The sequence below is a fragment of the Dermacentor variabilis genome, chromosome 4, assembly GCF_050947875.1.
Source record: "Dermacentor variabilis isolate Ectoservices chromosome 4, ASM5094787v1, whole genome shotgun sequence".
Classification (NCBI taxonomy): Eukaryota; Metazoa; Arthropoda; class Arachnida; order Ixodida; family Ixodidae; genus Dermacentor; species Dermacentor variabilis.
In genome coordinates this window covers 199,340,151-199,628,508 of record NC_134571.1, presented here as the reverse complement: position 1 = coordinate 199,628,508, position 288,358 = coordinate 199,340,151, and the positions used below count along the sequence as shown (strand labels likewise).

Below are 288,358 nucleotides of genomic sequence, written 5' to 3'. Positions count from 1 at the left end.
TTAAGGAAGTACTCAAAAGCGTTATATGACACTTATAACCTGTGTTTCCTAGTGTACATCAGAGGATTCTACATCACAGTTTACTTTTGGTAAAAACGGAGGGAAATTTCAAGTGTAATGTGTGGCGGAACTGCAGCGTTTCTGGCTTGATTATGGGTTTTCGAATTAATTACATAAGGTATATTTTTTCTTTATTCTGATGCGTTATGCGATGTTCGTAGTCAGTTTCCCCCATTTGTTCAGTGTGCTAAATAAGCTATTTTGCTTATATTCTGCCGAAACAACGGGAATTTTATGGTAATGTGTAGGGGGAGCACAAAGTTGAGAATATATGCCAAGCGAATCTGCACGATCCTGCACGGCGAGTTCTGGCGTGAAGATTGCCTTTACCACGACTTGTTAACTGTTATTTGCTTTACCTGTGACCCTTTCTGGAATGCAGCATAAACGTTGATGCACATCAGATCTCTGGCTGCTAGGATGACAGAAATATTAAAATAAGCAATGGTTCACAACTTAATCTAGTCGTCAGAAATGATAACTAACATGTAAACTGGCAGCGTTAATAGCTGGGTATTGCTTGGTGGAGTAATTAAACCAGAAGATGTCACTGAACTACTGAATAAATTTATTAAAATTTGGCGCTGCCTCTGATGTTCAAGCAAACGAGCTCCTCGCAATGAACAAAAGAACAGCAAGAGAGGTCGGCCCAGTAAACACCGAAAGTTGAATTCCGCAAGGTGTTGATGGCCTTGTGAAGTCAGGGTACCACGCCGGTCCCGAGGAGAAAATGTGGCGATGGGGAAAGTTGTTTCCCACTTCCGTGAAAATGGTTTGTCTGCTTCAGGCTGCCGCATGGTGGAACTTTTGCCCTTGGCAAGTCTCAGTTCAAAGAGAAGGGGCAACAAACAATTATCAAGTACTTTAGAGAAGTCAAGTGTATATGAACGCCGGTTAAGAACGGCTTATAACGCTTGTGTAAGGCCTTTAACTTTATTCAATTGGCAAATAGTATAAAGAAATGTTCTATAAACACGTTACAAGTGCTTTTTTTCAACAAGAAACTCACATGAAGAACGTTCTCTATAGTTTTATTGTGAGCGAGAAAGCCTTGCAACGTCTCAGCATGACCAAGGGCCTTAATTAAATGATTACCACGAAGCAACCTCACCCATTCATAAGCGCCTTTCCCGAAGTCAGCGCAGCGTAGACACCGACGGCTGACGGGTCCAGAAAAAGAGAACACGCAAACAGCACGGGTGGTAACCATGATAACCGGGCGGTAACCGGCGGTCAGTATGATATGCAGTAAACACCAACTAGGCTAAAGTGAAGTTCTTCTGCGGTCCAGAAAAGGCCCCTCTACTAGCACATGAGTACCTGAACTAATGATGAAAATTGCCAACGCCGAATCCTACCGTGGAAAGGCTTCAATCTTGGATTCGCAGACTACTACGTGCTTGCGAAATATACGGCGGCACACTTAGTGACATCCGTGCGACAACGGTGCGATATCATGGGCGGGATATTGCCACCGATTCAACGATTGCCACTGGCCGCAATACAGTCATCACATTCCCTAGTGTGGTCGCCTAGGCAACACGACGGTATTAAAAGCGGATACCTTTCGTGCAATGAGGTGCTGATGTGTCTTGATGTCATCGCAGACGTTTAATATGCTCCTCTATGGAGGGGGCTTCCGTATCTGGAGCTACTGTAACTAATGTAAAATGAATCATTTTTCCTTTATTCCCACTGCCGGACGTACTCGTCGACGGGCTTGGTGGATTCCTGGGACAAACACGACCTCGAGCCGCAACAACTTAGTTGCAGCACTGCGCGGGTCCGTTTGGGTTGCAGCAATTTTTTATTATAAGGATGTTGCATAAATTAGTTTAGCTTAAAAAACTCAGTGCCTTTCCACTCTGTCAAGAAGAATGACCAGCGAAGCTCTGTGTGTGGGCCCCTTAAAGGGCCCATTCCCGGCATTCCCGGCAGACCCGGCATTCCAATATCTTCGGGATTTTTTCCCTACATGCGGACACGATAGTGGGGAAAGTATCCCTAAGTGGCTTCGCTGTAAAAAAGGCTATTTTGAGATATTTCGACGCGCAATCGGGGCCTTATCGAAGAGGGTCACGTCCCGTTAAGAAGTACGTGAAGAAGTTTGAATCCCGACACGGCCAATCCTGATACGGCATAGAGCCGCAAATGCTTGCCAGGCAAAACGTACCGTATCAGTACCTGCTGGTACTAGCCGACACGTTTCATTGCAAACTTTGTCCCGCTTTTCGTCACAGCGCGCTTCCGTCCGATATGATAGCGCGGCGCTCTTCGGGAGGGCCGGCTTTACTGCGTCCCGATACTGCCTATATTTACCATTGAAATTTCATGATGAATATCTAGAATTAGGTGCAACTTTGAAGGAGAAAATACTTATATTGCATTAAAATGTGGGCCTCAGAATTTGCCATTTAAACAATTGATCCCAAGGCACTAATAAAAATCTAATAATTCAATTTTGATAATTAGTGCTTATGTAGGTCACGTTATTTACGGCGTCGTACATACGTGTGCCTCGTCTAGAACTCCTCTACAAAAACGCCACATCCGCTGCGTTTATAGCTTATTTATTTAAAAAATCTTTATAGGGTCTAAACAAAACACACTGTACATGCATATGGGGTGTCTGTCTTAAATGTAACGGCCGTGATATCACCAACAATTCATTTCTGTCGAAAAGTGTAAACTAAGTGGTGTCATCTTCGAAGTAGTCCCCCTTCTTTTTAACACGCTTTCCCATCCTTCTCTGCCTCACCTCTATGCACTGCTGGAAGGATTTGTCTGGAATGTTCCGCATTTCCGTCGTTCCTGCCCTATTGATGACCTCCACGCCTTCAAAATGCGTTCCTCTGATAATTCCCCTGAGCTTGGAAGAAAAAAAGTGACAGAGACCAAGAACAGGCGTATAGAGAGGCCTTTCTATGATGGCGATGTTTATCTTGACCAGCAACTGCCGGATGCTGAGGGTGTTGTCTCTCTATGCGTAGTCTTGATGCCGCAGGCACAATTTTTCCCGCTACAACTCCAGTCTGTTATCGCGTACTGAATGAAGCAAACGTCGTAAAATGTCCTTAAACCTTGCTAATTTGTCGTCTGGCCTTGGGGCAAAAACTCATTTTGGACGATGTCTTTATCATCGGAAAACGTGCACAGCATGACTTAATTTTGAATTGGACTGCCGCGCTTTCTTCAATCTCGACGATGATTGGAACTTTGAGTAAGAGCTCCGACGCTTGGATTCTTGACCGTGCTCCAAAATTTACTTTTTATAAGCGGTAATCACTCGACAAAGCGAATTTGGCTCAATTTGAAGACGTGCGATGATATCCAGACACTTGTGCATACGGAATCCCTTCAAATCACTATTCAGCAACCACGGCACCATCATTGCGCATGTTTTTTCGCATGACCAAATCCTCAGTGATTATGCTACAAACACGGTCCTTTCACATGGCCAGTTGATTGGCGATCATTCGAACAGTGAACCGCGGATCAACATACAACACCTGCTCTACACGGTTGAATTTTTGGTCGTTTGTTTATTTGTTTATTGACAAAACAATGCTCAAGAGCAGTTTGTCTTGGTGCCAAGGCAAAAGGCGGCACTAAAAGCCATCTAACTAGGCCTTTGACACCAGCCAGCACGCGCAGCACACAACATGAGCGCAACATGCTTTAAAACACACTACAAAATATCAAACGCATACAAATAAAAATGCACGTACAGAGTATCAAACACGATAAAGCAAGATAAGGAATAATGACAGAATTAGTCGTCAGCACATTCATCATCAACAAGACACACAACTATTAAGGCCAATGGACTACAATTGGATTGAAGAGAACAAAACAAATGTACAACAAAATTACAACTGTTGGAGGAAATACATTTTAGATAGTTTTCTGAAGGCAAGCAAAGAGGGAGAACTCTCCATTGTATCTAAAAACGATGGATAACAATTCAGAAGGTTCGGAATTTGCCATTTTAATATTTGCATACCGTATGTAGTTCTCGTTTTAATCTCTACAAAACTTTTATTTTTGAAATATTATGGTGTCTCCGTATTTGTATATGTATAAAAAAACAGCTCACGATTTGCTTTTAATTCGAGAAATATCAATTCCAACAAACGCTGTTGATAAACATTTCTATGTGACGTATCCGGTTCTCGGCAATGTATGGGGATGTATGATCCCGACTAGATAGGTTTTGAATGAATCGTATACTTTTCTTCTGCATTATGTATTGTCGTTCCAAATTATAGTTTGATCTAACCCCCCAAACACAATATTGTATACGGGAATGTACAGTACTAAAATAAAGTTGCCGTTTTAATCTTATTGGCAACAACGTCCGAAATCTAATTAGCATTCCATTTGATTTAGCAATGATACATTTTATAAAATTCACGTGACATGTCCATCGAAGATTTTCATGAAATAGTACCCCTAAAAACTTAGGGTACTTAAAAATGTATGCGAGCTCTCCGATGGTTATAAGTGTTTTACAAACGGCGTATAATTTAGGTCGCCGTCCTTGTAAAACCATTACTGCAACGATACCAAATTAGTAGTAAAGGAGGAAGTGGCCTAGAACGCGTTTAATTCTGGTGAAAATGTGGGGCAAGTTATTGCAATGTGTGGAGAAACGTTAATGTTTCTAAATAAATAGGGAGCTTTACAAATAATTACTAAAACATCGTTTTCTCCCTATCTTGTGGACAAGGTCTACGGTGTCGCTGACGAATGAACGATTCACCACTTTTACATTCCTAGGGTATATGGGGAATGTTAAGGGCGATGTGTAGCCAAAGTCCAAAGCGTGTAGTTCAATTGCAGCGTAGATTTTAGTCCGTCGTCCGGGGAGAACGATAGGCCGCCGAGATCAAATTTGGTGGATTGGCGAACATTATGGCCAATATGCATGCGGAATTAAAAGCGCGTGGGTAAAGTACAGCTTCCGCTGAAAATCTCTTGAATAAAACTGAGAACATCCGAGCAAGTTGGTGCAACAGCAGAAGATGAAACAGCTCTAAAGAGGAAAGCAGAAAGAAGAAACAAATAGAAATGGAGTGCTCGCAAACGTTATAGTCAGCGGGGAACAGTGCCAACGCCTGAGTCATATGCCGGCAAAGTTTTAAAATGTGCAATTTAGTCACAAGCAACGGTCGTCTTGTGATTGTTTAGGCATGCATAATTCTATGTTAGAAGATTCTCCAAGTGCGCAGTCTTGGCGCAATGTGCATACAAATAGGAATGGAGCGCAGCGACTGTCGGTATGTGGCATTGTTGGGAGCTAGATTTAGCGGACACAAGACACGTTCTGACAAGTTTAAAACGGAGAGTAGACTGGCTTTATTCTAAAGGTAAGCAGGTGTTCCGAGTGGCTGTGGTAGCGCCCCCGTTGGGCGAGCAAGGGGTCATGGCCCCCACGTCAAGGCATGGTGAGGGGAGCAAAGAGCAATTCAAATTCACACTTATTGTTCCCCTCAAGGATAAGGGTAGGCTCGGGAGATAAGTGACGTTTGTCACTAGCGGAGAACCGGAACCTCCCTGATACATAAAAAACAACGAGGACATAAAGGCATCCGCTGCGGTTGCTTAGTGGCTATAAGGTCGTACTGCTAAGCACGAGGTCGCGGGATCGAAATCCGGCCACGGCGGCCGCCGTTCGATGGGGGCAAAATGCGAAAGCACCCGTGTTTTAGATTTAGGTACGCGCTAAAGGTCACCAGGTGGTCCAGATTTCTGGAGTCACCACTACGGCGTGCATCATAATGAGAAAGTGGTTATGGCACGTAGAACCCCATATTTCATTTCTTTGGCATAAGGGCGACTTCATTGAACCTAATCAAGCATGTAAAATGCTTTATGCAATAAAAGTCATAATTTACATGGAGACCAATATACAATACTGCAATAGACACAAACAACAATATACATAGACAGTTCTCTCAACGGTTAATTAACATTGCATTTCTTTTCACAATAAAAGAGCTTCCTTAATATCACGCGGATGAATTGTTAAGTTGTTATATATTGTAATTTGTTTAATATCACTGTAACAGTGAATCGTAGCATTTGTCGCCCAAAGTGACATTGTCAGTTTGGGCGACACTGTCATTTATACACAAGCTGGAAAGCAACTGCCCTAAAATGCCCTAAATGCCCTATAGAATGGAATGATCCAATGTTGTTGGTGAAGGGTAGGGTATAGAATAACATATGTTTCCAGACCAAAGATATGCAAGAAGGCGCGATTGTTATTGAACAGTTATTGCTTGTACCTAATTGCTATATAATACTCGTAAAGCTTATGAACTGGAACAATGTTAAACCCTTTAAACAATTCACCGGTGTGTGCATAATTGTCGACATTAGCTATATACCTAATCGCTTTCATTTGAAGTTTGTATGTATTATTAATATTGGTTGTCGTTGTGCTTCCCCATACCAAGAAGCAATAATTGACACGCCACAAGAACAAGCTGTTAAAACGTTTTATCTTAACGGAAACTGAAAGAAAGGAACGCATTCCTGCAACTAGACCTACATTTTGAAAGATTAGTAATTAAATTATTAACTTGATGTTCCTATGACATACTACAATTAAAATAAACTCCTATAGTTTTAACGGTCTCTACAACTTCAAGTGAGGCGCTACCTATACGTAATCTGTTCTTATAGAAGCAATCTGTTTCCACGAGTGAAAAATTAGACGTTTTGTTTTTGTTGCATTACCGACCAATAATTTTCGTTCACTCCATGCATTCAGATTCTCTAACCTGCTATTTATAAGTGTAGTTGAGGCATCCATTTCGTTACCGGTAAAGAAAATGCTAGTGTCCTCTGCGTACATTACATATTTAAGTTTATCATTCATTTTGACAATGTCATTTATACACAAGCTGGAAAGCAACTGCCCTAAAATGCTCCCTTGTGTAACCCCGGTTGTTGTTGCCTGGTTAGAAGAAAGGGAATCGTTAATATTTAAGCATTGAAAGCGACACCTAAGGTGCGGTTTTAAGAGTCAAGGTGGGGTGCCATGAATGCAGTACATTTCTAGTGTTTCAATTAGTCTGTAATGAGAGAGACAAACAAACACCTTCAAAAAATCTATTAAGACTGCAACGCACAATCCTTTGTTTTGAAAAGATTTTAGGATAATTTATTTCTGAGCTAGTAAAGCAGTCGCAGTCGCCCTGCCCTTCATAAAGGCATATATTGGTCTAGATAATACGCCAGATTTAATACAGAGCTTCATAACTCTCATAAAGAGAAATATTATGAAGCCCTTTGAAAACATGGTTTGCAAGTTCATTTTGTCTTTCTTCTTATACGGCACTGTGACAATAGGCGTTTGCATTTGTTTCAGGAAACAGCTTTTCGATAAGGACAGGTTATAAGTGTGAGAGCATAGACTCTAAAAACCAAGAGTTCCGGGAACTTTATTCGAGGGAATATCTGTCTGTTCCATATTTCACTTCCTTTTCGAGAGTATATCAACCTCCTTTGACAGGGAATAGAATAACTCCCCCTGACAGTTTTATTATTCCAGAGCAATGGAGTGATGGTATTCCTATACAGAGTCCTAGTACTCCCCCATAAGGGTAATAATACCGCCCCTGACTGAGTACTTCTACTCCTCCAAGTCGAGTGTTTCTACTCCCCCAAACAGAGTGCTTGTACTCTTCCCAATACTGTGAAAACGCTCACGATATAGAGCCATGTTCATGTTAGTAGGAATTCGCAGTACTTACATGTTGGGAATATTCGATTCTTTCATAAGCAGCTCCTGCAGTTATGCTTGGTGAATTCGATGTAATCTCTAGTCACCGTGTTACTCAAATCAAACATTTTTTCTCTTAAAAGGTCGAAATCTTTATCAGTCACAAGACAAACTCAATAATCTGAGAAGCATACTGACACACATATAATCAGATTACAATGATGCCATGAACTTTACAACACACCTTGTAGTAAAACATAAGTATATTCTCTAAACTTTCATCAGTATTAAAGTGTAGAGATATTCTTTATTTTCAGCTGGCTACATCTGTCCAAATATACAGTGGAAGGTTAAACATAGAAGAAACGCACGCAAGCTCACAAAGTATCGGCACCACGATCGAAGAGAAATATGGGCCACATTACTGGCCAGCAAACGCATTGCTAGCAGAAAATGCCTGCACCTATATAGCAGAGGTTACCAGATGACCTGCTAAGCGTGGGGCTGGTAACGTGGATAAATTGTGCAAGATACTTCTTGTGCCATATTCTAAGAGAGCAGCTCATTTGATAACGTCCTGTACAACGTATGGATGTTCCTGACCGATAGTACAGTGCATTTAGAAATGTATCGTATATTCACATGTAAGGCCGCAGGTACGGCTTCGGTTATAAAAGCTTCACAAAAACTAATTCATGTATGGGCTGCACCCCATTGTTTCTACGCGTGTCTTGTCGTGGTTCTGCAGCAATATCCTGCCCGGTCTCAAAGCGGTACAGAAGTGTATCATATGTTCTATTCGGTTTGCGTCTTCACGAAAGTAGTTTCCTGGTACTGTTGCGATTGATCCGTTACACTTTCTCAGAAATAAGTAAAATTGAATTCCCAATATTTTCTAGTCTGTAGCAAATGAGTATAAATCTACAAGGAGCATTAGCATTAGAATCTTACGCATCAAATTTCTTGTCATATATGGAAGATTTTCATTCCGCATTACGGTATGAACGCTATACTTCTGAGGAGCAGCTTGCATAATTACACAATCAATTATTGCGACTAATTGAAGATGCAATCTAACTAAAGTATAGCATGGCCTCAGATGTGCACCAAAAATCAGATGTGATGAATATGATGCAGCAAAGGTGACATTCGACACCATAGGTGACACACGAAAAAGACAAAGAGGCATATCATAAATTGGGAAAGGCACTATCCTGTTTTAAATATTCTTTTCATGCACGTCGATTTAGTATGAGGGTATGCATATACTTGCACAATGAATCGACTACCTGAAACCAAAGCTTTTTTGCTACTGAAGTGATTAAGGTACGCTAATGTAAGAAAACCTATCCCGCTTCACAGAATCTTGACTTCGCTTCAAAACAAGCATATATGTGTCTGGGAAGAGTAATACAGTGCCTCACTGTGCACTCTCTCTTAATTCCAGCAATTAAACTCTCTGCAAAAATGCTTTAATTCTAGTTTTGTCTTAAAATAATTATGCCTGCAGAAGACATTAAACACAAGGGCTTTTGCTTGATCCACACTATAAGTTCACATCCGCCAATTGATGAACAAGTTTGCCACGCAGATGCTTTCAGTTCATTGCATTGAACACATCCTTGCCTGCGCTAGCATACTTGGTTGGCAAGTAGATCGAGTCACCGTAATCAAAATCTGAAATACCTGCCAGAAACAGTAATATGGCAATTTCACAGAAGGAGAAACCAAAATTTTACATGTGTCAAATTAATTCTTTAATTGCAAGTTATTCTATGGCTTTTAATTAATACGTAAGGTGCACACCATGGTCGAGCAGAAGGCCTTTCTCCTTCTCCCGCTTCTGGAGCCGCGAGCATGCACGTAAACGATAATGACTTCTGAAACATGGAGTACTATGCTCCCAATGCTTCCCCTTACTAGAACCTAAGAGGAATTCATATTTTAAGATTAGGTGTAAAAATAGATAAAAGGAATGACATGAAAATCTGTCTGCTTCAAGTCGGCGTTTCAAATTCAGAATGACATTGGTTTGTATTTGCAACCTTGCATTTACGTGTTGGTAAATTATGTTAGCAGCTAACCAACCATGGGCTATTGTATCTTATAGTGAACACAGGCACCGTGCTCATTGCAAGTATTTGTTATATCACTAAGCAAATCTGCAATGTTATTCTACCACTATGTTTGTCACATTGATATATCTGTTGCGAGGAAATACAAATACACCAACTTCTCACAAAAGTAATCAGCTTTTCTTTAAAACATAATTCTAATATTTCAATGACACTTGCTCTCATGTGGTTGTCTCGAGAGAGCATACTTAATCCTTACTTTCCCATCGGAGAAATTACAAAAAGATATTATGTTAAGAAGACTCCCTAGAGCACGTGAGAATTTTCATCTTCATATGACATATTGTATTTTGAAAGTTTTGGTGACATTTATTCAAATCATACAGCCAATATACGCACATTCTAGTTTTATCGTCCAAATAGCACGGTAATGTATTTTGATTCTTTGGAGCGTGCTCTTCTGCACCCCGCGCATTCGTGCTGGGCTGGCTCTTTGACATACTTGTGTCCTTGTAGCTGTGTTCCTGCGTTTTACAAAGCGGATGCCTGAAGAATATCGTTTGCAGAAGTCAACAAGAGGAAATAGTGTAAAAACAACTTGAAGACAGTCAAGAAATGGGGTCACTGCACTAAAAGAAAGTCTTAGCTTTTAACATGCGAAACACATAAATGACTGCAGCAGTTAACTTCTAAACTTACTTTAATGTGTATGTTAAAAAAAAGAAATAACCGACAGTTCACCCTCGTTGAGCATTCACGTGGTAATACTTCTACTAATAATTAGAATATTGGTCATTGTGAGATGTCATAAGTCTGTCATTAGTCTGGTGTCTCACAAACACCACTTGTGACACATCCTAAGCAAGTGTCCAGTGTGCCCCCTGCCCTATCTCTGGTTGTGCCACTTCTCAAGCCATAATTTGAGTATAATATCTGCAAACATGATGCTCAGTAGGGATAAAAATACGGTCCTCCATTTCAATCGATATTACTGGGTGTACTCATAGAGAAGGCAATGAGACTTCTTATGACGTGCTTAGGCACATTTCAAGACTAACAAGAAACAGTTCACTGCGGCCTGCATCTAAGCTCACTAAAAGGCATGAGCTTATTTTCATTTATGAGCTACGCAAAGTAGTCCATTTTTGAGACTCTACAACTGCTGCACTTTGAAATCTAGCATTCTGAATTCTTGAAGGCATCTAAAGGTTGCAGTTAGACCGCAGTTTATAGTTTATTGGACCAACTCTTTCTTTTGTGTATGACAGACGACTGGTAACACAGAATTAAAACAACGTTTTATTTGGATACTTTATTTCTCCACTAAAAATAGTAAAGCGATAAACACATTTTGATCTGTCATGCAGTAGCGAAAAGGACAGATTATGCTTGTAACTCCCAGAGGAAGGGTGATGTATGTGTTCATAATATATAACTCTTAAGTACCAAATCAAATTAGCAAATGTGCAGGCATGTCCAAAACAGTAAGCACATGCAAAACGCCCCTGCTACTGTAATTCCACACAGCAGCCGTTATATGCCATTTCGATGCATAACTCACCGCATGAGAATTCACCGAGTTCGTACATTTAAGCACTCTTTCAAATGCGCACCGTGCACGAAACATAAAATCAGACATATAATCACACCATTTCAATACATGAGCAAAGCCAGTTCAGTGTTATTCAGCCCAAAATATGAATTCCTTATACGTTTTTAGTCAGTTCATAATAACACTGCCAACAGACCTCCTACAGTATACAGTTGAATGCCTGCGGCAAAGTTTCTAGCTAGCACTGGCGCAGTACGTAGCTTCAGTGATCGCAGATTACCCATGTATGAAAGGTACAGTCAAGAGCGCGGCTTATTATAACCAAAGCATGCCGCCAGCAAAATGACGCCTTCTGTTATTTGAATCCTTATTTCAACAGCTTTCCAAACACACTACACTGCCAAACTGAATACATTCATACACACAAAACGCACGCTAAGCACGCTCCGCATAGGCGCGGAATTATGGGCTGGCAAACAAACTTTTTTATGCGCCCCCTCGCCTCAGGTCTTATTGAACACACCATAGTTCTGGCAGCGTTTGTGATGAGGTGCGGGCCGGTGATTCGGTGAACTACGAAGGTGGCTCACGTGACGGCCGGTGTCGCATGCCGACGTTAGCGACTGCCTGGTGTCTTTCCCGCCCAAAAATAAGGCTGGTTGCAGCGACTTGCTTGTTCACGAAAGCGATGGCGAGCTTCTAGGTGTGCTACGAGACTGTGAAGGCGAGTGGTTGCGCTGAAGTTGGCCGCCCATGTTGCCACCAGTCGTCAGCTTCTCCTGTGCACTGGTAAGGTGGTCGAATGTTTCCTACAGGCGCGAGAGTCGGTCTCCTGGCTCTCAGACTCTTGCAGCGGCGATATGTAGCTGTGCCGCAGACGAGCAGTCGCATATGTGGTCAGCGAGTGCAGCTAGCTGATCTAGACTCGTCTCTTCAGAAGCTGCCAGCCCCATACGGGCCGACTGTAGGAGGAGCCGCATGTACAGCTTGCACAAAATGCTTGTAGAGTGCTCACCCTGCAACTGACGCAACCAGTGCAAGAGTTGTGACGGTCGTTGGTCGCCTCGTTCGCAGACGAGCTGTTGGAGCCAACGCTGTTGCGATGGCTCAGGGCGCTGCAGAACAGTTCGTTCCAGGTCGTCGTATGCTGTGGCCGAAGGCGTATACCCTCTAGCATATCGTCTGTGGCATCGGCGATATCGGTGGGCAGCGCGGCGACGACGTGCACGTACCTAGCTGTCTGTGAGTGATGCGCCGGACTTCAAGACGGGCCTTACTTGCATAAACCGAACTCGAGGATTCTTGGGCCAAAAGCTGGAAAGCTGAAGCTCTGCGACGATGACAGAAGACGTAATTGTAACGTCGTTTCCGTATGCAGGAGTATGACCAGCGTTCTTTATGGGTAGTGCTCGAAAAAACCTAAATGTCCTAGGTCACCACTTGTTGGGAGCTAGGTTTAGCATAGGCAAGTAAGACACGTTTTGAGAGCTTGGGAACGGAGAGTCGACTGGCTTTATTCAAAAGAGAAAACAGGTTTTCCCAGTGGCTGTGGTGGTTCCCCTGTCTGTCGACCACGGCCAAGTCAAGGTGCGGTGAGGGAGCAAAGGGCAATGGCCGCCACGGTACGGCAAACTGCTTTACCAAGGAGCGGTGACATCGAAGAGCCTGGTGGTCGCTACAGCATCTTCTGAGCTTTCTTTCTGTTGCTGCTCAACGAGCTCAGAAATTGTGTTAAACTGTACGCGCTTTTGTAGCATTGGCATAGACAAAGTTCCGCCGGCGGGTTTAACCGATTGCAACTGAAACGACCGCAACTTCGAGAGGCTGTGTGATTTGCGAACGTGGCAGTTGACTCAAAAGGAGGACAAATAGCCTTCCGAAATCCGATGCATCCGAGATCCAACACACTCACGGTTATGCAACGGAATTTTCGGACCCCTTATTATTTGAGCTGCAGGTTATACACGGCGCAATAGAAACCCTTGTCAACTTGCCTGATATCAACGGGAACAGAAAGCATTGCGAATTTGTGAGCCGATACACAAAATCCACTTTTCGACACTTGTGAACGTTACTGTCCATAGTGGCGTACCCAGTATATCTCGAGGGGGCGGGGGGCAGAAGGCACACGATCGGATCTCCCTCCCTCTCTCTCTCTTTCTCTCTCTCTCTCTCTCTCTCTCTCTCTCTCTCGCGCTCTCTCTCTCTCTCTCTCTCTCTCTCTCTCTATATATATATATATATATATATATATATATATATATATGTATATATATATATTGCGAATTACAGTTACCGTAAGTGAAAGGGAACGACTTCTCTCAGTTATATTTCCCCTATTTTTCAACCGCACATGGTGAACCATAAGGGCCCGAAAATTAATTTCAATTTGCATTTCTGTCTCGTAACTATAGGAATTCTCACGATCATGGAGGGACAAAAGGTAGTGAGTGCCTCACAGAGGTCCCAAATCCTGCCGACTAGAAGCAGTACAGTGCAGATAAAAAGTGCACATTTGCTACAAACATTTTTAATTACAAAACAAAAGATGTCCACAGCACAAATGTCTCGCTAGCTTACATAACAGTGCTGTCGAGGTTATACGCAACGAAGTACAATAATAAATTCATTTCAATATACAAAAGAAAAAAAAGAGATCAGACGTGTACGACCTTCGAGAATTAAAACTCGATTTTCGGTGAAGCTCTGTCTTTCGAACAGTTGCAATAAAAGGTCCAGCTTTTTTTTATTATATCGCATACCTTAAAATGTTGCTCCTATATATATGACAGTTCCGTTTGAAGATTTGCCCGCTTTGGAGTACTTGCTAGAATTTTTAAAAAGCCAGTATTTCATGAACACGCAGGTTGTTCTGCCATAACGTTTACGATGATGTCCTCCCTCCTTCCCGTGCCCCCGTCAATTTCCGGTAGATTTGCTCCCCCGGGGCAACGGGGTCAATTATATTGTTCGGTAAACGCATTGATAAAGCTGAGGATCGCTTGCGTGCACAATTTACTGCAAATGTCTTAGTTATTCCCCCGTCTTTGAGGTTTTCCTACAAGTTGCCCATAATGCGCCTTGTTTTTTTTTTTGCCAAATATAAGGAAAACATATTTAGTTCACCGAGGACAACGGTAAAATCAAGTAGGATTATGTTATGACAATTGAAAATAAGGAAAGGAAAACGACGGCTAAGTAATTATTTGCAGCGCTTCTAACTGGACAAGGAACGGAAAATTTTTGTCGCACATTGCAATTTACCATGTCCCCCTCCCCTTTCAACAAAATATAGAACTGTTGTAACCTACAGCTATATCGGGACATTGGGAAGCATAGCTGAAAGCGGTCATATCACATGCTCTAACACTTGAATAGGAAATTTCTTACCAAGGTTGTTTTGATCCAACCGCGTTTAACTTCGCACGTGAAGTTTCCATGACATACTTTGCCCCCCCCCCCACACACACACACAAACACTTACACTTTTGACAGTAAGGGGGCACGTCCAACCGGATCCACCGCTGCCCCGCGGTAGATGCGCCTATGATTGTCTGCTGGTAAAGGCACAGGGTCATGACCACAACAACAGTGACCTGGTGTTTTAATTCCACTTCGTTTCTTTCCCCTGGACCCCGCTTTGTTTTATTCAACCGAAAAACAATCATCCGGCATGACATGCTTGCCCTCCCTCTCTCCCCCCCCCTCCCGCGGGAGCGCTCCCTTCCCCACACTCTTTCTCAGGTGAAAGAAATCTCTCTCCGGAGACTTCGCGTGGCGGCGGCCCTTACACTGGCCATATATTGTGCGTGGGGTCAACCATACGAACGGCACTGTCGAGTCTCCGAAGTGCTCCACTCCTGCGTCTGCAGCGCATTCCCGCCATCCACTTTGGATGTTCCGCGGGAGAAAGAAAATTTTCGAAAGGGTTCGTAAATTTGTGACTTTGAACAGGGATCATGTCGAAGACTATGAAACATGCATTATGGAGAACACATTTTATAAGTCACCGTTGCAGTACCTCTAAGAAATGCGCCTGCATTCTTATATTTAATTCCATTATGACATTATGCCGCGTGGCAACACAAGCGAAAGAAACAAACTACAAGCAACTTATATTTGTAATGCAACTGCTCGAAAGAAACATCTTGGGTGGCAATTGGGTCGTGATTGCACAAGGTCGCAACTATTTTACTTGTGAAAAAATTAATCTGCAGACTTCATTGATTCTTACGGTGTAATCCACAGCGACGTGTAAAATACACGCCATATAGAACGTCTGATTTTTTTTTTTTAGAAGGCGTTCTTTTAATAAAGAAGCTATTACCGCGAGCACCTGTCGTATTCGCATACGAGATCTACGGTGAAGCGGAATTACTTTTTCTCTGCTGAACTTAATTGAAAGGAAATGATTAACATAAGTTGCTAATTAACCTGTCTGTTATTAACTTGAGGGCTGTTGCCTTTATGGAAACATTGTAGGGCGTCACAATTCATGGCGTACCCGTTTTTTAGAAATCCATCAAATCGCACTTACTTTGAGAGATTGATTATTGAAATTGAAGTCCAAATCCAGGCAATACCGAGACTGAGCGCGTCCCGCAGCGCGTCAGTCCACACTGCCCCATAAAGAAGCGTGGGGCGAAGTTTGAATGCCGCGGCAAATCCTGACCCGACACACAGCAGCATATGCTTGCCAGGCAAGGCGTGCTGCATCAGTAGGTTCCGTGACTGGCCGAGACATTCAGTTTCAAACTACATCGCGCTGGGCAATAAGCGATCGGTCTCATATAGCGTGACCGCCTTTTCTGAGATTTCGCGGCGCTCGGTTTCGATATTGCCTGCATTCACTGTTGAAATTCGATAATAAGTATCTCAAATTAGGTGCGACTTCAAAGATAGTAAAAAACGAGGGCGTATTAAAATGTGAATGACTTTAATTTCCCCATTTAAACAACTGCCTCAAAGGCATTAATGAAATAGTAATTAATCATTTTTATTCAATAATATCTTCAGTGTAACTTAAGCAGCGGCAAAACATTTCCGCCTCGCCGTAAAGCTCGAATGCGAAGATGAAAGGTGTCTCACGGTCATAACTTCTTTTATAAAAAAATCTGCGCTGTGTAAAAAAAAACACACACCTTGCAAGCATGTCTCAGCATTCTTGCTTCTCTTCCAAGTAAGCAGCGCTCATGAATCACGAAGTAAGTGTGCAGTTATTTACGTTTATCTGTAATGAAATCATCGCCACTTACGTACGGATGTCTGTGCGAATTCAAGGCTTGCTTTATGCTCCCCGTGGTGGACATTACGGGCGCTAACAATTGTTCTAATGAAACGCGTTAGTAAATGAAATTACTACTTAATCTCGTAACAACAATTTTGAAACGTGTTCTAAGACAAAATCGAAACTGGCTAATCACGCCGCCGGCGGCTATTCGCCAACAATCTTGTGACTCGACTCCTGTCGAGAAATGCGTCTTGAAGATGTGCGGCATATTGGATTGGTGCTATATTGAATACTTATCATGAGTGCATCTTTCGGCAGCCTCGATAAACGTGAACTATTAATACCACTTCAACGCATCTGTAGAGTTGTGGCAGCGCCAACAAATATGCTAGTTCCTTTGTTAACGCCACGTGTCCCGGATTGTGCATATAACATAACAGCCTATTTCAAACAGTAATGTAGTGCAAGATGTAGATGTTTTTCTACAAGTTTGTGACAAGTTGCCGACACAGCGGAGGCCGAAGAAATTGCCGTGGCGCTGGCGGCAGTAGAAGGATATAGGACAGGCAGGCCTCTAAACATTTTAACAGACTCGAAGGAAGCGTGCACAAATTACACGAGGGGCAGGATTAGCAAAGCCGCCCTCAGAATTCTTGGCGGAGCCAACTTCGCCGAGAGGAACGTTACACACAAGTTAATTTGGATTCCGGCCCACGCAGGCATAGAGGGTAACGAAAGGGCAGACAGCCTAGCTCGAGAGACCACGTTCCGAGCAGAGCAGTCGCGCGCCCCGGAGCATCACCCACACGCTTGTGAGGGAGGATACACAGAAATCTTAAACTTATACAGAGGGACGAGAGCCAAATATCCCCCACCGCACAAAGCTCTAACGCAGGAGGAAGCAACGAGTTGGCGCAGATTGCAGACAAACTCCTTCCCAAATTTATACATCCTAAACAAAATGTACCCAACACAATACAGAGACACCTGCCCATGGTGTGGGGCCACACCCACACTATATCATGTCACATGGGAATGTAAACACAATAAATCATTCCACCAACACAATAACCCGAGTGCGGAGCAATGGGAGAGTCGGCTTACCAGCTGCGAGCTCACGGCCCAAAGGGCCTTAGTGCAGCACGCTAGTGAGGTAGCTAGGCTCAGTGGAGCCCTGGAATAGGGGCCCACCCTTGCCGGAAGAGGCTCCAAGTCGCCGGCGCCCAAGACGACCGAGACCTCGAGACGCTAAGTCCTTGAAGGAACCAAATAAAGTTTATCTCTCTCTCTCTCTCTCTCTCAAGTTTGTGTGTAAAGCGTAGAAATCCACACAACTGATTACTATTGTTGGCAATGAAATGATAACTGAAAAGGTAACTACAAAAACAGAAGCACACACACACACACACAAACACACACAAACACACACACATATATATATATATACGACGGCGCCGTCCAGCACGATTGACCTGTACCGGACATAGTGCAGGCGGCACCCGATATAGAGCAAACCGAACTGTCCCGGGAAGGCACGAAACAGCACATCGTCTAGGCCATGAGTCCTACGCAAACATGCCGTCCTCGTTATTTAATCCCCTTCGTTTCATTCTTATCATTGTTTCATCGTTGTCATGTTATTTTAGGGACATCGCCGCAATGCCGTGCTTACTAGCTAACTCGCTTTAGGAAAACTGCCGACAATTGCTTGAAGTTGAAATTTACAAAATATAAAAAAGAAACAGTTGCGTCCATAAAACAATTGGTTGATGGGATAGCTGGCAAAATGTAATGCGTGTTTAGCTTTTTGTTTCATGCGGTGTTGTTGGGGTGAACATTCGCAGGGGGGCGGGCAAGCAATAGATAGTGTTGACTTTTCTTCCTCCTCTTATCTATCAGTACTTGGCATGTGATCTCTACTAAAGCAGCCCTTTAGGCTTTTACTGTTGGATTCGTTCCGCCTTTCTCAAATTTTTGGCCTACCCCATTAACACCGCCTCGCGCTATTCTTGAAAAAAAAACAAGAACAACGTCAACGCTATTCTCTAAACACGAAAGAAACCGATTGCTAGAAAATTAAGGCTAATAAAGAACCAGACGCGCTCAATCTTGGCCAGTCCCTCGCAGTTGTGTGTGAGCAACTCTTGGAGACAAAGAAAGAAAGAAAGAAGAAAGAAAGAAAGGAAGAAAGAAAGAAAGAAAGAAAGAAAAAAGAAAGAAAGAAAGGGATAAACAAACAATCGTTAACTGAACTTATAGAATTTTCGCAACTGGAAAAGCGACGTGCTAGAACTCGAAGAATACGCGGAAATTGCCAGGCCAATGGCCATCGAATATAGCGCAGGGGAAGACATTGAACGCGCTGGAACATTTTTACGAAGACGTAGGTATGTGAATAGGGAGCGTAAACCGCAGAAGTCAGTGATATTAAGCAAAGTTTCGCTGCGCTGGCAGATGGCATCAGACAGGTCACAGCTAGCGTCATCTTCCTCATTGATAGCGTTCGCCAAATGCAGGTTGCACTAGGGGATACCATCAGGGACCTAGGAGCTCTCGCAGGTCGCATCGATGCCATTGAGGCGCCAACTGCTCCTCCCGCCACTGTCGTAAAACTGCTAACCGTCCTCGCCATACTGAAGGAAGCTAGACTTCACTATCCCACCAGTGCGGCGACAGGAGGTCCCAGTCTTTGCGGAGCCCTAGCTACCACGTTAGCTGGTAGTCCGTCCGGGCAGCCCAATAATGGATAGATCCAAAGAAAGTTTTCACATTTAGCAACGGAACTGCACGGGGTATTTTAACAAGAAAGCCCCTCAGCAGCAGTTTTTCAGCTCTATCGATGTCAAACCGGAGGCCATTGCTCTCCAGGAAACATTAGTCCGCGCTGCTTCGCTCCAGCGCTAAAGGCCGTGCCTTCGTACCTTCATCGAATTCGTACCTTCATCGATAAAAGGCTTATTCATCTCACCCACGACCTCAAGCTAGCGAGCGGTAGAATCGAGTATGTCAGGGTCCTGTCAGTATGTCAGATCCTGCTCGACGCGCCGCAGCGGAATCCGCGCAGAAACAGCGTGTTCGTCCTCAATATCTACAGCAATCTCAGGGACTCATGCCATCAGTTCAAGACCATCCTCAAGAAAGCGACAGACATGGCCAGTCTCCACCCTTTGTCGTCGTCGGCGACTTCAACGCACCGTACGGCATGTGGCGTTACGTCTACGACACTACGAAGGCGCGTGACCTGTGGCGTGAGGCCAACGAGATGGACTTCACTTTGTCACTGACAAGGCTTTGCGCACGCGCATCGGCAACTCCGTAATCTGAGACTTGACACCCGACCTCGGCTTCATCTGGAACGACGAGGTCGATGGCTAGGAAAACACCGCCGTGGAGTTCGGCTGCGACCACTACATTCTCGAGACGAACATCAAGGTGTCTCTGAGTAGGGTCAGGGCACTCACGTTGTTTGATTGGGACCATTTTCGCAAGATTCGGGAAGAACCCGGAAGAGCCAGGGCATCCGCTAGCCTCGAGGAATGGTGCGAAGGCATCCGCAACGACGCTTCTGCGGCCACCAAGAAAGTGGAAACCGATCTCGACGTCGAGCGAATGGGCAGCAGACTCGCCCAACTGATAGAGGCCAAAAACGGCCTGCTCCACCGATGGAAGGGTCAAAGACTCAGTTACAGACTCCGAAAGAAGATCTCGGAGCTCAACAAGGTCATCGATGATCACTGCAAAGCACTATGACAGCAGCAGTGGGAGGAGCTCTGCGAATCCATCGACGGACAGATGCGGAAAGGCGCAAAGTCGAAGGGTATGCTGAAGCTATGCTGAAGGTATGCTGAAGTCGAGTAGCCGTAAAGGCTACTCAACAATAGACCATATTCACAGTATCAATCAGGTTATAGAGAAATGTGCGGAATATAACCAACCCTTATATATAGCTTTCGTTGATTACGAGAAAGCGTTTGATTCTGTCGAAACCTCAACAGTCATGGAGACATTACGGAACCAGGGTGTAGACGAGCCGTATGTAAAAATGCTGAAAGATATCTATAGCGGCTTCACAGCCACCGTAGTCCTCCATAAAGAAAGCAATAAAATACCAATAAAGAAAGGTGTCAGGCAGAGAGATACGATCTCTACAATGCCATTCACAGCGTGTTTACAGGAGGTATTCAGAGACCTGGATTGGGAAGAATCGGGGATAAGAGTTAATGGAGAATACATTAGTAACTTGCGATTCGCTGATGATATTGCCTTGCTTAGTAACTCAGGGGACCAATTTCAATGCATGCTCACTGACCTGGAGAGTCAAAGCAGAAGGGTGGGTCTAAATGTTGTTCTGCAGAACACGAAAGTAATGTTTAACATTCTCGGAAGAGAACAGCAGTTTACGATAGGTAGCGAGGCACTGGAAGTAGCAAGGGAATACATCTACTTATGACAGGTAGTGACCGTGGATCCGGATCATGAGACTGAAATAATCAGAAGAATAACAATGCGCTGGATCGCGTTTGGCAGGCATTCTCAGGTCATGAACAGCCGGTCGCCATTATCCCTCAAGAGAAAAGTGTATAACAGCTGTGTCTTACCAGTACTCACGCACGGGGCAGTAACCTGGAGACTTACGAAAACGGTTCTACTTAAACTGAGGACGACGCAACGAGCTATGGAAAGAAGAATGATGGGTGTTACGTTAAGGTATATGAAAAGAACGGATTGGGTGAGGGAACAAACGCGAGTTAATGACGTCTTAGTTGAAATCAAGAAAACGAAATGGGGGGAGGGCATGGGCAGGACATGTAGTGAGGAGGGAAGATAACCGATGGTCATTAAGGGTTACGGACTGGATTCCAAGGGAAGGGAAGCATAGCAGGGGGCGCCAGAAAGTTAGGTGGGCGGATGAGATGAAAAAGTTTGCAGGGTCGACATCGCCACAATTAGTACATGACCGAGGCAGTTGGAGAAATATGGGAGAGGCCTTTGCGCTGCAGTGGGCGTAACCAGGGTGATAATGATGATGATGCTGAAGCGCCTTCTTGACGAACGCCGCTCCACGTCAAATCAGAAGCATACGTTTGCCCTGTTACTTCACGAAGCGACCAAGTTTTACACGGTCGATGAACTCGCCTCAAAACTTACACTGAAGTAGCTGCCCGTCTGGCGTGACTGGGATCCAGCCACCTAACTCTCGGACTACCGAAGCCATCCTCACCCCGAGCTGGACAAAGACTTCTCCGTTACCGAGGTGCGACACGTCATCTTGCTTTGCGCTCAACCGCAAGTCTGCGCCTGGTCCGGATGGAGTCACCAACAGAATGTTGAGGAACCTCGATAACCGACAAGATCAACGAGTTCTGGAAGAGCGGCGCTGTTCGTGCAGAATTAAAGACGACCTGCACGGTGCTTATTCCCAAGCCCGGCAAGACCCCGAACATCGAGAACCCGAGGCCGATTTCTTTAACGTCCAGCGTCTGCAAGGTGATGGAGCACGTCGTCCTCAACAGGCTCAACAGGTACCTACAAGACTACAGGGTTTACACGTACAACATGACCAGCTTCCGTGCCGGACTCTCGACGCAGGATGACATCAAACTAATCAAGCATCTATTCGAGGTCGGCTATTCCAGAAACGCCAAGGTTCTGCTCTGTCTGGGCCTCGAGAAGGTTTTCGACAACGTGCTGCACACCATCATTGTCAATATCATTTCAGACCTGCCTCTCGGTTCCAGATTACAGAGCTACGTTAGCTCTTTTCTAACAGCCAGGAAGGCCAAGCTTCGCACTGCAGACTTCCACTACGAAAATGTGCCCCTCGGAGGATGGGGCACTCCTCAGGGGCCTTCATCTACCCCACACTGTTCAATATGTGTGTGATTCGTCTTCCTGAGAGGTTGTCACACGTCGAGGATGTCAAGCCCACCATCTACGCCGAGACGACATCACCATCTGGTGCTCCTACGGCTGGGAGGGCAAAGTCGAAGGAGCCATGCAGGAGGCGATCGACGTGATCGAAGAGTAACTCCGCTTCACCGTACCTCGATGCTCCCCCGCCAAGTCGGAGCTGCTGCTTTACAGAAAAGAGAAAGGAGGCAGACCCAAAGAACGGAAGTCAGTCTCCGAAAGCAGCATCAGCCTTCGCACTTATGACGGGTGGAGGGTGGGGCTGATACCCAGGGTCGAGGTCATTCGGGTCCTGGGCTTGTTTGTCGAATTTAACGGATTGAACGGAATGGCTATCCGCAAGATCATTGCAAAGGCGCAGAACGCATTCCGCCTCGTTCACAGAATCGCAAACCGACACCGAGGCATGAAGGAAAACAACCTCATCAGGCTGATCAGCGCCTTCGTACTATGCTACTTCACGTACACGATGTCTATACACAACTGGCTCAGAGCCGAGTGAGGCAAGTTCAACGCTGTCATCTTCAACGTAGTCAAAGGGGCTCTCAGGCTACCCATCAGGACCCATACCGAGGATCTCCTCAGGCTGGGGGTACATAACGCCATCTAGAAGATTGCCGAAGCCCAAGAACGCGCGCAACTCACTCGCCTGACCCCCATTCGGAAGATAAACGCATCTTCAAAGAGCTAGGTTACCACCCTGCGGGATTCCCGATGGTCAGTACTCCAATCCCTAGGTGCATTTGAGACACGTTCGAATTGTCCCCTGCCCCCAAATGTCCATCCCGTCCACAACGAGACAGAGGTAAGACCAGAGTAGCAGCGACCATCAAACAGATCTAGCAACAAGACATCAGAGGGAGCTTCGCAGACGCCGCGGGGTACAGTGATGGGAAGACCTTTGCCGTCGTCGACTCCAGCGGCAAGATTTCCAATAGCGCCTCGATTTGCACTTCCGACCCTGAAGTCGCCGAGCAAACCGCCATCCGTCTTGCCCTACTAGGCGGCCGTGAGTCCGAGATCTATAGCCATTACAAAACGGCAGTTAGGGCTTTTCAGAAGGGTTTCATTGCCGAGCAAGCTGCTCGCCTTCTTAGCGTCTCGGATACGTATGCTCCCACGCATCATTGGTTTCACTGGTTTCCCGCTTACATAGGGTCGGTCGAGGGTGCTTCCCCGAACATCAGTGAGTCGGCTCACGAGGCTGCGCGCGACCTCACCGACTGCGCTTCCTCTGTAAGGAGCGCCAACTCTCCTCTTCCGTGCGGCCACAGGGACGCTCCCGCTACTCACAACGAGTTTATGAAATTATACTACATGTCTAGAAGGATCCTTCCAGCCCTCACCCCAAGTTCAATGGTACGCAAGCCCTTTCTCATAGACTGTTACAGACCGGCACATAACCGTGCCTGGCCGTTCCACACAAAGTTTACCCCGACGTCTATCGGGACGACGCCGGCCCGGCCTCTGGGCAGACATCCATTCTAGCACACATACTGTGGGAGGGCGGGTCGAGATGCCGCAAGTTCAGCAAGCAGGAGTGGGAATCGCTTCTGCGTAGCCCCGCTCTAGAGAAGCAAATTTTTGCTTTCCAGTGTGCCCGCGACAAGGCCAGTGGGCTAGACCTGCCGGTCCTGACGTGGGACTTGCCGGGTGGGCGCCGAGTTCGTGTCTTCGCCGTACCTCCAATGAAGTTTCGTCACTCACTCACTCACTCACTCACTCACTAAATAGTCACACGATGTAACTATAACATGCTTCTATTATTTGTAATTATTAGTGCTTGTATATTACGTGTTATACTCTCGTATTTTGTGTGTTCTCTTCTGTTTATATTGTCACGAAGCAGTGAAGGTGAATAATACAGCAGGAAATCTGTAAATACGAAACTATCGTTTATTGGGCGAAGTGGTGGCCACAAAAGCAAGTTACGCTCAAAACACAGCGATAGCGGCCGATCGTCGAAATCTGATCTGCCGGTCAAGTACGTCGGCTTCTATACACGAGCCATCGAAACTTCCAGAGTAAGCGCTGGTGCCTCCGTCCCCCGTCCCCCCCGTGTCTGCCAGAAAGTTCTACACGATTAGCGTCGCGCACACATGTATTCAGATTACACAAGGTTTGGTGACAACTGACAGCGGATGGCGCCATCGATAACATTTCAGAAACTTACGATGCATGCATGCGCGTCCCCCGCTGAGCGCTGAGATTTGTTAGACGGTGAACAGCGCTCATCCGAAAAAGATAAAGATGTCCACGTGTCAATACCCCCTATGAAAAAGCCCTGTCCCGATGTTACAAGCATAATAGGAAAGCAAAAGAGAAAAGCACACTTATCACAGAAACAAAGTCCAACGTAACACACTTCAAAAAACGAAAGTCCGAAGGGGAGCTATGCAAAGTCCTGAAGGTAATTAGCGCTGGCAGAGAGGCTAAAGCCGCCCAACGTGGACTATTTCAGGTCGTGAGCGGCGCCGCTGTGATAGCGAATGCCGTCTGGTACGACCTCGTAGTCGAGTGCTCCAATGCGTCTGCTTATCTTGTAGGGTCCGAAATAGGGGCGCAAAAGCTTCCCTCTAAGTCCTCGTCGGCGTGTTGGGGTTCAAACGCAAACACAGTCGCCAGGCTGGTACTCGACGTAGCATCGTCAAAGGTAGTAGAGTCGGCTGTCCATCTTCTGCTTCTTCATGATCCGCAGGCGGGCGAGCTGTCGGGCTTCTTCGGCGTTTGGGAGATAGGTGGCCACGTAAAGATTCTCTTCGTTGGGGACGTGCGGCAGCATGGCGTCGAAAGTCGTCGACGTGTTCCTTAAGTAAACCAGCGTGAACGGTGTCATTTGAGTTGTTCTTGCACTTCTGTGCTATAAGGGAATATAACGTACGGCGAGACCGCATCCCAAGTCTTGTGCTCGACGTCGAATTACATTACCAGCATGTCATTGAGGACCTTGTTCAGGCGCTCTGTCAGACCCTCCTCTGTGGGCGGGGAGGCAATTGTCCTGTGGCTTGTAGGGTTGTATTGCAGAATGGCTTGGTTGAGCTCCGCTGTAAAGGCCGTCCCTCCGTCGATGATAAGGACTTCTAAGGGGCCATGTCGCAGCAGGCTGTTCTCGACAAAGAATTTCGCCACTTCGGCTGTGCTGCCTTTCGATAGAACATTCGTTTCAGCATAGCAAGTGAGGTAGTCCGTCGCCACGACGATCCACTTGTTTCCGGATGTTGACGAAGAAAAGGGTCTCAGCAAGTCCATCCCGACCTGCTGAAATGGTCAGCAAAGAGGCTTGATCAGCTGTACTGATCCTGCTTGCCTTGTCGGTGGTGTCTTGCGCCGCTGACAGCCTCGGCACTTCTTGACGTAATGGGCGACGTCGCCGGTCAGACCCGGCCCGTAATACCTTTCCTGTATCCTCGACAACGTCCACGAGAATCCGAGGCGACCAGCGGTTGGATCGTCATGTACGGCGTGCAGTAATTCTGGACGCAGCGCTGACGGAACAACAAGAAAGTAGTTGGCGCGGACTGCTCAGAAGTTCTTCACAAGCAGGTTGTTTTGTAGCGTAAACGAAGACGATCCGCGCCTAAATGCCCTAGGGACAACGTCGTTGTTCCCTTCTAAATACTCGAAGAGGAATTTTAGCTCCGGTTCTGCTCGTTGCTGTTTAGTGAAGTCTTCCGCGCTTATTATTCCAAGGAAAGCGTCGTCGTCCTCGTGGTCTTGCGGCGGGGGATCGATGAGGGCTCGTAATAGACAATAGGCGTCAAAGTGTTTTCGTCCGGACTTATAGATTGCCATGACGTCATATTCTTGCAGTCTGAGGCTACACCGCGCCAGCCGTCCTGTAGGGTCTTTTAAGTAAGCTAGCCAACACAACGCGTGACGGTCGCTGACGACTTTGAATGTCCCGCCCTATAAGTAAGGGCGGAATTTTGCTGTAGCGCAAATGACGGCGAGGCATTCCTTTTCAGCCGTAGAATAATTGCCTTCCGCTTTTGACAGAGACCGACCAGCGTCAGCTTTCACCCGTTCAAGTCCGCCTTTCTCAGGAATAGGACGGCACCGAGGCCTAGTATACTGGCGTCAATGTGGATGTCGGTCTCGGCGTCCTCGTCGAAGTGCGCAATTACCGGAGGCGACTGCATGCATGGTGTCGAACTCTGGCGTTTCCCACTTAAACTCGACATCACATTTGGTTAGATTTGTCAGCGGCTCAGCGATGCGTGAAAAGTCATTGACAAAGCGCGTGTAGTAGGCACACATGCCAAGCAATCTACGCACGGCCTTCTTGCCGATGGGCTGCAGGGACTTTGCGATGGCAGCTGTCTTCTGCGGGTCGGGGGAGAGTTTAGATGGGCTCATGACGTCTCCTAGTAACAGAAGCTCATCGTAAGGGAAGCGACACTTTTCCAGCTTCAGAGTGAGCCCTGATGATTTGAAGGCATCTAGTACTTTCGCAAGCCGCCTAAGGTGTTCGTCTGAATTTCCGGCGAAGTCGACGATGTCATCCAAGTAAACAAGAGAGGTCGGCCACTTCAATCCTCCTAACACCGTGTCCATCAAGCGCTGGAACGTTGCAGCTGCCGAGCACAGTCCAAATGGCATAACCTTGAACTCATAGAGGCCGTCTGGCGTGATGAAGGTGACCTTTTCGTGATCTCTTTCGTCGACTTCTATTTGCCAGTAGCCAGGCTAAAGGTCCATCGAAGGGACGTATTTATCGTTGCAGAGCCGATCCAATGCGTCGTCTATCTGTGGGAGGGGCTATACGTCCTTCTTCATGATCTTGTTCAGTCGACGATAATGGACGCAGAAACGTAGGCAAAGTTCCGTCTTCTTTCTTGACCTAGACTGCAGGAGATGCCCACGAGCTTTTCGACGGCTGGATGATACCGTCGCGCAGCAATTCGTCGACTTGTGGCCTAATAGCTTCACCTTCTCGAGTCTAAACTCGATAAGGGCTCTGGCAGAGTGGTCGAGCGCACTCTTCCGTTATTATGTGACGCTTTGCAACTGGTGTTTGTCGAATCCTCGATGACGTCGAAAAGCAAGCTTTGTATTGTCGCACAAGACTTCTTAGCTCTCTGTTTGCTCAGGAGGAGACTTGGATTTACGTGGAAGTCTTCTTCGAGAACTATGGTCGTCGAGGTAGATGCGGCAGAATTAGGGAGGACAAACGCATTGCTGGTTTCTACAATTTCCTCGATGTATGCCATCGTCGTGCCCGTGTTGATGTACTTAAACTCCTGGCCGAAGTTTGTTAGCATCGATTTCGCTTTCGCTCCATGCAGTCGAGCGATCCCTCTTGCGACGCTAATTTCACGGCCGAGCAGTAGCCCTTGGTCACCCTCGATGACGCCTTCTACTTGTGCGGGAGTTTCTCTGCCGACGAAAATTACAATGCTGGAGCAAGGCGGAATGCTGACTTGGTCCTCAAGTTCACTCAACGCACGCTGACTGCAAGGCCTCTCCGTCGGTATCGCTTGGTCTGATGACAGCGTTATCGACTTTAACCTCAGGTTGATGATGTCGCCATGTTAGTTCTGGAAGCCCATGCCGAGAATTACGTTTCGCGAGCGCCGTTGGATGACAACGAGCGGGGCAGGGTAGGTCCAGTCATGAGTTGTAATTCTTGTCGTGCAGATTTGCGTCGGCATTTGGAGGTGTCCTCCAGCTGTACGAATTTGAGGGCCTTCACATGCAGTCTTAACTTTCTTCACTTGGGCGGCGATGCGTCCACTCATGACGGAGTAATCGGCTCTTGTGTCCACTAAGGCGGTGACCGCATGGCTGTCGAGAAGCACGTCAAGGTCGGTGGTTCTTTGTCTGGCGTTACAGTTAGGTCTTGGGGTATCACGGCTGCGTCGCGTTGACTTATGGCTGGTACGTGGCGTCGTCTGGTGGTCTTTCGTCGGCACATTATTTGCTTACAGATTTGGTGGTGACGGCAGCTTGACGCTGTTATGTCGTCGACATAGCCTCTTCAGCGTCTTCGTCAGCGGTGGAGGATCTTCCTCAGTCAGACGAACAGCAACCGCACCTCTATCGGTTGCTGTTTTTAGTTTTCCAGATACGGGGTGACAGACTGTCCGCGGGCTGGGCCAGTGTATGGACGGGGCTGCGGGGGCAGGTAGCGGCCTGGTGACGGCGAAGGGCACGGTTGTCGAGTGAGTAGCGGTGAGGTAGTCAGTGATATCATGAGGGCCTTCACCTTGCTGCGGGTGTGGTGCGCTCATGGCCAACCATCGTTGTCTGATTTCACAATATGGGCATCGGCGGTACATATGTCCTGCTTCCCCGCAGTGATAGCAGAGCGGGCGGTGGTCGGGGGTGCGCCAAATGTCCGTCTTCCTCGGGTGGCTGCGCTGGGCGACGGCGGACGAGCTGGTGGCGGTGGCGAACAGCGAAACTGCGTCGTTACGGTGCCCTGGCGCAGGCGCGGAGGGGGAACGTCATGGCGTACGTTACCGCTTCCGGCTGAGGTTGCGTTAATTGAAGTACTCTGAGTGGTTGTTGGAGCTCCTCGTGTACGACGTCGGCAATCGAAGCCACTTGAGGCTGTGATGTAAGGAATAGATTCTGAATCTGCTCCCGCATGACCGATCCGATAGAGACGCGCACATCATCGGTGGCAAGTGATTGAACTCCGGCGTAGTTTGTTGAGTTCGTGGGGCGGTGAAATTGCCGGTTCCGCATTTCCAGTGCCTCCTCGATGCTGGTGGCCTGGCGAAGAAACTCGTCGACGGTATTAGGAGGCCTTTGCATCATTACGGCGAAAAGTTCCTACTTCACACCACGCATAAGTAGGCGGACTTTCTTCTCCTCAAACATTTCCGTGTTGGCGTGGCGGAATAGATGGCACATCTCCTCCGAGAATATCGCGATTGTCTCATTAGGCAGCTGCGCTCGGGTTTCTCGTAGCGCTTGCTCTCGCTCTTTGCGTATGACGCTTGGGAATGTCTGCAGGAAGCCGCTTTGGAACAGTTCCCAGGTCGTTAAGGTGGCTTCTCGGTTCTCGAACCATGACCTGGCGGCGTCTTCCAATGCGAAAAAGACATGTCGCAGCTTCTCGTCGCTGTTCCAGCTGTTAATTGTAGCGACCCCGCACCTCCACCAGATGTCACGTAGTAGTGACGGCGAACAATGCAGCTGTAAAAGTGAATGACAAAACTAACTTATATTTTGCGAACTTCTGCCCACAAAAGGAACTTACACTTAAAGCACAGCGATAGCAGCGAACACATTCGGCGATCGTCGAAACCTGATCTGCCGCTAAAGTGCGTTGGCTTTTATACGCGAGCAATCCAACGTTTCAGGCTAATGGCTAGTGCTGGCGTGTTTTCCAGAAAGTTCTACACCATTCGTGTTACGCATACATACAATCATATTACACACGGTTCGGTGACAACAGACAGCGGATACAACCATCCATAACATTCCAGAAACATCCGATACATCCAGGTGCGTCCTGCGCTGAGCAATAACATTTGTTAAACGGGGAAAAGCGCTCACCCGAAAAAGATAAACAAGTCCACGTGTCAATATGCTCCTCACAGTCTACATGCCGGTTTGAGCGTGTGTGACTTTGTTTGCGCACTTATTAAAAACAAACTTATGGTGGTGCAACTTGGATTTGAGATATATATATATATATATATATATATATATATATATATATATATATATATATATATATACTTGTGACGTGGTTTCTTTTTATTTTCCTACCACACATATTTCGTTATATTGTTGTTTCCGCTAAGGAAAAAGGCGTAGCTGTCACTATTACAGGGTGACCAGATCTATTTCCTTTATTTTTATTTCAATAAGATATAGTTGGGCAGCATGTCGTACTCCTGTAACACGTGAAGGAGAAAGCCTTCTGCCCACGTGGTACCACAATAAGTTATACGGGCAGAGGCTTCAGTCTTCTTGTAAGACATAACCAGCCGCAGTGTCAAGTAGGCGTATGGTGTTGTAGGTCGACTTCCTCAACGATACATGCGAGAACCTAATGCACTATTTACGGTTCTTTTGTTTTCGATAGTTTTATCTTTGTTTGCAGCTTTCTTTCCTTCATCATTTCTTTCTTTCGTGTCTTCATCCATATTTATTCATGGCATCTTTGCTTGGCAACGCGGGTATGAGGCATTCCTGATGAGGATATTTTTTGCATTACTGAACTAGACGTCGCTTTTTACAACGAAGCTGTTTACCTCGACCGACCGGTGATTCTTTCGTGGCAGTCCACGGAAAACTCGGCTTTCTGTATATCGACGATGTAGTAAAAAAAAAGAAAACACATGTGCACGCAAAACAATGTGCACACTCTGCACGTTAACAATTGTAGTCATCGCTCTCAGTTCCCTCTGGTGCAGGCGATTGCGCTCACCGTGCACAAGTCGCATGGAGCGACTTACCCGGAAGCCGTATACGATTACGACAAGAACCACCCCCAAAGTTGGTATACGTTGTCTTGAGTATGTGCACTGATATCAACCGACTTTACATTACAAACGCTCGAGGTGTCTTTGCGTTCTACCATATAGAACCGAAAACGTGGACAGGGGGTTGCAGGACGAGTTCAGGCGCCTGGAAAACCATCACCTGGCCACCGTCACGGACGCGTGCCTTGTCATGTTGCGGGAACCGCAGTCGATCTCGCTTGCCTTTCTGAACGTGAGATCGCTTGGTCTTCCTTCCAAGGATATAACGCATGACTTCGTAATCAAGGAGGTTCAGGTGCTGTGTCTCTTGGAAACGTTGACGGACATGGTGGCCGAAATCACTGGCTACGTTGGAATAACACCCGCGTAACGAAGCGGCCACCGCTCTGCCAGAGTTGCCGCCTACGGAAGGAAAGACGTGTGCGTGACCGCGCACACGCTGAAGTCTGACCCGGTCGACTGCGGCGTTGTGTGTGCCGTAAAAACCCGCGATGTAATTGTCATCTTCACTGTCTACATTTCGCCAGGCACTTCCAAGGCCGACGTAGAGCGATTCATGCGAGCGAACTTCGCGATGTTGGTGAGAGATAATACTACGCCTTTCGTCATCGTTGGCTACTTTAACGCTGACATTTCGAAATAGGAAAACAAGTGATTCGTAGACTTTGTCTTCGAAGAGTTTGTACTAAAGTGTTACACAGAAAAAAAAAACTACCAAGCACCATCCGTGACTCATGTGTCAGCCTAACGTTGGCGATGAACGTGGCAACTGTCAAAACCGAAAAACTCACTTTATACCACAGCGTTAAGAAAGCCATCGTGAATGTCATTCTGCAATAAATGGATATACACTGCATTTTATGGCGTACTCATTTCATTCCTTAGACTAGAATAGGTTAGGTGGATAGTAACCGCTTCGTTGGCGATTCACCTTCACAGAGCGGATTGGGCCTTCAAATTTTTTTCGGTTATACAAGCCATTGCAGCAAGCCACTTAAGGATTTCGCCTTAAGAAAAGCGTGGATGTCACCTCTATCGAATACAACAATGTTGAGCGGGCATTCATCAATCATTGTAGCTGCTGTAGCTTCTGCTAGTTATACAAATCATACTTTTTGGGTCTCTCAAGATCGTTGAAATATTGCCTTTTTCCTGTGTTGTGCTCACATGCCATATTACTTTTGCTGCTATAAATAACACGTATAAAGAAAAAGTGTCTGAGCGGCAGAACTAAGGAGCATTTCCAATTTATCAGATGCAAAATCTAATCATATAACAATTACAATTTTTTTCTTAACACTTTTGGGATTCAGATACAAGGAATTTTTGGATTCCGGATACGAGACAGGCTGACATCAGACGTACTCAAGAAATTAGCTCATAACAACTATTGATGCAAAATTTGGCAAGACCGCGCTGTTATCAATTGCTACTTTTTGAAGTTGCTACTGCTCATGAAAGCCATGATGTCATCTGATTCACGCATACATTTTTTTATTTGCTACAGCTGCATAAGGATTAATTATGCGATCCAGGGGATTACCACTTTCGACTGGTTGCCTCGGACAATGAAAAGAATTGCCGTATTAATAAACGTTTCTGTTTCCCAAATGCTCATTGTCGTTCACTGAACTCCTGTATTATATTTCATTGTGATGAAAGGCTACGCTATAACGATCGAAGTGCTCTGATGGATTGTCAAGTGTTGGAAAAACGCAATGAATATGCAAACCTCTACACAATTGATACGACAGAGCCACTTGAATATTTTGCACATTCAACGCGCATGTCCCAGAGTAAGCTAAGTGAAGCTACTGTTAAGCGAATAAATTCATTATATACAAACTAAATAGAACAAGTACAATTGTATTTATATTTGTTCTATGCAACATATCATCTCACGCAATCCAACATGCATCGCGAAGTCACAACTGGCACTTGCGCACTTGTTTAGAGTTCTGCCATCGATGTCAGTCTTAATGCGAGGTTCTATTAACAGTGATTTTGCTAGTAGATTTCGTAATGCCTTTAGCATTATTCGCCCACTCTAGGTGTTTTGAGCCTGCCTGCCTTCCTATCTATCTATCTATCTATCTATCTATCTATCTATCTATCTATCTATCTATCTATCTATCTATCTATCTATCTATCTATCTATCTATCTATCTGTCTATCTATCTATCTATCTATCTATCTATCTATCTATCTACTTACGCCGACCAAGTGGCCCAAGTTGTCTACCTGCTCGGGTCACTAGGTATGTGCTGCAGGTCGTGATGCATCGTAGTCATTCTATTGTCGTCATTGCAGTTTTGGGATATCTTACTCTCCTCACGCCTTCGTCATCGCGACTTCTCCCCGACCTAGTGACATAAGTTGTCGAATAGCTTTGACCTCTAGGCATGGGCTCGTGGTCGTGATGCTTTCGTCATCGTTGCATAGCAATCATTCCAGCTTTGTGATCCGACACTCGTCATGCCGTCGTCTTCACCTGACTGTCACCATACAGTCGACATTCATTCTTTGTCATCCCGCCGTAGTAACATCTTCGTGGTCGTTCAATCGTAGTCATTCGAGTTTCGTGATTGCTATGCTGTCGGGACTGTTGCGTTATCTTTCAAGCTTTGCCATCCAACTTTCGTCATGGCGTAGTCATCAAGCCATCGCCGTCACACAGTTGGCGTCTTGCCGTCATCGTCACGCTGTCGTTTTGTTATTGTTATCACTTCCGTAGCGTCATCCCATTGTCGCCACGCAGTCATCGTCATACCACCTCCTTCGTTTCATTGACATCAGTCTTTCTTCTTCATTGTATTGTAATCATGGTACCGTCATTCAATCATGATTATGTCCCCCCTATCATGCCGCCAACGTCAGACAGCCGCTATCAAGCCTTCATTGTCAGACCGTCGTCCTAATGGCACCGTGAAAGTGCCACAATCGCCATTCCAGCTTGTCGTCCGACTCTCGTCACGCCGTCGTCTTCACACCACCGCCGTCATACATGTTCTGTGAAATAATGATTGTCTGTGCGTTGTCATCATACACTCGTCGTCATTCGAATGTCCTCATACCGCTGTCATGCCATCGTCGTCTGTACTTCCTCGACGTACAGCCGTCGTCGTGCGTTCGTTGGCACGCCGTCATCGGGATGCCATCATATTCGTTTCATAGTCGTTACTGCAACTTCTACATGCGACTTTCGCAATGCCGTCGTCGTCATGCAATTGTCGTCATGCCATCGTCGTCACCTTGTGGTTTCACCATTGTCATAACTTCAGTATCGCCATCCCATTGTTCTCACACTGTTACATCAGCTCCGGGGACCCAACGACGTCATGTCTTGTTCTTCATTATGCCGTTATCGGGCTTTGGTCATTCATGCGTGATTATGCCGCCGCTGTAATGAATGGCCATCGCGTCATTGTCACACCGACACTTTCATGCATTGGTTGTTGTACCATCGCCTTCATGCCGTCTTCGTCGTGCCATCGTCGTCCTTCACTCTTCTTCGTCCGACGGTCGCCATACCATCGTTATAACACTCGTCGTGAAATAGTTGTCATTTCATTGTTCTCATTTAATTGTCCCATTATCATCGTTATACCATCTTAATAATTTAAACAATGACATATCATTGTCGCCATGCGTTCGACCTTATTCGCCTATGTGCTTTGTCGTTCAATCGATATCATTCCTCCTCCGTCACTCCATCGATTCTGGGTAGGCGTCACACAGCCGTCGTCATGCTTCCATGTTCATAGCCACCTTGGCAAGCGAATGCCATAGCAAAGTGAGACGATGTTGGAGTGTGTCATATAACCGAAGCAACGAAAGTCTCGTAGTTACAGCTACCCGTGTTAAATAAATATGACTTTAACAATATGCATACATGTAGATTGCGTGTTTCTTGAACCCGATGCATGCGGGAGCCCCGACGAAGACGACGAACGCTCTCTCGCTCTCCACCAGTCGGTTGAACTGGCCAGCGCTGCAGTTACTGTTTGTAAGTATTCTTTGTAAATAGTCTCCAGCCTTAATCCTTGTTGGCGTAACATTTTGGTGGAAGGTGTCGTTCGCCGTCCTGGCCACGGAGCTCCGCAGCGGCCGCACCGTCCTGCTTCCCGCCATGGCTCCAGGTGACGACACCTCGTCTCCTTCTGCTCCTGAGACCTGCACAACAGCGTACATTACGGTTACCATTCCCCACGATCCTCGCATATTATCTGGCCAAGATAATGTCTACGTTGAGGACTGACTCAGCCTGTATTGGCGTGTTAGCCGAAACACCGCCTGGGACCCCACCAGTATGCTAGCGAGTGTCTTAATCTACTTGGGTGGAAGTCCTCGTGTCTGGTTCCGGACCCACGAGGACGAAATCTCTAGCTGGGATGCTTTCAAGGGGAAGCTCAGCGACCTCTTTGGAAATCCCTGTGGTTGGCAGCTCGCTGCTAGAAAAGAGCTTGCTACCCGAGTTCAGTGTTCTACTGAATTGTATGTCTCGCAGATACAAGATGTACTCGCTCATTGCCGGAAAGTCGACAAGAAAATGGCCGAGGTTGACAAAGTCGGCCACGCATTCAAAGAGGTCGCGGACGATGCGTTCAACTTGTTGGTCTTCAACAATGTCTCCACCATCGACTTCATTGTCAAGGAATGCAGCCACTTTGAGCCAACCAAAAGCCGCCGCGTCATTCCACAGTTCTCGCGGCTTCCTAACACGGCTGTGCCGTCGTCTTGCGTCGACCTTACCGCTTCACAGCCCTTAAATGAGCACTGCACACGTATTGTTCGCCGTGAGCTCGAGGCCACAAGTTCTGCGCCATTCCATCCACGCCCACTTGACCCCGCCATTGACCAACTAGCCCCAGCAATCTCTCTCATTGAGGTGGTTGTGTAGCAAGAATTTGCAAACTTAGTTTTTCTTGCTGCCTGCTCCATCTCCCAAGCTGACGCTCGACCGGTGCCGACTGCTACGCCACACGGCGGTCTGTATTCCCCTCCTGGACCGGAGTGGAGAACCCTATCGAGTGGAGAACTCCGGACAACAAGCCCATTTTGCTCCATTGTCTTCGCATTGGCCACGTCACTCGCCACTGCCGCACTTCCTGGACGTCACCGTATTCGAACTCATTTTCCCCGTCTCCTCGCTCATATGCCCACCTGCGCCGTTACTCGCCTCGCCGTATGCCTCCTGCTTCTGACGTATCCGGCGATGTCAGTCATCCTGCTCGTTCACCGTCACCTCAGCGCCGTCGATCCCCGTCGCCCCAGCCACGCTGCTATTCATCGCCGCAGCAATGCAGCGACGAATGCAACGACTATAATGAAGCAATATAGTATGTCACTACGCTGCTCGATTGATATTCGGGTTACCATCAACGATCATTACGATAAGAGTTCTGTCGTAGTTTCTTATCTATATATCTATCTATCTATCTATCTATCTATCTATCTATCTATCTATCTATCTATCTATCTATCTATCTATCTATCTATGTACCTATCTATCTATCTATCTATCTATCTATCTATCTATCTATCTATCTATCTATCTATCTATGGCAGAGAGTACAGCTGGACAGATTGCAGTCCTACAATTTTCCGGGATATATAATGACGTGTATTTTTAAATATCTAAGAAACAAAAAATTTCATTGGTTTCAAAACGGCTTTTCTTGAAGAAAGTTCGATCAGACAAGAGTGGTGCCCCAGGGGCCTGTTCTGTCTCCTGTACTATTTATCCTATTGATGAGTTCAGTACCACTGCACCAAGTTGTGAATCTGTCTGTCTATGTAGATGAGATTAAAATTTTCGCGCCAGCTAGAGACATCAATTCCCTTCACCTGTCTTTGCGAACGTACCTCTGGACTCTAGAGGCGTGGTTTCTCAATCTGCATCTGTCACTAAACCTAAACGAAAGTGCAGTCCTTGTTTTTCCGCTTTCCAGGCACTTACAGTTGTCATTAGTGTATGAACAGAGAGCCATTCCTCCACGTAGGCCACTATTTCCCGGCCGCCGCTGCGGCGGGGCGTGCCAAGCCTACCGTGCAAAGTGCCAGGCGTTTCCTGACGTTAAATGGAAGTTGTCCAGGTAGAAGGAACAGATATTTGGCCGGAAGATTTCGGCGAGGGAGCGGGGTGGTGCGATGTCAAGAGGAAGAAACAGGCCGACGGTGCGACCGAGTCGGCGCATAATCAGCATGTGCACATGCAGCGACGGACGGTAGCCACATCGACTACGGGAGTCACCACAGCGCAGTACAAAAGGAAGTACGCCCGTCAAGTGCAGCAGGTTGCCATGGCAAGCCGAATGCCTGACTTACCGCCGGATGATTACAAAATCGTCGTACGCCCCCGAGGCGGCTTCAACGTGCGCGATTACGGGACGGATCGCATTTACTGCTGCCTACGTAACGCGGCGGGTGTAGGCAGAGAAGCGGCCGGGGAAGATAGCATCTGCCTCAACGTTAAACAGAACGTGGTGGTGCTCAGCACGCCGTCTGAAGACAGAGCAAAACGCTACGGAGCCATTAGCAAGCTTTGTATCGGAGACCGCGAGTTCGAGGCGAATACCTATCAAGCCGCCCCGGAGAACACTTCCAAGGGCCTGATTAGGAGCATTTCCAAGAGCGAGAGCCCGGCAGACATCATCGCTAATCTAGTGACGCAGCGCAATCCCGGAGTGCTGCACGCGAAACGCATGAGCAAAACGGACAACATAATCGTTTTGTTCGACGGATTCCACGTACCGAGATACGTATATTACGGACCTATGCTCGTCAGATGCTCCCTCTACAGGAAGCAGATTGACGTGTGCTACGAGTGCGGAAGGCTGGGACACCGCGCCGACGTGTGCCCCAATCCCAACGACAAGATTTGCCGTGGATGCGGACGAAACAATCCGTCGCCTGACCATCGATGCGAGCCGCAGTGTCGACTGTGCGGCAAGGGACACTTCACGGAGACCGCAGGTGCAAGGCGAGATACAAGACCCCATACATAGTCAAGCGTCGCCAACTAGAGCGAAAAAGACAAGAAGAGGAAGAAGCAGCCACAGCGTACGGCAGCGGTTCCAACAGCAGCAGCGACTGTAATGGCAACGCCGGCTACTACCTCAATTTTCCAAAGATAGACCGTCATTCAGTCACCGACAACCGAAGAGGACGCTCGACTAGCCGCGGCAGGAAGGGCGGTGCGGGAAAATCCCGATCTCGATCCCGCTCTCGCAACCGAGCACAGAGGGCGAGAAGCACGTCGATGACGCGCGGTGGCGGCGGTCCGGGCACCGCAGCTGTGGGCCACATCAACCAACAAAGTCAGCAGCAGCAGCCGTGGCAGCAGCAAGGTCACAGAAGCACTGGGCAACAGGTGAGCTGGGCGGCTGTCGCCGCTTCTCCCGGCGGCGGAGGCGCTTCGGCGGGCCGCTCTGGCGGGCCCGCCGTCGGCGGCGGCGGTGGGAACGAGCTCGAGCGAGCGATAGAGCGAGTCCTAAAACAACGTTTAGAGCCGTTAGAATCAATAATTGCCGAGCTTAAACGCGAAAATGCGCTCCTTAGAGAGGAGAATATCAAATTGAAAGGCGAGGCTCCAAAACCGCAGCAACCATCGAAACGTCAAACGACGATGCCGCCGTCCTCGGCGCCGCGATCACCGACTCCATCACGGCCTGAGCCGGCCGAGATGGGCACGGACAACGAGGGCAGCTCGAGGGGGACGGCGGATGAACGCGATGATCGTCCAGTTACCGCGAAAAGGATCGCACTAGATCCCGCAAGACCCGACAGCAAACAGGGATGCGGCCGTTATGAGAAACTACAGAAACGTCTAGACAACATCGAGAAGAGCCTCGAGGAACGCTTTACAAGACAGACGGCTCATATGAATGAAATGTTCAATAACGCGCTAGCTAAGCTCTCTGAACAAATAACACAAATGTTCGCCGCGCACTTGCCGCGCATAGAGGACATAGAAGCGAGGCTGTCGCCAGCTGCAGGTAGACCAATCAGAACAATGAGCAAGCCGTACACTAGACAGCAACAACACAATCAGCAGCAGCAAAACACGCTCACAGACGTAGAGACGCAACCGCAGCAGCAACCAAGTCGCCTCGATGGTGACGGATTAAATTAAACACAGGCATCACCATGGCTACACACGCAAAGAAGCACACTAACACTGGGAAACAACAATACACAATCTGGCAGTGGAACTGCCGGGGCTACAGGAGGAAGCGGGGTAATCTCCAGCAATTCATACGTAGCCGCAAGACGAAACCGGACGTGATCCTTTTACAGGAGACAAACCATCCGGTTAAACTAGCTGGCTACAAAGCCATAGACGCGACCGCGACGGAGAACAGGCAAAGAAGGAAACGGGCTACACCCCGAGTGACGGGTGGCGCTGGACCGGGGGCGATGGTGCCGCGCAGGCCGTCTCCCCCGCCACGCCCGTTGCCGGTCGCCGCCGTGCTCGTTCGACGTAATGTCACTGCGGCGCAGCGAGAACTTGCCTGCGTAAATATACCTCACGTGTTCGTAGAATTAATTCCTAAGAGCGGCCGAGGACTCTTCGTCTTTAACGTGTATAGTAAACCCACGCTGCAGCACAGATTCGGGGACCTATTGCGGGGCGCGCGCGCGGCCTCCGGCGGCGAGCCTCTACTTGTTGCGGGCGACTTTAACGCGCCCCACGGAGCCTGGGGCTACACCCGAGAAACACCCAAGGGCAAACACCTTTGGGAAGACTCGCAAGACCAAAGGCTTGCACTGATCGCGAATCCCGCCGATCCTACATGCAGAGGGAACAGCGTGAGTGCCGATACGTTACCAGACCTTGCGTTTGTTTCAAATGTAACAACAGCGCACTGGCAAAATACCCAGGAAGATTTGGGGAGCGACCATGCGCTGATCGAGATCACGATAGGCACGGGCCCGAGCGGTCGTGGTACTAACCCTAAGGGCAAAGGTCGTCAGTTCAAACTCGTGAAGTGGGACACGTTCCGCAAGAGGCGAAAAGAAGCGGGGCGAGGCGACGAGCCGATTACGGACATAGACGAGTGGAGTGAGACGCTCAGAAGGGACGTAGGCGCAGCAACGAGCGACGTTCCGCCCGAGGCGAACCTCGAAATAATTGACAGCAGGCTCCTACACATGTGGGAAGCAAAGCGAGCCCTCCTAAAGAGATGGAAATGCCAAAGACACAATAAGGCGTTGCGCAAACGCATAGCACAGTTAGACAGAGGCATTGAAGAACACGCGCTTCAGGTATGCAGGGCACAATGGGAAGACACGTGCAACGGCCTCGAGAGGCAGATGACCGGGGCGAGCGCTTGGCGCCTTTTTAGACACCTATTAGATCCGGAGGAGACTCGGGCCGCTCAAGGCCACAAGACTCGTAGACTCGTAAGAGATTATAAAGGCGATAACTTCCTCGACGCAATACGTGACCGTTACTTTAAGAGTGCAGCGGTGGCGTAGAGGTAGAACACCCGCCTCGCGTGCAAGAGGTCCGTGGTTCGAATCCCGGTGCCAGCAATTTTCCACCGGATTAAAAAAAAAAAAATCCGCGTGGTGATAAAATTGCACAAACAGGCCTGGAGTGTGGCCTGATCCCGGTGACCAGAACCGGTAACGCACTCCCTCACCAGAGCAGGATTGGCCACCCTGGTGCAGTACTTGGCCACAACCTCCTATGAACACAACAATCAAACCCCGGCCCTCAGTCCCCAGCAGCTGCGAAGCAACTGACCACGGCGGCGGTCAGACCTGCGACGCAGCAGAGGGTGCTAAGAATCACTGGCTCCGGACAGGCCGCCATTGGAATATGAACCTGGCAACGTTTAACGCTAGAACGTTATCTAGTGAGGCGAGTCTAGCAGTGCTATTGGAGGAATTAGAGGGAAGTAAATGGGATATAATAGGGCTCAGTGAAGTTAGGAGGCCGAAAGAAGCATATACAGTGCTAAATAGCGGGCACGTCCTGTGCTACCGGGGCTTAGCGGATAGAAGAGAACTAGGAGTCGGATTCCTGATTAATAAGAATATAGCTGGTAACATACAGGAATTCTATAGCATTAACGAGAGGGTGGCAGGTCTTGTTGTGACACTTAATAAGAGGTACAAAATGAAGATTGTACAGGTCTACGCCCCTACATCCAGTCATGATGACCAGGAAGTCGAAAGCTTCTATGAAGACGTGGAATCGGCGGTGGGGAGAGTGAAAACTAAATACACTATACTAATGGGCGACTTTAATGCCAAGGTAGGCAAGAAGCAGGCTGGAGACAAGGCAGTGGGGGAATATGGCATAGGCACTAGGAATAGCATGGGAGAGTTATTAGTAGAGTTTGCGGAAAAGAATAATATGAGGATAATGAATACCTTCTTCCGCAAGCGGGATAGCCGAAAGTGGACATGGAGGAGCCCGAACGGCGAGACTAGAAATGAAATAGACTTCATACTCTGCGCTAACCCTGGCATCATACAAGATGTGGACGTGCTCGGCAAGGTGCGCTGCAGTGACCACAGGATGGTAAGAACTCGAATTAGCCTAGACCTGAGGAGGGAACGGAAGAAACTGGTACATAAGAAGCCGATCAATGAGTTCGGGGTAAGAGGGAAAATAGAGGAATTCCAGATCAAGCTACAGAACAGGTATTCAGCTTTAACTCAGGAAGAGGACCTTAGTGTTGAAGCAATGAACGACAATCTTGTGGGCATCATTAAGGAGTGTGCAATGGAAGTCGGTGGTAACTCCGTTAGGCAGGATACCAGCAAACTATCGCAGGAGACGAAAGATCTGATCAAGAAACGCCAATGTATGAAAGCATCTAACCCTACAGCTAGAATAGAACTGGCTGAACTTTCGAAGTTAATCAACAAGCGTAAGACAGCTGACATAAGGAAGTATAATATGGATAGAATTGAACATGCTCTCAGGAGCGGAGGAAGCCTAAAAACAGTGAAGAATAAACTAGGTATTGGCAAGAATCAGATGTATGCGTTAAGAGACAAAGCCGGCCATATCATTACTAATATGGATGAGATAGTTCAAGTGGCTGAGGAGTTCTATAGAGATTTATACAGTACCAGTGGCGCCCACGACGATAATGGAAGAGAAAATAGTCTAGAGGAATTCGAAATCCCGAAGGTAACGCCGGAAGAAGTAAAGAAAGCCTTAGGAGATATGCAAAGGGGGAAGGCAGCTGGGGAGGATCAGGTAACAGCAGATTTGTTGAAGGATGCTGGACAGATTGTGCTAGAGAAACTGGCCACCCTGTATACGCAATGCCTCATGACCTCGAGCGTACCGGAATCTTGGAAGAACGCTAACATAATCCTAATCCATAAGAAAGGGGACGCCAAAGACTTGAAAAATTATAGACCAATCAGCTTACTGTCCGTTGCCTACAAACTATTTACTAAGGTAATTGCAAATAGAATCAGGAACACCTTAGACTTCTGTCAACCAAAGGACCAGGCAGGATTCCGTAAAGGCTACTCAACAATAGACCATATTCACACTATCAATCAAGTGATAGAGAAATGTGCAGAATATAACCAACCCTTATATATAGCTTTCATTGATTACGAGAAAGCGTTTGATTCAGTCGAAACCTCAGCAGTCATGGAGGCATTGCGGAATCAGGGTGTAGATGAGCCATATGTGAAAATACTGGAAGATATCTATAGCGGCTCGACAGCCACCGTAGTCCTCCATAAAGCAAGCAACAAAATCCCAATAAAGAAAGGCGTCAGGCAGGGAGATACGATATCTCCAATGCTATTCACAGCGTGTTTACAGGAGGTATTCAGAGACCTAGATTGGGAAAAATTGGGGATAAAAGTTAATGGAGAATACCTTAGTAACTTGCGATTCGCTGATGATATTGCCTTGCTTAGTAACTCAGGGGATCAATTGCAATGCATGCTCACTGACCTGGAGAGGCAAAGCAGAAGAGTGGGTCTAAAAATTAATATGCAGAAAACTAAAGTAATGCTTAACAGTCTCGGGAGAGAACAGCAATTTACAATAGGCAGCGAGGCACTGGAAGTCGTAAGGGAATACATCTACTTAGGGCAGGTAGTGACGGCGGATCCGGATCATGAGACGGAAATAATCAGAAGAATAAGAATGGGCTGGGGTGCGTTTGGCAGGCATTCCCAAATCATGAACAGCAGGTTGCCATTATCCCTCAAGAGAAAAGTATATAATAGCTGTGTCTTACCAGTACTCACCTACGGGGCAGAAACCTGGAGGCTTACGAAAAGGGTTCTACTCAAATTGAGGACGACACAACGAGCTATGGAAAGAAGAATGATAGGTGTAACGTTAAGGGATAAGAAAAGAGCAGATTGGGTGAGGGAACAAACGCGAGTTAATGACATCTTAGTTGAAATCAAGAAAAAGAAATGGGCATGGGCAGGACATGTAATGAGGAGGGAAGATAACCGATGGTCATTAAGGGTTACGGACTGGATCCCAAGGGAAGGGAAGCGTAGCAGGGGGCGGCAGAAAGTTAGGTGGGCGGATGAGATTAAGAAGTTTGCAGGGACGGCATGGCCACAATTAGTACATGACCGGGGTTGTTGGAGAAATATGGGAGAGGCCTTTGCCCTGCAGTGGGCGTAACTAGGCTGATGATGATGATGATGACTTTAAGAAGGCCGAAAGCATCCAGCACGCCGAGTACGAGGGCGTCACAAACGAGAAACTGGACGCGGAATTTAGCGATTCGGAATTTCGGTTAGCCTTGTTCGAACTCAACACTCGATCGGCGCCCGGCCCACACCGGGTTACCAACAAGACTCTCCGAAACCTAGACGACGAGTCAATCTCCCGACTCGCGGCCTATGTCAATGAGTGCTGGCGAGAGGGTTCCCTTCCCGAAGCGTGGAAACGGGCCCGCGTTATCATGATTCCTAAACCTGGCAAGCAAGTTACGCTCGATAATCTAAGACCGATTTCGCTTACGTCTTGCGTCGGCAAAGTCATGGAACACGCAGTTCTCACCCGCGTGACCGACTTTCTCGAAGATCATGACGCGTTCCCGCACACCATGCTAGGATTCCGCCGCAACCTCTCAGCACAGGACGTATTGCTTCAGCTTAAACACCAGATCATTGACGACACTACCAGCTCCACTAAGGCAATTAGGCTTAGATATTAAAAAGGCGTTTGACAATGTTAAGCACGAAGCGATCTTAAAAACAATTAGAACATTAGGACTAGGCCAAAGAATGTATAATTACGTTAGAGATTTCCTCACAGGTAGGCGCGCATGCGTCGTCGTCGGCGACGAGGAATCACCGGAATTTGAGACGGGTCCGTGCGGCACGCCGCAAGGATCCGTCATATCACCATTACTATTTAATTTAGTTCTAGTCGGTCTACCCGAGAAATTAACAGAAGTAGAAGGATTACATCACAGTCTCTACGCGGATGACATCACCATCTGGGTTCCCGGGGGAGGATGTGACGGTCACGTCAAGCGAACGCTGCAGGCAGGAGTAGATGCGGTTCAGAATTACTTGCGTGGAACGGGCCTCGAGTGCTCGGCAACCAAGTCCGAGCTCTTACTCTACAAACCCACAAGGAGAGGTCGTAAAACCCTGCGCGAAGAGGAACGGGAATATTCTAAAATACGCATTACATTGGCAGATGGTACTCCCGTACCGCACGTGGAGAAAATTAGAATCCTAGGGTTACACCTGCAGGCAAACGGCCATAACGGAGAGACGGTGCGAATACTTCGTCGTTCGGTAGATGACACGATCCGACTCTTGCGTCGCATCACGAATAGACGCAATGGTATGCGTGAAGAGTGCGCGATCCGTCTCGTGCAGGCGTACGCGATAAGCCGCATAACGTATGTTGCCCCCTACCTGAGGTGGATCGGGTCCGAAAAAAACAACGTCGAATGCATGATCCGAAAGGCTTTCAAGAGGGCGGTCGGCGTTCCACTCAACGCGAGCACCGACAAGTTTCTAGAGCTCGGAGTTCACAACTCCCTCAACGAGTTAATCGAGGCGCACGACATTGCGCAATACGAACGATTATCAAGGACAAAGGCAGGTCGATGCATCCTCGAGTCGCTTAGCATCGCGTACCACACTCAGCATGGAGAAAAGACGGCGGTTCCCGCCTCTGTTCGCGACCGCCTGATCATCCCGCCGCTTCCCAAAAACATGCACCCGACGCACCACGCCGGGAGGCGCAACAAACGAGCAAGCGACCTTCAGAAGAAGTTTGGCAACAGCAATGAGGCGGTGTACGTAGACGCGGCGCGATACGGAGGAGGGAGAAGCGCGCACGCGATAGCGGTTGTAGACCGCTCGGGTAGGTGCCTCGCGAGCGCCACGGTGACCACGGGACACACGGAGGCGGCCGAAGAAGCCGCGATAGCCCTAGCACTCGTCGCGGTGCCGAACGCTGCGATCGTGATCAGCGACTCGCAGGCGGCAATCCGCGGCTTCGCGCGTGGTCGTGTCTCCCGGGAAGCGGCCCGCATACTCCAAATTTCTGACGACGGCGACTCGCCCTCGCAACCCCAAAATTCTACGGTCTTCCTCCTCTGGACCCCGGCACACACCGATGTTCCGCTCGCGGGAAACGAGGCGGCCCACGCCACGGCTCGAGGTCTCACACGCCGAGCCGCCGCTGATTATGAGGCCGCCTCCGCCCCCGAGAGCGGGGCATCGGATCTGCCGGATCGGGACACTACAACAGAAACACAGCAACAAGAAACACACTGGGCGTGGGGCGATCACCGAACCACGTTCAGAGACCTCACCCAACACTACAGACTCGAAAGACGCACATTCCCGCCACCGCACGATAAATTGAACAGGAACGAGGCCGTAACATTACGCTTGCTCCAGACACACACCTACCCTAGCCCCGCTATCTTACACCACTGCTATCCGAGTTTGTATCCAACAGACGCGTGTAAAACATGTGGACACAGAGCAACGCTGCGACACATGCTCTGGGAGTGTGCCGGCAACAACGGTAATCAAAGCAGCTCAGTTGGCGACGCGTCCAGAATCGCGGCTGTTGCCAGAGTAGGAGAAGGCTCGAGCTCCGTTCTTCCCGACGCCGCCCCGGATGCGGGAGCCGCCGGGGACCTTCTCCGTAGGCGTCGCCGCCGCTGGGAGGCGGCTATCAGAAGTTCAGAGCTGGCAGACCAGCTCTGGGCTGTCCGGCAAGCCAAAGATGCCGCTCGAGTCCAAGAACTTCGAGCCGTCACCTGAGGCCACCACATCAAGAACTGCCGGACTATTCTTTACTAAAGTTTCTTCTTCTTCTTCCTCTGGTAGAGTCGCTTAAGTACTTTGGTATCATATATGGTGGAAAACTTAACTGGCTTCCTCACATAGAAAATATTGGAACGAACGGGACACGAGCCGTAGGTTTACTACGTAGAATGAGTAATCGGCCGTCTGCTATGCGAAGTGACAGATTAATTATGATTCATCTTATGTATGTACGACCGATTATAGAATTTGGCTGCGTTTCCTTCTCCGGAAGTGCAAAATATCAATTAGGACTACTTGTTCTTTTAGGAAGAGAAGCTCTTCGACTATGTTTAGGTCATCCTAAATTGGTTGCTAATAATGTGTTATACCAGGAAGCGCGCCTACCTACTCTTCACACGCGATTCCGCATGCTTAAGGTTTAAACCTAATTAGGAGCTTATGAATCTTCTCTACAACGTGGACAATATGCATTTATTAGCCAACTAAATTCATTGTTTGAGAACATGTGGTCATGGCTGCATACTCCACAGGTTGTATTTGTGCAAGCACAATTAGCACCTTTAAATGTTCGCCTTAGCGAAATGACTCCGCTTGAGAGGTCTCCAGGGTCGCTCAAAATTGAATTTGCAGACATTTTTCCAAACAATGCGAAATTTATGCCGACAAAATATTTGAATGGCCGTTTACGATAATATCTGACCCGTTTCAAAATAAATGTAATCGTGACTTTTGCTTCTTCGTGTGAAGAGAAGTCAGGCCTGGGTTTCTACTCACCATCCCTCGATTGGTCTTTTTCACCTCCCCTACTAGATTACACATCCATTGTTCAGGCTGAACTTCTGGCAATAGCTCTTGCCTTGCGGAAAACCCCTTCATACTACAAAAGTTATTGTCGTCACAGATTCTCTATCTGCATGTAGCGCACTTACTGGGTCTACAAAGTCGACAGCAATGAACACGTTTTATACATTAGCTCCGCCTCAAGTTTAGTTCATATGCTAAAGTTTAGTCCTCAGGTAAATTTAGTACTTAGGCTACCGAGACATTCATAGTAATGAAATGGCCGATTCCTTAGTACGAGCTTCTTTAACAGGTCCTGTGATACCAGTGTTGCCGGGTCAACTGCGGACATCACTGCAGCCAGATATAGGCAATTTGAGCGAATACAAAAAAGCCCTGTCATTAGCAAAATCTACAGATTTCTTGCAGATAAATTATTCTTGGAACCGGCAATGGTGACCTAACCGGAAATTCGAAGTTTCAATCACTAGGCTGCGTTGACGTATATTCCAACAGGCAATTTTTACTTTCACAGATGGGTTCTAGTGGTGTCCGCTCTATGCTAGCTCTGCAATGAGCCGGAATCCAGATCATTCTTTTTATTATCGTGTCGGCGGTTTTCTACTAATCGAAGACGAAGTCTAGCAATTCCGCTTCAAAATCTAGGATTCCTTTAAGCAGTACTGTTATACTCTCCCTTGGAGCGCCAGTATTGGGATACAGCCACAGGAACGTTTGCCTAGCCATTTATAATTTTCTATGTGGCGCAAATAGAAAGCCTTGTTAACATTTCGCAGATACCACAATTAATTTACTTCTGCATAAATTTAGAAAATTCAGGAAATAAAAGCACAAATTCCAAGTTTAAATCTTACTGATATTATTATTCAAAATTTAACTCGCTCATGATTAAATATATCTTTCATATTATGTATTTCAGTAACATATTTTTAGTAGTGTCCCTATCAACGCAAGGCTGATCATAGTATTGATCACTACTTTGTCTCATGTATTCAGAGTTTATTTTTCATCTAGGGTTATTCATTTATTTTCCTTTTTTCTGTTATTTATTTATTAACTAATTGATTTTGTTTTTTCAATCATACTACCACCACCCGATTTGTGGCCTATCCCCCATAGTGGGTTTGTGCCATTAATTGAGGCTTCATCAACATTATTATTATTATTATTATTATTATTATTATTATTATTATTATTATTATTATTTTCGCAAGTGCAAACGCGACGTGCTAGAACATGAAGACGCGGACGCTCTGTCCAGTACAAAAATGATCAGTGGGCGTTTGTCAATGATTGTTACTTCTGTAGCAACTGCTAGTTGTACAAATCGTGATTTTTGGGTCTCTCAAATTCGTGCAGTTATTGCATTTCTCCTATGTAGTGCTCACATAGGGTATCTAGCTGCTATAGATAACACGTATAATGAAAAAAGTGCCTGAGAGCAGGAGTGTTGCCCATCTGTCAGACGCAAGTTCTATTCATCGTGGCACAATGAGAATATTCTTATTTGTAATTTCTCTCAAGGTATTTTAGATTCCAGAGACGAGAATAATTGACCCCAAACGTCTTCCAGAAGCGAGTCCACAACCACAATTGCTGTAAAAATTAGCAAGAGCGCGTAGTGATCGCTTGCTACTCTTATTGCGATAGGAATTACATGTACACTCCAGGCGCATTTTTGTCGTCGCAGTGACGTTCCGTATATAGTACAAGGACGACAACACCATAGCCGCGCCCCGCATACTATATGGGCTCAATGTCGCGTGCGCAAGGGGTCAAAGTGGAGAGCAAGCGCGCCGTCTTTCGTCGAGCGCAAGAAACCGGGAGGAGAGGAGGTAGGGGGCGTTCTACTTCGGCAGCAACCACGTCTGGCAAGGCGTCGCGCGGTCGCGAGGGCTTTATCTTGAAAGCGATTTTCTTTGGGGCAGAGTCTATGTGGGCCGACGGCTTGTAGCTGTGCGTGCTCTGTGTTCTCGCCGGTCAGTATGCGTTTTATTTATTTTATTTTGTTTGTAAATACTGCGATCTTAAACAAGATCTTAGCAGCGTGGTACATAAGTGAGTTCACAAAACAAAATAAATACAAAAATTGGGAATTGCACTGAAAAAATTCTTCACACAAGCGCAAAAACAAGGGCTTCAACGTTACTTCAGCGATCTTTCCCAATCATACAGTCAAACAGTGCTATCACTAACAATCGAAGCAAGTGAAAAAAAAGTTAGATATGTTTCGAAAAGGGATAATGAGTCCTGTGTTAAAGTTTTATCGGCCAGCTTATTCCAGTCTACTATAGTTCTCGGAAAAAAAGGAATACTTCAAGCAGTTGGCACGTGTTGTAAATGGAGTTACAGCTAGTGAGTGTCGCTGTCTGGTAGCGTAACCTGTTGCATAGGTGATAATGTGAGACGTGTCGATGTTGCAGTGACCATTTATTAGTTGGAAAAAGATTTTATACGACATGCACGATTTCTGTCACTTATAGAAGGCAAGCCGCTCCGAGATAAAAGGTTAGTAATAGAACTACGCCCATATGTATTGTAGATGAATTTGAAGCGATAGACCGCACAAAGGTGACTTCGCTGGTTGCTGCTGCCGCGTTTCTACACGCCAGCGTTTTGACAGAGAGTGTTCGTGGTCATCGAGTGTGATGCGTTCATGTCTGCCTATGCGCGCGGACACCATGATTGTTAATTTAGTTAGTAAAGCGGGTGTTTACAAGTTTGCACAGCCGATCAAACTACTATGCTTACCTAATATGGCTGTCTACTAATTTGCTATCGCAATCAATGCTTCATTTTTAGGACGAGACGGCGACTTCTTTTAAAGATTGTTTCAACTCATGAAAGCCATAATCTCATCATATTTAAACGTGCGTTTTTCCTTTTGTTGCTGAAGCCACATAAGGATTCATTGAGCGATCCAAGTGATTATCGCTTTCTGCTGGAGCACTCGAGCAGTGAAATAAGGCTTGCTCTACTTATTTTTTTTTTTTTTTACATTTAGGGCCCGGGGACACTACAGAAAGGAGTGGGGTAAACATAAACAATTTATGCAAAGAACATTAGATTTAAGCAAGGGCATGTTGAATGGCGTTCTTGAAGTTAGTAGTGTCTGTGATGGCGGCGATCGCAGTGGGAAGATGGTTCCATTCCGTGCTTGTTCGAGGAATGAAAGAATCACTGTAAAGATTAGTCTTACATGACGGCACACCTACTTTAGCAATGGGCTGATCGAGATGAAACATAAAACGGCTGTGTGAGAAGCTGCCATTTTAATACAGGGTTAAAGTTGAAAATTTTATGAATTAGCGAAAGGCGACTAGTTCTTGCAGGCACTGCAATGACATCGCTAGCCTAGACCATATGCTCTGGCGTTGCCCCTCGTTTAGAATTTTCGACGTGATTTCATCGGGTCCTGCAGATAAAGATATTTTTAAGCCGTTAATTAGATTGGTTACACCGTCCCAATCTATTACAATGGAATCCATAGGTGCGAAATTCCGAACCGCCAGCAAAGAGTTACAAACAGGCGACACTATGAAAAACTGATGTGAAAGCATTATTCAGCACAATGCAGCATTCATCGACAGGAACAGCGATGTGGAAATGCTCTAAATGTATTTGCCTGTTAGTTCTTCCGCCTACTATGCTCCAAAATTTACGAGAATTACTGTGCAAGTAGGAAGGACGTGTAACAGTAAAGAAAACGTCTTTTGCTTCAGCAACCGCCCGAACATAAGCAGCGTTAGCAGCTTGATGATCTCACCAACGCATAACGTGGTTCGAACGTTTCGCGCATCGAAACAAGCGCTTCTTTTTGTTGCGCAGGCGGCGTAATGTTGTATTGAGCCACGGGGAATGTTGGTGAGATTTACCAATTATTTTGGGTACATAACAATCAATAAGGTAGAATAATTTGTTTTTATACATCAACCAGTTTTCATTGACCGAGCGCTGATCAAACTCAGCAATAAATTCATCAACAAAGTGTTCAATTTCTACCGTCACAGCCTGAACATCGGCTCTAGAAAAATCACGGATATGCTTTACACTTTTTTTATACAAACACGAGCTTGCACATCAAAATGTAGCACTAAGTGATCACTTATTACTGGCTGATAACTTATTGAGGAAACAAGGTCAGGTGAGCTGGTGAGAATCAAATCTAGGGTGTTAGAGCAATTAGGAGTAATGCGTGTTGGTTGGTGGACGAGCTGAGTGAGGTTGAAATCAGAACATAGGTTTATGAATTGAGTACACTCAGACGAATTGTGCTCTAAAGAAACGAGTTGGGATTGCCATTTTAGGTTCGGGAAGTTAAAATCGCCCAGAAGGAAGAAAGGTGAATTTGGATATCTTACAATTAATGCGTTAAGGATGTCGTGAAGATCAGAACAAAAAGAGGGTGAAGCAGTAGGCGACTTATAGCATGCGTAAAAAATGAAGTCACGAGCGGAAAAATGTACGCGTACACAAATCAGTCCCGAAGACGAGGCAACACTAATAACTGAAGAGTTCAACGCATCGGAGATGCCAATTAAAACGCCTCCGCCCGAGCGAACGTCGCGATCATACCGATAAATGTTGTAGGCTTTTTCACAATCGAATATTTCATTGTTATTTATTTTCACTGACAACCACGTTTCAGTAAGAATGATAATATTTTCCCCGCAAGAATCAACGATAGAAGAAAGCTGAGCACGCTTGTTGAAGATACTACGTGTGTTTGTAAAAAGTACTGATAGATTGCTGCAAGGGGTCGAGTCGAAGATAGAGAGGCGGTGTTGTTGGGGTTGGGGCTACAGTTCCTTGGGGCACACGCGGCTCTCGAACTGTCTCAAGTTCGCACACCGTATCAGTAGCAGCACAATAGATAGACGCCTCTTTATTCATTACAAGCTTATTCGAGCGTAAAGAAAAGGATTGGTCTGCAGCTTTGCCAAACTCAATTAACTTTTTCCGCGATCGCCGTGTTTCTCGGCAGAAGTCTTCACATGTGGAAACACCTTCGTTTTTTAGTTTTTTCTCTGTGTTAAAATGCTTTCCCATGTTTTATATGAAGCGAATTTGACAATTACAGGACGAGGTTTAGAAGCCATAAACTGTCCCAGTCGGTGTGCTCTAGAAATGTTATGGCCAGAAATGTTTAAATGAAGGTGGCGTGAAATAAGTTCACAAATGTGAGCTTCTGACTCCTCCCAAGTCTCGAACGGCTTGTCGGGGATTCCATAAAAGATCACGTTGTCCCTCCGTGAGTGATCTTCAAGATTATCTAACCTTGATTTGAGCACGGCGTTCACACATTTAATGGCCGCAGAAACCATGCTACTAATATCTCCCGAAGGTTGTGCAGCCTCAAAAGATTCAACAATTGCCTCAAGAGTCTGTAGTCTGGTTGATAGATCTGAAACCTTTTGAGCAAGTGTCTCTTAACTTTGTTTAAGGTCGCCGAATGCCTGCATTACCTCAGCATGACGGGATTCAACTTTTGATGAAAGCGCGGTTATAGCAGCAAGCACTTTTTCATCAGGCGCAGGGTTTAACTCAACGTCACTACACATCAGTAACTGTTTAAACACAAAAACGCATTGTTTTAACGCGGCGTTAGGAACACTTGGGCATGGGAGGAGCAGCAAGCATACATTACTAGAACGCTTAGCATAAAGGGATGGTACTTCACCAACCTGCACAAGGAAATCAAACGGAGGGATTAGCGGCCAGCGCATGTCTACCGCTCTCCCGTGCCCACTGAAGGCAGCGTGGCGATGCCAGTCGCTTAAGTAGGCCGATAATGGCACTGTCGTTGTCGATGTCGTTGGTTCGTCCGGAGAAAAACTGTAGATGGTGCCGGGGTTCCGTCGATAACGAAGACACCACTCATCCACCATCGGCACCGAGAGCTTAAGGTCCAGTGGCGACTGCGCCGTCGTCAAAGCGCCAGGTGTCGAAGGAAGCCTTGTGCCAAGCAGGAGAAACTGCACAAGGAAATCGTTAAACGTTTCTGTTCTTGAAATGCCCGTTTCCCGTTCACTGAATTCTGCATTCGATTTCATTATATTAAAAGGCTACACTAACTATCCAACCTCTCTGATAGATGGTACCAGGGCTGGAAAAAGTAAAGTTTCTTCCACACAGTGAAAGCTGTCAAAGCAGCGAAGCTCTTTGTCATTTTCTCAAGTTTGAACTCGTCTTTAGCGCGATTTTCATGAGTCTTTTGTCTCGTTGTCGTCGTTTTGCTAGATTCGAGCTTCGGTTCCGCATTGCGCACACTCTTCAGTTGCGTGAGGTTGCGATCAAACCCCAGTGGTCACACACCTTGCAGCTGTGGCCGCACTCACGGTCGATGAATCCCCTGTGAACCGTCCATCGGCACTCTCTGTGGGAGGAATCTCCTTGCGTCGGCGTCTCTTCTCCGCCTCCTTCTGTCGAAGTAGGGGGTTAGCTTGCCTCTGCTGACGCTTGGCTTCGCGTCCCCTTGTCGATTCTCAGCGGTAGCGGCTTGCCAGCTGACGCTCTGCTTGCGCTTCTTCCTCTCGAAGCTCAGGATTTGCGCGATGTTGACGCTGCCGTGCTCGTGCGAGCTCCCGTTCTTGTGCGAGCTCCCGCTGCCGCTCGCACCGAACGGAATCCATGTGGCGAAAGGGCACGCGCTGGCGAATCCCCTATTATGGCCTATCTCTCATTATGGGTTTGTGCCATTAACTTGCCCCCCTCCCTCCCCCTGCGTGACACCGAATGCTGGACGGCGAAGGTTCGAGTTAGAACTGCTCCACTGGTAAAAATGGAACAAAAAGGCCAACCTGTACACAATGTGTTACGATAGAGTCCATTAAAAGTTTTGCGCATTCAATGCGCACGTTGAAACGTATGTGAAGTGAAGCTATCGTTAAGCGGTTCAATTCAGGAGATATAAGTAAAACTACATGCAAAATGTAGTTATATTTGTTCTATGCAACCTGTCATCGCACGCACTGCATACGCATCGCTAAGGCACAGCTGGCGCCTGTAAACTCGTTTGAAGTTCCCGCATCTCTGTCAGTCTTAAAGCAAGTTTCTAATAACATTGATTTCGCAAGTAATTTGTGCAATCCCTTTAGCATTATTTGAAGACTCCGGACGAGTTGAGCATCTATCTATCTATCTATCTATCTATCTATCTATCTATCTATCTATCTATCTATCTATCTATCTATCTATCTATCTATCTATCTATCTATCTATCTATCTATCTATCTATCTATCTATCTATCTATCTATCTATCTATCTATCTATCTATGCAACGAAGTAACCAGCTCAAATACCTGTGAGTAGTTGCGCGGCATTGGCGTAACTTGTAAAACAATGAGCGGGATCGAGGGAGATTAAGAAGTTTACAATACCGTATTCAAGGCGGTGAAAATGCACGTAGTTCTAGATGATGCCTTCACGAGGCCCGACGTTATCCTGAGAACGGACGTCACTGGCTCAGCAACTGTGCTGCTAGAGAAAGAAGGCCCCACCATGCTGCTTGATGAGCTAGACGTCCCGTTACTCAGCGTGATTGAAATGAACAGCGACCAAGAGGGCCAACTTTGAACACATGAACACTTGAAGCTGCTTGCATTGAATACACAAAATACATCTGAATATGTTACATTAAAATGTTTCGTACACTAACACATCACAGGAAGAGCTACAGCTGACTGTGAAAAGGAAAAATAACAGACCTGAAACAAATGACTTCCTGTAAACATATACAAGCTTTATCACACGTCTTTCACCGCGATTAAAACAACAGAGATGAGAGCTTGCTAGTGAATCAGCCACATATCAACGTTTGTCTCTTGCACGACGCCAAGTTGCTTTTGGCATAGCACACTTTAGCACCTGGGAATTCGCTGCATGCGTGACCTGTGAGAAGGGAATGTGGACAGAAAATGAGATTACGCGGATTAAGAATCTGCCACACAATGCACATAACTACGCACGAAATAGAAGTACACACTATACTGGCAAGTAAAAATTTCCGACTCTGTACGAGTGCCGTCGAGAAAAGGAATAAATGGGTTGCTACGGTAAATGTTAGCGAAAACACGCAGAGCGATGTTTCACAGCGGGGAAAAATATTCCCGGCTCTCTCGCAGAATCAAAAACCACGCGACAGTGCATAGACGATACCAGGCACATATCGAATCTTTGGGTAGAAGTCCAGCAGAAGGAATGACCTAAAGATACTCCGAGAGCGATGCGAGCGTGAGCGTGCCTGTACGAGTGAGAACATGTACCGCTTCTTTAAAGCTAGCCGCTCCAGCGTGGCTCCGATCATCCCGCGCGATTTGTGTGCACAACGTCGCGTACACCCCCTTGCGCGTTTCCCGCGGTAGCGTCCGCGCAGTGAGCTAGCTTCATTCACGCGTCATTCTTCACCGCGCAAACGGTACTCGAGTGCGACGCTTAGCTCGAAGCGACAACGCGCCGATTTGCGCTCCTTTCGCTTCTGGAAGCAATGCACATTCGGATCGGTCCAACTCAAAGAGGCAGCAGAGAACGGCGGCATGTTTCGGTTATCGCCTATTAAAATTGTACAGTACGCCTTCAACGGTAACCCGCCGCGCTAGATAAAGATGCTTACTGCAGTAGTTTTGGCGGTGATAGGCGATAAGGTGAGCCCGTCGGCGGCTGTGTTTTTTGCCGACGTCGTCGCTACAACTCTGTTCATTTGCGCTGTGTATCCGTGTACAGTCACCACGCGGAAGCTGTGTCCAATCGGTTGGCCGTTCTCCGCAAATCCCAAAGAGGCGAAATACATTTCGCAGTGCACCTCATCATTAGGCGCAACGTAAATCGAGGCGCGCTTAACCGCTACGGCACAAAAGGTGATCACACTAACCGTATGGTATACGATGAGCCTCTACGAAAAGAAAAATAATTCTAATGTTCCACGTGCCAAATCAACGATCTGATTATGATGCACGTCGTAGTTGGGGACTCCGTATTATTTTGACTTCCTGGAAGATTTTACGTGCATACAATGCACAATGCACGAGCGTTTTTGCATTGCGCTCCTTTGGAATGTGGCCGCTGCAGGGATCGTATCCACGACCTCGAGCCCCAAATTGCCACGGCGGCCGCCATAGTTACGAAGTGTGTAAGCGTGAAGTGCAACACTGCCTTCCGGTACGACTGTGGTACAAGCGCAGCACAGCTGCACACCTGCTGCACAATTATGTGTCGCGGTTCTCCTAGGCTCGTAGTGCCTGCCTAAATACCCTGAAAGGCAGCGCGCCTCTCACGTATCGGAACGCGATAACAAGCGCTTAGACGGCCCACGTGAGCTCCCATGAAAGATGACGTGGCCACTGTACAAAATTATCATTGCGCAGAGAAGCCGATCCTTATGTTCCAATTGTGTTCTCTCATACAAATGAAGGAAACGTTATTAGACCGGAACAAATGAAGCAATGCAATGTTACGTACATGGGGCGCCGCTGCCTCTTCTCCTACCATTGTATCAAACGAAGTGACGGCGGCATCGAGAGTTAATATCGCGCGCATTTGCTCCGGGGCATGCGGTTTGCTAGAAGAAAGTGAACGGTGTACTTAACATCTCACGCCCGTCAATGTAAAAATAGAAAAAGAGGCTACGTGCCCAAGAAAACGAGAATACTTACCTATCTTCAGAAGTGCGGCTGCGACTGTTTCGGGTGCCTTCTCTCCAACAGGCATCATGACCTCTGCCGCGCAACTGATCAAAACAACCAGGCTCGCACATCAGTAGAAGACTAGTAGCTGGGTGAGCCAACCACTTCAACGGATAAACGTCGCACTTATCGTCGTTAAAGCATTTCACTAAAATGTGCGTCATGATGTCCGAAAAGAAAAAAATACTTTCTTCAAGAAGCACGAGGCGTGAACTGCCGCACCGCTGCAACCGAATAACTGAGTCTGAAAGCCGTTCACAGGTTCACTCTCGTATTCAGTTATAAAAACCTTTCAAACACAACATAACGGCACTTAAAAACCGCTAATTAATTAGCAGTAATTTTTTATCAACTAATCTTTATAAATTTTTATGAACAACCTAATTTGTAGCGTAAACAATACATACTACGACCGAAAATGCGATTACGAAACTAACGGTAACCGTGTGTACTGTTGCAAAAGTGTGCGCAAAACGAAGCTCGGTAGCACCCGCTTGCGCGCGCACATACACACCCGAACACTACCTTGACGTTTGTCGCGTCACCTAGAAATAAAGATTACTACTAGTTTTGCTATTTCTACAAAAGTAAAACTTCTAAAATAGTTTGTAATGCCTTTGCAGATGACGAGATGGCAAGTAAGGTATGATAAGAGTCCATTACCTTTATTTCTTTCATTTCCCTTGGTGTTCTTAACTGAACATGAAGACCTGCAGGCTTGGGGAGATGAGACGACGACAGTTCGGCGAGGCTCAAATATATCGCGTGCTTCTTGCAAGGCGAGAGACGGGAGCAGCCGCAGATACAGCGATTAGCTGTGATACTGTGGCGGCCGCTGCTGAATCTGAAGCTCTTTGAAGTCAATGGTTATAGCGGCTGCGCGCTGCGATCTCAAAGCGCGTTCGTTCTTTGATCTCTAGTACCACGCACATAGGATAAAAAAACTATATTTGCTTTGCGGACAGAGGGTACGTCGTATGAAATTCGATGACCTCACCCGTGTATGTTCGTAGCGTGTGCGCGCTTGCATCATACGGTTCCCACAGCGCGTCCGATGCTCGAAGGTAGCGTCGTCGCCTGTTGGCACCTGTCTTATCGCCGGCCGCGCTGCCGCCGTGTCTACTTGTGGGGAACTCCACATGCGCGTAGTCACCGTGTTTGCAAGTGAATTTCGCATTCTTCTGCTCCCCGAAACGTGCTCATTTCGGATCATACCAATGGTTATGTCATCTAGTGTATGTTAAAACGACGATGGCATTTGTACAGCGGCGAAGAAATAAATCGTTATGAACTTGGGCGGTCATGAATCCAGTCTAACGTTACAGTTTTTACGTAGCGAAAACGGCTACGAAAGTGGGGCAGTCCCAGAGATAGGCGCTTTAAAGCGCCAGCTGTAGCGACAGCACGAGGAAGTGCCACGCGGCGCACGCGCCAAGCATTCCAGAGCTTCTGGCTTTCGAATGAGAGGAGTATGCGCGCGCTCGTGGCCTATTGGTTAGAGTACCGGGCTCGACGGCCGACCTTCGATTCCACCCCATCGGTCACACATTATTTTCTTTTAATGAAAGCGAGGCGAAAGAAGAACTTACCTGCCGCAAAGTGACAGGAATGAGGTTGGAACGCATCGCAATAAATGTTTGGAATGTCTTCATATGCGAGTCCTAATTATTGTATACTGGACTCAACTGCTACACAAAAAAAAACTAGAAAAATCAACACAAATTGCCCAATAAATTGTTTATTGAGAACACTCAAGAGTAATATTGTTGTGCAAGGGTTGAGTGAACTCAATTGCTCTTGAAAATTTGTTGAAGTCCGTTGTTTCAACAATTCCCCAACAATATATCAATGGTTAATCAACAGACATTTTTTTACGGGTGGGTAGCACTGCCGAACCTGTCATCATGAACACTTAGTGTGGAACGCTGAGTTGTGCTTATGTGTGCGGGCGCTCCGACTGTTCTCGCAATCTCTTTTCGTTTTCATCATCATCATCATCATCATCATATATTATGTCGGCTGAAGGACGAAGGCCTCCCCCTGCATTCTCCAATTACCGCTGTCCAACTTGCGCCTGCGAATTTCCTAATTTAATCACCCCACCTAGTTTTCTGCCGTCCTCGACTGCGCTTCCTTTCTCATGGCACCCATTCTCTAACTCTAATGGTCCACCGGTTATCTATACTACGCATTACATGGCCTGCCCAGCTCCATTTTTTTAATGTCAACTATAATATCGGCTATTCTCCTTTTTCTCTGATCCACAACGCTCTCTTCCTGTCTCTTAACGTTATGTCTAACATTCTTCGCTCCATCACCCTTTGCGCGGTCCTTAAAGGGCCCCTGAAACGGTTCGGACAAATTTTGTAGACTCGTGGGGTACAGCTTAAGTAGAACATTCGCACCACAATTTGAGTGAAGCGTTACGTATTAATGGAGCTACAAGCGATTAGAAGTTACCCTCCTCCCCATCCACGCTTTTCCTCCTCAACTCGTTCGCCGAGCGAGCGGGGCTACGCTCCGCCTTCACTGGTCCTGCGTCACGATGCAACGTCACATCGTCCACTTCCGTTTGTTTTGGAGCCCGCCCCCGCCCGCGCGAGACCTCTCCGCTAGCCGCTTGGCTGTCGACCCCAAGCGAGAGCTATCGAAGCAGCGTGCGTTGCGAGCATTCTGTCGTAGCGCCGAACGTGTCTGGTATTCCGTTAACCACAGGCAAGCTGGTCATTTCGGCAAATCATTTGAGGCATAAACTCAAGCTGATGAAGGAACTTTGGCGTAGACGTACGTGAGTGGCCTGATCGGTCTACACGGTCCAGACACTTGTTGGCGCAGCGCTTAACCAGCCAAACAAAGCGCTAATATTGCTCTAACCAAGTGTAAAACATTTTAAACATTTATAAAAACAACGTGTCGATGATTACACTCCTGCGAAAAATACGCACCAGCAGCAAAGAATACGCTTCGTTGCTGCTACTGTGTATGGTTGCGCTCTATGCCACCAGGTGGCTGCACCGTGCAGACCATTCACATTTGCCCTTCTGCTCATCTCGGCTCATCCCGTTACGGCACAGTCAAGCGGCCAGACCCTGTCCCCTTGCGCTTACGTTTGCCCTAATACGGGACTCGCGAAACGCTGTTGCGTTAGTAATCTTCCGGTGTAAAGTGACGGCCACAAACGCGCAAATCCTGGCGCCGATCGGATAGCGGTAGTCCGATGCGCAGCAGCCAGTTCGCTCGTACGCTGCCTTGCAGAGGGACACGATGTCGCAGCTTAACATATTGCCAGTCGCTACGTTTGCAGTCCACAAGGCAACAAAGTCGAATCATAGTGCTCGCGAAAAGACTGAGACCAACTGTGACCGCGGAGCTCTCGTCAAAATGGAGTACGTTGTAACACAAGCAGACGACACTTGCTGTGTGCCGGAAGTGCTTAATGTACTGAAAAATTGTTCTTGTGCATTCTCTTTATGTTACTTGCTTTTCATAAAAACAAATTAACTAACATTCCAACTATTACAAAGATTATTTGTTTACCATAAAGTTGGAAAAATTATCGATCACGCGCCCTTGTCAGCCAATCGGATAGCTCGCCCCACTGACGTCGTGTGGGTGATTTCGGTCATATGGGTAGGGGCGGCTTAAAATTCCGCCGAGCAGTGCGCTGCGATCGGCAGCGATGTGCATTTTTAAAACCTTATAATAAATTACACGCTTTACGCAGAGCACTTAGATGTGTCAATTAATGATCAGAAGGACCTACTCTAACGACTCAGTACGTTTGTAGAAAATCGTCAAAAGCGTTTCAGGGTCCCTTTAACTTCTTCCAGAGCTTTTTTCTCAAACTCCAAGTTTTCGCCCCCTATGTTAGCACCAGTAGAATGCATTGATTGTGCACCTTTATTTTCAATGATAGTGGTAAGCTGCCAGCCAGTATCTGGCAGTGCTTGCCCTATGCACTCCAACCAATTTTTATTCTGTTAATTTCGTTCTCACGATCAGGGTCCCCTGTGAGTAAGTGGCCTAGATAAACGTACTTTTCCGGACTCTATAGGCGGACTGGCGATCTTGAACTCTTGTTCCATTGCTAGGCTAGTGGACATTATCTTTGTCTACTGCATAATAATCTTCAAACCCACTCTTACACTTTCTCTGCTAAGGTCCTCAATCATTCGTCGCCAGTGTTGGTGAACAGGACAATGTCATCCGTAAGCTCTTCCTTTATTAAGACTTTGTTCCAACATCCTTTACACTAGGTAAGCGAAAGCCAGAGCAATGTCGTCCGATGGCGCAGATAGCGTAATGTAGCCGTAGCAATGGAAATCCCAGAATGACCATCTACAGATTTTAAATAAGAAATCACTTTAGCAATAAGGCTTGTCCCTACAAAACTTCATAGCTGATCGCATTACCGGTGGCAGTCATTGTGTGACGAGTTCTGCCGTAATTTTATCCATTAGAAGAAGTTAACTTAAGTCACGACTTCATCCTCATGCGTGTTATTTGTTTTAATCCTTGTTGACGTTGACTATTGACTCTTTTCGCGGAGCAGCGTGTTCTAGAGAAACGCGATGGCGCTTTTGGCGGTGCGCCGCACTTCGCCTCAGCGATAGAGCACGAATGCGAAACCACTACCGCTTCCACCTTGCTTCTGTGCGATCAGCTGCAGGAAATGAAACTCAGTATTCGCTAACGCACTGCGCTCCCGTCATGCCATATTCAATCATGTGGATTCATGACGTGTGCAGTAGTTGGCTGCAAAAAAGTGGTGGCCATATTAAGACATGGAATGAATCAGCGAAGCCAAGTGCCCCTGCCGTTGCTGCAACTGTCCGTACGCGTTACCGACACTTTGAGGTGTACGGCTTTCTTCCAGGATATAGGAATTTGCTCATCCACCAGCATTGAATCGTAAACCATCAAAGAGAGTACTTCAGAACCGTAACATCGGCAAGAGTGAGTACCGCTCCTAAACCATGACAGAGGGAGTAGCGCCGCTTCCTGTCATAGCACGTTTCGCGCACAATGTCTACACACATGCACCACAACTAGCAAGGAATCTTACGTCAACTCTTTAGCCAACGTGTCAATAAGTGAATGGACGCACACTTGAATATATGGGGACCATATACGTACAGTAAATGAGGGACTACACCGGTAGTGCAATAATGGTTGAAGCTGAATGTTGCGTGACGGTCTAGAAGAGTAAGTCAGTTACTAGCGATAATACATCTTTGCTACAAGGTTTTGAAATGTAGAAAACGCCTCCGCTTCCAGCCTTGCGCTCAGCAAGAACAAATCTATCGCAACTGAGCACACCCGCGAGCGATTAGGCCGAAATATTCAGATAGCGACCGCACCAAGGAAATTTACTCAGTCAGAAATGTGACAAGCCGCTGCTTCAGAATATTCGCCAAATAAAGAACGAAGACCAATACACACTAATCCAGATTGAATTCATGAGCCGAAAGTTTGGATAGGTTGGAAGAGATATTTATCCTCGCTTTTGAAACAAACAGCATAAACGCTGCTTACGCCGTTAGGACATATCTTAATCAGCTTCCAAGGCGCTTTTTCATGTTCTCTGAAGCTGTGGCCAAAGCTTCGTGTCGTCCATCGAGTCGCCGTCTACGATATCAGCCGAAACATATGTTTTCTAAGATGCACCGGCGTCATACGCGCTCATTATAAACGCGGAGGCAACGAAGGTAGTTGAGGCAAACAATAGGCGCGTGATCACGTGATCAAACATGGCAGTACTTACGGGATCGCCACGAAAAGGTTCAAAGTATAGGCCCTTCAATATCGGAGCGCAGAAAGCCGGCCTGCATACTTGAACTTTAAAATCTTTTTTCCTTTTATGTCTAGCCAAAACTGATCTAGACCTTAATTATTGCTGTCTTGCACGCCTGAGAAGGTATTCAGAGACGTGGATTCGGATGAATTGGGGATAACAGTTAATGGAGAACACCTTAGTAACTTGCGATTCGCTGATGATATTGCCTTGCTTAGTAATTCAGGGGACCTATTGCAAAGCATGCTCAATGACCTGGAAAGGCAAAGCAGAAAGGTGAGTGTAAAAATTAATATGCAGAAAACTAAAGTAATGTTTAACAGTCTCGGGAGAGAACAGCAGTTTACGATAAGTAGGGAGGCACTGGAAGTGGTAAGGGAATACATCTACTTAGGGCAGATAGTGACGGCGGATCCGGATCATGAGAGGGAAATAATCGGAAGAATAAGTATGGGCTGGGGTGCGTTTGGCAGGCATTCTCAGATCATGAACAGCAGGTTGCCATTATCCCTCGAGAGAAAAGTGTATAATAGCTGTGTCTTACCAGTACTCACCTATGGGGCAGAAACCTGGAGGCTTACGAAAAGCGTTCTACTTAAATTGAGGACGACGCAACGAGCTATGGAAAAAAGAATGATCGGTGTAACGTTAAGGGATAAGAAAAGAGCAGATTGGGTGATGGAACAAACGCGAGTTAATGACATCGTAGTTGAAATCAAGAAAAAGAAATGGGGGGGGGGGCATGGGCAGGACATGTAATGAGGAGAGAAGATAACGGCCATTAAGGGTTACGGACTGGATTCCAAGAGGAGGGAAGCGTAGCAGGGGCGGCAGAAAGTTAGGTGGGCGGATGAGATCAAGAAGTTTGCAAGGACAGCATGGCAACAATCAGCACATGGCTGGGGTAGTCGGAGAAGGATGGGAAAGGCCCTTGCCCTGCAGTGGGCGCAGCCAGGATGGGGATGATGATGATGATGCCTCAGGAAACCAGTTGTGTCGGGGCGAGCGCAGAAGCGGCATGCTTGAGTTCCAATGCTTCTCATAAATGTATAGTTAGTTAGAATGTTCACTGAGGCGCAAATAGGTTTACGAATATTGTTGCTGCTATTTTATTGCTGTAACAACATATGGACGATCCAGGTGAATTTCCGTCGTCGTCATCGGCGTGATGTTCCGTATAGCGCCCAAGTGCGATAACATCGTGCCCACATGCCGTGTGCTGTAGGTGCGAGTAAAAGCTTGCGAAGGCGAGCCGAGGATGGTAGCTTGATCTAGCGCGAGCAAAGGAGGAAGGCGTCAAAGAAGCACGCCGTCTTCCACCACGCGCAAAGCAAGAGGGGGGGAGGGGTCTTGTACTCTCGCGGCTGCATTTATGGCGCCACTGAGAGCGGCCGCAGGGCCCTTATCTTGAAAGTGATCTGCGATGAGTGCAGAGTCTAGGTGCATCGATGACTCAAAGCTTCGTATGCTCTGTATTCTCGCCGGTTAGTTCGCGTTGAAACAACAGGAAGAACGAAGGTAAATTTGCTCACTGCTGCTGCCTCTCTTCTTCACGCCAGCGCTTTGACAGCGAGTGTCCGTGCTCATCAAGTGAGATGTGTTTCGGTTTGCCTCCGCATGCTTGGCGCCATGCTTTTTAATTTAGTTAGTGAGCGAGTATTTACTAGTGCATACAGCAGATAAACCTACTAACCCTACTTTGTATAACTGTCTACTAATTTGCTATCGTAGTCAGTAGTTCGCCTCTTGGGCGAAACTGCGACTGCAGTAAATACATGCTAGTGCTGCAGTAAATACATAACAATGTGCTATAAATACACGAAAACATTAACGAAGTTCCTTACTAATGCAATTTGCATTCTTAGGGTGCTTTGCTGAAAAGTCTATTCAAGAAGAAGACGCTTGCGTCCTCCGGACCAGCATTCAGCATGGTGAAAAGGTAGACAAAACCAGAGGACTACGCCAACCAAAGTAAAATTTGAAAGAACAGAAGATGTTTCGGCACCCACACGGGAGCCTTGTTCACAGGTAAAATTCACATGTGCTCATCATGATTAGTGCGTTCCATAAACGTGTAATCAAACGGGTCCACAGTTATCAGCTGTCTTGGCTCCTATTTTTCCTATCCTTCCGAAACCTAGGAAACTGCACCTGGAGGTGAGAGGACTAAACGGACTCAACTTCTGCGTCGACAGCGTTAGACCGCTTCTGTCGACAGGGAGCACCGCAGATCACCAAGAAGACGCTTCCGCGACGAGAAGCATTGGACTGACAGGAAAGCTGTTGACTTTTTTACAAACTGTGTAGACTTTGATGGATATAAGACAACTCGAAATGGAAGACAGACTATATTTTGGAATTCGTGAACGATTCGGACATTTTTAAGGCATTGGTTGAGTCAGGATTGAGTCATAAATACCCTCGTGGAAAGACCGAGCCTAGCTCGGTGCGAAGCGACAAAGCTCATATCGAGCATCGACGAACACGTTTGAAAAGAGCGTGTACTTCTTGGCAAGCTACTTCATTTGCAGAAAAGATTGCAAAATAATCCACAGTTTAAGAGAAGTAGACAGGGGAATAGAAAATGCTGTCAAGTTTGAGCAGTTACACAAGAAATGGGCAGTATATTTAATTACTACGAAATCATCATAAATGACAAAGACGGCCTGTGCATTGAAAGAATGGGAGGAGTTCTGCAATCAAAAAAGAGGAATAACCTTGGAACAATGAATTTATTGAACGTGCAACTTCGAACAACGAAAGCACCAAACCGTCTGAGACCTTCCTTGCAAATAAGAAAACGGAAAGTCCACCTTCAGGAGTTATCCACCAGTCTCAGGCCCTTGAAAGGCCGCTAATGCCCTCGAAAGTTTAAAGGCTGATTATAGTAAAAGCCGAGTCAACCTACAGTAATTGCAGCAAAATGAAGCCACCTTTAGTACGACATTCGATCAGATATCGACACCTGCGAAATGCAATACGGAATGGTTCAGCTGTCATCAGCAAGAATTATCTGCACATCTAATAATATTTAGCGAGTCCATAGGAGAGTAACTAATTGTTCGCGATTGCCGCAACAAAGGACAGCCCAGGACGAGTGACACTTTTCCTAGGAAGAAGAGGCGTTCCTCATAATAATAGAGGAAAAAAATGGAGGTTGAAGACAGGACCGAAAACATTACAGCAGAAACTCCACTGGTATACGTAGGCATTCAGCCACTTTTTCATCTTCACGCAGCACGGTGTCATCCGTCATATGAATCTTGATCCGACAAGTATAAAACCTTATCAACCCTTGTCGAACTAAATCCGGCCCTTATGAACCCTTAATGGTTGTTATCAACATTATTGGACTCGATCCGACCCTTATCAGCCCTTATCGGTTGTTATCAACCTTATCACAATCAATAAAATCCTTATGAACCCTTATCTTTTTTATCAACCTTATCAGACATCTGAAGTTTATCGATTACTATCGGTCCTTATCAACCTTATCCGAATTCCTCCAACCATCACAAGCCCTTTACTCTAGCCAATTATCCATCCCCGTCGAATCATTATCAATTGTGATGAGACCTATATAACCCCTCGTACTCCCTATCAACTCGTTGACTGCTTATCTGCGTGTGTTTCATGACGTGAGTGCAAGATCCCTCGGAGATCGGCGGCATATCGTTCGGTGATGGAATGCCCCAACGGAAGGCGCACTGCGTGCTCAATGAAACAAACCGGTAATGTGGCGTGTTTAGTACTAAATTTTCGCAAAATCTGAATTTTTCTAATTTCTAGAAGCTTCCAAGCCGGCTCCACATACGATCCCAGAGATCACTTTTTTCCACCGTCACTAAATCTTTTATGAAAGCCTTCAAAGAAGCTGTTCTCCTTTTACATTTCTTTTGTGCTGCCGGTAAAACACATTCATATGGTACGGATTTATGCGCCTTCTGCAAGAGTGCGTGTTTAGTTAGCCCAATGGGTAAGACACTCTACTCCTGAGCGTGGGGTTGTAAGTTCGAAACTCGCCTGAGCCAACCTTCTACATATCGAATTTATTCTGTTCTTTTAAACGTTAATTTCTTTATGGGGATTCATTTTTATGTGAAAGACGGACGACGCACGGAATGGCTTCTTCGGTGCGTGGGCAGAGAAATGCTTATGCATTTAAAAACATCACTTGACACTGAACATTTGTCAACGCTGCAAGAAAAAAACACTAGTAGAGAGTTTTTCTGTCGCCATGTTTGTGGCAAAGGAAGACAGAAGCTGGTCGTGAGGAAAGGCCACGCTCGCACTTACCATGGACCTTACAGAGGAACAGAGAACAATATACGTGGGAAAGACTCCGGAAACGAGTCATCCTGTTGCTTCTAGGGCAAAGACAAATGTGAAACTGTAGAAGACCGACACAAATAAGCACATTACTACGCTAGGCTCGACTGCAAGCGCACGCTGATCTTATGGCACCGGCGGTAGAAAAACAGCTCCAGATTCAAGTAACTTCCACCGCCAGCCACCGGCAATGACTCTGGATTTTAAACTACGGACTGTCATACGGCTAACCTTCCTCAGTTATACTAGTAAGAGTTGAGCCCTCATTGTCGTGGCTGGTAGGAATGAAAAACAAGAGCCAAGACACCTGCCAGCCGGTACACCTGTTTCGTCACTTCTATTGGAACGAACTAATGACGGGGACGAATGCCAGTGGCAAGGATGCGTGCATGTTCTTTCATACGATTTGCCACAACCTTCAAGCACCTCTAGTTGACTATATGGTTGGGTCTCTAACAGTTATAGTCCGTGGTCAAATGGGTAGACCATTGGGCTGCTGTTTTGAGAGAAGCTTGTACGAAACTTGCCGCCGGATCAACTTAATTGGATCACTATGTGTGCTGTGAAAATGAAGTCGCCCTAATCTAGTTGGTGGCACGGCGTCATTTCGCTCGGGACATCAGTTGTAGCAGAAGTTTTCGCCTCAGAGTTATTAATCCCCAGGCAGGAACTCTAAAATGCGCCATGGAGATTAAAGAACATGCAGCAACTGCCTTTCCTCCCACTACTTAAATCGTTATTTACATAAATATTGATTTAAATATTGTGCAAAGAGACGACGTTAGAAGGCCATCTCGAAGGACATGCTGCAGCCACGTTGTGCAGGTATTTGCTTGTACCTTATCCTATTGAACAATTAAAACAAAAATGAAAGCAAATGACAACAAGCAATTATATTAATCAAATATATTTAGATAGCGATAGGTAAAACCACTTCAACAACAAAAAACAGCGTGTATTTTACTAAACGGTTGCGAAAAGACAGAAGAAGAGAGAATATATGTAGAATAGAATTTATTGATAGGAAAGACCGAGAGGTCGACCTCAGCTAGTCCGCTCTAGTCTGCTACTCTGCACAGGGAAAGAGGGAAGGGGAGTGAAAGTACTGGGATTGATGATGATGATAAGAGAAGTGGTGAGTGCTTATGTACAGGAGACAGTTGCATTGATAGAGCCGCTCGTCGAGCTTGGTGTCCTGCATAAACTTCAACAACAATTTAGTTGCACGCATTGAAGTTGCAGTGTCAGGCCATGGGCCGAGGATCGCTTCCTCCGAAAGTGGTAGCCTGCCAACGCTGGCTAGGAAACTTTCTAACGTTCTTCGCTCCAGCATATATGCTGGGCAATCGCAGAGTATGTGTTCCAATGTTTCAGGCATCTGGCAGTATTCACAGTCAGAGCTGTTCGATTGGCCGACGACGTGCGCGTAGCGTCTAGTGAAAGCAACGCCCAGCCGAACCCTGTGTAGCAATGACGTTTTGCTCTGCGTAAGCTTCGGGGGCAAACATAATTTACCGGCTGGGTCGATCATATGTAGGCTCTGTGAATGTTATCATCTCTGTATGTCTTTGTAAGGTACAGCATTAGTGGCATGATCATGGAGTTGGTGTCAGGTCGCGCCTAGGCAGTCTGTACTTCATCAGAGGAAGAGAAGGCCGATCTCGCCTCACTGTCAGCGAGTTCATTGCCAATTACACCACAGTGACTAAGTAGCCATTGGAAAGTGATCACATGGCCACTTAACTCGGCACTGTGATGAAGTTCGGCGATTTCCAGACCGAGCAGGTAGTACAGTCCTTTCTTTAACAAAGCATTTTAGTGCCAGTAGCGCTGATTGGGCATCGCAGAATACCGTCCATTTATGAGGTGTCTGCGTTCCCATAAAACGGGCAGCCTCCCGTATTCCCGCAAGTTCCGCAGCCCTAGATGTCAATTTGTGGTCTAATTGAAATCGTCGAGTAATTCCAAGTTCTGGGATGACAAATGCGGCCGTTGTGGCAGATGGCGTGACCGAACCATCGGTATACACTTGCACAGTCCCACTATATAAAGTAAATATATGGTACAGGGTGAGCTATTTCAAGCCAATGGAGGAAACGTGGGATTTCTGCCTAATTCCGGGCATTTGAAGCCTCACTAGTGGTCTTGGCAATGTCCATGGAGGTGTCTCGGGGATGTTGGTGGCCTGGCACCTTGCAGGTATAACGCTTGCATGACATAAAATTGCTTCAGAAAGACCACAGTCAAGGTTGGTTCTTGGAAATGTTGACAGATGATGGTGTGAGTGTCTGGTCAGCAGGCGAAGATAGGTTCACACATCTTCACACGGCCTGCATATGTAGATTGGACAAGACCGTGCTTCCGCTATTGTGCCCTTAGTTGACGTGCAGCGTGGCAAGCCATGGCATATCGGCAGTGACTGTGCCTGAAGGCTCTTCAGCGTGCGTATACAAGATGATACCATGTTAGACAGAACAGGCATGCTATAGCGTATGTAGCCCACAAAAAGTGCCTGGTACACTTGGAGCAAACTTCGCTGAGAGGGGCCCCATCTCAGTCCAGATATCACAGGAAGAACGTGTTGGAGTTAGTTAGTTTAGCCCTAACCGAAGGAACATGATTGGTTCAATAAAAACTGCGGTTTATTATCACGCCAAGAAGTCTGTGGTGGGTGACTAAAGGGAGCGCCGTTCTGTCAACAGCGATTGCATATTGTGACATAGATTTACGCGGGAATGCCAACATTGAACACTAATTTGCTGAGAGTTGCTGGCCCCTACAGCGCTCGTTACGGTAGCCACTCGTTGAAGCCTTGCACGCACTTGTAGACGTGTGACCCCAGATGACCAGATACAGATATCATCCGCGCACGTACTGACATGCCTTGTTTCAGGTAGCTCGTCTGCAAGGCCCACCAGTATGACATTGAGCAATATTGAGCTAAGGACGCCACCCTGCGCAACACTCCTGCGAACGTCATGTCTATCAGTCTCGCCATTCGAAGTGGACATAAAAATGGTGCTGTCACTGAGGTAACTGTGCAGCCATGCATAGATCCGGCCACCAACTCCAATATCCTCAAGCGCCCGAAGAATACAATGGTGGAAGTCGTGTCGTAAGCACCTTTGATATCCAGAAATATTGCACATACCAGACGACGGCGTCTCTTTTCCTCTCGAACACAAGATACTAGGTCGATCACACCGTCTATAGACACTCGGCCTCTTCTGAATCCATTGATACAATCAGGAAGTCCACCACTTTTCTCGAGTAGCCATTCTAGTCTGCTCAGTACCATCTGCTCATTCACTTTACCGACACAGGAAGAAGAGAGAAACGAAAAGAGAAAGGTAGGGAGCTGTGAGCGGAATGTTACTTGAGGCTACTCATTTTATCCGAATAAATATAGCTGCCGTAAATAAAGTTATTCTGAGAGTGTTATGGTTTGTCCATGTGTGAACTTTTAATTGCACGACATGTATTCCTATAACATAAAAAAACTTAGTTGCGTACAGGACAATTCAGACCTTTTTTATTTAAACCATACCAGTATCCTATTACCGTTTTAAATGTGATATAGATATTTATTTTTGAAATGCTTATTTTAATTTATTAGGCTTTCATATGAGCCCACCCTCCCCCGTAGAGAGCTAGTAAAAACCGTTGTGATTTTGTCATATTCCCCGTAGTGGGTTCACATGACGAAGGAAGAAACAGGCAAAAGAAAATAAGATGGTTTTTGCTGTTGGAGAATGGGGTGGAACGAGGTGGCGGGTGCGAGGGGGTTGTCGTCGTAAATGAATCATGAGTTCAAAGCCGAAAGAATGGCTGATTTCTAGTCTTTCTTTCTGTACGTATTTTCGACCATAGAATTTATGAAAGCAGCAAAGTTGTGCTGGTGTGTTTCTTGACGGCGAAATCCAATCTGGCATCCTTGACAGAAAATAGGCACTTGATAATTTTTTGGATCAGACAATTGTGTAAAGCTGGACAGATGGAGAGGACGCTTACCAGATGCGCGATCTACGCCACTAAATTTTCATATGAACATATCTTGTCTGTTGCTATCTTCACAATGTCAATTTTACGACGACATTGAAACTGTTCGAGCAGACGAAGAGGAAACGAAAAGTTGTATGTAATATGTACACACAGCGGGTAATAGTATACGAGTAGCGGTGCCGAAAAACGCACCAGACCGACAGAGTGACTGGTGGCGACTCTCTCTCTAGCAATGGGCCGATTCTGCCAAATCCCTTTGGCAGGAGCGAGGCGAGGCTGGTGCTGACGTCAACCGCACCGCTTTCCTCTTCCGTCACGGGAAAAGTTCAAGCTGCATACCACCGGACTTCATGGCAAGGGGTACATCAGTTCTTTGGAATTCGGGAGGCTATCAGTGGATTCGTCGTGGTGCTACGTGCTCCCAAACTGCTCATTCTAACCCACGGAAAGGGTTCGGCAGTGTCCCGGAAACTTTGCACGCTGCAAGGAGAACCACTTCAGATGAACGAGGAGGGGAGGGGGAGCGTCGTTGCCTCGATCTCTTTCGATTGCACGCATTGTCACCCAATAGCACCCCCGCCGCCAGTCAATGTATCTAAAAGTTGAGCTGACCGACGCAGCTCGGACGATTGAATGCGCTAGTTTAGCGACGTCGTTGATTAATCAGAGGGATAGGCTTTGCCACTTTTTCCGTCGGTGGTCTTCGCTGCTGCTCTCCCCTGAGAAGGTCCACCAGAATGACTGAGAATCAACGCTAGAGCGCTCCAGCCAAAGCAAGTACCTTCCAAATGCGCTTCAAACCGCCAGACCAATATCAATAAAGAAAGCACTTTCTGAAATCTGACTACGCCAAACGAAGCAAACAAAAAAAGGTTACCCAACAACACGCGACACATATCCGATAGAAAATTTGAGATATTGACTTTTCCTTAATTCTCAAAAGGTGACAGAGTTAATCAGATCAGAATTGTCTCCTAAGCGATCCTTGAATGTAATTCTGGCAGGTTGGTAAAGACTAAGGTAGCCGAAGATCATTTAATCTTGTCCCCTAAAGCCATGACGCAAAGGCTGAGCGCTGCTAATTGCGCGCTTGAGCGCCACTTCGCGATAGTACGGAATAACATCCGACTACTGTAACCGCCAACGTAAATAACCGCCCGCTTAGTGCCATATATATGCACTCGGCAAAACGAGTACCACACTTTTAAAGCCCAGAAGTGGTCCTACCAAACTAGGAGAAAATTACCCAAACTCACGCAACAGACATAAAAACAGAGGTGAATTTCGGCGCGAATTGCTAAGCTTTCGGCCTCGGCACACGTACTCCCAGGGACGGTGCCTTCTCGTCGCAGCGGTATCGCTTCGGGCAGTGAAACCAATCTAAGCTCGTGGTCGTCGCTAGATGTCTCTGCCTCTGACAGAACACGACTGCATCTGACACCACCTGCGCTAGCCGGCTCGCCCTGAAGTCTTTCTTCAACTTGTCGGATTTTATAGCTGCCACCAAAATCAAATGAGCCACTGTCGACCACTCTTTACAAACCGGCCTCTCTAGACGGCGAAACAACATTGTGTGCGCTCTCGTCACATGGCGTGTGGACCAATGCATTTTCTACGCATCCCGAGCTAGTAGTCAATAAGCGGTCTGTCCTCGACAAGCTCGGCGTTGTCGCTATCATCTTGGCCTTCGAAGTCGGCCTGACTAATAGCTTCAAATGTCTCAATAGAGCCCTCCTAGTCCTGTCGTAATCCCGCGCTTCTACATTGGACAATCGTTCAAGAACACTCGTCGTTTCACACAGGAGCAACGTGACCAAATTCTTGGACCAGAGGTCCCGGCTGACTTGAACTTTTTCACGCACTCTTTCAAAATTAGCCAGAAATATATCAATATCTTTGCCTGTACTGAATGAGGGAAGATAGCCTCGGGCTCGCTGCCATTTAAGCGCTTGAATTATGCGAGCAAGCTCCTTCATTCTAAGAGCATGCAGTCACGCTGCTTCTCGTACGCGCCTCTCAGCTTCAAGCTCGCGTCTGTGATTTTCTGCTGTTAGCTGTCGCTCTGCAGTCATTTCCCAAGCCACGTCAGCTTTCTCGACCGTCACGTCCTCTGCCTGCATCACATCGAGAATCGCTTTCCTTGTTCTTGTGGAGCCGGCGGAAATGCCCGAATGTGGTCCTGAACTTGAAGCTCATCCGTTGCGATCTCGTTGCTCGTGTTGCTTGCCCACTAAATTTACCCTTACTTGAAAATAAAACCACTGTTTAAAGAATGTTAGTCATAGAGTGTTAGAATTCATAGTCCACCAAGAAACAAAGCACTCTCCTAACATCTGCCTGCGCTAGAGAGGTCTGGCGATATAAAAAGCAAACGTTAGGCACTCACCCAGCCAAAGTGATTGACGCCGGTCGGTCTCGTAGCTGCCATCCAGCGGTGTAGCAGGCGTCTCCAGGCCTCCTATCTCTCAGCTTGCCACCCGCCATTGAGACACTGGTTCGCCAATCCCGTAGCTGCCATCCACTATTGTGACTGGGGGTCGAGGTCGAGAGACGGACTCTTAGAGCAGACGAAGCGGAGACGAAAGGCTTTATACAATGGGCACATATAGCAGGTAACCGTATACAAATACCGGTGCGGAAGAGCGCGCCAGACTCATGTGGCCGCTTGTTGTGATTCTCTCTCAAACAATCAATGGTCCGGTTCTGCCTTAAATCCCTTTGGCAGGAACGAGGTGAGGCACGTGGGAATGTCAACCGCGCCACCTTCTTCTTTCGTCGCGGGAGAAGTTCAAGCTGCATACCAAAGTACTCCATGGCAAGGGGCCAGCAACCTACCCCGGTTTCTTAGTGGCTATGGTGTTGGGCTGCTAAGCACGAAGTCGCGGGATCGAATCGCAGTCGCGGCGGCGGCATTTCGACGGGGGCGAAATGCTAAAAAAGCTTTGTACTTAAATTAAGGGACAGGTTAAAGAACCCCAAGTGGTACAAATCTCCTACTACAGTCCCCCACTACAGCGTGCCTCATAATCAAAGTGTTTTTCGCGCGTAAAACCCCATAATTTTATTTCGCAAGGGGGTCAGCACTTCTGTGGAATAACTGAAGGCTGCCAGTGGATTCTTCGTTGGGCTCCGTACCCCCGAACTCCTCAGTTCAACCCGCGTAATGGGTACGGCAGTTCCCAAGAACATTGCAGGATGTCACAAGGGCAACCATTTCAGAAGAGTGATGGAGGACAGTTTCCTCGACGATAGGCACTCAGTGTGCCAAAACACTTGTCGGCCCCACTTCTCTCTTAGCTGGATGACGTTGGAACTTCCCCTGTATGCGTCAGCTAGGCCTAGCATTGATTGTTTTTGTACTTTAGCGTTTCAGACGATCATTACAGCGGCAGATGCACCAAAAATGCGCAATGGGATAGATATCTCCATGGCTTGGCTCCCACCGAATAAATTGTCAAATTATTGTTGTTTCGTTTCTTTCTTTTCTCTATATAGCTGTGGTAGCTTTTTCTTCTTTTTGAACAAAACACAATTTGCATGATTAACGTCTGATGGTTAGGAACACTCGTAATGCTCTGGGTTAAATGTACATTCTTGTAATGCTTTTTGGCTGCACCCCTCCATAGTTGGCCGATACTTAGTGGGTGTTGTGTCGGCAGCGGCAGGCAAGCGGGGGCCCGGCGCCCAGCGAGCGCGCGGCGAGCGCCCGACGCAGAGAGGGAGACGCGGAGCCAACTGCTCCTGATGAAACCCGGACAAAGGACTGAGCCGGCTAGCGGCCGTTTATTCCACGAAGACTACACACGCCAGAAGGGAGCTCCTGATTGGTGCAAGCTCGTCACATGACCGAAGCGGGGTGCGCCATCTATCTAGACTACTCCGAAACATAAATGTATGATAACACGGAGATCGCGCAGTGGGAGACACTATACCACATCATCCCCCCTCCCTGGAAACAACTTAAGCATACAGTGAAACGCGCACACAAGGCGCGCACTTAAGTCCAAGGACAAATTCAGTTCGTTCCCCCTCCCCACGTTCACACACACGCGCACCAGTCGCACACAAGGCACGCGCTCAAGTCCACGAACAAATTCAGTCCGTCCCCGCCCATGTTCACACACGCGCGCACCAGACTTGGGGCACCAAAACACAGGCAGTCACTCAAAACAAAATTCGACAAGGAACACGGGCACAAGACTCATTGCACCGCAACAAGAAACACACTTTATACCTGTATTAACGAAACATGTGAACTGTCTCCTTAATGTCGCAGCGAGGCCCCTAGCTGTGGCATTTGGAAGACAGCAATACGCTCTACATTTAAGAAACATAATCATCGAGCCACGGAGGCCGTTTTCTGTAACGATGAGGACGTGTGCGTACCTCAGAAGAACTTTGGGGGTTGCGACGCGTATCGGTCGACTTCGAAGACCCAGTCGTCCCACTATTATTTCCCTCCCCGTGGTCGGACAACTGAATGTGGTTGTCGCTTAAAGCTGGAGAGTGTTGCCCAGGAAGCACCTCTCGACGTCCCAGCAAGTCCTGGGAGGCTACCGATTCCCCCACGGAATCAGAAACGATTGCTGACTGTGTAGACTCGGAAGTGATGCAGTCAGACGAACTGCCTAGCTGATGCTTATTACTATGAAAGGACGATGTAACGACAGACGAGTCATCGGAATGACTATCCAGGTTTGAATATGAGTACAAAAAATCTTTATCACTTGTGGACAATGTACCATGTTTTGAATTATCTATTACTATGGTTAACTTAGACGCATTCCACATCTTCCCATCACTGAGTACAAAAGTGGATGGTCCGATCTGGGCCTTTACTGTACGAGGTTTACTGTACTTAAAAAATCCTCTCCTGTTAAGTCCTATTTTGACGGTGTCTCCCACCTTGATGCGAGTTGCCTGAGCACCTCTACGTTTCTCTACATACTGTTTAGTTCGCCATTGTTTCTGCGAGACTCTCTCGCGAACTTGAGGAAGAAAAGTGTCCTGTACCGCTATGTGCTTATGCAACCTAAAGTTGCTAATATCTATCTTTGAATGAGGTTGAGGACCATGAAGTAGGAAAGCTGGGGACAGACCCGTTGTAGCATGTTGCGTAATCCTATAGGAACCCAAGAATACTGAAATGCTTTTCGAAGCATCTCGACCTTCAAGCCTAGCTTCCTGCAGATTTTCCTTAATGACTCGGTTGAACCTTTCTATTTCACCATTTCCCTGAGGATAATAGTTGGAGGAGAAAAAATGAGCGATTCCCTTTTCCTTTAGGTAATCTTGGAATTGTTTTGAGACAAACTGCGGACCATTGTCCGTAACTATAGAGTCTGGCAACCCTTCACGGCTGAAAGCCCAGTCAAGAAGTTTAATGACATCATCTGTGGAGATGGAATTAGGACCAAGTACTTCTGGCCACTTTGAGTAGTAATCAACTAAAGTGACTAGATACCTAGGGTAGGACGTGTTTAATGGGCCAATGATATCCATTCCCAATTTCTGCCAAGGCCCGCTCGGCCATTCGACCGGCTGCATGACATGAGGCTTTGCAGACTTGTCTGCAAGCTTACATACCTGACAATGCTTTACATACTGTTCGACAGTACTATCCATCTGGGGCACCAATAGCGTTCACGAAGAAGCTGCTTGGTACGTACTATTCACTGATGATTTTCATGTACCAGCTGTAGAAATGTAGGTATTAGAACACTGGGTATTACCACACGCTCACCACGCATCAGCAATCCATCTACAAAAGATAATTCTTCATTTACATGATAAGTAAGCTAGTTAAAGCATTGTCTATTTTTTTCTTAGAAGGCCAACCCTCTGCTAGGTATTTACTGACCTTCTGAAGGGTTTCATCTGTACTCGTCGCAAGTTGCACTGTTTCCTTGTCAACGACCGATGTAACTAATGATACTATTTCTTCTTCTTGAATTACATTCTGAGAATCCTTTACTGGAAGTCTAGACAAGGAATCAGCTACTAAATTTTCTGATCCTTTGCAATATTCAATCTGAAAGTTGTCATACAGGAGCCTGGCTGACCATCTTGAAATGCGAAGAGGTCGGCGACCTGAGTCGCCAGCGGACAGTAATGCAACTACTGCTTGCATGGTCAGTTCGATGAGTGAACCGTCTACCGCAGAGGTAAACATGCCATTTTCACACGCGAACAGGCATGCTAGCGCTTCACGCTCTCCTACAGAATAGTTTCGTTCAGCAACCGACAAAGTTCTAGATGGAAATGCTACAGTTTCTAGCTTAGAACCATAAGGTTGTTGTAACACAGCACCAACACCAACATCAGATGCATCAGTCGTGACTACTACAGGAAATTCAGGGTTGAAAATCTTAAGGATAGGGGAACATGTAAGACGAGCTTTCAACTGATTGAAGCTACGTTGTGCATCATCAGACCAAGCAAAATTTTGCCGTTGCCTGAGCATGAGGCGAAGCGGTTCTACAAGTTCTGCATAATGATCAATGAACTTGGCATAGTAACCAGCTAATCCTAAGAAGGATTGCAATGACCTAATATCTGTAGGAGCAGGCGCATTCAGAATTGCTTTTACCTTGCTCTCCGTAGGCGAAATGCCTTCAGCTGAAAATGTATGGCCCAGAAAAGTCAGTTCTCTCAGAGAAGACACATTTTTCATTCAGTTTCATACCACTGTTCGACATGCAAAGCTAGACAGTTAAGTTAGCATCATGCTCAGGTTTTGTCTGACCCCATACCAAAATGTCATCAAGGTAACAGACAACATTCTTACAACTCTGCAAGATTTGTGATATCATTTTCTGAAACACTGCTGGCGCGGATGCCAAGCCAAAACAGACACACTTGAACCTAAATAAGCCTTCATGAGTTATGAATGTAGAGAGATCTCTACTATCTTCTTCCAGTAACAGCTGATGATAAGCAGATGCTAGATCCAGCTTAGAAAAATATGTGGCACCATGAAACATCTGTAATAACTCTTCAACATGCGGCAAAGGATACTCATCAATGACAATTGCCTTATTGCGTTCCCGTAGGTCTACACAGAGCCGGATGGCTCCACCCTCTTTGCGCACCACAACGAGTGCAGAAACCCACTCAGAAGCCTCGACGCACTCGATGACGTCGCAGTCTTCGAGACGTCACAGTTCATTTGTAACCTTGTCACGGAGAGCCAGGGGTAGTCTGCGCAACTTTGAAGATACTGGTTTCATACCTTGGCGCCGATGTATTCGGTGCACGAAGTTTTTGACGAGACCCAACTCGCAACTGAAGAGGTGATTAAAACCCTGAGGCACACCTGTGGGGCTCTGTACTGAAGGAAACGAAGCCAGGCAGCATGACAGCAACGTACCGTCGATTTGTATTCCCAAGCGCTGGATGGCGTCTAGACCCAACAGTGAGGTTCCTGTAGACGTTACGTGAAACGTGACTGAGCACGACCTTTGGAAAAACTGGACAGTGGCTTGGAACAGGCCTTGAATGTCAATGCGTTGCTTGAAGAAATTCCTGAAGTCCACTGTTGTTTTTGACAGCTTGTGCTGTCGACGAAAATTATTTCTAAAATCTTCGGCAGTCATCAATGAGACAGACGCTCCTGTGTCTACGAGCAGCCGCATGGCGACGCCGCTAACTACGACCGGGACTTTCAAATCCTTTTTAGTTTGCAAAGTGCTTACCGTCAAGACAGACGCGGACGGCTGCCCTGCGGAAGTTGCGAAGACAGCGTCTCTAGGGAAGAGACGTGTTGCACAGTTGTTCGGGTCTTTCGGCATACTGAAGCGAAATGGCCCAACGTGTGGCAGGCGTTGCACTGTCAGGGGTTGACAATTCCTGCACGTTGCAATATGTTTCGTGCTGCCACACCGATGGCATGAACTACGGTCGAAATTAGGGTCTTTTTTCGCATCCGGTTCTTCATGACGGGTCCCGGAGGAGCCTCGTGGAAAATGTCGATCATCTGGGCGGCCTCCCGGAAGAAGTCGGCCATCTTGGCGGCTCCTCTGAAGAATTCGGCCATCTTGGCACGTCGACGGAACGCCAAGTGGAGCTGCCTCGATCATTTGTATTTTTTCGGAGCCGAACGCGCGGTTCGCTCGATGCAGGGCTTCTAAAGAGCGTCCGATTTCTTCTGCATTGTCTAGGGACAGGTTTTCGCCATGAGCTAACAACTTTTCGCGAACGCTGGCGTTCGCTACCCCATGAATTATTTGGTCTCGGACGTGTTCATTGTAAGTTGTGCCGAAATTGCACTGTACCGCCTTCTCCTTCAGTGCGGTCACGAATTCCAGGAATCCTTCTCCCTCGAACTGCCTTCGACTGGTGAATTCGTGCCTCTCCGCCAGAACATTTGTTGACGCGGCGAACAACCAGTCAAGCCGCTGCAAGAATTTCTGGAACTCTGACGCTAGCGGGACTGTAGCGATTGACGCTGACGCTGCGCTGGTCAACTGCCTTGCTGCTTCCGGCACCTCGTCTTTAAGATACTTTCGTTGTCCCTCACGCCCGAGAGCGCTGACGAGCACGGACGCTCGTCGCGCGTGCGTCCAGTGGCCACCGCCGGCCGCTTCGAGTTGGGCCTGAAAAATTTTTTCCATCTATTCCATGGAATTGGCGGTGGACCAGGCAATTCAAGAAAAACGGGCAGGTTCGCCGTAAAGGAAACCATGCCAGGTAGCGTGCGGGGGACAGTGCAGAAGACAAGCTGGAGCTCGCAGCAGGAATGTAGCAAGGAAGAACAAAGGGGTCGAGAAGGCCTAGGCTCAGAAGCCTCGCGACGCCAAGTGCTTCGGCGGCGTTTGCATGCCGTGCAGACACAGGAAGGGACGTTTCACTTACGAAGCTCGTTGGTTTCCCGGGGCTTTGGTCGAAACCGCAGCGGGAATCCCATCCTCGTCGCCAAAAGATGTTGTGTCGGCAGCGGCAGGCAAGCGGGGGCCCGGCGTCCAGCGAGCGCGCGGCGAGCGCCCGACGCAGAGAGGGAGACGCGGAGCCAACTGCTTCTGATGAAACCCGGACAAAGGACTGAGCCGGCTAGCGGCCGTTTATTCCACGAAGACTATACACGCCAGAAGGCACGTCCTGATTGGTCCAAGGTCGTCACATGACCGAAGGGGGTGCGCCATCTAGCTAGACTACTACAAAACATAAATGTATGATAACACGTAGATCGCGCAGGAGGAGACACTATACCACAGTGGGTAGGTGCCACAGCATGCGGTCATCATCGTCATCAACAGCAGCAACATCCAAGAATTACACGTGACGTCGTAGGACTGAATTCGGGCCGTCGTGGGTCCTTCCTGAAGGTATCAGTGTGCAGAACCCGGCTACGATGTCCACGAGGTGGTCACGTATTAAAGCTAAACCAAACGCGGTGCGTAGACGTGAAACAACCATCACGCAGCTACAGCGAGAAACACCACCGTGCGTATCGGTTGTCGACGACGTTGAAACGATTGCCGACACTACTGATGGACTAGAAGCGAATACCGCCGAGCTGTCAGGCGTCCATAGCGTCGCGGACACTCCCGATACCGAGCACCATCACAAAACCGCACCGTACGCGCAGACGACGAGCTACGCCATGATCGCCACAGGTGCCGCCGACAAAACATTTGCATTCAGGAAGTTCGATGGAGATCAGGCACCCAAGAGGCCAGATGCCGTGGCAAGCGGGCTTGCTGTGGAAGCGGACCTCGGTATATCTGGCAATGCGCCGTCATACCTGCAGTTGCCAGCCCTTTGCAACCGAGAACCCCATTGTGTCCTTGAACTGTGCCAACGGGAACAACTGGAATTTCATCCCGCCAAGAAAAGTAACTACGAACTGCGTGTAGGGAATACTTACAAGATCATGGAACAATATATTTACTACAACCCAAACGGGAAACCAATGACGTGCATCGAGATGCCTTCGCAACATGTAGAAATGATGTCGACAGCTCGGAATTGGGACGCTCTAGAACACCAGACACGTGAGTCGACGTCGGTAGGGGAACCGGAGCCGGCGGAGGCAAGAGTTACTGTCGGCATCGGCGGCGAAATTGCTCTCGAAACGTCGACCTTGCTGTGGCAGCAGGATCCTTGTACCACCTCCAGTGTCGTATTCTACGAGACAAGTGTTCCTGAGGCGACTTATTCGTCATTCCGAGAAAGATCTTCCAGTAAGCGCTGGTGGACCGCGGAAGAAACTGCGCGCTTCTACCATGCGCTCAGAATATTCGGCACTGATTTTGATCTAATGACAACTGCTTTCCCAAATAGGACGCACAAAAACCTCAAGAACAAGTTCAAGCGAGAACAGCGCGATAACCGAGAGCTTGTACAGAAGTTCATCAATGAACCAACGAAATTCAACCTAGTGGCTTTCGTGGACGCCTTCAGGGAGCCAAATGAACCGTAGCCGAATCCGCGACATGTCTAGGACTGATCACGAAACGATTCCTTTTTCTGTAAGGAATCTCCGTAAGATCCCTTGCTTAGAGGCAGCATCTGAGAGATGCCCTTAGGGGCCATAGACGTCGATGTAGGGAGAGCCCTGGATGATTCTAGGTCCGTAAATTTTTTTCTGAAGTGATAAGTATGCTGGCGAGTAACACAATATGCAAGAGCACCATTTCAACATGACTGTGCCCAGGTCACGATGACTTAACTTGCTTGACATATTGTGCACTCTTAAGTACGAAATTTTTCAATTCATAACTCAAAAGTAGGTTATTAAGTACCTCCGCTACTAAATTCACGGCAAACCAATAACGTTGTTACGTTTTCTCTTAACCTTTGAGTATTTTTGATTAGAAATAGAAGCTGGATATGGCTGTGCCAAAATATTATAGGACTAAATAATGATTACAAAATATAGACTTAACACTTTTAGGCATATCATATTTGCGTGTGCTGCTTATTACGCCGTGAGCTATCCTCACTAAGAAGTAAAAAAAAAGGATATTAGGATTTCACAGACCGGATACGGGTCTTCTCCTTTTGTGCTTTCTAAACCGGCCATGATTATTAAGGCCACGCCAAAGTAAGCTAAAGCTACTTCCCCATGACAAAGGTGGCCGTTATAAGTAACTTTCATCTTCACGACGACGCCGGAACAACTCCCATAATGATTATGCCATTGTGCTAATGATACAAGCTATCCTAATGTGTCGAAAAGTTTGAACATAAAGCAAAGTGTGTGAATATAAGAGCGCAATATTTCACGGCTTAAGTATTGCAATTTTAATTCTTCTCTCGGTTGGAGTAAACATGCACAGGTACGTGCGAGCGATTTTCTTTCGAAAACAAACTGAAAAGTGCAAACAACTGGGCGCTTCTGATCCCAGCTGTGTTCGTTTGGCGCTCTGAGGTGGTTGAAAATGGTGTCTCTAGAATCTGTCGCATTCGTATTTCCCGCACCTTCAACATTGACGAGCGCTGATCACGTCGCTTCTTGCCGCCCTAGGGCTTACAAGCGCCGGCCGGCAGACATGGCACGTGTAAAGGCGCGCTTGCTGTATTGGTTGTTTGTTGTCGAGCTTACTCGACTGCTGGCTGCAACTCCTTGGGCTATGGCCACCCTGTATTTGCGTGCGGCTGCATCAATCAGATGTAGGCGGGAACATATTTTTAAAGAGAAGGTTTCTTTGCTTGTTCTCCCAACTTCCCGGGCGCTGCTGGCATGGTCTTGCCGCGCGTGCCGCTGGGATTCTTGCCGCACCACTAGATGGCGTTCGCCTCCTCGCATCTCTCGAAAGGGGGAGGGTTTGGTTTGTTGTGGCGTCACGGGCTTCAGTGACAACGCCTGGATGGGGAGGTGTTGGGGAAGTGCTTAGCGTGATCACCGCAGTGTGTTGTGTAACTATCAGTGCAAGGTCCGAATGAAGAAAATTTGCAGCTTAGGGAGTGTGTTCGCAACGACGCAGAAAGGCTGCGACGCAAAACGCTCCACGCCCATAATGAGGAAGTCCTCATTGTGGGTGACATTAATGGGCATCTCAGTGATCTGGCTGGTCGTACCGATACAAACGGTAAACTCCTTTTCAGTTAGCGGATGATTTAGACCTTGTGATTGCGAATATTGAACCACACTGCCAAGGACAGTTCACGTGGTGTGCTCGTGGCAGTAGCACAACCATGGAATATGCCCTTCTCCCACCCCGCCTTGGGATCTGTCTACATAGATGCATGGTAGACGAGGAAGTCGCGTATAGCCTCAGTAGCGACCACAATTGCCTAATGCTCGACTTTATAGTCACTCAGGCCGACGTGGCCCTAACAGCAAAATACTGCAGAAATCCCGCCTATACTGCCCAAGCCGGGCCATCGAGGCGATCGCCACGAACTTTGAGGCCAGTGAAAAACAGGCCATAAGCTATGAGGAATATGTGTTTGCTGTACCGTCTGTTATGCAGGGCCTAGAGTTCGCGACATACGGTCAACACGTGCAACGTTAAATCCATGGTGGGCTGGTGAGATTGAGGAGGCATGGCAGGCAAGACGTAAAGGTAATCGGGAGCACCGCAAAGCCGTCAAAACGTTGGATACAAACTCTTGTACAGTAGCGTTGGTGCAATATGTGGATCTCAAACAAAAGGTGCAAGCGTTGGGGCAGTCCAAGGTCGCCCGACCCAACCTGCACCCCATGTAGGCTTTACGAGAAGAGAGGCTGACAACCCATAAGTTTTGACGATATGAGAGATCACTCGAGAGGAGAGAAGTGGTGTCGCATATAGAGCTCCAGAATGCGGTAACTGGCCAGCCAATCACAGATCTGAAGGGGCACCTGACTCAGCACATGGCCCTTTTGTGTGGCGCCCTTGGTGTACAGAGCGCTGAAGATAGGGATGGCGGGAACTCACTGCCTGCAGCCCCTCCACTCACTAGCAGTTGCTAGACAGAGCTACGCTGGGAGCTCAGCAAGCGAATAGTGGCTCGTGGTCTTTCGCATCTTAGCGCACGCACAGCTGCTGGACCAGGCGGTGTTCCAGCACGTTTAATGAAGAGCCTAGGGCACAGGGGTAGTACAGGGAGAACGAAGCAGCGCAAGGGAACAAGGGGTGGTCGAGCTTTGAAGTGCAGGAGGCGGCCGGTAAGCTCGATGTGCAGGATGTCACGTCATGTGTTCGGATATCTGACGGTCACATGCCTTCGTACGGTGTGGTTGAGGCGTGTCTACCGATTGGAGAAGCTGTTTGGTTTTTTCAAGGAACCGCTGAATGCGGAAGAGGGACAGGGGACAGGGGGACGCACACGAGGTGCGCCGACGACTGACTGAAGAGGAGGGACGCAGGTGGCGACAACGACAAGATGACAAGTCAACGCTCGCCCTATACCGTCAACAGAAACGCAACATTGGCGCCGTGAACTTGTGCAACAGCTTGGGAAACGCGATCCTGTTCGACGCGAGGGCGCGAGCCCTTCGAACACTTGTGCGCGTGAAAATGTATGACACTGCTGCGACCACTACGTTATGCTGCGCATGCAGAAGTGCAGACGAAACGATCGAACACGTGGTGTTGAACTGCACCCAGCTAGCCGGCCCCGTAATGGCGAGCGCAAGCCACGTGGTTCCATTGTGTTTCGCGGACACGAATGGGGCAGTCGACACCAGTGCTCCAATGCTGACCAAGCGGCGCCTTGATTGTTGGAGAAGAGCTATGTTCAAGTGTTTACACTTGTGTGCACCACTGTGGGCCTTTGCTTCCCTCCCCCCTGTACTTGTGAGTTGCGTAGTTGTGTGCACCGCTGTGGTTCTTCGTTTTTCTCCTGCCTCATTTGAGGGTCGTGGTCGTTTATGTTTACTATCCTGTTTATTTATGTTTTGTTTTTCTTTCGTTTTTCTGTTTTCCTTTTTTTTCATGGCTAGGGCGTGCAATTGACATACCTGCCCGTGACAAAGGGTGAAACCGTATTACATCATCATCATCATCATCATCATCATACCGGCCAGCATTGCCGCAGCAGCCTGGCGGTGGTGGTAACAACTTTATTGACACTCTGCTCAGTTATGACCTGGCAGGCCCGAGTCCTAGAATGGCCCCTCACGAGGAGCGACCCTTTCGGCCCAGGCAACGAGGGCTTTTTGTACTTTTTCTTCCGGCGTTCTGAGCAGCTCTTCCCACGTCTGTTGTGAGGGAGCTGGCAGGAGCGACCTGGGAGGGGGTAAGCCCTCGCACCCCCAAAGAATGTGATTTTGGGTAGCCAATGTTTGATTTGTGCAATTTTGACATATTGGGTTCCATTGCCCGTTGGTAATTATGGCTAGCCAATGTGGGTTGGGGAACGATTTAGTTTGGATTCGACGCAGGATCGAGGCTTGCGCTCGCGTGAGGCTTGCGTTTGGAGGCGGGTAAATTCGCCTTTTTTGCTTGCAATAGTTTGTTATTTCCTGGTATGTCGTCGGTGCCTCATCCATGGGATCCGAGTCTGAGGGGCACATCTCCCGGTTGATTAGACCTCGGGCTACCCAGTGCGCCTCCTCATTCCCTTGATTCCCCGAATGGGCAGGGACCCATACGAGTTCAACAGTGTTTTCATTATTAAAGTCCCGTAGGACTCGCGCTGCACAGATGCCTATGCTGCCTCTCGAAAAGTTGACTATTGCCCTTTTGGAGTCGCTTATGATAGTTTGCACGGAGGGATTCATGATGGCCAAAGCAATGGCAGTCTCTTCCGCTTCCACGGTGGACGCTGTTTTTATGGTCGCGGCGTTGAGGATAGTTCCCTCTCCGGTCACGACGCTCACTACGTAAGTTTGGTGATTTTGCTTTGCTGCGTCGACATAAGCGGTGTGCTGGTTGCTTTGGTACCTTTCCTGAAGGGCCTTGGCTCTGGCAGACCGCCTCTTGTCGTGTCTCCCAGAGAGCATGTTCTTGGGTAATGGTTTTATAACCAAACGGCTTTTGACCGCACCGAGTAATGTTGTTCTTCCTGCTGAATTCATAACGGGATTCAGCCCGAGTTTACTTAGAATAACTCTGCCAGTTGCGGTGCGGGAGAGTCGTTCACGTTGGACTGTTTTATGGGCCTCCACGAGTTCGTCTAGGGTATTGTATATACCTAGCTCAAGTAATCATTCATTGTTCGCATACCTCGGGAGACCAAGGGCAGCTTTATGAGCTGTGCGAATGACGCTGTTAACCTTTTCCTTGTCAGAAAGGCGTAGGTGGTAGTAAGGGAAGGAATACACGACGCGACTGATCAGGAAAGCCTGCGTCAAATGGCAGATATCAGCCTCCTTCATACCGCGGTGTCGTGTGGCTACTCGTCTGATTAGGCCACATATTTGGCGGGCTGTCGTCCGTAATCGGACAATCGCCTCAGAATTATGGGTGTTTTGTTGAATTAACATGCCCAGGACTCTTATAGTCAGTACGGGCGGAACTGGGCCGTCTTCCATACTGACTCGTATAGGGAAGGTGGCGTCCCTTTCGGTGGCGTGTTTGGTTGATTTATTACGGATGACGAGAAGCTCCGATTTTGTCGGCGAGCACGCTAGACCATTCTGTCGCACAAAATTTTGTACGGTATCCGCGGCCGCTTGTAATGCTTCCGTGATTTCTCTATCGGAACCGCTATTGGTCCAGATGGTGATATCATCGGCATAGATGGAGTGTTCGATATGCGGGATCCTTTCCAGTAATGGAGGCAGGTTTCGCATGGTCATATTGAAAAGGAAGGGGGAGAGGACCGCACCCTGAGGGGTGCCCCTTGTACCTAATTGAAATTGTCCGCTTTTAATGTCCCCAAAATGTATTTCTGCAGTGCGATCCTTGAGAAAGCTTGTAATATAGTTATAAGTGCGCTTCCCGACATTCATTTGGGCTAGATTTGTGAGTATTGAAGCATGTGACACATTGTCGAACGCTTTACTCACGTCCAGCCCTAGAATTGTACGGGTGGCTCTTATAGGGCCCGGATGTAGGATATCGTGCTGTATTTGCCACATAATGTCTTGAGTGGACAGATTTGATCTGAAGCCTATCAACGTATGGGGCAGCAGCCCATTGCTTTCAGTGTACTCGTTTAGCCTGTTAAGAATGACGTGTTCCATAACCTTCCCCAGGCAAGAGGTTAAGGAGATAGGGCGGAGATTCTCTAGCTCCAGCTTCTTGCCTGGTTTGGGTATGAAAATTACGTTTGCATGTTTCCAGCTGGTGGGTATAGTTCCCTCTTTCCAGTGGATGTTGAAAAGATTGGTGATTTCAGTAACCGACTGATCGTCTACGTTCCGTAGCATTTTATTGGTGATGCGGTCCTCGCCAGCCGCCGCTGTTGTTTTGATGTTGTTTAGGACAGCACGTACTTCAGATTCCATAATGTCGCTGTCTAGTTCCCTGTTTTCCTTTTCGGTATAAGCTACGGGTAGAGAAATATCGGTGCTTGTATTAAAGTAGCGGTTTTTTAGAGCTTCAAAAAGGGCATCATTATCTCCCGGGAAAGAGTGTATGATCCTCTGAAGGTTCTTTTGTGATGCTGTTTTAGTCTGACTGGGGTCAAGTAGGTGTTTAAGCAGAAACCAGGTGTTTTTGCACCCTAGCTGGCCATTAAGGCGGTCGCATAGCTGGTGCCAGTGTTCCTGACTGAGCTTTCGTGAGTATTTCTCGATATCCCGTTCCAGTTGCGCGATGCGTCTGCGTAGGCCACGGTTGTGTTTCTGCGCGAGCCAGCGCTTCTGCAAACTCCGCTGCGCAGACCATAGATGGACCAATTTAGCATCTGGAGCCGGGCCGTCCTCCTCCTGGTCTACCTCCGTGGTCGAGTTAGCTGCGTCTTTGAGAAGAGTGGATATCCATTCTTCAAGGTTTGTAATGGTTGCGGGTTCGCGTCTATTGCGAACATACCGGAAAGCGTCCCATCTAGTGTGCTTAATTTTCACCTTATTTCGCTTGTAGCCTCTGGAGGGTACCGTAATGGAAAGAATGTAATGGTCGCTACCAACGTTTAGTTCGGTATTCTCCCAGATGGCATTGTCTATGTTCCTGGTGAAAGTCAAATCAGGCGAGGTGTTTTGACTCACGCTATTGCCTATGCGGGTTGGTCTTTCAGGGTCAACAAGAAGAGTAAAACCAAGGTCTTGAGCGGTCTCCCAGAGTTTAGTACCCTTCTTTTGACATTTTTGGTAGCCCCAGGCCGAATGGTGCGCGTTAAAATCTCCCAGCAGCACGAGTTGTGCATGCTTTGCAGCTTTATATGCTTTGCCTATTAGTGTAGCTGCTGCTAGGCTTTTATCTCTAGGGGGGCTATAAACATTCAGAATGTAGAGCGTTTGGTCCGATCGTCGTTTTGGCAGGATTTCAACGAAGGTGTATGACACCGCCGTGAATTCAAGGTTTAATTGGTTGGCGGTCAGATTTCTGTTCACCATGATCGCCGTGGCCGGAGAGATATCTGGAGCGGTAATTTCGTTGTAAGCCGCAAAACCTGATAATTTTGCCGCTATCCCAGTTTCCTGAAGGACAACTATGTCAGGTTTGGTTTGGTGATTTTGAAGCGTGTATTCCAGAGACCTGCGTTTACGGCGGAAGCCCCTGCAATTCCACTGCCAGATTACGATTGGTGCTTTGGCCATCACGTTTGTTTTTGCGGTTCCATGCACGGTGAAACCGTGCTAGGTGTTTTTGTGAGCACTCCGGAAGCGCGTTGAGTCACAGAATCGCGTAGCATGTTTGGTTCTGGAGTTGGTGCAGGCGGAGTTACCACCTGAGGCTGAAGGTAAGGTTGCGGTTGGGATTGGGGTTGTGCCGCGGTTAATCCAATGTGGGACATAACTGCAGTCATGGCGGAGCTAAGAGCGGCAACACTTTCTACCAGCTGTTTGTTTTGGGCGGCTTGCTGAGCAACCATACTCTCGATCACGCGTTCTAGTTTTGAAATTCGGGGGTCCGGCGCGGCGACTCTCTCGACGGGTACTGCGGCGGGGCCTTCCGCCTTCCGTTTAGTGCGGCGCGCACCATCTACCTCCATGTCGTTTTCTGCATCCGCTCCACGCTTAACACAAGCCACGATCTCGCTCGCGTTTTTTGTGCTGGGGGCATTACTAGGAGTATGTCCATTTTCTAATTGTCGAATTTTGTTATTAGCTGCAGCTAATTGTTGTTGGAGTAATTTCATTTGCTCCGCCAGCTCCCTTACCTGCGGGTTTTGGGGCAGCTTCTTCCGGGGCTTCGGCTGAGGCTTGGCTGTTCCCCAGGCGACTTGTGTGCTCTTGGAGCTCGAGCGGTCTCCAGGTGGCCGGGACGCCGACCGGTGCGTCACGCTATCACTCCGGCCGCGAAGAGGTGGAAAGAACTCGGTTCGGCTCTGGCCGCTCACCTGACCCCGCACCTGTGGTCTAGCCTGACAGTTTCTGCGTATAGCACGTGCTGTGCTTGCTTTCGGTGCGACAGAAATGCAGCTGCCCGTCTGTGGAGGTCGCGTGCTTGGCTTTGATAGTGTAAACATTACAATCGCCCACAGTCCGCAGAGAGCGTTTGTAGCTAGAGTCTGAACAGCAGGCTGGCCACGTATACAGAAGGAGCAAGTAAACACACGGCAGCAAAATGGCTCAAAGGCGTGAACTCAGCGTAAAGGACGCCTAGGCACGAAAGAAGCGTCGCGCGGAACAGGAATGTCTTCGCTACGCAGTGAAACATGGTACAGACCGTGAATGTATGTAGACAACGTATGCAATGTACATGTACAATTATAATAATTAATTGAATTACCTACGGCCTCATAATTGAAGTTTAACACTTCTGCCATGATGCGATGTGCCACGTAGGCAATGATAACGCTCAGCCCTCTAAGACATTATGAACAAATGCGCACTATAACGCCTCAAGCAAATACGTCTCCTCGCGTGTTCTGTGGAGTACTCCGACAAACAGCAGTAGTGCACGCAAGGTAACGTGTAACATCAACTGACCGCTATTGCATTGAATGAAACGCTCAGGAAATTACACATTCGCCCCCAACATCACTAGTAATTATGGTAAATCAAAGAAAACAGCCTACAAAGCTTCGTTTGCATTCATTACCAAAGTGCGTGCGATCCGCCGACTCTTCTTTTTCATGCCACGAAGAAAAGGTGACCGTGCAAGGCGTGCTGTATGGCTGCGTAGTATTGAACGAAGGAATGACTTAATACCTTCTTGAAATATCACCTAGGCCGATACAAGCTTTTTCTTGCCGTATCCAGGTGACACGCTTCCCGCCTGGTTCCACTGAAAAAAAAAGATGCGCCGTTGTTCTTGCTGGACTTCTCCTAGAAGCATCGGCAGCCAACTATTCACCGCAAAAGTACGTGCGTTCGTAATTTCATTCCGCAGTACTGCAATAATGCGCCGTCACATTTACAGCAATTTCCTGCAAAATATATACGCGTCTGTAATTTAATGCTACGGTACTTTGATAACACACCATCATATTTAGTGGTGGTGGTCATAAACTTTATTGAAAGATGGAGGTGGACGGGGGGAGGTGGCTGAGGTATCGGGCTCAATTAAGGCCCTAGGCCTGCTTCGCCTTCTCCGCCCAGTCCACCAGTACAGGCTGTCGGTTGACGTCCCCGGCCCTGAGCCAAGTGGTCCAGCCAGTCTCGCTGCTGACCGGGGGATGAGAAAACGGGAGCGAGGTGCACTCCCACATTATGTGTGTGTGTCCATGTTTGTGAACGTAGCCTACGTAGGTCTCGTTCCTTGTCCCTTGTGATGCTGGTAATTTACTTTGAGTGTTCGTTTGGAGTCGCCTAAACGCGACCACTTGTGTTTTATTGAGTTTCCTTGCCGGGGGTGCGAGCGTGCGACGCCTCAAGCGATGCCTATGGGCTATTTCGTGATACGTCTCACAGCGTTACTCTTGTGTCTCCTCGTTCACGCCGTCCACATCCGCGGACCAGGCTCGGCGCGCGAGATCTCAAGACAAACTGCGAGCCGACGCGTTGGCTGGCACAGCGGCGTGAGCGGGCGTCCACACGAGGGCTTTCCAGCCGCTTAGGGGGCGCCACGTGAGGACACGGTACGCCTGTTGGGAAACTCTACCGCTGACGAAATTGCCGATGACCTGCTTGCTATCGCTGATGACGGTAGTCGCTGCCAAATGCATGGCGATGTAAATCGCGGTTTCTTCCGCTTCCACCACTCGGCGAGCCGGGATTGTTATGTCTTCTATAAATCCTCCATTGTGATCCGTTAACATCGCGGCCATGAAGTCGCCGCGAGGGTGTCTCGCCGCGTCCGTGTAAACCAGTCCAGCTTGCGAGCCGTACCATCACCAAATGGCTTCACTACGGGCCTACCGGTGGCCCTGCTTGAACTCGGGGCCCATGTTGCGGGATATTTGGATTAATATTCAGCAAAAAATACAGGTATGCACTTTCTTTCCATAGCATAGCAATAACGGGCCGTCATACTTACAGAAAGTCTCCGTAAAAATAATGGCTTCCATATTTTCATTGCACGGTGCCACAATGACATGCCGTCATATTTACAATTTTAGTACTGTTTCTGTAAATTCCCGTACTGACCTGTTGGATAAAAAGGAGCCTGCTGCATTTATTATTCGTAATTACTTGAATATTCCTTTTGCTTGAAAAGTATGATTTATCAACATTGCTGCACAGTATTCCTGTTTGACCAGGTACTTCATAGTTTGCTAGTTACACATTTCATCTCAAGATAAAAAATGAAAACACCCTTAAGAAGGTGGCTGGCATTAAAACCAAAACAACAGTTGATGCCAGCATGAATGTAAATGAGCCTCTATCTGAAGTATACTAGAAGTCAGTGTAGCTTAAGAAAAAAGATCGAAAGCATTCTAAGCAAATAAACGAGACAAAGCGATAGAAAAATTTAACAAGTGCAATTGTACAGTGTTAGGTTACAGTGCACCAATAACTACCGACATCTCTGATTGGCAATCTATTTCGTAGTATTCATTCAGAACAACGTGTAATGTGCCTAGCAATAAGCAGGAACCCATTCCTTAGTTTACAGCTCTTTCTTGGCAGTAATTTTACATATTTAGCACCATGAGATCTGCATAAGAAAGGTCGACGGCAAACCTGGTGCGTATGCCTTACATACTAACTGCGATGAAACCTTGAACAAGCAGCTTATTACGGTTTACTTACGAGTGGTGCATGCAGCAGCAAAAATGCTGCCTACATAAACTGCTAGGTGAAGGTAGAAAGTAACTGGTTTATTGGACAAAACAGCTTCCTGGTATTGTTGAAGAAAAAGTGTATTTGAGGATTCAGTTTCATATTGGTGAAGAACACGCAAGAGAGTGCGGGGATGCTCGATCTGTGGGGTAGAAAATGAACACAGAGTATAATTTCTCGAACATGAAAGTTTTTGCGCAGTGGCGCTTTCACTAAACCACTGTTTACTTTAATTTTTACGGTCGAATAATGGTGTGGAACGTAAAGAAACATACAATACCACAGCGTTCCAGTCGGCTTGTGTGATCCCATGGTCAATGTTTAGCAGCTCTTTGCGACGTGGTGGCTTTGCCGGTAATCTTTTGCCACGACCTGAGCTAATCCAGATAAACGATCAGAAAGGCATTAAACCAAATAGTAACGAAACTTGAGAGCAAGCCCGATGATAGACAATAATACGCGTGAAAGGCAGCACGGTTCATTGCTAAAAGACAGACAGCTTATACTGTGGAGAAAGCATTGACCTCTGCACTTGCGCTGACTACAGTTACGCTGAAATCTTGGTTAAGCTGCAGTGGGGGCCCATTATATGTCCCATTGATACGGCGAAGTTGTGATTCGCAAACAAACTCAGGAGTTCATTTCTTTCAGGTGCAAGAATGTTCAATGGCATAGGCGTTTTATCATTATTCCGACAAATTCGATCATACACGGTGAAGTCAACCAACGGCATTCATTAACTTCCTTTGTGTGAATACGAAAAAAAATATGACACGTCAGTGAAACGTAAGCCACGATTTCGCAAGATCAGGAATCACAAGTCGAATATATTTTTGCAGACCTGCTCTCATTACCGATCTTACGAGCATATCCCACAAGTGTGTCTGCCTAAAACTGCGAATATCTCATGGTGTTGCTGCGCGTGACATGAAGGACAGGTAGAAGATTTGAATAATGCATGCTTAGAGATGCGGACAGGGGCGCATAAAGCGAAGAAACGGGAGCGCACACGCGTGCTGGGGCAGTTTATCACGACAACAAATAAAACGTAATGCAAAACGCGTGCTACTCTTTACGTGAACAATCAGTAGTACAGCATGGCAGTCATATAACACCTGCCTCATCGGACCGATGTTCTCGAGGTGCACAACAAGAACGCCTAGATCGGCGACCACCTGCGCTGTAATATAAACGCAAAGTCTTGCTTTGAACTTCACAAGCGCCAAGGCTCTTAGGGCAAGCGCAACTCTCAAAACACTATCAAACTAAAAGTGTACTCGCCAAACCGTAGCTGCTCGACCGACGTAGCAGAGACCATCCTCGCGAGCCACGCGCTCCAGTGTTCCCGCAAAGTTGTGTTCCCTTTTTTGCTGCATACATTCTTCTATAGTGGGAAATGTTCATAGACACTTGACCAGTGACTTACAACTTTTGGAAGCCAGTCCTCCTTTTATAGGTATGTACGTTATTTACAAGTGAATGAGACATTCATGGATCAAGGTAGTTTAGCTGTAAGAACATTATGAGTATTTTCCGACAAGTGTAAAATCAACATTACCAAACCTATCAGTTCAATCTAGCAGAAAAAAAAAACTTTAGCATGCGTTGTACCATTAGCACAATCGCATAATCATTATGGGAACTTCTTACTGCGAAGACGCGAAGGCAGTTGACAGGTCCTTATAACGGCAGTCTTTGTTATGCGGAAGTAGATTTAGTTTTCCTTGACAAGACCTAGAGTTTACGTAAACTATCATGACGTGTTTGAAAAGCGCAGGAGAAAAAGACCCGAAGCCGGTCTATGAAATCTTAATTCCAATCTTTGTTGTTGTTTTTTTTACTTTTTGGTGAACCTAACCTACAACGAATGTTTAGGATACCCCAATGAATTCAATTCTTATAGACTGGTTGGGCATTAGAAAACTAATCGGTAATTTGAAAATGTCTTCGTCTGCGGGTTCAAATGAAATTAATTCAAAAATGCTCAAATGTATCGAACTGTATTTATCAATTATTCTTACTAGGATATTTCAACAATCAATACACCGCTCATCTCTGCCAAGCGACTGGAAGGTGGGGAAGGTGTTCCTGTTCACAAATCAGGTAACAGAAATTGTCCGGAAATCTACCGCCCCATGCCACTAACCAGCATTCCCTGTAAGATTCTGGTGCACATAATATATTCCCACATAATGGATTTTCTTGAGACGAACTCTTTCTTTAACAACAGTGAGCATGGCTTTAATAAATCGTTCTCCTGCGAAACGCAATTCGCTTGCTTTACTAACGACCTCTTTTCCAACACCGACTTAGCATTTGACATCAATTGCATCTTTATCGATTTCGCTAAAGCATTCGATACCGTGTCCCTTAAACTATTATTCCATAAACTATGATTTTCTTAGCATTGACCCATTAGTACTGGACTGAATTAAAAACGTTCTTGCTAATAGAACACAATACGTAATCGCGAACAAATCATGCTAAGCGCCCCTGGCGGTAACGTCAGGCGTGCCGCCAGGTCTGTTCTAGATCCATCTACATTAATGATCTGGCTTCCTGTGTGAAATTTTCAATTATTAGACTTTTTGCTGGTGACTGCGCTCCAGATCATAAAATTACTGACCTAAATGATTCTCGTAAACTTCAAGACGACATTAGGAACGTTTTGTTATGGTGTAAGAAGTGGTCTATGAAGCTTAACTTAATCAAATGTAAACGCATGCGGGTATCACAGCGCAGTAACGCTACTAATCTGCATGCATATCTCCTCAATAATAGCCCTCTCTCAGTTCTCTCATCGTACAAATACCTTGGACTAAATATCACCAGCGACCTTTCCTGGCACATGTATGTCGACATAATATGCAGCAATGCCAATCCCATGTTGGGTCATTTGCTTCAAAACTTCTGATCTGCACCATCGTACTGAAACTCTCTACAAAACATTAGTTCGCTCCAAACTAGAATACGCATGCGCCATTTGGGACGCAGCTAACATTACACTCATAAACAGCACAGAAGCCATTCAAAGTCGTGCAGCCCCTTTCATTTTATGAAAATACTCCCGATATGCTAGCGTTACTGTGAAGGAAGCAAAAAAAATTAAATCATATTAAGGGGTTTTAAGTGTCAAACCACTTTCTGATTATGAGGCACACCGTAATGGAGGACTCGAGAAATTTTGACCACCTGGGATTCTTTAAGGTGCACCTAAATCTAAGTACACAGGTGTTTTCGCATATTGCACCCAAACAAATGCGGCCGCCGAGGCCGAGATTCGATCCCACGACCTTGTGTTCAATGAAAACAACACTTAACCTGCCAGAACTTTCTTTCCATCGTAGATGCTTCTACCCCTTTGGCTTTTTCATAAAGTCTACCACCGCAACCACTTGTTGAAAGCACCCAACAGTCATGCATATAATCTCGCTCTGACCACAGTTTAAATGTTGGTGTGCCGTCATCACGTACTAAACTTTGTAGCAAGGCATTCATCCCTAGCAGAAACAAACACAGGAACCACCTTCCCGTCACCGTCGCTGCCATCCTGGATACCGAGACCTTCAAAACTACCATTCATGAAACGCCACGTTGAATATGTCCTTGTATCTTGCACAAATTTTTTGTTATGTTCACCCCCTCCTTTCTACAATGCCTTCGGGCCTTGAAAGTTTGTTAAATAAATAGCTCACGGCGTAACCAGCAGCACACGCAAGTACGGTATATATAAAAGTCCATATTTTGTCATAATTATTTAGTCCTATAATATCCTGGCGCAGGCGTATCTAGCTTCTCTCTATTTGCAATCAGTAATGCTCGAAGGTCAAGCGAAAACGTAACAACGTTATCGGTTTTCATGCACTTGAGCTAATAGCTAGCGTACTTAATAACGTACTTTTCAATTATGAATTTTAAAAAGATTCGTGCTTAAGAGTGCACAATATGTTAAGCAAGTTAAGTCATCATGACCTGGGCGTAGTCATGTTGACATGGTGCTCTTGCATATTGTGTTACTCGCCAGCATACTTATCGCTTCAGAAATAAATGTTCGGGCCTAGCATCATCCAGCGCGCCCTCTGCATTGACGTCTACGACCTTTGTGCTGTTCACAACAAAAAAGCACCATAGGGCGTCTTTTAGATGCTGCCTCTAAGCAAGGAATCTCATAGACATTCCTTACAGAACAAGGAATCTTTTTTGAGCAATCCTAAACATGTCGCGGATTCGGTTCCGGTTCCTTTGGTTCACTGAACTCGTCCACAAAAGCCTCCAGGTTGAATTTCATTGGCTTATTGATGAACTACTGCACAATCTCTTGGTTCTCGCGCTCTTCTTGCTTGAACTTGTTCTTGAGGTTTTTGAGCTTCCGATTTGGGAAATCAGGTGTCAGATCAAAATCGGTGCCGAATATTGTTAGTGCATGGTAGAAGCACGCAGTTCCGCCCGCGGTCCAGCAGCGTTGACTCGATAGCCTTTCTCGGAATGACGAATAAGTCGCGTTGGTAATACTCGTCTTGCTTTTCGGACTTTCGAATTTTTGAAAATTATTTTAACAATGTTGAGGCACTAAATTGAAATCTCGCTTGTGGCGGTCACTATCGTTTATTTTTCTCTCTCAAATGCAACAAATTCCATTAACATTGGTTCAGGGGTGTCTCAGAAAAGCGTTTCTGCGTTTACGTGTATTTGAATAGAGCGAGTTGGAGTTGGGCCCGAGCTAAAGCTTCCTCTTAAGTGGATAGTGCCTACTGCCTGTTTTGTGAAGTGGAATCACCTTTCCTATCTTCCATTCAGCAGGGATACAACCAGTGCCAAGTGACTTGAGAAATGTTGGTTAGTATAACGGAACTACACTCGCTCGTGTTTTTTCAAAAACTTCGGACTTATCGCATCGCAACTAGGGGAAGAACAGAGTTCCACTTTATTAATTAGATGTCCTAGGTCACACGGCTATACTGTAATAGGACACATTGCAATGGAATACTGACTTTTTAAAAGTGGGGACGAAACGCTTGTCACAAATAAAAAGTTAGAAACAAAAACATCGTTAAGGACAGATGAGCGCTGTTCAGAAGGTATACGGTCTCCCGCGTTATCGTCTCTTGAATCTATGACACGCCAGAACTTTTTAGTATCCACGCAGCGAGCACGGATGGGACCGCACTTTCCAGAAAGTGCTGTCTGGCGCAACGGAGTGCAGATAGATATTCGTCCGAAGTGAGTTCATGCGCATTCCAACGATACTCACAAGGGCAACATTTCGCTGATCTGTAGACACGTTTCTTTTTGTTTGATAGGCGTTTCATGTGACTGTTGTACCATGGCGCCAATTTGTTTGAAGTTATCAAGTGAAGGGGTACATATTTCCCAAGTAAGTTTTTAACATCGTTGATACATAAATCCAAGTTGTTTTGAATGGTACGACTGTCAAAGTCGATCAGAAAAGTATTAATAAGCTGGCACAATTCACTGTGGATTGCGTAAAAGTTTGCATGTTTAGAATCACAACTAGTTTTGATTTTGTTTTTGTCTTTAGGCCGCAATAACTTTATTTCGAATGTTAAGATGCAATGATCGCTCAAACGCGGCAGTAAAACAAGATCGGAAGCAAGGTCGGAGCGAGTGATGAGTATTAAATCAAGGGTATTGGCGGAAGAGATTGTTGATTTGGTGGGTTCTTTGAGAAGTTCTGAAAAGCAAAAAAAATTACACGTGTCAAGAAACCGCTTTGCAAGAATCGACGAAGGATTCATGCTGAGTGCGTCGCAATCACATGTGATATCAGGGATATTCAAATCACCGAGCAGGAACAGAGGTAGCGCAGGATATCGTGACAAAACCATGTTAGTGATACCATATAATTGTTTACAGAGCTGTAGAAAAAAAGTGTGGGCGATAACAAGCCTCGATAATATTTTCTTTATTTTTGCACTTCAACAAAGGCCCAAGCTCTTTTAAGTTCACTGCTAGCTGTGATCACTACAAAGTATATTCCTATGAGAACACCACCGCCTTTCCGCGTGGTGTGATCACAACGAAACAGAGAGGACTTTTACAAGTATAGTTCACTGTCCTTCATTAGTGGGTGAAGTCATGTTTCAGTGCGTACTGTTATTTAAGCATTACAGGTATCAATAGCTGAGTGTAGAAGGTCATGTTTGCCATTAGTGCTGTGTATATTACAAAAGAAGACATGCAGCGGGCAAAAATCGCACCCACCACTCCTCGCAATTTCCTACTCATTTGCGCGTGGCGTGTTAATCGCATGATGGTTATGTGATGCTTCATTCTGGGCATGCTCTACTACGGCGCCACCGGTAACATCGCACACGCACTCTTTTTTTGTTGACCAGAAGCTTCTTGTAACCGAGCTGAAAAGGCGGCGCACCAGGCGGCTACTCCTAGTAATGCGCGTGGCAGCTGAGAAATCCTCACTGACCACGATGCCCTTGCCTTTAAGTTTACTACGCCCGAAAAGCACGGCCTCTTTTACTTTGTCATTTGAAAATTCAAACATGATAGGACGGGTTTCCTTAAATTCAAAGTGCCTTAAGCGATGAGCACGTTCCCCAACATTATGTAATGGGCTTTTGGGCACTCCAGTTAGGGCGTCAATTACACATGCCTCGCACTCTGCCCATGATTCGCACGAATCAGGCAAGCCTCGGAAAAGTAGATTTGGGCACTGTGATCTGCCCTTTAATTCATTGAGCCAAAGATTCAGTAAGTTGTTCCGAGCTGTCAAACTGCTCATCGAGTCCGGTCGCGTTTAGGTGACTCCAAACAAACACATACCCACACCCCAAATACATAATAAAATCGCAGGGGGCAAGGAAAGCGACCTATGTAGGCTCTGTTCACAAACGGGGACACTCACACACAAACCGTGGGAATGCACCTCGCTCCAGTTTTCTCATCCCCCCGTCAGCAGCAAAACTGACTGCACAGCCTGGCTCAGTACCGGGGACGTTGACCGACAGCTTGAACTGGTGGACTGGGCGGAGAAGGCCAAGAAGGCCCAGGGCCTTACTTAAGCCCGATTTCTCAGCCACCTCCCGCTTTCCGCTTCCCCTTTTCAATAAAGTTTACGACCACCATTGCCTTGCTTTGAACATTATCAAGTGATATAGTTATGTCTTCGAGAGTGTCCAACTTTTTTCACTGGAAACGATGTTTGTTTTATAATCTTTTACTAGTTTTGATGGCTTTAACGTCCACAAGAAGTTAAGTTTGACCCTTTGCCGACAGCATTGCTCGCGTTTGTGAGTCTTTGAGCAAGTCAAAGAGGACGGTCATCTGCCCAGTAAAATCATCAGGCTGCTTATCAAGTTCTAACAATGCAGACATTCTAGTACCAGGTCCTGGGTTCCTTAAAACGTCACCACAGGCTAACAGCAAGAAAATCATTGGAAAATACTCGCGGGCAACATCACAAAGCACTCGTGGGCACGGGGCCAAAAGAAGACAAGGGTAATCGTTTTCTTCTTTTAGCATATAAAGAATACGGCGAACACACCTGCGAAAGGCAAAGGTGAGGCAGGTGAGGCAGATGAGCTATGGTGTCTCTGTTGCACACGTGCCCACTGAAAGTGGCTAGTTGCCGGAGCCAGCTTATATAGCTTCGAAGAATTGATCGCGTTGACAATCTGGTTTCGTGACTGTAGCCGTAACGCAACAAGGGCGGGAAGTTCTTGTGGAAATTCTTGTGGCATCCGAGGCTCAAGCAAACATTGTGAACTTGCTGGCACGTCCAGAGGGAGTAGAACGCCGAACAGGGCAAGCATCACGTAAACCTACGAAAGGCAAAGGCGAGGCATACGAGCCACGTTGCCGCCGTTGCCCACGTGCGCACTCATTTATAGGCTATACAGACTTAACGAACCACATGAGTGCATGTGTTGAAACACGCGGCACGAAAGGACGTACTGACTATCCTGCAAAACCAAGTGTACACGAAACACAGGCGAATTTTTTGTTCTTACTCACTGTCCTGTGTAATACCTACGGTCTTCAAGGGGACACTAAAATAAATAAAGGGATACAATAATATAAAGGAACCTAGCGCGTCATTTACATTTAAGCACGCTCGTCTAATCCAAAATAAACGCCACCATCATCATTGTCCATAGGTGTAAGGTAAGGGGCGCGTGACCGCACCTGTGGTGAAAAAGAAGACTCGATCCTTTCCTTCGGTGAGACTACCGTTCTCGTCTCCTTCTAGGGTCACTTTTATCACCGGAAAGAGGCTTGCCTAAAAGCAGACATCTAGAGCAAAGGAAGAGGCACCTGCGAGGACTAAGCTACAAAGCACCGCACCCCCGCTTAGCGCCAGACGTCGTTTCCTTTCCCATACGTCATCCGTCCACGGCCTGCTGCCCGACATGTCGCAACACAGCGCCGAACGCGTGGGTGACGAAGACCAGCGTCCACCGATGCCCCGTCCGCTGCTGGCCTCCCTGATGGGCAGCTGGGTCGGAACGCTGTGCATGGGCACCGTGCTGGGCTACTCGTCTCCCGCCAAGTACAGCCTGGAGAATACCTTCAAGGACGGGCTTCACGGGTTCGACCTCAGTGTCAACGACTGGTGAGAGATTGGCGCCTACCTCTTGAGGCATACCGCGTTATTCTGCCATGCATAAAGAGACGGCGGCATTAAACACAAGTTTCTCTCACAGCTTCTCATGCCGAGACTTGCGTTTATGTCCTAAACCTATAGAAAAATAATTTTGAGTTGCCGCTGTCGGTTCTCGCTCAAGCTTCGCAGCCAGGCCGCATTTTATGGCCACAATTAAACCGTTAATTGTATGTTCCCCCAAGAAAAAGCTGTCAATTTGCCTTCGTGTGCGCCTCGTAGATGCAACACCGGCCAATTGGGGAAACCAATTTATGAATCATGGTTTGCCGCACTGCAGATGCCGCAAGCGACATAGCTTCTATGTTTCAAACATTACTTATTGCGAGGGGCGAACACGACGGGAAATTTGCAAATTTTTACGACAAGATCTGACTTCGTGCTGGTTTGGCGTATCTGGGTTCTTGGCATCTTATAACCTTTGCGAGCGTCGTAGCAAGTCGCAATGGTATAAAAATGCAAAACTGAGCTAAACAAACATCGAGAATTAAATATTTGCAGAGTAGATAAAATTAAAGGTACTGGCGTAATTAGAGCTCATACGGTCTGAAATTAATCGACATAGGACTAAACGTCTATAAAGCCTGCACCATGATGCATAAAGACAGGTTGAGGCCGAGTCGCCGTACAGCACAGTTTTGCGGAAATGGAGCGAATTCGCTTTCACTGCGCATTGCTTGCCCAAGGCAACGGCATGCAAAAGAAGGCTTCGCCAGTGCCCACGAGAAGCGAGACTTAGTTGCAGAGTGGGTAAGGTTTTGGGTACCGGCATAACTAATGCTATTATTGTCGCACGTTAGCCGCCTTGCACCATAAACTGCAGTATATATCCCGTATCGGCACACTTTCTTCTTCTTAAGAAAAAAAAGGGGGAGGGTCGGCCTAGATTCTATGCTAAGGAAGACAAGGTCCACGTAATTCTGCGTGAAATACGACGGGAATAAGAAGGAAAGAGTGAGTTACGGTATGTGAAAGAGACACAAAGGCACAGACTAGAGAAATATATTCGCCTGCCGTGGTTGCTTAGTGGCTGTGGTGTCGGGCTAAGCTCGAGGCCGCGGGATCGAATCCCGGCCCCGGCGGCCCCATTCAGATGGGGGCGTAATGCGAAAACACCCGTGTTCTTAGATTTAGGTGCACGTTAAAGAACTGCAGCTGGTACAAATTTCAGGAGTCCTGCAGTAAGACGTGCCTCCTAGCCAGATAATCTAACCACGTAAAACTCAATAATTTAATTATTATTTTGAAATCTAATCAACATTTACCTGAATAGTTATTTGAATCGCTATGTACGTTGACCTTGTCTGTTTTGGCGTCAACACTTGTTTGACCGTTTCTTTATTTAAAGGAAGAAAAGTCTGGCAACTAACAGTGCCAAGTGGGATATAGAACAATTTGAATCAAAAGTGCCATTTTTTTGCAAACTTCAGCAAGTACATGCAGCGGTCAACAGAAAATATTTGTTTTACAAATTTTCAGAGACACGTACATGCCTGCACGAAAAATAGAAAAAAGGAGTTATCGAGTGCGCGGCAGCTATGACGTGTTTCCGGCTCCTGCAATCTTGGAGATTCGCTTCCGCTACTCTGAGGGAGCCATCGCTGGAGGGGCGATTAGGACGCCACCATACTATAGAAGTCAAGTGCAAGAGTTGTGGTGGAGCAGAATCAACCGAGTGAACAGGCTGGATTTAGAAAGGGATATAAACAATCGCTCACATTTATGTAATCAATTAGGCAAATAAAAACATCGGCGTACTAAAACGGACGCTTCTTTGTGTCTTTCATAGATTACGAAAAGGCTTTAGATTCAGTAGAATTATCAGCGTTAAGGAGTTCTTGCGTAGTGCAGTAGTGCATGAAGCAAGGGTGAGTGTTTTAGAAAATATCTGTAATAATATTCACAGCTACCTTTTCAAGGAAAAGTGGAAGGATAACGTTGAAGACAAGTGTAAGGCAAGGAGACACACTCTTGCCTAGGCCATTCATTACATCGTTAGAAAGATTAGGAGTGAGGATCTGAATATCTCAGGAACCGGTGGTTTAAAGCTGACAATGTTCTGTTCAGCAAGATTGGAGATGACTAGCAAGAAATTATTGTGGACTTCAGCCGACAGTATGGAAGAGTAGAGTGGAAATGTATATGCAAAAGACGAAGATAGGGCATAATAGTCTGGCGAAAAAAATGAGAATTTGTGACCAGCAGTCAGCCCGCAGAATCTGCGAAAGAGTGCGCTTATCTAGGCCAATTAGTTACAGAGGACCGCGATCAAGCAAAGGAAGTTTACAGAGGAGCAGGAATAAATTTTATTACAACCGATTTATGAGACCTAGGCGTCTCTACCTAGATCACGGATTCGAGCCCTCGGGCCTTGGCGGAATCTTCGGCCTGCTGGATTTCCGTAAGTTGGCCTCCTGGTGCACAGCTGAGCAACGCGGTCTCCCACTGCTCTCTGGTCTTGTGTGTTTTATTCTGTGTGGTTGCCCGAGAACAAGCCCAAACCATATGTTGTCGGTCCGCCCTTTCCTGACAATCTACATCTGTCTGTGTAAAGGTTCAGGTAGTAGCGGTGGTAGGCCACCGGATTCGGATACGTATCTGTTTGTAAGAGGCGCCATGCCGTAGCTTGCCGTCCACTTAGCGAGGAAGTTTACAGAAGAACAAAAATAAGTTGGAGCACCTACGCGAAACATTGTCAAATCATGACCGGCAGCTTACTGCTATCCTTGAGAAGTTATTAGAGACTTAGAATTGCAGTCCCAAGCTCCTTGGGGCCCCAGGAAGGTAGCAGGCCACAAATGAGCATGCACAGAACGCAAGGCAGCCTCCGGTCTTTGTGATGGAGTAAACCTAAACACCCTAAATGCAAAAACTAGCATGGGTTCCCAAGCCGCCTTGGGTGGCTCGCGCGGCCGACAAGCAGTCGCGGGATAGCCAAGAGAGGCATACGAGACGCAGCCATCCAGGGCTCGGATCGCTCAGTCAAGTTATGGCGCCAAGCACGACTGCCCACAAAGCTTCCTATTAGTGGTCGCGTTTCACCTCCAACTTAAAGCGACGTAGAACAATTCGTTGCAGAGCAAACGTGCAGTGTTCCGGGTGATATTCGGTATATTTAGAGGCAAGAGACGCAGCGCAACGCAAGAAAACCCTAGCTGAGGTCTGGTTGACGTCCTTCGACACGTGCCTTGTGACAATAGGCATGATTTCTTAGGTTGGCACGTGGAAGGTCGAAATACACTCAAACTGAAGATATGTTCCGGAACACTTCGTAGCACATCTGTCTTTATTAACGGTTGCGCAGAAAATTAATAGATACGATTATATACGTCAAGTATAAGCTGCCTTTGCCTATGGTCACCTGCAAGGTTTAAGAAAAAGTACCCGAATGCATGGACAAATGGCGAGTAGAAAAATGCAGGTCCGATGCTTTGTGACAGTCAATGCTATGCGTAGCATTTTGCAGGTGTCTCACTATCGAGTCTTGGTTTGAGCTGTAAAATGGCGTAAGGTGTCCATATAAACGTGTCCGCGACGGGTTCATGAGACATGGGACTGCTGCAAAAAAAGAAAAAAGAGCAGAGCTACTTGGTACATTGTAATAGAATGCCTAAAGTAACCACCCAATTAGGACGATAGGGCACTTCCTCCTTCCGAAAGAGGTGTGGTTCAAAGCTGATAGGAGCATTAACTGCACAGTGGTCGAGATAGTCAAGCAGACGGCTAGAATATTTGAGGAGAAAGAAAGCCAGCACAGCTAGCGCAATGATGTCATCTAAATGAAGCGGACCTTGTGTCAGCGTTGTAGCAGCAGTAGTGGGGGACATGAGCAGAAGCCTCGTCCCCTTGTTGTTGATGTTCATTTTTAATGTTACTGATTGTTGATGAGAGGTATGTACGAAGACGATACATATCTAAGTTAATTAATGCATGAATTATTTTCTTGAGAGCGCGAGGACCGAAGGTCGCCCCTGGGGGAGTAGGTAAATACGAAGGAGATGTAGACAACCACTAAATCAGGCAAGCCAGGTCGCTAGCAATGCCGGAGTGGGCTAATATGACTAGGTGATCGAGGTTTTCAAGAATGTTCTGTACAGCTTCCATATAGAGTTTTTTCATGGGCGCCACCATATATGGATGGGTGGATGTTATGAGCATCCCCTTTGGAACTGGGAGGTGGGTTGCGCCACCAAGCTCTTGATACTATACTGCCTAATGTCTTACCTAGGTTAAACAATAAAAAAACACTATCAACTACCACACCCAAATTTTCTGATCCCCTATCGCGAACTGTGCTTTTGTTCGTCTGCGTCTTTTGTCGTCCCTATTTCCACCAATTGTCCTATCGCCTCTTACTAATGCCTATTGCGGACATGTTTACCACTACTCCCGCTGAAGCCAATGGCTTCAAGGAGGCCAGTGGTGCCTAAATCGACCGCCGGGTAGACGTCTTCACATTCCAATAAAACATGCTCCATCGTTTCCCTACCTTTACCGCAGCTAGCACAAGCTTCTTCTTCCTTCTTATATCTCGCTTTATAAGTGCGTGTTCTAAGGCATTCCGATCTCGCTTCGAAAAGTAATGAGCTTCCCTTTGATTATCATAAATGGTTTCTTTCCTGATTTCATTTTTTCTTCTTGAGTAGTTATTCATGAAAGCTTTCTTTTCCATTGCCGCCACCCATGAGATTATTTCAGCCTCTCTGACTTTGCGCTTGACCTTCTTTGTTGCTGTGTTGCCCACCCTACCGGCCGCATACTTGCTGGTAAACTTCCTAGTTCTTTTCTTTCACTCTGAATAAATGTTTTTCCTGTAAAGATACCTGAATACACTCCTAGCCCGTTTACTTTCTTCCATAACCCTCAGCAGTTCTTCATACTGAATTTTACTGCGAGCTCCCCTCACTTCAAAACTTGTCCAGCCCATATCACCATGCACAGCTTCATTTGTAGTCTTCCCGTGAGCGCCCAGTGCGAGGCGACCCACTGAACTTTGGTTCCCGTCGAGTCCTGATTGTGCCCCTGATTTAAAGCAAACAACCGCATTTCCAAAGGTAAGTCCTGGAACCATTACACCTTTCCACATACCTCAGAGGACCTCGTACTTATTGTATCCCCATGGCACTCTGTGCTTCATTATGGCTGAATTTCTCTTCCCCTTCACTGGTATTGTTCTTTCCTGTGTTTCCATATATCTATTGCCTACGTTTATCCATATACCAAGATATTTATATTCTCCAACGCGAGGTATTTCCTGGCCCTCTATCTCCACTGTCTGTACACTGTTTTCATTGAGTACCATAGCACCTGATTTTCTAACAATAAATTTCAACCCCGCAGGGGCGTCTGCGTCAGCAGGCGTTTGGTGCGTTGCGACACCACGTACCCGAGCACATGGGGGTTGGACCCTCCCGCGTGTAGCCGTACGTGGCTTAGCCGTGTCCGGGGAAAAGGGGATCCTGGGGGTTGAGCCAATGCCGGGTGTTTGGACCTTTACGGCCCCTCGGCGGCGGCAACACACCCCTTTGGCCTCGGCTTCACGTAGACGGCACCCCCGGACTGACCCACCCGGGGGAAATCGGTAGTCGCCTTTTCCTGTCCTCCTCTCCAATCTTCGTCTTTCTCTCTCGTCTTTTTCATCTTTCCTGTCTTCTCATCACTTCTCCTCACTTCCTAGTTTCTCGGCGGCAAGGGTTAACCTTGTGTAGCTAGCCAGCCTTGGTTATGCTGTATTTGGTTATAGCAGCGATGTACGGCTGGCGTTGGCAGGGTTTCTATAGCAAGAGCTCCTGTCACGTCCCCCTGTTGGGCTCCATGGTGGGTGGTCGGCATCGCGGCCGAAAACCCAACTCTACTTATGGAAAACGCTTTTCCTAAACTGCCTGATCGCCCTCAGAAACGAGGGCGCACCGAAGAAGTCTTTCAGTTTTTCGGACGCCAAGTCCACAATTTTCCTCGTTTTCATGTAATCCACGCAGAAAAACCAGCTAAACAAGTACGAACAATCTCCCCATTTCTAGTATCTAAGTCCCTTACCGAAGTTTTTGGCCCAGGATATAAGGTGTCGAGGATGGCTAGCGGTGACCTCCTCCTGGAGCTCCGCGACCAGAAGCAATTTGAGAAGCTGCCACAGCTAGTATCATTTGGGGAGACCCAAGTAGTAGTAACCCCGCACCGCACGATGAATACCACCCGCGGCGTTGTCTCGGATGATGATTTGCTGGAGCTCACTGAGGCTGAACTCTTGGAGGGCTTCAGCGAACAAAATGTCATAAATGTCAAAAGAATCAAGATAAGGCGCGAGGGTAAAGAAATTGCGACCAAGCACCTAATCCTTACCTTCAATTCAAGTGTCCTGCCCGAATCAATCGAGGCCGGGTACATCAAGCTCCGTGTAAGACCGTATGTGCCAAATCCCTTGAGATGTTTCAAATGCCAACGTTTTGGCCACAGCTCGCAGAGCTGCCGAGGCCGCCAAACATGTGCGAAATGCAGCGCGCACGAACACTCCTCTGAAGCTTGTGAGAATGCTTTCCACTGTGTAAATTGTGATGGCGAGCATGCCGCATACTCGCGGTCATGCCCGTCTTGGAAGAAAGAAAAAGAAATAGTAACAATCAAAGTAAAAGAAAACATATCATTCAAAGAGGCACGCAGGCGGGTTGCATACCTTCCTAAGGCCAGCTTTGCCGAAGTGGCGCGTCAGGGGGCAGCGTCACAACGGCCTCCGGCGGCTGTCCGACCCACAAGCCGTGAGTCGGCAGTTACGCCATCTGCCCCCGCGGCGGTTGCAGCTAGCGCTGTTCCGTCTACCCAGCAGACGGGGCCACCGACCCCGAAGGTGGGCGCAGCCGAGGCTGCCTCACCCTCCCCCGCCCCTTCTAGCGCTGGCAACAGCCGGCGCACCCAAATTCCTCAGGGTGCCCCATCGACCTCCGGGCTCGTGGGCGCAGGGGTCTTGCCCTCCAAGGCGGCACCCTCCCTGACATCTCGCTCGCAAGAGCACGTGTCCGGCGCCTCACTAGAGGCAATGGACACTACACCAACCCTCAAGGCGCACCAAGCGCCTAAGGAGCGGCGAGGCTCCCCCGAACGCTCCAGAAAAAGCAAAACCCCGGTTACAGGGCCTCGAAAGAGCTCTGTAATCTAAGGCATCACTTCCGTTTCCGTAAACACAGCACCAATTTATTTTAAATATGGATACACAAATCATTCAATGGAACATTAGAGGTCTCCTTACAAACCTTGATGATTTGCAAGAACTCATCCACAAACATAATCCGAAAGTGCTGTGTTTACAGGAAACACATCTAAAATCCAGACACGCAAACTTTCTCCGTACGCATGTTACGTTTCGTAAAGATCGCGATGATGCCATCGCATCATCGGGTGGTGTTGCGATTCTCACACATAAAAGTATAGCATGTCAACCTTTACAGCTTCGAACGCCCCTTGAAGCAGTGGCGGTGCGAGTTGTTCTGCTAAACAAACTCATCACTATTTGCTCGCTTTATATACCCCCATATTACAAATTAACTAAACATGAATTTCAGTCCTTTATAGATGAACTGCCAGAACCCTATGTTGTTCTTGGCGACTTCAATGCGCACAGCTCCCTGTGGGGCGACTCTCGTATAGATGCGCGAGGTCGTCTTGTTGAACAGTTCCTCTTCTCTTCTGGTGCATGCCTGCTGAATAAGAAGGCACCCACATATTATTCTCTCGCCAACAGAACATTTTCATCAATTGACCTCAGCCTAGTTTCCACGTGTATACTGCCTGAACTCGAATGGGAAGTTATGAACAATCCTTACGGGAGCGACCACTTCCCGATACTGATAAGAACATCTAAAGAAAACGAATGTCCTCCACAAGCTCCTAGGTGGAAGATAGACACAGCCGACTGGGAGAAATTTCGAACTCTCACTAACATCTCATGGGCCGACATGTCTTCTCTAGAAATTGATGCTACTGTAGAGTATCTTACATCATTCATGATGGATGCCGCATCAAAATGCATATCCGAAGCGAGTGGTCTGGCATGCAAACGACGTGTACCGTGGTGGAACAGCGAATGTCGGACCGCCCGTAAGAATCAGAACAAGGCGTGGGGGTTGCTGCGAGCTTCTCCCACTGCTGAGAATCTTGTCAACTTTAAAAAAATAAAATCCCAAGGTAGGAGAACCCGCCGACAGGCCAGAAGAGAGAGCTGGCACAGGTTTTTATCGAGTATTAACTCGTTTAGGGATGAGGCCGAAGCCTGGAACAGAGTTAATAGGATTAGAGGGCGGCAAACACATTCACTCCCCCTGGTGAACACACAGGGCGATACACTGCAAGACCAGGCAGACTCACTTGGGGAATATTTTGAGAGCGTGTCAAGTCCAACAAATTATACACAGTCCTTCCTCAAATACAAAGAAACAGAAGAACGTAAGCCATTAAGAAGAAAAGGTCGAGAGAATGAGCCTTACAACCGTCCTTTTTGTATTGCTGAATTAAGAGCTGCCTTGAGCGTATGCAACAGCTCCGCACCAGGATCTGATAGAATCATGTATGAAATGCTCAAAAACTTACATAATGACACGCAGGTTACACTACTCACACTTTTCAACACCATTTGGGATGCAGGGTACCTTCCAACCGCATGGAAGGAAGCCATTGTGGTCCCTGTTTTGAAACAAGGCAAGGACCCTTCCTCAGTGGCAAGTTACCGCCCGATAGCCCTCACTAGTTGCATCTGTAAGGTGTTTGAAAAAATGATTAATCGGCGACTCATCCATTTCCTTGAACTGAGCAAAATCCTTGATCCCTATCAGTGCGGCTTCCGAGAAGGGCGCTCCACAACTGACCATCTTGTACGTGTAGAAGCAAATATCCGGGACGCATTTGTACACAAACAATTCTTCTTATCCATATTCCTCGATATGGAGAAGGCGTACGATACGACGTGGCGTTACGGAATCCTAAGAGACTTGTTAGAAATGGGTATCCATGGAAATATGCTTAACCTAATAGAAAGCTATCTGTCCAGTCGTACCTTCCGGGTAAAAGTCGGCAATGTACTTTCGCGTCCTTTTACGCAAGAAACTGGTGTACCGCAAGGAGGCGTGCTCAGCTGCACACTCTTCATCGTGAAGATGAACACGCTTCGCGCTTCATTACCACCGGCAATCTTTTACTCTGTCTACGTGGACGACATACAAATAGCTTTCAAATCCTGTAACCTCGCAGTGTGCGAGAGACAGGTACAGCACGGCCTGAACAAAGTCTCAATGTGGGCAGACAAGAATGGATTTAAGATCAATCCTAACAAAAGCTCTTGTGTTCTTTTTACAAGAAAGAGAGGCCTGGTTCCGGATCCTTCCTTAGAACTGTGTGGACAACGAATACCTATCAGCAAACAGCACAAATTCTTAGGTATCATACTTGACTACAGACTCACTTTCATTCCACACATTAAATATCTGAAAGAAAAATGTCTAAAAACAATGAACCTAATGAAACTCCTATCCCAGACTACATGGGGTAGTGATAGGAAGTGCTTAATGAACCTATACAAGAGCCTAATTCGGTCTCGATTGGATTATGGTGCTGTAGTATATAACTCTGCCACCCCGAGCGCACTAAAGATCCTAGATCCTGTCCACCATCTAGGAATCTGATTGGCCACTGGCGCTTTCAGAACGAGTCCCATACAAAGTCTATATGTAGAATCAAATGAATGGTCTCTCCACCTACAGAGATCATACATTAGCTATACATATTTCCTTAAAGTACGCTCTAATCCTGAACATCCATGTTTTGATACCGTTACTGATATGACGTGCGCTACACTTTTCAGCAATCGTCCCTCCATAAGACAGCCTTTCTCGCTGCGTGTGAAGGAGCTTAGCGATGAAATGCATGTCCCACTCATCGAGCATCGCTTAATGCACCTAACCAAGCTCTTACCTCCTTGGGAGTGGCAGGTGATACAATGTGACATATCCTTTATGAAAGTTACAAAGCACGCTCCTGAGGCCGAAATCCGAATGCATTTCCTAGAACTCCAGCACAAGCACTCCTGCGCAGAGTTCTACACAGACGCTTCGAAGTCAAATGCCGGTGTATCCTATGCAGCCGTCGGCCCATCGTTTTCGGAATCCGATGTACTGCATCCGGAAACAAGTATCTTTACGGCCGAGGCCTACGCACTACTCTCTGCTGTAAAGCACATAAGAAAATCGAAACTTCCAAAAGCAGCGATCTATACAGACTCTCTCAGCGTCGTGAAGGCCTTAATGTCACTCAGCAAACATAAAAATCCCGTATTTAATGAATTATATTCGGTCTTGTGCAAAGCGTACTCATCTAACCAGAATATCATAATATGCTGGGTCCCTGGCCATAGGGGAATTGAAGGTAACGTTCTGGCGGACGAGATGGCCACGTCAATCACATTGCAAGCGGTTAACCCTACCGCTGCGGTGCCTGTCACAGATCTGAGGCCTTTCCTGCGAAGGAGGCTGCGAGATCACTGGCAACGCATCTGGGACGCGGAAACAGATAATAAGCTCCACCTGATAAAACCACAGTTAGGATTCTGGCCCTCTACTACAAAATCACGCCGAACAGATGTCCTATTCTGTCGTCTCAGAATAGGACACACGTTTGGCACACATAATTTTCTACTAACCGGAAGTGAGCCTCCAGCCTGTGGTAGATGCGGGGAGAGGCTGACCGTACTCCACGTCCTCCTGGAGTGTCGGGAAGCCGAATCTGAGAGAAAGAGACATTTTCCCTTAGCATATCGGCAGCACATTCCCCTTCACCCATTAATGTTACTCGGCCCAGAACCGCTATTTGACACCAATGCACTTTTAAGTTACCTGAAAGATGTTGTATTGCATGTTGTTAGCCCCACATGTTCGTAGTGCCTCCTCTCTTCAGAGGATGGCGCTGTGATAGTTCTTTCGTATAGCACGTGCCTCTAGGCCCTTGTGTTTCAAGGGCTCCGGCGAGGCAACAGTGCTCCAGCTATTTTAACCATCTCATATACTTTCAATTCTATGTCATTCTTTTACGATGGATTTTAATGTTCATAGTATTCGTCATTAGTCATCGCCATAATTTTATATCACGTAGATTTTATGCACTTTACAGCAACTATTTTTAGGCCACTTTACAGCCAAGTCACATCTCCATAATACATCGCCAACATCACCACTTGTCATGGCGCTCTTTGGCCACACCTGGCCCTTGCGCCATTAAACACAACATATCATCATCATCATCATCATCATAAATTTCAAACCTAAATTGTTGCCTTCCTGTTCACAGATATTATCCAGACGTTGCAAATCACTTTGCTTGTTAGTTAGCTACACAATGTCGTCCGCATAAATAAACCTGGGAGCGGCTACTCTACTACTGTACCCGCATGTTTTTATGAGAGATTAAACCCAATATTACTCCCTTCTAGCGCCCCCACCATCCTCGCCATGTACATCATAAACAGCAGCGGGGATAAAGGGCACCCTTGCCTCAGTCTTTTGTCGATATGAACTTTCTCCTCGCTCCTCATCCCTTCCCATTCAACGCAAACGGTATTTTCTAGGTAAACTTTTCTCAAAATTAAGATAATCGTCACCTAAGCATTCCCCTTCCAGAATATCCCACAAAATGCTGCGGTCTACGTTGTCATAGGCTCCGGTAATGTCTAAAAAGGTCACATACAATGGTCTGCTTTCTACTTTTAATATTTCAATACACTGCCCTATTGCAAAAAGCAGCGTCTTGCAGTGTGAAACCAGCGCGGTTTTCTGGCAATGGATCGCACTGGGTACGCTGGCGCTCGCTGGGACTCACTGGGACACCAGTGAGAACGCTGGATAAGAGCTGGGTCACACTGGAAGAGACGCCGGTTCCACTGCCATGACGCTGGGGCGCACTGGTTTGTGCTGTACAGGCGCTGGCTCTTGCTGCAGTTGGCTGGTTCGCGCTGGAAACTTTACTGGTTGTGTTTGTGCCGCGCTGGTTCCAGTACGCAAGGACGAGCGCTACTGAATATTAAATGCTTTATACAATTTCATCGCTTGATACTAGTCCGTGGTCCTAAATAACGCTTTATCTTGGGGTCACAATACCCTGTTTCGTGTCGCAGCATGGAATAAAGGTGCGTGAGCTGCCCTGTTTATTCATGGACATTTGACACTTTAGATCGCTTTCGTTTTTTTTCATTTTCCCTTTTGACTGGGCGGATAGCCGAATTCTTGAACGAAACCACGCAAACGCATAGGACGCGGCGTTTTTTAGTAGTTCGCACGTAACATAGGACTGGGAGTTGTCGCCGTTTTCGCAGTGTTGTAGAGTGGACATGAAATGCAGGAATCGTTCAGACGCGCGCGGACGGACCCCGAGTTCGAAGCCTATCGCTGACTGATATTATCGCACCGATAACAAAGCTCAAGTGATTCATGCGCTTCCACTTTCCCTATTGTACTAAAGAAAGTTGCGAGGCTCAAATACAAACATTTTAGCTTTCGCCAGCTACCCGCGCCGAGATCGATCCCCGCCGAAGCTTAGGCCTAGCGTATCCGAGGAGTCCATCTTTACGCTATCGGCGCGTCTAGGCTCAGGAATCAAGAAGTCTAACAAGGATAAATCACTCTAGATTTCAGCTTTCGCATCGGTGTTCCTAAACAAACAATTTTTTCATGTCTAAAGTGCCAGCACAAGAAGCGATGACCACCGATGTGACGCGTCATAAACACAGGTATATATGCTATCCCCGAAGGCTCCAAGCACTAGCCTGCGCTTTTCTGACGAACATATATGACTAGACAGACGTGTTGACTGACAGGCATCACTGAACTAAGAAAACTCTGCAAATCCATCGCGTGAAGAACAAGAAGCGGCTATTGAAATTTCTGTATTCAAAAAAATATATACGGTGTGCAGGCACCGCATATTTAACGCGCTAGAGCTGTATTTTGCACCAGTAGCCAGCGCCTCCCAGTACGCTGCACGTGTCCAGCGCCCCAGCATCCAGCAAATAGCGCTGGGCCCATAATCCAGCGCACTGGGTCCCAGTTGCACAGGGTTTTGCAATAGGGTAAGAACAAACAAGTTATCATCCAAACGCCTACCTATTCTGAAGCCATTTTGAAGCTCTCCCAAAATGTCATTATTCTTTGCCCATTTTTGAAGCTTTAATTGGATTCGCTGCATTGCCAGCCTGTATATTACCTACGTAATGGTGAATGGTCTATACGAGTGAATTCTATGTTTCTCCCATTACCTGTATAAATTAAATTCATTCTACTTTGTCGCCAACTGTCTGGTATTCGCCTATATGTTAGTTTTTTTCACTGATTTCACCAGAGCTTCCTTACTTTTTGGTCCTAGTTCATTAAACAACCTAAGGGGAACGATCGTCTAGCCCTGTGGCTGTGCGCTTAGGAATTTTCTCTTCCACTTTCTTCCAGTTGAAATTTATCAGCACCAGCTCCTTTTCTACTTGGGGCTCTTTCATGCTCTTCTTTTTTCTTCAAATACAACCTCGTCATTGCCTTGGAAAGATTCGGCTGTTACTTTTCGGATGTAATTTATTGCCGCATCTCCTTCCAGTCTGTTTTCATCTTCGTCTAGGATATGTTGTTGTATCGTTGTTGACTTCCTGCCTAATAATTTTATGTGGCGCCAAAATATTCTAGGTGCGGCCTGCTTTTTCTCACGTATTTCTGACAACCAGCGTTCACTTTCACCTTTAATTTTGCTTGCACCAGTATTTGAACCATGGACTTTTTCTCGCGGTATATTTCCCATTTACTGGTTAGTTCATCCTGCGGCAACTGCGCCTTCTTTGCCTGTCTGTGCTCTCGAGATGCTTTCTGTCTTTCGGCGATCGCTTCTCGTATCTCCCTGTTCCACCAGCTTTTCGGTTTCTTTTTTCCTCTCCACCGAACACGTTGTTTCTCTTTCCGTATTTGTGTCGTTGTTACACTTAGAAGCTCAGTCTAGTTAACCTCCCTGCCTTTCCGTCTTCCCTTCTCTCTCTCTCTCTCTCACCATATTCCCACTTTTACTTGGCCATTTGCCAAGTTCTTTCTCGACTCTTGTGACTATATTTGTTATTTGTTATGGGTTCAACTTTTGCCTGGCCATTTTGCACTCCTTCCCTTCTTCCCAACTACATGTTCCTTTTCAACATGATGCGTTTGTGGTCACTCCCTATGCTGCTAAGCCCTTCGTCATCGATGACCATTTTTCTCAACTGATCATGAAGCCCTTATCATGAATTCCAACTTATAATGAATTCCGCCACACAGTGGTGCCATCTATGGGCAGTCGGCATACTGGCTTGATTCCAGGTATACGGCGTGATGCCAGTTATACGCTCGGCGGTAGTTAAGGGCGTTTCTTTTCGTGATCGCGCAGTCTATTTAGTATGCCGCGGCGTCTTCGATGTGAAAAACGTTTCTGTGAGACGTACTCGAGTAGTTCAAGTCGGCATGACTGGTGTTCTGCTAGTGGACGGAGGACGCAGCGCGATGTGTACGCGCTGTTTGAGCCTGCAATTATCCTCGGCGATCAGTTGTGTGTTTCTGAAAATTCAATTCACTAATGAGATCTTACTGCAGCGTTCTCCTTCAGTTCTAAGCCGTGGTTTAGCCGCAATGAAACATACGTGACTATCGTAACGGTATGGGTACCGTTCTGCTGCGTTAGATGCGCTGTTATACTTTGACAAGCGTTTAAACTGTTATATGCATATTAGATTGCGTGACTACTTGGTTCGGTGGACGAACTGCGCGAGTGTCCTAAGCAGCGGTAGATGCTGCATTACACATATCTTTGTTCCATATGGCTCATGGCCCAAGCATGCGGCATCAACGTTTATAGGTCTATGAACGTTGTGTGGCGTGACTATGCGAGGTCGTATTGCGGCATTAGCCCTTTTTCTCTTTTTCTTTCCAGAAATAGGATGTTCGTCCCGTTCTCTACGACGCTCTGACCCATATTACGGAGAATTTGTCCTCAAAAATCGCATTCTTTTAATCCGATCCCTGTCTTATATTACTGCTTTACAGTGCAAAAAGGATAATGCCGAAGCACATAGTTTAAGTATGTATCATGCTGGTTCACCAACCGCCGTGACGGCTGTGTTGTGCAGCGTGATCGGCCACATGCAGGAGGCTAGCGGACATATCATAGCGATTTCAAGTACACGAGACTTGAAATGCGTGAGAACGGTGTATCACAAATATTTGATAGCACCTGCCGCTTAGATGTTTTGTGATTGCTTAGGTTCACCCTACACGAGCATGCGCTCTTATGCTTTAGTCCCTACGCCAAGCGGTCAGACAGTTAGCAGATTTACCATTTCATGCAGGTAATACAGAAACGTCGCTTCCCTTCATTGAATTAAAACTAATGCACCCAAAATAGTTCATCAAACATACACACGCAGCGTCTGATAACGCGCGTCACATGTTTGCGCCCTCAAGAGATATATTTTCCGCATATTGTAGCTACCGATGCACCGAAATGCTACACATTGGTTCCGCGACGACCTTGTACGAACGGACATGCGTAAATTTCACTGAGTACGAGCTAAAACCTCTCCAAATCGTTCCGCAGCATGCAACAGAAATACTTTCAAGCAGCTCCGCGCTGGATCGCACAAGCAAGAGCGGCGGAAAGGTTTGCCTTTCGCCCTTTCCTCCTTGCCCGATGACAACGTCTATAGCGATGTAGAAAATGTTGTGTTGATGAAGATTGAAAGTAGGACAGTGCAAAATGAGATGCTGTAGGTTGGCTTCGCATACGAAGTGGGAGAAGGTGCATATTTGGGAAGTAGAGGTGTCAATGCCCTTGTTCCGATCAGCCAACAAGTAGCATTTGTGAATTATGTCAGGGGTAGCGGCTGTATTGGCAAGCAATTTCTTTATGAACATTTCCTGGGTTTGGCTGAGTGCGAGGTCCTTGTCTGAATGGGAGTGACATGTTTGAGTCACTCCATGTAATTGTTCTTCAGGAAGTGGCGTACTAGTGCCGTTACGAAGTGAGAGTTCGGCGGTAAATACGCATAGCGGTGGTCACCGAGATCGGGAGATCCCCGTAGGACAGGTTTGGGATGAAAAGGTGATTGGGAGGGGGCAATACCATGCACTACTTCGTTACTTCTCTGCTGGGGTGCCACGTGTTTCGGCGTCCAGGCGACCCTAGCGACAATGTAGTTATGCTTGTACTGTATGATCTGGCGGATGCGTAGAGAAGCGGTATCTTCCCCTTTAGAGTCCTTAATGTCTTTTAATGCTTGGAATCAGTGGGTGCAGATAGTGGATGGCACTGTATTGCATTGTAAGACGGTCAAGGTGGCCAAATATTCTGCCTTTGCCGCAGTCGCGTGCAGTGCTTAAAGTCAGGGGGCAGGGCGGGCCCGATGCAGCCCCCCCTCTTTTCATTTTTTAAGGAGAAGCCCTGCCCCCGTCAGCAGCTCAACTGTAGCACTGCGGCGCCCATTCCGCAAGCACTGGAGGTGATGGGTTACAATTTTAACGACAATTTTGGATTAATAATTTATTCGCGATAAATCGATTCATTTGGCTTGATCAAATACAAGAAAGCAGGTACTTCTCAATGTGTTTAGTTCTGTATTATGAGTGCTATGTAATACTAAGAACGCATGCGTTTTGTCGACTTTTGTAGGCTAATAGGTTTCAAACCATAAAATATAGTGCCTGCGGTTGTCAATGAAGCAAGGCCACTAAAGTTGTTTATTGCAGCTTGACTGATATGGTTTGATTTCACGTGTCTCTAACCAGCCAATTAACTTCTGAAAAAGAAAGACGTTCCTAAAATGCAAAGTGTTTCCAAATGCTCGACTGAATGAATGTGCACATCAAATAAGTGCCGGAAATACTCAGAATAAGTTACTTCTTTGCAGAATATCCACAAAATGTTCTTTATTTCTAGACAAACTTGCTTCACTGCACTGCGGGAAGTTGGTTTTTTCAGCGCCAATAAAGTAAACAAAAAGGAAACGTGCGAAACACAACTTCTGTGGCCTGTGAGAGTTGTGGCGCAACGTACTGTCAAGTAGAATCACATTTGGCCATGCAAGAAGGCTGTAGTATGGCAAACATCAAACCCAGCATTCCAAGGAGAGCCACCCCACGTTCTTCGCAGCCCGTGCGCGTTTCCTTCTTTTTATGCTTTTCTATGTGCGTAATACCACTCTCGCTTTCGACTCCAAGTTTAGCCTTCTTCAGAGTCTGAAGGACTCTTCTGAAGGACTTTCACTGATTTCGCTTTTACGGCAGTTTCTTTGCGGGAAGCTGCCCACACATATGCTCCGTCCAACTACGACGTGTGCGATAAAAGGGGACGGGTGAGCACTCGTAAGAGGGGGAGAAGAAGCAAGAGTCGCCGTTGCGCGTGGCGCTTTGGAGTTCAGCTGCGTGCGCCCTGTGTTGTAGTTCATTTGCAATGGCTTACAATGCCTTATATTGGTGGTGCGCTGCTAAGTACAAGGTCGCAGGATAAAATCGCGGCTGCGGTGGCCACATTTCGATGGGGGCAAAATACAACAACACCCGTGTACTTAGATTAAGGTGCACGTTAAAGGACTCCGGGTGGTCAAAATTAATGCGGAGTCACCCACTAGACGTGCCTCATAATCAGATAGTGGTTTTGTCACATAGAAACATAATTAAATTTAATTTAAATATCTGAAAACAAATGACAGTGCAACGAAGTGCGGGCATTTGTTGATGGGGTGCTTAATATGGCTTTGGTGGAGACGGGTACAAGTAGTTTAGTAATGAGTCTTACGAAGTGATGTTTCGGTGGGATCAAGCAGAGCGGGTTGGGAATCAGTGCGTCCTGTTAGTGTGTGTACAGTCGATTTTTTGCTACCGAATTCGTAATTATTTGCCGACGCGTTCACAACGTAATTTTAGGCGTTAACTTTTTGAAGCAATGTGGTGCTGCAGTTGACTGTCGTACTGGCAAGTTGTCAGTATGGGGAAACATTCAGTCCGGGCTCCTAGAGGTCAACAGCCTCCGCCACGAAAGTACATTGCCTGTTTTTCAAGATACCATCAGGACAGCCTTGTCACTTGTTTGCGTTCCGGTTGCTTGCATCAGCGCTACACGCTATATTTGATGCCACTGTGGATGCAATTTCTTTGACGTGTGCAAAAAACGCCATCGTGAACCCGCACTGACTCGTGCGAGAGAAGGACGGGCGTGCTGGTTTGTGCACTGCGAATAACTCCATGGAGTCCATGATACTCCATGACGGCTTGAAACTCGTCGCTTTACGAGAAGACGCGCGTTTGACAGTGGCTTCACTGACAGATGCAGATGCACCAGGCGAAGCGGCAAACCTGGATTCTGTGGACTCCCGTCTTCTTCACATGGTAAACAAGTAATTCAGTACTAATGAACACCGTGCCTTCTTCAATCTTTGATCCCCAAGCGTCTTTGATCCCCGAGCCTCGCACACATTGCAGGATCTACACAGGTATGGCGCATCCGATAAAAACAAAAGCCGTACCTAGCCTCCCCAGTAGAACTCAAGATAATCGATGAACAGTTCGTGAAACGCTTCAAAAGGGAGTAATTCAGGAATCGTAAAGTCCTTGCGGTGCTCCGCTGATACTCGCCCATGGAAAGACGGAACATGGACATTTTGCGTGGACTATCGACGCCTAAATGCGGTCACTGAAAGGAACGTCTATCCCCTTCCGCGGATTGACGGCGCCATCAAGTGCCTTTATGTTCAAAAGTGCCAAAAGTGCCATCGAATGCCTTTATGTTTAATAGTTCAAAGAAGAGAAGCACGTAAAGAACCTAAGAGTACACCTAAATCAGAGGACACCTAAGCACTTATGAGTTGTGAATGCGAAAGCCTTTATCGAATTGAACGTCGCTGAGCGGTTCTTCGAATTATGCACTACCCGAGGACAAGCAAGTGCGTTGGAGACGTTTAGGGCATTTTGATTTGGCCTTACCGAGGCATAGTTAGAACGTAGGCGAGAGTTTGCGTTGTAGAGCCAGAGCGAGGGTGACGTGGGTCGCTGTGATGCCCTCTGTCCTCACGCATAAAGCTTTACTTCCGCAACATCTGGTGCGCTACGGGGCAGCAGGTGCTCCTTTTCGCCCGCTGCGAACCGTAGAGACAGTCTCGTGCTGTGGCGTCACAGCCAATAGAAACTCCACCGAGGCGATCGCAGCCAATGGTAATTTAGGTGTCGGTTCGCCGCTTTAGAGACCGGACGCCAGCTTGTTCGCTCAATGAGGCATGTGATGCTGTCGCATCAAAACAATGTGACTTTAATGGTGTTTTGGCCGCGGGAACGGCCTTCATAGGCCAATCCGGCGGCCCAAACGTTAGTAAAGTCGTGCTATTTTTCCTAACCTTGAAGGGAGACTTCAAGCAGGGTAACATGGTTCAGTGTCAGAATGTGCCGCCTGGCTTTGCTGGTCGAGGGTTTGTACCAGGCCAGAGCCAGACGGTTGCCATCGAGTGCCGCGTCAGCAAATATTGCACGGGCGTTGTAGTGATTGTTTCGATAAGGTATTCACTGTCTTGACGCAGTTGCCTCAGTTGTCAGTGGTGAACATGTCTTGTAAGGCCAACGGGTATATGAAAAGGAAGGTCGATGTCGTCGCCTGCAGTGTCCCGGGGTTCTATGCGGACGCGTCGGGTGTCCTACAGCAGGGTGTCCTGGCCCTCCGTCGTGAGGAGCATTCGACTGTTCAATAATATTTGACAATGTAGGATTATGGCATGGGCGTTATGTCTGGCCGTTTGCATATACTGGTGAACTACGGGAGACCCGTGATAGTTAGAATGATGTGTCGGTAGAGCACAAGTGGTTTGCCGCTGATTTTGATGGGGTTTTTGATAGGATCTATTGCAGGTGATTTTTCCACTTGCGATAGATCCTATGCGTGCGATGGAGGCTGTGCGCCGTGTGCCGCCGAATTTGCTGGAGAAGCGAGAGAGGGGCCCGTTGAACTAGATATGAAGGTCAAAAGCGTGGCAGTTTGGGTGAGTTGGTATGTCATGACAGTTTTAGGCTTGTAGCGCAGCTCAGAAAGAGCAAAAAAGGAAGAGGTAGGGGTAATCAAAGGCAACGGAAAACACTCGCGCTCACTCTGTTTTTGTTCCCTTTGATTACCCCTACCTCCTTCCTTTTTTGCTCTTTCTGAGCTGCGCTACAAGCCTAAAATTGCTGGAGAAGCTTTTTATAGGATACAACAGCGTGGGTCATTACTTTTTGACGTTCGCGGTCCAAAATTGTCCCGTATCGCTACTGTGTATGGGAATCCTACGAATATTATCGAGACCATTTGTGGCCCCGAGTTCATGTTGTCCCAGTGTTAACGTTATTGCCTGTTGTGGCAGAAGGACGCTTCGTCTGTCACTGACACATTGAAGGTGCATTTTCTCTGGTGCTATGGTGAGTCCCAGTTTAGCAAGTGTGTCTTCGAGCGCAATAAGGGCAGCTTGAAGTTCGGTGTCCATTTCATCAATACTCCCCACATAGTTCTGCGCTGTTGTCCAAATGGTTTTGCCGTCCACATATACAGCATGCTTCAGCGAGCACTTTCAAAAATTTTCTAAGAATGCCTTTGGCAGATAGCGCAATTTTAGACCATGAGATTATCTACTTGAAGTGCTGGATATTACTTGCACAAAAATTGAAATGGGTTATCGACTAAATAACAATAACATACATTAGGTTTTCTAACTAATTACGTTGTGGCACATATTGCAATTTACAAATTCTAGCAGGCGAGACTGGAAAGCACATTCACTTGAAAACAATTGCGTGGATGACACCATTCACGAGATATGGGCGGTCTCACTAGCGGTAAAAATGCACTGTCATCTCACTTATTTTCCTAACAAAACGTCGTTTGATGCATTTAAGCGCAAAAGTAACTGGGATGCCAATACATTTCTCTGCAAAGTTCGGTCATTATAATCTAAAACTGGTGTCATCGTGAGAATTCGTTCTAAGTGGATTCGCCTTGCGAACGACCGTACTGGAAATTGTAAATTGCAATATATTCCATAAGGTAATTGGATGACAACCAAATTAGAGATTTTTATGCTATTTAGTCTGTTAAGCATCTCATTTTTTTATGTAATGTGCGAATTTCCGAGTAGGCCAGCCCATGAACCAGAATTGTGCTATCGGCCACAGGCGCGTATAAAAATATATTTCAAAGTGTTCACTCAAAAGCACGGTCAGGCTCCAGTGCTTGTGTCCAGTTCTCGGGCGACAGTCAGCATGGTCACATTAAAAAGCTAGGGTCCCAAAAGCTAACCATGAAGGACGGTTAGATCATCATAGTAAGTGACTGGGACGCCATTGCTGTTGCTGGGAAGTTAAATGTGTCTGGCTTCCATAAATTTTTGGCTGGGATATATTCTTGTTAGATTGGAGAGAATGGGATCTTGCTTCACATTGTCAAATGCTTTCTGCATGTCGACAGCTAGGATGTTCCAGCGATCCACTCGGTGAATATTAATTTAGGACCCTCCTAAGCAACCAGAGGTTATTGTGGATGCCCATGTTGCGTCTGAACTCGACCTGAAACGGGGGTCTAAGCCGGGATTGCGATATTCTATGTCGTACGAGATCGTGGTGTGTATCACCTTCTCGGTAAGTTTACATATGACTGGTGTGAGCTATAGGGGCCCGATATTGGAGATTTTTGTAGAATCCTTCCCCGATGTTAGTATCGGATTGATTATTGCCATCTGGAACAATTTCTTGGGACCACTGCTTGTTTATTATGTCTTTTAGGGGAGCCATTTTAGTTTTGCAACATCTTCCAATTGGTACCGTCATCACCTGAAATATAATCGCTCTGTCCTGTTTATTTGCGGCATGATGTTTCTTCAGCAGAAACGGGACATGCAAGTCAAGGTCGTAGAGGCTTAGGCTTGGTTCTTGGTTGCTTGGGCGTTTCTAGGGGCGCAGGCGGTGCAACACTTGCGCGAGAGACGAAAGCGTTATGATTTGCTCTTCGTGCTTGCCGGTGCTGTGTCGTAGTGGAGGGATTTCAAGTGCGGAGTGCCCTTTGCTTTTGCCAAGCGTATGGTGAAGGATCCCCCGAGCTAGTTTCCTGCCTTTGGTCTTGCCTAGTTGCTCTAAGGTGGAGATCCATTGCCACGCCTTCGGTCTTCGCCGCACTGCCTGATAAGTTCGAAAGTATCTCTGATGCGATGGCGAGTCTGATACCTTCTGCCATTGGTTTTTCATTTCTGTGCAAACTTGTTAGTTAGCTTCCAGAGAGAAATAATTTAGGAGTGCATTACTCCCTGGCATTATTCGCCGAGTGTTTCTTCGATGGCAGAGCTAAGCTTGTCGCTCATGAGCGCAGCGAATCCTTAACCGGAGTTGAATTTGTCTGGGACGCGTATTCGGGACCAGTTGATAGCGCGAATAGCTGCACGTTAATTGCAAATCTTATTTATCGTGGAAACAATCGGGTAGGGATCACTGGACCGTGTGGTAGAATGAGTTTCCCGGCGTTTTTCTACTTTCAGCGTGGCAATGGTTAAGTTGGGCGTGGTATCAGCTTGCTTCGCATGAAGCCACGAAGCCATGGTTGGTTGGGCTTGCACCCCTATGTTGTCGCACATATGAAGCAGTAATAAATGCAATCCATATGTCCGGACACGTCCTTTTGATTCGGTGGTAGCATATCCCCAGATACCATGTTTGGCATTGAAGTCTACGTTTATGCTGATCTTAGTGCCATTGGACTTTTGCAACAGCTTCGGTATCCATGTGTATTCGTTCGGCTATGTGGTGGCACTACGTGGTCGGAAGTAGACTGAGGACACCGCCAACGAGTGCTGTTTGCCTTACTGTGTAGAGCCAGCTTGACTGCCATGAGTTCACTCTATTGACTGCCCACCTGCATTGTCTCCATGATTATTGCAGTGTATGACTTGTGAACCTGTGTACCGCTGCCTGTCGTTTCCGCACGCGTACGAGGTCCTTCCCCTTCCACAAACGGGAGTAGTTGTTGGGAGCGTGAGGCCTTATAATCATGTATAGAAACTGGACTCTTAGTTTCTTGAAGCAGAATTATGACTTTGTGTTGATCTATTTGAAACCTTAACGCTTGGACATTCTGAGAGATGCTCCTGCAGTTCCATTGAATACATACATATATATTCGGGATTTTTCGTTATTTAATAACTGCTTCGGTAGAGGCCTCGTTGCCTGGCAGGACACGCCAAACCGTGTCTCTTAACATTGCTTATCTTCCTTATGCGTTAAACCGCAGTGCCAACATACTGCTGGCGAGGGGCAGAACTTGGCCATTTGGCCGAGCCCATGACATAGGAAGCTACCAGGGCCCTGGGTCGGTGCTCGCCTACTGGGACAATTTCGTAGTCCAAGGAGATTGTTGGACTACGAAATTCCAAATCCAATGAGGCCTACTTGCCCGATCCGACTGCTGTTCGCTCTTGAGTCTTCGTTTAGCGTATCTGTGGCAGTTGACCATGCTCCAGTCCGATGCGTCACCGTCTTCGTGCTCCACGTTGTCATCCAGGCTCGTCGTCGTTCCCGGCCATGTTCAGTTGGCGTTCCGATTTTCTACGATAATTTCAACCGTACAAGAGGCCATGGCAGCTTCCCTGGGGCGTTCTAATTGCTTGATTGGGTCTATGAAGGGTAGAAAGGCGTTCTTAGAGTCTATGATGCCGTACGCTTAGCCGCGACCGCCAGCCGGCACTGTCGTACGTGAGCTATCCCTAGGAATCGTTAGGCCTGGCCCGTTGACCAGGAGTAAATGTCATTCTCTGAAGAAAAGGTCTGGGTAATTGTGGAAAAGGAACACTGTCCACTAACTCCGAACGGGTTCCGAGTCTTGTGTACCAGGATTCATGAGTGCACGGTGAGAATATTCACTGAAACGCTGAAAAGACACAGAGCCCATACGAAGCATGTCTGATACGGCGGCGCTTCCCACATCAGCAATCCTTATCTAAATACATTTAAAGCATTATATTCCTTGCGTCGCAGTTGCACATCGCTTCTAGGGGACGGGCCGAGAATGGGCACATACCCATAGCACATAGTGTCAAATTTTCGGTTGCACGTACCCAGTGCCGAATTCGTCCACTCGGGCAGATGGTCAGTGGCCCGTTACCAGTGACCCAATTTGTCTATAAGGTGAGACAGCAGCCGTATACGTATATACATACATATATTTAGCGAGGAAACAATGAAGAAGGCTTAATCTATTAGAACAGGCAAAGAAACATTCGCTTTAATTTCATTTCGTTTCATTTATTGAAGCCTTAAAGGCCCGGAGGCATTACATAAGGCGGGGGCAAACAAAGTATCAGGTACTCTTCATCACGCTAAAGAGGGAAAAGAGGAAGAAAAGATAGACGAAGAAAAGAAAAGGAAACAACGCTCAGGAGGGAACCGAGCAAGTAGTAGATCATCAAAATCACTGTAAAGAAACCATAATATACAACAAAATATATAGTACATAAATACTATTAAAAACATATTATGCGTGAGAACGAATCACTATCAATTAATTACTTAGAAGGGGTCAATAAGCAAATGCATTTGAGACGAACCATTCTAGGTGTAGTGGATTGTTAGTTTCTCACGGAAAGTCGTGTGGTCGGCGGAAGAAACAATACTGTCGGGCAGAGTGTTCCACAGCGCTTTTGCATTTGGAAAAAAAGAATCCCTCATCGAAGACGTACGGCACTGAATGTGCGCGATTGGACAGCTGTGGTTGAGGCGGGGAGAGATTCTAGGCGGGGGTTGTAGTCGAGGGTGTCTGGCTATTGGGTGATAGTCGTAAGAGTGAAGCATGCATAGACGCGATATGATACGACGTGATTGGAGACTGGGAAGATCGAGTGTGCGTTTTAGTTCAGTTATGCTGGTTTTACTTGAGTAGTTTGACATGATAAAGCGTGCAGCACGATTCTGAATGGCTTCTAATTCGTAGGTGAGATATGCTTGCGAGGGGTGCCAGATAGATGATGCGTACTCCAGTTTCGGCCGAACGTATGTCTGATATGCAAGTTTTTTTATAGCGGGCGATGCAGGTTTCAGATTGCGACGCAAGAAACCAAGTGTGCGCGAGGCGTTTGCGCACATTGTTTCAATGTGAGTAACCCATGATAATGATGATGTCAAGTGAACACCTAGATACTTATAGCAGTCTGTTCGTGGTATTGTAGTTAAGCTTATGTGGTACGCGTAATTTGTAGCACTGCGCTTACGTGAAAAGGACATAAATTGGCACTTATTAAGGTTAAGAGGCATGAACCATTTTTCACACCATGAAACGATAGTGTCTATGTCTTCTTGTAGGTCAATGGAATCACCAGGGTTATGGATGGCGTTGTAGATGACGCAGTCATCAGCAAAAAGACGCAGTCTAGTTTTTGTGTTACATGGCAGGTCATTGACATAGATTAAAAATAACAGCGGGGATAAGCCTGCTCCCTGGGGGACACCGGATGTAACATCAGAAAGGTGCGAGTCATGAGAGTTAGCGGATGTGTATTGTACGCGTCCTTTTAAGAAATGTTCGATCCAAGTAATCAGTGATGGGGGGGATTCCAAGAGTAGATAATTTGGCAAGTAGGTGATTGTGAGGGACGCGGTCGAAGGCCTTCGAAAAGTCTAAGAAGATGGCGTCAATTTGTAGGTGATTGTCCATGTGTTGTAAGATTTCATCGGTGAATTCAGAGAGCTGAGTTTCGCAGGATAATAGTTTTCTAAAACCGTGCTGATATGAATAGAAGAAGTTAATTGATTCAAGGTAGTGCATTAGATTGGTTGCTATGATATGTTCCAGCAGTTTAGAGGGGATACTGGTTAGAGAAATTGGACGATAGTTACACGCTTTTGTTTGATTACCAGATTTATGGACGGGAATGATTTGAGCCTTTTTCCAATCGTGGGGAACTTCACCAGTACTGATTGATTGTTGGAAAAGTAAGCTAAGTATTGCGCTTGACAGGGAACTGGTGTTTTTAAGTAATTTTCTGCTGATTTGATCGCAACCAGCCGAGGAAGATAATTTTAGAGCCTGTATTAGCCCAGCTATTCCATCAGTGTTAATCTGGATATCGGGCATTGTGGACAGCGAGTGGCATGCTAATTCGTCAGAACTGAAGTTTATAGCAGGAGAAAATACTGACGTGAAGAAATTGTTAAGGGCTGTAGCACATTTTTCAGTGTCAATTAGTACATTGTCGTTGTCTGATAGTTGCAGCTGAGTTTGGCGCTTAGGCGGGGAGATAATCTGAAAGAATTTACGACGGTTCGACTGAAGGATTGATAAGAGGTCAGTTGAAAAAAAATTTGTTTTTGGAAGCTTTCAATTCCTTGATGTATTTTTTGACGCTTAGTTCGTACCTATCCCAAGCTCTGTGGTTATTAGTTAACTTTGCCTTCCGATAATGGCGTTTTTTCTTATTAAGTAGACGTTTTAGGTGCTGCGTGAACCACTGGTTATTTTTGTCGGTATTTATAAGGATAGTAGGGATATATATGTTTTTTAAGTTTAGCATAGTGTTTTTATATAATTCCCAATTGGCGTTGACCGAGCGAGCAGAGTATGACTGTCGAAAATCTTCGTAGAAGTGTGCAAGTTCGCGGTTAAATGCGTCGAAGTTAGCTTTCTTGTAATCAGTGATTAATTTTTGCGTTGGGGCTTTCTTTTTTAATGGCAATGAAATGCCGATATGAAGTACGTTGTGGTCGCTAATGCCAGGGAGCGAAGTCAAATTTTTTATGTTTTCCGGGCTAGATGTTAATAAGAGATCCAGGGTGTTGTCGCCCCTAGTTGGGCATGTTATTGTTTGGTGGAGGTTAAAGTCTAGTGTTAATTCAAGAAACTGTTTGGGTTCACTACAGGGTGTCCTGTTGGGTACTGAAAGTAGTGGCCAATTGATGCTGGGATGATTAAAGTCTCCAAAAAGGAAGATAGGTGTAGCCGGCATATCTTTTTTTATTTGTTCTAAAGAGAGGCGTAAGAAATTGCAAAATGAGGGGTGACTATCTAGTGGACGGTAACAGATTCCAAACACTATTTTGCCAATTGTACTGTGCAGGTTTACCCATGTTAGTTCGATGTTGTCGTCGTGATTTATCAGGGATGACGGTAAGCTGTCTTTAACGGCGATTAGTACACCTCTGCCTCGCCTATCATGCCGATCGCGTCGGTAAACTGTTAAGTTAGGGTAGGATGGAAAAACTTCGTGGTCGCCGACGTCCTTATTTAACCACGTTTCCGTTAGTAAAATCATATCGGCTGTGGTGTCGTCTATGAAGCTTTCGAGTTCGTCACGTTTTGAAATTATACTGCGGATGTTAGTGAAAACCACGCTTATGTTAAAAAATGAATCAGGGCGGTTTTTGAATGAAGCAGGCACGGAATTTCTTGTTTGTCACTGCGGCTGGTCAGATAAGGTATCAGTCGGAGCTGGCATTTGATTGCTGTTAGGTGTTGTGGTATGTTCAATGACTCTATCGGATGTAGTATCATAAAAATAGCATCTGCTGCCTACATGCAGCTTGTACAGGCTGAGCTTAAACGCGCATTTTTGGGGCTTGATAAATTTTAACAATTTTGAGCGTGCAAGGCGCGTACTTGGGGCAAAATCTTCTCTGACGGCAAAACATGTACCTTTTAGCTTACGCCCACATGCCATTATGTTTTCTCTCGACTTGAAGTGGGCCAGTTTTACTACTATAGGGCGTTTTTTTGTTTCAGAGAATCTTCCAAGTCGGTGTGCACGCTCAATATCGCTGGCGTTCAATGTTAAACCAAGATTATTTTTGCATAGGTCTAGAATTTTGTTCTCTGAATCACTCCAAGGTTCTTTATCGGAATCGTCAATGCCAAAAAAGAGCAGGTTGGCTCGCCGCATACGGTTGTTGGCGTCAATGTTCGCGGCTTTCAGGGTAGTGATGTCGTGCTGTAGTCGGCCGATAATGTTAACAGTGGGTGAGGTGGTTGGATCTTGTTGGTCTGAATCTGAGATGTTTGAGCGGCTCATAATTTCAGCTATAAGCTTGTCTTGGGCAGTTTGGGTTGTTTTGATTTGCTCAAGCTCTACACGAATTGCGGCTTGAACACTTTCTAATCGTTTGATAGCGTCGAGGATAGGCAGGAGTTCAGCAGTAGGAGATGGACTGGGGTTAACCTCAATGTCACCGGATAATAACAACATAATTTCACACAGAAAATCGAAGGCAAACGCATCGCGACAAGACAACACCACACCGCGACACTTCAAGTCGTAGGGGCACGACACCGCCACTATACATCTATCATCACTTCTGAATTCCTTAGAATGGGTTAGATAACAAACCTGGAAGGTTAGGAGCGTTGTGAACATCGTTGTTCTGGCGGTGTTGTGCCCCGTGTAGTCGGCGATTCCTTGCCGTTTATATTGAGCGCAATGTGGTCCCGTGGTTGCTGACGTCGGAGAGTTCCAAGGTTGCCAGGCGGTGTGCCGGGCTCGTGCTGGAAACAGGCGGCTGATGCCATTAGGCTTGATAGGAGGCAAGGCAGTGGGGTTGGCGGAGAACTTGTTTCGTGCAGGTAGGCGGTTCCAGGCGGGCTTTCGGCGGTCAGGGAAGGGCATACGGGTCCAGGTATCAGGTACGTCAGTACCTGGAAGGTTAGGAGCGTTGTGAACATCGTTGTTCTGGCGGTGTTGTGCCCCCAATGAATCTGCTATAGTTGTGCACATGACAATTTCGCTGATACAATTGTTCACTCAAGCCAATTCTACGAGGGCGAGCAGTCAAAGCAAGAAGGATGGCACTTTGATGCACGCTGATGCGCGCTGGGCGCGATGACTTCGCATGCAGCCTTATTTTTGTCAAGTCTAACTACCAACGGCGCGAAGTGGTAGCCATGGATGCGACAAAAACGCTTCTTTGACCGAGTGTTTGCTAATTGCCGGCGCGCGCTCCACTTCTGGTGTTCTAGGAGAGCTCACCCATGGACAAATTCCACACAAGCATCACGACAGAAATTAGCAGCACCAATGCAGCTACGCATTGCTTAGAGAAAGCCAATAGAAGAGAGAAAGAGCGCCGCGATGCAAAAGAGTGCCGAATGCTTGCCTAAAGTCTAATAACTGTGCTAACGAGTCCCTGCACAACCCAGTAGGCAGTGGGCTAAACTTAATTGTGACCTCATTTTAGCTCTTGGAATGTCGGGCCGGCCAGCAGGTGCCGCCTCAGTTGTTTATCTGTTTGCTAAAATGTATGTAAAGGCTGTATGGAACCCATTCCTTTCAGTCTAGGCTGTAATCACTAGAAGCTGCTAGATCAGGGAGACTATGATGTATCGCTAGCCTGGGCTGTAACCACTTGGTGGTCCAACAGCGAGGTCGAACAGAGTAAGGCGCTACCTACTTATTTGTTTACCTCCTGTGTTGTCCTAAAATTTAGGGATATAACATTGTAAATAATTTCGCTTCAATATATCTCCCAGTTTCTAATCCCCAACCTGCCTCTTGATTCATCAAGGCCGATTAACATGCTCAAGAGACTTGGTCAACTTCAGAAAAGAAAGAACAAACTTTACTTGCACTTTTTACTGCCCATACAAACACAGCCTTACTTCGTGTCATATTCTAGAGCACTGCAATCGCTATCAAGGCTTCACCCTTAGGATAAAGGTGCGATTTTTTTACGCATTCTGCAAGGCTGGATTACTCGTGGCGTGCAGGTACGACACCCTGATGACGGTCGGTGCCGTTCTCGGTGCAGTGGTGAGTGGCAGTGTGGCGCAGGCGCTGGGCCGCAAGAGCATGCTGACGGTCATCTCTCTAGGCTTCATGTGTGGATGGACGGTGACGTACCTGTCGCGCGGGAACACCTTCCACATCTACTCGGGTCGCTTCGTCACTGGCTTCTCTATGGGCCTCGTATCGCTCGTGGCACCTTGTTACGTGGCCGAAATCACGCTGCCCCACAACCGCGGCACCATGGTGAGTACGGAACAGAGGCGTTGCTGAGATTCTGCCACCGCTTACGTTCGGTCTCGTAGCATTGCTTGAAGCACTTCGCATGTGATGTGCTTGGACGCTCTTTCCACATTGCGTATTACTATAGAATGTTAAACGGTAAGGGAGGATCTCACCGTTTCGATTTTTATTCAGCCTTTCTGCACCTTGCGCATTTTTTTTCATGGGGCAGGAGACCTTGATTCGTAAACACGGAACAAGCCAGCGTGTTTTACCGTTTTTTAACAACTCTCTCACTGGTGGATGAATCTCTCTTGCACCAACGTCGAGGCTGGAATTGAACCTTGTATCCCAGTGCAGGTCTACTAACATGAGTCCGTTGAGAGGCCAAACTCTTCCAGTTTCCGCAACACAAGCGTCATCGTGTGTGCGTTTTCGTTACAATAATCAACTGCGCATAAAAATTAGGGTAGCACATAAATATTAGGGTAGCACCCTGAAGGCCACATTGGCAGTACGAGCGCAATTTTCTCCAGCGCTCATCCTGTCAATGTGATCTTGTGTGGTTGTGTTCTTTCCCACAGACAAATACGCTAACATGTATCCACCAGCTAGCCCACCGGGTCCAGCATATTTTCTCTCGCCAGCTGACCTTCTTTTTCCTCAATTTTACCGCCGTGTGTCTTCAGTTATGCAGCGAGAATCACTCCTTGCGAATTTTAATGTAGAGCTAGACAATCGTTGGCGCTATTTCGATGATCTTGATGGTCTGGTAACTATATATAAGTCAATTTGCGCCCAAAGCGCGGAACCCGCAAGCGTTAGAAATCAAGGCAGCGAAATCTGTGCTTACGAGCATATTGCTATAGTCACTCAGCCAGCGCATCACCAAAACTTCGCATATTTGCAGCTGTAGGTAATGACCGCGCCTTATGAGGGATGCGAGTGGCTGCGTGGACGTATTTCTTCTCCGCGCAAGTGCATGACCAGCACGGCCGACGATTTCAGGGTGGCATGCTGCAGATGACCATAACAGTGGGCATCATGTATGCCTACCTGTTGGGCCGCTTTCTCCCCTGGGATTACCTCGCCCTGGCCTGCATGGTACCGGCGGCCCTACTCTGCGTCTGCTCTATGTTCTGCGTGGAGTCGCCACGCTGGCATCTGCTGTCGGGTAGAAAGGTCAGCCAGCGCCTGCTTTTTTAGCTTTCATAATAGAATCGTGATTGATCTGATGGTGACGTCTGATGATGACAATAATAATAATAATAATAATAATAATAATAATAATAATAATAATAATAATAATAATAATAATAATAATAATAATAATAATAATAATAACAATAATATGACAGCCGCCAGCGCGATAGAATTTATAGATCCCTCACTGCTCTCGTTTGCCGGCAACTGTCGCGTATGTAAGCGTAATGTTTACCGCGAAACGCAGGGGGCGAGCTTTTTTTCATGGGGCGAGCTATGCACCAACGCAAGCTTTCTAGTTGAAACAGGGCCTCTTGTGTGGGCCGATCCCGGAGATAGTGCACAGTCGAGCCAAATAAATTACATTGTTGTCAGGTTCCTTTTATTGTTTCGCACTTTTAATATTTTGATCTGAGACTACTTAACATGAAAGGCATGCGCTGTCGGTGATTTGTTTCGTGACATTTGTTTGTGGGCTGTCATGCTATAAATTCCGAAGAATAAATGGGTCAAGAATGTAAGACAAGTTATGAGCGACTTAATGATAGTATCGTGTGGTAATATAACCCTGCATACCACATGTCATATAGACAGGCATGGCATATAATAATACGTAAACATAAACGGGAATTTCCGCTCACGGGTATACGTCGGCATGGGACACCGATACCAGACTTTCTGCGACGCGGGGACTTTAATGATGTCGCGTTAAATACGTTAGCATTGAATAGATATAGCGACACACCCTGTTTCCACCGCCGTAACGAGATATGTACGAGACGTGTACTGCTGCGGGACACCTCTTTCGCGCATCAATAAGGACACTCGACGCCATCTAGCGCCGCCGCCGAGAAACCTGCGGTGGTATACGAAAGGTAGGGCGCGCTGGGGCGTGGTTGAACGGTAAGAAATGCGTCATGCTACAACCGCGTTCCTTTTCGCACTTTGGATGAATGGATGTTATGACCATCCCCTTTGGAATCGGGCGATGGGCTGCGCCACCAAGCTCTAGCTATTATACTGCCTAATGTCCTACCTAGGTTAAACAATGAAAAAATAAAAAACACTATGAACTACCACGCCCAAATTTTCTGATCCCCTATTGCGAACTGTGCTTTTCTACGTATACGTCTTTTGTAGTTTCCCTACTTTTCTTCCACCAATCGTCCAATCACCTCGTACTAATGCATACTGCGGACATGTTTGATTTACCACTGCTGCCGCTGAACCCAAGGGCTTCAAGGAGGCCATTGGTGCCTAAGTCGACCGCTGGGTAGACGTCTTCACATTCTAATAAAACATGCTCCGTTGTTTCCCTACCTTTACCGCAGCTAGCACACGCATCTTCCTTCTCATATTTCGCTTTAGAGGTGCGTGTTCTGAGGCATCCCGATCTCGCTTAGAAAAGTAATGAGCTTCCCTTTGAGTTATAATAAATGGTTCCTTTCCTGATTTCGTTTTTTCTTAAGTAGTTACTCATGGCAGGTTTCTTTTTGATTGCCGCCGCCCATGATATTATTTCACCCTCTCTGACTTGCCGCTTGACCTTCTTTGTTGCTGTGTTGCCGACCTTGCAGGCCGCATACTTGCTGGTAAGCTTCCTAGTTCTTTTCTTCCACTGTGAATCAACGTTTTTCTTGTACAGATACCTGAACACCCTCCAAGGCCATTTACTTTCTTCCACATTCCTCAACCATTCTTCATACTCAATTTTACTGCGAGCTTCCCTCACTTCAAAACTAGACCAGTCCTTATCACCCTGCCAAGCTTCATTTGTAGTCTTCCCGTGAGCGCCCAATGCGAGACGACCCACTGACCTTTGGTTCCCGTCGAGTGCTGAATGTGCCCCTGATTTAAAGCAAACAACCGCATTTCCAAAAGTAAGTTCTGGTACCATTACACCTTTCCACATATCTCGGAGGACCTCGTTCCTATTGTATCCCCATAGCGTTCTGTGCTTCATTATGGCAGCGTTTCTCTTCGCCTTTACTGTTATGGTTTTTTCCTGTGTTTCCATATATCTGTCGCCTTCGTTTATCCATATACCAAGGTATTTATATTCAGTTACCCGAGGTATTTCTTGGCCCTATATCTCCACTGTCCACTGTTTTCATTGAATATCATAACGCCTGATTTTCTAACATTAAACTTCAAACCTAAATTGTTGCCTTCCTGTCCACAGATAGTAGCCAGACGTTGCAAATGACTTTGCTTGTTAGCTAGCAAGACAATGCCGTCCGCATAAAATAAACCTGGGAGTTGCTGCTATACTACTGTACCCGGCTGTTTGTATGAGAGATTGAACCCCATATTACTCCCATCTAGTGCCCTGTTCATCCTTGCCATGTACATCATAAACAGCGGCGGGGATAAAGGGCACCCTTGCCTCAGTTCCTTGTTGATACGAACTTTCTCCTCGCTCCTTACCCCATCCCATTCAACGCAAACCTTATTTTCTAGGTAAATCTCTCTCAAAAGCTGTAGACAATCGCTACCTAAGCCTTCCCCTTCCAGAATATCCCACAAAATGTTGCGGTCTACGTTGTCGTAGGCTCCTATAATGTCGAAGAAGGCCACATACAACGGTCTGCTTTCTGCTTTTGATGTTTCAATACACTGAATAAGAGCAAACAAGTTATCATCCAAACGCCTACCTATTCTGAAGCCATTATGAAGCTCTCCCAGAATGCCATTATTCTCTGCCCATGCTTGAAGCTTTAATTTGATTGCCTGCATTGCTACCCTCGATCTATATTACCTATGTAATGGTCAACAGTCTATACGAGTGAATTTTCTCCCCCTTACCTTTATAAATTAAATTCATTCTACTTTGTTGCCTACTGTCTGGTATTCGTCTATCTTTTAAAGTTTTTTCCACTGCTTTCACCAGAGCTTCCTTACTTTTTGGTCCGAGTTCATTTATCAGCCTAACGGCAACCTCGCCTAGCCCTGTGACTGTGCGTTTAGGAATTTTCTCTTCCGCTTTCTTTTATTTTAAATTTGTCAGCACCAGCTCCCTTTCCACTTCGGTCTCTTTCATGCTCTTTTTTTCTTCAAATACAACCTCGTCATTGCCTTGAAAAGATTTGGCTGTTACTTTTCGGATGTAATTTATTGTCGCTTTTTCTTCCAGTCTGTTTTCATTTTTGTCTAGGATATGTTGTTGTATTGTTTTTCACTTCCTGCCTAATAATTTTATGTGGTTCCAAAATATTCTTGGTGCGGCCTTCTTTTTCTCACGTATTTCTGACAACCAATGTTCACTTTCACCTTTTAATTTTGCTTGCATCAGTATTGGAACCACACAAATTTTCTCCCGGTATATTTCCCATTTACTAGTTACTTCATCCAGCGGCAACTGCGCCTTCTTTGCCTGCCTGTGCTCTCGATATGATTTCTTTCGTTCGACAATCACTTCAGGTATCTCCTTGTTCCACCAGCTTTTCGGTTTCTTTTTTCCTTTCCAACGAACATGTTTGTCCTTCCGTATTTCTATCGTTATTACGCTTGGAAGCTCACCATATTTGCATTCTTTACTTGGCCATTCGCCAAGTTATTCCTCAACTCTAGCGACTATATTTGATATTTGTTCAGCGTTCAAATTCAGACTGGCCATTCTGCTCTGCTTGCTCTCTTTCCCAACTACATATCCCATTTTCAAAATGATGCGTTTATGGTCACTCCCTATGCTGCTAAACCCTTCCTCATCGATGAACATTTTCTCAACTTATCATGAATTCCTTCTGTAATCAGACAGTAATAAATGGCCGATTGCCGGTTTCCCACTTCCCACGTGATCTGTCCTTCACACTTAGGCCCTGTATTCACGATAATGAGGTTATGTTGCTCACAAAGGTCTAGCATTGACTTCGCGTTATTGTCGGTATAGCCATCTAAATCCTGCATGTGCGCATTCATGTCACCTAATAGGACAATTTCAGCATCATTCCCTAAACCCTTAATATCAGCGCTTATGCATTCCACTAACTCTTTATTCTTCTCTGTGCAATTTATTCCGCTCCACAAATACGTAACGGCCAGCCAAGTATCTATCCCACTCATTGGACCTGATAACCAAAGATGCTCTTGACATTGTGAATTAACTCTTTTCCATTTGGCTCCTTGATGGATGAGCATTCCGACTGCCCCTCCCTTTCTTTCCCACTTAGTTCTGTTGCACCCTTCCCAAACATAATTCTCAATAACTGGCGGCTCTTCTGAGTCTCTAACGTGCGGTTCTGCAACAGCATACACCCATATTTGTTCACTATTTAACTGCTCCTCAATCTCTTCCCACGTTTCCTTTCTTCTGCCGCACTGCATGTTATGTAGCCTATTGCATGGCGAGCTCTCTTTATTGCTTTCCTCCTTTTTCTCTTACTGACAGCGATGCTATTCTGAGGTTTCCTTTGGGTACCATCTCCACTGCTAGCTACTCTGACCTCCTGAGCGCCTGCTGACCCCCTAAAAAAGCAACAGCGCGACTAGCAAGTCACCAGCCCACTTCTTGTTCAAGCCTGTAATTGAAATGGATCCCGCCTCGTTGAAAACCGCCACACCTTCTCACTTTCCTGTTTACTTCGACAACCTCGAAACTTTTCTCTCGGCTCATATTCCATATTGCCTCATTAGCAGCCACTACAGCTCTTTGTACGTGACTGTCACGTACAGGCACCTTTGGCACCGTGCACACCGCGATCTGCACCTGAGGGGATAGCTCGCGCAAGTCGTCCACCCCCTTCGCCAAGCGCAGGGCTAGACCTGACCCTTTCCGGTTTAGGAAGTTATTTAACAAACCTGCTGCTATGACAAGATTGCGCACGTGGGCATTTTCCGCGAGCTTTTCTTTTGCTCGTTCCATGATAAAACCAAGTGTCCGCCCTGTAAATGTCCCTACGGCCACTCTTCTCCACAATTTTCACCCTCTCCACAATTGTTTTTGAGCACCCAGCCATTTTTAGTCGCCAGCAATAATCACCCTTTCACTCTCTCCTACCTCGTCCTGCTTCCCTTTGTCCTTTTCCGCGTGATTCAGACTTGACAAAGGGCATTGTCTCCTGGGCTCCTGCTTTTTCCGCGTGGCGGCCTCAAGGTAGGTGCCGGTCTTTCCAGCTAACCCTTCATCACGCTGCATGCTTTCCACGTATTTCGCTGACCCTCTCGCGCCTGTCGCGTCGGGGGTCTGCGTTCTATTGTCACGCAAATTCTCGTTCACACTGGCGGCCATGTTCAGCTTTTCCTCGGCTGCTTCAGGTCTCTTTTCAACTACCTCCCGTGCATCACGCTCCCTGTTTAGCTCATTTTTGAGCTCTTCCACCTGTTTGAGAAGCTCTTCCTGGAAAGCCTCCATTTTTTGCAACCTAGTATCGACATCACATTGTGTGCCGGATAATTCGATGCCCTCTCCATTCTCATCCGTCTCATCTGCCTTGAGGAACCCCCCGCGCATTCCTTGCTTTCCCGTCTTTCTCGCCATGTATTGCACGGCTTTTTGCAAACACTACGGTACTATAATAATGCTACTACTAATGCAAATACTTTAATACTATATCAATGCAGAGCGCGTGCGTTTTAGCAAAGACCGATACGCACAGGATCCCAATCCTCAAGATGTCGCAAAGCAACTCTCACCACTGTTTCAAGAACAATCAATGCCGCGGAGACCGAAGGTATGACGCGCTCTCACACGCGCCGAACTGCGCGGCCACGCTCTCAATTTCCTACCAAAATACGCACAGTAAAACCACTAATAACTATTTCTCTTGCCACTTCCAAGCTACCATTTAAAGACTACAAACACTCAACGTCCCACTCGGCTATACGTGTTGGAGCACATGGCACGAAAGGACACTCTAACCATGCTGCAAAACAAATGTACCCGAAGCACACCCACGCACCCGAAATACGAGAGGCAAAAAAAAGGAAGGAAAAAGAAAACCACCCAATTACTATTTAAAGGCAAAAAATCAGCAAATAAAAAACAGAAGCAAGCTCAAAGCATGCACAAAAACTTATGATTTCGTCACCGCCACGGAGCCCCGAAAAGCGCGTCCATTCGCCACAAAATCCAAGCAAGAACCCAAAAAGAACTTTGTTCTGTAGTCGCTGCGCCGTCTAGTGGCGCTAGCGAGAAGGCCGCGCGTAGCCGCCTAGAAGAGAAGTGTGGCGCGCCGGTGCGTGCGAACGCTGAGAATTGTTGCCTCGCTTGTCGCCACTAAGTGACACGTACGCAGAGACCGAAGTAACCGAGAGCTTCATTGAGAGCGATGCGTACCCAGTGCATTCGTGGTACAGCCCGCAAAAACGTTGGCGTGAAAGGCGTTCATTGAAAAGCGGCCCATACCCAGTGAACTTGTGGCGCAACCTGACAATACTTCGAGTTGTTTTGCTTGAGAAACCCTTGTGACGTGGGTTTGATTCCGCTCAGCGTAGCAAAAATTTAAAGGATATTTTTTCGGCATCTGGGAGGGGCACATTCCCAGTGGCACATACCTATTCACCTAAAGTAGCGTCAAGGGCATTCATTGAAAAGCAGCACACACCTGCTGGCACATACCGCGTACTCCATGTCGGCCTCCTATAGTTTCTTCGAAGAGTTGTGCCTGCCCAGTCCCCCACCTGAAAGAACTCATGTCGGCGCCAAAGGAGCTCGTTGAAAAGCGGCACACATGTACACATTGGCGCATACTCATTGACCCATGTTGATTCGATGGTATTTTCCAAGTCTGTTACCTCAGCAAGACAGCCCGATGCGCTAACCTTTCGGCAACGGGCTACCCAGTGAGCCACGTAGGCGGAAAAACGGTTAGATACAAACAAGAATAGATGCAAACACAGATAGAAACCCCGGAAAGCCCCATAAACAGATTAGAAAAGCAATCACTTGCTCCTTCCCAGGCACTTCTGACTCCGGCGCAGTTCGTGACGCCAACACGTCCCGTGTGAAAGCTGTTGACTAGTCCACAGACCACGAGAATGAGTATTGATCATTAGGGTAGCACGCTTTTCCCATGCAGTTGGCCGCCCGCTGTTTCTCGCAGTCTTGCTTGCCTGTTCATCGCAATCAACTGATTTGACCACGTGCAGCGCGTTTCTCATTGCGCGTTCAGCGGCAACAGCGTGTTGCCGAAAAGCGCGGAGCCCCAGCAAACGGAAGTTGATGGTGTTATCAAGGAATAAAACAGCGCCAATGTGTCGTTCGTTAATGACGTAGCGTATACGTGCCTCCTAGAGAAGTACGCGACGAGGAGGAAGTAGCGCCCGTAGGGAGAGCAGGGAAGACGGAAGGGAAACCACTCGCTCACGTTCGAGCTCCAGTGCCATAGGGGCCGTTCAATTTGGAGTTCTGCACAGAGAATGCTCAATAAAGATTTCGCTGGCAAAAAAAACCACTCCCCAGCAGCTGCGGAGCACCTGCCAAGGCGGCGGTCAGGCCTGTAACGCAGCAAAGGGTGCTAAGAATCCCTGAACCTGGACAGGACACCAGTGGAAACTGACCCTTTCAACGTTTAACACCCGAACTCTCTCGAGTGAAGTAGCCTAGCAGGACTCCTTGAGAAACTATCAGGCATTGTTTGGGATATCATTGGCCTTAGTGAGGTAAGAACTGTTGCGGCCCATACAGTCCTGACAAAGGGCCGCGTCTTCTGCTATAGAGGACTACCAGATAAGAAGCACTTCGGAGTAAGATTCCTGATCGATAAGAACATAGCGGGCAACATTGACGAATTGTACATTATTAAAGACGTGGTAGCAGTAGTCATAATAAAGCTGAATTGGAGGTATAGAATAGAGGTAGTGCAAACCTACGCTCCAACCTCCAGTGACGATGATAAACAAATAGAACAGTTTCATGAAGGTCTTGAATTATCGATGCGAAAAGTGCAAACTCAGTATATTGCAGTCATGGGCAACTTCAATGCAAAAGTGGGGGAAAATCAGGCTGGTGAACAAGTAACTGGGTACTACGGCGTGGATTCTAGGAAAACTCGAGGAGAGTTTTCCTCGTTGCTAGAATTCGCGAAATGGAATAAGCGGCGAATAATGAACACCTTCTTCAGGAAGCGTTGGAAGCAACCCAGATTCTGCAAATCCCAGCGTAGTGCAGGATGTAGAATGTTCGGTAGGGTAAACCGCAGTGATCATAGGTTTCTGAGGGCCGTTATTCACCTCAGTTTTAAGAGAGAAAGAGTAAAACTGGTCAAGGGAAAACAGGCCAACCTAGACGCAGTAAGGGTACAAGCAGACCAATTCAGGTTCGCAATTGCAAGCAAATATTCAGCCTTGCAACAGAGAGATGAAAATGACACTCAAGCACTGAATGAAACCGTAACTGAGCTGGCTTCAGAAGCAGCAATTAAAGTTTGACGTAAGGAAACAAAGGAACCAGTAGGTAAGTTCTCCCAAGGTACAAAGGACCTAATAAATAAATGACAAAGAAGGAAAGTGTCCCAGTTAAGAGATCGGATAGAATTAGCGGAACTAGCAAAACTGATTAACAAGGAGAATATAAAGGATATCGAAATTCTAACGTGAGAAAGACTGAGGAAGCAGTAAACAATGGACGCATCATGAAATCAGTGAGAAAAAAAAAACTTGGAATATGACAAACCAAGATGTATTCACTGAGAGATAGGCACGGTAATATCATCAGCAATTTCGAAGATATAGTAAAAGCAACGGAAGAATTCCATACTGACCTATACAGTACACCAAGCAGCCACGATACTTCCATTCAATGTAGTAATTAACAGGTTACAGAGGCTCCTTCTCTAACTAGCGATGAAGTTAGAAGGGCCTTGCAAGACATGAAACAGGTAAACCCGGAAGGAGAAGATGGAACCAGTCGATTTAATCAAAGACGGAGGACACAGAATGCTTGAAGAACTGGCGGCCCTTTTTACGAACTGTCTATCGATTTCAAGGGTCCCAGAGAACTGGAATAATGCCAACATTATACCAATGCACAAAAAGGAAGATGTTAAAGAATTGAAAAATTATAAGCTCATTAACCTGGTTTTTTATTTGTTTATTTATTTGTACATACTTCAGTCCCATAGGAGGGCTATTGCAGGAGTGGGTAAAAACAGTGTTGAACAAAAATAAAGTGAAATCGACAATGACTCTTACAATATCGTTTCAATCGTTTACAAAATCTTACAAATTGTTTTCATCGATTCATAAAAAGCAACGACACAGCAATACGCACACATAGAGTATAAACTAAACGTGATTTAAGTAGTTACACATACTGGTTTTCATAGACAGCACTTTCAAATTCGCTTATCGGGAGTGAACGAAGGCAGCCAGGCAAGGAATTCCATACTTCTATTGTGCGGGGAAAGAAGCTGGTACTTGAAAGTATTTGTACGGGCATAGAGAGGGTTAAGATTAAGCTCGTGGAAATTGCGCGTGCAAGAAGGCTTGGTGAAAGATATGCGAGCTGTGTTTGAAGTGTGATATGACTTGTTAATTATGTTGTACTGAAATTGTACTGAAAGTAATGTTAGATTCAGCGTAGGGAGGGCAGACGAGGGTGAAAAATAGCGGTTATACTGATGTGAAATAAAACGGACGGCTTTTTTCTGAACTGCTTCTAGTTTATGTTGTTTTGGTTATGTGGTGACCAGACTGTTGCGGCATAATCGATAATGGGGCGAACAAGAGTTTTATACATTAGAAGTTTAGTCGCCTTCGGAGCCTTTTGCATTGTACGACGTAGGTATCCAAGCTGCTTTAGGGCCTTTGAACATGTTTGGTCAATGTGTGTAGGCCATGAGAGATTGTGAGTAAATGTTATGCCAACTTATTTGTATTGTCGCACTCTGGTTAAAGGTGACCCATTCAAGGAATATGTCGCAATTACAGGTGCTGCTCTTTTAGTGAAGGACAAAGCAACCGTTTTTTTAAATTAATGTTCATTTTCCATTTTTCACACCAAGCACCGAAAGAGAGAAAGGAATCGTTTAATCGCTGAAAGCTATTCGGGGAGTCAATCACGTCGTAGAAGACGCAATCGTCAGCATAAAGACGAATATTAGAGGAAACATGTTTTGGGAGGTCATTGACATCAATTAAAAACAATAAAGGACCCAGGACGGATCCTTGAGGAACCCCGGAGCCTACTTCAAGTATGGATGACCTCGCAGAATTAAAGTCGACGTATTGGGACCGGTTAGAAAGGAAACTAGCAATCCAATTGAGCAGACGGGAATTTTTTCGTATTGCATTTAATTTTTGCAAGAGGTGAGAATGAAGCAATGAATCGAAAGCTTTAGAAAAATCAATGAAGATAGCATCAATCTGTTTACCGAGATCGAATTGATAAGCGATGTCATGGGTGAAGTCGGTTAACTGCGTGATAGTACTGAAACCACGTCTAAAGCCGTGCTGAACATTAGTTAGAACGTTGTTGGACTCCAGAAAATCTATTATGTGTTTGTAAATAATATGTTCCAGTATTTTGCACGATTGGGAAGTTAAATAAATTGGTCTGTAATTCGCTATGTCTGTCTTCCTGCCTATTTATACAAGGGTATTACTCTTGCAAGTTTCCATGATGAAGGAACGATTCCCGTATCTAGAGACTTATTGAATATAATTTGAAGATAGCGTGATGTCCATTGTGAATAGCGAAGTAAAAACGAATTAGGAATACCGTCGGAGCCACTAGACATTTTTGTGTCTAAATTTCAAATCAAATTAAGAACGCCATTAACATCAGCGGAAATCTCGGAAATAGAAAAATCTGAATCATTATCAAAAGCAGGGCAGACGTGAGAATCGTTTGCGTACACCGAATGGAAATATTCATTGAATGCATTGGAGATGCATGCAGGATCATTTATAGTTTCATCATTGATAGTCAATGAGGATGAAGGTCCAGTAGTAGGCATGACAGAACGCCAGAACTTCCGAGGATTGTTTCTTAGTAATCCTGGCAGCTCGATATGAAAGAAAAAATCTTTGGCCGTATTCATTTTCAAATTTAGTTCCTTTTTGGCAGAGGTGAATCTAGCAATTGTATCAGGGTCATTACTGCGTTTTGAGCGTCTCAGTCTTCTAACGCGACGTGATAACTGCAAGATTTCTCTAGTCATCCAAGGGAGGGCACGATTTTTAACGGAACAAAGCGTTGAATACACATCATGTTTTCAAATTGGTGAACTAATGTATTCACGTCACAATCTTTACTAAGTGTGCAAAACGATTCAAAACGTTCCGATAAGACATCAAGAATAGACGTATCGTCAGAGCGATTAAAGTCGAAAAAAGTTTGAATTTCGGCACGCGGTTTACAAACTGTGCAGTTTAGCGATATAAACACTGCCGTGTGATCTGAAATTCCGTCAGTAATTTCACACTCAAATAGCTTATCAACAAGGTCTGAACTAATGAACACCAGGTCAAGAAGTGTATTTTGTCTTGTTGCGCCATTGACTACTTGTGTAAGCCCAAAAGATAAAGAAAAATTAATTAGTTCGCTACCTAAACAACTGTGATGCGATAGTGAGGGCCAGTGAATATCTGGTGTGTTAAAGTCTCCCATTAGAATTAAGCTAGATGCATGAAAATTGTGCGTGTTGATGCAATCAGCGAGAAGAAGAATGTTATCACGTGAGGAGGCAGGTGGATGGTAGAAAACAGAGACAATGATTGTTTTTTTGCCTAGGTGCAATTTACACCAAACAGACTCAAGATCTGCTGGAGGACAGATAACTGAAAACTTTAGGTCCGATTTTAAAAAAAGGGCGACACCGCCTCCCCTGCCGGTTTTGCGGTCTGATCGGACAGCTACATAGCCGGGTGGAGGGATTCCAGAGTCATATATGTGATCGTGAAGCCATGTTTCAGTGACACCAATGAAATGAGGGGAACTGAGGTTTCCCAGTATTATATAAAATATTTACCGAAATAATCTCCAATAGAATAAGGGCAACATTGGACTTTAATCAACAAAGGGAACAGGCTGGAATCAGGAAGGGATGCTCTACAGTGGATTATATCCACGTCATTAATCAGGTTATCGAGAAATCCGCGGAGTACAATAAGCCTCTCTAATCGGTTTCTTGGGTTACGGAAAACCATTTGATTCAGTAGAGATACCAGAAGTCATAGCGGCATTGCGTAATCAAGGAGTACAGGACGCTTGCGTAAATATCTTGGAAAGTATCTGCGGAGACTCCACTGCTACCTTAATTCTCCACAAGAACAGTAGGAAGATACTATAAAGAAACCGGTCAGACAAGGAGACATATTCTCTCCATTGCTATGCACAGTGTGCTTGGAAGAAGTATTCAAGCTATTAAACTGGGAAGGCTATCGAGTGAGGATCAACGGCGGATATCTCAGCAAGTTTCGATTTCCAGATGATGTTGTCCTGTTCAGCAATACTGGGGACGAGTTACAAGAAATGATTGAGTACATTAAGAGACAGTGTGTAAGTGTGGGGTAGAAGATTAATATGCATAAGACAAAGATAATGATAAATAGCCGAGCAAGGACAGAAGAGTTTAGGATGGCTAGTCAGCCTCTAGAGTCTTTGAAGGAGTACGTTTACGTAGGTAAAATAATCGCAGGAGACCTTGATTATGAGAAGGAAATTCACGGAATAAAAACGTTTTAGAGGGCATTCAGCCGACATTGTCAGATCCTGACTCGAAGCTTATCATTATCATTGAAAGGAAAGGTTTACAAGCAATGCCTTCTACCCGTGCTAACATATGGCGCAGAAACTTGGAGACTGGCAAAGAAGCTCGAAAACAAGTTAAGCACCAAGCAAATAGCGATGGAACGAATTATGTTAGACGTAAAGTTAAGAGACAGCAAGAGAGTGGTGTGGATCAGAGAGCAAACGGGGATAGCTGATATTCTAATTGACATAGCTGGGCAGGTCATGTAATGCGCCGGTTAGATAACCGTTGAACTATTAGGGTTACAGCATGAGTACCAAGAGAAGCGAAGCGCAGTCGAGGACTGCAGAAGATTAGGAGGGGTGATGAAATTAAGAAATTTGCAGGCGCAAGTTGGAATCGGTTGGCGCTGCACAGTGTAATTGGAGATCGCCGGGAGAAGCCTTCGTCCTGCAGTGGACATAAAATAGGCTGATGATGACGATGATTATATGTGGCATATTTACAGTGATGTGGAAACCATATAAAGTTCTAGAATATGAGCCAGGCTCTTCGAGTGAGTCTTTGGGCGAAACTACCCGCAGCATATGGAAGTGCAACTATCGACATGTGTCTTAGTATAAACAGCTACTTGACCACTGCTGAATGTGTTCCCTGAAGCAACAGAACCCTAAGATTAGTCAGCGCGTATTGACACTATAATTGCCATCAGTCGCGTAATTTCGATCTTGAACATTCCTTTGGCTACGGACTCCACATTGCCGCTTCGCGCAGGGCTAGGAGGTTTCCTTAGGCGTACTCTATACCGGCGCTGCTAAACAGGGTGTCGCGCTTAACTTGGGTGAAACACTTAAAATATGCAAATGCCACGTAGCTGTATAGAACCAAGGTAATGTGCTTTGCCGTCGCTTGGAGATACTGACATATCTTTCTTTTATTTCACCTAATTAGATAATTACTCTTAATTAAATAATCTTCTCAAATATTATATTACAATAAATGTATCAACGAGAAAATTGTAGAGCAAGATGAAAAACTCCCGACACATCTTTCTTCTGCTCAATACGGGCTACATAAAGATGTTTTTCCGAGCTTGAATGAAGCCCGCAAATACACGCAAAATTTCCGCGCGACTGGCGGCTCGATGCACTTTGCGTTTGTTGGCGGGCTTCTTTCACGCTCGGAAAAACATATTTATGTAGCACATATTGACGAACAGAGTGCTGTATCGGACGTTTATCATGTTGCTCTACAATTTTTTTGATTTACACATTTAATCTAATTGCAATATTTGAGAAGTTGATTGTTTAATTAAGGCGAATTATTAAGGAAAGAAAAGATATCAGTATCTCCAAGCGATGGCAAACAAGGTTACCTTGGTTCTATCCAGCTACGTGGCATTTGCAGGTTTTAAATGTTGGGCTCATGTTACGTGGGACACATGTGTAACAGAATTCGTGCGTAGTGACAACTGAAGTATTCTGCCAACGTTCGTTTTCTTTTCCGACGCAGATGATGATGTCTCCAGAATGCGCTAGTGTTTCAAGCAAACGAATCCATCTTGCGGAGTCTTAATGAGGTATAATGTGTATTTATGTATAGAAATGACGAATCAACAAAGTGTGATGCTGAGCTAATTGGTGCAAATTTACTGTCGATGTTTGCCGCGCAGAAAGTTAGCGGAAGAAAGGAGAAACGGAGAGAAAGGTCAGTAACCCGCAAGAAACTTTGTTTCGTGAAGAACCGCGTGTGCATCCATAGGTTACTTGGATGCGCCGATTCAAAGTAAGCTAACAAAAATTAATGTGTGCACCAAAAATTTCATGGTGCAACAACGAAAACAAACTGAAACTCGCCCTTTCAAAGCAAACAAGAATGTACGCTGATGCGTTCAATGGCCCCGTTTGACTTATCACGCTTCTATTGGCGTTCCTGCCATCGTACCACCGTTTCTTCCGGTAACGGGCATGACCTCAAACTGCATAACACAGCCACATGAGCCACAGTGCAAGCGCAGCTGTGAGCCAGTTCTATTCTAAAGCGAGTTTTCGCTCACTAACGGTACGCTAAAGCAAGACACTGCACCAATGTAGACTAATAGAGTATTGTTTGAGAACCATATTGTCGGTAATATTGTGGTAATAGGTTGAGTATTAGAACAGTAGAAGGCGATCGAAGATCGCGCCGCAACCCAGAAAACAGCACGTCAGTTTGGGGTCACAAATTTCAAACTATTTTTCCGTATTTGGACCCTGTTGGCACAGTGCAAGTTCCCGAAACTTGTCACGTTAACTCCTTGCCTCCTTTACAAAACAATATAATCTATTTTTGTCCATAAAGAAATAACTGGACCGCAGCAGAGGCCGTCAAAGTCAGTGACGTCACTGGGAGATGAGGCGGGAACTTCAAGAAGGCGGCGCCACCCATATTTCGTTTTTGTGCCTTTTTTGGCTTACCATCTTTGTAACAAGGCTTTTTTTTAGTCTCTTAAACACACCATCCGGTTCAGCCGATGTGTACCTTGTCATTCTTTTTTCGGCTAGCATTTTGCACCCCAAATATTGATGTCAAATAAGCAGTTGTTAAGGATATATACAGTAAGGCATCTTAAGTAAGCCGTTCACTGTAAGCCATCGTGACGTCCTTTGACGCTTGTCACCGAACGCCCGGGGGCGCCGTTATGTTTGGTCAAATCGTGACGCGTCCATCGCTTGCCTCAGCGGGCCTCTGCGGCCTCCGTTAAACGGGAGCGCACGACTCCGGTGCGGCGCAGCAAGACGCTGTTTTGGCGCTTGTCGCCAACTGTGACTGCGTGAATGGCACAGAACTTTGAGCAACTCTTCAGAAGACAAGTAAATGCCATATATCTGTCCTTCCGAGCTCGCTACGACTTGACGAAATGTCGCGATCACTTCCGTCTGGTGCGCGTACTGGAAGGCAAGGCTGAAAACTCTTTTCCGTGACAGTCATTGCTAACATTCGCTCATCGTTTTGCACCCTTTTGTTTATTGCCAATAATTTGGAAGCCACAGGGTCTCACGCTTCCAGTTCAGTAACGTTGTTTTGGTACCAAGTCGTGTAATTATTTTTCACGTAATCACTGGTGAATGTATCAATAGCAATAGATTTCTCTGTGTGACCCTCCAAATTTGAAATAGCCCTGTATTGATGTTTTGTGGCAGCTTACAGAAAAGATACACTATTGTTCGTCACTCGTTTACGTTGTGGCTGCGGAAGCAAGGTTCGCTGTGAACATCCTTATGTAAGACATGTAAGCCAGTCAGTTGTCGGCGTACTTTCGAACGATTGTGTACCCTTATGTAACACCTAACTATCAGTGAATTTCATTGAATGGAGCTCGAGGTTAGTGGAAACCGTAAAATAATATTTACAAGCGCGCGCGAGTATCTACTAAACTTGCGGTGTTGCCAGCTGTCATAGTATTTTTCGGCAATTTTGTATTTCATTAAATATAAGACATTTAGTTCAGTTAGATGAGAGTTTAACGCTTTATTTCGGGGCTGTGGCGCAAAGAAATAAGGACGAAGAAAGCCTGGTAGGACAGTTGCTGCAGTAAATAATAGTTAGCAGAACGACACAAACGAGTGGTAAATGTTTTTACAGTGCTTCTTCATAGCGAACAATGGAGCCGTGACAACTATTTGAAACTGATTACCCATTAATATAGCATCATGCGATGAGCGCACTGGTTCAAGAAAAAAAATAACTAATTGTGCATATTCTTTCTTTATGTTGCTTTCTCATTTCATTTATTTTAGGTAATATTACTATTGTTATAATTCTTGCATAACATTGTTACATATTGTGTGATTGTTGAGAATGTAAACATTTACTGTTGTATAACGCACTACACTCATTGATCATTGTTATTCTAACATGTCACCCTCCCCCCCCCCCCAACGTTTCCCGCTGTGTAGTGGTTCCGGGTCCTTAAGGAACGAATAAACGAAAATGAAGAAAAGGAAATCAAATACAAGGCACGCCGAGCTGATGAGCTCTTAGTACAGAGATACACGTGAGAGTGCCACATTTATCAACCACTAAACAGAAGGCAGCCCTACTCAAGCGTATACGCGTAAAAAATATTTAACAGATAAAAAAAATGTAGCGTTTCGCGTCCTTATACTTCGTAGTACTTCATGAAAGAGACAGAACTGCAAGGGCTCCATTCATTAAGATCGTGGGGTGCATATTGTGCTACACCAGAATATAAGTACAGGAAAGCTTCTGCAAGCCATCCCTCTGAGAACGCGCCTGCCGCGACAGGGGATCGAACCGCCGCGGAAGCGACGCTGCAGGTCTTGGGGAAGCAAAGGGCTGGTTGGATAGATGGATGGTATGAGCGTCACCTTTGGAACGAGGCGGTGGGCTTCGCCACCAAGCTATCGCCTAATGTCCTACCTAGGTTAAAAAAGAAAAATAAAAGAAAAGGAAAAAACCCACGGTGAATTGCCATAACCAATGTTTCTGAAGCCCTATTGTAAACATTGGTATTGTACGCCTCCGGCTAGGCGAGCGCCAGCGCCATCTCTTTATAGTGAGTCAACTAGTCGGTGACAAGGGTCTATAGCCGCGCCTCCCCCGCTCCGCCCCCTAGACAGTAAGATCTTGATGAGGGCTAGTTGGTTCATACTTAGAACTGAGGGGAAACAATGCTAAAAAGACGAGGACACAAGGAAACAAATACCACAGACAAGCGCTATCTGTAGTATTTGTTTCCTTGTGTCCTAGTCTTTTTCGCGCTGTTTCACCTCAGTTCCTAGACAGTTGTGGCGTCGCTACAGTAGTGACTGCCGCCATCGTCATAATCTCCCATAGCACACTGCAGCAAGCAAACGGCCCGAAAGTCATAGCCACCCTGGCAAAGCGTTCTTCCCTATTCCCCCTTCGCCATGTGGTGCTGCGGTTCTCCGCTCATTCGAAATTTAGTAGCCCTGAATCCACCACAAACCACACCACTGGGCCTAGTGGTGGGTGAATAATCAAAATTTCGAATGGGAGTCGAGTAGTCTTTATTACACGATTCGTAATTGATTCGAAAAATCACTATTCGAAGTTGTAGACAATTCGTTTCGTTGGAATACTATAGGAGACAGCAACAGCCTTTGCAGTCTGCAGGGAAAACGGCTAATGCAAATTGAGACTCATAAGAATGATTCTGTTTATGAAGAGCCGGTAGTTGTTGTGCAGACCATCTTGTTGCTGAACAGACAAAGAAAGGATGTAACTGGCGCACAAGAGTCAGCAATCGTTGGATAAGCATTTCACACCTTAGGCAGCCAAGGAATTGATGTCTCTAGTTAGACAGATCAATTCATTATTTTGGTCAAGCTCGCCATTTCTGGATTCCTTCAAAATAAAGCACCGTGGTTTAGTTTTGCCCTTAGCTCCGTCAACGAGCACTACACTCTATTTACGCATCTCGGATGTGTTATTCCTTTTTTCTTTCTTTTTCTTAATTGCTTTAAATATCATGGTGCACCGGGGATGATTGTACTTTCACTTTTTTCTAACTTACAAGCTTCTCATTTGAGCTGACATGAACTTGTTAACGTCATTACATGTGTCAAATACGATAAACAAGCCTTTTGTTCCTAAAGAAACTCCAGAGAACATTTCACAAATGTTGGGAACTGGGCACGCGAATTGTTTTTCCTCGAGCATACGTATTCAATTCGATTAGTTGCTCTAAAGCGTTTTCACTATAGTATTCGTATTTAATTCAATTCGAAAATCTGCATTTTCGAATACCCCTAACTGTGCTACATTGGCTACTTTTGTAACGCCTCGGCTTTTTAAGGAACCACATCAAGATATTCACCCGACGTCCTACTGCCAACGTTAGACTTCATAGCCCGCTTGCAATCATAGAAAATTAGCAGAGCCAGGTATTTTTCTCTTGTTTTTTTCCCATGAAGCGGTGGGAAGTGGTGGTAGATTCAAGATTGTACGGTAACATGAACTTTCCTTACCGATGATTGTTTTACTATACTGGTAAAAATATGATTGTAACCTTCCTACAAATTGAAATGGCCAGAGTAAAAAAAAGTAAATACCACCGCAAGTTCGCGCCTGATCGGCGCACTGCACGCACTTTGAGCTGCATGACTTGCTACTTGTATTTCGTCACGTCAGTGTAACTGCCGTGGTACATTGGCTGGCACACTTGACGCGCAACCGAACAGAGTTGTAAGCCCGATTGCCCCGCCTTCGTATCGCCCTGCCTCCATGCGCATCATCTTCGGCAGTTGTCGCGGCTGCGTGACATGCATTGCGGTAGCTGTGAGGCACGCTACCGGTGACCACAGGGACAGGCACTGTACTACAGACGACCACGCAGGCCGAAGCGCTCGAGTGCCTATTTCAACTTCGAGGAGCCCGAGCCGAAGAGGAGTGCATGGCCATCGAGATGGTGTACGTGACAGCGCCACTGCCACCGGCGCACGCACTGCTGGCCGCGCAGGTCAACTTCCTGCAGCAGTTCTCAGGAATCAACATGATTATCTTCTACACGTTCAACCTATTCGCCGACGCCGGACTGCGCATTAAGGAAGCGGACTGCTCCATTCTCATTGCCACTCTGCAGGTGAGTGTGACTGGCAAGAGTGTAGCAGTGCCAGCGGAATCAAATGCTTGCCGCTGCGTTAGGGTCGCAGGGACGGCAAGGTATCCGATTTCCAGCGGTCTTGAAGGTTGTATTGCATGCGCTTGGCACGAGGTCTAAACGCAGGTAAAACTTCCAGGAGCCCTGATACAAGGATTTCTGTCATCATGTGAGCAGAAAGGGAGCTGGAATAAGCTGTACAAGGTTGCGATACGCCGCTCAGATGTGACAGTTCATGCCGACACAGTAGCACCAGCTTTCTGTGGCTGGTACACCTTCGCGAATAACTTTCTGCTACGTGGTGTCGACCCCAAACGCAGTGTTCCACCCTCACCCTTAAGTCTCATTATGTTGTTCATGGTGAGCAGCGGTTATAAAAGGGTGATTGAATTGGGTTACGTTGTCTGCAGAGCGCTCGACCAAGGGCCCGCACTCGCAACGTCCTCATTTCCTCGAACGAGTCGTATTGCACACCACATTTGCATGAGTTCTCTGATTCTATCCATTAACACTATGCACATCCCATGCACTGAAGGAATCCACGTTATGCGAAGCATTTTGCAGGTACCTGGCTAAATAGCATCGTTTGGTGCTGCGCAAAGCGTTACCAGATAGACGAAAATGTTTGCCTAAAGCAAGCAACTGCCGATTTTACGCGAGCGTTTGTGTGACGAGAGCAGCAAGGCGATGGCGATGGCATGACGGATGACTTATTGGACTCCGCGGAAGAAACGTGATAACCAGCTCTCTGTCAAGGTGCAGCGATCCTGTAAAGGCGTTACACTGCGCGGGTAACTGGGGCTAAAGCCCTCATGAGCAAATTGCTGTTATGCGATAAACTGGACACGATGGACATTTCTTCGCGCGTTCCATTTCTTCGTATATAACGCGCGCACGAACTCATTTCTATTGTCAGGAACTTGTTGTGTGACAGGCAGCATGTGCAAGAGTCTCAAATTGCTAGTTGGCATTGGCACTACGTGAGTACTCATGCTTCTGGTTACTTGATATGGACAACGGTTCGGCAGATTTGTTGGCTGGTGGACCCTTGCACGATCTCACCATCGGGCAGGCAACTGAAGAGGCCCGAAACTAGGTGAAATCGGAACCCGCCTACCTACTAACCATAAAGTGCCTCAAAGGAAACTAAGAATGCTTCGTGTGAGAGGAGACCCTCGTGATAAAGTTCTGACACCAGTGGCGGACATAGTGATGAAGTAGAATACCCTTACGTGTGCTGCTTGTGAGACCAATAATTAAAAAGGCTATCACTCACTAAGCGTTTTGCGCTGAATGTTTTTTTTTCTCCTTTCTCGGCTTCGTTTTGTGGAAATACAGTAAATTGATGGGGCAACCTCGATCGGCGCGCAGGTGTTCGCCACCATGGTGGCTGTCGCTATGATGGACATGGTGAGCCGGAGGCGTCTGCTGCTTGTGTCATCGCACATGTGCGTCTTCTCGCTGATAGCAATGGGCGCCGTGGCGCACGTAAGATCGGAGGGCGAAGACCGCGAACGCGATGTGCTCGACCGGATACCGGTGCTCCTCGTTGCCTTTTACATGGTCGGTAAGTGCTTACCTAGGGCCTACCTAAGCACGTGTCTTTCGGGGCATTATTTATTCCGAGTGTCGTTTCATCTGCAGTGATTTTCAGTGAAAACTTAAGGGAAAAGGAAACTGTACAGCGTCAATGACGGCTGTTGAGTAAGCGGCTATAAAAAGGGCGTAAGTAGTATGGCCGAGATGCATACGAAGTAAAGTGTTCGCGGTTAAAGTAGACTACGTGAAATATTTTGTAAGAAAGTGCTCGAAAGCGTTAGGCAGAGGTTGTCCGATATTTGCGGTAATTGCGCGAAATAACTTTAGTTGACACTGAGATTATTTACATTTGTGAAGAATAGGAGGGAATGTTAAAGGACTACTGACAAATTTTGTCTCATTTTTATTGCTTTATCGGAAACCGGTCGAACCAGGAATTACGTTATGAGGTCTAGATTCCTTGAGAGTGCAACACAAAATTCGGAGGACGGTTAAGCTTCGCCTTTAAAGGGCTCCTCACCAGGCCCCATAGCATATTTTGGTTATACGCTAGAAGTTGTTACGTGTCCTCTAGGGAGCGCTCTGCCACAAAGTTTTTCAAATCGGCTCATTATTAGCCGAGATAGAAAAAATTGGCAGTGGCTTAGCTCGGCTATGCCAGGATATACGTAGCGAAAGCTAAGGCATAGCATGGTTACCCTTGGTTGATCTTGATTGCGAGTCCAGGTTAGTCTGGTTGTCTAGCTATATTGCGGCGTTTAGCCAGTCATTCAGTGCGCTGTTAGTGTGTTTCCTGGGCGATTCGTTTCCTCTTCATCTCGTTACGATGTCGATTCCAGGCCTCCTCCTGCTTATCAGAATTGTCGACGTCCATACTGCCACCTCAACTGTGGTTGCAGCGCACGCGAGCTCTCCTTCTCAATCCTCCGACATGTTATAAGCTGCCGAAGCGAGTGGAAGCGAGCGTAACGACGAGGAACGCGTGTGACGTCATACCAAACGGCGTTGCGGAATCGAACGGCGCTTCGAAGCGGCGGAACACCTGTGGCTCGGTGCTACTAGTGGGGCATGCGCAGTAGTGACTAGGGAGCGAGAGAGAAAATTTTCTGCGGCGACGCGCCCGTTGTGACGTCATGTGCCTCCTCAGAGCACCACCATGGCGAAATTGCGAATTCGTGGCCAGTAAAGCTTTCGCTTTATTATTGCTACGGCAGAGTATTTGCGTTCACGAAGAGGCGAGCAGTGTGAAGACAACGATGACGATTAGACGCTAGCGCGGGCTGTTGCCTCTTGGTCAAGCGCTGCGTATTTTCTTGTAAATATACTTGTACATAGCTTTTATCTGTTTCTTCCTACGTAACATATCTGGTCGAGGTGGACGTTCCCTGTACCTCGTCACGGAGCTTCGCAGTGGACGGTACGTCGAGACTTCCTTCATGGCTCCCGGCTCCGACAGCTGCTGCCACTTCGACGACCTACATTACTCTCCCTGCTCCCCGTGATCCTGGCGTATTCTCGGGCACAGATGGAGAAGACGTCGATGACTGGATTAGCCTGTACGAACATGTCAGCCGCAATAACCAGTGGGACCCTACTATCATGCCCGCCAACGTAGTCTTTTACCTCGGTGGCACACCTCGAATGTGGTTACGATGAGCTCACCAGTTGGGATTCACTTAAGGAAAAGCTTCGAGACTTGTTCGGCAACCCCTATGGTCACCAACTTGCCGCGCAGAAGGCGCTTTCCGGCCGTGTGCCGACGACAACAGAGCCCTATGTCACGTTCATTCAGGACGCTTTGGCTCTGTGCCGCAAAGTTTACACACACATGACTGAGTCAGACAAGGTTTTCCACATCCTCAAAGACATTACCGAGGATGCCTTCAACTTGCTCGTTTGCAACAACGTGGCTACAGTGGATGCAGTTATAAAGAAGTGCCGCCGCCTGGAACTCGCTAAAATCCGACGTATTGACCAGCAGTTTGCCCGTCTGCCCAACACTCCAGCGACATCTTCCTGTGACGATGGTCCTCTTCCCAACAACACTGCCGATGTTACCAGGATCGTCCGGCGTGAGATCGAGGCCGCCTATCCGGCTGCCTTCGACTCCAGTCCCACCAACGCACCTGCAGTCACGGTTTCCCTGATCCAGGCGGTTGTCCGCCAGGAGTTCGAAAACATGGGTCTTCACACCATCTGTTCGGCCCATCGCCCTGATATCCGCCCGGCTTCTTCGATTCCACCCCGTCCCGCATCTTCTTACCCACCACGGTTCCACAACCCACCTGAATGGCGCACTGCTGACGACAAGCCCATTTGTTTTCACTGCATTTGTTTTCACTGTTTTCATTGGGAACATTTCTCAGCACTGTCGCAGTCGCTGGAGTTCCCCGACCCGTCTACTTATACTGCCTACTCTCGCCCCCAAGGTGGCTTCTTCTCGTCCCTATGCCGCACGCTCCGATAATGCCGCCGCTGATTCTCCTGCACCGAACCGCCCCTATTCTCGTTCGCCTTCACCCCAACGACGACAATCTCGCTCTCCCCAGCCCCGTCGCTCCTATTCGCCGACTCCCTTCGGACACCACACCCAGCTGGAAAACTAGACGGTGCAGCGCCTCTAGGTGACGCTGCATTACTCCCTACGCCGCTAAATCCTCTACTGGCGTTGCCCACTCATCTGAACCTTCTTGACGTGCAAGTAGACGGTGTTTCTGTGTCTGCTCTTATAGACACTGGGGCGCATTTGTGGGTAATGAGCGCTGACCTTCGTAACCGGCTTAAGAAAATTATCACGCCCGCCACGACGCCTCTTGTCCGTGTCACCAATGGCGGAACAGCCCACGTAATTGGTATGTGTACCGCCCGCGTCTCCTTCGCTGATCGCTCCACTATCGGGCTATTCACAGTCATCGCCCACTGTCCCCACGACATAATGCTCGGCTTAGACTTCCTCTCCGCACATTCTGCTCTCATCGATTGTTCCGCTAGTACTCTCCGCCAGGACCTGCCTGTTTTGGATCCCGCTGAACTACACCCCAGTCGCCTCAGTTCCATCGACTTCGTTCGCTTGCCACCTTAGGCACTGAATTACGTTGACTTAGTGTCATCCCCACCAGTCCCCGACGCTCACTAGATCGCGGATCCTATTCAAGACGTCCTCCTTACACACGGGATCACAGTACCTCATTAAGTTTTATCTATTACGGCGAATTGCGTCTGCCTGCCAGTGGTTCATTTTGGCTTGACAACACAAGTGCTGCCACGCGGGATGTCTCTGGCCCAGCATTGCTCATTCGAGGATACGATACAAGTGCTGCCACGCGGGATGTCTCTGGCCCAGCATTGCTCATTCGAGGATCACTCAGTAGCATCTATTGCAGTAAACGACAATTCACCCGGTCGTCCTCTACCATCACTGTCAGCAACTTGTGCCATCACCGACTTACAGAAAATTATTGCACCCGACTTGCCGTCCGAGCACGCTCGTGAGCTCTACCGCGTTCAGTTTTCCTACCACGATATTTTTGACTTTAAGGATCGTCCTTTGGCCCAAACTACCGCTGTTAAACATCGAATTAATACCGGCGATGCCGCTGCTATTCATCGCCGCCCGTATCGATGTCACCGGCTGAACGTCAAGTTATTCACGCAGAATTTCGCAAAATGCTTGCCAAGAACATTATTGAACCGTCATGTAGTCCATGGGCGTCACCTGTTGCATTGATCAAAAAGAAGGATGGCTCATGGCAATTTTGCGTGGATTATCGGCACTTTAGCAGGGTTATCAAAAAGGACGTGCATCCCCTACCTCGGATTGATGACGCCCTTGACTGCCTCCACGGCGCTCGCTATTTCTCCTCTATTCACGTTCGCTCCGGCTATTGGCAGATTGCCGTGGACGATCTCGAGCGCGGGAAGACTGCTTTTGTTACACCCGACGGTCTTTATCAATTCAAAGTGATGCCGTTCGGTCTATGTAACGCCCCTGCCACTTTTGAACGCATGATGGACTCCTTTCTTCACCGTTTCAAATGGTGAACGTGCCTGTGCAACCTGGACGACGTTATAGTATTCTCTCTCCCCAACGTTTGCTACGCACCTCGAGCGTCTCTTAGCAGTTCTGAACGTTTTTCGTCGAGCCGGTCTGCAACTCAACGCATCGAAGTGTCAATTCGGCCGTCGCTAGATTACCGTCCTTGGACATCTCGTTGATGCGATCGGACCCAGGCCAGATCCATGCTGTTACGCACTTCCCTGTTGTTAAGTGTGTCAAGGTAGTGCGCAGCTTCATCTGCCTTTGTTCGTACTTCCGCCGTTTCGTGAAAAATTTCACCACCATAGCATGACCTCTACCCGAGCTTTTTAAAAAAGACGCCCCTTTCCAGTGGGGCGATAACGAGGCCTCTGCATTCTCGCATCTAATCGACCTTCTCACAACGCCTCCCGTTCTGGCCCATTTGCATCCTTCTGCGCCTACCGAAGTCCGTACTGCTGCCAGCGGTCACGGAATTGGCGCAGTACTGGCACAACGCCAGCGCGGCCACGACCATGTTATCGCTTACGCCAGCAGGCTCCTCTCACCCGCAGAGCGCAACTATTCCATCACTGAGCGTGAGTATGTGACCCTAGTTTGGGCGGTTGCGAAATTCCGCCCATACTTATATGGCCGACCTTTTCCCGTTGTCACAGGCCATCACGCGCTTTCCTGGTTGTGCTAACTGAAAGATCCTACAGGAAGACTTGGTCACTGGGCCTTACGCCTCCAGGAATCTTCGTATACTGTCAACTATAAATTTGGCCGACTACAGAAGGACGCTGACTCCCTCTCTCGCTACCCGGTAGACGAGCCTGACGACGCCGACAGTAGTAGCGCCAACGGCATTTTTTCTGTGTCTTCCTTCGCTAACGTCGCCAATGAGCAGTACCGAGACCTTTCGCTGCAAGCACTCATCGAGCGTCTACGCTCTATACCTATCGACGCATCCGTTCACCGATATGTCCTCCAGGGCGGCTTTCTGTATCGAAGGAACGTCCTCCCTGACGGCTCTGATCTTCTCGTGCCAAAACATCTGCTACAGACAGTGCTCTTTGAGATGCATGACGCACCCACTGCAAGACATCTTGGGGTAACCCGCACGTACGACCTCGTCCGCCGCCGCTTCTATTGGCCTGGTCTCGCTCGCTCCATCCTACGCTATGTTGCTGCCTGTGATCCCTGCCAGCGTCGGAAAACACCTCAGGTGCTACCTGCCGGTCCTCTCCAGCCGATCACCGTCCCTCTGGAACCGTTCTTTCATGTTGAATTAGACCTCCTCGGTCCCTTTCCCACGTCATCCTCTTGGAAAAAATGGGTAGCCGTCGGAACTGATTACGCCACCCGATACGCTATAACGCGGGCTCTCCCTACCAGTTGCGCCACTGACGTCGCGGACTTTCTTTTGCGTGACATTATCTTGCTTCATAACGCCCAGCGACAGCTGCTTACTGAACGTGGTCGCAACTTCCTCCCGAAAGTTATCGCCGACATTGTGCGTTCCTGCTCCATTCAACACAAGCTGACTACCTCATACCATCCTCAAACCAATGGCCTGACAGAGCTGTTAAACCGTACTCTTACCGATATGCTGTCCAAGTACGTTTCCATGGACCACCACGACTGGGACATTGCCCTTCCTTACGTAACATTTGCGTACAATTCTTCTAGGCACGACACCGCCGGATTTTCTCCATTTCATCTACTGTACGGTCGCGAACCTACCTTGCCGCTAGACACGGCACTTCCTCCTGCTGTGATCATAACAAGCGAGTATGCGCGCGACGCCATCGCCCTCGCCGACCATGCACGCCAGCTTGCCCGTGCTCGACTGACGGCCTCACAAACCACTCAGCAGTATCAGTACAACGCCCGCCATCGTGACGTACAGTTCTCGCCTGGTGCGCTCTGACTCCCGTGGTCGCCCTCTCATCACGTAGCACTTTCAGAGAAGCTCCTTTCGCGGTACAGAGGGCCCTACCGCGTGTTGCGCCAGGTGGCGCCTTTGACGTACGAAATTGCTCCTGTGGATTCAACCTCGTCCTCTCCTCTGGCATCTAGTGATGTCGTGCATTTCAGTAGGCTCAAGTCCCGCTACACTGCTTCCGAGTCTGGCCTTTAGTCGCTCCGGGACGGCGCTTTTGCCGCCGGGGTAGTGCTACGGCAAAGTATTTGCCATCACGAAGAGGCGAGCAGTGTGAAGACGACGACGACGATTAGAGGCTAGCGCGGCTGTTGCCTTTTGGCCAAGCGTTGCGTATTTTCTTTTAAATATACTTGTATATAGCTTTTCATCTGCGTCTTCCTACGTAGCAATATTTCAGTACAGCGAACCCTACATTTCAGCAGGCGGGCTCCCCTGCCAAGAAAGGCGCTCTCTCCACTCGCCCCGTCTAGTCTAGGCAAGCGAAATTCCTTCCTTGCGTTCTGCCCACAATATAAGAATAGTTTAAGTGAGACGACGCCGCCGCTTTCCGCTGCGCGGCAAAGCTCTGCTTCTCCAGTGCCCCAACAGATGGCGCTACCAACTGTAGCACGGCTTTGGTTGTGGGAATTTCTAGTGTTTTTTTTTAACCTAGGTAGGACATTAGGCGGTGTAATAGTAAGACCTTGGTGGCGCAACCTACCGCCACGTTTCAAAGGGGACGCTCATAACATCCATTCATCCATCCATCCGGCTGAGACGATCCGCTCTGAGGTGAGGCCAGTAGGGCCAAGTAAACAAGAATCCTAATTAATGTCGCAACGGCATCGTTGCGAGGCCAAAGCAAATTGTCCAGTAAAACAATACTTTGATATTGCCACCTTCATGTTCTGCATTATAAAAGCGCATCATTTATCAAGCAGCTAGCGTTCGATTCTATGTGCCGCGAAGGCGAAACAGCGAGTTGTGTCCGGCTATAGGATGAATAGGCGTCTGGAATGTTTTCGCTGGCCGCGGTCATCAGTCGTAGGCTGTCAAGCGTAGGTACTGTTATAACAACGAGTTTATTTTCCGCCGCTCCCGAGCGACTTATCATGGCAAGAACGCGATGGGCTTTAAGAGAATGTACAAGAAGCAGTTGCAACATCTTGGCCAAGAAAACGGCTAATAAACTGTTATAACTCTTGCAACCTTGTCCTGTTGTGCTCAACAAAGTGTCTGCATGTCTTTGGCAAAATCAAATTCGATGCTGTCTGTCACATATACTTTGTATCTAAGTTTGATACATACAGTTTATAGTCTTGTTCGTGAAAAGAATGCGTACATCTGTGAGGATGACCTTTAGGCATTGACCTCATAGATGTAATTTATTTGCAATGCAGAAAAATTACATCGGTAAGAGTAGCAGTGTACATAGCACCACACGCACACAAAAGGAAAGTTTGTCACATATGTACTACACATAAGCACTATATTACACATTGCACTCGTCCCGGATAAAAGAAATCATACAAGTTTCGCCAATTTATGCAAGTCTTGGCTTTTTTTGCATGCGTGTTTCCCAACTGTTGGCAGTATGGCCGCATACGCCGGCACACATAATAGTGTATGAGCTTAGCAAGCATTTCTTCTTTATGAGCAGCACATGGAAATGTGAAGTTGAAGTTTTCTAGCAAAGCTTCAGCCGTGCAATCATATGCATCTCTTTCGCCAGCATGTTTTGCGAAGTGCTCCTCAGCATTCTTAAGAAGAAAAAAAAACGGATGCATATTCGAATGCGTGTGCCTTCCTCTCATCTTACAGTTTACCAAGTCGGCTTCAGGTACCTTTTAAATGCCTTTCTGTCCAACCAGAGCCTCCTTACAAACTGTACAGGATGTTTGAGAACCAAGCTTTCGTGACACTAATCCAGTGACATAATACACTATGCAGTCGATAATTGCAGCATTCGAATAGTCATGCTCAAACACATCATCGCACTCCCAGGTTTCCTCACTGATAAGATCATCCAGCTTCTGCTTGAGGACATGAATTTTATCGCTGTGCTGAACACCTGCAGGTTTAAACACCTCTCTAAAATCATTGAGGGTGAGAAAAGTAGACTCCTCTTTCTCTGACGCTACACAGTTGCCAAACTGTGGTAGCCTCGATAAAGAATAAAGAGAAAGCATGCGGTAAAGCTGCAGGAATGTTGGGAATGTGGGATGCTCAGTTTGGCCATTCGCTTGTCTTATAATTAAAAAAAACAACCTCCAAGGGATCCTGGTTCATCTTGGGTGACAGCACGTACTTGAAACCGCACAACCTCAGAAGCAATTCTGACAGTTCCTGAACAGATTTAAGGGCAACAGGCAAGCCTTCGGTGGTAGATTGTGTTAAAAAAAGGTCTTGGTGAATGTCACCCCTCACAACTTCCTGCTCTCAGCCATCTAGACATTTAGACGCCGACTTGAGAGCCTGAAAATCTTTACGTTCAAGTGTAAGGCCTTCTGCGGGAAAGCCACAATTGAGAGCGTAAAAAAGGTTATTCATCAAGAGGTTAAAGTCCACAGTTGCTGGACATGGTCAAGCGGACGTGCACCTCTTCGTGCATAGAAAGACATTCCCTTGGCAAGTGAGTTGCTGAAAACATGTGTGGTCAGCTTCACCCGCATTCTGAGCTTATGTGAAGGATTTAAATGACAATATGCGAGTTTTGGGCACACCCTAAGTTCAGCTGCATTTTTGGTATCTGCCACAATAAGTGTCTCATAGCAGGACCATTTCACTAGCCACAAATTTATTGTTAAAGTCTTCTTGTCATGGAGACGATTCCGAATGTACTTGAATAAATGAGGTGTGTCTGCCACGACATACAGTTTTCTTGAGGCCTCTAATGGATGTTCAAAACCATTAACAACATGTTCTAGAGTGCCGCTTATTCCGACCTGCTTCCACATTGCCCTAATTGTAGATGCACCATCGCAGACACCATCAACAGAAATTACCACCTGCTCTAAGTACACAATGCACTTCAGGAACAGCTCTGCAAGGACAGTCCCCGTTGTTGCTCCTTTTGAAGCAAACACTGCTACAGGTTATGAATAACTGTCAGCAAAAGGTTCGAAGGCGAACGCTATACCGTGGTCTGCCAGCTCACTACATTGCCCACCTTGGTCTCCATAGTCAAGAAGACCAGCATACGTCAAGGTTTTCGAACCTGTATTTCATCTAAAATCAGCATCCCTCTGCGCTGAAAGGGTGTTTTCCTTGCTAGTTTAATCTTGAGAGCTTTCATAAAATTATCATCAAAACCATATTTCAGTCCAACCATGTTGACGTATTTTCTTATGGTGGATGTGCATTACCTGGGCAATATGTTATTACTTCGCAAGAATGAGTAAGTAGTGGGGCTCCTGATCTTTAGCAAGAGTCCTAGGATTAGCCACTCATCTGTATAGCGCATATTATTCTTTGTTGTGCACTTAGCTGCGGGTATACATTCCTGCACACGAAGGAGCTGCATCGGTGGAATGTTAAGAGCTTGCAGTTTCTTTTTAACATCTTCCTCCTGCAATTTGATTAGTTCATCTTTGCTCTCTTGAAGTTGTTTAGTTATCAATCGGTTGCACTTCAGTAGCCGTGCCCGTGACTTTTGCACGACAGCGCTTGCGCGACGCAAGGCGTCAAGCTTCTGTTTTTTGGCAGGTGACATAGACAGCCTGAGCACCCCAGTGGTTGCCACTGTTTCGCTCGAGCAGCTTGCCGATGGCATGAATTCTGAGAGTACCAGATAGGCTACTGCATGCACGACATATGTCTTCCGCAGGTAACCACAGTGGCCATCTTTTATGCCTCCATTTACTCTGGCAGTCAACAAAAGCACATTCCGGAGTCACAGAAGGAAAGTCCTTCTTATTAGGTCCCCCGCTGGAAATGTGTAATTGGTCAACGGTTTTTAGAGCATCCTCAACTTGGGAAGATAACATAGCACAACTATTTATGCCTAGCGGACTTGTAGTAGCTTCACGGGACGGCCGGACGCGCGACTTAAGGCATTTACTTTTAATTTACTAATAATTTTATTTTATAATTTCATTTCTTATAATTTACTGTCTAAAATGCAACATGGGTTTAGGCGCGGTTTCAGCACGTTAACGCAGCTAGCTGGGTTCACGCATGACATTTCATTTAACCTTGATGTAGGCAACCAGGTTGATGCCATTTTTATAGATTTCTCGAAGGCATTTGACACCGTTTTACATTCTAAACTTATTGCTAAACTTAATGCTGTGCTCAATAATCCTCATTTAGTTAACTGGATTTTAAGCTTTCTGTCATTTCGCTCCCAGTTCGTGTCTTACAGTTCGAGTGACTCCGCTACTGTTGATGTGACATCAGGTGTGCCCCAAGGCGCCGTCCTTGGGCCGCTTCTTTTTTTATTATATGTAAACGATTTGCCACTTCACTGCTCTTCTAACATCCTCTTTGTGCTGATGACTGCGTTCAATATGAAGTGATTAACTCTTCTAATGATCATTATCATCTTCAAGAGTCGTTTTCTACGTTTTGCGATTGGTGTAACACTTGGCAAATGAACATTAATTTCAATAAAACCGTTCTGATATGTTTCTGCAACAAATCTTCCCCCTCCCTATTTAGTTACTCGTTCAAGGCCGTGCTGTAGAGGACGTTTCTGAGTATAAGTATTGTGACGCAGCAGTTATAACGACGTTTATTCCGCGTCGAAGATGCGGCGAACCGACAACGCCCACAGCACCGATCACACTCAAAAGCCAGCCCCACAAGCGATGATGAAGAAGAACCCCATATGAACCCCACATGATGATGATCATGTACAGATGACAAAGAATAGCTTATAAATTCCCACACTAATGTCCCCTCGCGCGAGAGCGGCCATCCTAGCCACAATTCAAAGGGGCGGCAAAAGCCTCGTGAAAGACTTCATAAGGGAAACGTGGACAATCTCAGCGGCGCGGCAGCGGCGGTCATTTGGAACAATAACCGGTACCACGCGATAGTCAACCGGAGAAGTCTGCTCCAAGACTTTGTAGGGGCCGATGAACCGAAGCTGAAACTTGTCACAAAAGCCAGGAGTACGAACTGGTGTCCGGAGTAGCACTTCCTCGCCAGGGCGGAAGCACACGACGCGATGAGAGGCGTCGTAATGCTGCTTGCGTTCCTGTTGCCGTGCTTCGGGGTTGATGCGGGCGAGCTGGCGACAACGCAGAATGGGGGCACATATTCTTCACAGGAGGATGGACATTGATGGACAGTTGGCGCGAAGAAAGAGACTTCAAGACAGGAAGAGGGCGAACGACCATAGACAAGGTAGAATGGCGAGTAACCGGTGGTGCGTTGAACGGCGGTATTAGATGCAAAAGTCACGAATGGCAAAATTGCGTCCCAGTTTCTGTGATCCGGTTCTATGTACATGACTAGCATGTCTGACAGCGTGCGATGAAATCGCTCTATGAGGCCGTTGTTTTGCGGATGGTAACTGAAGGTAGTCTTGTGGGTGGTTCCGGAGGGTCTGAGTATTTCGTCTAGTATTTGCGAGAGGAGTGCTTTTCCACGGTCGCTCAGGAGGATGCGAGGAGCACAATGACGCAGTATTAAGGATTGAAGTACGAATGCAGCAACTTCAGAGGCTGAGGCAGAATTCACACAAGTTGTTTTGGCGTAGCGTGTCAAGTGATCAACGGCTGTCACAATCCATCGTTTACCGGTGAGAGTAACAGGAAGAGGACCATACGGGTCAATGCCAACGACCTCAAATGGTTGCGACGGACAAGGAACCGGTTGCAATTGTCCGCTTGGAGCTGATATAGAGAGCTCTCGACGCTGACATAGGGCGCGGGAAGCGACATACCTCGCTACACTGTCGGACAATCCACGCCAGTAGAAGCGACCTTTGACGCGGTCATAGGTTTTCGGGAAACCAAGGTGACCAGCAGTCATGTCGTCGTGAGAAGCCTGCGGGACATGAGCACGTAGAGAGCGTGGCAGGACAGGAACCCAGCGTTGACCGTCAGGGAGATAGACATGACGGTATAAGACGCGGTTGTCAATCTTAAATTGCGTCAGCTGTCGACGAAGGCGGGCGTTAGGCGGGCGCGAAGCTCCTTAAAGGTTGTCTGTGATGCGCTGACAGTAAGAGCCGCCAAGTTGATGAGATTAGAAGGATTTGTTGTCGTGTGGAGGCATATCGTCGACAGTGGCCAACAAGAAAGCATGTGAGGAGGGATCGTGCGAAAGCTTGTCACGGATGGTAGTTTGAGGTCCATTGCATGGTGTCGTTAGAAGCGGACAATGACAAAGCACGTCTGCATCTTGGTGTTTTTTCCGCACTTGTAGGTAGTAGTAAAGTCGTGTACTTTCAGACGAAGAATCCACCGACCAAGTTGTCCAGACAAGTTCTTCAGCGTTGAAAGCCAGCATAATGCATAATGGTCTGTAACGATCGTAAACCGGCGGCCGTGAAGATAAGCGCGAAACTTATACACAGACCAAATGATTGCTAGGCATTCCTGCTCCGTGATGGTGTAATTCTTTTCGGCGTTTGTCGGAACGCGACTTGTGTATGCGACGACCCTCTCACCTAAAGTGTCGTCTCGCTGTAGGAGAATGCCACCAATGCCGTGACCACTAGCATCCGTATGCAGGAGTAGGAGCAGCTTCATCAACATGGCTTAGTACTGGTTCAGATGTGAGAGCGCGCTTCATATGGACGAACGCAGATTCACATTCGCGAGGCCACACAAAGGGAACATTACAACCCAGTAATTTGTGCAAAGGTGACCCTATTGAGGCGAAGCCTAGTATGAATCGGCGAAAATAGGAAGCGAGGCCTAAAAAACTACGCAAATCTTTGGTGTTTTCGGGACGAGGGAAGTGCTGAACTGCCCAAACCTTTTCAGGATCAGGATGAATGCCATCTCTGCTCACAATGTGACCTAGTACCTTGATCGTCTTGCTCGCAAAATGGCATTTCTTGGTGTTTAGCTGAATTCCAGCGTTGGCAAGGCACGTGAGAACTTCATCCAGACGTTGCAGGTACTGAGAGAAGGTTAATGAGAAAACAACAATATCGGCCAGGCAGCACAAGGAAGTCTTCCACTTCAGGCCGCGAAGAACGGTGTCAATCATGCGCTCGAACGTTGCGCGCGCATTGCGGAGGCCGAATGGCATGACAATAAACTCGTAGAGCCCAACTGGTGTTCAAAACGCTGTTTTCTCTTTATCGTCCTCATGCATAGGTATCTGCCAGTAGCCGAATTGAGAAGCAGCTCTCAGTGGGGACGTAGAGCGGCGAAGGTGTGACGGCGAGCGGTGTCTCGCAGGACGGTACATCTGAGCCGTCTCGGATTCTACAGTAGGCGATGGAGAGCGGCCGCGCGGTGGACCATATGGACGGCGTTAGTCATGGAAGCTCCCTAGACGTTGGAAAGTAGCTCCGGGCGAAAAGTCATCTCGTTCGTATACGTCATATCCGCGACGCTCGTCTTGCTGGCGCTTGCGGCAAAAGCGTGCTATGTGGCCACGATAGCCGCAGTAGAAGCAGATGGGACGAGGAGGACGCCACTGCGGATAGCTAGTTTGGGTAGGTGCGCTGGTAGTCATGGAAGCCATGTGGACCGGTGTTGGTTTTGGAGGCATCGGTGGAATGATGACTGGATTAACTGCGGCTACTTGTGCGTACGTTGCTGGGGCCGTAGAAGTTAGAGGGTCCGTGTACGTTGCACCAGCCATGAACGCCAATTCCTCTTGGATAACGTCTCGCAGGTTGGTAGCCGAGGCATGAGAAGGCATAGGCCCTGCGGCTAAGCCAGAATACTGTAGCTCTTCTCGAATCATTGCGCGTATCATTGCTCGTAACGTGGGGTCGTCGGCGCTAGTGTTTGCAATGGTGTCTGGCTGCAGCTGTACTGATTCGAGTTCGTCAAGGCGCTGGCAAGTAGCGACGATATGAGCGACGGTAGCGGGGTTCCTGATGGCTAAAGCATTGAAAGCAATAGCTCCGATGTCTTTGAGGATGTGGCGAGCCCTGTCAGATTCGGTCATGGCCGTGTTCATGCGCCGACAAAGAGCAAGCAGATCCTCGATGTACGACGTATAAGATTGTTGTTGCTTGCGGGTGTCGAACGTCTTTCTTGCGAGGGCGGAACGAACAGCCGGTGTGCCGAAGATTTGGCGGAGCTGCTGTTTGAAAGGGCCCCAGTTCGTGAAATCAACCTCATGGTTGAAAAACCAAGTCTTCGCTACTCCTGTCAGATAAAAGGCGACGTGACAAAGCTTCGACGCATCATCCCAACGGTTAGCCGAACTTACTCGGTCATAGTCGTCCAGCCAGTCCTCGACGTCTTCACCGCGAAGTCCAGCAAACAGATGGGGATCACGCTGGTGCCCACTGACAACCCAATACGGAGAGGCTGGGCTAGCCGAGGCCGAGATGGTGGAAGTAGAAGTGCCTGTTGGCTCGTCCTGCGACATGCTGATGGACAGCTGGCACAATCGGCCACCCGATCGAAGCTCCCGGAGGTTGAGAGGGGAGTCAGAGGATGGTGGACCAAAGAGCACACTCCACCACTTGTGACGCAGCAGTCATAACGACGTTTATTCCGCGTCAAAGATGCGGCGAACCGACCACGCCCACAGCACGGATCACACTCGAGAGCGAGCCCCACAAGCGATGATGGACCCCATATGAACCCCACATGATGATGATCATGTACAGATGACAAAGAATAGTTTATAAATTCCCACAGTATCTTGGTTTCATTTTTACGCATAACATGTCATGGTCTAAACACATTGAATACATATGTAATCCCGATACATATGTAACCCGATCTCCTAAAGACACAAAGTTACTAATGTATGAATCTCTAATCCACGCTGTTCTTGATTGTGCATCTGTAGTTGGGAGCCCGCATAAGCAGTTTGAGATTAATAAGCTAGAAGCAATACAGAATAAAGCTGTGCGATTTATATGTCATCGTTATGATCGCGACTTTTCGCCCTCTTCAACACTTTCTTCCTTGAACCCAAACACGCTCTCTTCTCGTCGCCGTGCCTAATCATTAAAATTCTTGCATTGCATTGTCAATTCTTAGGTTAGGCTCTCAAATGATAATTACATTAACTTCGCGCCAGGATCATCAACGAGAATACATCATGACCGAAACTTGATACCCTACTACGCACGTACTAACATATTCAAATTCAGCTTTTCTCCCCGCTGATGCTGATCTCGAATTTTCGCACCCGCCATCCTAGATGCATAATCGTGCTCACACATACCCGGGAGTATTTTTATAACTTCTTGTGTATTTTCCTTTCATCAGTGCTCTTTCGTAAAAGTGTTTACTTGTGTTTACCGCTGTATACTCCAATGAATTTTCTGTACCTTTCCTCAGCCCACTCCTGCTTTACCGCAAATTGCGCTGCAGTATGTATAAATAAATAAATAAATAAATAAATAAATAAATAAATAAATAAATAAATAAATAAATAAATAAATAAATAAATAAATTAGGTCTAACGGCCGGGGCGCGAAGCGCCGCGAAGAAGGGCCGGGCTGCTCGAGTCGGGGACCAGACAAAGAATGGCTTTATTCCAGCGATGGGAAACGCAACAGGTGTACTTACAGCGTTTGGCGCTGAGTGGCACCCTGACGTAACCGATTCGAAACTGAAACAGGATGCCGACACAGGATATTACATCACCTCCCACTTGAGCGAAAAATGCGCCACTTGCTCTCCTTGCAACGAAGCAAGTTATGATTTAAAGAAGAACACATGTTAGCCCTTTAACACGCGTGTTTGGTGATGACATCTTTATACAATTGAAAATTCACGTACATGCAGCTGTCACGGACTTCTTTTTCTAAGCGGGCATCTTTGGCTTCCCCATTTTAAGAGAAACACACAACATGAAGACTGAAAATAAACACGATGCACTACAGTTCTGAAGAGTACTCGTCTTCGAAAGACAAGGACGAGATACACAATTGCACGTACAGATCATAGATTATTGAGTTTGCCGAGTACAAGAAATAGATAATGTGAATATCCGTGTGTCCATTGGGACAGCACTGATGGGTGGCTCATTCGCTCCGAGCCTGACTCGAGACAGCTCTGTGGCAAACGTGGATGGAAGATTGTGCGTATAAAGCACTTTACATTCCAGGAATGTTGCGACAATACCCCGTGAGGGTGCTAAATACTTAAGTAATGTTCAAAAACTTTTTGGCATGAAAGACAAATTCGTATGATGGTCAGTACCGTAGTGATGATGTGTGTACGGCACGTTTACGCTACAAAAAGTGTAACGTATCCCCTGTACCAGTAGTAATTAGAAGAAAAGGTGGGAAACCATCAAGAGATGGGCAGTCACTGAAATGACTCCGTTCCGTTAAGGTTTCAAGAAAATCCTGTGGTGCAGGGCATTTAAAAATTGCCATTCGAACGTTTGCCATTTTCAAGCTTTAAAGTATTGCGACCTACCCTACGGCAAATCTCAAATGGACCTGAGTATTTAGGACCGGACGTTCTCGAGTTACGTACTCGGTCAGGATCTCCTGGACGACAATAAGGGCGTTTTGTTGCGCGACGACAGTCTACGTACGTCTTAACACTTTTGGCGTAAGTGCCGAATTTGCATGCAACTACTTCCTTAATAGTCTGGAAGCTGTATTCAGTATCCTTATCCCAGACAAACGGGTGTCCTTGCTTTAGCAGTTTCCTAAGCGGTTCTACCAATTTAGCGTACTGCGCGATCAGTTTAGCCTAGTATCACGTGAGACCAAGAAAGAATGCAGAGACTTCTTGTCACTTGGCTGCGGTGCATCAACAATTGACTCCACTTTGTTTTCCAGCGGCAAAATGCCGTTTGCACTGAATCTATGTCCAAGAAAAGTGAGCTCTGGGACACTGTATACACACTTTCAAATTAACTCCATCCAGCAGCTGAGGTTCTGGAAAGCGCAGTTTGCAGATTTTTATGAAGCTCGGCTAGTGTGCGGCCCCAAACCAAAACATTACTTAGGCAGCACAAGGTACCTGGGCAGTCGTTTAAAACAAATGTCATTATCTGCTGAACAGTGGAAGGCGCAGATGCCGTCATGAGTGATGAAAGTTGTAAGCTCACGGCTTTTCTCGCACAATACAACCTGATCATAACCGGACTGCGAGTCCAACTTACTGTAGATAGCACCAGTGAGTGGATGCAACAGTTCGTCAGCCCTCGGTAGTGGAAATGCGTCTATGACGATAGCCTTGCTGGGTCTTCTAAGATCGACGCAAAGTAGAATGGAATTGTCTTTCTTCCGAACCACGACGAGGGGAGAGATCCACTCGGACACTGTGACTCGTTCGATGATATCAGCTGATTCCAGCCGTTGCAGCTCGGCAGAGACTTGCTCATGATGAACCAGAGGTAGAGGACGCAGTTTCGCTGACACTGGTAGCACTGAAGGTCGGAGACGAACGTCGTGGATGAAACCCTTTACAAGTCCCAATTGCCCTGAGAACAGATGCGCGAACTCCGATGGAGCGTTGTGCGGTAGAGACGAAAGCTGCACGCTTGGGTCAGCTGGGGCTCCTGACACTTATTGAAATGTGAGCAACCACCGTTGAATGTCAATGCCCAAAGCTTGAATGGAATCTAAGCCCAGAAGTGAAGTGCCTTGGTTCGTGACGTGAAATGGCATTACTGCAGCCTTGTAGCGGTACTTGATGAGCACGGAGAAATGTCCTGAATGCAAAATTTCTTGCTGCGAATAATTTTTGAGTCGAAGACTCGAAGGAGATAGGGGAAAAACCTTGAAATGTTCTTCGTACAGGGAAATGTTCATCAGCGACACCGTAGCTCCTGTACCTACGAGCAACTTGAGTGTTGTATTCGCAATGAGGACTTCTGCGTAAATGGTTGCCGGACGGAAATTCTGTGTTTGAAATGTAAGTACAGACGGGACTGTAGTGGCTGATTCTGTATCAGCGGTTAGGAAAACAAGCTGCGTTCGAGCAGGGGACTCTCGATGCGTTCGGTTCTTCGAATGGCAAACTGAAGTGTAATGTCCCACTTTTCCGCACGCACGGCAGGAAATGTGCTTGGCCGGACAGCCTGGACGGGCTGCGATGCGGTGAGGTGAATCACATCGGTAGCAATAGACTGCGATGTCTCGACTGGCTTCGCGCAGGCTGGGCGTCATGTTGACCGGCCTCCCCAGGATGCGACTTTCCGCCACGCCGTTGAACGCCATCTTGAAGCCGCCGGGTCGAGGGAGAAGGGAGGTGGGAACCGCCATCTGGCGCGCCCGGGCGAGGAAGGTGATGGCTGGCTTGCGTCGAGGCGCGCTGAACAGACGAGTTGTTGAAAACTTTATATCCTTTGTTAACATGCTGGACGCTTCGTCCCGATTTCCTGGGCTTTCTTGAGCGTGAGGGACGATCCTTCGCAGAGTAACCTTTCTCGTATTCTTGCTGATGCGACGCCTTGCAGGATTTGGTCACATAGGGACTCGTCGTGCCGAGCGCCGAACGCACGAGCAGGCGCCAGCCTTTGTAGCGCGGTGACAAAGTCGTGAAAGGTTTCCCCGGGTAGTTGCTTTCTGTCCCTGAAGATAATGCGGTGCACCAGAGGATTGGTGCTTTCTTCGTAATGTTGGTCGAAGATGCGCAGAATGTCTTCGAACGTAGTAGATATCAGGTCTGTTTGCGACGCCAGGTCGTAGTAGAGCCGCTGCCCCTCGAAGCCTAAGTTACTGAGTAAAATGGCTTGCTGCCTCTCGTCTTGTAGTGTCTCGCCTCCGGTTGCCTCGAGAAACGTGCAAAAGTAACGTTTCCACGTGAGCCACGGTACCGCAGGAGTACCGCATCGCGTCAGGAAAGGCGGCATAGGAGGGAAGAACGCCATTCTTGGCACCGAGAACAAAGGCGGGAGAGTTGCGGTTGACGGAGAAGGAGACGTAGATGCGGCGTCTTGCATGCCGGAAGCAGTATAGCAGCAGAAGTATAACATCAAGGACACGTAGAAAGCAAAGTGAACAGTTTACGTCATCGCCAGTTTGTAGTAGCTTCGACAGGGCGGCCGGACGCGGGACCTACGGCATGAGGTCTAACGGCCGGGGCGCGAAGCGCCGAATAGAAAAGCCGGACTGCTCGAGTCGGGGACCACACAAAGAATGACTTTGTTCCAGCGAGGGGAAACGAAGCAAGTGTACTTACAGCGTTCGGCGCTGAGTGGCGCTCTGACGTAACCGATTCGAAACCGAAGCAGGAAGCCGACACAGGATTGTACAGAACTGCATTCAACCGGTTTGCCGAATATGTGCACTTGCACAGCCACGTCACTTTTCACATGCGCAGACTTTCGGTTAAAAAGCAGGCATGCACCGTCACTTCTGCGTAGCAGAGAGGCGTCGTGGAACACGAGGTCACGGAACCCTTCCGCGTCGATGCGATGGATCACCCAGGACGTTGGCGGAAGGCACAGAGTTAATGCTGCGCAGCACATTTCTTCGAATGGTGATGAAATGCAGAGGTCACTTGCCTCGACGACATCACAGCTCTCGTTCACTTTGCCGTCGGCATTATGAGCTGCTGGGGTTTCTGGCAGGGTTTGAACCCCAGTACTTCCACTGCTGGTTCCGCGTGTAGACGAAGAGGAAGCTGTACGGCAAGTCTGCCGCCTTGACTGCTTGCGAGGACTCTTAATTTTCTTTGACAGGTAACTCAGCCCTCCTTCAAAGATGGTTGACAGAGCATCTTTGGTAAGTTCCGCCCGACATCAGAACGCGGCCATCAATAGCTGCTGACCGTTTTCAAGATCAAGTGAGTAGCAAAATGTATTCCACAAACACGGTCTGTGCGGTGCAGTACCCGGTCTTTGCGAGGGATCGCACGTCTCCATGCGTCAAGCCTGGCTTGGTCGTGCGGTGGCATAAAAAGCCATAAATTTTCTTTACAGCGCTTATCACCCATGTTGCAATACGGTACAAAGCACTTTCCCATGCCGTAGCACACCAGTGCGTTAAACAACGAAGCAGATCGAAGCGCTAACACATAGCGCTAACGTGTGCACATTTACAAGAGCAGGCGCAGCGAGCGAGACCGGCGTGAATGGAGGGGCTTCAGGCGATGCATGAATGGATGGATGTTATGAGCGTCCCCTTTGGAACGGGAGGGTGGGTTGTCCCACCAAACTCTTGCTATTATACTGCCTTATGTCCTACCTAGGATAAAAAAAGAAAAAAAAAAGAACGCTATGAACACCTACAACCACATTTTCTGATCCCCTGTTGCGAACTTTGCTTTTGTAATTCTCCTTTCTTGTCGTTTCCCTACTTCCACGAATCTTCCAATCACCTCTTACTAACCTCTATTGCGGACATGTTTGCTTTTTCCCTGCTCTCGCTGAGCCCAAGGGCTTCAAGGAGGCCAGTGGCGCCTAAATCTACAGCTCGGCAGATGTCTTCCCATTCTAATAAAACATTATCCATCGTTTCCCTAGCTTTGCCTCATCAAGTACATGCTTCTTCTTCCTTCTTATATATCGCCTTATAAGTGCGTTTCTATGGCATCCTGATGTCGCTTCGAAAAGTAATAAGGTTCCCTTTGAGTTATCTTGAATTGTTTCTTCCCTGATTTCGTTTTTTCCACTTAGTAGTTACTTACTCATGGCGCATTTCTTTTCCATTGCCGTCACCTATGAGATTATTTCAGCCTCCCTGACTTTCCGTTTGACGTTATTTGTTGCTGTGTTGCCCACCCTACAGGCCGCATACTTGCTGGTAAGCTTGCTAGTTCCTTTCCTCCACAGTGAATCAATGTTTTTCATGTACAAGTACCTCAACACTCTCCCAGCCCATTTACTTTCTTCCATATTCCTCAGTCGTTCTTCATAATCAATTTTACTGTGAGCTTCCCTCGCTTCAAAACTAGTCCAGCGCATATCACCCTGCACAGCTTCATTTGTATTCTTCCCGTGAGCGCCCAATGGGAGGCGTCCCACTGGCCTTTGGTTCCCATCAGGTCCGAATTGTACCCCATTTTCAAGCAAACAACCGCATTTCCAAAAGTAAGTCCTGGAACCATTGTACTTTTCCACATACTTTCGCAGAACCTCGTGCCTATTGTATCCCCATAGCGCTCTCTGCTTCCATTATGGCTGCATTTCTCTTCCCCCTTTACTGTTGTCCTTCTTTCCTCTGTTTCCATATATCTATTGCCTTCGTTTATCCATATACCAAGGTATTTAAATGTTCTTACCCGAGGTATTTGCTGGCCCTGTATTGCCACTGTCTGTTCACTGTTTTTATTGAATACTATAACGCCTGATTTTCTAACACTAAATTTCAAACCTAAATTCTTGTTTTCCTGTCCACAAATATTAGCCAGACGTTGCAAATCAATTTGCTTGTTGCCTAGCAACACAATGTCATCCGCATAAAATAAACCTGCAAGCTGCTGCTCTATTCCTTCACCCGCCTGTTTGTATAAGAAATTAAACCAGATATTACTTCCTTCTAGCGCCTTCCCCATCCTCACTATGTACATCATAAACAGCAGTCGCGATAAAGGGCGACCCTGCCTCAGTCCCTTGTTGATATCGACTTTCTGCTTGCTCCTTATCCCTTCACATTCAACGTAAACGGTATCTTCTAGGGAAATCTCTCTCAAGAGTTGTAGACAATCGTCACCTAAGCTTCCCTTTCCAGAATATCCCAGAATATGTTGCGGTCTACATTGTCATGCGCTCCTCTAAGGCGGGCATTAGTTTCGCGTGGAGGTTCTCCTAACCAGAACCTAATTCGCCTCTCCGCACGAAGCGTCGCCACCGCGGGGTTCTCTCAGCTTACGTATTCTTACACCGTGCTTCTCCCACACCGGACCTCGAGGATCACGTGACGCATACGTCACAGGCCCCACCTTGATTTTTTCCGCCTCACTTTTTTTTCGGCGCTATGAACTTCGGCCGACGGCGTCGCGCGCGAGGCCGTTGTCTCGTTCGTGCAGCGCACGATTTTGCGCGCTGTGCGCAAGAAAACATGACTAGCGGTATATTTCAGTGCCGATGCAGAACAAGCAGATCGCTGAGCACGATCAGGGCGCTGGAACACGGCAGAAAATGGCATAGTTTCGGTACCTGCACACGTGACCGCAAGACCGTGAGAACAAGCAGACGAAGTGGAAGTAGATCTCTCTTGCTTCAGTGCGAAGCAAAACAAAAAGCACGCAGAAATTTCGTTTGGGTGTTTAATTATTTCTCTAAACTTCAATTCGTCAACTGAAGCAACAGTTCGCAGAGATAACAGATGTCGTAAATAACTCTCGAAGTCACGTGTCACCACCTGCGACGCCACACTGCGGACACGATTACGTAGGCGCAGGGGCACGACTACGTCACCGTTCGGTTTGGACCGCGGCGGCCGCGAGGAGAAGAAAAAAACGGCGTTCGGTTTGAAATTTAATCCTTCCGCTGTGCGTAGTAGTGTACTACTTTGCAGACACGATAGTTATCGCGCAATGTGTGCTCTGCGCTCATCAGCTCAAGATGGCGAGACTTGGTGAGGGGCCCTTTAAGAGTGGGGCGCGCTAGTATTCACACTTTCCTAAGTGCTTCTCACGCTTCCCGGCACCTGCACCTTATGCAACCGTAATGTGAACCGGAAAACGCTACCGGCGAATGCTATGCACGAAGGGGAGCAGGAGAAACAAACTTTGTTCAAAATAAAGAGAGGTTTTGGGGCCGCTGCTGGTAGCCCCTGATGGTCGGTGATGGTATGAGAGGCATATAAGAAAAACATCCCCTAGGCACCGGGGGCCCAGCGCTGCGCGCCTATTGGCTCTCGCCTCAGGCCACTTCCGCTTGCATGGTGGAACCCAAGGGCGCGGCCTGCGACGTTGCCTCCTAGATTTAAGTTTGTTTGCGCTCTGACGCTGGGCTGCCACCGTGGTGAACGCGTTGCATTAGTGGGCACTGTTCCCCATTTGGTGATAGAAGCACGCATCGCTTGCATTGTGGTGTATCCGAAGCGCGTGAAGCAACTCGAAATGTTTCAAGAAACGCCTGTGCAACGTTGCGCAAGCGTTGTGCGCAGGGCTTCGACAACGCCACGCCTCGCTGCCGAAAGCCGCGCCGCTCCGTTTTCAACGACACTGGAAAAGCATGCCTGCGGAACGTGGGCACGCACCACATCGAAAAGGAAGTGGACGGCGACGGCATCATCATGGAGCCATGTGTTGAGGCCACAGCAATGACGACGATACGGTGAGTGTTTTGTTACAGTTCAGAGTGCATATTTCCGAGAACGCTAGCACGATAAGACTTAACGCCGCATACGTTACGCGGAGCGCGCACTTGTCCAAAATATTTCAACGCCACACGGAGTGACTGAGTGCATGCCACGTGGAGTGAGAAGCGCGCCTATATTTGCAGATGTGCCTCCATGAGCCTCCAACGCAGGTTTCAAACCATAAGCACTTGCCTGCCGCCGCGCGTGCGGCTTAGCTCTGACCTCCCCCCCCCCCCCCCCATTCTTCGTGGGATACGATTTTCTTATACCCGATATGCGTGAAGGAAAGCCCGTGGCCAACACGTAATTCTCACGTCTCTTATTGGAATAAAGCGTAGACCAAAGGGAAAACTGTACTAAAACACCAAGCTTGCTACGATTCATCAACTATAAAAAAACGGTGATTTTTGATAGCTTCACTGCATCACAACTGCTGCATGCGGGGAGAGAGAGAGAGAGATAAAACTTTGTTATGTCCTTGATGGGGTTCAGGGGTGGCGGGGGTCGGGAGACTAACCCCCAATCCCCCCTTCCTCAGACGGCGGCCAGTCCTTGCTTTCTGGCGGCGTCTTCGGCCATCCGGACGGCCCAGAGCTGCTCCTCTGGGTCCAAGCTGAGCAGCAATGTCTCCCACTGCTCGGCCGTAGTTATGCGTGTGTTAGTGTGGGAGGTGTTGGTGGGTGAGGCTTTGGGGCATTGCCAGATAATATGATCGAGGTCAGCGCGGGCCTCGCACGCTTTGCAGAGTGGAGAGTATGCATCGGGGTACATGCGGTTGTAAAGCACGGGGTTCGGAAAGGTTCGTGTCTGAAGGAGTCGCCAAGTGGTAGATTGAGACTTATTCAGTGTTTTGTGTGCTGGGGGGTAGCGTAACCGCTCCCTGCGGTAGTGCAGGAGAATTTCTCTCAACGTGACCATTCGGTCCCGCGCGTGACCGCGATGCAGAACAGAGGGCTGGTCGGGATCGGAAGACGCAGGAGAAGGATGATGCGCCCGGTGTGCGAGAGCTCGGGCGGCATCGTGGGCGGCTTCGTTTCCAGCCAGACCCGAGTGACCAGGGGCCCAGATGATCTGCACGCGGCGTTGCCTTGAGGGAGGAGTGCCAGAGAGAATCTTCTGTGCTTGGGGTGCTATCAGTCCTCTTGTGTAGTTACGAATGGCCGTTTTTGAATCGCTTATGATGCAGTGTGCATTGGTAGCCGCGTAAGCCAAAGCGATGGCCGTTTCTTCTCCTACTTCGGGTTGCGTGGTGAATATTGATGCGGCCGCGGCGAGGCGGTACTGCGAACCCGCTACTGCGACGACCGCCATGGTATTTTGGTTGGGGTATTCTGCTGCGTCGACGTAGGTTACGTCAGCGGCTTGGTCGTAGCGCTTTTGTAGTCGTTTAGCTCGTTCTGCACGTCGCTCCGGATTGTGTTCAGGGTGCATATTGCGAGGTATGGGTGGGATAACTAGTTGAGCACGAATGTTTGGAAGCATTCAGGAAATTGCAGTGAGGCGAGTGAGAATTTGCGTGCATACGCAATGTAAACTCTCTCTTTTATAAAAACTCTAAGGCTCTTTCGGCCATGCTTCTAGCCTTTACTATTATCTCGGGTGCTCACCTGATGCTCCCGTGCTGAAGCATACAGTGTGTTGCAGTGAAGCGATGAGAGAATTTGGTATAAAAATGGAAACCCCACGGTGCCATGGTTCTAGTCTTTATTATTATCTCATGTGCACACCTGAGACCTTTGACTGACGGTTTTATTTTTATTTTTCCTTGCTATACAATGTCACCGCAGTACTTATAAGTATTGTGGAGAAGCTTTTTTAAAGCACGTTCACCATCATGAAATGCGTTTCTTTTCGTACGTCTTTTTCTAAGTCTTCTGTACTCTAAATCGTGAAGTAGGCTTGATGGCACAATAACAACATGCAAGTCTATTGTTGCTCATAAGGACAACGATCTGCAGCGTTATACGTTTGGATGAACGCATTTCCATTTACCGCACTTCTGCACGCACGTACAATGAATTCGAGCTTAGTTCAGAATGTCTTGAGAATTAAGATAAAATTAAGAAGTGCTTCCCTGTCAGTACACTGTTTCTTCTAGGCTACTTGAGTGATCTCAGAGTTTAATACCAAGTGTAAAAACAATATGCTACCATCATGTGGATAACCTCTCCACTTGCTTTGTTTTGTTAGGTGGTTTCTCTGAGGTCTCTCGTTAGCACACTAGATGTGGGTCAAGCATTTCCGCGTGTGCTCGTAACCGCAAGGTATTATTTATTTTTTTTTATTTACAAATACTGCAATCCCGTTACGGGATTTTTGCAGGATGGGGATACATCATTATGACATGATTATCAGGGCAAACAAAAGGAACATTACATGGACTAGTAAAAAGACAATACAGATATCATGAAATAAAAGATACGCTTCCAGTACAACTGAATCAATGCATCTACTGCAAGTGCAAATGTAACAGAACGAAGATAAGAAAATTACCCAATATGGGACATAAACAAATTCAGGGATGGCTGCAACACCACATCGTTGGACAGCTGCTTCCATTCAGTTACGACCCTAGGAAAAAATGAGTATTTAAAGCAATTTTTGCGGCTAGTGAAGGGGGCAATTGTTAGAGCATGCCGTTGCCTTGTAGCATAACCTGTTGAAAAGGAAATAATCTCAGAAATATCTATGCTGTAGTATCCTTTAATGAGCTGAAACAAAAATATTAATCTGAGAACACGATTCCTTTGGGTTAGAGTTGGCAGATTGGCTCTGCTTAGCAAGGCTGTCATCGACGTGCGCCCAAAGCTGTTATATATATAACGAACGGCCCGCTTTTGAATAACTTCTACTTTATTAATATCTTTTTTAGTGAAAGGATACCATATTATGGATCCGTAATCTAAAAGTGGCAGCGCAATTGCGTTAAATGCAAGAAGGCGAACTTCAGGTGTTGTCAGTGTCAAGGCCCTCCTGAGAAAGAAAAGCCTTTGATTGGCGGAATTGCATACAGTGTTGATATGTTTGTTCCATCTAAAATCTTTAGAAATCCAAATACCAAGATTTTTTATGTGCTCAACCTCAGATATCAAGACATTACACGCCGAGTACTGGAAGTGCAGATTTCTATGTTTCCGCGAAATTTTCATAAATACAGTTTTGTCAAAATTGATAGCCATTTGCCAGTCCCTACACCATTTTCAACTTTTTCAAAGGCTTCATTCAGTCGTAGTTGGTCACTCACGCTATCTATTTCTGAATACATTACAGAATCACCCGCATATAATCTAATTTTTACGGGAATGTCATTAACGATATCATTAATGAAAACTAGAAACAACAGTGGTCCGAGCACCGAACCCTGTGGAACACCAGACTCAACGGGAAGCCTCCGAGAGGCATGGTCTTTGAATGAAACATATTGATATCGGTTTGAAAGATTTGCAGAAAGCAAAGTAGCAATTTTGGCATTACCCAGAGTAACATCAAGTTTGTGGAGTAGCTTTTTGTGGGAAACCTTGTCAAAGGCTTTCGCAAAGTCCATGAAGATTGTATCGACCTGCTTACCTGAATCTATTGCCTTAGCCAAATCGTGTACAGTGGTTACTAATTGTTTGCAGGTAGAGAAACCCTTTCTGAAGCCATGCTCATGGCATGATAATATTTTGTTCTTTGAAAGGAACTCAGTAAGGTGTTTATGTATTATATGCTCCAGAAGTTTGCATGATGTTGAAATCATAGAAATAGGACGATAGTTCAAGACGTGCTGCTTATTACCATTTTTGAAGATAGGCTTCATCATCATCATCATCATCATCAGCCTGGTTACGCCCACCGCAGGGCAAAGGCCTCTCCCATACTTCTCCAACAACCCCGGTCGTGTACTAATTGTGGCCATGCCGTCCCTGCAAACTTCTTAATCTCATCCGCCCACCTAACTTTCTGCCGCCCCCTGCTACGCTTCCCTTCCCTTGGGATCCAGTCCGTAACCCTTAATGACCATCGGTTATCTTCCCTCCTCATTACATGTCCTGCCCATGCCCATTTCTTTTTCTTGATTTCAACTAAGATGTCATTAACTCGCGTTTGTTCCCTCACCCAATCTGCTCTTTTCTTATCCCTTAACGTTACACCTATCATTCTTCTTTCCATAGCTCGTTGTGTCGTCCTCAATTTGAGTAGAACCCTTTTCGTAAGCCTCCAGGTTTCTGCCCCGTAGGTGAGTACTGGTAAGACACAGCTATTATATACTTTTCTCTTCAGGGATAACGGCAACCTGCTGTTCATGATTTGGGAATGCCTGCCAAACGCACTCCAGCCCATTCTTATTCTTCTGATTATTTCCGTCTCATGATCCGGATCCGCCTTCACTACCTGCCCTAAGTAGATGTATTCCCTTACGACTTCCAGTGCCTCGCTGCCTATTGTAAATTGCTGTTCTCTCCCGAGACTGTTAAGCATTACTTTAGTTTTCTGCATATTAATTTTTAGACCCACTCTACTGCTTTGCCTCTCCAGGTCAGTGAGCATGCATTGCAATTGGTCCCCTGAGTTACTAAGCAAGGCAATATCATCAGCGAATCGCAAGTTACTAAGGTATTCTCCATTAACTTTTATCCCCAATTCTTCCCAATCCTGGTCTCTGAATACCTCCTGTAAACACGCTGTGAATAGCATTGGAGATATCGTATCTCCCTGCCTGACGCCTTTCTTTATTGGGATTTTGTTGCTTGCTTTATGGAGGACTACGGTGGCTGTGGAGCCGCTATAGATATCTTCCAGTATTTTTACATATGGCTCATCCACACCCTGATTCCGTAATGCCTCCATGACTGCTGCATTACGGAATCAGGGTGTGGATGAGCCATATGTAAAAATACTGTAAAAATATGTAAAGATAGGCTTCACTGCTCCCGTTCTCCAGTCGATTGGAATCTCGCCTTTAGTTAGTGATTTAGAAAAGAGCACACTCAGATATTTAGAGACCCATGGCGCATAACGCTTTAAGAATCCATTCGGCACACCATCAGGACCAGGTGATTTCCTAATATCAAGGTTAAGGAGCATGTTAACTATTCCATTCTCATTAATAGTAACGTCAGACATGGGGGGGTATGAAGCATGAAAGTATGGCAATGAACCATTGTCTTGCGTAAAACACAGATCTAAAATGTAAGTTAAATGCATCTGCTATTACTGCACTATCATTACTCAAAACACCATTTACGAAGAAAGCATCATTAATTTGCTTACTGGGAGAAATTAGCCTCCAGAACTTTTCAGGAGATGTTGAAATAAATTTAGGAAGTTTCTCCCCGAAGTAGCGTTGCTTATTTGAAGGAACTTTCATTTTTAACTCGGAGGAGAGTTCGGAAATTTTAGTAAGCAAAGCGTCCAAGTCTCTTGCGGTACGTCTTTTTGTCTTCAGGTGCTTTAATCGTCTTCTTAATTGCAATGTGTCTCGTGAAATCCAAGGAGATTTGCCTTTCCTTTTCTTTAGCATGCTTTAGAATCCTCTACACTTTTTCACATGATGTCCTTTGTTTGAATAAGCATTGGTTCAAAAAATTGTATAAACAATGTCAATAAAACCAAGGCATATGTTCGTATATTTACAAGATCAGGGATGATTTCGGAAGACTATACTCGTATTGCTTCCACTTCATGGACGCTTTTTTTCGTCATTTGTGATCTGGTAGGTATGTTTCTTGTATTTTAGGCGTCAGGGAGAGTTATACGCATTTCATGATGGTGAATGTGTTTTAAAAGCTTCTCCACAATATTTGCATGTACTGCGGTGAAATTGTATAGCAACCGAAAAGAAAAATAATAACGGTGGCCCCAGGCCTCAGGTGCGCATCTGAGTTAATAGAGACTACAACCGTAGCCCAGTGGGGTTTCCAGTTTTTATAACATGTTGGTTACGCTTAGCACGCACGCAAACTCACTCTTCGCTTCACTGCAACTCACACTATGCCTCATGCGGAGGCCTCAGGTGAGCAGTTTTTATAATACCGTGTTGCTTACACTGCGCTGGCGCGAAAATTCTCACTCGCTTCGCTGCAATACATTGAATGATTCGCTCTAATACAAGAACGCCTTATGTTGAACCCATTAGAGATTACCGCTCTTTTTTTTCATAACTGAAGAATTCTGGCAAGTTCGGCGTTTTAGTAGCGTTTTCCCCTTGGTCTACGCTTTATTTCACTAAGAGACGAGAGAATTACGTGTTGGCAACGGGCTTTCCTTCACGCGTAGCGGGTATAAGAAAATGATATCCCACGGAGAATGGGGATCAGATCTAAGCCGCACGCGCGACAGCGGGAAAGTGCTTATGGTTTGAGGCACCCTTTGAAGGCTTATGGTCGTACATCTGCAAATATATGCGCCTTTTTCACCCGCGTGGCATGCACTCAGTGACTGTGTGGCGTCGAATTAGTTTGGAGAAGTGCGCGCTGTGAGTAACGTATGCGGCGTTAAGTCTTACCTGATCGTGCTAGCGTTCTCGGAAATTTTCACTTTGAACTGCAACAAAAACTCACCCTGCCATTGTTATTGCTGTGGCCTCAACGTATAGTCATGATGGTGATGATGATGATGAAGCCTCTATTGATGGCACAAACCCACTATGGGGGATAGGCCACGAATCGGGTGGTAATATAATTGAGAAATAAAGTTAATCAGTTAATAAATAAATAACACAGGAAAATAAATAAATTAATTCACTAATATGAGAAATAAACTAATAATAAATTAGATAAAGTAGTGTGTAATATGGTGGTCAGCCTTGCCTCGATAGGAGTAGTAACAAGAACTTATTACTGAAATACACAAAGTAAAAGATACACTGAAACATGAGCAAGTTTAATTTTGAATAATGATGTTAGTAATAATTTTACCTAAGAATTTGTGTTTTTACTTTTTGAATTTTTTTAAATGAAGTAGAAGTAAATCAAATATGAAAACTACGAAATATTAATAAGGCAGTCTTTTGGTGTCACATACGAAATTGAACATGGCTAAACAAACGTTCCTGTAGCCGTATCGTAATACCGTTGCTCCAAGGGAGAGTAGAATAGTACTGCTTAAGGGCAGTACTAGATTACGAAGCGGAATTTCTAGACATCGTTTTCGATTATTAGAAAACCGCCGACGCGATAATAAAAAAAATATCGATGGATTCCGACTCATTGCAAAGGTAGCACAAAGGGGAAACCGCCAGACCACATCTGTGCAATAAAAATTAAGTGCTGCAATACGGCAACGCAGCCTCCTTGTAAATGATGCTTCGAATTGCCGGTTAGGACACCACTGTCGGTTCGAAGGATAATTTAGATGCATGAAAGCTGTAAAGTTTGCTAATGACAGGCTTTTTTTGTCTTCGGCTAAAGAAAACTGCTTATATCTTGCTGCAGTGATTGTCTGCAGTTGCCGGTAGCACAGATATCGCCGGACCTGCTAAAGAAGATCGTGCTAAGAAATCGCCTATTTCATGGCTACATGATCATGCCGCCAAAACCGCCTTCTTTCTTTTCGATGTGGCGCGTTTCCCCGTTCCACGTGATTGCTTTTTCAGCGTCGTTAAAAACGGATCGGCGCGGCTTTCCGCAGCGAGGCGCGGCGTTGACAAAGGCCTGCACACAACCCTTGCGCAACGTTGCACAGGTGTTTCTTGAAGCTTTTCAAGTTGCTTCATGTGCCTCGGATACACCACAATGAAAGTGATGAGTGCTCCTATCGCCAAATGGGCATCAGTCCCCACTGCCGCATCGCGTTCACCGCGATGGCAGCCCATCGTCGGAGTATAAACAAACTTAAATCTCTGAGGCAACGTAGGAGGCCGCGGCCCTGGGTTCCGCCATGCTAGCATAAGTGGGCAGCGGCGAGAGTCAATAGGCGCGCAGCGCTGGCCCCCCGACGTCCAGGGGATATGTTTTCCTTATACGCGTCCCTGACACCGCAAGACTCAGCCACCGCTCGCGCCCTATGGACAAGGGCCCTTTGGGCTTCCAGTCCAGAGAAGTCTACGAGAGCGCTCTCCCACGCCTCTGGTGTGGGATATATATATATATATATATATATATATATATGTAGTTGGTTTCTTCAGAATGTACTGCAAGGCGGTATATGGCCGTTATCAGCTATGTTTTCCAGTATAGCGACAGATCCCTTTGTCACACGGAGTTTACATTTGGTTTGACATATTCAATATAATATGTGGCGAAAGTTTAACGTTTGTGGCATAATCAGAAGCTTTAAAAATAATTATTCAAACCTCGTTGTAGAGAGCTACAGAAAGCAGCTATACCGGAAAGGTCGCTGCGTTGCCGTGCGCTGCCCGTTCGGAACATGCGGCAACCATCCCTGAACGGCTGTTTTCTTTTGCTGCAAACAGCAGCGACGCAAAATTATGCTAGCGTCGTATTGGTAGCAGCTTGCATCCCTGTAAAAGAAGGCAACTTTGCTTTTTTTTTCTTAAGAACCATACAAGTAAATCTTGCAAGTGGTAAATGGAACGAAGTAGACGTCAAAATGCCATAATTCTACTAAATTTTAGCAAGAAAAGCTCAGCGACAAGTGTAAAAACTTTTTTTTTTCGAGGATTTTAAGCGAGATGTGCACGTTCCCGCAAAGGGGTCCACATCGAAACGCAGCTGCCGCTGCTGGGATCGAACCCGCGTCTTCGAGCTGAGTAGTGCAATTCCATAGCCGTTGTTATCAGTACGGGTTAACGCGCGCGCTACTTAACTGACTAATCTACCACGTTGGCCTGTCTCGTCCAAATTCGATGGTATTTGTGCATCTGTAGATGATTAGCTCTGATGATCATGGCGATTCCTACCGGCGTTCGCTTCAAGAAGGGCGGCGACAAGTAGTCAGCCAGCCTGCCTAAACTAACCCGTATTTATTACATATGTTGCTCTCTAGCATGTTACCGATCATTCCTTCATCTTTTCGGCGTTCACTTAAGCCTATGCCTCTATATTGTACAGTTACCTATACCTGTAACAACCCCGGCTCTATCGATCCTTCCCCTGCTTTTTTCCACTGGCACTCTAAACGTCTTCTTGCTTATCTCGACCACTGGCCAGTTAATGCTCCCTTCCGCTTTGAATCCCAGCGCTTATGGAAATTGGGCGTGCCCTATCGTTATTTAAGGGTGAGGATCTTTTAGGATGAGCTGAGTCGTTTCCTGATTTTTTGCTGCAGCAGGCACATGCATCAACTTGTTGAGAACATCGGCTCCGGTGTTTTCGTCCTCAGGTAGCAGATCAGGCGTCAAACAGCAAGAGATCCGGCCCTGTGTGATATCATGCAGGTTCTCTGGCCTATTTTCTTCTTTGCAGTATTTATAAATCTCCGCGCACATGTTTGTTTCCAACCTTTGCATCAAATTTAGTTGGAGAGAGTGTTAGCCAAAGCCATTCAATTTTGAAGGTGGGACAAGCATATCAGTATTATTAAACACAGGCAACACGTAGCACGTAAACTAGAGAGCAAGCGATTGGTCATTAAATTCTTGTATGCAGGGTGTGTTCAGATACGGAAAGACTAAGGTGGGTGCCGACTATATCTAGTTATCAGTGAAATTTTCACATGACTCGGGAGAATCACTCTGTAGAAAGGAATGAAACTACGTATTGCCAAACCTTGCACGAATTTTTTGAAAAAAAGAATTATTTCACTAAAGGTGGAAAAGGGTATTTTAGCGAGTTGCAGATGCTACAACTTCGAAGACCTATCACTCTAAATTTAACTCAATGTACCCACCAAACATTTTTTCAGTAAATCTACACCACTAGTAATATTGGCCCAGGGGAACCTAATTTACGTCACTAAGGGTACGTTTATGAAAAATGCCACGCTTTGGTTTCTGAACAACAGCCTCCGAGTGGACCTCGAAATCAGGGCATTTTCTTGGAGCAACTTTAGCTAAGGCCTTGAAGCCGAAACATATTTTTAAGAAATCTTGAAAAGGTTAGTAACAAAGTAAAAAAAAGTATGGAACGACACTCCTTGCGCGATTTTGTCATAAAATGCCAAATGTCAAAATTGCAAAAAGTACCGGAAATTGCAACATTTTAGAGACGTTTAAAAATACACATTGCCAACTGTCGTAATAACTTTATAGAAACCCCCACCCGGGACTGTGAAACCTAGTACTGCGAAAACATGTTGGATAATTTTATTTTTAAGTGATAAAACTGAGCCTGTGTAAAGACACGTGTATGGTCATCCAAACGATGGGTCTCATTAAAATAATGAAGTAAGAAATCACTCATACTAAATTCTCAACTCATTATTTTTGTTTGAGTAAAAAATAGTGACTCAGATTGCGTCTTTCTTGCCTTTTTTTAGCCACGAAATGAGTTCAGCTTGAGTGTTTAGGGCTCCTGCGGTCGTATTCCTACTACGCTACGTTCAGGCAGCAAGCACGCGCAAGCACGCGCAAGCACGTACAGCAAGTTATCTAAGACTGACCGGGGAAGCCTATTCCTGGCGTCGATATCTAATTACACTTGCTATCTGAAATGCTCCCCGTGTACATCAGCGATGCGCCAGCCAAGACGGAAAGCGCGATGACACCACTGCAGCGGGTGAGCGAGCTGGGTATGTTAATATGAGCACAGTCGCAAAACCGGCCCTGAATATTTTTCGTTTTCACTTAAATATTTGCATGACGCTTCAAAACACTCCAAAACCGCGGAAGTGCGACTGCTTTTACAACAACCTTTCTTTCGCGCACAATCTGAAATTTGAACTGAGAATGTGACGTCTCTAGCAGTCTTAAAGGAGTTTCGAAAATACTTCCGTGAAATGGATCCCTCATAACTACGCTATAAATAATGTTTACGCCGTTAAGGGTGTAAACATATCGCTCCTCCATCGCTCGCTGCCGCCACTCCGACTGTGACGTCAATGCGCAGAGCGCGCGTGCCCGCTTTTCTGCGCAACAACACTGGGCGCGACAGCAAATACAAAATTTAAAATTCGGCACACAGGTACAGGGACTGACAACTGTCGAGAATGTGTTGTGACACGTTGATAGAAATGAAATGACCATAATTTATAGTAATAATCCAGCCCACTGTTCGTGATTTAAGTAAGAATTGTAATTTTAAATTGGCAAGGAAAGTCTCAGAAACAAGTAAGTGGCGAGACCTGGCAGTAACATCTTGGTACACCGGATGTATTTTATGAGATTATTGTGCCTAAGTTGACTATTATTAACTACATCGTAATTATTGCTTAAAATTTCAGTTGCTATATTATTAGACACTCGCGCATTATTCTGCGCTTCTGAAATAAAAAGCGCACGCTTGTCGTGAAAGAAGCCCGCCAATGCACGCAAAATTGCCGCGCGACTGGCCGCTCGAGCCACTTTGCGTGTATTCGCGGGCTTCTTTCACGCTCGGAAAAACACTTTTATGTAGCACGCCTCGAGCAACAGAACGCTGTATCGGTGGTTCTTCATGTTGCTCTACTCTACGTCTTCCCGCCTATCTGGGTCACTGAGTAGTTCGTGGTCGAATGGGTTGCCGTGCTACGGTAACAGGGTTCGAAACCAACCATTCACCAACCTGGGTCACCGGGTGTGTGGCAATGTGTACATACTTGCTGTTCTTCAACGGGCCTCCTGCATGCCAACATGAGTCAGTGCAATGTGCAGGAGTGGCCAGGCGCCGCTGTTCGATGAAAATCTTCGAAGCCCACTTGGAGCTCTTGTGACTGCTGCGCTGCCTGTAACCGTCTTCATTAAACCTATTTCATGTTAAATTGAGCATAGGGGAAATTCGAGATCCCTTGAATTGCCCCTATGCTAAGCGGAATCAAACTCACGTCACAAGGGTTCTTCAAGTGCAGCAGCCTGACGCAATGCCAGGCTGCGCAATAAATGCACTGGGCATGTTCCGCATTCCAAAGAACGCGTTTCATACCAACGCTTTAGGGATCTGCGTGATCTATTCTCTGGCTGTTTACCGCTCTTCAATGAACCTCTCGCTAACTAGGGCATCTGAGTAAGTGCGGCTAAGTGTGCGACAAGCGAGGGAACAATTCTCAGCGTTCGCAGGCACCGGCGTGCTGCACTTCTAATCTCGGAGGCCACGCACAAGCTTGTCGGGAGTTCGACTAGATGGCGCAGCGTTTCTGGAAATAAGCGTGAGAGAGGAGGCCCGTTTCCACGTGATGCGTTTCTGAGCGTTCGTACGCACCGGCGCGCCACGCATTTCGGAAGCCACGTGCGGGCTTCGTGGTGGCGGTGCTAGGTGGCTCCACGTTTTCTCGAAAGTTGAGTCACGCGGCAGTGCACGCCCCATACGTAACTTAATCCAACGGTGGCAATGCGCTGTGACGCTTTATTCAGTGAATGTTAATCCGTTCCCGTCAATAGTCATCGTGAAATGGGTTCTGCCGCATTTTTTTTTTCATTTCAAACCCATCAAAATGCGACCACTGCAGCCGCGATATGATCCAGCGACTTCGTGCTTAGCCGCGCAACACCAAAGCAGCTAAGCAGCCGTGGTTGGTAAGTTTGCTTCTGAGGTGCGCATCGACGACATGATTTTTTTTTCGCAACAACTTGCAGCCTGAAAAGGAGCATGCGCGCATTTTCTTGAGCCTTTGAACAGCGTCAAACTCCTGTGCAAAATAAATTTATGCCATTTTCTAGTAAATATTATCAGGTTACGCTAACGGACGTAAACCGCCTAAAGCTGCTTTGAACTGCTATCTTTTCGCTTCGTACTTGTACCGCGACTAAGCTGTTTTCGCTGAACCGGAAAAAAAAGGTTTGGCTTCCACACTGCTGAAAATTCGTTCTGAAGGGAAGCGTGCTGTTGGAACGTTCGAGCACCGGACGGGAAAATAATTTGAACAAAATGCAGCAACTACTATAGGTCAGCTAAAAGAAGCATTGACTAAACAGACTATGTATCAGCGTTTTGATGTGGTGGCACTAGCTCTGCATCAAAATGCGTAGGACGCTTAAGCTTCGCCTTTAAGGGTGGAACGCGATATCATTCAAAGATCTCTGGCTGCTTCTCACGCATCCTGGCAACAGGAGCTTATGTAACCGTAATGTTTACCGGGAAACGCTGGCGGAGAACGCTGTGCGCGAAGGTGACCTTTCTGGTAGAAACGCGGCCCCTCGCGTGGGCCGATTCCGGGGGTAGAGCCCAGTTGCGCCAAGAAAATTACATTATTTTCAGGTTTTTGTTATTGTTTCGCACTTTTAATATTTCAGTCTGAGACGATTTAATATAAAGGACATGCGCAGACCATGTTTCGTCTCACGACATTTGTTTGTGGGCTTTCATTCCCGAAATTCCGAGGAGTAATCTTATTAAGAGGAACCTTTAGCTCGGGCTCAACTCCGGCGCGGCGTATTCAAATACATGTAAAACGCAAAAACGTTTTCTGAGATAACTCCTCGACTTATTTTAGTGATAGTTGTTGCATTTGAGAGAAAAAGCTTAATTCTAATGACTATCGGAAGCGGAATTTCGATTTAGGGCCTGAATTTTGTTAAAAATAATTTCGAAAATTCCCAAATTTGAAAAAAAAATGAAGCTCGAAGTTTAGAAATGAAAAGCTCTGCATAAAGAACAGCTATCGCCGATTTGTAAACGGAACCCTTAAGATCATTGAAAGGGTACAAATTCAATGTCATATTATATCTTACGTGAATTTGTTACGTTGTGTACAAGCGTTCTGCAGAAGGTGTATTTTCTTCTTATTAATTTTTTGAGATTCGTGTGTAACATATGAATTTTGTTCGCTTTAAATGTACCATTATACGCAGTTCACATAATTGTGATATCGTTTTTCGTTGCCGAGTTACAGAGTATTAAACTTCATAGCTTCGTTGTCTGAAAACGTTTGATTTCTGCGAATTTGTAATAAAAATTGACGGCCTAAATCAATAATTCGAAACAAACAGTCACTAGATTTTAAGCTTTTCTTTGAAATTCAACAAACCTCGCCAAATTTGGTGCAGTGGTAGCCGAGAAAAATGAATTCTCCTTTTACATGTATTTGGATAGGAGCACCCGAGCTAAAGCTTCCTCTTAAGCATGTAAGGCAAGGTATGAGCAGCTTTAGGGATAGAATTGTGTGGCTGTACAACCCGCATATACTTAATGCCATATCGAAAGGCGTGGCATATGCATATATAGGCATATATATGTATATGCATATGCATATATACATATGCATATATATGCATATATATGCATATGTATACCTATGCACATATATGTGAACTTTCGCTCACGGGGACGCCGGCGCCAGACGCGGACACCGGATTCTCTGCGACACGGGGCCCTTAATGCCGTCGCGTTAAAATGAAGAATGCGGTGCAGGGCTTGCCTGCCTGAACGTGTGCATCCACGAGATTGATGCGTAGTACTGCCGCAGGCGTTGTGTTGTACACTGTACTTTCCCCGAAATGCTTAGAAGTGCTGAAATATTAAAACTACTGGAAGGTGCGTCACATGTTAGAGCTAGCCTCGCCAATATAGTGAGCATGTAATTAGTCACTAAAAGAACTTACTGAATGACTGCGCGCGTTACCGAGCAAGCGTATTTAATTTAGCAATCACAAAATACACCAGAAATTTAATGATTACCAAAAATTCAATATGTGTAATTAATTACGCACGATTCTGGTTGGAACCGTACACGTTCGCCTTGGTCGCATTCGATAAATATAAGGGGCATTGTGAGGGATGTTCAGACACAAACTTAATTACTGCCTTTGCAATTGATTACGGAATGAAACATTCGGCAGGCGTTAAACGCGTTTTACAAATGGCGTACAATTTATCCTGCTGCTTGGTGAGATAAATAAATGGCACCAAGGTCAGATTAGTCAGAAATCGGGAGAATGTTATGTGAAGTCTGCATGCGAAGTAAAATTTGTGCGAATGACGTAGAGTCTTTGTAAGAAATCGCTTTAATAAGAGCTCGAAAGCGTTCAATGGCCGTTTCATGCTAAGCTTTTCCCCCACTTCACGAACGAACTCAGTGTCTCACCGACGTGGTGGAAATCGGGGGTATCTTACGTGTGACGGGTGGTGAAGCTTTAACGTTCAGATTTAAATAGGAGCATTGCATATAAATACTGAACTTTCGGCTTGTCCCTATTTTCCTGTGTTATAGTCGAGCTTCATTGTAGATTTTTCCGGTGTCCTCGGTGATCTAAATGAGGCACCTCTTCATATTTTGTAGGATGATGGGGCAGGTTGTGGGTAATATGGAGGCAAATTTCGAAGAATATGGGTCAATTAAGGACTTTGCGAAAAATTACGCATGCAAGCACTCCGTTACACGCCTGTCTTAACGAACGGAGCGTAATTTAACCAGTTACCGTGGGGGAACAATAAATGCCACTAGGGTAAATGAAAACTGGAGGAACAATGTGGACAATGTTCTAGCGAAATAGAATGTGTTAATTAATTATTTCTCTGCATTAATTCGCAATTACTTGAAAGCGTTATACATGGGCAGTGATTTAACCGGGAGAGTCATATGTAGGAAGTTATTTAAAATATGTTGTTGGATTATAGGCAATTGAATTTCTTATTGTAACTGCTCCAAAGAAACAACTTCGCTAGCAATTGAGTTATTATTTAACAAGGTAACACAAGTCTGCCGTATTAAAGAAAACTGTTCATTAATTATAAGGAAGCAGATATCCTGTATGAAAATTGCTGGAGGCATTAACAACGCATAAACTTGTCTTTTGACAAGTTTATCAGTTGAACTTTGCCGCTGAATTTTGGCCAGAAATGAAAAATTGAATTCAGCATTCAAAAATAGTTGAAGTCAAACGTAGCGCTGACGTGGGTGTCAGCGCGAGTTCCTTATCATAGCCAAGGATTTCGCCGAAACGCACGGGCTAGCACACTATATTGAATTGGGATGATGTGGACACCATAAAGACGCCACCAGGCGTACGCCGCTTTCTTTCTACGGGTTGTTGGAAGTGAGCGCTGCGTGGCTGTCGTTCCTTTCTCGAGTCCATCTCCTGCTGTTACACGACACTCGGTCTCGCTTCACCACGACCGACCAAAAGCGCACGTCGCCGCCATCGCAGAGAGCAACGGTTGATGGCGCATGTGGGGCGCCCGTTGTGCAGGCTTTTCGGTGGGCCTGGGCCCCGTCGTGTGGCTGTTGAACGCCGAGCTGGTGCCGTGTCGCGGCAGCGGCAGCCTGCTCGCCATGGTGACCGCGTTCAACTGGGCTTGCGCCGCCGGCGTGACCGCCTTCTTCGAGCAGGTGCGCGACACGCTGCGCCTCTCCGGACTGGGCTTCTTCTTCAGCGCCATCACGTTCGTCGGGGCCATCCTCGTCACATTCCTTCTCCCGGAGACCGGCCGAATCACGCTCGAAGAGCTGCTCCAGGAGAACCTCTTCTACGCCGTGGCGGCACAGCCGCAGGCCGGTGGCAAAAGCGGCAGGAGGTGAACGCCGCTTTGGTGGCGCCTCGGGGCTCCTGAAGATCGCCCACACTAAAGATATCGCGCGCGCGTTTTTTTTAAGTATACTTATAAATGCACGCGCGATTCAAATTTTTGCGTAACATGATACATTACTCGATAAACACCCCATCTCATATATCCACGCCAGTATAATGTTCTTTTTGCACTATATGCAAATTTAATATACGGTTTAATATTGGTTGGAATCACTAGGAAACCGAAATAATACAAGATTTGATTCTAATACTTAGAAGGCAGTCTGTATTGAACTGTGTACATACCATGCGTGCTACTATTTTCACCAGAACTATTATTGCTTCTAAACTACACTAGGATTAAGACATTTTATTACCTGCCTTATTTTCATTTATTGTTTTGAAGAGCATTGTTTGTATACATAGTACTGCCACATGCCTTGGTTTCCCCTAGAACTGGCACTAGTGAAAACAAGTCTAAATTATAACGTGCGATTGTCTATAACTAGTAACAAGTGTTGGCAACAGGCTCATGGGTTTGCCGTTTGAAAGCTGCGGAAGTCGCTACTCTTGGTAATAAACGCGTGCAATCTCTTTCTTTCTTCGAGTGTTCTATTTGTGGGTATATGTAATATAGGTAATAATATCTGGTGTATCATCTCTCTGTATAGTTCCTTTCTTGCTAAACTGTTTTTCTGTTTAATGATTTTGCTAAGTTGATATTGTTAGTTGTCGTGTGTCATCGATCTCGAGGGCGTGCGGATGCCACGAGATAGGGGGTTGGGAGACGCAGAGCAGAACAGCAAACAGATTTTAATTACCCCAAACTCAATATAAAACTCATCTAAACTACAACACCACGAAGAGATACCAGCAACAATGCCACCTACTCAACAGTGACTAAACATGTCCCTATTGCCGGCCACGTCACTCCTTGCCCCTTTCTACGCGAAAGTCAGGCAACCTCCGCCTATGGCTGCGCGCTAACAGAAAGGAGCATTCCTACGGACTTTTGTCGTCCCACATATCCTCCGAGTCCGGTGCATGTCAGATCTTCATCATAGTCGGTGTTCTCGCCGAATCCGCTGGCGTTGCTGCCTTGGTGTTGGCCAGTCAACTCGCCCGTGCTGGTCTGCCTCTGAAGGGGAATCCTTCATGGAGTACCCGGCACTGCCGTGAGTGGCTGAATCAGGTTCAAGGAGCCTCACTCGAACGTCACCGAGGTCGGTGGCCACACCCTGGCCCGCCAGCGTCACGGACTTGACCGAACTTCCATGGCTCCCGTCGCCAGTGCGATGCTGACGCTACCACCTTCTTAGCCCAGAGCAGCATCGATAATGCCAGCTCGGCGCCACTTCTCCCTCAATCACAGCTCGGGTCACGCGTCTCGACAGCTTGTGCCGATCGGACCGATATGTGCGCCGCATGCCTCTTAATATGACGGCGTGTATGCCCTAATATTCCTATGTTTTGTGTATCTGATAACGAGAAGTCCCAAGTCAGTGTTGCGCTCTAAGACCTCTTTGTATGTAATATTCTACGATGTAAATACATATAAAGAACACATAGAACCCTACTACTATTACTACTACTACTACTACTACTACTACTACTGCGTGTCAACGTCAACCAGGTGTGTAGAGTTCCCAAACTGCCATGTGGCTCATTCCAATTGTACAACATGATTATCTTTTTAAACCTGCCGGCAAAGATTCCGCCTATCATTGTGTGTCGTTTCCCGCAAACGTTTATTCACATTTTTTCTCAGTGATGATGACGCTTGACTTCCTTATGTTCATTTTATATGTATTGTTAAAAATTGTAGCATTGCCATTTGTTGGGCGTGTTGGTAAATTGAAAGCATATTTAGCGCCAGCAAACAAGGACGGAAGGGATTGTGTAGTCGTCTCCCTTGCGTCCTTGTTTGCTGGTGCTGTTAAAAATTATGAGGTTTTACGTGCAAAAACCACGATTTTATTATGAGGCACGCCGTAGTGGGGAAGTCCGGAAGTTAAGATTAACTGGGGTTCTGTAACGTGACCTAAATCTAAGTACACGGGTCTTTTCTCATTTCGGCCCATCGAAATGCGGCCACCATGGCCGGGATTCAATCGCGCAACCTCGTGGTTAGCAGCCTTGCATCATAGCCGCTAAGCAACCACGGCGGATTAAGTGTATTGTGTAGGTCTACATTGCTAATGCATCTTACGCGTGCCTTGGTATACCTACGTATTGGCTCTACGACGATTAGTTAGATTTTTCAGGAATGCTGCTTCCTAAGGAAGCTGTTCTCTTACTGTCATTACACGCAGTTTTTCTTTACAACGTAACGGGGGGCCAACTGCTTTATATCTGCAAATCTCGGAGTTTGCCTAGGCATTGTATATTTACCCCCTATTCTTTCTGTCTGCTTTTCTGTCATTCGTGTAATCGTAGCCATTCTACCCTATTCAAAGCTACGGTGACCGATGTATGCGAAACAATGAAATAACTGATTGCTGCTGTCTGACATGACGTGACAAGAACTTTATTGAGGTTCTGAAGAGCTCATGTCCGGGGGGACCCGAGATGAGCCGATGGCTTCACCCATGACGGACTAGCAGGCCGAGACCCACCGCAACATTATGGGCCTTCTGGATGGCCTGGAGTTGTTGTAGACGTTCTGGACACTTGACGGCGGATTCCCAGGAGTCCTTGGTTTGAGGTGAAGAGGCCTCTGAGGTGGGGCACAAACACAGCATGTGTTCGAAATTACAACATTCGTATCCGCAATTGCGGCATTCCTGCGAGTTTTCTTTATCGATTAAGTGCATTAAGCAAGGAGTAGGGTAAGAGCTATTCTAACAACACCTCTTTCGACTTTTGATACCTCAATCGACCTCTGACATGATTCTGATTGTGCGAAAAAATGTACCGGCCGGTTTAGCCTATCAGCTGAGGCCTATATAACGGCGGTTACAAATATGTGGTTTGTCACCACACGTTTGAAAGTGCACTGTCGCGAAGAAACGAAGAAGCAGAAGGCGTAACTTTTCTCTTCCACTGACCACGCATCCTTCTGGAAGAGCTAAAGTTGTATGCAATCATACGGGAACCTGCTTCTCGACAGGGCTCCAAGTATAGCGTAGTAACTAAGAGTTTGAAACAGAACAGCGTGGTGTTCGCGGGGACAAGCAGGGAGAAACGACACGGACGAGGGCTGACTTGCAATCATCGAAGCAGCGCACATCGCCTGGTCAAAAGACGCATGCGTCAGTAGCCCCTCCTTATCCATTACGTCCCAAGAACTAGCATTTTTAGCCGGGGGGATAGGATGATTACAGGTATCTCCCCTGTTCAGTGCAGCACGTAGGAATCATTGTGAATATATGTATGGTTTTTTTGGTTTCTTCTGTTGGTTGGAGCTGGTATATATGCTTCGTTCCAAGCAATAAACTTCAATAGCAAGTCAGCGCTCGTCCGTGTCGTTTCTCCCTGCTTGTCCCCGTGAACACCGCGCTGTTCTGTTTCAAATACGTCTTACCAACTCGCCCAAACGTCTGTTTTAACTAAGAGTTACCAAGATAGAGCAAGCGGGCTTGACTCCTGACAGCAGGTCTGACGGCCTACGACTGTTCTCGCTGCTAGCATGTGTGTTGTTATTCATTCAGGGCACAATTTCACTCAACAAAGAGTTACGTTCCTTTTTAGCTATTTCCGTCACTCTTTCCGTTTTCTAATCGTCAACAGAATGTGACACTATAAAGGTACATTGTGCAATTGACATTGCGAAACACTGCGCATCATTGAGCCACATCGGAAATATTTGCCAAATACGGAAAGTTAACGGCATGCAAGCAGCGTTCGATCGCAATAATTTTTCGAAATAAAATCACTATAATTATAGAGTCATATCATAAGAAGCCAACAAACACTGACAGCAAGGACAACATAGGGGAAATTACTTGTGCCTAATAAGTGAAACAAAGAAACGATAAATTAATGGAAATTAAAGTGGGTGAAAAAACAACTTGCCGCAGGTGGGAACCGCACCCACAACCTTCGCATTTCGCGTGCAATGCTCTACCAATTGAGCTGTTTGAGCACTGTTTTCTATACCTGTTGAGCACTGTTTTCCCGTCCACTTTCTTGGATATATTTATGTGTCCTAGTAGAACCCTGGGAGTGTTAGCCAGCGCCACCACTCACAGACCTGGGCGGCGGACGTGGAACGTCCTTTTTGCCGCAGGCGTCACGAGAACGTGACCTTTTAGGGCGAAGGCAGCTGGTCAATAAACCCACATATGCTACCTGATGGCATCAATGATGCCGGGTTCGAGACCATTGTTATGTAATAAACGAGAAGAAAGGGGGTTAACCGAGGAGACCGATCTTTATTAGTCATATCATAAGAAGCCAACAAACACTGACACCAAGGACAACATAGGGGAAATTACTTGTGCCTAATGAATGAAACAAAGAAACGTTAAAAAATGAAAATTAAAGTGGATCAAAAAACAACTTGCCGCAGGTGGGAACCGAACCCAGGGTTCTGCTAGGACACATAGATACACAAGAAAGTGGATGGGAAAGCAGTGCCATCGCACGCGAAATGCGAAGGTTGCCTGTTCGGTCGAAGTTGCGAGTCAATGCAACACGGAGTCGAGCAAGGCTGGTCCAACCATACAGTTCCTCACCATAACAGCTAGAGGGAAATCTGACGCAACGGTCTATGGGAGTTTCTTAAGGGACGCCGTGCCGTCATGAGAATGACGATATATGTGTCTGCGATGCTCGTGTTGGCTGGTGTTGTAAGAGGCTTCGTCTAGAACGTAAATATGGCTACACGAATAACGCGTTCTCAAAGGAAAATCTTCATAACATATTTCCACTCACAGAAATTATATCTTTACTCACCTACAATGCATGACGAAGCGAAGAAAAGCAAGAACAGACGACAAACTGTTTCAAAGCGAGCGCGAATCTTGTCGTGTGTCCTCCAACTTTAGCGGCCCGCTGATATTTTTTAAGTATCAGATAATTGTGCATGCAATACCAAGTTCTCATAGTTAAACAAAACATGTTTTTGTGTAATAATAAACCTAACACAGCTTTTTAGGTGCTGTTTTAGCAGAAAATAACCATTGTGACAGACGGAACCGTGCTTGTCTGGCTCACCGAGAACAATGCCAATCCGAAGTCACAACATACCGGCATTCCCATGCATACCACAGCGCAGCAGCGCCAGATTTGCTCTAGGTAATATAGCGAGAAACTCTATGGGTCTAACAGAGGACCTCTATATTTTCACTTGTAAGAAAGGTTCGTCTCGTCCTTTCTGCCATGAGGTAGCCTAAAGTCACCGTTACGACATATGTGACGAGCCCGGCATCGACCTTTACCACACTTATTGCGATAGCGACTATATGGTTATTCCAGGCGCACTTCTGACACCGCCGTTGGCGTTGCCATGACGTTCCATATAAAGACCAAGGGCGATAACACTGTCACCGCGCGCCGAATGCTGTGTGTGCGACTGAAAGCGCGCGAGGGGAGCCGACGATCGCGGCTCACCATGGCGCGCGCGAGGAAGGAAGGCATTGAGCGAAAGGCCGTAGGGTATGGGAGAGAAAAACTACAAATATCTTATTTAACAATTACTGCATTCAAAAAGTGTTGTGCTGATTCTTATATTTGTGAGAAAAAAGTGTGCATATAGTTTGGTGACTAATTGGATGTATGGCAACAGTGGTACCGACGATAACATAACGTCATGACAACGACGTGAAGATGGCACAATGAACAGGCAGCACACTTCGTTGGTGGACATGACAATGAAGCGACCTCTACCAGAGAAGAATGTTGAGAATGGTGGAGAGACGAGAGCTAAGGCCTACCGGACCGATGCCCGGACTAAGGAAGCCACCCACCACGAGGCGACACACACTACATCGCTATATCTACCTTTATAATAAAATTTATTTCATCATCATCATCATCATCAATATCACAGCGTTTTTTTTTTTCTATAGCTTATGGGTGGTGTGGCGTGTGGTGCAGTCAGAAGACTGATGTCGTGGACAGCAACAGCTCCGACGCGCTTTACTGCAGTAGTTTTTGCTTGCAAACAGGATGCCGACTACGCCAACTATGCGACCCCCCTCTTGAATTTTTAAATCGTTTTTTCTTACTTGTCATAAGGACTTCATGTTCACTAGTGAAGTTTCCGAAATGTGTAGTACTGTGTGCTACAGCTGCTTTACGGAGTTGAAGATCCACCATTTACTGCATAGAGTGTGTACAAAAACATCGAAAGCTCATAACCATGAAGAGTGAGCAAAAGCAATTAACGTCCTCCCTCCTCGTACACAAGTAGGCGACACATGATGACATGATTTTTCGAATAACTGAGCAATTTATTTATTTTTTACAAAACGGCAGGCACTCCCGCTATGTGGTTGCAGGGCGCGACTTCTTGACTCCCGCGACGTGAACCCACGGGGGCCAGGCGGGAAAGCCGGCTTTTACTTGAGAGGGCCGCGCCAGTGCGCTAGCTGCCTCCATACACGCAGGCCGCCTGGCAGGCCGCCCTCGTCCTGAATCGGTTGGCGCCAGCCAGACACCGGCGCCACGCATGGCCCGCCGTAGACGTGGGCACGCAACGCAGCGCCACGCTTTCCCCAAAGTTGGCGGCGAAGAAAGGAAACTTGAGCTGCCGGGAGTTGCACGTGGCCGGCGTAGGCGTTCGGCAGGCGCGCGCGGAGTGCGATCCCGCGCGTCGGCGCACGCACGCGTCCAGGCACCGGCCCACGCTGGAGAACAGCTGGCCGTCCCGGGACGGGCACTTGCCCGACGGGAAGCTCCACAGGTGGCAGCCGCGACTGTCGAAGAACCACAGGTTGCTGCCGTTCACGACGTCGACCCTGTGCACGGGAAGGCGACAATCGACATTCCTGCACGGCGATCTGGTCTCGTGCGACTGAGGAGGGTTTAACATCTGGATCCTGTAGCTCAGTTTGGTGGAGTAACACTATAATAATGGCATGGCATCGAATTTCCTGCCATACTTCGGCTGTCTGGCTAGTATTTCAGGGGATGCGAAAATAATAGTTAATTCTGAATGGCTTATTCTGGTTCCGAGAGGAGTAGTCGTGCGCCAAACGTGGCCATTTCACCTTAATGGAACACAGCTAGCTGTCGGACGACATGCCCGAGTCGACGGAAATTGTCAAGGTTACCATTACAAAATAAACACGCATATCCAACGAAGTGTTAGAGTCTATGTAAAACGAAGCTTTCATAAAGAAGCAACGTAAATGCAATAAAATTAAATGTAATACGTCATTATCGTCAGACATCCAAGCATTATTTATGCACCACACAGGTCATAACTCTATTGACATGCAATGTTCGTTTATGGGCTACACCGTGTGAGCTTACAAGCTACCCAAGTTATGTCGAGATTCATACAGCAGTTCATACGAATGCACGACGCGAGAAGGCGACCCAGTTACGCGCTGTTCGTCGTTTGTAGTGTGAAGAAGAATGGTAAGCAAAGGCGTTCGCAGATAGAAATACGACGTGAAGTAGTAAGATTGATGGTTATTCATCCGTTTCATCCCTGCGCTCTTGGCATATACGAAAGCAGGCGGAGAACGGACGTGCTTCCGTGTGTACACGACGAGCGCGGCTGTACTTTGGCCAAGACAGCAGCAACAGTGTAGCCATCGTCAGGAAATCCGGGAGGGTTCAGTAAGCTATCGTGGCTTTAAGAAGGGCCGCTTAAAATATGAAGAAGCCAGACGCACGTGCGTATATATACGCACGCCGCAGCTGTACAGCGACGCGATGCAGTTTCGTGCTTGTTTTGTTGCCCTCCACGCAAAAATCTACGATGTTTTTTTCTTTAATTCGCGTGTCCTCTGTGCACAATTGCGCTGTGGAAGAAGCTATATGGGCCATCGGACCGAAGGACGGAGAGCCCTAGCCGGTGACGTCTCGCCAATCGGCCGAAGTCGAGAAAGGCCGTTCGACAGCCTTATAGTACGTATATTGAGGTTTCGAGACTGCTATAAGTAGTATTTATGCCAACAGAACCGTAGTTACTGGAGATCTAGCGCTGCTATTCTGAAAAGTATTTTAAGCGCTAAAAACTGTTCTCATGAGCACTATATGCCAGCCAACGATAATGTTCCGTAGTGGCTATGGTGTTGCGCTACTAAGCTTGAGGCCGCTTGTTCGATCCTGGCCGCGGCACCTGCATTTCAATGGGGACGAAATTCGAAAACACTCGTCTACTTATATTTAGGCACATGGTAAGGAATGCTGGGTGGTCAAAAGCAATAGAGTTCCCCCTTACGGCGTGCCTCGTAATCAGATTGGGATAACCGGTAACCAACGGGCTGACGCACGCGGAATTCAAGCGACAGTACAGTGCTGGCGCGCCATGGTGACCACGGTAATGAAACGGATCACCTAGTTTCACTAGAGACGGCGCGAGATCAAGAGAGCCGGGGTGCATGTGCTTTAATACTCCTATGTACCGTTGCCATTCCGCCCCGACTGACGAGAAAATAAAAGGTGATTATTCGCGGACAGCGCATTCGACTTAGTGTCGAGCTGGCAAGATGACGTCAACGACCTGATCGAGATGCCGAAGAACTAACAAAACGGCTACCCTGTCCAATGTGCCATGGCTCGGGAGAATATGTCGACAGAGCTCAGCTATTCCCTGGAATTGACGACCCTCACAAAACACCGTCGTCGACCGCACATTTCGCCTAGTGATCCAGACGGCGTCCGAGCATGGGCATATGGTCCCTACCATAATTCGCTCCTTTCGTACATAATGGAGTATGGCCTGCATTTTACGTTGTCGGAAATACCGCTGAAGGCATACCCCGATGTCACTTATTTTTTAACGAAAGACGTTTATACTGCTACTATTCTACGTGCACCCTCATTAGAATACATCCGTGGCCGCAGCGGGCATCGAGCCCGCAACCTCGTGCTCCAGAACGCAACGCCGCTGAACCATCACGGAATGTTAACAGCAGCTAGAAGTGGAAATAGGGATAATGGAGTGCGATGTGGCGCACTTTTGAACATATGTCATACAACATTGCACGACTAGTTTGCTGACCTGCCACACGTGGACAGCAGAGGCGTCTGCAAGCACTTTCCGGCAGGTTTCCTAGTGCGGACGCACTGCCGTGAGCAGCCCACAGCCGTGACGAATCGGTTCGGGCTCCGGTTGCAGACCTCGGCCCCGGATGGGCCGCTCAGTGCGACGCAGGCGTTGGCCGCCGGGTTGAAGAAGAACTCGCGCCGGGGTTTCAGGCAGAACTTATAGAAGACGCGCTGGCATCGGTCCGGCTTCTGCAGAGTTCGCGAAAACCAATACTGCGCAATGAGCACTGCGCCTTGAGAAATTCTCTAAAAGCATTACTGCCGATAAGAAAACCTGACAGCTTAATCAACAGTTGCAGTTGGCGTATTGCGAATTTCATAGGGTTCAATAAATGACGTTTACCGTGTTAGCTGTACTATTGGTTACTAATTAGGCTGAGCGTGACAGTATTTGAACCATGACTTTGAAGCAGAGAACAGCAAAAAGCTAATCTAACAGCATGCTTCTCAAGGCAATGTCACTGATGGGAATGTACATAAGTAGTGTGTAGCAGGAAATGCCACACAGATGTTCCTTTCTTCTGAAATACATCTCGCAACGGGCAGTTCTCAAGAAAGCCAATTGCCTTTAGAAACAAAGTCCCAAAATTGATGAAGTCTGTGGCATGTTCCACACTCAAACACGCCCTTTGAGTCAAGTCGTGTCGCTGACTATACTGCCACGCTGAATCAAAAACGCGAATTGAAGCACTGACAAAAAAATGCAGCAAAATTAACGAAGTGACGGCTCCAAACGGGAGCCATGTTCTCAATAATACCATTGAAACTACAGACTATGAGGCACACATTCACCAGAAATGACCGGACACTTTCGACGACGTATGCTCGCTGCTCAAGTCGCTTACTGAAACGCACATAAACACGCCAAATTCGTTTTGTGAACAAGGCCATATGGAAGCAGTAACGTAATAAAATTTCACTTCGGCTCTGATCGGTGTTTTACTTGGCGTCTTTGGAGAACGTACGTTTTCCCGTCAGTGAGGGTTCACGTCAAACTGTGAATTTCACTTTAGCATCTGCCTGATTGCAGACTTGCCGTTCGCCCTTACAGTGATTCGGCTTAACCAATGCAGTACTTTGAGCAGTGGAAAGCTGGTCTTTGTGACACCTAGAACTAGTTCGGTCTGTTTTGACGAGTCCGAGACATTTCGTATCAATTGCTTTTAAGCGAGGAACTAACCGAACATTTACGGCTATTTCTTCTTTTTTAGTTCACTATTAGAGTGCATAGTTACTCTTGGTATATGTTTGTTTACGAGTTCAATAATTTTATTTTTAAATAGTGTCCAGTTTTCTTCAGGCGAGTGCATATGGAATAATGTCTCAAAAGTTGAAAAGAAGTCACCTAACTCGTAATTAACAGCTTCGTAGTTTCCTTTATCATATAGGCATATAGCTTTGTTGGATTTTCGTTGTCGCATGGGTTGAAAGGTGAAGGTGGCATGGATTACTTTATGCTCACTTACCTCACGGAGGTAAGTTATGGATGATAGACTGTCAGGATGGCTGCTTAGTATAAGGTCTAGTACATTAGATGAGTCTTTTGTAACCCGCGTAGGCTCTAGCACAAATTGAGTTAGACTGAAATTATGACACACATTAACAAATTCTTTAGCAGCTTCATTGCCTATGATTAAAGCACTATTGTTAGTCCAGTTGATTTGCGGAAAATTAAAGTCGCCGAAAAGCAGGATTTCTGCGTTAGGGTGTTTTTCACTAAGTTTGCTCAAGATGTTATTAAGTTTATGCGAAAAACCAGGAGTGTTATGTGGTGGTGTGTAACAAACGCCCAAGAGAACAGTCTGTGGTGAAGCGCGGCAGATTAGCCATGTTATTTCCAAGTCGGTCTCAATGGTTGCGAGCGTGCACGATAAATGGTGATGCGCGGCGATTAGCACACCACCACCTCGTGAGATTTCGTGGTCTTTCCGGAAAAGGCAGAAATTCGGCAAGTCAGCAAGAACCTCAGTATCGGTAATATCGTCAGTCAGCCAGGTTTCAGTTATTATCAGGAAATCACTGTTAGACGACCACACGAGGTTAGACAGAATATCGCGTTTAGGAAGGAAGCTGCGTGCGTTGGCAAAGATTACGGAAAAGTAGAGGTTAGCTCGTGTCGATACCGTAGGGCGTTTTCCGCGTCGAGTTGGCTGCTATTGCAATTCTTTCACACTCTGTGTGCGTTCATCGGAAACATAGAGCTTATTACCCGTAAACAGAGTTTCAAAGCGCAGGGAGTAAGGTGCCGATTTGCTTTTTGCGAATCAAAGAAGGTGTCTGCGGGCCAATTGAACAGGACGTGTAAAATCCTCGCCAACGCTGAAGCTTGTTCCTTTAAATTTACGGCCGTTAGAAAGAACAAGATCTTTTGTTTTATGAAAGGTGAGCTTCACTATTATGGGGCGGTTACTATTAGCTGCACGATGATGATGATGATGATGATGATGATGATGATGACGACAATGATGCAGTGCTTACTGGTGATTTCGATTAGATTGCGCTGACAATCTTTGGATCGCCATTGTGCGCCTCGCACGCGTTTACATAGCTATATGTTTTCCTACAATAAATTACTAGAAAGAACTCTGGAGCAGCGATCGTTTTGCCATATTTGTTTCAGCTTAAGTCTCGTAGCTTTCATAACTTCGCGTGACGTTATTTTTTTCATTTCTGAATTCCCAAGCACTCACAGTTCCTTAACCATAGCAGTGCAATTAGACTCTGCCAACGTGCGTAATCGTAGCAAACGTTTTGCATTTACAGTGCATTATTTTTCCAAAAATGAGCAATATGCGAAGACAGACAGCCGTTTGAAGCCATAAGGACGAAGTTCTTGGCAAGTCGATGTGTACTGCCCCTCATCCGCATGCTGGCTAAACCACCCTGCTTGCGACTCCCGCAGACACTAGCGCCAGAGTTTTCGTTGGCAACTTTTGTAGGAAACTGTGCAGACGACAACTTGTGCTGGTGTGCGGGCAGTCGTGATACGAGTCAAGTGCGTCATAGTGGAGGGCCACGTGACAACTGAACTTAAATGTTTCTCGATTAAATTATGGGGTTTTACGCGCCGAAACAACGATATGATTATGAGGCGCGCCATAGTGCAGGGTTCCAGATAACTTTTGACCACCTGGGATTATATGACAAGCACCTAAATCTAAGTAGACGAGTGTTTTTGAGTTTCACCGTAGCCGGGCTTTGATCCCGCGACCTCGTGCTTAGTAGCGTAGCCGAGTAGTAATTGTAGCCGAGCAGTAGTGAAGCCATGTTGGTGCAGCAGAAATCTTAAAACTGACAGCACCTTTTAGATAGATAACATGAAAGTAGGCTACGAAATACATTGGCTTTCCAGCTAACAGTTCCCCAAAAAATCGTCAAGCAGATGGGTAAGATCTCAACTGTAACTCAAACGCATATTTTAGTAGAATTTGGGGATGGATGTCTCGAAAGTGTACCTAGTCTAATTATTTGTGATAAGCAGACATTATTTCACTACTGCTCGACTTTAATTTCCCAATGGAAACATGCGAAGTAATTAAACAGCTCATTAGTGATGATATTTAGTTATCCCCCTAGAGAATATGACTTACTGCGTAAGTAACGTCCGCCTCTTCATGTATTTCATTTAGACCGGCCGAATCGTACTGTATGCTCCGTGCGTATAAAAAAAATGTCCGAAAAAGAACAGTACAACTAAGGGCTGGTGAGGGCGTGGGAAATTCCACATCACATACGATACTCTGTTAACAAGCTTCAGCGAAGCTCCAGTTGATTTAGTAGCTAGCCACGTCATGTAGCAGAGTGTTGATCTAGGCTTGCCTCATGCTGAGCGCTGGGCTGAATTGCCGTGACCTGCACGTCGGTGCCTTCTGGAACAGCTTTACCAGCGGACGTTGGCGTGGATGTGCGGGTTGTTGCAGCGGCCACTGAAGGTGTCCCGACGTGCTCCTTCGGCGCATGTTCCAGCCTCGCCGCATGCTGGACCACCGGATGTTGCCCCGCCTTGTCCTGGCTTGGATTGGCTACAAACAGAATGAACCTGAATGCACTAACCCCCAGGACCATGTACTGGAAGCAAGCTGCAATATCAATTGGAGCTTTACAAATTTCGCTAATGCGAACGAATTTCAAAGAAAAAACAGAGCTCACCAGTACACAATGTTCCTTAGTGTTGTAAAGTAAGAAATAAAGTGTGATATACTTATCGAATAAAACATCGTGAAGAAAAACGAAACAAAAACAAATTAATATGCACAGTGACTTTATTAACGGAAGGATTTCAACAAAATCATAATAATAAATGCTATTCGAAAAGTCACGTGAAATTAAAAAAGCGGCAAGGCAACAAATCATAAACTAATGATGCGCGCCATCTATCTAGCAACCGACAGCCTAGCGGTACACAATGGACTCTACCTGTGCATAAGAAACGCCCGTCTATACAACGCACCACGTATTCCTTACAGTTCAGTGAACAATTTAGTCAGCAGCTGGCCCTTCGGAGAATATAATGCATACATCTCATTGATAGCAGCCGGTCTGGCCAATCTAGCATTGCGCGTCTCACATGGTTTCCATAGCGATAGCGCGCGCCGCACTCAACCCTCTCTTGTCAACACAGTGAATGACGCAAGTCCTGAATTTCGCCCCCGCCCTCCAGAAAGAAAAGTAAGAAACGTTAGAAGCATAGTTTGCTCAGAATTCTTGAAGACGATGCGACACACCATGCAGATATGCAATGCTAACATCTAGTGAATTCTTGGCACCTCTTGCAGGTACAAAGCTCTTAGATCCCGCCTTTACTCTTTTCAGGAATCCTTCGGTCAAGAAAGCCAAGTAGCCCTCAGGATATTGTGGTTCCTTGAGTCGCCCGAGTTGCCTGATGAAGGTTTGATCCATCCGTTACAAACATGTCTTCTTCAAAGCGACATTCAGACAAGAGACAGCAATGACTTTCGGAAGTCAGAAATTGGCTTAACAGACCGTGAGGCATATGCAACACTTGTGACGACTCTGAAAACATTCACTCACAACCGCCTGTTAGAAGGGACCTTTAACGTGAACTTTAGCTGAGAATCTTTGTGAACACCTAAAAAGAATCCATACGGGAATGAGCACATTTGTTAGCCTCAACGAAGAACAAGGCAGTCGTCAGCACACCTAAATGTTACCATCATCGCCATGGAAGGGGGTAGTAAGTGTGCACGTTACCATACTTAAATATGGCTAAAACCTGTGGTACCCTAAAGCATATCATCATCATCAGCCTATTTTGATGTCCACTGCCGAACGATAGCCTCTCCCAGCGGTCTCCAATTACCTCGGTATTGCGCTAGCTGATTCCAAATTTCGCCTGCAAGCTTCCCTTCCATTCTCATCCATTCTGTAACTACAATTGTCCACTGCTATCTTTCATTTTTTACTCTGAAGGTGAACTAGAATATCGGATATTCCCTTTTTCTTTCTGATCCACACCCTTCTACTGCTGTTTCTTGACGTTACGCCTAAAATTTCTTGTTTGATCGCTGTTGGCGCGGTCCTTAACTTGTTGTGGAGCTTCTTTGTCAGTCTCCATGTTTCTGCCCTATATGTGAGCACCTCTAGAAGGCAATGACTGTACACTTTTCTTTACAACGACCCGTCATGACTGCTTCTCATGGGCACTCCAACCCATTTTTGTTATTCCATAAAGTTTCCTTCTCGTAAATGGGGTTCGCTGTGACAGAAGTACGCTGTGATAAGCGTACTTCTGCACAGACTCTAGAGAGTGACTGGCGATCATGAATTCTTGTTCTCTTGCCAGGCTATTGCATATTATCTTTGTTTTCTGCACATTGCCTTCAACCAGACTCTTACTATTCGTCGTTAAGGCCCTCAATCATTTGTTTCGTTATTTCCCACTGTTCGTGAACAGCACAATGTCATCTGCAAGCCTAAGATTGCAGAGATATTGGCCTTTGATTTTCACTAGGTGAATATCAGAAGAACCTTCAGCATTTACAGACCCTTTATTTTTGCGCGAACATGCCATCTCTCCACACAATGATGGTTGGAGCCAGCGAAGCAGACACACACTCCAGGAACTTCCGCACAAAAACTGCGCACTTGCCCTTAAACCTCACATCGTGATTAGTGTTTCTTCGCAGTCGCCGCGACCCCGACAACGTATGCCTTTAGATCACCAATCTTGCGTAACAACTTATCTCAATTGGAAATCATCATCATCATCATCATAAGTCTGTTTTATGTCCACTGCAGGACGAAGGCCTGTCCCTGTGATCTGAAACTTGCCTAACATTTTATTGTTTCGCTAAAATGAACACTGCATTGAAAGGCTTAAACACCATAACAAACCACTCGCGTTTCAGTGCGGCCGTGAACGAACAGCACAGAAAATAAGGAAACGAACAACGTAGAAATAGTTTGACATATGACTATAAGAAGAGCATTGACAGCGGTAACTGCCTCAAATACTGGCGGAAACCTGAGCCGCTGTGTTTGGATAATGGTGAAAAAAAATAGAGTAGAAGGAGAATAGTAACGGTACCTTCTACGAAGGGTGCGAGAATTTTTCAATCGTTCGCGGAGGAGTAAGCAATGTAAAGAAATTAGGGCACAATTCATCTCACGATTGAGCTCACATGGTATGCGATTAGCATTCAAGCAATGTAGCGACGTACTGTGATACACAACTCGCGGTAATTTCAGATATGTAGTGGCCTTTCTGATACTTCCGATGCTTAGGCTACATCCGATATACACGGTCTTGGGTATCCACCCAATTTGCTATGGCATTCGAATGCGCAGGTTGCCCACAAAAATAACTTCATACTGATGAATGCACGACGACACAGTGACGACGATAGGAGACCGGCGAAGGAATGAGGTCAAACGAAAGGCATATGCAGTATGAAGACGATGGCATGACAATAGTGGGATAACGGTTCTGAAGTGATGACGATAATGTAACGACACAGCGTCACGAGGACGTCCCGAGAACAGCAGGATGATGACAACCGGATGGTGAAACGGGACTGACAACAAAGGCATGAACGTCTTGGCACGAAGGCAACGGCACTACGCCGATGGTATGACGACAAATGCATGAAAGCAACTGTTTGACGATGCCGCGACGGCGTTGATTGTGTGACAACGGCGGCATAATCCCAACTGATTGGTGTCAGCGTAATTATGATGGAATGACGAAGGAGTGACGTTGCTGGAGGGATGAAGGCGGTGTGACCACTGGGGTTTGAAGGAAATGGGATGACCTTTGTGAAGTAATGACGATGGCAAAATAGCAGCATGAAGGCGACGGCCTGACGACAAAGTGTAAATGATGACGACGACATGAAGAGATTAGGATGAATAGGTTGCAATGATGACGATGGAACCACCATGATAGCATCACGACGATGGCATGACGACAACCCCATGACGACGATGGCATGACGAGTGTGAGGACAACAGGGTGACCTAGAGTGTGCAACGACGATGGCATGACTACGACTGTATCACGAAAAATTTATGATGACCATGGTGTGAAGATGACCACATGGCGAAAATCACGTGAAGCTGGAGTAACGACAATGCGACGGCCTTAACGCCTCACGACGATGTTATGGCAAATAATGATGGCGACTGTGTGACGACAATAACGTGACGACGATGACAGGCCGAGAGTGGCATGACAGTGCTTAAAAGACGATGTTTGAACAAGCACGATGACATCAGGCCACAAACACATACGTAGTGGTCAAAACAGACAATTTTGGCTAATGAAATACAAAGGCCGTACGACAAAAGAGGTATGATTGCAGCAGTATGACGATGATGCGATGACGTCTCTGAAGCAACGACGACGGCAGAACGATAGCGCTACGAGGACGGCATGACGACAAAGTAACGACAAAGGTATGATGACTACTGTGTGACGACGAAGGCCCAACGACGACGGCGTGTGAATGATGGCATCACGAGAGTCGGATGACACAGCCTGAATGACGATTATGCTACGACCACGACGGCATCACCACCCCGAGCATATTACCTTATAGTCGCTCTTAACTATTAAGCATGGGCTACTGAGTTAGCTTAGAAGGAATAACGACGTAATGACGGCAGTCAGATGAAAAGGCTGGAATGAATACGGTGGATCGACAATGCCGGCATCACGACCACGAGCTCTAGTGCTCATGAACCTAGTGCCCAAGCTTTTAGACAACTTGGGCCACTGCATTGGCGTAGAAGGTGTGACGACAACATAACAAGAGCCAAATAAGCGAAGCCAAGCGTAATGACGACAATGGAACGGCCACGACGTCATCATGAACACGAGCCCATGCCTAGTGACTCAAGCTCGCAGACAACTTGGGTCACTGGGTGGCCGTAATTAGTTGGACGGATGGATGGATGGATTGATGGATGGATGGCTGGATGGAAAGATTTAAAATGCCTGAAGTAGGCAAAAAATTCTAATCGCATTAATACTGCGATATTCTAGGCGACGTCGCATGACTAATTTTGAATATTAATTCCGCTCTTCTCAACCACGGATGGTTCGGTTTCGGAGTGTCTTGTCTCGTGATCCGAACTTCAGCCTCTCCTCAAGAAGGCTATTTTTTTGAGCTAGTACGTCGTTCATGCCTAAGGGGAATCAGTGGTGCAAGGCGACGAAGACAGGATCTGAGAGTAGCAGGGCTTACGTCCTCTTACTCTGTGTTGGGTGTCCCCGTCGTTTTACGCCGCTTGTTCCTACAAATCTTCGCCAGTACGCAGGGAGGTTAGACTTCGACGCGTCTACCAAAGATTAATGCGAGAGAGAGAGAGAGAGACCGAGATATCTCGGCGTACTTGCGGAGGCGGCGCCGTGAACCTTGGCATCCCCGGACGGCGGCGTGGGCCACGTCTCCGGCAGCGAGTGCATCAGGGCCAGCGAGACGGCGCCGATGAAGAGCGCCGAGGAGAGTGCCATCAGCGCCAGGCACAAGGCGCGCGCCCAATGGACGCTGGGCACCGGGGCGTCGCCCTCGGTCGAGAAGGATCGGCCGGCGATCAGGGACTCCGTGTCCGTGACGCCGTACCGGTTGACGCCGGACAACGAAGAGTGCGGTCGCGACGAGCGTCTCGTCCTCCACAATCGCTGCTCGGGCACGCTGCTCCCACTGCGAACTACGTTACGGCTGGCGGCGGCCGTTTCGCACTCGGAGCAGTCGAGCTGTCGCTCACGCTGCCGTCCGGCGACGTAGCGCTGCCAGATCTGCTCGGTCTCTTCGGAAAGCGTGGACTGACTGCCGCAGGAATAGCTGCCGACTGACGACATGCCTCTGGCTAGTTGATTGACGTCTTGCTGAAGCTGCGGGGCGAACGTCTATGCTGTGACGCGGTGCAACTGACAGTTGTGGCACGTGCTCGAAGCTCGCAGTCTAGCTTCTCCTTCTTCTTCATCCCCGCCGATCGCGTCAACCAACCACATCCATAAACATTAAAAAATTCAAGTTTCACCCGTAACGCGATGCACAGGCGTGATATCTGGTGCCATTAGTGTGTAGCAACTCTATAACTTACGTAATTTTAGTACCACGCTGTTTTGAACGCAAAACACAGAATGGGGCGAATGATTGTCGAGGGCTTCCATATGTTAAGGACACGTGAAAGTGAATGCTTGAGCAATCCATCAATAAATGTAAGCCTGGGTAAGACTGATCTAACACGTGGCACAGAAAAAGGAATTGATGGAAATGCGCCTGGTTATGCTCGCTTTCAAGGGAGTTCAGTTATATGCCTATTTCCTATAAGTGTAACGCTAACTTGTGTGAAATAAAACACCCCTTGGTTCGCGCATCTGCCTATATCCTGTTCTGTGTTTTGTGTTCAAAACAGCGGGCGGCAGCTAACTAACTATACACGACCAATTAGCCCCAGTCGCTGCAATTCTAGTTCTCACTGTTTCGTCTGGCATCGGATGGAAGAAAAATATGTTGATGCGGGCGACCAATCCGCTTTTGAGACTAAAAAATCCTTTGTTTGTGGGAGTGAACAGACACCGCTTCTTCTTACTTCTTTTTCCTATATTGAGAGAGAGAGGGAGAAATGAGATTGCAAAGGCAGGAACGTCAACCAAAAGTGAGGTTTCGGTTTGCTACCCTACATTTTGGGGAAAGTTGCCTCAGGTAAATTACTTCAACTCGGTTCCCGTTAATAGATCAGCTGAAGATCGTGATGTGCACCATTCATAATTATCCAGGTGCATTCCTATTTTTTTTTTGTAGCATTCGCAGGAGCGCAATAATATGCGCAGTCAATCTTGGACAGCTTCGTACAATATCAGTTGGATTAAACATTAATATATGCGTGCGGAGCCATGTCTTGTGGAGAAGAAAACTGCATTAATTGTGCTGGTGGCCCTAGAACTGGTGAAGTGGAGCCACTCGGCTATTCCTTGTTTCCCTTTCCTATTCTGCCAGTCGCACTTTATCGCTGACTACTTCTTCGATTTCTTTCCCCTCAGTGCAGAGCAGGACATAAGCCAAACAGACACCGGTGCAAGAGGTAGACAACAAAACGACTATTGAAGTGCGCCCATAACAGTTATCGCTGCAAACAGAAGTCCTTGTATTTTTGACCTAATACGAAAAAGAGGAAACAGAAAGGTTAGAGTAGCCAATGTTCTCTCTACCTCAAGCCCTCCGCAGCAACCAATGTATATCCGAATGGGAGATGCTGTCTTCAAAGGAGAAGTGTTTTGGTGTGGAGCATTTGATAATTGATACTCATCAAGCATAAGAACGTTTTACTCAGAATTTCCGGTACGCGCAGCGATTGACATGCTACGGCAGCTGAAAATTGAGAACATTATGAGGCTCTTGTACTGCCAGTTCTTTGGAGGTAGAATATGGTCAGAGGATATCGGTGGTTCATTGGCTTATTCATCATCATCATCACCACCATAATCATCATCATCGGCTTATTTCATCAGCCATGGCTTATTAATCACTACTAAAGAGCCACTGAAGCTGTGGACAACAAGAACACTCACTGCCATGCAACAACAGGTCACGATACAAGTTATCGCTGCATCGTGTATTTTTGGGTACGCAGTCTATTTTATATGCGCCTGATCATTCATCAGCCCCGTTTCGCTTCGATCTGCCCTTTTAATAGTATCACCTTTCAGGGCCCATGATTTCAAGCGGACCGCTAAAATTTTTCTAAAGATGAAATTTCTCGCTGTCTGTGTTTCGAAATGATGTCCATGGTTAGCGTATAAGTAGATTGCCGTGGACTTGTAACGACTACTGATAACAGTCGTATCCAGTTCACTACTGACACCACCGTGAATTCTACGTAATCCTTTGAAGTGTGAGTCATCAATGCGTCTCAGTTGATTTAATCCATTTCACTATAGGAATAATGCATAACAAGTATGGTGAATTCACCACCATCACCTTTAGCGTCATCACACTTTTAAAAACGTTTACACCTTTTCGAGCTTATCTTGCCTCAGAACGATAATCGCCATCTATCAGGCGCGCCTTTCCTTTATCTTATGCTGCACGCCCGGTGCTATGTCACGCTGGGCGTTATTAGCGTGACAGAGCACTGTCGACAGAAAAGTAGCCAGGGCAGAGTTTTCAAGAAAGGAAATCCTAGCAAGGCAGATGGCAATTGCAGTTGTGGGACAAGCCCCAAAGGCTGCAAACTTTTCTAGGAGTGTACCTTTGTTGTCGTTGTGGTTAGTGGTGGTCATTTGATTTCATGCGGCAAGCTTTCGCTACAGCGTTCTTTTTAGTAATCCTCTACATTTTGCTTGAACTGTCACACACAACCGCTGATTCGACTGATCGAGCTAACTGTTCCAGAGCATGAGGTATTGGGTTTGATTCTACACCACTGTGACCGCATCGCATTGGGGACAGAATTTGAAAAGAGGAGGAGAACCTCATGTACTTATAGGTGTATGTTCCAGAAACCGACGTGGTCTATATCGCTCGCGAGCTACCCACCACGACACCTCCGTGTGTTGCTTGGGGCCATAAAACCCAATTACTCTATGTCGATTTAATCACAACCACAGGAATCTAACCTGGAGAACGTCACAACTTGAGTAATTTGACGAGCCGCAGCCGAGCCTGATGGGGTCTCATCTCCGGAAGGCATGGTAGCCAGCTCGATGTATCGACAACTGGGGAGCTCCGTGGCGTCCACCAAGATGTTACGTGCGGAGAGACAAAGACAATGGAACTAACAACGATGTATTTACAAGAGCAGCGCATCCAGAGACCGAAATAAATGCCCATCTTCGTCTTCCTTTGTACGATGTCTCATAAGCGCCTGTTGTCTCGTAATAGTATAATGAAGCGAAGGAAAGCACATGGCAATTTATTTCTAGTTTTTAATGGAAGTGGAAAAATGATAAGACAAAGGGTAAAGAACGTAGATGAAAAAACAACCTGGCACCAGTGGGAGCCGTACCCACAACCTCCGCATTACGCGTGCGTTGCGCTACCGAATGTGGTATGGCGTCCACGGTTCCCACATCCACATTCTTGGGTATTTATGTATATGTGCAGAATTTAGCCAGATTATGATGATGATTATGATTTATTTGCGTTCCCTTTGAAACGGCGCGGTATCAAACAGTCACCTAGCGTGCTTGAGTTACTCAGGCTTTTCATTCTAGCATTTTTGTACGCATCTCCTTATTCCTTGTTTCTCTTCCACAAAACTTCTCTATCTGCCCTGTACCACTACCTATGCTTGTAACGGATCCCGTCGTGTCAATCTTTACCATGCTGTTTTTCCACCAGTACTTTAAACGTCCATTAACTTTTATCCCTAATTCTTCCCAATCCAGGTCTCTCAATACCTCCTGTAAACACGCTGTGAATAGCATTGGAGAGATCTCCTTGTCTGCCGCCTTTCTTTATTGGGATTTTGTTGCTTTCTTTATGGAGGACTACGGTGGCTGTGGAGCCGCTATAGATATTTTTCAGTATTTTTATATACGGCTCGTCTACACCCTGATTCCGTAATGCCTCCATGACTGCTGAGGTTTCGTCAGAATGGAGGCATTACGGAATCAGGGTGTAAATGTTAATGGAGAATACCTTAGTAACTTGCGATTCGCTGATGATATTGCCTTGCTTAGTAACTCAGGGGACCAATTGCAATGCATGCTCACTGACATGGAGAGGCAAAGCAGAAGAGTGGGTCTAAAAATTAATCTGCAGAAAACTAAAGTAATGCTTAACAGTCTCGGAAGAGAACAGCAATTTACAATAGGCAGCGAGGCACTGGAAGTCGTAAGGGAATACATCTACTTAGGGCAGGTAGTGACGGCGGATCCGGATCATGAGACGGAAATAATCAGAAGAATAAGAATGGGCTGGGGTGCGTTTGGCAGGCATTCTCAGATCATGAACAGCAGGTTGCCATTATCACTCAAGAGAAAAGTGTATAATAGCTGTGTCTTACAAGTACTCACCTATGGGGAAGAAACCTGGAGGCTTACGAAAAGGGTTCTACTTAAATTGAGGACGACGCAACGAGCTATGGAAAGAAGAATGATCGGTGTAACGTTAAGGGGTAAGAAAAGAGCAGATTGGGTGAGGGAACAAACGCTAGTTAATGACATCCTAGTTGAAATCAAGAAAAATAAAATGGGGCATGGGCAGGACATGTCATGAGGAGGGAAGATAACCGATGGTCATTACGGGTTACGGACTGGATTCCAAGGGAATGGAAGCGTAGCAGGGGGCGGCAGAAAGTTAGGTGGGCGGATGAGATTAAGAAGTTTGCAGGGACGACATGGCCACAATTAGTACATGACCTGGGTTGTTGGAGAAGTATGGGAGAGGCCTTTGCCCTGCAGTGGGCGTAAGCAGGCTGATGATGATGATGATGACTTTAAACGTCTATTCCTTATCTCGACTGCTGAGCGGTTGATGCTTCCATCCACTTTAAATCCAAGCGCTTCTGGGAGGTGTACGCTGCCTGTGGGTCTAACTGGGCGAATGCCTTGGCATTCCATTTCGATGTACATAGTGGTCTCCGGATTTTCTATGCAGCGTACACATGCCTCATTTTGTTGCTAATATTTGCTCCGGTATGTTTTTGTCCTCAGGGAACCATCTGTAGTCTCAAATAGTAAGCCGTTGCGGTTTGTGTTATCGTACAGATTTTCCTTGTTAATTTTATTCTTCAAATTTTTGTTTATCTCTATGGCCTGTTTTCATTCATTCAAGTAACCTCATTGAGTGCCCTGCGATTTCGTTGGATGGGCCTGGACCCCGCCTAGGTTTCGGCCAAGGGCTGTTCTCCCTTGGCGGCTTGCTCGGCTCGCTGGACGGCCCAGAGTTGGTGCTGCAGGTCCGAGCTGAGCAACGCAGACTCCCAGCGCGCGCGGACGCTGTCGCTGTTTGAGGCTTCATCATCGATATACTGTAATATAGCCGTACATTTCAATACGATATGCTCCAAGGTGGCTCTAGAGTCACAATTTCTGCACCTGTCAGTCGTGTATAAATCTGGGTTTTTTAGGTGCATGATTTGTTTTGTTTCCATTATTTGCATCCGATTCACTGTCTCTGTTTCTCTCACTTCCTTTCTGTTAACTCTTGGTTGTATATTTACACTTTCAACTACCCTGTACTTAGTTACCAACTTTCTTGACCTCTTCCGCCGTTCTGTGTCCACGCTTTTCAGGTACAGCTGGTTGTGCGCTTTAGCCGCCCATTTATTTTGATTCATGCCCTGCGGCCTTTCATGAAAACAAATTTCGCTCCGCGCTCTTCTGACTTCGAAAAAGGCCCAACGCATGTCAACCTGCACTGCCTCATTTGTGGTTTTGCCGTGGGCTCCCAAAGCCAACCGGCCTACGTATCTTTGAGTAACTTCCAGCCCCGATAAGATATCCGATTTTAAGCACGGAATGGCATTTGCGAACGTTAGCGCTAGCACCATTACTTCTTTCCAGATTCCATGCACAACCTCTTATTTATTGTGGCGCCAAAGTGGTCTATGTTTTATTATTGTTACATTCAGCTTGCCCTTTATTTTCAGATTCTCTTGGTGGGTGCTTAAGTCTTTCATTTGTTTATGCATACGCAGATGTACTTATATTGCTCAATTGACTATTGGTATGACTTGCTGTTAAATTTACGCCACTTAATTACTTATCTCTTCATTAAAGATCATAATTTCCAATTTATCTGTGCTAAAGTTAAGACCTAGATTTGTCGCTACGTTACCACACATATTCGCAAGTGCTTGGAAAGCTCTCGCACTGTCCGCCAGTAGCCCTATGTTTTCCGCATACATCAGTCCGAGGGAGTTCTGTTGCACGATTTGTCCATTACACATGTATGGTAAACCAAACCCTAATTCACTGTTCTCCACTCGTCTTTCTATGCCCTTAACATAAAGCATGAACAGCAATGGAGACAGAGGACATCCTTGCTTCAGTACTTGGTGAATTTCCAGCATTCATTACATTTTGGGCCTTCCCACGCGACTTTTACTGGGTTATCTCTATATATATCTCTCAGCAGCTGCACGTAATCGTCATCTATGGCTTCGTGCTGGAAAGTTTCTCATAACGATTCTCTGTCTATATACGTTATCGTAGGTTCCCTAATATCTAGGTATGCTCTACGTAAAGGTCAATTCTGAGCTACAGAAATACCTGTGCACTGGTGAGTACGAACATGTTATCCTCTAAGCGTCTGCATGGTGTGCCCTAGCTAGCGCCACCATAGGCTATGGCGGCGGATGTGAAACACCCCTTCAAGCAATGGTGCCGTGCAGAACGTGAACTTTATGAGCAGGCAGTTGAGCAATAAAGCATCGTGTCCTGCCTGAAAGCATCAGACCTGCCGGAGTCGAGACGCCTCACCAATTCATTGCAAAGTTCTTTCATTGTTAGAGCATAATTAGCTAATAGTTGACTGTATTGTTAGTTTATTGCATTTTGGTTGCTTGGGAAGGGCCTTAACAACCGAAGCCAAATGGGGTCATGACGTGGTCGTCCAACATTATTCAAACTATGTAATTGTAGCTAAGCGTAGACCGAGGTGACAATGTGGTTGCGCACACAAAAAGTAACAACACCAGCAACAAAAAAAAAAAAAAAGAACTGGGGTGCTATGCAGGATGCGCCGAGTTTCTCGTTCACCCGAGTTTTACCCGAGTTTGCTCGACGGCAGTCAGTGAACGGAGATAGTGTAAAACGCGCAAAGGCTGCAGGCAAAAAAAATATGTATACAAAAAGCCGCGCATGACAACATGAGCGCACCCTGCGCGGCACGCTGCTTCCACGTTTCAAGCGCAGACGGCTGCACAACGAAACGCGCCAGCGCCGCGTATTGTTATCAACGGATTATCGCAAGTTAGCAATACCGTGACTGTCCCGCTGTCTGTCTGCACACTTGCCGTGAGCCGCTTGCCACGCCTTTCCCGGAGGCGTCAAGGGCGTGCCTCCTCCTTCGGGCACTATCTTTCTATCCTCCTTCGAATGCGAACAGGGTGCATGCGGCGCATTCTTGCACCTACGCTTTCGCTCAAACGAATACGTTAAAATACAACAAATAAAGTAACAAACATTTTTATTTCTTTACGTGTCTGTTTTTCATTTTGAATGCTAGAAATTTCTCATGACAAACGGAGATCGAGCAAATTATACAATTTTGCACTTCTTGCCGCGAGTGGCGACAGTGAGGCGAAAGCTTAGAAGCGGATACATTGAAGCGAGTCGCACGCACGAGGCAGTTCATACGGTGAGAGGTCGCCTAGGGGCGCTACAGTGCTATTCTCAATAATGTCAGTGATCGCCAATCTTTCTGTATTAGGAGAATAGAAACGCAGCGCCGCAGTACGGCTGTTCATCGCAGGCGCTTCAAGGCCCCCGCTTTACCAACTGAAAATGACATACTAGTCATAAATACGGGAGCAATGGCTGTCGCTGCAAAATGGTACAAAATGGCGGTCCGTAGCGCGCGTAGTGACGCAGTTCAGTGAAAATGTACCAGTTTATCCTTGTGCGCGAAGCCTCGGCGATGCATTGCGAAGAAGTGCGTGCTTCCCAGTGACACAATTCATCGCTTGTCATCGCTTGCCCAGTGAAGGTGCCTCTGAGCGCATGTACGCAGTATTTGAGTGTGTTGTACGCTCCAAGGTGCTTGCGGATTACTTATGCTGGAGCCAGCAGCGATCGCAGAAGTATATCGTAACGACACCGCAGCAATCGCATTTTGTCAGGTGAGGGCTCCTGTGTGCTGTTATGAAATGAGACTTCGAACTGAGGAAGGTGTTGGAACTGTTGAGTGCTCAGTGCTTGTGATGAAGAAATGCCATTGCACTGTGTCTAGAAGAGCGAGCGATTCTCGGACGCTGATCGTGTTTACGACGTTGTGGCTCCGATACATCACCGATGACAGAGCAGCCATCTCAAACTACTGCTGCGATACGTACTCCTCAGCATCGTCGTCGCCCTCGGCGCATCGACGCCTTGCAGGCAGCAACAGTGACGTGCCGAATTATTTACTGTGCGCTACGTCGCCACAATGCAGGAAATGAAACCGTGCTGTGGGGCCATCTCAGCCCGAGAAGGTATATGCATAGACCAGCGACAGTCAATGCTTTGTTTTTGATAGTAGTGCGGAGTACTGTACATCACCGATGACAGTGCGTTGCGCGTGTTTTATGTCGGTGGTAAACATTGTTGATGCCTCTCAGCTCGGCACCGCGTCGCTGTTGCCAAAAGATAAGTTGGGCGTGGCCCAACCGTGGTGGGTGCGCGCACAAGAGTTACATGTCTCGCGCGGGGCGTGACCTCTGGCTTTGATTGACAGGCGAATTCGTGCTAAACTCATACATCGCGAAACCCCCTCCGAGTTCAACTCGGGAATATGGTGGCGGCAGCAGCAGCCTGTGTTATTGCATCCAGCGGCAGCAAGCGTCAGTATGACCGTCTGGACCCGTTCACTTACATGACCGCCGTGGTGTTTCAGCGTCCTTTTCGCCTGTCGAAGACATCAGTGTGCTGGCTGTGTGACGAGCTAGGCGAATACTCTCGTCTGTGGAGACAGCGTGGCGGGCTTCATTCGCTCACCGTCGAAGAGCAAGTCCTCTGCGCCCTCCGTTTCTACGGGACTGGGAGTTTTCAGGGAAGCGTCGGCGCCGAGCGTTACATTGGACGTCATCAAACTGCTGTGAGCCTCTGTGTCAGAGATGTGTCTGACGCGCTTATTGATGCGGCAGTGCGGAAGCGGTGGCTGGCTTTCTCGAAGACTGCGGCTGAGCGGGCATTTATAAAAGAACGCTTCCTACTTCGCGGGAACATTACGAACGTAGTCGGATGTGTCGACGGAACGTACGTAGGAATTAAGGCGCGTTCAATGTCAGCGTTACTGTGATTAGCATTGAAGCAATGTCTAGACGCACCATATTGCCAAATTTGTCACTTCTGTGTAGCCGACTTAAATTTTGTGTTACCGACATCACACATGCGGCAGCCTATGATAGAGACTTTTTCGCTGGTTGCTATCTTTTTACCGATTGTTCTACTTGTCTATCAGGGTGCCTTCCAAATGGCTCACTTTTTGGGGAAAGAGGTTAATGAAGTATAAATAGATATCACAAATTGTGTGAAGTACCCTGTGAATGCTAATCTCGCAAAGAACTTGGGGTTTTTTATGAGATTACTTAGTACTTATTACAACTTACTTAGTATGCACAATGCTGAATTTTGGTCATGCGTCATCTCTATTGGCCGCACTATGAAACAGCAAGGCATTGCACAATTCGTTGCAGTGCGAGATGCAGATGTCGCGCCAAGCCGGTTGTGCCTATGCATTTATGGCGAAATGAAAATGCGTTCAGAATCATGGTGTGCTGGCTTGCATGAAGATAATACTTCAGAGTGTTTGCTGTGTTCACTGTTGGTGCATGTGCCAGTGGTTGAGTGTATTATCTCTTTCTTTGGGGGGGGGGCAGTATTATTCTGTATGGACAAATCGTATATTTTCGTCTCATAATGGGGCTCTAATTCTTCAGCAGTAGAACAATGCAGATCCAATGCTCTGCAGAACTTGGTGTGCGTGAGGATGTCGTGAACCACCAAGGCAAAATTACATATCGGGAGAAATGTGGTGCAGATGCCAATGAAAAGTGGGTCTTTAACCCGCCATGATAAGAATAAAGATTGCAGAGCGAATAGACCTTTTGTACAGCTTTAGAGCAATAATTACACAAACTGTAACATGCTCAAACATGTAAAAGCTTGCCGCAATGCCATAGTAGGATGAGCAATATGCAGCATATTTTGGAATTGAACATGTCTTGTAACTGCTATTTTTACTGTAAGCCTCGCTGTCACGCCTTTCCCTCCGGCACTCCCTTTGCTGAAACGCAGCACTGTCTTTTTATTGGTGTCATGATGATGGTAACGGCAGCAGTAAGGCTGGTTAATGCTTGCCCCTTTGATTCCTGCGAATTTAGTGGCACAGAATATGGCACGTGCATACACCTGTGCAGCAAAATTTTACGCTTGTGGTGATTAGTTGGAGAGCTAATTCGGGTTGGGACATTTCAAAGATGTGCCCCATTGTGGCTTCATAAATAGAGCATTGGTGAGGTTGAAGACTGGTTGTATTGGTATAGAAGCTTGAAGTTGAATTGCACAACAATTCAATGGGACACAAAGAAGAAATACACACAGCGGAACGATCTGCTGTGTGTGTTACTCTTTGTGTGCCGTCGAATTGTTGCGCAATCCAACTTCAAATAGAGCATTGGCTTCTTTGTGCAGGACAGAGCAAGTGTGAGCTATTCGACACCATACCAGTGCCTTGCCACACAATTATGGAAGTGTGATTGTTTGCAAACAAAGCTTTGCTTTCAAATCCACCTGCTCATGTAATACAAGCACTGATTGAAAGAACCGTCATACAAGAATAATGGTGAAATGAATGGCCTTTGAAAATTTGTATGTTGATACTAATAACATAATAGGTGCCGCACCGGACTTGACAATTGTACTGGACAGAGCAGTTTGTTTACTATGTGAAGCACAAGCTTCCATTCCATGCTGTGCAGATAACCAAGCTCAGTTTGTTTATACGTGGTACACAACATTCACTCTAATCTGTTTTTGATTCTAAAGAAGTGCCAAACACCACCTCTTTTTCAAGGATGTCATAGCAATATTTGGGCGAGACCTTTTTACAGCCACTCATAATGGAAGTGTGGCCAGCCAGCTTTGCTTGGGTGCCTTTATAGGTTTCTGTTCCTGATCATTGTGTGCTATCAAGTTGATAAAGTCTATGCAACCAGTGCAAGGCATTACGTGATTCTATAGTCGGATACAACTTTAGGAGGCCGCAGAATCTGCACTTCAACGGCAGGCAAACACAAGCCTGCACCAATGGGCACGCACTCTACACTGACCTCGTGCCGCTGGACGCACTAATACCCGCTCGTTGGAGAGGGACTATTTCTTTAGATGTGGAGGCAATCGGCTGCTGCGCTTTGGTCATCTGGGCGGGGCCTCTCCTGTCTTGTGAAGTTGTATCTGACTAGAGGATGCCGCTTTTCATACAACACAAAAGGACAAAGTGTACAATTATTTGGCCTATGAAATGGATACATCACAAGTGAGCTATGCATGGGCTTATTATAAGTTGTGTGAAAATGAGTACATGCAAATATATGACATTGTTAAAGAATATGTGCTATCGAACATGCATGTTATGGCACGTTTAAATCGGGGAGTGTTGCATTCATATGCACAGTCTATAGGTGATAGCATTATTAAGCTCATGCCGTTTCCTGTCTTTTCATTGTGAAATACACACACCGTTCATCTTGTGGCTAATCAACACCCACTGTATTCTTGCACACAGAAAGAACAAACAGCACTGTGACGTATTTGCTACATTAGTGTCTTTTTCATTTACACGGTCCAAAAGTGGCACAGGTTGTCTTACGTTTTTGCCCAATTTGAAGAGACATCAAGTGCATGTTACAAGTGTCCCAATATGCACAGCATATATGTTTACTGCAATAATTTTATTCATGCTCTTGAATAATAAACAAAATAATAAACTGAAAGCTCCTTTATAAGGTGTGTTCTGGGGGCTCGAGTGGAGAGCAGTGAGGGCACTGATCCTACTGTTGTAGAGCAGCCCTCTGGACCTTGCCACACTCTCAAGAGCTCATGCCTGGCGCTCGCCTACTGCCACCAGGCGGTTGAGTGCCTCCAGCAGCAGAATGTTTTGCTGCAGGAAAAGTGGATTGTTGGAATGAATCAACTGCATATATACCATTATTTACAAATACAAATGCTCATTGCACTATTGGTACTAAATGCCCTTAACTGTGGAAGACTTTATTGTATGCATAATAAAACAATTTGTCGGGACAACGTTGCTTTATTTGTCATAACGGGTTGTTTTTTTCAGAGCCAATTGTAATGTTTATTAGTGTGCCAACTGCTGAGGTGTCTTCGCACCTTCACGAGTCTCTACTGTCAGCACCACAAACCTATTTTTGTTCACTGCAAAACCAATGCCGCTCCCTACAATACCGTCTTATGCGAGCTGATTGCATCCTGTGCCTACAAAAATCATATTTTTGTCCCAATACGCAATCTTCTACCATCCTCGGCTGCAGTTCTCTCTCCTTGACATCCATTCTGTCACGCTTATGTAATCACCTGTTATAAGTTCGCAACAAGTGATTGAAGACGTGCACAGCCTGACCGCCGATTCCTTTTTTTTTTCTTAATCTCAACTAGCATATCAGTTGCCACGGTTTACTGCGCCACTGTCTTTCTGCTTTAATGCTATCTCCAACAATTTTGTTACTTCGCTTTCTGCACAGTGCTCGACTTCTTAAGTTTCCTTGTTAACCTCCAGGTTTATGTCCCATATTGCATAACCGGTAGAATGCAATGATTCTAAACATTTTTCAAGGATATCGGTAACGTGGCGATCACGATTCGGGAATGCCTCCCATGTGCTGTTCAACCCATGAAATTTTTGTATAAGTTTCCTGCTTTATATCTGTACCTGCTATTGATATTTCACCTGTATAAAGATACTCTTGCATAGATTCTGCGAGCTGAATGTCACTGATGAATTTCTGTTATCTCACCAAGTTAGTGAAGTTACCTTTATCTTTTCCATTTTTTCGCGGGCCCACGTACATGTAAAAGCACGAACACTCATTGGTTCTCAATGCCTTTTTTAAACTGCTGGGCATTCAGTTCGTTACTAAGAAAGTGTCTTAATCCGTGCACTATTATTATGCTAAATATGAAACAGTAGAAATATACTTATCTGCAGTTTGTCGATGTTTTCTTCACTGTGTCGGTTGCGAGATCCATCGTCGGCACCACCTCCTTGTCGCATCGTAGCTATATAGGCTGTCTTCCTTTTGCACACACTATGCAATATTCGTGACGCTCGCAGTCACGCAGAGTGGAGGAACTCGGCGCACTCACAGAAGCAGCACCGGATAAGTTGTTTGTTCAGGATTGTGCTGTGAACAATAGGTGCGCGTTGTGATCTGTAAAATCACCGAAGCTATTGGCAGTCTTCCGGGGTGCACGGAAAGATTGCTCACGGAGGAACAGAACTATCAAAGAAATTGTGGTCATCGTCGAGCCTGATCACTACGTCGCGCACTGCAAGCTCGTTGTACGAGTTTATTTACACTGGGCCTCTTCGATGTTTAGCCGCCATGCTCGCCCGATGAATGTATGTGATGACGCCACCACAGCGTTCCCTCGTGGTATAATGCAAAGCGTACTAAATTACAAATTAGTCGAATGCACATTCAGTGTACATCTCGTAAGCGTTAAAATGCTTTTAAGCAACGTTGAAGTAACTAATAATATTGTACTAAATGCATTTGTTTTATAACTCGCTTGTACGTGTAATGCACTCGGTGGAACGACAAACAAGTGAAAGAAGGCACGACCGTGCACCGACGGTATGATCACGTGAGCCCCAGTTTGTCGACCGCCCAGAAGGCAACGCCCAAGGAATGATAGCCACCCAGAGTGAATCTAGAGAAACCAATGAAACTGGAGGCTTGTCGAAAGATAAACTGTGTCTCGGTACCATTTGTGCTTTCATCTTGGGGTGTCGCCAGAGCTCGTGAAGATCCCGAGTTTCGCCAAACTCGGCGCATCCTGCGTAGGAGCCCTGGGCTTCCAGAGCACACTCTAACTGGCAATTGCAATTTAATATCGCTGCCTTTAAGCCACTCCTATAGGCAGTGACCACCATTTTGGCATAAGCCGTATATGACGTAAGAAAATGCAGGGCCACTGCTGCGTCGTATGCACCGAAACAGTTGAGACCGCAACGGATGTTTTTCTCCGCACGCTCTGGCACTCAAAAGCGCAGCATGGACGTCCTCCTTGAATTGTCAGCCCAAATTCATTCACTCGCGCAGTGAAAGCAGCCGCAGACACCGAACAAGCATTTAAAAGCAAAAGGACGCATGGCCGCAATAACGTATTCCCACCTCCTGCAATCGTTTCCGGTGCTCTCAGTAAAGAAAAGAGGGGCTTTTAAGATCGACTTCCCTTACTCCGAGGAAGTCATTCCTCGGGGTCAGTTCTATTTCGTAAGCACTCAGTGTTCCTAAGCTGCTCTAAGGTTCAACTTCGATATATAAGAAAATAAAATACAAATTTACTACCTCAGCGAATGAGGTCAAACTTTGCAACCTCCATGGCTGTGAGACGTGTACGGTTTAACATGCAATGCCCACCACGGTTGCTTAGTGTGGCTTTGGCGTGGCGCTGCTAACCAAGAGGTTGTGCGATGAACCCCGGCCAGGGCGGACACATTTCGGTGCAGGCAAAATGCAAGGACGCCCGTGTACGGGGCTCAGGGTGCACCAGACTTCCCTCACTAGGCGTGCCTCACAATCAGATCGTGGTTTTGGCACGTAAAACCACAGAACTAGATTTAAATTCTTCAACACACCAAATATTGCTTTCTGCAATAATAATTTAGCACATCAAAATGCCGTTATGTGTTGTCTCGTGTGCCTTTTATGTCCGTGTCGTTCTACCTGTGATACAACGAATTAAAAGATGGCCTAACAGCAAGCCCGTATGGCTCCCCCTCTTCCAGCTTGAAGTATGCGTAAGATAGCAGGAGTCACTGCCGACTTGAAAAGTTTTCGCTTATTTATCTTTGAGGAGAGCAGTAACATTCAGCAGCAGCTTCGGGCGGGTTATAAAACATTGACGACAGTTTCATGAGCAGAAAGAATGACTGGATAGCACTTGTATTTGTGTGCTTGTGTGTTCGTGAATAATTACGTTTCCATGGATTATCTGTCAGCGAAAAGGATGCGTAAATACTTGGAAATGAACCAGCGCGAGCACTTTTTGTCACAGTAGGAAGCTGCCCCTGAACCTACAGAAGGGCGAAAGATGGTTTACCTAAGACGCTATGGAAATGTGGTTTACGTAAGGCCCGGTCTGTCCATTTTCCTTTAGGTGTAAGCCACTGTATCCAACATGTCACGGCAATTGCTTTTCTTAGAATAACTTGAAAAAGACCAAAATGCATCAATTAACTGAAACTGTCAAGACAAGACAGAGCCTCGAACCTACCAAGGCATTTCCCAATTTAATGAGCATGAAAAAGGCGACCATCATTTTAAACTTACTTGCACATTTACTGTAGCTACTATGCATGCTTTCCCAATGTTTAAGCAGGCCTAGCCAGAAACGGCTGGCGCTGTTGGCTTTTACCACCTGAGCATACTTTAGAAAACCGTAAACGCAGCGTACGAGTAAATGACAGAGCCATTTAGAAGCGGGGCCACACGCGGCCCTCCTTTTACTACGCGTCCCAGGCGAGGCCTCCTCGGGCCACGTCTCGCACAGCGCGGCATCGGACACGTGAGCCTTGGGCGAGTGCGCCCTGGTTTGACCCAGCGTCTTCATGGGGGACCGCAGCCCTTGTCAGAGACCCACCAGGACGCGCAGGGACCGGAGGACTCGAACGAATGGCTCTACTGTCATCAGGAACCGCAGGCAGCGCCGAGCTCCTGGCAGCTGGGCGCTTGCCGGCAATAGGGGCTCTCGATGCGGCTGTTCGGGTGGCAACAGACTCTCAACTGCGTGCGCTTGCGCTCGTCGCACTCCTCGGACTCATCGTCCTGCTCGCCGCCGAACAACATGTGCAGCACGCGCCAGCCCAGCGAATTGCGCCGAGCCGAGGCGTCGGTAGTGCGAGGGTTTCTCTCGGTTGGCTCTTCACAGCTGAGCCCGCACGGCTCGCCGTCGTAGGCACGCCGCAGGGAGTCCTCGACCACGGGCAGGTGACCCGGCAGAACGAGGCTGATGGGGAACGGCACGTAGTAGGCAAGCCGGCCACAGCGATCGAAGATGAAGACGTCGTCCTTGCTGCCGCCCATGGTGGTCCACACTGGCTCCTCCTCGCTCTCCTGGTGCACGGCGAACGAGACGCGCCGGTCGAGATGGTCGCGCAGGTGCGCCGACTGGCGGTCGTTGACCACCAGGAACTGCAGCTCGCTCATGTTGGCCCGAAGCCGCTGCAACAGAGCCTCCAGACTGCGCAGCGGATAAATTGCGCATCGTGGCGCCACGTTATATAAGCTCACCACCCACCGACTAATCTACCGGAACAAACCCAGACTGCTCTCACGACCACCCTAAAGAAGTTTCGAACTCACACACATAGCATTTGCTTAGGAGACAGGCTTGAAGAGCTCGTTATGGCCCACCCCCTTTATTCCCTCTCTCCCAATATGGCTTTTGCCATCTTTTCCTATTAAGCATTTATTCAATCAATCGTGTGCGCCTTACTACGTCGCGATAATAGCGCACAGTATGCATTTGAAGACGCCACTAAACAACGCTCACTTTTGTCAATGTTACATATGGCGCTGCGCAAGTAATTATGAGCAACGAAGCACATACTAGGTATTGTCATACCACTATTGTCATGTTCGTCAACTAATGTGGCCATATGACCGGCCTCGTTAGCACTTAATATACTGATGGCCTTATGGCATAGCACAAACAGGGACAGGCAAAAAGAAGAGTTGGCTAGACGCATACACATATGATCGTGGTTGCCGTCACGTGTTCTTTCGTCCCCGTTTCTCTGCTGACTATCCTGCTAGGCCGTGAACTCCAAGCTCTCCTTACTGGATTCGAAAGGTCAACGCAATGAAGTTGCGAAGTGTTGCTTCTGAGATGTTGGGACATTTAGGCGTGGTATAAAAATTGTCGCAATGTGTTCTCCCTCCCCACTTTTCTTATCACTTTTATCGTGAGTCAGCGCAAAAAGAACACAAACACGCTGTTTGTTCACCATAAATTAACAGCCAACAATTCATTATTGTAGAAGCGAACGTGGTGCTAACGAGATAATATCGCGCGCTTTTAGAACGTATCATGGAAAGTTCATAAACCCGTTATTTGTTCACTTAAGAAATACGTGGTGCATAAAAATGCTAAATTGAAACATGGTGCGAAAGAACGCACCAGTGCGAACGCTTGCGCTTTGACCCCACTTGTATCTGGTGCTGTTTTGCACAGTGCACTAAATAACATTGCACCGTAACTAGCCCGACTTTATGCATGGCGAAAGTGGCTGTATAACGGTTACGGTAGCTGCCTTTCGCGTTCATTATATATTTTTGTGTCTTCGTAACGACACGAGCGTGATAATTTATCATTGTGGTTAGTAAATGAACTCGCCAACATGACATGTCTGGATTGCTTTTGCCCGGTGTGTAGCAATAAGCGCTGTTGGGCGTACAATTAAATAACGGTGTTTTTAAACTGGCTTAGGGGTAGTAAGTTTTTAAGAAGGAACAAAGAATACCATTGAAAAGGGACATATTTAGCATACCAATTTACAGCTTACTTAACTTCTTATGGCGATTATACATATTTTAGAGAAATATTATTAACTTCGTGAACAGTTCGCAAGAATATGATGCACTTATGATTATGATATCGGTAACCGTTACAAGGTTGCGCAGTTGTAGGCATCTGTTATATTCTCAGGATATTGGAATGTTTATCAATTGTTTTTGAGGAACAAGGGGGAGTAAATCGACAGTCTGCTACCGGCACTGCCAATCATCTGCCTCTTTTAGTTTCAATTGCATCGCGCTTCTGTCAGATTAATAAAGCGTTCACCTCATGAGAGCAGTTCAGCCTTGGACATGTGTCCGACAGAAGATGGCAAAGTTAAGGCATCGCCTCAGACAGGTCATTCGAAATAATTTCAGCAGCGCGGTTCTATTATTGGGGAATCCTTCTGTGAGGCTCACCAGGGTTAAAGCTTGGACAAACTGCGGCCCCGACTGGGCTAAGTTGGGGCGCGGCATACTCTGATTGCGTCTTAGCGAACATATACCGCACATCCGTCATGGCTAGAAAACCGAGGCGCCGTCCCTTACCCGGAGGCCTGCTGCCTACACAAAGATCAGGAAGCCTTGAGCAACGCCACAAGCGTGACGTTTCCTCGGTGCTGGGCGAGCACGTCCTGCCCGCCCACGGTCCACGTTTCGGGCGTGCCGCAGATGGGAGCTCGGGCTGCCATGGCGGCCTGCAGGCAGCCCGCTAGCAGCACCAATAACCGGGCCGCCATCTTCACTTCTGCGCAGAACATGCAAGAACACTTGAATGGTTGCAGTCATCACGCCGAAAGGCGAGAAGTGGTGTTAGGCGAGGTTGCGGATAGGATTTACAGCAATTTGGCAGCCTGGACGCGTTGGTATTTTACATCTAAAAACTGTACAGGCACACACACACGCACACACAGCAGATCCCAATTACACCAGACCTCCATCAGTCGCACTGTATGTGTGTGTATATATATATATATATATAGTGCTCCTGGACAACGAGAATCACCATTGTGGCCTACGTTTCAATGCGATTTAATGGCCATCTTTAAACTTCACCTTAGACAGTGTTACACTGCTATTGTTATTTCTAACTCTGTAAAGTCCTTTTTACAACAGTATAACTTGAGTCCGCTCTTAAAACTAATATAGAGGACACCAATTTTTGCGACGTTTATCAGAATAGTTGTATGGAACTACCCGTTACCCAATCCACACACATGACTTGCACGCGGTGTTAAAAGCGCTTTCGCTACAGATCGTGTTTCCTGTTTTCTTGCGTTCCCCTGCAACCTTCTCAGAGATGAGAAGAATAGTTTAAAATACTTCTGTAAACATATCCACATCAGTATCGTCCCGAGTTCCTTCAGCTACGGTCTCCCCCGACTTCCGCATTCATCGTTCCCTACCCCTGCTCTGCTTTATTCGTATATTCTGTTCAACAGATTTTCCTTAACTGGCACTGTGAACGCAACTCTAATGCTGTGAACGCCATTTCCTTATAAGCCATCATGTTCTGCGTCTGGGGTTGCTTTCCTGTCGTCCATGCAGCGTACGATGCTACTGACTTCCCGTGGCTGCTTTCTCTTGCACTCCCAGCAGTTTTCGTCATCCGAAGAGATGACCCGAATGCTCTTTCTTTTTTATTCTTGTGTTCCAATAAATCAACTAAACGGTGACAGTATGGTGGAGTTTTGCTCCACGATCCACAGAGGTAACACACAGAAACCGCACACGCGGCAACATAGTCACGGTGAAAAAAACTAAGAGAAAGCGTCTGTGAAGAACTGCCCAAAAGAAAGCACAATTAACGATTGCTGGTTTCATAGGTCTCGTACTCAAGCGAGCCTAATGATAGACTAGAACGCTAGCGCTGCGCTGTACTCATCAAATTCTCGCCACGAATATGCAGCGTACACCCGCCGCGTCAGGATTCAGCCAGGTCACGTTCTCACCTGCCTGCAGGCTGGGAGCGTCGAGTGGGGCGGCTGTCGTCGGGGCCTCTGGGAGACTCGAGGGCCGAGATCCGAACTGCACTGGCTGCAATCGCCACCACGCGCGCACTCCAGATAAGTCGCCTCTTGCGGCCACCCCTTGAAGTGCGCGCAGAATCGGAGAGGCACCGTGGTAGATTGGATGTCGTTGTTGATGCTGCTCTGGCTGGAGAGCGCGCGACCTTCGGCTAAGTGGCTGCTGCCGCCTCCCCCTCTGCGCGCTGAAAGTCGGGCGCGTGGGCTGCGCCACTCTACGTCTGTGCTTTCGACAGTTGCCATGGCTCGGAGCTAAGAGGCGACCGACTGGGCAAGGAGTCAGTAGTGCTCGAACAACCTAGCTCCAATTCCTCAAGCGCTGAACGAAATCGTAGCAATAAGATTTGAAAGCTAACACCTGCTAGCTCTGTGATGTGAAGTGACTTCTGAATCATTTTATTATTGTTATAATTCTTATAATTACAGTTTTCCAGTGTTCTTCTACTTCTTAACACTGTCACCCTTTATTTTTCTGAATTTTCAATTACTACTTTAATTGTAATCCCGCTCCCCTCTTTAAACTTCCAGCGATTGAGGGTATTTATAATAGGTAAATAAATAAATTAATTAATTAATTAACTTTTTGGACACGTAGGAGAAACAGTAAATTAAGCGACGAAGAACTCCCGCGTATCAGTATCAACAGCAACTCACACCCTCTCTAGTGTGAAATTTGATGAGTTAACGTAGTCTTCTAATTCGTATTTTTGTCCAACAATTTGTGCGTCAGATTTTCTTCGCATAACTTTCGCACATCGTCACTTTATCTGTTACATTTTCCATTCGCGAATTTTTTAGCACGTGTGTAGGCTCCATTTCCTTGAGTTCTGCTGGTACTTTAGGAGCAAGTGGCGCAACTGCGTAAGTGGCACAACCAACACTTTTGAACGTTGTAGTGGTCCGACGCGCACACCGTGACACATTTCTTGAAGTGCTCCGACCTGAGTGAACCTTTGTGTAGTGCCGCAGTACGTCCTCTTGTGTGCGCTCGCAGTGTTTCTTCTCTCCCTCCTTTTATTCTCTTTCCCCTTACACTCAGCTTGAAGAAGCAAAGTCGAAGCACGTTCGATTGGGCGCCATATCTTTCTTGCCTTCACTTTTTATGTCTCCTCTCTCTCTCTCTCTCTCTCTCTCTCTCTCTCGATTTCGCGATATAGTTGCGTTAGCTTTGCCCTGTTGCCCGCCCGACTATTGCACGCTTTTAAACATCGCACAATATTTTCGGTTATCTTTCTGTCTTTTCGCTTCGTCGCCTGCGCTGTGTAGCAGTGTTCTTTTCTTTATTAACGTTTTCTTTCTCGATATGTCTTTTCTACCACAAGTGGGGAGGTCAGTTGGGGAATCTCAGGCGGGGCACCACCCGCTGTACTTCTAAGAGTCCGGCCGGGCGACCGCGTTGTCACCCATCTTATAATTTCCCAAACTATTCCGTCAATGCTCCCCAACTCTTTTGTGTACATCGCTGGCTAGACCCCCATAGTTCTATGCTCTAGTTCGTCAAACACACAACGGCTGTCTCGGTAGTCTTTTGTATGTTGTTAGTTTGCTATGGGCTTTAATTCTTTGGGCAGAGGGCTGTCATCGACTTCAAACTCAGCGTAACCCGTCCGCGATTGGGTGCGCGGGTTTGAATCTTTGTGGACTGATTGATCCTTGTTAACGAGGAGTTGTGATTGGTGTTTTTGTATGCTCTGTGGCAGCCTGTTGGGACGCCTCCCGATGCGTCCGGAGAGAGTTCCCACTGGAGGCACCAAGAGACGAGGTCGCTGCGAGTGCTGTTCATAGTATGTCATAGTAATGTCATATGTCATAGTAATGCAATGTGCAAGTGCCTAAATGAGTAATTTGGGTAATACAAGGTCAAATAAATCAAATCAGAGAAATGTCTAGCGATCTCATGTGTGCTCGCCTCATCTCTTCGGCGCGGAACAAGTAGTGACAATACTCTACGATACAATATTATCACCGATAACATTACGTCCTTATGTCCAGTTGTGACCTCGGCTCAAGACTCGGAACTGCTGAAGTGGGCGATCCTCTTCTAGACAATTTTCGATGAGTCGCGACATGGCGACCGAAGAAGTCTTACGTTGTGGATTTTCACCGCGGATACGTTGCACAATCGACCAGTAATCGGCGTAAGGCGGTTTAGTGTGAAAAATTAGTGTTTTACGCGAGGGGCATCTGTACGCTCACGTTCATTTATACCCAGTAAAGAGATTACCATAACTATAGTTGGGTGTAAGCTTGTGATGAATTACTTGTGAATTCATTACTCTTTTTTTCCGTAATAGATGTACTTTCATTTCTCTCAGAAGAACGGCAAGTGCAGCAACGAAACCTGTGGTTGTGATTAGACTGCTACGAGAAAATTTGACATTTTCACCTAAAGTGCGAAGCATTGATTGCGATAGCAGGGTTTAGCGTACAGCTTGGATTCCCTCCGATGTTTTAACTGTACACGGATGCAACATGTTGGCGCGATGCAGCATGCAGGGCAACTCCTGCTGGGAAAAAACAAACAGCGCCCTGGCAGCGACCGGGTGTCTCACAACGTTGGCCGAGGGAGGAGCGTCGCCAGTGATATTGCATATGTCGCACCTCGATGGCTCGCGAGACGAGAACGATAGGAAACTGGATTAGTCACGGCAGTGAGATGTTAAACTTGACCGCCACTTTAGCATACGCCAAAGAGGGTGTCTGCGCGCTCAAATGACAATAGTTAAGTTACTTCCCATTATCATTCGAACGCGTTATTACTTATTATTACTTGTTTTTTCCCACCAAAGGTCGTGGGTTCGACTTCCACATAAGTTCAAGGTTTCGACTCCCACCAAAGGTCGTGGGTCCGAGTGCGTGAATCAATGCTATCGTAATTCGCTTTTTTTGGGGGGCAAGATGAGCGGCATCGTAGCCAGCTTTGGAAGAAGACGACGAACGCGATAGGAGTGGCACGAGCGCGTCTCTGCACGACGTGAGTTCACATGACATTTTGTGTTGTACGCCGAGTTTTCCAGACGATCAGGGCATAAGCCACTTAAGGCCTTGATAAGTAAATAAATATGTTTTAAATACTTCTATTCATTTAGTTATATTTATATTAGTTTAGCATACTTCAAAGGCGCGAGGGCATTACAGGAAGCAACTGGGGATTAAAGCAGTCGGCAGATAGCAAAAAAAAAACTAGATTAAGGAACATATAGCAATATAACAAAAAAAAATTGCCAACATGCCTGGCGATGGCAAAAATGGCAAAGATTTATCAAAATGGCGGTGGTAGAGGTAGAAAATAGTTCTATTGGATGCTGGTTCTGGGGCTTAAAGAATCATTGCACACATTACCATGGAAACAGGGCAAACACTTTGAAGTTATGGTCTTAGTGCGAAATACATACACGGGAGGGAAAGAAGGAATCTCTTAAAAATGGTTTATAACAATAGTTACTGCGGTACAAAGAAAGCCGAGAACATTTTGAGACGTGATGAGAGGTCAGGTAAGACGATTATGGCCCTTGTGGAAGAAAAATTGACAGCACGAGGGTAATTTCATAAAATATAACACGCAGGGTGATTCTGTATGATATCAAGGATAGCGCCAAGAATTATGTAATTAGGTTACCAGATCACTCATGTATATTCTAGCGTAGCGCGAACAAGTGTTTCATAGAGATGTAGATTTACCGACAGGGGTGATCGGGAAAAAATTACAAAATAAGTAACACAGGATGCGGATAGCGTCTTTAGGAATATATTCAACATCCATATGCCAAGAAAGAAGGCTATTGCTGTCGATGTCAAGGTATTTGTAAATGTTATACGTCTCTGTCGTTCTCGCTGCACCGCAAAAATGAATAACGCATCTGTTATGGACCGTTCCATAAGCCTCTAATTTCCAATTTGTTTATCTCATGGTGGTCAGTGCTGTCCATTTCCGAGATATTGCGCGATTGGCTGTGCAATTTGTGCAAACGTGTGCATTTTGTTTTTTCATTTAGGAGCCCAGCTCTTAGGCGCACGTTTCTGCGCTGAGCGTCGGCGCCCCTTGGCGTCCTCGACGTAACCGAGCGAAAGAGCACAGCGAAGGATGAAAGACAGCCATAGTGAAGAGAGCGCGAGGCGAAAAGCAGAGAGGGAGGGCATGGTGAAAGCGTAAGAAGAAAAGCGTAGCGCCGCGCAAGACGGGCTCTGCGGTGACAACCGCTACGATGTGGCGCCAGACTACCCCGCCGTCTTCTGTTCACCGATGACGCCATCGATAAGTCATGCGGCGAGCGCGTCCACCGATACCATACATGAAAAAAAAAAAAAAGAGCTGCATGAGCGGAGGTCTGTCTGCGGCGGCGGCTGTGAATCGCGCCTACGCGTCACCCACGGGATGCCTCTCGCATTATCCCGATTAGCGAGGCATTCGCGCCACACTTCGCTCCGTTTGCAACGTGCCGCATGAGACAGATTGTCTGCGCCAGCCAATATATCACGAAATGAAAACACGCATAGAGCTGCGCTCAAATTTCGCATTAGGGAGTATCGCAATCGTCGGTGAATTTTTATCATCCATTGATTTCTTGTTATTTCTTGTTCTCAGCAGTTTACTTCAAAGTAACCAAATGCAAGATATCATATTTTGTTGTTCAGTACTGTACCTATATACATGTAAACACCACAGGCCTTAAGGAACATCGGCATATATACGTTTTGTTTTATGCCGGAACTTTGCTTAAAAGAACTGCGGTTTTATTCAAGTGATGGTCGCGAATGTAATAAGCAGACTGGCGCACCACAGCACAAAGCATATCATATTGCTTTCTACTTTGATTAGCTTAGTGACCGCAAGCACCATCACAAGCTGATCTGCCGTGCTGCTCAATCCGTTGAAACAGCACGCTGTTATGATTTTTTTATCCGCCAATAGAACTGCGATGGGTAACTTCGGCGATACAAGACTTTTTGCTCTTATCTTTGCTGCTTTCAGACGCAATAGAATAAACGCGCCGCGTGCTGGATGCACCTACGATACCATGATGCCTGTGTGCACGGGATTGCGACTGTAGGAAAGCGAACATAGGCGTAGTTTACGCAATCGATACCAAGTCAATCATTTTCCGGCTAGATATTCCAATGTCCCCTTCAGATTACAGACAGGTTGACGCGCACATATCCCAACTAGCGCACTACCGTAACGTCAGCGAGCTACACTGAACCCCAACAAGCATAGGCACTATACACTGTGACCACGCCAGCAAATATTTCATGGCCAAAACAACAAAACTAAAGAAAACGTGGCCGCTGTGAAACTGAGCACAAGCGCTGCGTCCGAACCATACATTTAAAGAATTAGTGTTGCAATGCGGGCTTGTTAGTATGGCTTGAGCCTTTCATATGCCTTTTGGCGTCCTTGTCTGTACGCGCTACAGTAGTTTTCCAATATAGATTTAGGTACTTCTTTTTCTTATGTAAATTTCTTGCGATTCATTGCATCTTCGTAGCAATTGCTTGCGATACATGGCGTAAGTAGGGCAAGAAATCAGGAGAAAGTTATGTTTCACTTCGGGACCACGGGTGACGCGCAAGCGTATGGCTGCTATGGCGCACACGACGCTATCGGCCCTCGGTGGGCCTTGACGCACTGCCCGCATCAAAGATCGTATTCAAGACAGGGCTCGCGCGGCCGTGCCATACGCAGCAGCCGCAGGAGTAAAACAGACCGCTGTAAACATTCTCTTACTCTCTAAATTACCCAGCATGGTGTCAGCGCCCACGGGCAAGCATGAACACTTCCCAATCGATGACCGCGGAAACTCGCCGTCAAAATGCTGCCGTGAGGAATCACGGCAGCAGCAGGGAGCGAAGTGACCTTCGTGCTGAACGAATTGAACGTAAACTGAGCGGTGAGAACACAGCGTACGCAAAGCTACGAGCCACCGGCCCACCTTGGCTGCGCCCCCAAAGTATGTCAATTTCAAGATAAGATTTCAAGAGGCGCGCTGCCGAAGACCAACGCCTCCTCCAACCCCTCCCTCCCATCCCGCGGTGAAATGGTGCCACGCGTGACGGAATATGGCACTCATCCTCCCCTTGCGCATGCGACATTGAGCCACCATCATCGACTCACCATCGCACACTTTCACTCGTATAGACAGCGTACGGCTTGTGAGTACGATGTTACCACGAGACAAACCCAGTACGTATGCATCGCAAAGAAAACCTGTAGCAACTGCTAGAGGAGGTCTACCCAGCGCGAATACGCCTACCTTCCTCCTCCGCGACGCTTTGCCTCGTTTCTCCATCCCTACTTCGCTCAACGTTACCTACACATTCCTCTAGGTGGCGGTACTTTCGCGGATGGCGCTCCTTCGTACTTTCCGCGGCGCGCAATTCTTTTCACATCCTGGCGCGTTCCTCGTACGCATGCGTCGCGCCCTCAGACAGACACCGCCGAATTGAAGGGCAGGCTAGTTACGCTTGCGCGTAAGAAAATGGAGCTGACAGGGCCAAGCGTCACACTCTCAGGTATATTGCTTGGAATTATGAACTTTATTGTAAATGCACGAATACGCCACTCGGGCTCCAGTATCAAGAAGGGAACTACAATTCCGTCGTGTCTGTTCATTGACAAACCGTTCGTTTTCTGCACTCCACTTTGAGTGGTCGCGGCCGCTAGGCGGCGGTACTGTTTTTGTAGAGTGTTTGCCGTAGTGCCGATTGCGGTCGCATTACACGCTGTTGGCAGATGCAACGGGCAGAGTGGCCGCGCATCAGACATATACATTGTGTGCATACGTTTGTCACGCATGTGCGTTGAAGTGGCAAGGTATATGTAAACTCGTAGCGAAGCTTCCATAGAAGCGGAAATGTGAAGAAACTGGTGGCTCGTTGTAACCGTCGCCACCTACGTATCGTGGGGACAACTAACAGCATGCAAAAATAAAACATAAAAAAGTGACATCACAACCGAAAATGGGAGTGACGTCAAGATCCTTATCCTGCTTGGCGCGAATGTTTGAATTTCTTTAGCGTCCAGCATTTCGACCGCTACGCCAGCAGTTTTTCTTTAGAAGCTGAGACGAGCTTGCGACTTACCTCAGCTGAATGACCAGCGTGTCTTTTAACGATAGGAGTGGCGTATGTCTTAGTGTGAACATAATTTGGCTGTTGAGATAAATTGCTCCAGCAGCTTCCTTAGGAAAGTGAGCGAATAGGATGGAAATAAATGACACTGTCACAGAGGGTTCAAAAGCAACTTCACTTTTATTCGTCTAGAAGAATGGAATCAATATAATTGGCCAAACAAAACATGTTTCAATTGATGAAAAGTACTATGGCCAGCAGGCAGTCGTATTATATAGCAACACATACACATACGGATCCTTTTCACAGAATGGTTCGTAATTCCTTGCGACACCGTGTATTCTTATGCAACAGTTATCATACAAGACAACATTGCCCCACATTATTGTTTAGAAAACACTTGAATTTACTAATTTTGCTGTCCGTCGGACACTCAGAGCCTCTGTTACGGAGAGTAAACGAACACAGCGCGACGTCTATGCGCAGGGCGTTCCACATTTATCGTCACGACGAAAAAAGCGTGTCGGATGCCGCAGCGTGAACTTACACGATAACAGAAATCCTCCACTCACACTTTTCGCCAATGAATACCGTGTGCTAGGTCACGAAAGATTTGAAGTGAAGCGCACGCCGCATTTCGAACAAACACGCAAGGAAATAAAGAAGCTCGCATGAAACCGCCGCGTTGAACTGAGCAACGCCATTCGATCCGCATGACGTAATAGCTGGTTTGCACAGTCTTTCCAAGTCTTGAGCCAGAATCACTGGTTGGTAGTGGTCACAAAGAAGAAAGTAATAAACGGTGAAATAGAAAAAAAAATTACCATTGTTGTATTCGGGCAGCAAAATTACTTGAAACGGAATATTTACTAGTATCGCAGTACTATGATTAAAATTTTCTTACACATATTTTCACATAGATTTTCAAGTTTCAGTGTTTATCCCCCCTTAACCTAATAGCGCTTCACACCTCTGTTACACGGGCACTTTAAAGGCCGTTAAGGAAAATGGCAGTTGGCCTTAACGGCCGTTCGGCGGAGTTACACGGCTGCATGAGCGCCGTTTGAAATCTAACAGCGATTGACAGCAACGGAGCTCGCCGCTCTACGTTCCGCTACTGTTTCCCTCCGTTTTGTCGTGAAATAGGCAAGATGGCAGCCCCCAGCAGCAATGTGTCCCCGCTGCAGGCGAGCGCGCCGGCGCAAGAACGCTTTGCCTGGACAGCGTCACGGACTCATTTACTTATCAGCTTGTGGCAAGATCACCTTGCTGAACTGCGAGTTCAGAAACACAATGCGCCCGTATACGAAAAGATGACGACGCTGTTCAACCAGCTTTGTTAAGCCAGTCTGTACAGCGGGAGGGCGACGCGCTGGTGTAGGGGTATGCAAGCTCGCATGCTCGTATCCTCCCGTGCTAGTGAGCGACACGAGCTCACGATGTAGAAAAATGTGGAACCGGTCACGCGAAAGTTGGCCTTGAAATCTTGATTCGACAACGTCGGCACGGTGGTGTCATACCAAGACGGTCGTCTGGAAAGCGTCCACACACTCCTTTGCCTGTCAGACATCACCACAGCGACTGCAGCGAGGCTGTGACACCGCCTCTCGGCCGCCTTCCTCTTTTTCTTGACTTACGCTTTCTTAATGCGCACAGCTTGCAGTTCAGCCCTTTTTGTAGACAACAAGGCCTCGTAGTGCGCAACCAGGAGAAGCGAGTTGGATGGACGATCACGGTCGCATTCATAAAGCGGCCGGTTAATTGCCATTCCGCGGCTGTTCTCGGGTGCACGTCGCAACGTCACACCGCGTTCAACACTGCACCTGCTGAATGGCACAGACAGTCAGTCGCGCTACGAAAGAAAAAATGAAATGCACAGTGGTGCTGCGGTTAGTACAAGCGATGGAACCTGAAATGGGACGCTTCACCACGTTGAAACCACAACAAACGCAGCCATTTTGCAACGCCATGGGGCGGATTGGATCTAGAAACAAAAATTTTTCGAGTTGGTGAGGTAAAAAGTTTAAGAGTCACGTGATAAATCGTCTAAACGGAAGTGAACCAACTGAACATGGAAAGGGCCGTGTGAGCGCAGCCACCACCGTTCCGCTCCCACGGCCGTTACAGCGTTCAACTGCCATTTGCGTTAACGGCCGTTGCAGGTGCCCGTGTAACAGGGGTATCAATCGTGCACCCCTAACTGATACCTTTGGCGATATGTTTCGGCACGCTTTTCATGCCACGCTTCGCGACGTATGTAGGTTGTCCTTGTAAGTGCCGCATACATCATCATTCTTGTAGGCCATCCGCCTTGGGCAAGTGTGTTATTGAACTAGTTAAATTTACTAAAGCAAAATGCGTCAGAAATTTGCAAAGTACAACTTGAACGCAACATGTAGACATGATAGCAGCGAGTTGTAATTCTAGTATACTATATAGCATAATTGTGCTACGTGGGAACTAAAACACAAACCTCTTTTCCAGCTCCCGTTCGATGTCTGTTTTTGGGTGAGCACAGACCAAAAAATCCCGGCCAACTAGAGGCTAACGGCTTTGCTTTAAAAGGGGGACTGCAGAGTGTTCTGTTAAGTTGAGCTTTATTTTTTTTGGTCCGTATCATTTCACCCTCACCGCTGCACAACAGTTCGACAAGGAAGCACCTCTTGACAGCGCGATATCAATTCGTGGAGCTCTTGAGACAGTTCCCCTGGAATGTGTCCGGTGAGTTCAAAGCATGGATCCGCCTGCGATGCGGGTGCTCTTAGTCTCGACAGCCCATGTCCGATAAGCGAACGCGAGGCTTTACCAGGTACCAAGAAGCTCCCTTCACATTTTTTTTCGCTAGGACAGCATTTATACAGCTCGAAGTTGCACCGTGTCGGCAACTTGTGCCCACGTAATCGATAGCGTGCTGGTCAAGGATTCTGCGAAAAAAGCCAAACTGTCTTGCAGTCAAAAAGCCAAGGCGAGGAAGCTTACGTTTGTTGGTGCGGCCGTGGCACTGAAAAAAGAACTTCTAGTTTACTTTGTGAGTTCCGCTCTTTATATTTAAAAGAGTCCTGAACCAACTTTAGAGCTTGGTGAAAATACACTTTCAGCGAATATAGCATACGCTGCTGTGAATATCGCAGGCAAATTTTGCAGACGTGCACGGCGCGCGAAGTTCACAAGCGCCGCGCGAAGTTATCTTTCTCTCAAGCATCATTTTTTGAAACAGGTGCCGGCTCCTCACCGGTTTCGAAGTTGCAGGCTCCTTGCATAGGTCGTCTTATTCAACATTCCCATGAGCGTCACTATTGACTGGTAACTGACATCAAGCAAGAAGGGTATTTGGATTAGGGAGCGCTCTTCTTCTTGCAGTTACTGTGTATAATAATTCGCGCAGTTGACAGGCTGAAGTAAGCGAAAATATGCGCTTAGAATTTTGATAATTATGTACTGCCTGAAGAAGCCGACCGTAGATTGTTCACACACGGCCGCTCCCGACTAAGTAGCAATGCAACTTTGGCCACGCTGCTAGGTATGGTTAACTGATTATTTTGTTCGATTCACAATTAATCGTTCGTCATTCTATCATTTAATCAATTAATCGCTTCCGGTGCAAAGTTTTTCATCAAATTATCGAAATTTTTACCAGGCACTTTTAAAAAGGTTGAAACCCACTTACTTACTTTTGTAGGACCCTGTTTTAATTTTGGATAAGTGAAACCAAGTTCGATACACAAGGGTATAAACGTTTGATAAAGGACAATCTTTTGAAAAACTATATATGTCATAAAGTGGCACTTAGTGTAGGATTAAATGAGATACATGGCACTAATGAATCAATGTACAGTACAATCCATGTACCGTACAATCCATTGCAATACAATTACAATTAAAGCGCTCAGCTCGGCATCACTCGGGACTCAGAAAAACAGTCGACAGCTGCACACTCTGCGCTCGTGCGCCGCCACTACAGTATGATGTCAAAATTTTCGCGCCACTCCTGCGAAACTCTCGAAAACGATTAATCGAACGGGTCTAATCGATTAAGTCAATAAAATGAAACGTGGACATCGATGAAGATTAATCGTTTTCCGAGATACATTTAATCGATTAATAATTAATCGATGTAGCGAACCCTACACGCTGGTTAACTGTGTCGTACCCGTCGGGTGTCGCTAATTTCGCTTGGCCTTGAACACTCAATTAGCCTCCAACCACTCAAAGCTTTATCCAAGGCCAAACGTGCGCTACGCATGTCGCGCCTCGCTAGGAATTGCCGTTAACGTCTACAAGGGACGCCCGGCAGCGCGGGCTCATGTCTACCGTCCAAGGCTGCACCCGCGCAGTCTTGGCTCGACGCCTTGAAAGATATCGCTTCATATTGGGCAATTTACAATGCTTCAAAATGCGCAATCAGCATTTGTCTACTATCCCTGCAGTACACCACCGGTAAGCACGATGAAGCACAGCCATACTGGAGCCTAGGAGCGTGAGCACGCACTCCAGCATTGCTGTGCACATAGAAAACGCACTGCAGTTGCGCTTAGCTGTCTGCTGCCTACAGCAGATACCGCGTCCACCGAGGGGAGGCGCCACGAGCCCTCTCGCCATCGTGATTTGCCGATACACTCGGACGACCGCGTGCTCCGGTTGGCATTTGCGCGTGACGTGGCTCCACGTGCACGGCGACGAACGTGAGACCGAGCACCTACACGCGACTGGAACAAGCCTGCTTGCCGAGTTGCACACCTTCGAGGCGCGTCGCCATCACGGTCTGAACTTGTTACGTTAGGAATCTTTACAACGCGAGTCCGCAGCGCACGGTTTGCATCGCTGAGCCGATGTGCGCGCAGCGTATACCTACTCGCACGAGCGAACCTAACGACGACGTTTTGTTCAAGCCTCGGCCGTTCCTCAATTGCAGTATAGAGACAAGTGCGAAAGAAATGTGCTAGTCATGGTACCTAGTGTGAGACATAACAGCCGCGTACATTTATCTAGTACAATGTGGCACAGCAAAGTGAGGGGACAGGCGTTAATATTGGCAACTCCAGAATCCGCTACTTGAGCTGACAACACTGTCCAAATAAACAAAGATGGCTACGACATCTAAGTTCACGGCGGCTCTTTCGATTGACGCTGTGGTTACGTTTTTTATTCTTTTTTCTTTTTTGTGCCATCGAATCAAAGTGTTTCGTGGAAGTGAAAGGCTCCTTGCAGCCGATCACCTTATTTTGATTGGTCTCAAGGATTTCAGTGAGTCTCAAGGAAATCACGCAAATAGTTGCGCTGTGCGTGCAAAGGTCGGGCCTACCTCGATCGGGTATCACACAAAAAGCTCATAAGGAAACTTGAGATTACATTAGGTACAGGCCCCATAATTGACTGGATTTGCGACTATCTTACTAACCGTACCCAGTTTGTGGAAGTGAACGGACAGATTTCCCAGACAGCCGGGTAACATAGAGAGTCCCCCAAGGAAGCGTTCTGGCACCCCTTTTATTTCTAATTTTTATTAAGGACCTACCCGCAAAAATCACAGGAAACATTAGGCTATTTGCAGACGACTGAATTCTTTATCGAAATATTAACTCACATGATGACCACATAACAATAAACAACGACTTGAGAGTCGTGTCTAACTGGTGTGCCCACTCGCAGATGACGATCAATACTAAGAAATCCGCTGTTCTTTCAATCACCCGAAAAAAAAAGTAACTCGACTTTTATGTATACCGTTAACGACGTGCCACTAATGCGAGTTCATGAGCACAAGTACCTCGGATTAACGTTAACACATGACTTGAGATGGAGCTCCCATATAGATAACGTTACAGTAACTGCAATGAAACGCCTTTTCTTTCTTGGAAGAAACCTCCGACTAGCACCACCCGATACAGAACTTCTGGCTTACAAAACATTCGTCAGATCAGTCCTTGAGTACGCAAACGTTATCTGGTTGCCATATACTAAACAACTAATTAGAAAAACTAGAAGGTGTACAAAGGAAAGCTCTATGGTATATTTACAATAAACATAAGTTAACAGACTCGCTCACCGAACTACTTAACAAAGCCGGAATCCTAAAAGTACCAAATGGAGCTGCAGGTACTAGCCCGTTCTAAACTTATGTACCAGCTCCTACACAACAAACTTAATATTGATTGGCCTACCCAGCCAATCTAATAATATTGGCCTACCCTGCGAGCCCCGTCAGTCTTCTTTAAAGAAAAAGTGCCTTTGAAGCAAGCCGGAGGCAAAAAAAGAAAGGAAGTCGTCGTAAGTAGTGGGCCTCCGACAAGTGCAAGCACGTGCCTGCGGCGTTGCTCTGTCGCTGCAGATACGATACCTGACGGTTTCCGACTTTCATAGGGAAGTGTGAAAGTATATAAACGTCCCACAATATATAGAAAGTAACGTATGCCGTGCTTTCAGAAGGTAAATATGAATATTGCCCACTGATAGAAGCAGGCCAAGAACTTTTAAGTTACCTGGTCAGTGTGTCTTGGGATAAGAACTTAGCTAGCTGATCAAAGTGATAAGGTAGTCTGCGTCTGATGACTGACGTCTGTTGGTGCTCGTAGTACGCAGTGTTCGAGGTAGGGCCTGGACTTAACACAGCAGACACCTGCCACCCGTAGAAATTCTCAAACACGGTGAAACGTGAAAAGTGAATAACAATCAATCAGACCAAGTTGAGCTTTTTCCTACGGGGGCCTTATAACGTAAAAATCTTTTCCCAACTTTTTCTATTACAATCTCCTAAAGTGAAAATGAGGTAACCACCGGCGCAAGCACTGGGCGGTAACCGGCAGCGCTATTTGAAAAGCCCAATCACACGCGCTCCTCGTCGATAGCACGCCACTATATTAGTTTTAAAACGAATAGCACTGCCTATATAGAGCAGTTTTTCTTTTCTAATTGGCGTACGAGATGCGAGCAGCCCGCTCATGTGGGGATGATTCCGATGGGGCCAAGCTAACAGAGTGACAGTCGATAACCGGATGAGGAGGGTGATGCCGGCGTCTGCGATTGGTCCGCTTCGCCTTACTTAGCTTGCGATGGCTGGTCGAAAACCGCGGCGGCGTGCAACGGAAGGTTAGACATGCCGCCAGAACGGACCCTCAACAAAGAAGAGTTGGCAGACCGATCTGGTATACGGGTCTAAAGGGCTCGATAACGTCGTACTGCTACGCAAGAATGTTTGCTATACGCAAATAAATCCGTGCTCCCCGGCGTGATCGGTGGGCGGTCATCATTTATTCTATTGGGAACGGGGCATTCTCCGGCTGTTCAAAATAAAATTCGGTTTTGTTGGCCTCTTAACCGCGAACACGTTATTTTGACGCGGTGAGTTTTCGCGGTTTTGTGATGTCGCGTGTCACACAGGCGATGTGGGTATAGCCCAGAAACGTTTGAACCAATAGCAGAGGGTTGACGGCGAAAAAGACGTCGATCAGAAATAATTATTGTTCTTTCGTTCGGTCTAATCGTGCATGATCAGTGCGCGCAATATCAGATCGGACGTTTTCGCGGTTTCGCGCAATATCATTAATCTCTGTAAAATTGATGTCTGCGTAACTACAATGCATGTCAACATCTTTAGTATTATTAAGATCACAAATGAGAACATTTGTGCGCTCGTTTATCCACTAGAAGTGATCACACTGCTGGTTTCACAAGCAAATAGATGAAAGACATGAAGCTATTAGAAATGATGCATTCCTTTTCTGCATGAATGTGATGCATCGCTTCACTAATGCAAAAATAAATGTCCTGAGGTAAACCAAACTGAACAGCAGGAACATTTGGAACCAACAGGTATGAAATATGGGTGAATAATAGGTGTTTAATACATTAAATTCAATACTTCAGCTTCAGTTTATCAAAAGGTTATTCGGTTCTCTGGACGAATGAAATTGCCGGCGGACTCGAAAAAAGAAAGTATTGATAAGGCTACTCAGTCACCCATGGCTACGGCTACAACGAGATGAAAAATGTGACGCGCGTTCCGATACCACTTTCTCTTTCGTGAATGTGTGTATAATGATGGCCTCGCAATTGAAAGTTTATTTCGGAAACAGCAGCGGAGGGTCTTGACTGCTCATATGTAATGCAGCATCTAGTTCGTTAACTTGCCTCCGCCTGTAAGTTAACGAGACGAATAAATTACATAGCGATTGAAGCAGTGATGTTAAACGACTCACCGGTATTGCCGTCCCCAGTCGCAGCAGGACCCGGCTCCCATGTCGATGCAGACGTGTTACACATGGCTCACGACTGAAGCCTAGCTTTCGGGCTTACACCCCAAGTTAAGTAATGCGAGATATCGAAGCGCAATAAACTGGTTTTAGCACGAAATAACCAACCGATGTACGAACCAAAGAATCCGTACCTGCCATGCACGCGAACATACAGGTAAAAATTTTAAATCCAGGCTAGAGGTCACGTGGGAGGCCGATGATTCTGTGCGCTATTTGGCGTTTAATATGGAAAAAAAAACGAAGTTGGTAATAAAGAGTACAATGTAACATTATGAATGATAATTTTGTACTCTTTGTCATGTAATAAAAACGCTTCGTTTATTGTTGAAAAAAGTTTGTAGGTTAAAATTGCGCTTACTACGACGCCTCTAGCGGGAGATTGCGCTCACGGGGGAACCTTTTTAATTGGTATACTATGCCTGTTTTCTTAGCAGCGCCGTGTGGTCGATTTTTTCGCCCTCTGTGGCAATTTGTTGAACTTGAGAGTGTTCGGGGCCTGGTTGAACCATGGCGCTAGTTTTTCGTTACTAACTGTGGTGGAGAGCCATAAAACAGTCGCGAATGCTGCCGAGTGTGGTATAGCTCTTGACTATGTTTTTTTCCACTGCTTTCTTCTTGTTTTTGTTTTCCTTTTTCTATTGGCTATAGAACACTAATTTCAGTCCACCTGTTACAAATGGTTCATTAGCCAAGCTCATCATCATCATCTGCGGAAGCGCCGGAGTAACCAAATGCTCTCTGTTTCGCGCACGTGGTCTCGCGTTAGCGCGTTGAGCATCTGCGAGTAAACAAACGCAAACTTCTCCGCTGGACTTCGTGGTGGCGTTGGTGGTAGCGGAGTGGTGCGGAACGGCAGTGTCGCCATAACAGCGCACGAGGCAGGTAGAAGAGGCTGAAGCCAATTGAGAAAGGCACGTATTGCACTCATAGTGTCTACGCTCTTATTAGGTACTTCGGAGAAGGTTGTTTCGGCAATATATTCCTGGTAGCCACCATACTTGCTCTAAGGCTTTTTTGAGGGTTCGGACAAACGTGGTTCTGCTAATTGAGCGAATCTTTTCTGGCAATCTGAAGCTCAACAGCTGCGGTGGTAGCAGTAGCAGCATTGTCGTTGTTGTAATAGTGCGGTCACAGTAGTAGTAGTAGTAGTAGTAGTAGTAGTAGTAGTAGTAGTAGTAGTAGTAGTAGTAGTAGTAGTAGTAATGGTGGTGGTGATGACAAGAAAAATCTGTGCTCTCCTTTATCTTACGCCAGCTGCCAAGCTTAAAGGGACACTAAAGGTTACCAGAAACTCAAGTTAAAGTGGTAGATCAATGTTCTAGAACGTCTAAGGCGTCAATATAATCGCGAACAGAGCTTTAGTAACCGAGAAATTGAGGTAAATGCATGACACGATTTGAGACCCCCCAGCGACATTCCGGTACTAGCCCGATGACGAAAGGACTCCTCATAATTTGTGTTACTAATACTCAACTACTCGTATTAAAAATATCATTTCATTCGATTATAAGACGGGAAAAAATGCTACTTGGCTACGTCTATTCGATTCTAAGAAAAAATAACATTTTGACGTTACCCTTCAGTAATATGGGTGTTCGAAAGGTTTCGTTTTCGCTCGACTCTGCGCGCTCGACTCTGCGCCGCGCACGCTTTGGAGTTTCAGTAGTTTCGTTATCGCGTCGTGCTGTGAGGGTTCTGCTGGCTCGCGAAACTTTCATTTGGAACAAGCAGCGAGAATGCCACGTCCATGTGTTGTCGTGGGAAGCCCTCGTTGCTTTCCCGCTCCGGAGAGCCGGTGTCGAGGCCGCCGACGTAGTACGCAACGACGCCGGCAGTGCGAGCCCTCAGCAGCAGGTCGCGCTCGTCGGTGCTCAAATCGCTGAAGTTGAGCCCACCATCGCGAGCCAATCTGTCGGTGTCAGGGTCCATTGCGACCAGCGTCGAAGTTAGCGTCATAGAACGAAGTACCAGCTTATGGGCGTCTTGCGCTGGAGTTTGAGGTATAGTAGCGGCGCCTGGTGGCGGTGCGGGAAACGACATCTGGGTCGTGCCAGCTTGGGTCGTATTGAGCCCTGGCTGTGGCGAAGCACGTTTCAAGGCCGAGTTTTGCGTCGATTCGCACATTTTTATGCCCTGTTGCGAGTGCAAAAAGGCTCGTCGCTTCTCATAGACCACGCCGACCACGCTGCGAGCTCGCCGCAGCCTATAGTTTAACGAAAACGGACTCTCCGTGTGCCGTGGGACGTAATGTGGGACGTAATTCGTTTCTCCTTCCGCTAGCCACCATACTCCCGCTTTCGCTCTGCTGTCGGCTCTGTCTTGGCTCTGTTTCTGGCAGCGCGTTTGCGTTTTGCGCAGAAAAGCCGTAGCGCCGTCTGCGCACGCCGTTCTACTCACCGATGGCGCAACGTCACTATGAGACCATGATGTCAGTACTCCTCGATCGGAGGGCGGGCGATTTGAACTGCGCTAGAGGTACGCGGACGCTTCAGAACGCATTTTCTCTTAAAATAAGTCTCTCCTTGGCACGAAACAAGCGTTTCGAGGTTTCTGTGATGGTATTTCAACAATCCACGTTGACTTAATAGTAACCTTTAGTGTCCCTTTAAGGAGTCCGACAGACGCTGCTCTGCTGTATCTTGTGCTGCACAGGAAAGCGCTCATTGCCATGTCATCGTAGCAGCTCGTGAGACGTCAGAAATGTATGTGTCATTCTTTCAGGGTATTTACAATAAAGTATAAAAAACACGTCAGAGGCGTCCCGCATCGAACGCTGCACCTAGGAATCGCGCTGTGAGCGGAAAGAGGAGCGGCGGCGCGCGGGCGAGTGGCGCGCCACCTGTCGGGGCAGCGCCGTACATTGCGAGGAGGGGGTCTTCTGTATTTGCCGCAAGCTGGCTCTGCGTGTGCGCAGAGCGCGGAAGAAATGTAGCGGAAACGTACTTCGCTACTCGTGTAACTACGACTTCTGTAATTTACATGCTCATAATTACCGATATACATCGCAGTATAACTTTCTACGGCACGTTTCTAAGGCAACACCACATACACTAGAGGCGTTTTTGTCCTACTTTGAACCGTCGAACTCGTGGCTGTGATGTGCGCTCCCACGTAGAACACCAGATAAACGTGGCAAAGATTCGGTGAAATTTTTGAATGTGCTCACGTGTACAATACAGTGCCTGCAGAAGATACATAACTTTCGCAGCGAGAAAAACGTTACAAATAGTGGCACGTGCAAAAATCGACAATTCACGGCCATCCCATGCTTCGGCCATCGCACGCGTTTCATCCATTTTTTCGAGCCAGAGTGACTCATTCTCACGATACCCATCCAAAGGTGCCCCCAGGTAAGTGCTAGGTGTCGTGAGCCACCGGATATTTTCAAAAACACCGGGCGTGGCATTCCAATGGCCATGCCAGAGACCAATACTCTTTTGCTTATCGATTTCATTGCCGCTTTTCTCGCAAAACATTTCAGTAATTCTTAATAATGAGCTAACACTATCCCTATCTGCAGCAAATAGGTCAACGTCATCGGCATAAGCTAGAACACGTACTTCACAGCACTGTCCTAGTAAAGTCGAGTAAAGAAAGGTGGTCTGTCGGTGTGCCAGTTGTTTCTTCCGCAAGTTGTATCACGTTTCATGTTGATAAGGGAAGAGACCGGTTTCTGTGTTGTCTTTTTCAAACTATGTTAACATTTTGTATGCCTGATTTTTTGTTTCTTCAGCCATTGGCCCTCATTACACAATTTCAAGGTTCTTGCGTGAAGTTGTTACGTCCTATCATTTCCTTAGGGCGAGATTTTACCTTGAGTATCTCTCCAATGTAAAAAGAAAGCGTCTTATGCAGGATCTCATTGAAAGTGTGTTCCTGTTCCATTGTATCGGTTAATTTTTCAAGAAGGGCCTCTGCAAGACGTACTTAAAAGGGTTAAAAATATGTGTATACCGGCAAACGTTAAAACATTCTTCTTCAAGCTTCACACGGGAACCTTGCCTCTTATAACGTGGTTAGAGGAAAGAGGGATTTATGTGCCATGGGGAAGCAGATGCTTTCTGTGCAACAAAGCTGAAACGATTGAACATGTTTTCATTGATTGTAATAGTGCCATATTCTTTTGGAATATATTACAGAGAACGTTAAAGATAGACCTACCTTTCAATCCACATGGCATTCGTTTTTTACCACCAGAACGCGATTTTGAACAGATGGATGTTATCTTTTTACGGGGGCTGCACGCAGACTGGCGTAGTCTGTTATCATATAGACATTGTGATGTTAAAGGCTGATCTGTTTATGAATATTTTGTGGAAATGGTTGTGAAGGTACGTGACGTGTACAAAACGAATTACTGTGATGAAGCTGTGGTGTCAATCCTTGATACTATGACACATATAAAAGAGTGTGATCTGTGATCACACACTCTTTTGAGACTTGTAGCCAAGCTGGAAATAAAAAAAAACTCGTGGTTGGAGTCTACTTCCGGCCACCGAGCGTGACGGACGTGCGATGACGGGCTCCGTCGGAGCGGCTACAGCGGCCATACCTGGTCGCGGAAACAGGGCTATTGCATCGGACAACGAATACCAGGTCGTACTGCCTACTTTGCCTACAGGTCGTCTTGTCTTAAAACACCGCTTTCCTGCACGGGGACATCAGTGCCAGCCCATACCGGGTGGAAGATTTTCGTGACGCACTCGCTCCACTTTCGCTCCTGCCGGAAGTTATCGCCTTAGGCGCGTACCGCATGAGTCATGTGTGGGCGGTTACATTCAAGGATGGCGACGCCGCGAAGAAGATTCTCAACATCGGCGAGTTGAAAGTAAAAAATGCGAGATGTCTCGTGATCGACCCTGCAAACCGGGATGTTCGAATGAAGCTGCACTGGCTCCTTCACAGCGTACCAGACGAGGACGTGCGTCTTGCCTTCTCGCCATTTGGGAAGGTGACGGACGTCTCAAGAGAGCTGTGGCGCGCTCACGGCGTGTCTGATAAGGGGTCAACTACGAGGATGGTGACCTTGAAGTTGAACGCTGGCGTGAAGCTCAACGACCTGCCGCACCAGGTGAACGTTGCTGGAGGGCTGGCGCTTGTTGTCGTATCGGGCAGGCCACCCCTGTGCCTTCGCTGCCGTGGCACAGGTCATATTCGGCGTGACTGTCAAATTCCACGGTGTGGTTCGTGCCGTCGCTTTGGACACGACGAGGGCCACTGCGCACGGACGTACGCCGGCGTCGCCGGGCCAGTGAGCAGTGATGAGACGTCAGCACTTCTCATGGATCAGGCTGACGCGGAGGAGGCATCGATAGAAGCTAGTGGATCAGCGGTGCAGGAGACCACGTCGGCTGCTCCTAGGGCGCATCGGTTGGACGCGCAACCCAAGGATCGCGCATCTCCTGGACAGACTCCTCTACATCCGGCACAGGACACCTTGGCGGCGTCAAAGAACGCAGCGGAAACGCCTGACGCGTCTTCGGAGAACGCCACCCAACCGGTGGCGGAGCCCATGAACTTTTCCCCTGAAGGGTCCAGCCACATGGCCGGAAAGCGGTCGCACGATGAGGCCGTGAGCAAGGCGTCGCAACCGGATGAAATAGGCTGTGATGAGCCTCCTTTTAAAGCAGCATGTATGAGGCGAGCGTCCTCGAAACTGCGGCCGAACATTCCGGCCGAATCACGGCAGGCGGGGAAACCGCCTCCGTAGTTTCGTGCTGTAGATCCCGAAATGGGGTATGGGGGCGTGCGATGTTGTCGTGAGGGTAGACTTCATAAGATAGGGTTTCTTTTCTCTCGATATGGCGATCCATCTTCCTGAAGCACTACGTGTAGCGACTCTGAATGTACGAGGTTTTGGAGCAAGAAGGCGACAGTGTCAACTTAGTCGTCTTCTCTTAGAAAACAATCTACACGTGGTGGCAATCCAAGAAACCAAAATTGATAGCCAGGAAGCGACTGATAGAATGGTGTCCACTTTCCGTCAGCATTACGATGTTTGTGCGTGTCATTCTGTCGGTGCCTCTGGTGGCTGTGCCCTTTTCATCCGCAATAGTGTCGGTATAACTGTGCAATCGCTCTTTTCGTGCCAAAGTGGACGCCTCCTGGTTGTCGATTTTTTCCAATACGGTCTGAATTTCCGTGTCATTTGTGCTTACGCTCCAAATGTAGAGGCGGAGAGAAAAGAGTTTTTTGAGCGTTTTCAGATGTATCTCGATTGTAAAAAGTACTAGTTTTGTTGGGTGACTTCAATTCTGTTTGTCGTTCGGTAGACCGTGTAAAAGGTTTGCCAGTGCGAGATAAGAGTGCAGAGGTCTTGAATGTTCTGGTTCACGACCACAACTTAGAAGATATCGGAAGTGTTGCCACAAATGGTGCGCGTCCGCAATTCACACATTTTCAAGGCGATAGCCATGCACGATTGGACAGGCTGTATGTGTCGCTTGAACTTGTGCCACTATGCACATCGTACGAGGTTAAGCCAGTGTCTTTCAGTCACCATTGTCTAGTTATTGCAACCTTTGGTAAAAAAGAAAACAAAAAGCACTTCAAGTGGGAACTTTGGAAACTTAATGCGAAATTGATGAAGGATCAGGGTTTCGTTAAGGATGTAGATGAGAAGCTTAAGAAGCTACTCGCAGTGCAATCTTTACGTATTGGTGTAGAGTGGGAGGAGTTTAAGCAATTACTAAAAATGAAATGGATGGATGGAAACAACTTTATTCTGAATCCGGCAAATTTGCTGACCCGGGCTCAGGTCTCCCATGAGGGGACTTCGAGGCCTTGCCTCGTCGCCGCCTCTCGGGCTTGCTGGACAGCCCACTCTTGTGTCTTGAGGTTGGAGCTGCGCAGAGCGGCGGCCCACTTCGACGCAAGATCCTCCGGAGCTACTGCCATTGTAGCTGATGTAACCCGACACTCCCACAACATGTGTGACAGCGTCGCTCTAGTGTCCTGACATAATTTGCAAAGAGCATTCGGGTATTGCGCGGGGAAAATGTGCTGCAATCGCACCGGACTGGGGAATGTTTGTGTTTGCAATTGTCGCCAGATGACTGCCTGGCGACGTTTCAGCATGGGGTGAGGTGGGGGCAGCAACCGCCTGCCTAGCTGGTAGTGCTTGGTGATGTCATTGTACCTGACCAGGCGTTCTCGCGTGCTTTGAGCCAGCAGTTCCGAACTCGAAGAGGCTATCCCCGATTCTGCGCGGCGGGTCAGTTCTCGCGCAGAGCGGTGTGCTACCTCGTTCAAGTTAATGAGGCCCTCATCGGTGGGGGTGGCGACGTGCGCTGGAAACCATATGATGGCGGTGTTATCGAAGTGCTGTCGACCAGCTTTCCTTAGAATCTGGAGAGCTTCGGAGGAAATGCGCCCCCGCGCGTAGTTGCGAACTGCGGATTGTGAGTCGCTAAACACTACCTCGCAGAGGGGGTCGGTAAGCGCAAGCGCAATCGCTACCTCTTCTGCTGTTTCGGGGTATTCCGTTGAGACACTACACGCGTGCGTAAGCCTGGAGCTAACGTCTACGACTACCGCCGTGAACCGGCGTTCTCGTGTGTATTCTGCGGCGTCTACAAAGCGCGTAGTCCTCTTTCCACCCAAGGAGCGCAGCAGTGCCTTGGCACGGGCCTGGCGTCGGCCCCGATTAAATTCGGGGTGCATGTTTCGAGGTATAGGGGCGACAATCAGCGTGTCGCTGAGGTCAGGTGGAATGACCTGTTTCTGACCGTGTTGGACGTGGTAGTTGAAGCCGAGTTTCCGCAGGATGTACCGGCCCGTGGCTGTCAGAGACATGCGTTCGAGTTGAGAGGTTCTTTGCGCATCCACGATTTCCTCAAGCGTGTTGTATACCCGCAGCTGTAGCAGACGAGCAGTGCTTGTGGACTCCGGTAGGCCAAGGGCGATCTTGTAAGTCTTCGTGAGCAACTTGAATTTCTTACGGGTATAGAATGCTCCCAACCAGGCACTTACACCAACGAATTAAGAAGCATAAAAATTCAGTTAGAGAGAATTGATGCAGAAACGTACAGAGCGACGGTTATCCGTGCACGGGCCGAGAAGCTGTGGGCCGGTGAAACGCCCACAAAACGTGCGTTATCGGACGAAAAACAATAGGCTTGCAATAAGGAAATACGGCAAATAAGAAACGGTAATGACGTTTCAGAGGACCGCAATGTAATCAAACCCGTCCTCGCTGATCATTTCAAAGAATTGCTCGGTGAACCGCGCACCATTATATGGGGCTTTAAAGCGGAATTTCTGTCGTTACTGCCAAAGCTGGAAGAAGAAAGAACGCGTTCGGAACAGCCAATTTCCATGAAAGCAATAGAGGATGCAATAGATGCACTGCCTGTCGGCAAGGCACCCGGCCCTGATGGCCTAGGAGTAGCATTCTATAAAACATTCAAACCAATTATAGCCCAGATTCCACTCAAAGTTATCGCCGAATCGTATCAGCAAAAACATATACCGCTGTCCTTCACAACTTCGCACATCGTTCTCATCCCGAAAACTGAGGCACCTGAAAAACGTCAGTTGGTGGGGTCTTATCGCCCGATAAGCCTTACCAACGTCGACTACAAGATATTTATGAAGGTATTGGCCAAACGATTGCAGGGTGTGATAACGAGGCTGGTTGGCACGCTTCAGACCTGTGGTATAAAGGGTAGAAGCATCGCCACGAACATACACGTAGCTCGAAGTGTGCTAGAATGTTGCGATGTATTTGGCGATCGAGTGGATGATGCAACTAGATCTCGCTAAAGCCTTCGACCGTGTTTCCCACGATGTTCTCTTCGCCATATTAGAGCATTCCAACGTGGGAAGCGTAATAACAGACGGTGTCAGGATGGCGTATGCTAACTGCTCAACTCGGGTCATTGTAAACGGGGACCTGACAGACAGCGTGCAAGTGCTGTCTTCTGTGAGGCAGGGATGTCCGCTGTCGCCCCTGCTATTCGCGGCTTACCTTGAGCCTTTGTGCAAGGCCATCCAAAACAATGAACGCATAACTGTCTTCAGGTTACAGTCCACACAGGTGAAAATATTGGCGTATGCCGATGACATCGCCATATTCTGTTCAAATAGAAATAGTATTTGTGAGGCCGTGGCCGTAGTTGAATCCTTCTGCAAGTGCACCGGGGCGCAAATAAACTGGGAGAAGAGTTATGGGTTTTGGCATGGTGAATGGGAAGAAACGCCAGACTGCTTCGCTCGACTTGGGTGGTCAACCACTGCAACAACCTACCTAGGCGTGCCTCTCGACTCTTATCGCGACCCTGCGCCGTACTGGAATGAACAAGTAGCGAGAGCAAAGGAAAAGACTAACGCGTGGCAGGGGCGACAGCTGTCAATGGTCTCGCGCGCCACGGTCTGTAACCTATTTCTTACGTCCAATATATGGTATGTCATGAATGTGCTGTGTGCTTCGCGGATAAACATCCAAAAAATCCACCGTATCTTTGCCGTTTTCATATGGGCATCGACTTGGGAAAGGACCAGCCGCACAAACTTGTTCTTGCCGGTAAAGAAAGGGGGCCTTGGGTTGGCACATTTATTTGTGCGACGAGTTGTGTCGCGCTTTATGTACCTTCGCGATCAGAATGATGTGTTCCTTCGCACAGTCATCCAAGTGCTTTTATGTCGTCACCTTCCAGGATTTGTTGTATGCTCGTGTGAAGCAATGCATGGTGCCGTTAAAGGTTACCTGCGAGAAGTCGTGCTTGCGTACAGAATGTTGCATGTGCGGTTCTCTGTGCAGTATCTCGCCAATATTACTAGGAAAAAACTGTATAAGGACCTAATTGACACTATGCTCCCTGTACCGATTTACCGTATGTCAAACCGTGGAGGCCCAGGAGATGTCCTCAAAAGGGTTAAAAGAATGCCAGTACCCCCTTCGGTAAAAACTTTTTTCTTTAAACTACACACTAACACCTTATCAGTTAAAACATGGGTGCATAACAGGGGTATTTTTGTCCCGTGGTCCATTAATTGCTTCTTATGCAGGAAACCTGAAACGATAGAGCATGCGTTTCTAGATTGCTGGGATCCCATCTTTTTCTGGGATGTGCTACAAAGGACTTTAAAGAAAGAGTTACCTTTAGATCCACATGGAATAAGATTCTTACCGGTAGAAACGGAGGCTTTTCCGTATGACGCTATAATGCTCCTAGGCCTCCACAGTTTTTGGAAAGCTAGAACGCAATTCAACAATGCCGATGTGAATTCGCGACCTACACGTGATCACTTCATTGAATCTGTAGTACGGTTCAGGGATGTCCATCGGGCACTCCCTGAACAACCAACATGGATTGACATGCTAGATAAACTTGTAGCATTGAAAAAATTTTGATATGTCGTGCCAGCAAAATCCTTGTTGACATGTTTTTCCTTTTTCTGTATTGTTTGTGTATGTCAAAGCCGGCAACAAAAAAAAAACTCGTGGTTGGGTGGTAGCGTCTCCGTCTCACACTCCGGAGACCCTGGTTCGATTCCCACCCGCCCCATCTTGCAAGTTTTTTTATTTATGAAGCGCCTTCTGGGATTTATCGCTCACGGCCAACGACGCCGACACCGACGACACCGGCTTTTCTGGGAGACGAGCTCCTTAACGCTGTCGCGTTAATACAATGAAAAATGCCAGAAAGCCTGCAGTGACAACATTTTGGAGCTACTGGAGGAGCCCTCTCCGAATGATTCCTATCCTATCGTTGTCAGTATGATTTACGATCCTACTCAGTTTAGGAATGAACAAGTAGGAACAGTTTTATTCTCCCCATTTGTTTAGCGCACACGGTTTTTTGTTTTTCTCTAAAATAGACTAATGACAGTGTCTCCCTGATAATGCATCAGAGTCTAAGCGTGTGGACGGGTAATTCGTATCTTCATGCCATGGAGATCCCCTATCCCCTATCTTTGAGAATGTCTCTGTAGGGAGATCGTGGCCGACCCCTTATTCAGGAAACAGGTTATAAAATAAATGATAATAATGAGGCAATATATCGTTCCGCTCAATATATCTCATAGTTATCTATTGAAGGTTCATTTTCTATTACTATTGTACCGGCCGATTTTTGTTGAATCTTTTTAATATATGAGTTCTCTCAATATTTCTTAAATTCAATGTGTTTGTTGAATATTAGATCTGGCTGCTCTCAGATGGTACTGTGCTACAGGTAACTGCTTGCTTTTACCTTGCGAGAGATCGAATCTGAAGAACTCGAGGCGTTAAAAGGCACCTGAAACTGTTCGGACCAATTTCGTAGACGTGTAGGGTAGAGCTACAGTAATTCATTCGCGCCACAATTTGTGTGAAGCGTCTCATATTAAGAGAGCCTATCGACGATTACAAGTTACTTGCACCCATAGCCATGCATGTTCTGCTCAATTCGTTCACCGAGTTATCGGGGCTAAGCTCCGCCTTCACTGGGTCTGCATCATGATGGGACGTCGCGTCGTCTACTTCCGGTTTTCTTGAAGCTAGCGCGAAGCGCCTTCAATCCCTCCGCCAGCCACCTGGCAGCCGACCCCAAGCGAGAGCTATCGAAGCAGCGCGCGTTGCGAGTATTGTGTCGCAGCACCGAGCGCGACCGGTATTCCGGTAACCACAGGCGTTTCAACGGATGGGTGTAAGCGTAAACTAAACCTCCTCCATACTGCTATTGCTGTGATGAAGGAGCTTTAGCGTAGACGTACGTGGGCGGCCGGATCAGTCTGCATGGTCCAGCCACCTCGTGGCGCAGAGCTTTACCATACAAAGAGCTAATATTGCTCTTCCCAAGTGTAAAACGTTTTAAAGGCGCCCTGAACCAACCCTCGGGCTTGGTGAAATAACATAGTCCACGAGTAGCATACGCTGCTGTGAACAATTGTTCAGCCAAGTTTTGCTGTCGTCCGCGTTGCACGGAGCTCGCAAGCGGATCGCGAAGTCACCTTTCTGTCAAACGCTCTCTTTTCAACAGAAGCCTCTGTCCTCACTCTATTCTAGACGCATTATTTCGTCATTCCCTTAGACGGCTGCTATTAGCCCATAGCTGACATCAAGCTGCGGTAGGCCACATGGCGTAGATGCACCGGCCGCCGCGGGATGCCGCCACGAGTCCACTGGCTAAGCGCACTGAGGCTCGCTGAAGACAACCACGTTTGGCCTATGTTTCGTAGGCACCAAAAGCGGAAGTCATGGCATCTACGTCAATATTCAAAATGAAATTTGAGCTGCGCCTCACGGTGACATTTAGAAGGCGAAGCTTTGTGGCCACGCCCCACTGCGCCGTTCCTTCTTCAATGCCTTGCACAGCGGTGCAATGCATTGATGAAGAAACGGGGAGTACAGTGGAGGCCGTGTTTGATTATCAATAACTACGCTTCAGCTGAACGCATTGAAGTATTTTTTTCCGGCTAAGTATTTCTGAAATAGCCTAATTTCACTTCAAATGCATTTCGCAACTTCGATAAAAAGTGGTTCAGGGCCCCTGGTTTTCAGAAAAACAAACTGTTCACGATTACGCTCCTACCAAAAATTTACGCCAGCAGCAAAGTAGAATACACTTTGTTACTGCTGTATTAGTTATGTGTTTCACTGAGTTCTGTGCCACCAGGTGGCTGCCCCGTTCACGTTTGCGCCTCCGCTCATCCCGTGAAGCGCACAAGCCTAGTCAGCTTGCGCTTGCGTTTACCCGAATGCCGGACATGCGAAGCACTATTGTGGTAGTAATCCTCCGGCGTAATATGACGGGCCTAAACGCGTAGATGCTGGCGCCGGTCGGATAGCGACAATCCGATGCGCTGCAGCCACTCCGCTCGTCTGCTGCCTTGCAGAGGGACGTGATGTCGCAGCTTGGCATATTGCCAGTCGCTGCGTTAGCGGCACACGACGTAACAAGGGCGAAGCATGGTGCTCTTGAAAAGAAAGCTATAGACGAACTATGAACTCGCAGCTCTGGTCAACACAGAGCACGTTGTAACACAAGAAGGCGACACCTGCTGTGGGATGGAAGTTTTGACCGTAGTGATAAATTGCCCTTGTGCATTCTCTTTCTGCCCGCTTACTGTGGAAAGTGGGGGCAAGGGGCAAATTAACTCATTTGCCTCTCCGCCCTTTTGAAAGCCGCCACTTTCGATAGCACGCTGGAAAGTCCAACAAAAGTAGAGCTGAAGCTAAACATAATAATAATCCTAATAGAGTGAAAACATAAGTAATGCTTTAATTTACGACTAATCCCTTGCTTGGAGAGCGAAGATTGTTTTATGTGCTTTCTCGGGACGCCCTGTAGGGAACGACGCCCAGGATTCGCGAAACACGCCTGGCGCTGGGCACTTCCCGCCTTAACAAGTCTCAGCTTGCATCATGCCCAGCTTTTTTCAGACCGCTATATTCGCATTCGAATCAGCTTGCTATATTTAACCTGGGGGAGAGGGGGAGGTTCTGAAGAAGTATTATAATCAGCCGCGCCCAACGACTGGTGTGCCTTACGGCATGAAATCGTTGGATGAACAAATGCTGGAACTATTTATCTCTGTTCATAGAGAGCCTGCATAGCGTTGCAGTGTCAGTATTTTATCACCACGAAAAAACCCAATCAAACCTCTTACATGTCTAACTGTAGAATTTCACTGTGTAATGACCACTTATCCCATATGTGCACATGAAAATGCTCTTCGTCAAACTTGCAGAGCAATTTCAGTGCCGATAGAACAACGAATTTATTTTTTTATAAAGGCATGTGTAACTTCTGGCTGACGATGGCATTTTCAGACTGTTCCTAATAAGAACTACACAATTCCTAGTAGCTTGTAGCACTGTGTAGGTTGCTTATGTGCTCTGAAAACAATTATTGAATAGTCGCGTTCTCCCTTTATTTATCCGTTACACACGGCATTTAGTTGTCTTCTCCCGGTATCCTCGGTAAAATATGCGGGGCACAGTGTTTATGTTTATTCGAAGTACGAAGCAAAGTACTGAGTGACGAGCGATATATATATTTACTCTGCGTAGGTTCACTGCAGCCTTTGGAGAAAGTCACTCAGTGAATCGTTCCAGAGCGCCATACTGCCGCTAATCGAAATGTTTCCTATACTCTCAAAACAACAGCTCAAAAGACGGTTGAAATCCCGTGAAGATAGAGAGAAATTTAAACGCAATCCATTGTGAAACTTTCACTTTGCTGCTTTAAAGTGTTGCAGGTAATTACTAAACCCCCGTTTGTCTATGTATTTTCGTGCATCATACGAGATTGGTAGTTTGTTTCTCCGGAGTCCTGGGTGAGATAAACGAGGCATCTTGTTCACATCTGCGGAAAATTAGGGGGAAGCTATGGATTCTGCAGGTGATGTTTCAATTAGAGGGGGAGGGGGCGTTAAATGCGCATTTTCCAGTGGTGGTCCGTAGCGTTATGGGTCTGTTTTAAGAACGGTGTAAAACTTAGACGGCTGCGCTGCCATAATTACAACTACAACTGAAGTCTGACTTTGCGAACATAAGGGGAACAATACGCCAAGTTTATGAGCGATGGTAAATGCATGCAGACCAAACAGACCTTAAAAATTTTGCAAGCAAGTGTTCAAAGTACAATGCTGCTACTCTTAGCTAGTTTCCCAATGTACCAAAAGAACTCAACTCTGCGTTTCAGATATTTTATGCTTTGAAGGGATAGGCTGAATTTTAAGCGCAATGTTTTGCGCAGTTTTAGCGTTCCTGGGTTATTTAGAACCGTTGCAAATAACTATTGAACCCTTATCATTTTTTTCTTTGTACTTTTTCATGCATTATACTTTATTTTCGCCTAGTATCCTCATTGAACTAACGGAGGCACCTTCCTTATCTTTGGTTACTGTAAGGAGAAGCTAATGGGTGATGTGTAGGAGAAGTTCAAAATAAATGGGTACTTGGGGCGGGCTTTCGCAATTAGTTACGTATGCAAGCGTTCTAGAGTGTTATGAGCGTGTCTAACAAGCGGGTTACGTAAAGCATAAACCTTAGAAAATTTAACCGTGCTCAGGGGCTTCAACATTTTTGGCAAATAAAGAAAAATGTCACATGCGTTTATTTCGCAGTGATTTGCATAAAGTCATTGTTCTCGCTCCTCACATGGTTACAATAGGCTATATGGATGTCATCTGGGTATTTCATGTAGTGACGTCCCTACGGTGGAGTGGAGAGGCCGAGTTCTTTCTTCTGTTTACTGATCCGCCTTTCGAGTTTTACTACTGGCTTCGCTTAGATGGTTTAAGCTGGGTGCTGTTTTATACATCAGTTGCAAAGCGTCAGGGGATCAAAGTGCGTCAGTTAGTCGTAATTTTTCAAGCGCATGTTTCATGTTGTGTAGCATCGGCGCGGGGGCAAAATTATGCGCAGCAAATATTCCGCTGTTTCATGCAGTATTAGTTGATATGAACAACCGCAAAAGTCTGGAGACCATAGCATCAGCAAAAAAAAAATCGAATTTATTCTAGTACAGCCGCGCAACGTGAAATGGCCTTAGTGCATGACGCTGCTGAAGCAGGCGCACGTAGGCAGTGCCACTTGATTTCAGCCTTCTTGCCTAGGCTGCGGAAAAAAATGTTAGCGTTACCTCTGGTCCCAAACCTTGCCTCTCGACTGTACATGCGAAAAAATGTGCTACCGACAAGAACAAAGCATTTATTGCAGAGATGACACGCTCCGGTCATAAACTAGGGAAAACAAGAAAACAAGAAAGAAAACAAGTAGGAAAAGAAGAAAATAAAGTGGGGAGGCACAATAATTTCGTCGTCCTCTGCCCTTCCTGCCTTTCAGGTCTTTCTGTTAGCTTCGCCTAAAATATTTCACCCTGGTGCTGGTTTCAAGATCAAATAAAGAGCGTGAGGTCAGCTTAATATAGCGGCTACAGCCACCAGTGTACACTTTAGGCGGTGTATTTATTCTCTGTGGTAGCGTCGGCGGACTAACCGAGAGGTAATACTTCCTACTATTGCTGATCAGAACTATAGCTCAAATCCCGGAGGAGTGCAGCACGGTTTCCTTCTCTTCGCTTTACTTTTATTAAAGTCTCCGAAACCACTTCGAGATTACTTCGGCGAACATTTGAAAGACGAGGGTGGCTATATATGAACAGATATCGCCGAAAGAACAAAAACATGATGTGCATTTTTGCAAGACAGCCATAAGGGTAAAGGGTGTAATTCCAAAAAATCCCTCATTCATATGGGCATATTTGCTCAAATACTGTTGGAGTAAGAAAATAAGTTACAGACACAAGAAAACATCTTTAAGGGTGCACTTTTAGTGTGTGCCTCTATACACACCTTGCATGCAACGCTTTGGAAGCTGAACAAGATGTTCGGTCATCAAATTCTGTTAGTCCCCGAGCGGACGCAATATGCTGTCATTTAGGTGTTTAGCATCTGCTCTATTCCCATTTGTACTGACCCGTCATTGTCACGAATGACAGGTGAGCCATGTGCTTCCGTGGTGAAGATCACGACGCAGGTCGGCAAAAATAAGGAATGTCTGAATGTAAAAGTAAAAAAAAAAAAGACCAAGATGAAGTCGTCTAAATAAAAGGCACGTGGAGTGCGATGAAAGAGGAGAAAGGAAGACCGATCAGTGAGTATTGCTGACGAGGACATAAACTGGTGCAGACATATCATCAGCTGTGCTCTGGTGATGTGATCGGGATTCTTCGGGGACCCGGGCCGGAAAGGGGACATCTGGGAGTTCGCCGGCGACAGTTACAGCTCCTGAGCCCCGGCTGCAGTGACACGGCAGTGCTACATGGCCCCGGTTGAGGCCCGTGAAGCCGTCACATGTTACCGACCAGTGCCACGGAGGCAACACTGGGCCACGTCACCGACCTGGCACACTATCGACTACGACCACATCCTGTGAGACGTCAGTCACAGGTGCACTGCCGCCATTGCCGAAAACCAGCTACGTCAAGCGACAGAGACGGAGACAGACGTCTGCGTCACGTCACGGCTACAGTGGCCGCGTCTTGTGTCCCGTCAGACCTCCTACCGTCACGTCGTGACGGTTAGACTGTGTTGAGCCTACAGTGAACTGAGAAACTGTAGTTTGGGTCTTCGTCTGTTGCGCATGCGTAGCCAGGATAGATATTGAGCTTGGGTGTATAGAGCAATTATTTGTACACTCTAAGAAAAAGAGGAGTGACCCTTGCTCCGTTAAGGGAGAAACGGCGACATCCTCTATTTTCGTCTTTAAATGGAGCAAATTTCCTCCCTCGTGCATCGGAGCAACGGTCTTTCCCTCTTTGAAACCAAAATGGCCGACTCCAGGGAAGCGAAGTGATGGATGCGACCAGGCCTACGAACTGTGATAGTTCGCAGCTGGGAAACAACGCACGCGTCATAAGCATAGTGTGCGTTACTAATATTTGCAAGAAAGAAAAATAAACAATCTCGCTAAGCTTTCTTTAGCGCATACAAGGAACCAGGTGCAATAACCACACGATTTTGTAGCGATGCCTTCCATTCAACTTACGCATTTATCACCCACCGTCGACGGCCGGCTGAGCGTCGCTCTAACCACTGTCCAAGCGCGAAAAGGAATGGCATCACTAGAACATCGGAGCGTTGAACTTACGTAAACATAGGGATATCTATAAATCAATCCGTCGCACCATAGAGTTACTATACTAACTCTAGAGGACAAGCTACCCGTAGGGCCCATGCATTGAAATCGGGAACTGCAAGAGCGCCGCCATGTTGCTACGCGCCGAGGTTGCCAGTTCCTGAGACACTTGCAAGACTTGGTGACAGTAGTCAGTTTTAATCTGGCAACGGTGGCAGCGTAGCAGCAGGGCGTCTTGTTTGTAGTGGGATGTGGTGTGCGTGCAGCCGTATGTTTGGGCTTTATAAGTTGGTTCTTTATTCTATGTTGCGGGATTGTGTGGGTGTGGTCCGTGTTGGCCGGCAGTTATGCAACCGAAGGATGATCCTAATGAAGTTTCCGGTGGTATGCGGTTTTCAGCGGTCATGCCTGTTGCAGGAGTGTCACTCGACGAGGTTACGAGTCAGGAGCTCGAAGCTGTGGTTAGATTCATCGTTGGCGTTCCGTAATTATATTCTCACGGGCGCGGTATGTCGCAGAACCCGCTGTCGCGATCTGTCGTCGCGACGGTGCATCGTTTTTTTTCAGTGATTACAAGTACTGATCTAGCCGTAGGGCACACTTAACCGACGAACGGAAGTCTCAGGAGAGCACCTGAGATTATAATAAAGCAGGCGGCGCAGGAACTCCAGGGTACCCAAACTCGAAGCAGAACGGTACGTAGGTTGGGGCCGCCGAGGCAGGTGGCTGCCAGGGAGTGTTCACACGGACAGCTCCCCTGGCCCGCGCAGCGGTGCCTCGCAAGGTCGAGATACTTCAAAGGCAGTTGCGCCAATGATCTTTCTTTTGCCTCGGTGCAGTGAGCAGGATAAACCAGAATAATATGGAGGGCATCCGGTGCAGTAGGGAATGCGAGTCATGGCAAATGTAGCTCGCGTCCCTGGCGTGTGTAGTAATATCGGAATGAGCTGTATGAACTTTATGCATAATACGCTTTGTTACGGCATCTTAAAGGAATTAGTCTAGAGGACGGTGTAGACACGTTTTTTCGTACCGCCTTAATCCTATACCCACCCCCCTTCAAACACACACACATACCCCCTTTTTTTTCCTATATGTGTACATACAATTCCTTCCCATGACGGATTGACCAGTTCATGTTGTCAACTTGTCAATAACTGTCATAGGAATTACTGTAATAAACAAAATTCTATGATCGGGTTTCTTACTTTTATTTTTTATTGTAACACTGAGAACTACATAGAAGCTTATTTTGTATATGTGAGAGAAGTATAGGCCTTTTGCACATGTGGATATCACAAGCTTAATCCAGTGTGCAATACACAGACAAAGCAGCTGCTACAACATGAACTGCATTGAGGGCCACACAACACATACGTAATTAAAGGTGCAAAATATAGAGGGAAGCTTCAAAATACGCTCTGTAACACTACAAAGTATAACATATATTGTGCGTGTACTCTAAATGCTCAAAAAAGCAATGCATCCATGTCCCATTTGCCTTCAAGTTTATTATAAAGTTCAAGTTTACTGAAGTTTATTATGAGCATATGTACAACAGGAATCTGCTGACACACCCGCAGTCAAGGTGGCTGTTCAAGGTGTGCTGGCTGCCTCAGTGTAAGAAAAAGAAAGAAATTGGGTGAATGTCAACATCAGTGCCACTGCTTCTTGCCTCTGACCTGCACGTGCCTCGGCGGCATCTTTGTTGGTGCAGTCTGCACAGCTGAGCTGGCGTGGCGAGACGTAGGAGTCATCCGAGAGAAAGAGTATCATTTACACGGAGAAGTGGCTGTTCACATTGCCTGTCGCTTTCCCTCAAATGCGCCCTTGGCGACTAGGGTGACACACCTGCAGTCAAGGTTCGAGGTGTTCGAGGTGTTCAAGGCTGTTCGAGGTGTGCTGGCTGCCTAAATGTAAGAAAAAGAAAAAAATTAGATTAATGTAAATACCGGTGCTATTGCTTTTTGCCTCTTACCTGCATTTGCCTCCACAGCCTCTTGGCTTGCAGAGTCTGCATGAGGGAGCTGCTGTGGCTAGGCGTAGGCATTGTCTAAGCAAAAAGAAAAGGCCATTCAAATCGGGAATTATGGAAATAAATGCACTTCTTATGTATGCTTCATGCGCTCTTTTTGTCTAAAAGTTTTCAAACATAGCATCCAAAATACACCAGCACTTTGACTGCTTTTGCTTTTTACCAGTAGGTGTTGCTGTGAGATCCTTAGTATGGCTGCGTGCAGCATTGTAACATTTGGTGGAGGCACTTGAAATGGTAGCCAAAAATTTAAAGAATCATCCTTGTCTGCATGAATGCTTTCAATTTCTAAATGCAGTGTCAACTATCACTATTGGTGCAAGGCTCCCCCACATATATGCGGCAAGTGACATAGCTCGAAAGTGAATTTTTCCTTTAGTGTTTCAGAAGGTGCCTGATATGTCCACATTAGATGTGATCCGTTTCTTTTTATTTATCCCAGTGTGAAGAGAGCATCATTAAATTGTTTTTTTATTTTTACGTGTCTTGTTTTGTGGTTTGTTTCTGAATTTATCAAGTAGCAGTCTCATGACACTAAAGTGACAATCATCAGCTTTTGTTTTGCAGAAAAACAATGCATTTCCTGACCCATTGTTTGCCATCCCATTACTCTCATAATTTTGCAGAGTATTCTACATATATTGACTTGCTTGACCTCCACTAAAGTGTCTTGCTTTTCAAACACCATTCCTTCCTTAAAATCATTCGAAACTTCTCATAATTTCTATATCTTGGGCTTCTGATACTATGCATTCACCATTTTTGCTTGTTGTTTCTGACTGGAGATGTATTCTTTAATTTAGAGCTTAAGTTTTACCTTTGGAACACAGAGAAGGGCTTGCCATTGCATATCTGCATAGCAGGGGAACATGTTTCATTAAACATTCGCAAAATCCAATAGCAGATTGATCAATGCAGCTTGCAGTTTGATGTGACTGAATGAGCCATAATAGTAACTCATCTCACGTGGTAAATTAAAGCGCATATTAGTGTGATGTACAACGTATGTTACACTAACGTGGCGGGTTCTCTTGCTTATACAGCAAAATAATCGGTGCGCGAGGAAAAGGTTATTTCTGCATACCTCTTGTACACACTGATTTAAGGAAAATGAGCTGGAGCTGTCCACATGATCTACTTATTTTACCTGCGAGTATACTCAACAAAAACATGTCTAAGCTGCTTAGTGGTATTTGAGATTATGTCAGTATTGCATATGTGCGTGTTGCCTAAAATAATGAAATCTTTAAAATACTCGTAGGGATCTGACGTGCATATCTGCAGTTTATTGATACATGTAAACGACTCAGCATCAAGTGCAAGTGAACGGTCCCACAGGCCCGGAGTCGATCATGCAAGTAGATTTGCTGCACAAGTTCATGACCAGAAAAGATATGCCACATGAAATGGGATGCAAGGAAGTGTTGAAAATATTGCACAGTTAATAAAACGCCTACGTTATTAATATGTGGGTTCATGCACTCGATTTCGTCCGTGTTAGGCACTCGGCTATTGATTGCTTCGTGCACAGAAATACTCGGCATCGGGCTGTTTTTCTGCTGTGGCCTTCGTAGAAGCATGATTGTTCAAAGTGTCACAGTAACACAGATTCAATGACTTACTTGTACATTCGCCATTACAATTCCGGTGCGCTGGTCCGCCTGTCCAGCAATTTCCTACTGAAGGGAAACCTGCAAACAAAAACACCGCTCCGCATGTAAAAAAAAAAAAAGCTCTAATGTGACGCGTCTCAAACGATTGTGATGCATCACAAGAGCTGTCTACTCGTGTGATGTTCTAAGCAAGAAGATACATTCATTTACCTACATGTGAAGGTATATGCCAGAGCACTTCGGGGCTTCGGTAGCACAAAAGGCACGAATTTGCCATAGCGTCCGATGTTGAAGCGCGATCGCATGTCAAACCTAAACTGTACGAAACTACTACGCATCCAAAAAACAGATTCGAAACCGAAATTCGTGTCATGCTTTATTGCATGAATGCGTACATCATGATTTACACAAGCCACCAACTTGGTAAGCGCTTTCTTTAAACTTAATATTAACGTGTTACCTTCAAAAAGCCATCAGGTATGCGTTTTTAAATGACAAAGCATAAGGTGACCTGTACTTGCTTTCAGATCTTTCAATAGTAACCATATGTAGTAACTGTTATGGCCACATTGACCAGTAGCAACAGGGCGGCGGCATAGAGGTTCCCACTTTTTCGGGCCAGCTTTAGCTCTAGAGTTGGTATACCAACTCTATGCGTTCACACACACACACACACACACACACACACACACGTTTATGTGGATGGGTGGATGGATATTAAGAGCGTCCCCTTTGGAACGGGGCGGTGGGTTGCGCCACAAAGCTCTTGCTGCTATACTGCCTAATGTCCTACCTAGGTTAAACAATGAAAAAAAGAAACACTATGAACTACCACGCCCAAATTTTCTGATCCCCTATTGCGAACTGTGCTTTTGTACGTCTCTGTCTTTTGTCGTTTTCCTACTTTTCTTCCACCAATCCTCCAATCGCCTCTTACTAATGTCTATTGAGGACATGTTTGCTTTACCACTGCTCCCGCTGAACCAAGGGCTTCAAGGAGGCCAGTGGTGCCTAAATCGACCGCTGGGTAGACGTCTTCACATTCTAATAAAACATGCTCCGTCGTTTCCCTAGCTTTACCGCAGCAAGCACATGCTTTTTTCTTCTGATATCTCGCTTTCTGAGTGCGTATTCCAAGGCATCCCAATCTCGCTTCGAACGCGTAAACCACGCGTTTAGCGCCACCTGGACAAGCTTCAAATTACTAAACCGTATAGTTGCTGCTCGGCCCGAAAGATGCCGCTAAAAGCTAACAAAAAACCAAAGGTTCAGGAATCAAAGGTCAGTGGGTCGCCTCGCATTGGGCGCTCACGGGAAGACTACAAATGAAGCTGTTCAGGGTGATATGGGCTGGGCTAGAGTTACTGTATGTGCTACCGCAGGTAGCAGAGTTGCGCGTCTGTTTTATCACGCCGCTAGCGCCTCTATTGGCAGAACGACATCGCGTGGTAGCCAAGCAACCGTGCATTGCGGAGAAGCAGATGTTCGGGCCAATTTTTGTATTTCCCGCGCCGCTGCTGCAGCGAACTGGATTGACACAAGTTATCGCCAGTCAAATTCAAATCAAATCCGGCCGATCTTGCCGTTCGCTGTCCACGTGCGTGCTAGCTGCGCAGCAACAACGCAACGTGCGCAGCGCATCTCACGTTTGTTTCGTCGGCCTGCCTCGTGATACCTTACTGCAGTAATTGTTTTTCTTCCTTTGTAAAACTAGTGAAGGGTGTTCAGGTAAAGACACCTGAACAAACAAATTTTTAGCCAACTGTCTATTGCGTCAAGTGTGTATGAGATGAAATTGCTTGACTAACAGCTACGTGCTTTTTGGGCTGTGCTAAAGGAATTCACAGCTGGAATATTAAAAGCTACTGCAAGTCTGGATTTCTTTAAAATAATGGAAGCACGTAGAGTTGTACAGAAGATTTAGCTGGAATTACCAGTTTTCTGCATGTGATGCACCACACTGCTTTCATAGAAGTGTCGTAAAAAGCCAACTCACATTTTCATGATTATGCACTGCTTGGGTTGTTTCTGAATATGAAAGAGGTTACTACTAAGTAAAGATATTTAGTCTACTACAGCTTATGTGAACCAGGATGCAAGATGAATGAATGTCGTCATTTAACATACGGTAAGGGCCTAACTGTGTTTTGAATTATTCCCTATAATGTAGCTATGTCAATCCTGTGAGAAAAACTTTCGCTTCACTCCCACAGAAGGCTACTTTTGGAATCCCTGCAGTGAAAAGGCACATAATGAAATCACACTTGCAGGTGTAGCTGATATCCATTGCTTGCTGGTAGATGGATATGTTCGTACACAAGATCTAATGGGGTACCAGAGTCGAAATAGCAATGGTTGGTCATTGATTCACCTGTAATATTTTAGACTGGCTACATGTTGAGAGCTATGGCACATAAGCAAGTATGAGCCTCATTATATTTAGTACAGTTCCCTTTGTAAAAGAGCACCACTTGGTAAAGCTCACTATATCAAAATATTTGCACGCGCATATACTAGTGTTTGTTTTTTTCTTTGAAATTCGCATTGTGGTTTTATTGCCAAAAAAAGAGGTAGTTGCGGCTTGGTGCTTTTTGTTACTGTTTTCAATGCTAAAAGAGCACTGCACTGCTCTTAGTAGCGTATTTATCTCTGTTGAAACAAAACCTGAGTGCCAAGCAGTATTCAAGCGAAGGAAAGTTATTAAAGTATCTGATTGTTTACCTCAATTATTAAAGTTTGTCCAGTTTTTAATACGTTATCTTATTTTGAACCTTATACTACCTTGTGAAGTAGCTTTTTCGCACGAAAATTTTGTAGGATTTCCGGAATCTATAAAATAACATCACCATATTCCCTAAGTTTATTCGGTGCGATCTAATCGTTACCGTCCCGGTTCACGAATGCTGCATCTGATCGGCGTATATAGAATACACAATCTATTCTAGATACGCGAGTGCCCATACGTTATTAGGGCGGAGGAAGTGCACAGGTGAATACAACTCCAAAAAAAAGCTAATATACGCGCTGCATCTTACGCCGCGCGCTAAAAAAGGGCAGCGCCTTTTTCTTCACAATCTAATCAAGTCAGCTGTTTCGATGCGCTTTGTTTGCGATTTGGCGGAAAAGCGGTGCACAAGCGATGCAAAAGCGCCCACGGTCGATCGACGATACGCTAGGCATGTCGCCTGCAAAAACGGAGTGCGGCTTCGCCGCATAGACTTGGTTGCTTCTCAGGCAAGATGGCGGACCTACGCGCAACTCTGCTACCTACGGTAGCATATACAGTAACTCTAGGCTGGGCTAGTTTTGAAGTGAGGGAAGCTCGCAGCAAAATTGAGTATGAAGAACGGCTGAGGAATATGGAAGAAAGTAAATGGGCTGGGAGAGTGTTCAGGTATCTGTACAGGAAAAACATTGATTCACAGTGAAGGAAAAGAACTAGCAAGCTTACCACCAAGTATGTGGCCTGTAGGGTGGACAACACAGCAACAAAGAAGGTCAAGCGGAAAGTCAGAGAGGCTGAATTAATCTCATGAGTGGCTGCAATGAAAAAGAAACCTGACATGAGTAACTACTTAAGAGGAAAAAACGAAATAAGGAAAGAAACCATTTACGATAACTCAAAGGGAAGCTCATTACTTTTCGAAGCGAGATCGGGATGCCTTAGAACACGCAGCTGTAAAGCGATATAAGAAGGAAGAAGAAGCATGTGCTTGCTGCGGTAAAGCTAGGGAAACTACGGAGCATGTTTTATTAGAATGTGAAGACGTCTACCCAGCGTTCGATTTAGGCACCACTGGCCTCCTTGAAGCCCTTGGGTTCAGAGGGAGCAGTGGTAAAGCAAACATGTCCGCAATAGACGTTAGTAAGAGGCGACTGGAAGATTGGTGGAAGAAAAGTAGGGAAACGACAAAAGACGGAGACGTACAAAAGCACAGTTCGCAAAAGGGGATCAGAAAATTTGGGCGTGGTAGTTCAGAGTGTTTTTTTTTTTGTTGTTGTTTAACCTAGGTAGGATATTAGGCAGTATAGTAGCAAGAGCTTGGTGGCGCAACCCACCGCCCCGTTCTAAAGGGGACGCGCATAATATCCATCCATCCATCCAAAACCGCGCTTCGGTTATTTCAAATTTGAACGCTGAACAAATAGGAAATGTAGTCACTAGAGTCGAGGAAGAACTTGGCAAATGGCCAAGTAAAGAGTGGGAGTATGGTGACCTTCTAAGTGCAATAACGACATAAATAAGGGAAGAGAAACAACGTGTTCGTTGGAAAGGAAGAAAGAAACCGAAAAGCTGGTGGAACAGGGAGATACGAGAAGCGATCGCAGAACGACAGAAAGCATCTCGAGAACACAGGCAGGCAAAGAAGGCGAAGTTGCCGCAGGATGAACTAACCAGTAAATGGGAAATATACCGGGAGAAAAAGTCTGTGGTTCAAATACTGGTGCAAGCAAAATTAAAAGGTGAAGGTGAACGTTGGTTGTCAGAAATACGTGAGAAAAAGAAGGCCGCACATAGAATATTTTGCAACCACATAAAACTATTAGGCAGGAAGTCAACAACAATACAAGATATCCTAGACGAAGATGAAAACAGGCTGGTAGGAGAAGCGACAATAAATTACATCCGAAAAGTAACAGCCGATTCTTTCCAAGCTAATGACGAGGTTGTATTTGAAGAAAAAGAAAGCGCGAAAGAGACCCAAGTGGAAAAGGAGTTCGTGCTGACAAATTTCAACTGGAAGAAAGCGGAAGAGAAAATTCCTAAGCGCACAGCCACAGGGCTAGACGAGGTTCCCGTCAGGTTGATTAATGAACTAGGACCAAAAAGTAAGGAAGCTCTGGTGAAAGCAGTGGAAAAAACTTTAAAAGATAGACGAATACCAGACAGTTGGCGATAAAGTCGAATGAATTTAATTTATAAAGGTAAGGGGGAGAAAGGTATAATTCACTCGTATAGACCGTTGACGATTACATCGGTAATATACAGGGTAGCAATGCAGGGAATCAAATTAAAGCTTCAAGCATGGACAGAGAATCATGGCATTTTGGGAGAACTTCGGAATGGCTTCAGAAAAGGTAGGCGTTTAGATGATAACTTATTTGTTCTTACTCAGTGTATTGAAATATAAAAAATAGAAAGCAGACCGTTATATGTGGCCTTTTTAGACATTAGAGGACCCTATGACAACGTAGACCGCAAAATTTTGTGGGATATTCTGGAAGGGGAAGGCTTAGGCGACGATTGTCTACAGCTTTAGAGAGAAATTTACCTAGAAAATACCGTTTGCGTTGAATAGGAAGGAATGAGGGGCGAGGAGAAAGTTCATATCAACAAGGGACTGAGGCAGGGGTGCCCTTTATCCCCGCTGCTGTTTATGATGTACATGGTGAGGATGAAGATGGCGCTAGAAGGAAGTAATATTGGGTTTAATCTCTCATACAAACAGGCGGGTACGGTAATAGAGCAGCGGCTCCCAGGTTTATTTTATGCGGACGACATTGTGTTGCTAGCTAACAAGTAAAGTGATTTGCAACGTCTGGCTAATATCTGTTGGCAGGAAGGCAACAATTTAGGTTTGAAATTTAGTCTTAGAAAATCAGGTGTTATGGTATTCAATGAAAACAGTGAACAGACAGTGGAGATACATGGCCAGCAAATGCCTCGGGTAATAGAATATAAATATCTCGGTATATGGACAAACGAAGGCAATAGATATATGGAAACACAGGAGAAAACAATAACATGGAAGGAGAAGAGAAATGGCAGCCATAATGAAGCACAGAGCCCTATAGGGATACATTAGGTACGAGGTGCTCCGGGGTATGTGGAAAGGTGAAATGGTTCCAGGACTTGCTTTTGGAAATGCGGTTGTTTGCTTGAAATCAGGGGTGCAAGCAGGACTCAATGGGTACTAAAGGTCAGTGGGACGCCTCGCACTGGGTGCTCACGGGAAGACAGCAAATGAAGCTGTGCAAGGTGATATGGGCTAGACTAGTTTTGAAGTGAGGGAAACTCACAGTAAAATTGATTACGAATAACAACTGAAGAATACGTAAGAAAATAAATGGGCTGGGAGACTGTTGAGGTACCTGTACGTGGAAAACGTTGATTCACAGTAGAGAAAAAGAACTAGGAAGCTTAGCAGCAAGTAGGCGGCCTGTATAGGGTGAGCAACCGAGCAACAAAGAACGTCAAGTGGAAAGTCAGAGAGGCTGAAATAATCGTATGGGTGGCGGCAGTGGAAAAGAAACCTGCATGAGTAACTACATTAGAGGGAAAAAAACGAAATCAGGAAAGAAACAATTTATAACTCAAACCGAAGCTCATTACTTCTCGAAGCGAGATCAGGATGCCTTAGAACACGCACCTATAATGCGAGATACAAGAAGGAAGAAGAAGTATGTGCTTGCTGCGGTAAAGCTAGGAAAACGATAGAGTATGTTTTATTAGAATGTGAAGACATCTGCCCAGCAGTCAGTTTAAATACCACTGGCCCCCTTCAAGCGCTTTGGTTCAGCGAAAGCAGGGGAAATGTAAACATGCGCGCAGTAGAGATTAGTGAGAGGCGATTGGAAAATGGGTGGAAGAAAAGTAGGGAAACGACAAAAACGGAGACTTACAAAAGCAATGTTCACAATAGGGAGTCAGAAAATTTGGTTGTGGCAGTTCATCGTGTGTTTTTTTTAACCTCGTAGGACATTAGGCCGTATAATAGCAAGATCTTGGTGGCGCAACCCACCGCCCCGTTCCGAAGGGACGCTTATAACATCCGATCATCCATCCATCCATCCATCCATCCATCCATCCATCCATCCATCCATCCATCCATCCATCCATCCATCCATCCATCCATCCATCCATCCATTCATCCATCAATCCATCCAGCGGCGGTGCCGGCCGTGCTGGATAAAGACAAAATAAAGAACCAGAAAGCTTATCTTCGCGCATCCGCGGCAGCTGCGGCATTGCATTGGCCTCTCTGCAATACCTGAAAAGGCATTCCGTACCACTTTGCGCTGACATTCAATAAACACGAACTCGTATTTCGACTTTTTATGCACTCACACAAAGCTTAGCTGTGTCCACACTCGTTGAATCTGCAGCATTTCCTTACCTAAGTTTATTTCAAATTCAAATTCAAAAATCAGTTTATTCAAACGACTAATAAGAAATACATGTGAACCATCTGGGCCCTTAGCCTTCTCGGCTAGACTTGGGCCCATTCAGGAAGAGCGAAAAAATCATTATAGCGAGACAACTCAGTATTTTACACAGGATTCATGTAACAGTAGTTATACAGCAGTTATACACAAAGGCAGGCGAAATGCTCAAGAAATTATACAATAGTTCGGAGGACAACATAAAAAATAAATAAATAAATAAAAAGATAAGAAAAATGAAATGAAGAATGCATCAAAGAAAAAACACAGACTTATAGTGGAGTCGAATATTGCTGGCTTCGGAAAAATTTTTTTATATCGGCGATTGAGAATTGACCTACTTTTAAGTTATCAGGCAGTTGGTTCCAAATTTTAGCGGTGGCATAGGCGATAGTTCTTTTACCGTACACATTATTAACATCTGGAAGGTTAAAACGACAACTGAAAAAATTTCTAGTTGGACGAGATGGATATACAAAAACAGATGATGATAGTGGGATGTTATGGTTTAGTATATGTATAACCACACAAGCTAGTTTGAAATCCCGGATAGCACAGTATAGGCCCTCTCAACATTTGTGTTGTAATTTCGAATTTCATTTTGAATGTTTACTTTTAGCCATCTTGGTATTTTGCTGGGAGTGCTTTTCAGTCAATCCAGTGTGGATAATCCCTTTCGTGGGTATGAGCCATGTTTTGAGGCAAACAACCACAGCAACTGTGTCTGGTCGCACAGCACCGGGCTGAGTCCCGTCCCCCAACGGCAGCTGAGGTTGTCTTTAACTGATCGTCGTCGCTGCAGCTTACGATGGCGAAGAGGAAGAATTCCCAAGAGTAACGTCCGCACTTGTCCCACCTTGAGAAAGATGAGCTTCTTAATTGCGCCGAGTGTCGCCACATTACAAACCTACAGAACTGCGCTATTATGGCGAAGCTCGGTATGTACTGTCGATCCCTATTTCTTTCCCAGTTTCTGAAATGACTGAAAATTTCTTGGTGCGAATGGCGAATATGTCTTGTGTTTCAAGTAGGAGCATACTTGTGATATTGTAATACTAGTCTGATAGCTTTTTACTGGTTTCTTTTTCTTTTTCCGTCTTTCGTTTTTTTTTTCCTGTAGCGTTTGGAGTATAGTTCGTCTGTTGTTAAACAAAACATTTACCAGAGGAAATGACACTAGTGGTGCATGTTAAAGCAGTTTCGAACTCAGAGCAGCTGAGGTTCCTCAGCACACCGAAAGGTGCAGTTAAGCGATATGACTGCAACAAAGGAAGTTCTTTTATTTCGCAGGCCTGAAGCCAACGGTGCCGGAGGCCTTGGGCATAGGGTCTGCGGCTCCGGAACGTGAACGAGAGATCAGCTCTGGTAGTTCTTAATGAGGCGAGCCCTATAAGAGTCTGTGATCGCTTTGTTACCGTTGGTACAACTGGCGCATATAATTTCAGTAGATTGAAGAGTGGTGTTGCGCTACGAGCGGCCCTTCACTTTTCCAGTTATCTCTATAGAAATACAAAAGTGGTAATTGTTACTCGATGACTATTTCATTTGCTCCTTTCTTACAGCGTGTTTGTCTTCGACAAAGGCTCTTGAGATCGTTAAGATCATTCTGACAGTGACATGGGAGCAAGGACGCAGTCCACGTGCATGATAAGTGTGAGCGGCTTTCTCGAAACTCGCGTAGACACTTAAAATTCGCTTTGTTCCGCTTGCACTTTAGTTTATTGGTCGCTTATATTTCATCAAAAAGCATATTCGCAATGATACCATTGATGAACGCGAGCAATGATTCGGCATATTTAATACCGTTCTTCGTAAGTTGTGGTAGTGCGTGATTTTTTTTATTTTTTTATTTTTAGTGTTTCTCTAGCTTTGTAGGTAACCCAAATCTTAGTCGACAGTTCTCTCTGTTTGCTTTCAGTGGCGTTTCTGTCGCGAATCAAGCTTTTGAAGTGTGCAACAAAACATCTGGCATCTTCGCCCGATGGAGAAGCATCGAAAACAACACAGTTTAGCGTTCCGGTCGAACTCGTAGCAAGAGGTTTTTACAATACGTGGATGCGACATGGCGTGACGCATAAGCTGGAGGGAGGAGTGAGAGGGGGCCTTTCTCGGGTGGAGAGGGGGCTTTTCCCGATGATCGTCTCGCCCACTCCTTTTTCTCTCTCTCTATCTCTTTGGGCGTTTTGTCCATGGCCGCGTCTGCGTCACGGAATCTCTGCATTCTCCGGCGTTATTTTTTTAACAAGTCCTCTTCTAAGTAACTGTCGAGAGAAAGATTCCGTTCATATATATATATATATTCTTCGTTTTGAGCCATTCGTTAATTTATTGATCGCGATCGGTTGTGTCAATTTCTATGCACAACATATGAATTCATAAAATGTCTGATACTACATATTTGATTAAAATAGGAAGTGGGATGAAGTTCACGCAGTAGCGTGAGTCATGTGTATGGAAACAAAGCGTTGCATGAGCTGCATGGCTGCTGCTGTCAATAGCGCCACACGACACCCACGTGCTGCCTTTTGCGATGTCCCGATTAACGAGGCAGTCACGCCACACTTCGCTCCGTTTACGATGTGCCGCATGAGACAGATTGTCCGTGCCAGCTACGCTACTCACAGCGTTCTCTGCCTAATATAAACCGTATACCTGTATGATCATATTACAAAATATTGACACGCTAAATGAAAACACGCATAGAGCTGCGCTGAAACTTAGCATTGTGGGGTATCTTTGTTAAAATTTTTTCCTTTCGAATTTATTTTGCTTCAGACAATAATTTCTTTATAGCGATTCGTCTTACGCGACGGACGGCCGAGCGGGTCTCCTCGTTGGGTAAGCATGAAATGCTTACGAATTTAAGAATAATTAGAATATAGTGTACCTTATAGATCCCCTGTCTCCCAACCGCTGATGGCATGCACAGCATAAGCATGAATGTGTTCCTACTGAGCTACTGTGCGCATGCTGTGGTCATAGTAGTAAACGGGAAGCTTATGTTAATTATTATTTCACTGTGCGCTGACTAAAGTCCAACGTTGGGCTCATCTCGTGAACCATCCAGTTGCTAAGCTTGCAACGCCACTGGCTGCGTTCGTCGCACAATCTGGCTTCGAGAGACGCCTGGTAGCTGATGGGGCACGGTTCCCTTTTCCCAGCAGCAGTCGCTCTGCGTGCTGCCTTGCACCAATATGTGCCACCCACTTATACTGTATTGACTCGTGTAAAGCCTGTTCGCTTGAAAGGTGCACCCCCCCCCCTTTGTAGTGTGAAAATTTGGAAACAAAGTTTCACTAAGCGTCACGCGCATACTCACGGGCCGGTTAATTTCCAGAAGCCGCTACAAGGTGGCAGTAGTCCGTGTCGGCGAAATTGATCGTCCACTTTAAATGCTTTCATAGACTGCCGCAAGTGGTCGCATTTATTCGCGTACCTGTCTGAGCGCAGTTCTAGGCTTCAGTGAGCGTCCATAAGCCTGCCTCGTTAAGGCCCTTTGCTAGTAAAAATTCTGAACGAAAGAACGGGCCCTATAGGAGTAAATGCGGTAGTTAGAACACGTCAAAATTGTTCAAGTACACGACCAAAGCTTGCTATCACCGTCCATGCTTGGCCCTTCGGGCGAAACCGAAAAGTTTCGTGTTAGCGACCTAACCAGAACGAAAGGCTTCTCAACCGATGAAGATAATTGACTCTGCTTGTAGTATTAATGCGTAAGCATTCTTTGGTGAGCACCCCAGCAAAATCTACCGTTTACGCGAGAAGTGTAATGACTGGTATCTTCACAAAAATACTTAATTTGCGAATACATGTAATTGTTATATTAGTATAAAGGTAGATGCTTGGTAGCATCATAAGCGATATGGAATAATTTAAACAAAAAGTGCACCGACGATTACGATACTCCCTAATGCGAAATTTGAGCGCAGCTCTATACGTGTTTTTATTTCACCACATATTGGCTCACGCGGACAACCTGTCTCGTGCGGCACGTTGCAAATGTAGCGAAGTGCCGTGCGACTGACTCACTAATCTGGAGATCGCGAGAGCCAGCTCGTGGGCGACGCGTGGCCGCGATTCACAGCAGCCGCCGCCGACAGACCTTCCAGACGACGCGCGCTAATCTGGCGCCACCTCGTAGAGATCGTCGCCGTAGTACACGCTTCTCATGCTTTCGCCACGCCCTCCTCCGCTTTCCGCCTCATGATTTCGCTGCAGCTTCCTCTCCGCTTTTCTCCTCCCGTCTTTCATCCCCCACTGCGCTTCACGTCCGCTTTCATCTTTCGTGGAGCTCATTCGCTCAGTTACGCCGGCGACGCCGACGCACGCAACAATAACGAGCGTTTAGAGACCCAACCACTGGCATGCATCGGCATGCTTCGACACACACCCTTGCGTCCAATGTGCCGAAAGCGTCGATCGCGACTTGGGTGGCGCGTGACGACGCGCAGAGGTTTTGCCGACTAACGTTGATAGAAAATCGCTGATGCGTTGCCGGCGTCCACCAATCAATGGCCGCGACGCCTCTGGCTGCTATGCTTATCATGACCGCCGATGCAAAGACACCGAGACCAACGATTTTTCGAATACTTTGGACGCACAACGCGTGCGACAGTGTTTCTTAACGACAATGTTGTGATACAATGCCGACAACCACACCACCGACGACTGTGGGCGGTGGCACTGCGACGAGAATTAGTGTTGAGTTGGAACGACGGGGACAAGCCCAACATGCCGACTGTCATTACGCCGGTCTGAGTGTAATCGTCGGCTGAGACAACGCGCCGATTCATGGTTGCGCAATGCCTGCGCTTGTTGTGTGGACCTTTTGTTGTGCTCGAAACGAATGGAAACACGGTCTCGAGTAATTAGAACTGGCCTACCGCCGATATTGTTTAAACTTCATGCAGGCGTCACGTGTCCATCGTGTTCGTAACTGGCGTGTGAACAAGCCCAGCTAAGAAACTCTGTGGGAAGAAATGAACTTTCCGTTCCGTTTGGGGCTGCAGCGATTTCAACTTAGTTATGGTTGGGTGGATGTCTGATTTCTTCTTTATTAGCGACTTGAAATATGACACTCCTGACTTCGCGTGGTGTGTGGTGTGGTGAATAAATCGTGTGGAGCTTCCGTTGGTGAACGGCGGCGTGTTTCGTGTGAGAATTACGTGGTCTCAGGTCACAGGTTTAAAGGGAGAGCTTCGTGCTGATTCCAGAGAAAGACACTAGTAGTCTAACAATGGGAAGTACATCTTCAGCTATGCCGTCCGTTTCAGTTGACATTGCGCTCTTCGAACCGACATGTGAAGTCCTGTTGAGTACCAGTTCACAGTTCTCCTTCTCTCACTCTTTTCAAGGCATGCATCTTATGGGCTCATTGCGGATAAATCGCTCGTGCAGCACTTAGGTACGCTGACGCACTGAAGGAAATGTGATACAGCGCTGTCATGTTTGTTTCTGTGTCCTTGTACTGGGGCACGGCAAAAAGAAATCATATGTTTGCAATATGTACATTGTGTGCAATGGATAGGAGGACCTCCATCACGCAAGACCTACGCATGCAACCGTGCGTACCAGAATTGTTTCGATGCCTGCTTGAAAAGCAGCACATACTGAGTCAACGAAACTGTAATTGTTTTTGTTTATGGAAAGAGCAGATGGTGTGAGTGCATTACGGGAAGGTGAAAAGGTGGGATCAGTGCTTTGTGAAGTCAGTATGCTTAGACTCCACAAGTTTCTTCAGCTTGTACTAAAATCTTTCTCGCTGCAATACTATAAACTGTAGTGAGGAAAAAGATCAACTCAAAGCCAAGTTCCTTATGCATCTTCGCAGAATGTGTTTCATTAACAAGCTAACACTTCCACTGCAACATTATGCCAATCTTCAGCATATATGCGCTTGAAATAAATGCGGTCTGTAAAAGTGGACGACTGGGCCTGCAATAATAAACTTTGCATTAGCACTGACAAAAGTGCTACCATGCGTATCAGCCACAACAACACTGTTGCGTGCCCAACCTACTTCCTCGGAGGCACCGCTATGAAGACTGTTCTCACCCTTCCCATTCTGGGTGTAACATCCAGCCCTTCTCTCGACTTTTCCGCATGTGTCAGCAGAGCTGTATCTAAGGCTGGTCGCATTCTTGGGTTTGTGTACACTGTCTCTCTTCCCTGTGGACCTGAGCTTCTTACAGCACTATACACTTCTATCATTCTGTCACAACTTGAGCAGTGCTCATTAGTATAGTCTCCGTACCAAACTCACTTCGCTGAGAAACTTGACTTTGATCACTGCCGGGCAACACGCACCCTCTACTTCCGTCTTTTCGGTCAACGCAACGTCATACGAGCCTTCGAGGATCGCCTCAGTTCCCTCAAGGGGCACACTCTGCAGTACCAGCGCATCATTGCACAAGGGTGTCTATTCTGCAGCATGGTTGACGGCTCTCTGGATAGCACTCATTTTTCTTCTTCAGTCTCTCTGAACAAGCGGTCAGGACAGCCTGAGCCCCATCACTCCTGTACGGACCGACACCGCAACTCCATGCTTATATCTGGCATGCAGAGCTTTCTCTCCACCACCTTGGCCTTTCCGACTCCCCTTCTCTGCGACCGGACTGAATAGTCGCCTCTGCACGTTGTGCACCCGTCTACTGCCCAGTTCTTGCCCTGTGTGTGTGTGTATTGTGTGTGCCGTGCTCTGCGATTCATGTGTGTGTCTTCGGCACCTTGGAAAATCCTGCTCTATATGGATGGCTATCAGACGCTTTACCGTACGTGCTTCAGCCTTTTTAGCCTTACGAGCGGTGTAGAGTGTCATATATGTTGCCGTTATTATTATTATTATTATTATTATTATTATTATTAATTTCTAATTTTTAAATAATGGCTTTTTAGAAACGGCAGTAATTCCCGAGACTCTAAAAACGGCACTAGTTAAGTCACTATATAAGGGAGGCAAGAAAGGTAAAGTTGAAAACTATAGACTAATCTCAATTTTGCCGGTACTTGGCCAGATACTAGAAAAGTTCCTTTACCAATGCCTGACGTCTTTCTTAATGAAGGTTTCGATTTCATCGCCCAGGCAGTTTGGTTTCATTGCGAATCGAGGTATCACAGTCCTATTAGAAGAATCCTCAGATGAAGTATATTCTGCATTTGAAAACAACTTATTCACCTGTGCGCTATTTCTAGGCACAGAAAAAGCTTTTGACACAGTGAATCATAACATTCTTCTAGAGAAACTAACTTTAATGGGATTCAGAGGACCATTCCACAACGTACTGCGAAGCTACATGTGTGGTAGGTCACAGATAGTTATGGCCGACAAGGAAACCGTCAGTAGCAAGCAATGGCTTAGAGCCGGTGTTCCCCAGGGTTCGATTTTATCACCTCCTTTATTTAACATATTCGTAAACGATCTTCCTCTAGTAATTTCTAAAGGCACTATCTATCAGTATGCTGATGATACGGTAATATTAACAAAGCATATAAATTATGAAAAGGCTGTGGGTGCCCTGCAAAATACAATACACAACTTAATGCACTGGTTTGCAAAAAATTGTATTAATGTAAATATCAGGAAGACACAGTTAATATGTTTTAGAAGTCCCTTAAAGACCACAGCAATAAACACTCCAGTATTCTTGCATGACCAACACTGCGTTTCATGTACATGTACCCCTGTTCAATATGTAGACTTTAAGAAATATCTCGGTTTAATTATTGATAGCAGCATGTCGGTGGCAGCATCATCTGGCCTATCTGTGTGGCAAACTTAGGAGCGTCGCTTGGTTGCTTTTTAATGTAAAAGGTTTCACGCCATTATCCGTAAAGAAAACCATAGTGCATGCACCCGCATACAGCATATTGTGATACGTAATCACCGTTTTCGCTTTCTGCGCATTGCGATGGCAAACGAGAATTGAAAGTTTACTAAAAGATATATTGAAAAGTGTTGCCTATGGCTATTGCCAGGTGTCGGGTGACAATAAAACTTGATTGATTGATTGATTGATTCATTGAATTCATTTTCAGCGTTAGGTTTCCCTTCATTTCAGTCGGTATTAAAGCAAACTATTGTCCTTCGTCATTTTTGGAACGACCAAATCAGAGAGAAATATGTAGCCCCCCGACTTTTGAGGAACAACATTCGTTTCAATGTTCCTCGTTCATCAACTAGGTATGGTGAGGCACGGCGATGTGCCTTTGTGCCAAAAATCTTTAATGATCTACCTGACGAAGTTTTCTCGGTTCAGTCAAAAAAGGTTTTAAAGATTATCCATTTGAGTTATTTTATGTATGGTTATGTGTTTATTTGAAGTAATTTGGTTGTCTCAACCTGTTTATCTATATGAGCTTCCAAAAATGTTCACTACGTTGCCATAACTTGTTTTTAATTTTTCTTTCTTGTTCTGTATTAGCATGAAAAAAAAGTTCACTCCGTTGGAGTAACATGTATTTAATTTTTGTTTTTGATCTATATAAGCGTGAAAATATGTTCACGCTACATTGTAATACATGTATTTTATTTTCCTTTTGTTTGCACAATGTTTTGTCGGCACTAAAGTAACGCCTGTATACACCGACCTTATCGCTGTTGCCGGCGCGGCCGGGCCTAGTCACACAAGCCATTTAGGTTTCGACAGGCCCGCTTACTATGTATTTGTTCTTGTGGTGCATAAACAACAACAACAACAACAACAACAATTATTATTATTGTTATTGTTATTATTATTATTATTATTATTATTATTATTATTATTATTATTATTATTATTATTATTATTATTATTATTATTATTATTATTATTATTATTATTATGGGCTTCTGCTGTTCTCGCTATTTTGTGTGTAACATTACCTGGGAACTGGGCGAATTTGGCAACCTCGCACTTCTAAAGTCTCAAGGCATCGCTTGACACCAACCACGACTCAGTGAGTGCACCTTTACTCGAATAATCGAACTCTAAACATTCTATGACCGGGCGCTCGCAGATAACCCTAACGCCGGGGCACCCGTTGCACGAGCGGCAGGCACGCGTTGCACACGCACGCCGCTCCCGCACTGCATTTTGTAGAAGGAGCATCCGGGCGAAGCTTTTCTGCAAACACAGATGACGAACCCGCTGCAAGGAGAGCCGAGAGCGGCGCAAATGGAGACCACCGAGGCTAACTCCGATACCATGGCACAGTGGATATAAAACGCGAATAGCGGCAAAACGATGGGTAAAAACCACATCGAATGGCTACTAGCTGATCGTAAGGGCAGGTTGACAAAAGAAGACAATGAATCCTCAGAGGAAAGAGCAGTAGAAGTCCTGAAGCCAGACCCCAAATCTCAAGCACAAGAACCACTGCCGCAGCGCCAACACATTCCGAGGATGCGACCCTTCTGTACTGAGAACTTCAAAATCGTTTTCCGCCCTCAAGCAGGATTTGACCTCTCAAAGCACACACTCATCGCACTGACACATGTCATCGGAAGGTGCAGTGGTTTGGTACAGAAAGAATTTCACGATAATGTCAGAGTACAAGTGCAGGAACTAGAGAATGTGATCATTGTGAGCACAGCAAGCACAGAACGAGGTTCCAAACTTCAGGACATCAACACCATACAACTCAGCGGAACAATCTACCAAGCAAATCCTTATATTCAAAACCCAGTCGATGTGTGCCGCGGAGTGACACATGGCCTCGAACCAGGCACAAATCCCTTAGATTCTTGCTGGCCTTTGAGTGGACTCAAGATACACGGTTCTCTGCGCGCCCATGCTTGGATCTTCAACAGCCGTGGTTATCACCTTAGTCGGACAGCACGTCCGCTGTCCCAGCAAGTCCATACGAAAGTCTGTCCACTACTGCAGAACTTGCGGCGCCATCGGACACGGACAGGACACCTGTCTTCATCCGAGAGCCAACTGCTTCTACACATGTGGGCGCGACGGGGTCACGGAAGCACACGACTGTCACCCAAAGTGCAATATTTTCGGAAGAGACCAGAAAACGGCAGGCAAAGAAGGTAAAAGGAAACTCCGGAACAACCTGCCCATATACCAAGTGAGAAGACAGCAGCTGGACAACGCTCGCGCCCGAGGGCATCGTGGAAGCTCAAGTGCTGAAGACATCCCCGAGTTGGCTACCACCTCGGACAGGTCACAGGGGCCGGAGCCTCAACGAAGACTTGGCAGGAGCCACTGTTGCTCTGTCCTAAGGCCGAGCTTTACATCCTGCACTCGTTCACGGTCTCACTCCGCTAGCCGAATCACGCCGTCGCGGCGAACGGAAGCAGCGGCTCGAGTATAACACGCAATAAGATCAGTTCAGGGGAGACAGCGACTATGCGAACTCTTGAAGATAAAGTACAGGATCTACAGAGGACGATTTGACAACGACCGGCAGCCGAGTGCAACATGCCAGAACACTAGGAAAGAATAGCGAAGAGAGTATAAGAAAGAATATTAAACAGGCAGAAGCCAGAATAATGAAGCGGTTAGACAAAAGGCTGCAAGCGTATGAAGCGAAGATTCTCGCCTTCGTTGAACGATGCCTTCAAGTCTTTGATAAAACCGTGACTGCGCAATTTCTCGCTTCAGCAGACAGTTCCATACAAACAGCGATAACTAAAATCATGGAAAAGGTAGCGCCACTATACCGCATAGTCGCCACCCTCGATGCCAAACTGGATGGTTTCACGGCAGAAAAACACAGCTTCATGACCAATGCTTACAAGAATTTCGTAACTCATAAACAACTGGCGGAGCAATTAGGAACCAAACAGAAAGGCCGAAATACAATACGAGTGGAATCTGCGGAAACTTCTAGCTCGACAACACCAAACAACATAGGGCGCTATAACGTAAAACTATTCCAAACTTTTCTATTCCAATTCTGCTATCAGCCCTCCACGATTGGTCAAAAACTTTTTTCGACCACCCCCACTTCACCTGTCTGTCACGGGACGTCACGAAAATCGCGATAGCTCCCCATCTGATATGATGTGTACTCACTGATTATGCATGATTTCACAAAAAAAAAGAAAAACAGTTATTTCTTATTCGACCCCTTTTCGCCATTAGCCCTCGGCTATTGGTAAAAATTTTTCGGGCTGCACCCTCTTCACCTGCCTGTCACGCGACGTCACAAAACCTCACAAACTCACCGCGTCAAATTGACGTGTACGTGATAAAGATGTATTAATATGCCGAACAAAATTGGATTTTCTTCGGAATAGCCAAAGGCTGCCCCGTTCCGAAAGGAATAAAAGATGGCTGCCGCCGATCGCTGAGACGCTGGATACTCGCACCTGCCGGAGAGCATGGGTGTATTTGCGTATAATAAAGCTTCTTGCGTGGCCATGTAACGTTTTCGAGCACTTTCGGCACATTTACCACCTCATTCCGCCAACTCTTCTTTGCTGAGGGTCAGTTTTAGCGTCATTCTTAAGCTTCCGTTGCATGCCGCCACGATTTTCGACCAGCCACCACAAGCTAAGTAAGGGAAAGCCGACCAATCGCAGACGCCGGCACCACCCTCTTCATCCGGTTATTGATTTTCAGTGTACTGGCTCTGCCCAAGCGGATTCCTCTCCACTTGAGCGTTCTCCTCGCCTCATGTCAGCCAATTAGATACGACAAGCCGCTCATTGTAGGCAATGTTATTCGTTTTTCAAGCAATCAAAAGTGACCTCCTATGAACGAGGAAAGTGTGTGATTGGTCTGTACAGACAACCCTGTGGGTGACCGCCTGGTGCTTGCGTCGGTGGTTACGCAAATTTGACGTCAGGAGATTGCAATAGAAACGTATTGGAATAGTTTTACGTTATAGGGCCCATACTCCAGGCGGCAGAGAACTACCAACATGGCAGCTCCCAAATGTAGACAGCGCGAACCACTTCCCACCCTCAGCATTTGGCACTGGAATTGCAGATACTATAGACCTGCCAGAATATCTCAAAACAAGCAATCCAGGCATAATCACCTTACAAGAAGCGAACACCGAGATAATCAAGTTCCCCTGCTACAACACTATGGCACACACCGCCCGCACCACCCGCACCACCCGCACCGCAATCCTTGTCAATCCAGCACTTTTGTTCGTTCCAAACTAGAATATGCATAATCTGTGGGGGATGCATTTACTGAAAGTCTTATTAGTCACCTTGAAGCTGTGCAGAATCGTAGCGCAGGCGTCATTTTTTCCATCTACTCCCGTCTTTCCAGTGTTTCATCTATGAAAACAACGTTACAGCTTCTATCTCTTTCCTTGCGCAGGAAAACAGCACGTCTCTCCTAATTTCGTAAGATTTACTATTATAACCCTTGTCTTAAGCAGGAACTATTTTTCCACCCTTCATTCATATCACCTCGTATTGACCATCGCTATAAAGTGCTTGTTCCTCGTTGTCGCACTAACCAACACTTTCATTCTTTCATCCCTCAAATTTGTAATGATTAAAACCACTTTCCCACCTCCATTGTATCTATTACAGACCCCAGTGGCTTTAGAAATGCGCTTGAATATGTTATCTAACTTTTGCGTTGTGTTTTTCATTCCCTATTTATTGTTCCCACTCCCTTCTGCAATGCCTTATGGACCCTGAAGGTATTCAAATAAATAAACAAACAAATAAGTAAAGAAGACATTAGCCGTACAGCCTCACGAAATTGAAAGCACTGAAATCGAGCACACCATAGAGGACGTGTTTCAGACTAGCAAGACTCAGCAGAGCCTACATGTGGCCAACTTCCATAGCCCGCCGCGGGAGCAGCTACCCAACTACGACCACTTCGTCCGGGACCTTCGCAAGAGCGTTAACAGCGAAGGGTTCGTTGTAGCGGTAGATTATAACGACCCACACGCGGCGTCGGGCTACCCCAACACCACCAAAAAATGAGCACGGGTTCAAAACGCCGCCCAGCAACACGGCTTGACGCTGTGAAATGACCTGCTCCAACCCATCCGAACGGGCAACATGGTGCCGAAGGACACCAACCCTGATCTCACGTTCACTCGAGACGTACGGAAGTTCACGTGGACCCGGCTCGCGGACACGCTAGGGAGTGATCGCCATATAATTCAAATCGAAGTTGAACAGTCCCGCCGCTCGCTCAAGATAGGAATGGCGTGACTCATGGACTGAAACACGTACAGGAATGAACTTGACAACGATTCGGACATCGAAGACATTGAAGCTTGGCTTAACGGTATCGTTGGTGCGACTGACGGCCACAGCAGAAAAAGTCAACTAGACGAGGACAATCCGATGGTTGATAATCATCTCCTGCACTTATGGGAGGCTCCGCGATCGCACCTCAAACGATGGCGATGGCATAAGCTCAAGCGCCGAATGGCCGCATTAGCCACGCAGGCACAGGAGTACGCTGAACAGCAAGCGGGACAGAACTTGCGGTCCTTCTGGGACCAACTTCAAGGGAGCCTGGACACAAAGAAGACTTCGTATATACTTCAAGCCTTGGTCTACGACACCCACACCAAGACCCAACGAAGCCATACAATTAACCGACTAATCTACAACTATGGCGGCACAGAGGACCAGCTACTCCAAGAACTTCAGAAGAAGCTACACGGCTCAGCCAACCCGCAAACCATTGCCATCATCCTTTCTACCCCTGGGAGTAGAAGGGTTGATGATTTGTTGAACAGAAAGGAACGCCGAACGAAGAGCTAGATCGACCTTTATCGGAGGCAGAGTTAGACGCAGCCCTTGCTAGGCTAAGACGAAACACGAGCCCTAGCAAAGACAGAGTCACGAACAAGCACCTTCGATAGCTACTCCACCTCCCGGGCTATAATAGCTCTCCTTCGGTACTAAACGACTGCTGGATCAAGGGCGAGCTACCTGGAAGCACTCGGAGTCTGGAAGCACTCGTAGGTGACCATGGTACCCAGACCTAAGAAACCCATCTCCATCGCGATTCTCCGCCCCATCTGCCTTACTTCCTGCGCCGGGACACTATTTGAACACATGGTCACCCAACGGCTCACCACACATTTTGAGGAAAACGATTACTATCCGAGCATCATGTTCGGCTTCCGACTGATGCTCTCCACTCAGAGCTTCCTCTTCCAGCTAAAGGAATATATTCTTGACCATTTGAGCAAACACAGCAAATAAGCCATTCTAGCTCTAGACGTAAAGGGCGCCTTCGATAATGTGAGCC

General features: G+C 46.7%; 3 protein-coding genes and 1 long non-coding RNA gene across 4 annotated transcripts; 1 reads left to right on the top strand and 3 right to left on the bottom strand.

Annotated features, from left to right (window-relative positions):
- Positions 1-100,234: 100,234 nt before the first annotated feature.
- On the top strand, positions 100,235-192,374 carry LOC142578499 (facilitated trehalose transporter Tret1-like). The gene is made up of 6 exons (XM_075687880.1): positions 100,235-100,600; positions 130,409-130,670; positions 131,655-131,828; positions 150,831-151,088; positions 152,478-152,673; positions 192,046-192,374. The coding sequence occupies exons 1-6, from the start codon at positions 100,398-100,400 to the stop codon at positions 192,372-192,374; spliced, it is 1,422 nt and encodes a 473-aa protein (XP_075543995.1). The 5' UTR covers positions 100,235-100,397.
- Positions 192,375-198,734: 6,360 nt separating this feature from the next.
- On the bottom strand, positions 198,735-201,716 carry LOC142580048 (uncharacterized). The gene is made up of 2 exons (XR_012827547.1): positions 201,485-201,716; positions 198,735-199,265 (listed from the first exon to the last, which is right to left on the bottom strand). It is a non-coding gene; the product is annotated as an uncharacterized LOC142580048 (long non-coding RNA).
- Positions 201,717-205,320: 3,604 nt separating this feature from the next.
- On the bottom strand, positions 205,321-211,355 carry LOC142578498 (uncharacterized). The gene is made up of 2 exons (XM_075687879.1): positions 210,385-211,355; positions 205,321-205,553 (listed from the first exon to the last, which is right to left on the bottom strand). Exons 1-2 carry the CDS (start codon positions 210,851-210,853, stop codon positions 205,321-205,323), a joined length of 702 nt encoding a protein of 233 aa, XP_075543994.1. The 5' UTR covers positions 210,854-211,355.
- Positions 211,356-226,165: 14,810 nt separating this feature from the next.
- LOC142580047 (selenoprotein P-like) lies at positions 226,166-230,553 on the bottom strand. The gene is made up of 3 exons (XM_075690798.1): positions 230,403-230,553; positions 229,000-229,198; positions 226,166-227,134 (listed from the first exon to the last, which is right to left on the bottom strand). Exon 3 carries the CDS (start codon positions 227,098-227,100, stop codon positions 226,582-226,584), a length of 519 nt encoding a protein of 172 aa, XP_075546913.1. The 5' UTR covers positions 227,101-227,134; positions 229,000-229,198; positions 230,403-230,553; the 3' UTR covers positions 226,166-226,581.
- Between the last annotated feature and the right edge of the window lie 57,805 nt (positions 230,554-288,358).

What these genes read in the sequence shown, in the direction of transcription:
- LOC142580047 (XM_075690798.1), bottom strand. Translation starts at nt 227,100, where the DNA reads ATGAGCGAGCTGCAGTTCCTGGTGGTCAACGACCGCCAGTCGGCGCAC.
- LOC142578498 (XM_075687879.1), bottom strand. Translation starts at nt 210,853, where the DNA reads ATGTCGTCAGTCGGCAGCTATTCCTGCGGCAGTCAGTCCACGCTTTCC. An exon ending in TCACGGCGCCGCCTCCGCAA is followed by an intron (nt 205,554 to 210,384) that starts GTACGCCGAGAT and finishes TTCTGTTTGTAG; the next exon opens with CCAATCCAAGCCAGGACAAG.
- LOC142578499 (XM_075687880.1), top strand. Translation starts at nt 100,398, where the DNA reads ATGTCGCAACACAGCGCCGAACGCGTGGGTGACGAAGACCAGCGTCCA. An exon ending in GACCTCAGTGTCAACGACTG is followed by an intron (nt 100,601 to 130,408) that starts GTGAGAGATTGG and finishes CGTGGCGTGCAG; the next exon opens with GTACGACACCCTGATGACGG. An exon ending in ATCTGCTGTCGGGTAGAAAG is followed by an intron (nt 131,829 to 150,830) that starts GTCAGCCAGCGC and finishes ACTGTACTACAG; the next exon opens with ACGACCACGCAGGCCGAAGC.